The sequence below is a fragment of the Colius striatus genome, chromosome 1 (genome assembly GCF_028858725.1).
Source record: "Colius striatus isolate bColStr4 chromosome 1, bColStr4.1.hap1, whole genome shotgun sequence".
Lineage (NCBI taxonomy): Eukaryota > Metazoa > Chordata > Aves > Coliiformes > Coliidae > Colius > Colius striatus.
In genome coordinates, this window is record NC_084759.1 from 66,606,374 (window position 1) to 66,847,555 (window position 241,182).

Here is a 241,182-nt window from a genome sequence, read left to right on the forward strand (position 1 = left end):
GGACTTTTATGTTAAAATGTCTCCACCAGTTGGTTTTGTTTTTTTCCCGGCACACAAATGCAAAAATTCATATCCCTAAGCAACACCAATGTATTAGAGGCAAACAACAGTGGCTCCAATGTTTGTAGCTTGTTGGGAATTGCTACAGAGAATCCTGCTGTAGTCACATGTGTGTATGCGTGAGGATATGCACGCACTACTTTTTGTTTGAAACTTACTGTGACGAATTTGTTTTGCAATAAAAATCCACTTCATTCTGCTTTTTTACACATGGGATTGAAGCACACATTTACATAATAAATTCTCGCTGCTCCATGAACAAAATCACAGAACAGCCTGGGTGTCGAGACCCTGCAAACTTCTCCCAAGCTTCTTTTTCACGCTCTGCCTGAGTTGCCACTGGACTGTCTTTGCAAGCTTTGAGAAAGCCAGCAAAATCACTGAGGGCTACTGTGCAGGTACCTGAATGTGTAAAAACACTGTAACATGTTTAAGTGTTAGTTAAAAAAAGAAATCTATGAAAGCTTGTTAAATGACACTCTTCAGACAGAGTAACTAGTAAGATTTTTTCAGTTTCTAAAGTTTCTAGTGGGGGACTGCTGACTGTATCCAGCATAAGAGCCTTAACTGACAGTAAAAATGTGTGCAATAGGATTTGTCTAAATTAAATGGAAAATGAGAAAAAAGGGGGCAAGCAAAATCAAGACAATCAAAAAGGACTGAACACTGCTAACCAGTTAGCACTCCATGTTAAGAGTGCAACTGTTGTAGGGTACACAGGATCATATCCTAACCTGAGAGTGTTACTTGATTTTGGCAGGAGCTTGCCAAACCCAGAAATATGCATGCAATTCCTGGAACATATGAAACACACCACTGAAGATAGGGGATTACTTACAGGACAGAAACCTCACAACACTAAATAATGAGCCCATAGAGTAAAGTTGCCACTGACTTTATTTCACTGGTTGCACAACGCAGCAGTAACAGCCCTCCAGGGAAACGCGAGTTCCTTTTCACACCTCCAAAGCTATACCTGTACAACAGCCTTATAGGCAGCATGAAAGCCATTGCAACATGAATGCCCTCCCCAAAGCCACACTTGTGAGTGATACAAAGCACAGAGGGCTCCTTTAACTGGTGTGAGGAAACAAGCTGCTCCTTAATTCTTGCTACAAGCTCCCAGGAGAGCATTAGCACGGTATAAACTCGACGGTAAAATTCATGACATGATTTGCAGGTCACACAGAGCACCCAAACACACAAGTTGCTTGGTGTTGACAGGCAGCTTGAGAACTGCGCTGCCAAGCTCAAGTTCCTCTCAGAAGGACAGGTGCACCCTCTCATAGCAACCCAGCAGCTCAGCCCTAAGAGAAGGAGAGCCAAGGGCAGGACAGGCAACAAGCAACCCAATGCTAAAGCAACCAATGCTTTCACAATACTCCTTCAGAATACGAAATCCCACAAAACACAGTGTACATCAAGAGACTCCGCGGCAAGAGGAGCCCTGACCCGCTCCGCTCTACCGCTGTCGTAACTCAGCGACTGAGGGAGGCCTGCTAAGACAGAGCCATTTATAGCCGCGGCCCGCGAGAGCGACAAGCGGCCCAGCCAATCAGCGACGCTCCCCTAGGCTGCGCCCATTGGCCGCCGGGGGGCCGGCTGCCGGCGAATGGGCGGGGTTTCGGCGCCGAGGGGCGGGGCGGAGCTCCGTGCGGCGCTCGGGGTGGGGGGCGGTTGCGTGGGCCGGGTGCGTCGCTGACGAGGGGAAGGCGGGAGGCGGGCGAGGGGAGCGACAGCCCCGGCGCGAGCCGGCACAGTTGCTCGGCGCCGCGCCCGCCCGCGCCCCGCGGCTCCCCCTGCTGGAGCGCAGCGTACAGGTGAGGATGGCAGCAGCGGGTCCCCCCCCACTCCTAGCGCGCCCCGGGCCCCTGCTGCCGCCTTCAGACCCGACTCGGAGCCGGCAGCCGGGTGGCGCGGCAGCAACAGCCGGCTCGGTTTTGTGGGCGGTTAGGGCCGGACGTCCCTCTTTCCCGTACCCTCCGGAGCGGGTGGGCAGCGGAGGCGCTTCTCCTCCCGACGCGCGGGTCTCTGCGGTGTTGCCGGAGGGAGGGCAGGAGGGAGGCTGGGGGCCGTCCTGCTCGCCTCTCCGCATGCATGCCCCCTTCTGCGCTCGCATGCACCTGCGTGGTGGTGCGGGTACCTCTTGCGGCTCCTTCGCGGGACTTGCCGCCACCCCCTCCCTTCTCCCGGGGGCGTGTGGAGTGCGGCGCTGGGGTCCGAGGCAGAGCGGCGCAGCTCCCCTCCCTTTCTCTAGCTGGGGAGCCCGGGGAAGACCTCTCTTTTCTACCCCTTTCCTCCTCGCTGCTTGCCGGCAGCCCGAGGAGGGGTTCGGCGGAGTTTGCAGTTTCCTGTCGCTTTTCCTTCCCCCGCGCAGCTTCGCTCCGCTGCACCGGGCGCCGCGCAGCTCCCCGGACCGGCGCTCTCCCCTCCCTTCCCATCTCCGTCAGCTCTCGCCCTCTGCCGCTCGTCAGAGCTGCCGGCGGCCGGTGCCTGTCTCCCCGCCTGATCTTTTCGCTTCCCCCACCGACGCGGAGAGACACCGGGGAACGTCCCAGCTAACTCGGGACGGTTTTCACGCAGGCAGCGGATTTCTTCTCCTCTCCCTTTTCCCCGGACTTTGAAGAGGACTCGGCTGCGACATGGCAGGACGCCGGCGAGCCTGAGGTAACGGCGGAGGGTGGGCGCGGGGGATGCCGAGGCGTTTCGGTGGAAATGAGGTGGAAAAGCTCCTGCTGAGCGAATCTTTCCTTCTCATTGCCCGTCCTTCCGTGCCTTAAAGAAGCAGCTTTTTTTAATAAAAATGCCGTGCCGCCGCCCCGGTAGGTGGTTTTGCACCTCTCGGCAGGGTGATGGGGAGGGGGTTTGGGCTCATCCTCTTCAGAAGTCGGGCACTCTTCATGCCTTGATCTGATCCGGCACCATCTAACCCTTCATCAGCTATTTAAAGAGCCATTGCAGGGCCATTGAAATGTATCAATTTGATTTATTTTATGGCTTGCAGTTGGAAATCTGTTTCGTATGTGTTTTGGGAGTGTCCGGATACGTAATAGAAACTTCTTGGTTCATTTAAGATGTGATTTGATAGAGTGGTGCTCAGTACCCGGGAGGTGCCAGGTACCTTCAGTACCCATGGCCTTCAGCATCTAGCAGGGTCATTCCTGTCAGTCTGCAGTGGGAAAGGTTTGGGTCGTAACGATGCTGGGAAATTTCATAGGCTTCGTCTATCTAGTTATACCCTGTCATAATGTCATCTCAAACTGTGTTACCCCTCCATTAAATTTGTTTAGTTTGTGTTGTAAATTATACAGCAAACCTAAAGTGACCACTTGGGGATTAAATGATTTATGTCCGTCAATACGAGGGTTTCTGATGGTTTAACTATATGCATTTTTAAAAGCTGGAACGCTTCTGGTTTATGCATGGCCTTGATGTATGCAGTTTGATATAGTGAAATGCTTGAATAATCATCTGAGTACTGCTGAGCTGTAGCTGAGCTGCTGGTGCCTGTGCTGAGAGGAGTGGTTACACCAGAAGACAAGGATAAAAGCAGAACCAACCAACCCAAAACCATGATAATTAGTAATCTGACACAATTTTGTGCATACTCGCTGCTAATTGAATCGTGTTGCTACCGTTTTTTCAGTTGTGTGGGGTTGTTGTTTTTTTTCCTGAATTCTTTCAGACTGTATTTTTTGTGGCTTCAAATAACAAAGCCCTGATCACAACGACTTGATTTTATTGCAGCAAATGTAAAAATTATGCCTACATTTTCTGGCAAGGCAGGCAATTCACTTTCCTTGCATTACCAGATGATATTTTTACTCTCCTGGTTGCCCTCTCTTTATTTGCATGTTGGACCAACTGTCTGTTGCCCCCACTGGGATAAACTGTCTAACATGTAGCCTGGTCCTGTGTGCACACCTGAGCTGCTCCAGAGAGATCTGATTGCTGCTAAACTTGTGGTAAAGGTGGATTACAGTTTAGGCATCCTTGCTTCAGAGCCACTTCACCTGTGTTAAACTGTTGGTGTCATAGATCTTATTGGCATCGTAGTTGCTTGTTGTGGTAGTCTGACAGTCACTTAACTTCCTAAATCCATGTAGACAAGCCTTATAAAACCTTGTCTCTCCTTGCTTCTGAAGTTCATTCAGACTTTTATCTTCTCACCTAATTACTATTGCCTACCTGTCTGACTTTTGTGATACCCATCTCCTATTCAAAGTGCTGGTGATATTTCCTGGCATTCTGTGTCAGCTTTCTGTAGGTCTCTCAGTTGTCTTTATTTTTCACTGTGTGGAATTCAGGTTTCTCATATCGTAAGGCCTTTCTCAGGTCTTTCTGTTCCAGCCTGTTAGTTTCTCACTGAATTTTACCATCCACTTCGTCTGCATCCAGTATACTTGCTTTTACCTCACAGGTGCTACATGATTTCTGAGTTAATGTTTAAAGCCACAAGCCCATGTGTGTGTAAAGTTCCTCAAAACAAAGCGCGTGAGTAGCATTCTATGTGTGGTAACCATAGACTGAGGGTAAACAATTTCTTTAACCTGGATATTGTCACCAAGATTGCAATGCAAGAGCGTGTAGTTCTGCAACATTGTTCTCTTCCATTCATTTCTTAATGATGCCTGTTGATTATGTCTTGTTTTGCAAGCCCTTTGGTAAAAGCAGAGTGTGCTGTGATACCGGCTTGTCAAGAGTAGTTCAGATTTGACCGGAACCTCTTGGCACCATAATAATAAAAATGGGTTTTTTTCTTGTTTTTCTAAATGTACCCAGGCAAGAGTGGCAGAGGTTGCTTCCAAGTAAAATTCAGAGCAAGTTATTTATTACTAGGTAGCATACTTGTATCAGATGTAGTTTATAGTGGGGGAAAAACTGTCAGTGCCTTAAAAGAATGTTAAATGTTAATGTTTGAACTATGGTAAAGGATAATGTAGTGCTTCAAAGACAAATCTGGGGCCATCCAGACTCTTTCAAAGTTGGTTAATTTATTTCACTTATTCTCTTTGACTTGCTCAGTTAGTATGAGGCGGTTAGATGCTATCTGTGTTTGGCCAGTTGTGAGTTTTCTAGTCCTAGGGTATGGAACCTTCCTCTTGGATAAAACCAAGCTGTAGGTAATTTATGTGTTTTGTCCTTTTGCCTGTGTGATGGAGACAGAGGAGTGATATGGTCATATCATGGTGTTTAGTGGGGCTTTTGGACTGTTGCCAGTTGGTATAGATTGAGCAGTCTCTGCATGTGCTACTGTAGTCTGTGCTTTAGCTGTAGCTACGCTTGGAAAAAAAAATGGTTGTGGATGGATTTAATGCTCTTGAACTGAGCAGAGAAAGATGAGTGACGTAGGTTGGTAAATGCTGTTTAAAGCTCTGGTCTCTCAGTTTGCTGGGAGGCAGTTTGGCTGCCACAGTTACTTTAGGCCTCACTGATTTCACAGAATCACAGAATGGTAGGGGTTGGGAGGGATATCTAGAGATCATCAAGTCCAGTGACTTGCTAAAGCAAGCCCACCTAGATCAAGTTGCACAGTAATGCATCCAGTTGAAGTGAGTACTTAGGAGTGGGGCCTTGAGTTGCTGGCTGGCTGAAACCAAGTCTTCTTGTATCAGTTCATTACCTGCCAGGTGACACGCAGTCACTTTGTCTTCAGTTTATGATAAAATGGTGATGCTGGTGATAAAGTACCTTTTTGTGCTGAAATGACCAAATGCAAGTGAAATACAGCTCCTTCAGGTACAGAAAAAGGACAAATTAATCTGACAAGGTCTGTTATCTGAGCCAAGACTGAGGCAGTGCAGGGAGGTGTATGTAAGGCACACTAATGAGGGTGTAGTAGCATTTCTTTACTGTATTTTGATACGTAGGGGACTCTGGTAAACATTTTTACATAATCTGTTAAAAAATTTGTTTCGTTTGCACAGGACTAAAAGAATAAAGACACGTTTAACTTTTGAGAACTATAAGAAAGCTTGCAACAGTTTGGAATGGAATGACTTATGATACCTCTGCTATGTGAGACCTACATTTTGTGTCATCGTTGGCCGGCTGCTGCTGGTGGACTTTGGCTGACTTGGTTGCAGTAAATCCAACAAGCAGGTCCTCATCGCTAACAGAACAAAAACAAGTGTGATGCTGAAATGAGATGAGGCTCCGAAATGGAACTGTGGCCACCGTGTTAGTTTTCATCACTACTTTCCTCAGTTTGTCCTGGTATACTGCATGGCAAAATGGGAAAGGTAAGTAAAAGGCTTCAAAACCAAATTAATCTTCATGTAGCTTAAATGGCAGAGGAATGAATAGTAGTGCAGGCACGTGCACTGCTGCTATATGTTTGCAGTCTGTAAATTGCTTGTGGACTAGCTCTGCTCCAGAAGATATTGCCTTGGTGAGGAATACACACCTGCTAGGAGATGCAAGAAAATTAACTTAGAGTGATCCTGATTTTAAAAAAAAAAAAAACAAACCCAAACCAAAAACTGTACCTAAAGAGAAGCAAATGTTGCTATTGGAGGAAGAGATTGGTCCAGGCTGAATAGTCGTGTTTTTGGGGTTTTTTTCCTGATTTATAGTTGTTGGGAAAACATATGGTCTCTGGTTGTGGTTTTTGTTGTGGTGGGTTTTTTTCCTTTTTCCTTTTTTCTTCATGTAACATATGGCCAATGGACCCGGCTAGAGAATGTTATTTTTGGTGGTGCTTTCTGTGTTCCCTGAATGATTCAGTGATGGCAGTGGCAAACTGCCAATCAGTACTGCTGAAAGACTTTTCTTGCTGTCTTTGAATGAAATGTAAAATATTTCTTGTCAGAGTATGATATAAGAAGTAAAGTGATATGAGTAAATTGGCCAGGTAATGGGAAATGCATATATTACAGTAACATGAACAATCTAGCGAAAAAAATCAAGTAGCTACCGTGTATAATAGACTTTTACCTTTTTGTTTATCTTTGATCTTACTGCACTGTATGTGAACCTTGAAAAATTCAGTTTTTCTGAGAGTCAGAACTGTTTACTGCACGTAAAACGTTTTCGTTTTGTCCTTCAGTAAGGCAATGCTTTCTAGAAGAAGAAAGAGTTTTGGCTGTTTGATTGGGTTTTTGTCTTTATAAATGTATAATCTGTTGAAAAACAGTTGTGTCCTTCAAGTAATTTTAAAATACATGCTCTGTCTTAAATGAGATTGTGACATAGTATATTCTGATTGCTCTTCTGACAATTTATCTTCAGTCATTCCTCAGGTCCAATAAAAGGAAGCAGAGGTTTAGCAGGAATACTCTCTGTTGTAGTACAGCCAACATGTAACCCTCATTTAAGTGTAAAAGAAGCTGATGAGTTCTGTGGCATATTGAAATTTCCTGCCCCCCCCGTGCCATTGAGCACTTGTCAGAGAAGCAGATGCTTAGTGGTGTGATCTCTGCTGTAGCAGTTGGTTGGTAGGCTAGTTTCTGAATACAAGCAGCAGGAGAAATGTCAGGTTACTTAAGCTGTAGTAATATAGCTGTCTTTTAATTGGACAACAAAAGTGTAGATCAACAAGAAATGGAATATTTGACTAGCACTGTAAGTAGTATTTTCTTCATTTTGTCTAAACCCACATCCTCGAGTTAGATTTTATGTTACTGTTTCATTTCTTGATAAAGAACCTCATAAGAATTTTGCTTTCACCATCTGCAGAGGTACATATCTGTGAAATACTTGACACGTGATTTACAAGTCTTCTTTTCTCAAAACATAACACAAAGAAAAGTCTCCTTTAAAAGACATGAACAAAAATCTGCAGTTTGGAGAGTGCTAGTATATATAGGACTTGATGACAGTTTAGGCTTCCTTTATTCACATTGCTCTATTATTTGTTCTTATTTATTTTCCTATCTGAATGCTTAGAATCAATACTTTCTTAATGGTGATGTAAAAGTTCTGCATTTATCTTCTTCCAGATCTTGCTGTTGAGTGTTCTGATGGTAATTTGCTAAATAAAAATCAGTTTAACAAGACATCAGTAATGTGGTAATTAATCATAAATCACAATTATGAAACTCCGGTATAGATGATTTGCTCTTAAGGTGTTGCTTCAAGAGAAATTTACACATAGAATATTTGTTTTAAAATCTTAGGTTCTTTTAACATGTTCAGCATTTTATTGATTTGTACAAATTGTCTAAAACCAAAATGGTTTAGAGTTAATTTAGCACCACATTTTCAATCAGAGACATTTCTGCACCAATGCAAAAGGTTCAGAAACTGATGATATGTATTAAGAATTTTATTTTCTGAGTTTGGTATGCATTTATGTTTATTTAGTAAGTCTTTTGGGATAATATCTTAATTCATTGATACCATTTTCATTACAAATTGAGTGGTTTAATTAGAAGAAAGTACAGTGCTTGCTGTTCTATTCCCTGAAAGGCCTTGGGGTGTCACATACTCTGATCATCATCTTTTGTTATTTATTACATTTATGTGGCATGCACTAGATTTCTGTAGGTGTTTGTCAGTCTTTGAGCAGCAGAGTAGATCTAAACTTGGAAAGAAAATACTTTTTATTTTTAAAAGAAAAAGCAAAACCTCAAATTGCGAGCTTCTCAGTGACAACTAAAACAAAATTTGCTTTTTAAAAGCAGAGGCATAGTGGTCTGTTTTTAACAACCTTCAAACACTCTTCAAATGATTAATTTTAATCGAGAAACTAAGATCTTGGATAATTGTCACCTAAAATGCAGAACCATTTGTAGAATAGCACTAAGTCTGGAATGATGTGATATTTTTGTAGATCATGTCTTCCTCTAGTAAATATACCTAGTCCCAGTCTATGCAGGATAGGATTTAGACACTTGGAAGTGATACAGGCTTCAGTACTAGTTTAAAGTGAAAAAATTCATCTCTGCAGAACAGTGCTTTACCAACGTCAACTGCTGAAAAGTTGTCAGGAGTTGAAGGAAATACTGTCTGAAGTGCAATCACTGCAAACAGCACACCTTTAGCTTAGCCAGTGGTCTGATGATTTAAGTAACCTTTCATGGGGCAGATGCTGCTGTCTGGATGAAGTGGCCAATTACATGGTTTTGCTTTATAAGTGTGGTGGTTTAGCCAGGTCTCCACCAAGTCATAATATCACTCCCCCTCCCAAACTGGACAGGAGAGAGAGAGAAATATAATGAGTGGTTTGTGAATTAAGGATAAAGACATCACTCAGCAATTAGCATCATGGGCAAAACAGACTGATCTTGGGGAGAAAAAGATTTGATTTATTAAAGGAACAATAAGAACAGGGAGATGAGAAATAAAACTGAATCTAAAACGCCTCCCCCCACCCCTCCTTCTTCTTGGGACTCTCCTTCCCGACCCCTCAGCGATGCCAGGGATGACAGTTATGGTCAGTTCGTTACAGATGGACTTTGCTGCTGCTTCTTCTCATGGGGAGGCCTCATCACACTTCCCACTGCTACACTGTGGGGTCCCTCCCATGGAAGACAGTGCCTCATGAACTTCTCCAACATGGGTCCTTCCCATGGGCTACAGTTCCTCATGAACTGCTCCGACATGGGGCCTCCCCCAGGGGGCAGCTCCTCACACCCTGCCCAGTGGGTCATCCACCGGGAGAACAGTCCTTCAGGTACTGACTGCTCCAGCCTGAGTCCCTCACCAGATCACGAGTCCTGACAGCAAACCTGCTCTGGCATGGGCTCCTCTCTCCCCACAAACTCCCAGGTCCTTCCAGGAACTTACTCCAGGATGAGCTTCCCATGGCGTCGCAGCCTCCTTCGGGCATCCACCCACTCCAGTGTGGGGTCCTTCACAGGCTGTGAGTGGATCTCTGCTCCCTGGTGGCCTCCATGGACTACAGGGGCACAACTGCCTCACTGTGATCCTCACCACAAGTCAGAGGAGTCTTTCTTCCAGGGCCTAAGCACCCTGCTCCTCCTCCTTCTCCACGGACCTTGGTGCCTGTGGAGATGTTTTCATATTCTCACTCCCTGTTGCTGCTGCTGTTTGGCAACTGCACAGCAACTTTTTCTCCTTTTCAAATAAGTTATTCACAGAGATGTTGCCTCAGTCACTAATTGGCCAGGCCTGGGTCACCTGTGGGGTTGAGCTTAGAATTGACTGGCCTTAGCCCTGCCAGCTACAGGGAAAGCTTCTGGCAGATCTTTGTTTAAAGAGGCAAGCCCTGTAGACCCCCTGCTACCAAAAAACCTGTCCCGGGTAAAACCACTACAAAAAGATACCTGCATTTGAAGAAAGTTGACTGAGATACCTCTGGTCAGTGGAGAGAGTCTTCAAAATTAAGCTAACATCTTTGTAATTTTCTGGACATCATACAATGTCTAGAAGCACGGGAGTAAGAAAGCAATAGAAGCCCTGGTAAAGACCCATCCTGTGGGATTCATGAACAAGCATTGTAAATCAGCTTTCTAGGCGTTAAGAATGTGTTATGTTTTGCACAAAGGAAGTAGATATTGGAAATCAAACCTTACCAAAATGCAGATTGCTTTGGTGCACAGAAGGAGCACTTCTAAAAGATCTGCAGTCAGTTTACATTCACAATCAGTTCAATATAAGATGTCCTTGAATTCCTCCTAAGATTGAGCTCTTATGCAAGTGATAACTTTATGCTTAACACTCTCTCTTTTGACTGAATCATGCTTTCTGGTACTGATCTGCTCGAGGCCACAGATCTTCACCACTTCACTTGTGAAATGCAGTGGGTTTTTTATCCTAAAGACATTTCTCTTAAGATCTAACCAACACAAAACAGTACTGTGTACCTATTAACACCAGCCACAAAAATGACATCAGAGCTGTTGTGTGCTACATAGAGTGTGGTCTTGATGCTTTGATCTTTAATGTGACTAGAGGTCTGAGTACATAATGTTCCAGGAAGACCATTATGCTCCATAGTACTCAAGAATCTCCTCTTCCTGGGTCAGCAAACTTCCTGGTGCTTGTCACCAGCGTGTAAATTGGGAAGGAAGGTAAATAATGTTACTGAATTAGGGCAGGTGTGGTAGGATGAAATTCCTCAGCAAAGCATTCATTGACTTCATCACTCACTTCCCATGTTCAAGTCCTACTCTGATCCTGCCGCCTTTGATTAATTAAAAAAAAGCCCAAAGCAGAGCAGTTTTGTTTAAAGCATGAATGCTTTGTTCTTGGTGAAAGACAGTCAGTAGTTGGCAGTGTCTTGTGTCACTTCTGGAAGGCCTTTGGCTACTTGAAGTGGTGAGGACATGCATGGAATATGTATTGTGAAAATCTGAAACGACTTAACCCTTCAGGATTGTCTAAATGATGTGTATTTCAGAGCAGTCTGAAAGTGGTAGTGTACATCAGCTTTTTTTCCCCCATATAAACCATCTTTCTCTTTAATGATGAACAAATAGGTGAAAAGACTTGTTTTTCAGTTCATCCAGGGGAATTGTCATAACCATAGGATCTCTTCACAGTATGAGGATGGCTTATTTTGGTACACTGATTTAAATTCACATGGGAAGACTTCCAAGAGGACATCTACTTTTGAGATATTTAACTAGCTTCCTAGTTTGCTGAATATTGACTCCTACATAAGTAATGATGGTTGGAGCTACTGTTTTGTTTTAAACATGATGTTTTCTCTCTTTTGGAGAGAAAGAAGCCTGGGCTATATAATGAAACTGTTGTTTTCTTTCTCCTCTGGCTGTTTTCATAAAATTAGAATTCCCATACTGTTTCTCAGACACAATATTCTTAAGTGCTGAAAAATATCTAAACAACAACCATAAGGAAACCTAACTGAAACTAAAACAAAAAGCCTCAGCCAGTGGTGGAAAATTTTGGAGCAGGAATATTATTTACCAGAGGGAGAAGAGTCCTACAGAACTATGGGGGATATGGAGCAAGAACAAGAGATATACTTTGTTTTCCTTGATATTAGTTATGCAAATACTCTCTTTAAAAATAAATTAGAAATATGAGATATACATGTTAGTATTTTGTTACCATAACCCACCTTAGTTTATGCTTTGATCCCAAGAAGAGCTATTATTCAAGTAAATGCTGATTACAGTCTTCTGGCTGCATGTTCAGGTTTCAGAGTTATGTGCTGTTTTCCCACTGAAGTTGGTAAGACCTACCAACCAAAATAAAGTTAATTGAACTACAAGCTGGGAAGAGTTGGGGGCAGGGGAAGGGATGATAAAGTGTATGTAACAATTTATACCAGTTCGTTTGGAGAAAAGAGATCTGGGGGGGTTTGTGGGGGTTTTTTTGTTTTGTTTTTTTTTGGGCTTTTTTTGTTTGTTTGTTTTTTGTTTTCTACTTAATAGAAGGGAAGCTTTGGTTTCCTTTGGAAATTCTGTTGCAAATCTTCCAGGAGCTGAAATTCAAGGAAATAGGTGTTTCCTTTCTCTTTTTAACACCAACTCATGAACATTACTCTGATCTTTATCTAAAATATACTTCAAGCTTGATTTCTAAAACTAACAAATTGGCACATAGCTTACTGATATTTAAAGTTGATATTAAAATAGGTGTTGAATTTCATTATGCCATCAGGTTTGGAATGGTTACTGAGACCCCTGTACAGGTAGTGACAATGCAGTCCCAGGTGAATTGAGCAGAATACGCATATATCCTAGCTGTTCAGGTGGGCAGTGTTTAGGTCTGCAGTATCTTTGTATCTGTCTTGTGGCTATTGCAGCAGAACTTGTGGAAAGGGGACACCGCCTTGTCCCTTTGCTTTTTTTGTAACCTGCTAGCTAGGTTAGCTCAACAGTGAATGGGATTCTAAAACTTGGTTGGTACCCGAGAGGTTAACATGACCAGCCTCAGCCAGAGTCTTGAGGTACTGCTCTTGGTTGTGGCCCAGCCCTCTGAGTTGGGGAAAGGCAGTACTTTTGTTCAATGTGGCTTCTATTAGTACTACTTCAGCCTGAGTCTTCTATACTTGCATTACTCCTCTGAAACGCTTCTTGGTGTGCCTGTGCAGAATCTATCACCTGAGTAACTTAGCCAACCCAAGAAAGAAAGTTGCATCTGACACAGCTGCTCATACCCTCCTATAAGAGATGTAGCTACAGATGTAGCTACTAAGAAACCTTGGCAATGGATTGTGAGCCAGGCTGTATTTCTCTTCTAGTAACTGTTTTCTTAAAGAAGTTATGGTAGATACATAGTCACATTTTTTACAGTGAGCAAGATAGGCTCCCCAGTGATCTGTCCTGGTTTTGGTGGTGGTTAATATATTCCTTAGTGAATCTGGATTATGAGAAGGAGAGATTTCTTACTAAATTTCAAACAGCACCATGCTCGGAGGAGCAACTAAGATAGGAAGAGAAAAAGGAGTTTAAAATAACTTATGCAAATTTAAGACCTAGTCAGGAAGGGGAGTGAGTGGACAGCTGAAGGTAGATGAAAGTATTCAGGCAAAACAAGGGATGCAGTAAAGCAGAAGAAAACCAAATGGTCATATAAAAAATGGGTAAGAAATTTGGTGTTGGAATTCTAGTTAGGAATGGCAGTTTACTGTAAATCACAGTGGTTCCTCACGTTATTGCAGAAAACAAAAGGAGTTGGGGAAAAAAAACAAAAGGTGTTAAGGAAGTAAAGAAGTATGCTACTCCAGCAAGACATGGGAAGTCTTCTTTCTGCTCTGCTTGGTGCCATGTCCACTTCTGGATAGTGCACTACAAAGAAAATAGATTCATTAGATGGGATTCAACAAGTAATCAAAGGTCTGTAAAATTTATGCTGAAAAGAAGAGTCAGTATCCTTTCTTTAGCTTAAAGGAAAGGTGTGAGCTATTGTTTGTGGCCGTAGTGAATAACAGGATATAAGGGACTGAAATTGAAAGGGAGAGAAAGGTTAGGGAGTGGAAAAAGTTTTTGTAATGGCAAGCATAGTTACATACTGGAGTAGGTCATAGGGAGGGGTGAAGAATTTCCATGTAGGTAATTTCAAGGACAAGTTAAACCAGCAATGACAAGTAAAAGACACTATTGTTTAGTACCAATAGACCTTTGGACTAGCACAAAAAAAAGTGAATTACACTGTTGGGGGTTTTTTTTATTTTAAGTCAATATGACACTCCCAAAATAAGGTTTAGACAGGAGAGACCTAGAGTTGACAGGAATGATCTAACTTTGATCTTGCTGAAGTTAGTTTTGAGCAGGGAATTGGACTGGATGACCGCTAGAAGTCTCTCCTAATCAAAGTTGTACTAGGTGTTCTTGACCTTTGCCAGGCTTATCTCTTCTTGTGTTAAGAGCAACGTGCCAGCACATTTCATTGCTAAATAAAATTGATGCTTACATAAGATGCATGAGAGTTGCCCTTAATTGTCATAAAATTTGAACCTTTAAAATCCATACAATGTTTGCTGGTATTTTAGCAGATTCACTTGGCTGTTTATTGTTAATGTTCACAGCTTTTTCCGTGGCTAGGAGCCATGAAAATATTGTGTTAGAAGAATTTCAAAAAGTTACTTGTTTTTATTTTCAACTGTGATTTTAATTTTGTTCCTTTTCTTTTTCTCCTTCCCTCAAGTAATATCTTATTCAGTAACTTTATTCCTGCTGTGTAATCACAACTTTATTTGCTGGATAACAAAAAAGCTTTTTCCATTATTGATAAAATCTTCAAGATTAGAATCCCGTAAGTTGTTGCTTTTTAGTATGAGACACTAGTAAGTCTGTAATTTACTGTTGTTTATAATGCACTATGTTTCATTTTCCTGAACGTGGCAGAAAGTGAATAGTAAGTGGTTTCCTTGCTCACAGTGCAAAGCTTTATTCCAGCTAGTTTCTGCCTAAAAATCAATTACTCTACAGTGCTTTAGAGCTGTGCTTCCAGCTGCTTTTCTGGTTGTCTCTTTGGCTTTCATGCAGCTTTCTGTCTATTCCTGTAGATGCTTCCTACAGATGTGCCACCCATCTATCGAATTGAAAACAACAGAAACTCTTTTTTTTTTTTCCTTATGCTAATATATAATTTTACTATCTTAGTTACTAGGTAAAATAGTTGTTCAAATAAACAGCCCTTATACGTAGCTGCACAGCCCCTAGAGACCAACTGTAGATGTACTGTTGGAGAGAGACTTGAATAAAACAAATGTGATGGGATCACTATTGATGTACAAGGTTGTTGCTAATTTGCAGCAATGTGGGAGCACGGTGAAGCTTTGATCCTGAGTTGTTTGCAAGGAGAGCGAGTTAGAGTGAATATGTTCTCAGAGCTATTTCAACATAGTTGTCAAGGCACAAAGAAACAAGGAGCATCATCCTGAGCCCACTGGCATGTGTGGAAATAAACTTCTGCAATGGCTTTGAATTTTGTGCCTAAGCTAATAAGGATTTCTAAAAGTTTCATCTCTTAGGGTAGCATTAATTATAAAGTGGTAGCACTCTTCTGACCAGTTAGCTTTTGATAGATGAATTTTCTTCTAATGTATTAAAGTGTTAAACATTTGACTGTGCATCTACTGTTACTCTTCTCATTTTCAGTTAAGAAGCTAGCTTTTTTTGCTCTAGTTTCTGGTCTGTGTGTATATGTTTCGTTTGTTTATGAGAAGAGGGAAAAGAATATTTTAAAGTAAGAATGTCTTGATTTACATATACCAAAACTTGGAGAGTGATTGGCAATTCTGTAGTTAAAAAAGAAATTTAAATATCATGTTATATAGAAGCTTTCTGGTTATCAGAACTGAATGATTGCTTTTTCTTTGTGTCATGGTTCCACTTTCCTGTGTCCTTCGTTTCCTTGCCACATTGGACTGTAGCTGACTTAATCCATCTGAGAATCTTAACTCTTGGAATCTGAGCCCTGTATTTTCTACAGTGTGTGAGCATATAATGTGATGATTCTTGGAGAAGGTTTGGGATACATACATCTGGATTTTCCTGAGCATGATTTATCTTCATGGAAGTCTTGTCTGGGAAAAGTTCTTCAGGTGCAGAGCCTGTTAGCTCTGGATGGAAAACAGTGCTGCTGCACAGGCAATCATGTTGCTGACCAGCTTACTGCGTGACCATAATTCTCAATTGTGTGCACAGAGATTAAGTGTGCACAATAAGTGACATCTTTGGGAAGTTCTATGTAAGTGCATATTTGTGATAAGTAGTTGCTGGGCAATTGTGCAATAGTCCACATATCTTTTTGGATGTCTGAAGGGATCAGCCATTCAGTTACTGACTGGCTGGTTGGCATATGCACTGTTGGTCACATTCCAGAGGATTTGCAGAGGTGCACGTGTTGTAGAATTTGTCTATGTAGAAGCATCAGGGTTAAATATTTTCATTTCTGTTGATTAGGGAGGATCTAGACAGAAGTTGAAGAGACCTTTCTGAAACTCACAAGGTTAGATATTTGATGGTAGAATAACTGTTCTCTGATGTAAACAGGACACATGCATTCATAGGTAGAGGTGACCTTTTTAGGTCAGGGATCATATTATGTTTTCCTTCTCCACACTGCTTTGCTGACAAGACAGTTGTGCAGAGTAAAATGTGTAATTTTATGTTATATGAAGACATTGAAAAGAGATTAATGTTTTGCCCTGTATTTGTAATACGTTGCTTTTAACCTAACTGTATGTGAGAATTTGTCCTCATGCAGGAAAAAAAATGATCCTAGGACATTTACAATATGTTTGTGTATTTGGTAGTAATAGCTTTAAGTTGCTCTCTGATGCAGTCATAATGATAAACTAATGATTCAGATAATGAACGTAGGATAACTGTGGTTAAGTTTTTTTCACAAGTTGAAATGTCAGTGCAGCTTCCTTTGCCTGAAGACATGCTGTTGTATCCTCTTTTCCCCTCTGTCACTCCTTCATAATGATTTTTCAGTTTGTCTTCCTTGCTTGGTTCAAATTTAGTGTTGTCAGTAACACTGTATTCCTGTAAGTTTGGTGGAAATAGGCTGTTAGGACCAGGACAGAGCCTCCACTTGGCCCCATGGAAGAAAGAGCTGGAGCTCAGCCGTAGTGATGGACTTTGCTAGCTGGGCACGTTCCTGCTGACTACACAGTGGATGCAGAGCTCTGTCTGCTGTAGCACTGTCTCTTGCTACTGGTTAAAGGCAGATGCTGGTAATGCACGGAAGAAGCATGTGTATGGGATACATACACAGGGGATAACATGAGAAGTTGTGTGCCAAGGGCCAAACATGGATTCTGCTGGCCGGGGTTATAGTGATAGAGGATTGGAGAGTTGTGGGATGTTGGCAGGAGTCTTGGAGAAGAGCTGGGGCCACTGGCATAGAAGTAAGAAAAGGTGGAAACAGCTGTAGGAAAACAAATCTGGGAAACTTGTGTGGATGCAGTATAGTGGGGAATATAGTCTTCTGGGTCTAGTGAGAATCTGTGTTTAAGCTGTTTGCTTTTATCTATACCTGATCTTGAGCATCTTGCTGTTTGTACATACATTGTTAAATGTACCATAGAAGAAAAAGGCGTTCATGTCTGCTTTGCTATGTTATTTTTTGAGACATTATAGATGCATTTTTCAAATGAAAATGAAACAAAGGAGACTGATCGTTATTCTAAAGGGGATGTTGCCATTTGTGGTATTTAAGTGAAACCATAGAGTTGGTGACTGATGCCACCAAGAAAAGCTTTGCAGCAGATTGATTCATATACTGCAATAATGGCATAAAAGTAATGGGACATTTAATGGAAACTTCTATGGCTATTATGATCTGCATCTTTCAAAAGTAAAAATGGAATTTTATGTACAGTTTTTACAACACAAAAGGTTTTTGAACAAATGTTTATCAAAACACAAAGCCTTTCCTGTAAGGGAAAATGAAAATGTACCTTACTTCAATTCATCTTTTTTCAGATGGGATTTATAGGCCACAAAATGATTCTTGGATCTCTCCTGTGAGAAAAATTCCTACACTTTTCTAGTTCTTCCACAAACTTTGTTTCCTTGTTACAGAAAGAGTCAATATGAAAGTTAAAATTATACTCAGAAACCTTAACCTATTTGAAATACAAATGGAACCATATCTCCCTCTGGCATTGTAGCGTCACAAACTAATGTTCAATAATACTGATGAAGAGAATGATAATGGCAAAATAATTAAAAATATGTAACTAATACAGTGATTTGAGAAAGTTAAACTTACAGTTAACTCTAAAATTTCAACTTCTTGTACCATGTGACACGTTCCAATGGTTTTAGTCAAGTCTAGCTAGAAACCAAGTAGGGCTTTCTCTAACCTTTTGAGTACCTTAGTTGCTGCTTCTAGACCATTCTTTTCCTGTTTACAACTTGGTATGCCATGATTGAAATTTTGATCTGTTAAACTATATTGTTCTAATATTTGTCTATGACAAGCATGTCTTGTTTGTCCCATCCCCTGCCTTGATTCTTTTTTTTTTTTACCTTTTCATAGAACCACAGAATTACAGAATGGTAGGGGTTGGAAGGGACCTTTAGAGATCATCTAGCCCAACCCCCCTGCAGAAGCAGGTCAACCTCAATCAGGTTGCATAGGAACGTGTCCAGGTGGGTCTTGATGACCTCCAAGGAAGGAGACTCCACAACCCCTCTGGGCAGCCTGTGCCAGGGCTCCCTCAGCCTCACAGTGAAATAGTTTTTTCTTATATTTAAGTGGAACTTTTTCTGTTCCAGCTTCATCCCATTACCCCTTGTCCTGTTGCTAGCTACTATAGAAAAAAGAGATGTCCCAACCTCCTGACACCCACCCTTTAGATATTTGTAAATGTTAATTTTTGCTCATTTTCTTTTTTTGTGTGTGAAACAATGACAAAACGAGTATGATACGTAGGGACCGTGTAAGAATTCAGGTGAAAGTAGTTTCAGATGTGCAGTTAGGATTGAATTTTGAACTGGTGTAATGCCATAATTACAAGCTTGAGATACACCAGTGCTCACAATTGCAGATTGACTAGCATGATGATAATCTCTAAACAGTCCCTGGATTTGTGGATGTTTTTTCAAATGCAGACCTATCTATGTGTATTATAATGCTCCTCTTAACTAGGACTTAAGTCTGTCATCAATATTCTTTGAATTATAGTTATTATTATTTAATGTGCTTCCAAAATGAAAAAGACTAAACTTGCACCTTGTTCTCAGTTTTTAATCAAGGATTTTTTTTTTCTTTTGAATCAAGAGGTCCCTCAACACTAGGCACTGAGAGAGGCATTGCCTAGCTTTGGCTTCATCTGTTTAGTTAGAGTTGTATTATGTTAGCGACACAGTTTGCTGGTGTAACAAGAGCTGGAGAAGGGAAAAAAGTAACTTGTGTTCATTTTTTAAAATTCTCTTATGTGTAGTTCATCATGAATACATGGAATAATGTATGTAAACTTTGACTAAAACTTTATCCTTTTAATTTTAAAATACAGTTGTAGCTATAACTGTAGCTCTTAAAGCAGGAAGCTGATGTGGAGGTGTCAGATATGTAAAAGATGTTAGAAAAAAATGTAGAATACAGGTTCAGTTAATGGCTAGGTATTTGCAAGATGTGAGAGATGGGAATGGAAGAAGCCTGAATGATTAGCAAATTGATATGGAAAATTGATTTGCTGTTTGTGCACACTGGTTTGAATAATAAACATTAAACCAAAAAATGTTTTTACTGTGAGCTTTTATGGAAACTTTTTTCTTTCAAATCCCATTTCCAATTTTAACTTGCCAAATCAGTAATGAAGAGAATCAAAGACCTTACTTTCAATAATGCTTTTACAGCAGAGAATACTTTATCAGTAAATTGAATCAGAAGTTCAGCAGCTTATAAAAAAAGTGATATGCAGAGAAATATTTTTCATTTTTTTTAAATCTTGAAGAACCCTTCTGGAATTGGAGAACACTAGATTGCAGAAATATTTGGATTTGATATCTTAGTATAAGTACATGTGCTTATTTGTAGAAAGCAGCTGAAAATACTGTCTGAGATCTGAGGAAAAACATGAGATGTCACAGATGACTTGTAGTCAAACTGACTCCAAGGGCTTGAATTACCTAAAGGGTAATTACACTTGTTTACACTGTCAGCACATCTGTATTTCAGGTGAAGGGATAGTCTCTTGTTCTTTTAACAGAATGAAAGGATTGTGTTTTACCAGGGTTAAACTTTGGAATTGCTTTTATATTAAAATTATGATACTACAGAGAGATCTGATTGTTACATTATAAAGCCACACTCTGCTAGGATGAACATGACTGTTTATGACTTCTTTCATATGTCGTGTTAGAAATGAGTGTATTGAGCTATTATGTAGTTTTAAGAAGATTTTCTGGTTTATTGGTAGCAATAAAGTGTGCATACTCAAACACATAAACTAAAAGATGGAAGCAAACAAAATAAATGGATGCACCATATATGCTTAACACATACTTGTACAGAAATGTAGAATGGATTGTTTGATCTTAATATGTTACAAAATGTAATAAGAATGCTTTCTTTAAGCTAATGTGCTCCATTGTTGCCAGGAAAGCAGGCTAGATATCAAGGTATAGTGTATCTTTAAAGAGCATTTCATCACTGTGATTGTAATGCTTGCCTGAACTGAAGCTCTGTGCTTACTTGAGAAGCAGATCTGCATAAGATTTTATTTCAGAGCTGAAGCGTGGCTTTTTAATTGGCAGTTAGTTCGAAAAAATAATCGTGACATAATGATCTTTGTAAAAGCTGTCACTGGAAATTGTGTTACTGTTGCACACTTTGAGTCTTGTGCAAGACAAGTAAGGAATACTAAAGTTGAGGGGCTTAGTGAAAGTCGTTTGAAGGTATTTTTTTGACACTATGTAGAGTTAATGTCCATATTACAATAATTCAATGGCTAATATACTCAGTTGGGCTCTTTTATTAATTCATTAAACTGAACTCTTTGTGCTATATATGCCTACAACAGAAGTTGCAGTATTTTTTCTTGTACAGCTTTGCTTTTTGGGAATAGAATCTAGGAAGCTTTTATTTATGTCTTAGAGATTCTATTCAGGGCTAGAGATATGTTAAATGCTGATTGCCTATTGTGGAACTGATTTAGCATATGATTTCAGTGACCTTTTAATATCACTTTGCCTTTAAAGAAGTAATGCCAACAGAGTTGACAGTTCTTAACACAAATAAAAATCAAATAGCTGGAACCTGAAAAGTGCTGAGGATTGTATTCATCTATATAGTCTTGGGCAGTATTGTTTACTAGGCAAAGAAGTGTGAATGCTAGTTAAGTTAGCAGTCTGATCAGAACAACTAAATTGCAAATGTGAGATGATTTCCCCTCCCCCCCCCCCATCACTTGCTGTTCTTTGTTTTAAAAGAAGACCTTCAGCTCAAATGCTGCTGATAGCTCTTCTCAAACAAATCATGTGTTTAATTATCCTTATTGTCTGAAGCCAGTGCACAGACAGAACACCATATGCTTCTGTTGACTTGACCTCCTTAGTCCTGGGTGTCTGGATTTTCTGATATATTATTCTTTTTGTTTCCTGTGGCCAAGGGAGCATTCAGGTCCTCTGTCAGCTCTCATCAGCAGAGATTTCAGAGTGGTGTCATTGTGGGTTTTAGAAATGTACAGGAGACTTCCTAAATTGTGACCTTTCTGTATTGTATGTAGAGACAAAGGTGAGCAATTGCATGTGAACACATTTTAAAATGATTCCTGGCTGCTTTATCCAGCTATTAAAATACCACTTAAGTAAATAAATCATCAGTTGTCACAATTCTAATTTGCCTTCTTTGGCTTTCTAATTGCTTAAGGTTGTTTTTCTTGTAGGAAAATGTTTTCTTCTGTAGCTTTTTAGAAGAAAAAAACCCAAACAACCCAAACAAACCCAAACCTACTTGATGTATTACTTCATGCTTCCATTTTGATTGGTAAGCTGCGGCATTATTAGCGTATTTATATTAAAGATATTTAAAAAGGGAAGGGGGTGGGTAGCAGGTTCTAACAAACTGATTTCTTCTGTACTCTTATTTTTCTGCTTTGTTTGTATATGTAGAATTTCTCAGAAAGCAAGGATTTTTACTTCTTAAAGAGTAAACTTATTCTGAAATTTACATTTCAAAATGGGAAGGTTTTACCAGTTGATATTACAAAGGATTATATTAAGCTTGCTTTAAAAATTTTAGCGAAAACAACTTCAGCGCCTGCTGCAAAGGAATGTTTAAACAAAAGTATCTGGATTGAGATTGGATCAGGCCTTGAAAGTTTCAAAGCAAACACTTTAGACTTGTGCTAGTGCAATAGGCTTGGAGAGAACAAAAAACATTATTAGTTTATGCTGATCATTGAAGTGCAAGATGTGAACAGGTTGCAATGAAAAATGAGAGAACTTAGTAACTCTTGAGTTATTTTTAAAAAAAATAAAGTTAGGAAAATGTGCAGAACCTTCATTCGAGTAAGCTGTCCTTCACAAGGAAAGCTACTTCAATAAGCATTTATAAAAAAAAAAACCAAAACATTTCTAGTCCTAATAAGTACATTTCTCTGTGGAAAACACGGGCAATAAACAATAGTTCTACCAGTTTGTTTTGGTAGATTGAAATACCAGATTGCTGAAATGACCTGTCGATTTGAGTAACAAGATTAGGGATAAAAGAATGACTTACCCACTTGTTTTCCTAAATCTTGATACAAGACTCTTTTTATTTGTTTCATGAAGCGGAAAATATTTTTGTCGTGATTAGTAGGATGTATTTTTCATATGTAAATCATCTACCTTACTTTCCTGTCCTTAATTGTACAGAAAAATATCCTTACAAGAACTATTGCATATTCTCTAATCCCTTCAAAATAACAAAACAGGTTTATAAATAGGCATAGCTACAAACTCCTTAACTAAAAAGGCCCAGAGGATCAAGTGTTTAGAGGACTGATACAATTTGACCTTGAGCAAAACTAAGAGCCTTTATTTATAGCATGTGTGTTAGCATTTACAGTATACTGCCTTATTCCATATTTGCATGGTTGATTACTTTTCTGCTTTATAACTTACTTATAAAAGGTTTTCATTTCACTTAAGAGTTAGGAAGCTAATTAGCTTATGGGGAATAGTCATCCACAGTAATCTATTGTAACATTTCAAGGACAACATATATCAGCTTTCTGTCAGTTTCAAGATAAAATCAGAATCTGATTTGTAAGCACATTTGAGATTTAATTTTGGGGGACAAATTTTGTTCACACCTTCTTTGCTCTTCAGCATTTGACATTGTTGGTTATAAATATGATTTGTGCCTCCATACTAGTCTTGACATTTGATAATTAATTACCTCAGGTTGTTACAATGTTTTTCTTCTTTTATATGTGGATAAGTGGATTCTGAAATATCTTTAATATCTCTCTTCTGTAGACAAAGCTTTTTGACTGCATCTGTGTGATTGGTTTGACAGTTCCTCTGCTTGCTTCTCCTCAGTTAGACATCTGAGAATGCAGTGCTTGTTTTGTGCCTCATGAATACCTTCTGAGCTCCATTCCAAAGGGTAATAGGAGTAATGTTTGCCTGAGTAACTGCCACTGTGTACTTCTTGTCTGTGCAACTTTGTGGATGCTGGATGATTGTACAGTGCAGTGGGAGCAGGATTTTGTATCACAATATTTGGTAATTGTATATCTAGTTATGTTTTGCAAAACTCATGCAAAATAGGAAATCTAGCTGTTGTCAAGAAAAAACATCAGTTTGAAGATGAAGTTGAAAATTGCTTTAAGTGCCAGTGTAGTAAGAATCTCTTCTAATTTACTAGAGGAATTCAGTCTTTCTGGGTTTTTTTGACTGACATTGGAAATAATTTAGTCTGCCATATGTTAGCACAACAGGATTTTGATTTTAAAGGATATTTGTTTGTGAGGGTCAAAAGATGACTACTTGATTAGGCAATACTGCAGTTGCAATAGCTTGTAAGGTACTTGGGTGTTACAGATCAAACATGGTTTAAAAGAGAAATGTTATTTTACAGCTCTTGTGGGAGTGAAGTGCAGGTCAGTGCAGGTATTGCTGTGACTTAGTGGATACTGCTGTACTTGATACCATGATTTTATGGATCAAAAGAAGTAGTCCTCTGAAAGTTATGCCAGATTCAATTGGCTGACATGGTGATGAGTCCCTAATTCATTGAAGTGAAACCTGCTCTCACTACACTCACTGATTCTGTGTAAAACTCAGTGTGGACACTCTCTATCCATTAAGACCTCTGTTTTATATCAAGGTATAAGTTGATCAATATCCTTGATGCAAGTGTAATGAACTAGTACTTGAAGCTTGTTACTGTGTCTGGCCTGTGACATGATGGTAACTACTGTGGAGTTTTTATAATGGGAGTAAGTGAGTTGTGGAATAACTAATAACAAAACTATCACAATTAGCACTTACTGGAATGTATTCTCACAGAGTCAAATATTTGTTTAATGGCATTTTAATAACTCTTCAGCAGAGTATAAAGAAAAATATGGGACATTTGTCGTGGAACCTTGAACTTGTAGCACAATTTGCTTCAACTGAGATGGGCTATGAATGGAAGTGTTACATTGGTGAATTTAGTACTATTGCCAATGAGACATTTAATTTGAATAAAGATTTTAATATCCTCCTCAGAGAGAGGAAGATCCTGCTGCATCAGGTATCTGTTCTTAATTGAATATTTGTGTGCAAGGCCTTGTTGCCAACCAAAACCTTTTGTCTCTGTGTCAGATGGCAGTCAGTTCTTCCTGTTCCTTTTTAATGAACAAAGGGAATGAAAAGCTTCAGCAGTTCAGTTGGGTAAGAGCAGGAAATATAAATTAAGCCTACAGTGTGGTAAGGCTAAGCCCTCTATGATTGTCTTTTATGAGTGCCAAGTCTGTATCTGGTTACCTTTTTCTCTGTGTGGAAGATCCATCACTTGGTATTTATCTGATCTGCAGTTTGAAGGAGTACTCAGCTACCTGCTGTTGATATGGGAAGATCATAATTCCTGATCTTCTTGTGTGATGCATCTGCCTTTAGAGACAACCAGCCATACCACCATATTGCTCTTCAGTGAATTATGACTTGCTGCTTTTTTTCTTTAAATACAGTCACCTTAGTTCAGTATGTTCTATTTTCAGTTGTGGAAATGGCCTGTGATTTAGCATATTTGTGAACTTGCTTAATTGATAAGATAAATAACAACTTGCAAAGCTTTCATAATGCTTTCTATGTTGTAGATGATGCTTCTTTAAGCAGACAGTAAAAGACTTTCCTTGAGGGAGAATGGCAATACTAACCAAGAATATTCTCCTCTACATCCCACCCCCTAAAAAAAGGGTAAATGGGACATTTATTACACAGCAGCCACAGATGTTTTGATTGGGTTTTTTGCCTTGCAGAAAGTGCCAGAGTTTTTACTGGATTTGCATCCTATCATAGCATGGCCATTGCAGGCTACATGGTGTCAGAAACTTTGCAGAGATTGCCAGAAATGCAAACTTCCCTTTTTTGATGGTTTCTCCCTCTTTTGCTTTGTTCACCATTTAGCACATTTCTTGAGAGGCATCTCTAGAGGATCATAAACTATCTCTGATTCTGTAGTGCCTGTACCTCCTTGTGCTGGTGTAGTGTTACCAAGGGTGGATGTGTGTATGCATATCATGTAAATATGTGCTCCTCTTTGTTCCTCTTCTGTTAATGTCCAAGATATGTAAATAAAATCTTCTTATATATCAATATGTGTACAGCTTTGGTCAAGACTGTCAGGTACTTATGCATTCTCAACAATATTAAATTGCACTTGCAACCTTGTTGGTGGATCCAAGTAGTTCTTCAAAATTCTAAATAGTGAATCGAGTATTTTCTGGTGATTGTTGCCGTTAATATCTTGATATTAAATTTTTCAAAACAACTTTAGTATCTTGACCAGGAATTCTGTAAAGTGCATTGTGATTGAAGATTAAATGCATAGGTTCTTTCCTCAATATTGACCCATCTCCATTTCCTTTGTGGGTGATTTATGTAAAACCTCAGAGGCAGCAGAATCTTACTGATTCTGTAGATATCTGTACTCTACTCAAAAGTGCACCCAAAAGAGTTTCCTCACATAATTTTAATATTAAAATAGACTTTTCCAGTTCAAAGGGATGTACAATGATTATCTGGTTCAACAGCCTGACCAAAAACTAAAGCAAGCTATTAAGGGCATTGTCCAAATGCCTCTTCACACTGACAGGCCTGGGGCCTTAAGAAAAGAATAATTTTGCTAAAAAAGTAACACGAACAAAAACCTAAGAGCTATTGGTGATTTTTTTTAATGGCACCAAACCTCAATAGCCATAGAATTGCTTTGGTTGTTTCCAGGGTATTTTTGCCATTTTATTGTTCAGCATGTCTTTCATTTCGAACTATGATACAGTGAGTGTTCTGCCAGTGTGGGTAATTTACCTACAATTCAGGCTTCTTTTGCTATTTTAGTTGAGCTGACAATCTGCAAAATGCTTTTGTAAATTCAAACCACACCGTATCTTCTTTTTCCTTTGCTGCCCTCTTTTATCCCAAGGGAGAGCTCTTTACTCTTAAAAATCATAGGTTGAAGTACATAAACAGATTAGACTAGTAGTACAAACCCCAAAACTAAGAAACTAAATGTATGCTAAGATGTTCAGAAGTTCCATGTTGAGCTTAAGTGGCACTTGTTTTAAAACTTTGCTTATCAGGTAAATTTGGAGCAAAAATCAATGATGTAATCGAGACTGTCTGTGGAGAATAAACTGAGTTTGTAGCTTAGGCTAATGGTGTCTTTTGGAGTGACTTTTTTTTAACAGTTGTTAGTAGGAGAACCATAAGTAGCACAAGGAAGAGTAGGCTGAAAGCTGAGATTTTTTTTTTTTCCCCCTCTGGTCAAAAACTTGCAAATCTTCACAGTTTGATTTGAATTTTTAATTTTGAAAATACAACCTCAACTTTCAAGTGAGCTTGTCTGACTTCGAGGTTCTGCATATTTAGGAGAACATCTTGCAACAAGGGAAAATTTGAGAAAACAAACTATTGAGTGAGTTGACATAGTGTTAACTTTCCAAGAAATGCGCACCATCAAGCCAGCTAAAATATTTAGGTTTGAGCTTCTGAAGTTTTGCTGAAACTACTAGAGTTTAAGAGAAAATAATGAAGAACTAATGCTTTTGGTTCTCAAATAACTTCTTAACAAGATATTTTCATTTCAAGTAGGAGGGCTAGTTATATTTATTTCGTTCTTCTGGGTTCCACAGTAAAGTATGGAAAAGCATCACCTTATGGTTATGTAAAATGAATATATTATTGTTAAATAAAACTACGATTGTATGCTGAAACTATTAGAGACCAAATGTATTTGATATTGGCTACAGCTGCTGTTAGAGGGAGGTTTTACTTGTCAGAGAACAGATATGTTTGGGGTTCTTCCATCAGCTATATAAAGCCAATAACATTCTCTCTAAATTCCTTCCTCTGTTTTCTTAAATTACTCAAGGTTTCAGCATAAGAAGAAAAGTAAAATATTGTGGAAATAAACTTTTCTTTATGATCGTGACCACTGGACTTTGTGACTGTTTCCTTTATGGTTTTTGGCTCAGTATTTTTTTTTTTACTGTAACAGCAAGGAAAAAAAATAGTTTGCTACTTTTTGACAATAAATTCTATTTCTTTAGATTTTAGAGTAAACTTTGAACAATAAAGTCTGAATGGTCAAATGTCTTTTGAAAATAGTGGCTACAATATTGACTCTTTTGTGTATACAGTGCTTACCAGTCAGGTTGTCATAGACTAGAATATTCCAGTTGAAAGATGTCACAGGTTTGTGTGGAGCTATTTCTGTTAACAAGGAATGGGCTGTAAAGGTATCTTATCTAAGAAGCTGCTCAGAACTTTTCTTGGCACTGTCAGCCCTATCTCTAGGGCTGATCCAATTGGGTGCCTCTGGGATCCCTGTTTAAGGAGCTCCAGAAGGAGGATTGTTCTTTCTGGGAGGTGGTGGAAGGACTTGGAGGAGGGAGAGAAGCAACCATGCAGACCCCAAGGTCAGGGATGGAAGAGAGGAGGAGGTGTGCTGGAGCAGAGATCCCCTCTGCATCCTGTGGAGAGACAGCAGCTGTCCCCCTCGCTGGGACCTCTGTCAACCTATGAAAGATGTGAGGGGGTGTGTAGGGTGAGCAAGGGGCTGCATGTTGGTTTTTTTTGCCAGCTGGACATAAGCTGCAACAAAAGCAACTAACAGAAATTGTCTGTCCCAGCTGCCTGACCAATTCGGGGCTGACCAAAAGCTAAAGTATGTTAAAGACATTGTCTACCTCTCCTGGAAGCCTCTCCAGGGTTCTTTACCTCTTGGTAAAGAAATGCTTCCTGATACCCAATCTGAACCTGACCTGATACAGTTTTGAGCCATTCCCCTGTATCCTGTCACTGGATCCCAGGGAGAAGAGCTCAGCACTTCCCTCTCCTCAGCCTCCTCTTCTCCAAACTGGTCAAGCCCAAAGTCCTTAGCTGCTCCTTGTAGGACATACCTTGCAGCCCTTTGACCAGATTTGTTGCCTTCCTCTGGACACATTCCAGGACTTTTAACGTCCTTCTTAAATTGTGGGCCCCAGAACTGCACATAACACTCAAAGTGAGGCTTCTCAGATGCTGAATACAGTGGGGCAAGTACACCTTTTGCCTGACTGGTTCTGCTGCGTGTGATGCACCCCAGGATGTGGTTTGCCTTCTGGGCTGTCAGAGCATGCTGCTTACTCGTCTTGAGTCTGCTGCTTACCAGCACCTCAGATCTCTTTTATACTTGTCGTTGGTGCTACTCCAACCCAGGTGCAGAATTCAGAATTTGCTTTTGTTACAGTTTATGCTACTGATGATTATCCAATGCTGCAATCAATCTAGATCCTCCTGCAAAGCCTCTTGTGCCTTAAGAGAGTTGACAGCACCTCAGAGTTTGGTACTATTGCAAACTTGCTAATGCTGCATTCAGCTTCTGCATCCATATTATTGATAAAAATAGGGACAGTTCTGTTCTATAATGTTGAACGCTGAGAAACGCTGCTGGTGACCAACCAGATGTAGCCCCATTCGCTACAACTCTTTGGGCTCTGCCCTTCAGTCAGTTCTTCACCCAGTGTTCCATGAACCTACCTATCTCACAATTGGTCATCCTGTCCAGAAGAATGCTGTGAGAAACAGTATCAAAAGTGTTACTAAAATATAAGAAATGCATCTGCTGCATCCCCTTTGTACATAAAATGGGTGACCGTAGTATAGAAGGATATCAAATTAATTAAACAGGGCTTTCCCGTTGTGATCCCATGTTGACTGTGTCTGATGACTGCATTGTCCTTTCAATAGTAGCCAGTATAGTCTTCTCATAATTTTTCCAGGAACTGAGGTTAGACTGACAGATCTCTAGTTCTTTGGGCATTCCCTTATGCCCTTTTTGTAAACTGGAATAACACTGGGTAGCTTCTAGTCAGTGGGGACCTTGCCAGACTCCTAAGACCTTTGGTAGATGGTCAAAAGGTGTCCCACCATAACATCCACTAGCTCCCTCCATACTTCAGGAAGAAACTCATCAGGCCCCCATGGACTTTTGACCATTCAGCTGATAGAGATAGTCCCTTACAATTTCAGTGTCTGCAAATGGAGAGTTCCTCCACTTGTGGTCCTCTAACTCAGAGTGACTGGGCAACCCAAGGTCTATTAGTGTTATTGAAGAGTATGGGAGGGGGAAAAAAAAGCACTGAATGCATCTGCTTTGTCTTTGTTGCTGTTAGTCAGGTGACCATAATCAACAAGTATTGGTCCAATTGTTTTATTAAGATCTCCTTTTGCTATTAATGCAGTTGACAAAGCCCTTGTGGGTAGTGGCTTTTCTCAACTCTAATTAAGCTTTGTCCTTTCATCGTGCATACACATTTTAGAAAGACTGCCTTGAATTTCTGGAGAAGCTTCTACAATCACTTGCTAATTTTGATTCGTTCCTCCTTGCGAGAAAAGGAGTGAAATTTAAATTATAAATGGGACTTCTGGGTAATGCATGTTCTCAAAAAGCCCTATTTTTTTTTTTATGAAAAGATTTAGCATTCAGATGTTTTCGTGTTTTGGAGGGGAGTGGAGAGCAAATACCAAACACCAAACTTGAGCTAAGTCAAAGTTTAAATAAAGACAGATCCTTAAACTTCTAGGGTCATTCCCATGTACTTAGAGTCAAGAACTGTGAAATATCTAACTAGAGTAATTATAAACTCCTGATACCTTAGGGGACACTTAGTTTTCTAAGGTCTATGACAGATAATGACCACTATTGTGGCTGTAAGAGCCTAAGAAGTTTTTTTCTCCTCCACAGGTATTTTCAGTATGAGATGAAATTGCTGCTGTTGTGATTTGTTTGTTTTTAAGAAAGCAGTATCTGAGCGGTTGCTCAGTGCTTTGAAGTACAGTATGTATGCCAAAGACATAACTGTTAGAACATTAAGTTTCATTTGTTTTGCTTCAAAGTGCAGGCAGTCATATTATAAAACAAGTACTAAAAGGCCAAATTACACATTAATCTCCAAGTAAGTGAGAAGTGCTAGTTCTGGTAGTGTTGGAGATGTAAATGTCTTAAATGGCTTAAGTTCTTGCAAAGAATGATTTTGATGTCCTTTTGCATAAAGAACTAGAAAAGTACTCATGGAGTAGTAGATTTAAAATATGATTATGCTTGTAATGTAAAAATTTTTTAGTTTTACTTGGATATTTTGACCTAACAAAAAAAAAAAATCAGTCATACATTTTTGAAGTACAGATTTTAAGAGTTTACATATCTTTTAGAGCAAGCTTTTTACCCCAGATATGCCTGGTTGAAGCAACTGTGAGAAGCTGATTGCTGTGAAGCAATCAACTGGTATTTCTTAAGGGCATTCATGCTTTTGAGGTGTTGGGTACCACAAATGCAATACCAGTGCTGTGTACTGAAAGCCTTAGGACTGAACTACTTTGTAATACTTCTATTGGGAGAAATTTTATACTACCACAGTTGGGAATTGATGTTCTTTGCTCAAAAAACTGCTATGCTGTATTATGATAATAAAAGTTTACATCTACATATATAATTTAACATTCCTTTAAAATAAATGAACTAGTTACTTCAAAAAAATGGTATACTATATTAATTATAAATTAGGTAGGTTATAACAGTCATTTTCTCTGAAAGTGTCATCTCCTCAGTAAGTGATTTTTATTGGTAGTTCCTAATACAAAATGACAGCTTTCATAATCAGATAAAACTGCATTTTCAGTTGGACTTTTTAAGTTTCTGGTGGTTTTGCAACAGAGTTTTGTGGAATTACAAAGGTCTTTTAATTCCCATTTTCATATAACCTACCTGAGTTATGGCAGCAGAAAAATCTTAATCTCTTGCTTACAAACTATATTTAGCAATAAGATATTTCTGATTTTGCACTGTGGAGTTTGATAGGTAAAGGGGGCAGGGAGCTACCATGGTTTTCTGTTCTTTGACGTATTCCTAAGTAAATTATTCCCTCTAGGCTTCTGCTGTTCCTTAAGAGCACCAGAATCTTTGGAGTACAGTGTCTGATGTGCAGCTATCTTGTAGTAAGTGTAGGAAGATAAGTGGTCTCTGCCAAGAATTTGTCTAAGTCAAGAGAGGAAAACCTGACTTCCTACATGAGGTGCTGGAGTCTGAACCACAGATTCCATAGGATTTTCAGCATTTTCCCAGGAGAAATAACAGACTCTGACACAGATGAGTTTAGCCTTTTTTGAAGTGGGAAGAACGGAAGTGCTAAAGTTTGTCTACCGTCTGGTACCACAAAGAAAGTCAGGAAGGGATATCTGGTGTGCCAGGCTACATCTGAAGCTATCCACTGCTATAGAAGGCCTCAATAAATCCTTATTTGTCCTCTGGTGACTCACTTGTTCTTCCCTGTGTAGACAGAAATCAGCAGGGATCTATATAACCTGCCATCACCCATTCATTTTAGGGAAGGAATATCTTTTGCATACTTGAGTGTGGAGTCTACATTAATACAGTTCTGTATTTGTTTAGCTGTTAAAATGTTATGTAACCTTACTGTAACTAGAGGACATGGTTCCAAGCAATCTTTGATTTCTTTGGGTTGTTATTGGCAATTAAAGAGGTCCTTCATGCCAGAAACTCCAGAAAACTTTCCTGGCCTTCTCAATACTGCTGACTATAGCACCAAATCCTGTTTCAAGTAGCAGCCTGGACTCAAGTCATCAGCATGTAGTGTGCCTAGCACTGTGTTGTGGGCCAGCGTCTGTGTTCTGGGTTTGTTGGCACAAAAACAATAATCATTTGGCTTAAATGAAAAAAAAAAAAGGGAAAAGAAAACTGGCAAGGGAAATGCTTTTTAAGACGTAGTGAACTATGTTGTTATTTTTCTGTCTTCAAAACAGAGGGCATTTTAGCTAATTATGTTTTCTAAACACAATCAGAACAGTACATCCCAACTACAAAAACGAAAACAAATGGAAAGAAATTGAAGGAAGTGCAGCATTATTAACAAGGGAGAGTTGACTGTAATTCTTTTTTTACCTCATGTCACTGTAATGTAGCATCAGGAAGAGATTCGGATTGCTTGCAAAACATCTGCTTCCCTACCACTGCAATACTAAAAGTCTAGGAATGGATAGGTAAATAAAAAGAAAGGTATGTCTGTGGATGACAGCTGTGTCATTAGAATGTTGGTTACAAGGTATATAGTCACTTGAGATATTTCAGTCTGTCTCTATAGATTGGCTGAAGGAGAGTGATTATGGTGAGCAGGAGATTAAAGGAAATAACCTGTGGGGAGATGGAAAGATGGGGAAGCTAGAGATACTTTACTGGGTGGCAAGGGCATAGGCGATGTATCAGAAAATGAGTTTGGGTGTTTCCCTCTCCCTTTTAGTCTCCTTTCAAAGAATACGTGTATGTATCTACATTAGCAAGATTTTGATTGAAACTCTGTTCTTGCAGGCACTGACAGTATTATTAAGTTTAAACTTGGCGTTTGAAATTGGAATGTCTGAAGTATTGTCTAATTCCTCTTAGAGTATTCAGAGGGAGCTTTCAAAAGGCATAATTTGTGCTTTTGTAAGGCACCACTCCTATTCTGCTGCCTTAGAGAAAGGGTTTGTGGTCATCCGTTCCAGGAAAGGATTCAGAATCGCCTTCTTATGCTGAGTAATGGGGCCTCAAAGGTTGCCTCTGTCTGTGGCTACGTTGAGGGGCATACACCCCTCCATGCCTACTTTGTGTCCCTGTATGGTGTAGCTCACTCTCCCCTCTGTATGCTGTGTAAACGCTGAAGTGCCTAACTTGGGTGGGCTTGTGCTGGACTATGCCTTTCTTGGTTGGATTTCAGTTGCTGAGTAGACAAGCAATCCCCAGTCCTTGTTGGCTCTGTCCTGTAGGTATTTGTTTCCAAAAATAACAAGGATCATCTTTTTTTCTCTCTAGAAAAGTTGATTGCATATCAGCGGGAGTTTCATGCTTTGAAGGAACGTCTTCGTATAGCTGAGCATCGCACTCTGCAGCGCTCTTCTGAGCTGAACGCGATCTTGGAGCAATTCAGGCGTGCAGTAGCAGAAACAAACGGCAGTAAGAATGCAATGAATAATTTTTCAGGTACATATTGTGATTGAGCTACTTTTTATGACTCTGCAATACCAGTATTTATTCTTAATACTATAGAGAAATTAATAGTAAGAAAGCAGAATGGAACTGTTCAGCAGTGCAAATAAAGAATGCATAATATGTTATCATAGAATCGTTACAATTGGAAAACACCTTTAAGATCATCGAGTCCAACCACTAACCTAAGACTACCAAGCCCATCACTAAACCAAACCATATCCCTCAGCACCTCATCTATGTGTCTTTTGGGTATCTCTAGGGACAGGGACTCCTCCACCTCTGTGGTCATCTGGTGGGGATTTTTTTTCAGTTTTGTTTTTACCTCTTTCTATTCTTAATAATTCATCCACTCTTCCTTCTTATGACTTTAGGGACCGAGTACTTATTCCACATCTATGTCCCAAAGTTTGGAGCTTTGAGCCAGTTACTCAACATGTTGAATATATTTTGACAATAATTTAAATCATCTTTTAAATAGAGTTTGAGGAGAAGGGTGACCAAATGGAAGAAATAGATGAACTTGAAACATTTAAATTATATTTGAAAATCAGATGGAAGATGTGAAAGCATACAGGCTAAGCATCGGTTATGATTTGTAACATGTACAAGTAATGTCCTTTTTAATAACTAGTGATTAAATAGTAAACTGCTGAAGTATTTAATAAGTTTTTAATGATTTTGAAGGCTGATGTTTAAGTTTACTGAGAGTGTTTTTTGGCAATATTAGAGAATGCCTTTGCACTACTCACCAGGTTATTGAAGTTAATTTCTATAATCACACTATTACTGCTTTAGTTACTCAGATTTTTCTAGATGGAAAAGAATATAAGCTTTCTGGCAAGTGGTCTGATTCAGTAGGTTGCAGAAATTTCACTGTATTGGGACAATGAGGAATATAAACCCAAAGAATTTTACAAATTTAAAAAAAAAAAACGAATCAAGCTTTTTGAATCCATTGTCTACTTGCATTTGTGCTATGGGTTACTATTTTCCTATAATTATAGGCCCTCAGTGCTGATATTAATGATGAATTGGTCAGTCTGACACTAATGGCCTATCTAACCTGATCTCCGTAGTTTCCAGGATCCCCAGGAGCAATGTGTTGGTAAAGGTTATATTTAACACAGTCTGTGACTCTTGTCTTCCTATTCTATGTGTATGTTTTTGCTGTTAAAATGAACAACCATGGAGAAAGTCAAGTAATTTTGATAACTGGATTTATGATTATTATCACTATTTTTTTTCCTGAAAATGAGTTTGTTTATAGACAATGTAGTTAGAGAGAGTTATTCTCTTCTGATGCAGCTGAAGTTACTGATTCATGTTTTTGACATTTACCGTGTCTGAATCCTAACTGGGACATGCTCTTATCTTCCATGTGGAGCAATGATGGGAGGTCAGCTGAAATCTGAATTCTTGAGCTTTTGTGCTCAGAACTTAGGTAGATTTTTAAGTACTTAAGTATACATAATATTATGTAGTATTTGCTATATTTGAAGCTGAGGTAATTCCAGAATGGTTCATGTAGAGATCACTGTTTGTGCATACAAATAGCTGTCATACTTTGACATGTTTTTTTACAGTTGAAGCTAAAAGAAATTCTATCAGGAAAATTAAAATGTACCTTTATTGGAATCTGTCAAAATACACATCCCTACTTACAGCATCTATTTACAAAGCGCTTTTTTTCAAGATTTTAGATGGTTAGAAATTTAGCTGGTCAAAAATATTTTTTAGAAAAACCCCAAACAATCCAAGCCAAAATCCACAACAAAACCTTTCTGTCTTTGTTGAAGCTACACTCAGAATCTAAGAGGAATGACATTTATGACATTACTTTTCCCATTTCTTCACAATTCAATTTTATCTCAGCAACCTTGAGTACAGTTTTTTACTTGACTTGATATTCTAAAGCACATAAGTTTTCAAAGGTCCATATGCTGTCGTGTTTGTCATTTGAAATAAGAGTTATTTTCACACTTGATGTAAGAAAATCAACACGCACAGCAGGGATTGAAAAACTGTTATTTTCAACTTTGAGAGCCACCTGGACATCCTGAGAGGCAGCTACTCTAGAAAGAGCAAGAATTATTTTAAGTACTCTAATGGACTAAATTGAATTCACGATAGCATTAATTTTATTGCAGAAATATTCAAAACCTCAATTGTATATTTAATGCTAGTTTTGTTGTCTATCTTGGTGCAGTGTATTCCAATATTTGTAGCTTTGAAAAGTTATTTTCAGTTGCGTGTCAACATGGTGATAAGCTCTGTAAGTGTAAGTAAAAAATATTCTAGGTAAGCAAGTCTCTCATTTTGATTCATTCAAAGAAAAAAAATCAACTCAAAGCCCTAAATAAATGGAGCATTCTTTACGTACTTCTCTGATTACACTCGAAGTCTTATGTGATCAAGTAACTGTCTGTAGTAAGAATACTTGGTGGAGAATAATCTCAACCTTTGTTTAAATAATTAAAATAAGAAAGATCTGCTTTGTGCACAAGATATAATGCCTTTTTAAAACACATCATTTGTTCTGTTTTTCAGTTAGGATCAAGCTTGGAATTTTGTACTATTTATCATTGCATAAAAGTTCATGTTATTTGTTTTCTGCATTTCTGGTTTCATGTATGTTTGCAGATGAGACGCTGAAATTGTTAAAAGAGCTAGCAAGTAGAAAATCTCTTCAAGTGCCAAACATCTATTACCATTTGCCTCATTTGTTGAAAAATGAAGGAAGCCTTCAACCCTCTGTACAGATCGGCCTTGGAAGGACAGGAGGTATGCTGATGCGATGTTTATTTTAGGTTTTGTATCTGGAAGACTAGAAAGCCCTCCCGTTTTAGGAATATAATTTATTGCATTACTTGGTAGATCAAGGAAATCTCAATTAACTTGTATGATATTGATATCTCTTACAATTCACACTGAATTGAAGATGAAAGGAGTTTGGTTTCAGATTTGCTCTTTTGTGTATAATCTCAGTCACACCCCGTACTATGTTAAGGTACACGTTAAGAAACATTTAGTTTGGATGAGTTTTTTGTATCTAAGTGAAAGGGAACAAAGCTCAGGCATTACAAATTCTGAACTGCTAATGGACATTTTCCTTTGAGTTTTCAGATTTGTCTGACAACTGTGCATGGATATAATTATTTTGGAGCTGATGTTTCTGGGTTTTTTAATAATATATCTTAATATTTAACTTAAAGGTGGAAGAACTGGGATATTCAGATACAATTACATCAGTAAAATGTGGATGTTCATTGGAACTGAAAAAAACTCCATGTTGTAGAGCAATACTGTTGATTCCCTGTTTTTTCTAATTTTAAAAAATTCTGAGCTTTGGTCATTAGAAGTCCATGGAATCCCACTCTTGGAGCACTAGAAAATAAGTAGTATAAAACTCAACCAAGCTGAAATACCTCAAAGCATATATGTGTGTGTGTCTGTGCTTGGAGGCCCTACCAATGAAACCCTATTTCTGTGCATGTTCTCATTTCAATGGCTTGGGTTATTGTCTACTAGACCTTTCTTTTCTTCTTTTCTCTCCCTCTTTGCTTTTGAAACAAGCATTACTTACTCCTGGCCTCTATTTTTTTCATTCCTTCAGTAAATTTTATTACTCTTCCTTTTAACAGAAGGCATGCCTGTGTGAAAAATGTGTGGGCTCAAGCCATAAGGTTATTTTTCTGATGATAAACACCATAAATTTCAATGTTGTTATTCAGAAAGGAAAAGACTCATATTCTTTTATTGTTTTAAGTGAAACCTGTGTTATATCCCACTGGGAATATATGACAGAAGTTTGAAATTACAAAACAGAAATGGAAATCAGGTTTATTTAATTAAAAAGAGGCAGGGAATTCTGAGTTAAAATGATTTTCCACCTTTCCCTTTGCTGTTCACTGTACTTTTTAAGTGATTGTTTTAAAAATTCAGAGGCAAAGCAGGCTCTATAAGGAAGGACAAACAACATTTTTAATAACTTTGATTTTAAATATTTATGATGTGGTAAATCATTTCAGATAGATGGCTGAGAACACTGATGCTGACTTCATGAAGTCTGCTTTATCCTTTTACAGTATTCTTGCTGCTGTCTGCTATATTCCTAGTAGGTAACCAGCCCTGGATAACAGGGTAGGATGCAGAAGAGAGATAATGGGCAGGTTAAGGAACATGAGAGTCAAATGGCCGCTTGAAAGACCATGTTAGATTGCTTTGCATTTGGGGTGCTTATAACAGAGATAAGAGATTTAAATGAGGAATCCAGACAACCTGAACTTCTTTTTCTAGAAGAACCCAAATCAGGTGTAAGGAAAGCTTTTCAGCAGTGTCATTGGAAAAGATGACTTATGAGAAGTTAAATAGTTGAGTTGTGGAGAATGGTTATGCCAATTATAAAATAAAACTACGTTAGGGAGTGTAATCACTCTATAAGTCCTGGTGCATTGTATCTGATTAATGCCATGGTTGTTGGTTATTACTGACTGTATTGGGTTTGCATGGCAAGCTTTTGGTAGTGAGTGGGCTACAGGGGATGGGCGCCTGTGAGAAGCTGCCAAAGGCTTAACCTATATCTGATAGAGCCAATGCCAGCTGGCTCCAAGATAAACGTGCTGTTGGCCAAGGCCAAGCCTAAGCCCAAGCCCATCAGCAATGATAGTAGTGCTCCTAGGATAACATATATTTAAGAAGGGGGAAAAACTGCTGCACAACAGCAGCCAGTAGAAAGGAGTGAGAATATGTGAGAGCAACAACTCTGCAGACTCCAAAATCAGTGGAGAAGGAGAGGGAGGAGGTGCTCCAGGCACTGTAGCAGAAGTTCTTCTGCAGCCTGTGGTGCAGCCCATGGTGAGGCAGGCCCTGCCCCTGCAGCCTTTGGAGGCCACAATGAAGCAGAGATCCACCTGCAGCCCAGGGAGAGCCCCAGGCTGGAGTAGGTGGATTGCTTAAAGAAGGCTGTGAGCCTCTGGGCCATCTGTGCTAGAGTAGGCTTGTGGCAGGGCCGTGAACCTCTGCAGAGCAGAACCCATGATGGAGCTGATTAGCTGGCAGGACTTGTGACCCCATGGGAAACCCGTACTGGAGTGATCTGTTCTTGTAGGGACTACTTCACCTGTGGAAGGGACCCACACTGGAGCAGTTTGTGAAGAACTGTGGCCCGTGGGAAGGGCTCATGTCCAAGAAGTTTGTGGACAGCTGTCTCCCATGGGAGGGACCACACATTGAAACAGGGGAACAACGTGAGGAGTCCTGTCCATGAGGAGGAAGGAGCGGCAGAGACAATGTGTGATGAATTGAACCACAACCCTCATTCCCTATCCCCCTGTGCCACTGGGGAGAGCAGGAGTTAAGCCTGAGAAGAAGGGAGGGGTCAGGGGAAAGGTGTTTTAAGGTTTCGTTTCTGTTTTCTATTATCTTACTCTGATTTTATTGATAATAAATAAATTTTCCCCAAGTTAAGTCTGTTTTGCCCATGATGGTGATTGATGAGTAATCTCTCCCTATCCCTACCTTGATGCACAAGCCCTTCATTATAATTTCTTCTGCGTCCAGCTTTGGTGAACACCTGGCATCCAGCCAGGGTCAACCCACTGTAGCTACGGAATAAGCTGACATGTCTAGGATTAGCTTTTCTGTTGTTTGCTGCCTTTCCTCTGAGCGTTGGTGGTGATTATGTTAATCATGTTCCTAATGATGAGTGGTATATTTTTAAACTATTTTAATTACTACTATCTACATCTTTTTTTTAACTCTTTGCATTTCTTAAGCAATGCTTTATCGTGAGATAAGAATTTTGTTTTCTTTCTTGTGTATCAAGTCACTGAAAGTACATTTCACATCTGTTTCATTTCAGTTTCCATTGTAATGGGAATACCTACAGTGAAGAGAAAAGTCAAGTCTTACCTTACAGAAACTCTCCACTCACTTATTGATAAGCTGTCCCCTGAAGAAAAACTGGATTGTGTTATGGTTGTCTTTATTGGAGAGGTAATCACTTAAATGTTTATATAGTTTCTAACCTTTCTTTAATTGCAAATATCACTCCTTTCAGAAACCGATGAGGATCTACTTTTTCTTCAAGATGTAGACAGATGACTGTCATCTTCTTCTGTGAAAAGGAGACGGTGTCAGTCTTGTGTTTCTGAGAGAACTGATCCTGAAGGGTCCAGCTTTTGCTATTTATCAAGGGAACAGTGGACATGGATTCAGTGGACTGGTTATTTTGCAAATCTTCTGGGGCTTTTACATAGTGACAAAGATACGCTAATTGCCTTATTCCTTCAACATCAAAATAATGGCTAAGGGCTTCTGGTGTTGCTGGGAGGATTTTTCCTGTTCTCTTCATGCTACTGCTTAGTCCTTCCATCAAAGGAGTGCTGCAGTTTGAAATGTTAGACATACATTGTTACTGGTTTTGTTTTCTGGACAGTGCGGATATTTTAAGTCCAGACCTTTTTCCTGGATTAATTTAGTGTTCAGTTTGACTGGTCAGTTTGGCTCCAATTTACTGGAAATCAAATTTAGAAAAATGAAAGAGTGCTGTCAGAAATAATTCTGTTGACTGCTGGGAATTGCATATACTTATTTTGGTCTGTATGTTTTTCTCAGAAGTCTGACTTGGAGAGTGGAAAATTTATATGCATGTTTGACCTTCATCCATCTAAACACATAGTGCTTTATTGAAACAATGTTTTATGAGTCCCACAGATGAAAATTTGAATCTTGTAGTTATAACTGAAAATGATTTTAAGCCTATGAGCCAGTGTCCGTTCAAGGATGAATCAGTTTAAAAATAGATAGGCATTTAAATACTTCAAATTTTATTATCAGCACATTTCAAAACTTTCCTTGAGAAGTTTGTGAACTTTTTACCTGTACCTGAGAACATATTCTTATGATTTTCACATGTAAATTGCTCTATTTCTTTTTCTTGACAGTCGGTCAAGTCTGTCTGGATATATATTACTTTTCTGCAGAAAATGCTCTTAAAACATCCATTGACTGAGAATATCAGGATAACAGAATTCATTTGAAATTACTGCAACGCTGGGTTTTTCTTCACTGTATTCAAGTGATTTTATGACACTTTAGTGTGGCTTCTTTTCAAGGTTTAAAACTGAAGTTTCATTTTGTTTTGCTTAATGAGGTATGAGCTATAAAGACTGTGTGTTATCATTGGATTCTCAGGAGTCGAGTGTCCCCAACTGCACAGGTTTCTCTTGTCACCTTAGACAAGCCATATTGGTATACCCAGGTCTTCCAAAGCTGAATAACCTTCTTCCTTTGAGGCAGTGTGAAATTCTCTTTCATCTTGGGAATGATTGTACAAAAGTGATCTTGAAGAAACTGAATATTTTTTATCGTAGGAGCTATTGCTTCTGTGCCCAAGGTAAATTATGTGGTTTGCTCCAGAGTGGGATACTGTTACACTGTGTATCCTATGATTATGTCTGTATCTATTTATTTGAGAGCAGCACTACATGCTTACTCACGTAGCTGCTGTGGACACTCCAAACCATGAATGTCTGGCAGCATTTGAAGAATGTAAGATTAAATTCTTCTCTTGTTATAACGATTCCATATATTTGCTTTTCTTTACTCCATCCAATTTTATGTCTTCCTTGCTTTATTATTTATTTGACCAGGGGACTGGAACATCTTTCATACAGGACAAGGGGTAATGAGATGAAGCTGGAACACAAAAGTTCCATTTAAACATAAGAAAAAAATATTTCACTGTTCAGGTGATAGAGCCCTGGCACAGGCTGCCCAGAGGGGTTGTGGAGTCTCCTTCCTTGGAGGTCTTCAAGACCCACCTGGACACGTTCATATGTGACCTGATCTAGGTGAACTTGCTTCTGCAGGGGGGTTGGACTAGATGATCTCTGGAGGTCCCTTCCAACCCTACCATTCTATGACCGTGTTTTATACTTTCTGAAGTTTAGTATCTTATAGTTTATTTTGTTAGTGATGGTTAATATGGGAAATGCTTCATCCTGAACTATGTTGTGTTTTTTCCCAGTTATACTGTATATTTCAGTTTCCTTCTGCAGGCTTAGAAGTGTTGGTTTATTAAGCATTGGAAGGAAGGCCTAATCCCCTAAGTGGACTTCTATTTCTCCTTAAACAAAAGGAAAGGCTTTAGCTTTTAAAATAGCTTTGTCTGTGGGGTTTCCTAGCCTAAAATGTTGTTAATGTGTGCATTAATGAAAGCTTACTTAAAAATACATTAGAACTTGGACAAACTATTCTTGTATTAAGACAGATGGCAAACGATTCTGAAAAAAAAAGGTATGGCCTTTGCTCAGCATTTGTGCAGTTTTAAGTACAGCAAGAAATGGTCATAGCATGACATTAGGTGACTTTGTCGTCAGCAAGCTTAAAATTACTGTCTGTGCTTTGTCTGTATCGTGGACCAACAAAAAAAAAAGGACAAGACTTCCACTATAATGTTTTTGAGAGAGAATTGTATGAAAAATAGTATTTTAAACAGATTTTATTATTTTCTTGCTGACTTTGAGAAATGAACTTGACAGCATTTAAGAAGTGTTGCTTGGAGCCATAGTTATGGATTGTAATCTCTTTGTGCTAAGCACCCTAAGAAACTCTTTAATACTCCTTTCTTGTAAACCTGATTTTTCTACTAGAAACAAGTTAAAAATTAAGGCTAATGACCTTCTGCAAACAGATGAGCTGTAGTAAATATAGATACATTACGGTTGCTAGAGAGAGCAATATGCATATTCATTTACTGTATGGATATTTCTCATTAATGTAATTATACACAGTAAATTTCCATACTGGAAGTTCAAGGAATTCTAAAATATCTCAGCTGACGTGATATCTAATCACCAATTTAAATAATTACTAGAACTGCTTGACAGTAAACTGCGTAATTGTCCCAGTTACTGACATATGTCTGTTCTCCAATTTGTTAAAATAACTTTATTGCAGAATAATTTGCAGGTACTCATTAGGATGATTAATAAATAGACATGATTCATTATACCTCTGTACTTAAAAATCTTTTTATTCCACTTACTATGTAGCTACTTCATAGGCTTATGAGATGACTTGAAACAAGGGATTCAAATCTCATAAACCTGCTCTATAGGTTTATGAAACTTTGAACTCCAGATTGAAATAGTCTAGTATTTTTACTTAATAGAGTTTGTAATTTACATGAGAAACGTGATTTTGAAGTACTTTACATCACTGTAGTGGAACAACAGACATATGTGTGTGCGTGTGTACATACACATATGCACAACTGACTATGAGAGAAAATAAAATACTTTTCTGATATCTAAGTAAATGTATTTTTTCCTGTGAGGAGATCTCATTTACCATGATGAAAATGCATCTTAGACTTGTTGTAAATATATCACAAAATCTTGTTAGTCCACTTCATTAATCAGTGACTGCAGTTAGCACAGTCTTTTGTACAAACAGTAACCAGTGCATGTTGGAAGACTGTAAATATCACAAAGACAAATCATTTCAGTAAGAATTGGATGACACAGCAGGTGTGCACAAGCATTTTTCTAATGCTCTACACTACTGATTACATCTGATTAGGCAATAATTGACCAGTCATTTGTTCTTGAATCACTATGTCATATGTTACACTTTCCGGTGTATTGCTTATTCAAATCTTTCTCTATTTCATGTGTATACAATTCACGTAGGCTAGAAAAACTTACGTCTTCATTATCTTGTACTGTCACCGTGTCATCTCTTTATGTAACAACGGCTGGTAAATTAAAAGTTGATCCTCAATACTGTTTCCTCTGTACTCCTTTTGCAGATAATATCTTTTTCTTTATTATTTTCTTGGAAAGATTTCTTAATTGGTGGGGTCAGTGGGACACAAACACCCAGCAAGGTACCATCCTATGTGCTGATATGAACAAAGCTTCAGCAAATTAAGCACTGAGTGCACATACTGAGTAAAATCTTGCCAAACCTATTTTGCATATATTAACATTGGAATGCAATATGGAGAACTTCTCCAGCAAAATAAACAAGTCTGTATTTTCATTTCATGCCATGGGCCTGAATTACAGATCTCTCTGATCAGCATATCTCTTGATCTCAAAGGAGTATTTGGTGTCTCTTGCTCTCAACCCAGATGTGTTAGTACCATTCTGGCTACGGAGATGTTCCATTCTTTCTGTTAATTGTTGAAAACTTGAGAGCAGCCCCTACCTGGAGCTGCCCTGGAGAGAGTTTTCCTAGTCCCCAAAAGATCTGACTGTACATGTTGAGTTAGAGAAAGACCAGTAGGTCTTAGCATGTAAGTATGTAATATATATTAAAAAAAAAAAAAATCAAAGCTAGACAAGACTGTTGTGCTAAATGTTGCATCATCTTCACCAGGTAATTTTAAAGGCCTACGTAGATAGTGGATTTTGGTTTTGGACATCTCACTCAAAACTGATCAGGATAAAGACAGCTTCTAGATATGTCAATTTTATCTGGAAGATAGCTTGGCCTGTCAGTGAGCATTTGAGTTATTTAAGCTGCGGTTGCAATCCCTAAATCTTTGGTACTTAAACTTTAGTACCCAGAGTATGAACTGCTGATACTGGGCACTATCATAGGATTTTATGCTATTCTTTTCATGGCAGTGACTAGCAAAGTTTTCATATGAGATTAAACCAGTGATAATTATCTATCTTAGATCTAAGAAAAGATCCTTGACAGGATTTGAAAACTTGAATGTATCCGAGACAGATTTAGTATCTCAACTGAAAGATAAAATTCAGGTTTGTGCTCTTTTTTTCAAACACTAGATTTGAATGACTGAAAGGCTTCTGTATCTGTAAGATACCTACTGAGACGCACCTAGGCCACAGTAATTATCTGATACTTTTGGTAAGAGAACGTCACTGCTAATAGGCAGTTGTCTCTGATCTCTTTGTTAACGATTAGTATATTCGTGAGATGAAAAGTAACAGTAATAATCTTATTTCAGAAGCATTGTAGCAGGTGACTTTATACCTGGATGACTGACTGTATTTACCCGTTTGAGTTTTGGACAACACTCTCAAATTTTGCTACTGTGTTCTGCCTTGGCTTAAAGATGATGAGGAAAAATTCCTTCAATCCTCCAAACAAAGAATACGTATCATAGAAAGGTGCTTTTGTCTGTACATGGCAACTATCTTCTTACAGAAAACAAACTTTTTCAATGATTTACAGGCTCACCCAAGGACAAGAAAGTTTCCCCAGGTTGCTAGGCCACATACACTGCTTTCTTTCAGACCCTACAAACCAGACTCACCTGTAATATGCACAAAACTAGTAGAAGGCTACCGTAACTTGCATCTGAATGCCTTGTTTTGAATTATCCCTTGGGTTTTGTTTTGTTCTGGCTGAATTTCTTAAAAGCCAAACTCATTCTCTGATGTGATGTTGTGGTTCACAGCACAAACCATATGGGTCTATGCCCTCACGATCGAGGAGATGACATGCAGGATGCAGGGGTAGGGAAAAAGGAGAGTGGAGTGATATAAGAATGTATGCTAGCTATTGTTCCCAAAGGCTTTGCATTGTGAACCTTGTCCTGAACTGAATTGAGTTAATCACAGAAACAACTGGAGAGAAAGGTTTTTCTTCTGTGTGGAGTAGAGTGGGGACTTGCTGTAAGGGAGAGATGAAGTCATTAGCTCATGTAGGACACAGAGGCTACATTTTGCTTATGTAACATTAGGCAGCTGTGTTACGACAGTGTCCTGCATTCCTGGTATTTTGCTTTGCAGCTTGTTCTCATGTTGCCTGGATTTAACTTGAACTTGCTGCTTCAGATCTGAAAGCAGACGCTATATTTCTGAAAATCCCTTTTTTAATCTGCATTTGTTGAACTCTAACATGTATTATTACCTTTTTCCCTGGGCCTTATTTATACCTGTATAGCATTGCAACAACTGGAAACCACTTATGTGCTTTTATTCCTTAGGGTTTTTTCTTCACTGCATAAATATCCAAAAATAGGTCCAAATGTCACTTTAGTGGCTGCTTTTTCCTATGTGAATTTTAATGCCTTCTATATAGGTAATTATATTCATATGCACTTTCAGCATTTCAAAGCAAGTAAAGGTTTACTTTGCCCTTTCTGGAGTCTGTTCAGTTTTGTATTGTTTAAAATACATTGTAAAATTATTCCATTTCTATTCTACAGGGATGATGAAAAATCAAATGAAATTGCAGAAATTAGTAAGCAGTGAAATGACCATGCTTTGCAGATTAACATAGTTGTTTCCCAGGGATTTTTTTTTCTTTTATTTTGTAAGATGTTCTTGAATAAGAATTAAGATCTGGATAATCCTGCAACCTAGATAAACCATGCTGTTTAGAATGTACTGTATAGTTAATGTCTGAATTTCTCCCTTATTTCTCTGTAGCTTCTCTTGAATTTGTAGTATTTTGGTACTCTGCATCTTAATTTTCTGTCCTAGTGTCTTGGGAAAAAAAGCAAACCACCAAAACTTTGGAATTTTAGTGCCATCTTTGCTTCTATTTGCACTTGTCTCTTTTTGACTGACTCTTTTTGACAGCTGAAACAGAAATTGAATCCAAACAGAGATTTCGTGTGTTAAGGCAAGCTACAGAGTCACGGAGATTGGAAGCAACCTCTAGAAATTCATCTAGCCCCACCCCCCTACTCAAAGCAGTGTCAGCTGATGAAAGCTTGTACATTTTGCAGAGAATTTCAATATGCATCTTGAAAATTATAGCTCTAAAAAAGCTAAAGTTGCAAATCAAATTTCTAGAACAAGTAAATGCTGTAATTACTTTGCTTGTGTACTGTATCATGGCATGCCATAATGTTCTACTTGCCTTTTTGTGGGTTTTGGGTTGTTTCTTTTTTCACCCCATTTGCAGAACATAATGTAAAAATGAAGGTTTTTTTTTCATTAGCCAGGTGTCATTGTGTTGATGTGTAGATTTTTCATGGCAGCTGCTATTGTTTAGCACTTTACATTGCCAAAGTTCAACATTTAGCATTTCCGATCACATCGAGTGGACAAGTCATGGAAATTGGAGTAAAAGTAGTGTTTAGTGGCAAACTAAGGAAAACTTAGTTTGTAATCTATCCAGCGTCGCTAGATAGGCCATTGCAAGACAGGTGAGACGGGAAATAAAAGCAGGGATGGAAATCCCATGCTTTAGAATGGAATGTAAATATGGATGTCTGAACTTCAAGGCTATTTTTGTTTTTTCCAGCAGGACTATGTCTTGTTGATACTGCTAGAGTACAAGACCATGTCTTACATGGTCTGATGCAAAGTGTTTGTACCCTTACTCTGCCTTTGTGCCATCCTGGCTCCTGATATGGTTGGACTCACCATTTTGCTCATTGCCGTTTTGTATCTGTGGATTAGAACTGGTTCTTGGTTTGAGATGGTGATACAGGTACAATCTACAAGTATTTTTCACTTGGTGTATTGTCATGGTTTTGCCCAGCCAGCGATGAAGCACCATGACAGTCTCTTGCTCACCTGCCCACCCTCATTAGGGTGGCAGAGGCCGCAGCAAAATGGGAGGAAAGAGATAACCAAGAATGTTGTAGATTGAGACAAGGGCAGGGAGGGCTCACTGCCAATTATGGTTCCAGGCACAACAGACTCCAGTACTCAACTTATAGAGGAAAGTAGGAAAGTTTATTCTACTGCCTACTAGAAATGGAACAGAACAAAAAGCAAAAAGAGATTAGGATGATGAGAAAATTACAACCAGTACTTTAAGATCTCCCTCCCCCATCCCTCCTTTCTTCCCGGGCCCAGCTCACTGCTCACCCAGTATCTCTAACTTCTCTCCCCTCAATGGCTCAGGGGGGCAGGGAGTGGGGGATGTGGTCAGTCTCTCACAGATGGGCTCTGCTGCGTCTCTCTTCTCAGATGAGGACGACTCCTGGCATTCTTCCCCTGCTTTAATGCAGGGTCCCTCCCCCGGGACACAGTCCTTAACGAACTTCTCTGCTGTGAGTTGTTCCCAGTATCTGCGGCTTCTGCCAATACAGAGTCCCTCACACAGGACTCAGTCCTTAATGAATATCTCTGGCGTGGATTCTTCTCCACAGTTGCAGCTTCTGCAGTTATAGGGTCCCTCCCTCAGGACATGGCCTCTTCTGGGCATAATTTTAATGAGCTTCTTTGGTGTGAGTTCCTCCCCACAGTTACAGCTTCTGTGAATATGGGGTCTCTCACATGGGACACGGCCTCTTCTGGCCATAGTCACTGCCGCTGGCACAGGTTCTTTAACGAAAGGAATCACTGCCCCTGAGGCAGGATCTTTAGCAAAATGAGTCACTGCCCCTGGTGCAGGGTCTTCAATTAAATGAGTACAAGTCACTGCTTCACCAGTCTTCTCTCCAGGATGCAAAGAAGTCTCTGCTCCAGCACACCTCCTCCTCTTTTCCCTCACTGACTTTGGAGTCCACATGGTTGCTTCTCTCTCCCTTCCCACTCCTTGCACCACCACCAACCAGAAAAGAAGAAGAGACAGAAGGAAAAGGAACAGGAAGAACCCTCCTCTTCTGGCTTCTTCTTAAAAAGTGATCATGGAGACGTCTAATTGGCTCAGCCCCAGAAGTGGGTCTGACTCAGAGCTGGGGAGAGTTTCAAGCAACTTCTTATAGGAGTCATCTTTACAGCCCCTTCCCCCTTACCAGAAACAACTGTCATGTCAACCCATGACAGGTATATAGCTAAATTGTGGACCTTGTTGCTACTGAATATTGTAAAACATGAGTGAGTAAATGAGTTCTGAATCAAATCAGGCAAATTCATGAAGTCCAGATCCAGGAAGAGCTACTGAACCTAGGAGTATAGATATCAGTCAGGCCTAGGAATTATGAACTATTGATTATCAAGAACTAGGAGGTATATGAAGGGAAGTTTGTTCTGTACATACCCTGTTTAGAAAGTTTGTTCTGTACATACCCTGTTTATTACACTCTACGCTGCACTGGTGTGGCCCCATCTCAAATCCTGTGTGCAGTTTTGGGTGCCTCAATACAAGAAGGACATCAGACTGTTAGAGTGTGTCCAGAGGAGGGTGACTGAGAACAGTGAAAGGCCTTGAGTGCAAGGTTTACAAAGAGTAGGTGAGGTCACTTGGTTTGTTAAACTTGGAGGACACTGAGGGATAACCTTAGTGGAGATGCTGATCTCCTCGCTTTGGTATCCAGTGATAGGACACGAGGAAATGGAATTGAACTGCATCAAGGAAATTCAGACTGGACATTAGGAAAAGACTCTTAACTGAGAGGGTGGCTAGTAACTGTAATGGGCTCCCCAGAGAACATCAAGCTTGTCATGGCATCAAGCTTGTCATAGTTCAAAAAGTGTCTGAATGATGCTCTTAGTCCTATGTTTTAGTTGTAGGTAGTCCTGTGAGAAGCAGAGAGTTGCATTTGATGTTCATTACAGGTCTCTTCCAACTTGTGATATTCTGTGCCGCAACTGTTATTTCTCTGTGTCTTTTACTGGCTAAGACATTAAATAGACCTTTGGTCTAAAATGCCATAGTTTTTCTTACATTTTGAGAAACAATTTCCCTTCTGTCATTCTTGAAGATAGAAAACAGGTGGGGTTTAACAGTATGAATGTGTTGATTCTTAGAACTAGAAAACTTGGGTTTGTCTGACTGTTGGCTAAGCTGTTAATCAGAACTTTCTAACCTCTTGTTTTGTCTGCTAGCTAATACATTATACTACTTTGCTATGCAAATGCTCACTTACAAAAATGAAAAAAAAAACCCCTCATTGTTGCTCTAGTTCTTTGTATGGTTGTTACGAACAGCATTTTTTCAGGCAAACCTTAGAACAGTTGCAAATTTGAAAGTCAGCCTCACCTAAAATAGAGAAGGGACTTTAGAAAATTGTAGGACAGCCTTTTGCAAAAAAATGAGGAAATTTAAAACTTATTTCAATGACAGCTTTAGGGTTTTTTCACAACAGAGTGAGTCGTCTTTCAGAGATACTCATCAAAGCACTCTGTATCCTCTCATCAAAATTGCTGATGCAACCTCAGCTGTTGCCATGTTCACAGGCTTATGAAACTGCATAGATCTGATAAGCAAAGATCTTGTTTTCTTGCTTAAAGTTTAGATAGCATCAAGAGGATGCTGGCGAGGTATCTTGAAGAGGAGTCTACTGAGAAATAGTGAATACACAAAATCACATCTGTCTCAGGAAGTAACATGAATTTAAGGTAGTTGTAATGTGGATGGTAGCAGAAGGGAGAGTGTTGTGTATGTTTGTCCTCCTTTTATTCTTTGCTGTGTATCTGTTCATGGGTGCTACTGCTGGAAGCAAAATGCTGAGCTGGATCAATCTTTGGTCTAATGTGGTATTAATGGAAAACGGGGTGACTTACTCTAGGTGTTCTTGCTTTCTTCCAGAGATCAGTGATTTTATATGACTAGGAAGACAGAACAGGCAGAAAGATTTGAACTGCTGATATTGAAATAACCACTTTATGCGTTTCATTAGCTCCCAGAGATTCACCTAACAGGACAAACTTGTTTACAACGCTTCATGTGATTTATTGATAAAATGTATCTTCATGGTTGGCACTGTTAACTCTTGGATTGTGGCCTATCACGATTTAGTGTTTAATCACTTTAAAGGGATTAGTTCTTAAAATGTTTGGCTTTGCTTCTTTTTCTTGGGTTCCAAATTCCTAAGGTTTATTTAATCTTCAACCTTAGAAGTTTAATAAGGAGAAATTATTGATTTGTTACTGCCTTGATCGGTGACACTTCAATAGTGACACAGTGACACCATGTAGCAACAGTGACACCATGAAACAGAATTTAAGTTCATCATACCTCCTCCAAAGTCAACCTAGTTTCTACCTAATGATTTTCAGTGCAAGTCTAAAGAACAGTTGGGCTTTGTCTTTCATGGGTGACTTCCTTTTGATTGATCTGGATTTGTCTTGTCCTGTTTAAGGTTCTTGGAGAAGACAAGAGTATTACTCCTTCACGTTATATATAGTTCATAATTATTTTCAGCAATCTTGTGTCCTGCAGGTTGATAAAAAGGACTTCAGTCTTATTTTTTCAAGGCAGAAAATGCCTTCTTCCTCAAAAACAGAGAACAGATTTTGGTCATTAATATTGTTTTCTGTCACTTTTAGTTACTAGCTGAATTTATTGATACTGCTCGGAAAATCTTTAGGTTACAGCAATTATCAGGCTATTCCACATTTCCTTCCATTGCTACGCTGCAATCTTCTGTATAGTTGACTTTTTCTTTGGATAGAGACATAGCTTGATCAAATTGATTACATAGTCTCCTATTTATTTAATGAGGTTGTGTGAAACAACTTAAAAGTACCACCTTCCTGGAAAATGCCTGCAGCTGGAGGATGTTCGCAAAGATCCCACTTAGTGGGATCTGAGTAATAGGAGGAGTTGGTTGACTCTGGAAGTTCTGATGTGGAAAGATGACAGTCAGCTTTCTATCCTGAGGGGAAGAGTTTGGTGTTGAAATCCTCATTCTGAATATCAGATGCTACTGGTAGATATAAATACAACTGCTCATTTAGAAATATCAACAAGATACCACATTTTAATGCTTTTGATTATGTGAAAAATGACATCGACTCTTTCAATCTTTCATTCTGAAAGCGGCATCTCCTTTGGTACTTATACTGATGTAGTGATTATTGAAGGAAGGTTATGTACAAAACCAGTGATGGTGTTTGCTATATGTCATGCTTAGTGCATCTAGACCAGACCATCTTGACTTTGTGTGATAGCAGCACAGATTACAATAAGGGGTTGGAAGACTACAGGCTACATCTTCTTGATGTGAAGCTGTTGTGATTGCAGCTAGGACTGGGAAACTACCAACCTTTTGCTTGAAGGACACAAACAAATAAGGGCAAATAGGGAAAAAAACACTCTTATTCCAGATTTTTCCTTTTTTCTACTTTTTTATTTTTCTGATTGTAGTGAGTTCTGTATAAGTGTGTAAGGTTTTACACAATGAAGCCTGGCTGGTGCCTTTATTTGCAAAATCAATCAAAACTATGTTTACTCTAAGGAGACTTGGACAGAGAAACAGGCTTGTGACTTAATATATACTTCCAGTAGGGATGAAGTACAGCATTTATTTTAATATCTGGCATGCTGTCTAGAAACTAGCTGTGTTTCTGCTCTCTGTGTATATGTCTATATTTTTATGTGTATTAAAAATAAATGTTGCTTTTTTCTATGCATTTAGAGTATGGGCTGTTTAACAAGTGTTTGGATTATTAATACTAGACTGAGTAATTGAAGTTTGGCACGCCAACTGGAATTTCAAATTGTTAGTCTTTTCAGATGCTGGCTAGACAACCCTTTCTGTATTTCTAATATTTAAAAAAAAAGAATTTTCAGTTAAAGATAGGTACACTAAACATTCTCTTTAGGTGGTCACTGATTTACAGCTGTTAACAGACAGCAGAAAAAGTTACATCTTAAACTTCATTCCAGTGATAAACTGTGCGTGAAAAATCCATATATGTATTTAAAGACTTGGTGATATATCAAGATCCATACGGACTTGAAAGTCTCCTTGTGTGGAACTCGCTGCAGGATACGTTTTAAATTGTGAACACCTTATCTGCATATTAGAACTTCTGACCAACACTAGGCATAGCACGTAGAAAATATGTATGAAAAGTTTATGACCAATGCTTTCTGCTCACGTATTGTTGTAGTATTTAGAACCTGCTTTTGGAAGAAACCCACTGTTGTCCTTTGTGGAAAACTGTTTGTCACGGGTATTATGTTGGATTTAATAAATATAAATCTATAAAAATAGGCATGGTAATTTTTAAGATCAAAGAGTAAGCACCTTTGTCAAACAAGATTAACGGTTCTATAGAAATGCTTGGGAGGGATTTATTCTCTGTGTGTATAATTCTTTAATCATAACTCACGTTACAAATTCATCAGAAAAAAGTATGAACTATTCCTTTGTTTCCAGCATTTCAAAGGCAGTTATTTCTCCAGAATCCTCATGAGCACCAGACCCTGAGTTGATTTATAGACTGATAAATAGTATGTCAAGTTATTAGAATAGGAAGTGTAACAAAGATTTGCATTTTCAGTCATATTCATGCATTCACAAAGTGAATTCACAGTGAGGTGGATCGAGAGCTGGGTGAATGACAGAGCCCAGAGGGTGGTGATCAATGGCACAGAGTCGAGTTGGAGGCCTGTGGCCAGTGGAGTTCCACAGGGATCGCTTCTGGGGCCGGTCTTGTTCAACATCTTCATCAACAACCTGGATGAGGGTACAGAGTGTACCCTCAGCAAGTTGGCTGATGACACCAAACTGGGAGGACTGGCTGATTCCCCAGAAGGCTGTGCTGCCATTCAGTGGGATCTCAACCGGCTTGAGAGCTGGGCAGAGAGGAACCTCATGAGGTTCAACAAGGACAAGTGCAGAGTCCTGCATCTGGGAAGGAACAACCCCCTGCACCAGTATAGGCTGGGGGTCAAACTGCCCTGCAGAGAGAGACCTGGGAGTCCTGATTGATAATAAGCTAAATATGAGCCAGCAATGTGCCCTCGTGGCCAAGAAGGCCAATGGCATCCTGGGATGCATCAAGAATGTGGTCAGCAGGTCAAGGGAGGTTATTCTCCCTCTCTACTCTGCCCTTGTGAGGCCTCATCTGGAGTCCTGTGTCCAGTTCTGGGCTCCTCAGCTCAAGAGGGACAGGGAAGTGCTGGAGGGAGTCCAGTGCAGGGCCACCAAGATGATCAAGGGTATGGAATATCTTTGATATGAGGAAAGGCTGCAGGAACTGGGGCTGTTTAGTCTGGAGAAGAGGAGATTAAGGGGAGACCTTATTATCATTTATAAATATCTAAAGGGTGGGTGTCAGGAAGTTGGGACATCCCTTTTTTCTGTAGTAGCTAACAACAGGACAAGGGATAATGGGATGAAGCTGGAACACAAAAAGTTCCACTTAAGCTATTTTGTTGTGAGGATGAGGGAGCCCTGGCACAGGCTGCCCAGAAGGGTTGTGGAGTCTCCTTCCTTGGAGGTCTTCAAGACCTGCCTGGACATGTTCCTATGCGACCTTATCTAGGTGACCCTGCTTCTGCAGGGGTTTGGACTGGATGATCTCTAAAGGTCCCTTTCAACCCCTACCGTTCTATGGTTCTATGACTCTTTTCCTGAATGCTTGTGTACAACTAAGTAAACAGTTTGAATAATTGTCCAGTCCTGGAAAGTGAGGTGATGTAGACTTTTCCAGAATGTCATGATTATTCTAGCCAACAAGTAGGTTTTAGAATCTTTGCATCTTTAAGAACCATGTGATTAATAGGACTGATAGTCCCTCAAGTTTAGTCTCTCAAGCTAAAAAAGCAGCCCTAGTCAGGAAGACAGCATAGTCATTGCTCTGTGGTTGGAACATCCAAGCTTTAAATGCAAGATTTATAAGGTGGATTTTTGAAAGAAGAATGTGTGTTCAATGCACTATTTTCATGTAATACTATATAGGAAATTCTTCCTGTACAAATGCTTAGTGATTATTCTGTCATTAAGAGCATGAGAGGTTGCAAGAAGTTCCCAGCAGCTGGATTAGAACTGCCTATTAAGTTAAGATACAAGGCAAATGTTATTCCCCTCTAAAAATAAGGTTCTTCTCTCATTAAACATAAGTCATAGTTACTTGTGATGGGTTCCTATATTACTCAAATATCTTACATACTGAAATTAATTTTCAAGTACAGCTACCTTCAGTGTTTTACTAGGTTCTTTTAAAATGCATCTCCAATACTGTTAAGTATATTATTTGGTTTTTGTGTTTAGTTTTCTTTGTTTGTTTTGCAGACTGATCTTGATTACGTTAACAGCGTTGTTGCAAGCCTGGAAAAAGAGTAAGTTATAGTTTTAATGGGTGATTTCTTAGCTTATTGTTCAGTTTGGGTTTTGTTTTTTCCTAAATCACATGATAACTAATAAAAAGTTGACTGGAAATACGAGGTCACAAATTTTTGTTTTGGGAAGGGAGAGGGTTAGACTTAGGAAAAAAAAAAAGCAATACGTGACAAATTAAGGGGAAGTGATTCAGTCAGTTAAATTGGAAAACAATAAATGGGATTAAATTATTTGGCACAACATAAACACATGGGATTGTTTTAACATGAATGGAAATACGTTACATCTCTATTAGGGCCTTATATTACATATGTTCAAAGATAAGGGCAAAAGAAGGGTTTAGAATCAAGTTCTAATTCTGGTTAATGGGCAAGGGGCTATACTGCTCTGAAGAAAATGCTAAGGAAGACAATACTGTTTGCTATGCTACTTGTCTTGTTTGAATAAGTCAGTATTGTAACCAGACATGGTAACTGTACCAACAAAAGCAAGGAGGAAGCCTGCAGAACTCAGAATGTCTCGTGTGACTTCAGGATGTTTTTATTAACAGGTTTTCTACAGAGATCAATTCTGGCTTAGTGGAAGTAATAGCCCCACCTGCATCTTACTATCCTGACTTGACAAACTTGAAAGAGACATTTGGAGACTCAAAAGAGAGAGTGAGGTTAGTTTATTCCCCCAGATCTTTTCTCATTTACTCCCACACCCATACTTTTATTGTTTATGAAATGGCAAGTGGAATGTGAATTCTTGAAATGTTTTCTTACTGTAATTCTTGAAAGTGTGGGGATGCTAAAAGTGTTCTGTGAATCCATCTCATTCTTATCTGCATGCTGTTCTGTGCTTGATCAGAGCCTAACTCTATGCTTGGTTGAATTAATTTAGTGTTAAATTTTGAGAGGACTGAGACGATATTCTATTTTTTTTTGTGTATTTAGATTTTTGTGTACTGGTTTTCTTTCTAAACTACAGTGTAAAACCCATAAATTCCTGATGAATTACCATTTGAAATGCAGTTGTGTTTTTAGTGTAATGTCAGGTAGTTTTCACAAAATCAGATTCAAGTTAAACCAGTTTTATGTCTGTATTAAAGCATAAGGCAAAACCTTTGTTCCTTTTTTTCAGACAGGATTTCCTGAGGGAACAATGCCAAAGCCAGCTGTCTGAAAATTTCACTAATGTGTCATTCTTCATAGTGAGATTTACTTTGCATTGCCAAGTGTGTGTTGAAGTAACCTTTTTTCATAATCCTTAAGCTTTTCATTTAATTTCAGATGGAGAACAAAGCAAAACTTGGATTATTGTTTTCTTATGATGTATGCCCAGAAAAAGGGTGTTTATTACATCCAGGTAATTTCTCTTCTTTGTTTTGAGACAAGTTCTAAAATGAGCCTCCAGAAATTATGCTGTTGGACATATCAGAAGAACCTACACAGAACAGAGATAACTTGATTGCGTAGTTGAAGGAGGATATTAAGTCTTGAGGTTATGGTATATGAGAAAGTAATTTGTGGAGGATGCTGTCTCTGAAGTAGGAAGTAATTTGTCCTATGTGACTTACTTTTAAGATGCTTATTAAAAACAATGAAGGAATGTAGACACCTTAACTACTGTTTCCTCCTTGTCCCCCAAATGAATTACTATTGAGTCACCTAGGCAAAAAAACCCATCAGCATAGTTTTAAGTAGAAATCAAACTAAAATCCATTTTTACTTTCTTTTGAAGGCAAATGCAGCATCACTTTAATGTGTCTTTTGTGAATAGATATGTTTTCAGTGTGTTCTTAGACTTGTTTAATTTTTTAAAAAGGTTTTCAAGAACAGAGTTAAGCAATTCTTCCTAAATTTAATTTAGCTCAGAATTGTTCATATTGTGTCGTGCTGCTTTCAAGTAGAAGCCTTACCTACAGGTGTTGCAGACATAGTGAGTAACTGCACTTAAGATCTTTATTTAGATTTTGGGAGTGTCTTTTGGCTATAAAGCCCCACTCATCTAGTTTTTACAAAGCTGTGCTGACCTCTCTCTGAGAGCTATTGGAGACTCAGCTCTCCTGGAAGCTGCACAGCCCATGACATGAGACAGTTTTCTTGAAATGAGACGGTCACACAAATATTAGTGCCAGCACAAGGGGGACAGCATGAATGTACTGGGAGAAAGGACAGGAGAATCAGTATCCTTAAAGTAATAGTCTGCATTTACCATGAATTAAAAGGATTTTGGCACCCCATCTTTGCAATTCTGCTACCTGGACTAGATGACTAATTTGGACTATGCACCTGTTTTTCTATTGGACAGCTGAAGACAGATGAAATTAATCCCACGTCTGTAAACAATGTGTCTCTCAGCTTCTTGTTTCAGTGAAGAAATTCTGTCAGTGCTGTTAGGTGCATGAGTAAAGAGTCACATTGGTGTGCAAATAACGCAGATATTCTACTTATACTGCTGATGTCGCTTAGTCTAACGGTATTTCGTGGATGATTTTTCTCTGAAGATAGAAGCTAGAAAAGCAGTGTTCTGAAGTAATGAGTTGAGATATGTTTGTCGATTCTTACTATAGAAAAATTCTGGATTAGTTCACCACAAATAGACAGACTGTGATCCCTACAATAGCTAATCTTATCTGTAGCATCATGTAGGTTTTATAGCAGCACTTTCATTAGAAATATATGTCTATGTGTTAGCAATAGATTATAAATCAGTATATCCTAGCTGTGTGTTTTTCCCTAATGCTTTGCTGGTGCTTTAAAAAAAAATTATGTTGATATCACCGCTACTTTCCTCTAGCTCGAAGATGACATCGTTGTCAAGCAGAATTATTTCAGCACAATAAAAAACTTTGCACTTCAGCTTGCTTCTGAAGATTGGATGATTCTAGAATTTTCTCAGCTGGGTTTCATTGGTAAGAAAATGTTCACTTTAGTAGTTTGAAAGAACACATTAATCCTCAGACTCTGTACATTAATAGTGATCTGACTGCAAAGCTATCTTCTTTGTACTTGAAGTACACCAAGAAGTAGAAATTCATTGGCTTTTTTAGGCTATCTTGGCTGGAGGGATGAGAGTATTTCAGTGCTTGCATATACTTTTATGTGACTGAGACAGATTCAAATTGTTGGGAAACAGGGCAGTTTTGTAATAAAAAGCTAATTAATTTATAAAAATATTAACAGTTGAACTGCAAGGAATTATTTATTTTTAATTTATCTGCCATTAAAACAAAAATGTTGTTAAAACACAACTGACTAAAGTAAAAGAAAAAAAGCATGAAAACTAAGTTGACCTAAACCAACTTCAGTGGAATTTGTGCCAAAATTTCCATGAATCGTCAGGCATCAGTTTGTCTTGGTTGCAAAACCTGTTCTATCTCCATCTTTATTCTCTTTCAAGGAGAAGCTATGACAGTCTGCTGCTTCTATAGGTATAGAGTCTATCTTTCATTTGCGATGAACAAGAGTGAGGGAAAGTAATGCAGCATCTCAGGCTGTTGTAGAGTGACTACCAAGGTACTGTTGAAGTTACTTTATGGTTCTTTGCTCTTACACCAGTTTTTAATTGAATGGTACTAGACTTAACAGAAGAGCAACTAAAGAGAGTTTTGAAGGGATTTTAAAAATCAAAAGGTTGTTTCATTATTGCAGTGATCTGTCATGTTTAAAAGTGCTGAGCTGGACATATATGAGGAAAAGTCAAAACTTAAGGTGGACTGTGGCGATTCCTGTTATGTAGTCAACATAAATGATTGCAATTCAAAGGTTGTAAGTTGTACTCAGAACAGGAAGAAAATCCTACCTCTAATAGGTACAGTGAAGTCCTGAGTTTTGTCACTGTTGGAAATTCTTGTTCTCTTGTTTTTACTTTGGAACTACTTTCCAGAGAAGAGTTTAATTTTCAACCCGTAAGGGTAGCACTGAGAATGCGTGCACTGTGTGAATGGCCAGTACTATCCTGTTTCCAGCTCAGCATCAGATGTGTTGCTGAGGCAATAGTTCTCTGACTTTCAGGATCTCAGAGACTCACCAAGTAGAAAGGAAAACAGTAATTATCTCCTAAACATGCTCTGTTTGAGTACAAAATGGTACTTTGTACATTTGCCTGTCAGTCTAACCTATGGAAATGATGGAGAAGATAAGAGGAAATGAGCAGAGAGAAGTCTCTTTATCTGTCTGTCCACCACATAACCCATTGGCTTGGTTGCCTTGGAGTACTCAGAAATGCATCGTTGCTGAAATAGTTACGGGACTGGTTTTGAGGCCTCAGAGGTGCAAGAAAGAAACAGGAAATGGAGCTGCCTATTGTGGAGAAATAAGCAGTTAAAAAACTTACTGGGGCTTTTGCTCTAAGTAGACTTGTCTCTTCTTTTGGGGAGCTCCTTGCAACTCTCTATGATTCTGTGGCTGCAGAAATTGAATAACAACATCTAATTAGGCTTTTGTTTCTACTTTTGAACAGTTAAATTGCAGACTTAGCTGTATGAAGTTCCTGGGCTCTAGAAATAATTTACATTTATTCTACATATGCATAATTTAGGAGTAGAGTGTACTCACTTGCAAAGTGCTATTTTGTAAGACTGACATGCACAAAGGACGTAAACTCAACTTACCATTTAGGACATGCACTATCTACCCTATGCAGATGTATTTCAGATAACTTATTATTTGTGTGTTTCACACCCCTTTCTGTTCTCACTGCTGCTATAGAGGGCACAGTATCTGACCCAGGAGGGGTAGGTAGATAGTTCTTAATATTGAAATTTGGCCTAATCACCTGCACAACCTTTAAAAAATATTTTAAAGCTGTTTTTATACTGGCTGTGTACTTTTTTCAGCCTAGGCTCTGAAAATAGCTGTAGTTAAATTTAGTTGTTAGCTTCTGCTGCTTGCCTCCCCGTTCTTTGTTCCTTGTATCATATTTACTTGCCTCCTTTTAATTAGATGATATCAGTAGAAATCCAGATGCATTTAGCTATGGCTTCACGTCTTAATGTTGCTTTTCTGCCTGGAAAATTAAATTAGATTTTTTTTTCCTCCCAATTTAGCTACTTATCCTGCTTTTAAGTTTTGAGAGAAAAATTAGTATTCATGAAAGCGACTAAAACTTCTGGCTTTGAGACATATTGGTGTGCTATAACCATGTATTGCACAGAAATGTTACACAAGTAACGTGGATTTGCCTCATCTCTGCTATCTCTTTATGGATCTTGATGTAGACTGATACTATGGTAATTTTGTTGTGCAGATAGCTATGGAGAAGGGCAAAAACAGTTGTTGGAGGTGGATAAGTTTTATGTGTAGATGTCTAAGAGAGAAGGTAGAGCACCGAATTGCCTAGATGATACTGATTTAGAAATAATCTCTAAAAAAGAGAAATGTGGCTGATTGCTATACACTACTGGAAACCTTGATCAGCTGATGAGTTTGCTAAGTAAAAATGTGTTTTGTCGTAGCGTACTTCTGAATGGAAAATCTAATTTATGCAAGTAGTACATGTGAAAGTAGCAAATGCATTATTTAGACTGACAGCAGGATTATAGAATTCTGTCACCTCTGCCACAGAGCAAAATTTGCTTCCTTGGAGGTTTTTTTTGATACTGAAAGCATAGTCTTAAGTGCTGTCAAGTATCTAATAAATAATGGGTGAGATGGATGCTGTTTCCCTAAGAAGCTCTGTGGAAGGAGATGCATCTTTTGCTCTTCTGGATCCTGGTTTGCACTTCAGTCCTGACACAATGTAGGAAAGTCCTACTAGCTTTTTATGAGAAGTGCTGATTTATCTTTTAACTGCCTGTGAGCTAAAGTGTTTTCCAGAGCGTTGTAGCTCTAATACCAGCTGTCTCAAACTTTTAACTGAGTGGTATGAAATCAGCCTTTTGGTTGTCTTCATTAGTTCCTCTCAGTCTTGCTCTGCCCTGATATTCAAAGGCCCGTTGTTTCTGTTTATTTAAAGTTGTTCTGATTACAGTTTTTCTCAAGCTGTCTGCACAGTTGAAGTTTGGGAAAGGGTAGATCAAATCAAATATTTGAGATTTAAATAACTTCAAAGAGGTTCTGGTTTTAATGCCAGTAATTTACATATCATTAACAGGGAAAGCGTTGATAAGACTTCAACTGTAGTTAGAATATGTACTTGCAGGTATAAAGTTATTGTTGATGTAGACTGAATACATTTACTGATGCTTATGGGGAAGAATGAAAATGAATAATTAAGATATTTGCTGTTCAGAGGACTGTAGAAGACTAAGTTTTTCATTTTGTGTGTGTCCTGTGCTTGCTAACAAAATATGGAGAAGGCCAGAATAGATCACTAAGGATAGCATTTAAATGGACTGAAAATCAGATAGAAGTCTTGACAGCACACAATAAATAGCAGAAAAATGTTCCACTATATATGTTTTGGGTCTTTTTTTAAGTCCTGGCTCTCCCTTTTATCAATATAGAAAAATAATATGGAGAAAGTCTTTCACATTTTGTACATCTCTAGGGATTTATGGAACAAGATTTTACCTTTGAGTCTTAATTCTTTTGGATTTTGAAATTTGTTTCCAAGGGTAGATTGTATGCACTCAGAATCTGAAACATCTGAAATTTTGTCAGCAGAGTCTACTTGATTTATGCCTGTTCTCATGCACTGCACCAAGTGCATGAACACGGTACAAGGTGAGCATCAATTCTTTCACATTGTCTTTGTTTTGAGACAGTGTGTGTGTTGACTGCAGTTTTTGCTTAGGTCTTATTGGCTTGATTTTTTTTGACTGCATATTGGGGATGGCCAGGAGGCAAACTGTAGCCTGGATCTGAGTAGCATCTCACATGGGAAGCCACAGGACTGCAGGACTTTGGCAAATTATGCTGCTTGTTCTTGGGCTATGGCTGTGCCCTAGGGAAGCCAGGCTGCTGCTGCTATACTCACATGGGATAGGCTAGGCAAGGGCTTGGCTGGTTTGAACTTGAAGTGGCCAGGCTGTTGGATTTGTGGAGTAGGAGTTGTGGTGGACTGCTTTTCATCACAAGGAGTACTTGTGGACAGTCAAAGGTCCAGAGCTTTAAACACCTGCTTTACCAGATGCTTCACTACAAAGGCCTGGTTTTTGAGCTGATGTAGGAAAGTGTTTTGAGGGAGAAAAGGGAGATGTTTGTCCATGGCAGTACTGCTGTGCTGGTGGTGCCCTGAGACAGAAATGACATCTGAGGGATGCTGTGTTATACTGAAGGGAAAGGAGCTGAGGCAAAGCTGGGTGTGGAAGGGGGTGACAGCATTTCAGCCAGTATTGTATGGATGTCTGTCCTTGGTTTCTTAAGTGAGATAAGGGCTTATCTCAGGAGCAGGGTGTTGCCTGTCCATCTTTGCTCCAGTGATTATTACAGATTAAAGTGAGAAAGCTTTGCCTGCACTGTTGAGCCCTCCCATGATGCTGGACAGTGCAATGCAGAGGAGCCAGATGGGTTTGAAGATGCTAGCGTAGGCGCAGCTAGCTGATGCTTTAGTAGCATATTCTGACTGGTTGCAGTTAGATGTATAGGGAAGGGAGGGGGGTTAGTTTTGGTTCATTTGGTTCAGAGTTTTTTTGTTTGGTTTGGTTCGGTGTTTGTTGTTGTTCAGGGGGGTGGTTTTTTTCCTGGTGTATCCAGTGACGTCACCATGTTAACAAGATGAAACCTGAAGTCAGGAGTGGTTGATTGAATGTTTGACAGTAGCATGGCAGTCTAGGGCTAGAGAAAAGGGCCTCTGGGCTTGGACAAGTTTGCCATGTGGAAGTAAATAATTTGTTTGATGTCCTTTGTAGTTGTTCTTAATTTACTAGGAATTGTCTCTTGTTTAGTGGAAGCTTCAAATTTTAGTTAGAGTGTTTTTAAGTGCAGTTGCCTATTTGAGGACCTCATTGCAACAACCACAAGTAATGTCAAAGCTTTTACTTAGTATTATTTTAATGGCTATGTTCTTACCAATTTTATAAAAGTCATAAGAGAATGAGATCACATCAGACCCTGTTTTGTGGGAAGGATGAGGCTTTTTAGGTGCTCTCCTAAGTGTGTATCCTCTCTTTGAGAAAATAAAGGATCTTAACAATCCTGACCTTCTGAGTCATAGTCCACATATACATTCAGAGTGAAAATGTGTGTTCCTAATCACTTAAGATGGATAAATTTTTACCTTTTGTGTAGTACTGGTTCCGAGTGATGCCTCAGGTATATCCTCTCTTCTGTTTATGTAAATGTGAATATCTTCCTTAATGGCTAAATAAGGTAGACTGCTTGCACCTTCTCTTCATTTCCACTCAGCCACCTGCTCAAGTGAAGTACATCACTGCTGATAGTTTTTAAGCTTCATAGAAAATGTCATCCCCTATTTGTTTGTCAACCAGACTAGCTTGTACAGCTCGTTAGTAGCCTTTCCAAAGAATTTTTGTCCTCTTGTAGATGAGAACCAAATGTCATTTTCCAAGGAGTGTGGGAAGTGTTTTTGTCACCTCAGAGAGGAACCTGTTCTTAATGTCTCCTCCAGCTGTTCTTCCTAAATGTAGGAGAAAATATCAAGACCTCTACCACTTGTGGGACTTGTTATTTAAAAAGCCTATGAAGGCCTCATAGATTACAAATGGAAAAAAAACCCAAACATTTCACATGCTTAAGTGCTGTGTGTTAATGTGTGGTACAGTGCATTGTACAGTGCAGACAGACAGAAGACTTGCATTCAAGAAGAGCTTCTGTTGCACGCGTGCCCTAAGAGCAAGGCAGCACTGCCCACATCTCAGCACTATCTGCAGAACTGAATCACTTCAGCCAGTGTCCTCCTAAGAGAGTCATTGTCATTAACATGAAGTAGAGACAGACTTAATCTGCAAACCTGATGCTGTTTTCTGAATCTGCCCTCATATCCGAAACTGCCTTTGGGACAGTAGTTGACAGTCCCTGGTACAAGCTCTGTCTTCAGCCTTGGACAGCTGTACTCCCAGTTATGTGTTGCTCCTGGTAGGCTTCGTACAAAGCACCTTTCTTAAGTGATGCATTCAGTATAACAGAAAAGGACAATAAATTGATCACCCCTCTCTTCAGACACTTGTACTGGCAGTGAAGTGTATTCCACAACCATGTAAAAAGTTGCTCTTGTTGATAGTCAATAGACTTTCTTCATCAACAGTAAGTTTCTTCGTTTTGCATCCTTTTACAAAGCCTCACAGTTTGCAGGGTTCAAAAAAATCCTTTAGCACAGTGCCATCCAGAAGTCTACCTATGCTTGACCAAGCAATAAGCTGTCATGGAATCCCCAAAGTCATGGCAGCACTTGGCAGATAAGTTCTGCAGTTTTTGTTTATGAGAGAGACTTAGAATTTCTACTAGGCTTTGAGTGTGGCTGTTTAGAAATGTCCTCAGTAGAAGTCTGCTGGTGACCTATACATTTCAGAAAAAAACTCCAGTCACTGCTATATGTTGTCTCTCTTTTTTAAGTTGTACCGTCTCTGGTTATGTTCTAGTAGCTTCCTTTTTTCTCTTTGATTTTCTACACAGAAGGATTTGGAGTTAGTGATAGGTGTTCCATCTCTGTTTTTTATACCTGCATAAGCTGCAATGGTGTGACTAGGCAGATAGCACTTGCAACAGCTCCTTATCTCAGGTGCTTGAAGCTCACATGTGGTGTGAGAATAATAGACATGAATCCATAACTCTTTTTGCAGACTGAATTTCCATTTTAAGGAGACTGTGTCATACTGTACATGTAGTATATATCGGTTCTTGTTTGAGTAGTCGTTTTATTTAGTTTTTTATGGCTGAAAGGTATAGAGCTTTTGATAACATTGAGATTTTAAGTTGTTCATTGCTAACATTTTTTTGTCTTGGCACACGCTTATCATCTGCTGTCTCATTGATTTCAAAAGACATTGTTATCTTTAATCTAAAATAATTCCAGTTATTCTTAATGTCATCACAGGTAAAATGTTCCAGTCTCCAGATATCACTCTTATTGTAGAGTTCATATTTATGTTTTATAAGGAGAAACCTATTGATTGGCTTCTGGACCATATCCTCTGGGTGAAAGTGTGTAACCCTGAGAAAGATGCTGTAAGTCTGTTTTTATTATAAAGCTTCTAAAATGTTTCTGTGGTGAACAACTTGGTTTTGGAGAGCTGGAGGATAGCATGCTCTGTATTATGAGATGTTAACTTCATGTCCTGTTTCTTCCTACAAATAGTTTAATCTCAGAAAGAGCTTTAGACACACAGTTCTTAGAGGCATTGTAACTGTTATTGTTTTGGATTTTGGAGATGGATGCAGTAGGATGAAAAGCAAAAGTCCGGTTAGTTTCCATGGGTAATACACCTGAAATAAACTCGTTCGTGTAACCCCCACTAAGGGTATGCAGAATGCCACTGCTTGGATGGCAGTAACAAAGAGGGTTCCAAATGGGGAATAAACTTTGGCTTTTGGTCCTTCATTTCTCAAGCAGCACCCTTGCTGAAAGACTGAATAAACCAGTTCTGTGCAAGAACCTTGAACAGTATTGTATTTGCACAGCTGTCTTGGTAGATTTCTGGAATGAAAACAAGAATAACTGGGTAAATATGTCTGGGTTCTTGTTGAGTCTCTTTAGTTTACGTAATGTCACATACTTGCAGTAAAAACTCAGCAACCCTTGTGTTGGTTTTACTAATGTGATTTTCAATTTTTTTGTTAACCTCCTTCCCCTGCCCATTTCAGAAACATTGTGATCGACAGAAATCCAACCTACGGATACGCTTCAGGCCTTCTCTTTTCCAGCATGTTGGCCTTCACTCCTCTCTAGCAGGAAAGATCCAGAAACTCACAGTTAGTAGCTAAAATTTTCCTTCCTTTCCAGAGCATACTGATTAAGTGAAAAGCTTTGCAGCCTTTGAGAAAACAGGCATTTTCATGTTGTCTGTCATTTTCAAGTATGTTATATATTACTCCAGTTGGAATGAAATCTGATTCAAACTGGTTACTATGAAGTACAAATGGTACTAATCTCATCTTATTTTTGTGAGGGGTATTTTTTGGGTTGGTTTTTTTTTTTACTTCAGTGGTATGTTGATCTAATTAATCGTATGAGATCTGAAAAAAAAATGGCTCCTACAATCATTTTCAAATTTATGCAAATGTTTAAGTGTAACCATTTGGGAAAAGAACATAATAAAACAGGTTATCTGACCAGCATGACGTTTGTCTTTCTTTCAACTAGGATAAAGACTTCCTCAAACCATTGCTGCATAAAATCCATGTGAATCCACCTGCAGAGGTTTCGACATCTTTAAAAGTCTACCAGGGACATACGCTAGAAAAAACCTACGTAGGGGAAGACTTTTTCTGGGCTGTCACACCAGTTGCTGGGGATTATATTCTATTTAAGTTTGACAAGCCAGTCAATGTAGAAAGGTTAGTAATTATTCACCTTTGGTCTCTTATCTAAAGCTGCTTGTTCACCAAGAATGCTTGAAGATACAATTTGGGGCTGTCAATATCACCTAAAGTGAAATGACGCAGAGTCTTTGGAGTTGAACTACAATTATTAGTGTCCTCCCTCTGATTCTTTTACTAATCTTTGTGTTGCTATTATTATTGTTATTTAATCCAGAGCCTTTTTGATAAATGCAATTCAAAACCAGTGCTTCTGTAGCAGTTCATAAGAGAATTTAAAAGAAGTGAGTTTGATTGTATTTGTATTAGGTTGATCTGCTTCTAATTACAAAGCAGTTGTGCAGCATGGTGTGTGGCACAATATGTTCTGCCCTGCAGCCTCACTCCCTTGATTGTCCACATCAGAAGTCTTGCTGGAGCATATAACAATGTCCCCAAACCTGAAAGCTGGGAACTCTGAAGGACAGGCTTTAGGGCTTGGAAAAAAAGTCACCATGCTAAGATTCCAAGTTGACCTATTTAAAAAAATTTCACACACACACACACAAGTGTGTGTGGATATGATGTGCCCTTGAAATACAAATATCTGTGATCTGTTAGAGGACTAAAGGTGACTTCTTTTTTGCTACTGGTCAGATTAAATAATAATAATAGAGTTAGTGCTTTAGGATATGGTCATCCTTTAGTTTGATTTGAGACTTATCTGCTGCGTTGCTTTTTACTGTTTTGCTAACATAGTTCAAGACTTATAACATAGTTTATTTAGTGTATGTTTAAGTGTTGCTTTATTAGTGGATTCTTTTCCTTCTTTCTTCACACACCTTATGTGTTCTTTTGAGGCCAGTACCTTCAGTCTTGGATCAATATGTCTGAATGCTTTTCTTGTGAAGCAGTCCTTTTTTCAGTCCTGAACTGAATCCAATTAGTCAATTTCTATGCCTTAGTACATAATCAAAGGCTAAGTCTTCACCTTGGTTTAGTGCAACAGTGAGGATCAGTAGTTTCCTTGTTAGTATGTTGTTCCAAACTGGTCTGACCTATAAAACCCAAGTTTGTCATCTGAGATGTCTAATTACTCTTTCAGTTGATTCCTATGCTTTAAAAGACACTCCTGGTTAGCTTTCTAAGATGCATGTGTTGAGAAACATGAGAACCCACCTTCTCAGATTAAGGGCAGAATCTTTTTTTTATCCTGTGCCAATACTTAAAAAAATATATATTTTCAACTAGCTGTATGAATTCATTGATTTCTTTTTGATCAACTTTTCCTTTTCAAAGTTAAGAAGTAAACATTGTCCTGTTTGTTTGTTTTAATTTTATTTTAAAAAAATAAATATGCACCTGTAGGGTAACTGTAAGCAGCAGGCATTGATCTTAGGTGGATTAGGATGAGACATTGCTAGCAAGTGTCATAGGTCAGCACTGTTATTTAAACAATGGCATGCATAAGTCTGAAGAAAATATTGTTTCATATGTTTTACCTTAGTGGTGAGGGAACTGGGGGAATGAGCAAGTACAAAGTATCTATGCAAAAGGTGGGAAGATAGTGTTTATTATTGTGTCCAGAAAAATTGTAGCTAGGCCTAAGGTAGTTATATTTACCTGCTGTGTTAAGAACTGTCCCAGCAGTAGAGGATGATGTGATCTTTTAATTTCGGTTTATTGAAGAAGTGCGTTTTAGTTTTAGAAGAAAGGGAACATCTGGTTTTCTGTTCATTCCTTAAGGAAAATCCATCAGTTAGGATGATACTACCTGTTCAGAATTAAGTTAAACACTGAGCTGTCATTGTAGGCCATTTCAAGGTTTATTATGCGTTTAAGTTCTGTTTCCACAATGTCCCCAAAAATGCAATATTTTGTCTTTCGAAACTCAGTGGCTGATTAGGGCTACAGATGTTGCAATTTCAAGTTGTTGGGGTCTTGGTTTTGTTTGTCTACTTCAACAGCAGCAGATTTTGGTTGGTGAAGGTCAAGTGGAGCAATACTTCCTGATATCTCAAAGATGCTTACTGAGGCAGTCAAAAATAAAACTGTGACCTGTGGCCAGAAACACAGAAAAACAAAAATGGACTGAGAATTAGGGAGATTCACCTGGTAGGGAGATACATCTGATTGTGGGAATTAAGAGTAGAAAGTTTTGAAAGCCATTTTATGTTTGTGAAGGTATGCAACAGGTTTTTCCCTTTTTTCTCTCTTTTTTTTTTTTTAATTTTAAGTAATAGAAGGGCTCTTTGAATTTACAGAAAATTTTGTCTGCCAAGTCAGTTTGAGGTTTAGCTGCTTAATAACTCCCATAATAAAGTTTTTTAATGGAAATACTAACCACAAGTCCAACTGAATGGCAGGTCTGTTATGCTGTGACAGGGCACTAACTTGTTCCTATAGTTTATTTTTCCATGCCAGATGTGTTACTAAACTGGATTTAAATTTTTTGCTCAGTATAGCAGTTCAATAATGAATTTTCTATAAGTCTTTAATATTTCATTTTTAAGATTTGGGAGTGTTGTCAGTTGAAAAACACTGGAAAAGATCTCTTAATAGTTTAATGTGCGAGTTGAGCTCACTTTGCTGAGCAGAAAGTAACATTTGTGGATGTTTTGTGCAAGACCTGGTCAGCAGATGCCTGCTGAATATTGAGCAGTCTAATAGATTGTGCTTGTTCTAAATGACACCTGGAGAATGAGGATGTGTAAATTTAAATTGTCTGATGCTCATTTTGCTAATAGCTCTTATACTGGACCTTTTTTAGTGTTTTTCCAAGCAAAAGATCTCCAGCAACAACACTGAAGTCCCTTAATAGTAAGCTAGGATCTCAATTCTTGTAGTGAGAAGATAAGTACCTCTCTTTCAGTAGCATATCCTTGAGAATTAAAGTAGATCCACTGACTATGCTCTTAAAAACAAATTGCATAGCAGTGTTGAAAGGTGTGGTTTGGTCTGTTGGTTTTTTAAACATGTGACTGAAAACAGCCTACATTGTAAAGATAAGTAGTACAGAATTTCAGTTTGCTTAGGTTGTTATATAATTATTGAAATGCTGTTCTGGTATGTACACTATTGTTCCAAACACATATTTAATTATTAAAACTGGCAGTTATATTTGTTTCCTTATGAAACGTACATTATTACTACTTTAATGTTGTTACTGAATATAAATTGATTTCCCTTACTATAAATAACAGGTTCAAGATACTCCTTTTCTTCAGAGATGTCAATGAGAGTGTTGCACCCAAACAGCTCATTCTGAAGAGCTTTTAACTTTAGACTTGCTTTGTTAGAGGGATTTTTGTATGTAAGAAGCTCTGAGGTACTAGTGGATGGATGATTGAATAGAGATAGTAGATTTCAAATGTGATCATGGTTTGAGGGGAAAAGAAAAACCCCCAAAACTAAATAAAAACAAAACACAACCCCGAAAAATGTTCCATTTCAGTGCTTAAGTGATGTTAGTAGTCATCACAACCATCCATTTTTTGGCTGCCTAAGTTTCAGAGTCAGAATCATAGAACGGTAGGGGTTGGAAGGGGACCGTTAGAGATCATCTAGTCCAATTCCCCTGCAGAAGCAGGTTCACCTAGATCAGGTCGCATAAGAACGTGTCCAGGTGAGTCTTGAAGACCTCCAAGGAAGGAGACTCCACAACCCCTCTGGGCAGCCTGTGCCACCTGAACAGTGAAATAGTTTTTTCTTATATTTAAGTGGAACTTTTTGTGTTCCAGCTTCATCCCATTACCCCTTGTCCTGTTGCTAGCTACTATAGAAAAAAGGGATGTCCCAACCTGACACCCATCCTTTAGATATTTATAAATGTTAATAAGATCACCCCTCAGTCTCCTCCAGACTAAACAGCCCCAGTTCCTGCAGCCTTTCCTCGTATGAAAGATGTTCCAGTCCTCTAGTCATCCTAACATGGCATTACTTATTAATAAAGTGATTTTTATGAGGTAGAACTTGTTGACTGGAATTTCAGCTTTAAACCGAAATCTTAATACTTTGACAAACCAACTTGCAGATTGAATTTATTACTTTGTGTTCTGATATTGGCATAGATACTGCACATGCAGTATTTGAGAGTAAAAATGTAATTTTCCATGTTGTTGGCCTTGGGATCCCAGGGAACATGTGATTGTTAACCTCACATATTTCTGGTGGCATCTTGCCACAACACAAAATTCCCACTCGTACAAGAAATATATATATTTGACTATTTAAGCTAGAATATCAATGTATTGAGTGGGAAGAGTATCTTGTTGGCCTCCTGTTAACTAAATGCAGACATTAGTTTGTCTGCTTGGGAATTATTGTGACATTGCTAAAAATACCGGTGTAAAAAGTGAGAGTTGCTTGCCTGTATTACTGCCACTTCATTGTAAAAGAAAATAAATGTAGCTTTTGAAGCAGGTTCTCTAGCAGTGAAACTTAAAAGGAATTTCTCTTTTTTTTAAGTACAACTAAGTTATAAACAAAATCAGCAGCAGTTGACCTTGTAGCTATATAAAATGTAGTTAATTATCCATCCTATAGGATACAAGGCCTCCTGTGGGGAGAAAATACAGCGTCAAACCCGTTGCAAAGGAATAAAAGACTTTTTAACAGCTTTCCAAAACTGGCAGTGAAGTGGAACCTCCTTATCATTTGCTTTTGCAGTAACCACCACTTAAAACCTAGGGAACTGCAAAATTGTTTGCGTTTTAGATTAGTACAGCGGTAAGTTGACTGATGTATAAGCTGTTCTTTGTTCATAATCACCGTTCAGTGTAGAAAATCTCCTTCAGAGCAATGTAATACATTCAGCCTTTCTTGGGCAATTTAAGCTGAGAAACCACATATGTGCACACACACATGCTTAGTATAATTCAGAAATAATCTTTGTTCTAATTCTCAATATAAGTTATTGAAGTTTAACATAGTCTTAATTTTCTTAATATTTGATGCTGGTGTCAATTGATAGGAAATCTTTTAAACTCAGTTTATTATTTTAAGTGTTTTGGTGTTTGTCAGTGTATTTCACATGGGATAATGTTTTTAGGGTATATAAAGGAGATAATGTGAGGAGTTTGGTTTCTGTGTTTACATAAGCTTCTGTACTAATGAGTAGAACATCCTCAAATGGATGCACTGACAGCAGGGATTTGGCAGGCAGGCTCCCAGCTACTGATCCTGTTTACTCCAGGCATGGAACTCTGCCCATTACAATAAGGCAAGAAATTCATATGAGAAGGGGAAAAATACCCAAAGTCAGGATCAGAGACAGAAGAAGAGAGCTGCCTGAGCCAAGAACATGCTGCTTTCTCCTTAATGGTACTAATGTTCAAGATTTGTGTATCTGGCAGCATTCCTGGGTATATGCTTCTTAGTCAGAAATATTAAAGGCTGTTGCCTAAATGTTAAATGTCTAATGCCACTTGAGATACCCTTAAAATACTTCACCTGAAGTGAAGTTCACCTGATTTCCAGAATAGCTCAAGTCTCTGCGATGTCATGATTACACCTTGCCAGGCTGTGATGAGGTCTCATACCCAAGTGCATCTCAAATGGTGGCAAATGCCTAGCACTGTCTGTGCTTCTGGAAAATTAAGCTGGGGCAGGGGGCAGGGTAGGATGTTGATTTGCATACACACATATATGAAATAAAACAAACCCCACCAAAAAAAATGAAGCATTTCTACATTTCTCTAGATGAAAGTTTCTGCAGAAGTAACCTTGCAAAAGAACGCGAGGGCCTTTTAACAATGATGATATGGTGGAAAAAAAATGAGTAAATGCCTTAAAGAGAAGAGCAGAGACTTAAGGAAAGAGAACAGCCCCTCCCATTAAAAAAACAACCAGCCAATCACTACCAACAACCCCAAACAAACAAAAAACCCTGCAAAACAACAAAAAAAAACCCCAAACCACTTCCAAACCAAAATATTAAAATGGTTAAAACTCATTTAATCACAGAATCACAGCTGATGTGTATCTATTCCAGGAAGCACAGTGCAGGTTTGGAAGGCTGATCTCATATTCTGCTCAGGGAAACAGAAGGCAAGAGTAGACCTGGAAATGAAATTTTCTTACACAGCTAAGTGCCTTCTACCCATATCACACAATTGAATAAAGTTAGGAAATGGTAGAGGTAACCAATTTTAATTGGCTTTTAAAATGCTGTGAAGAAATTGGATTTCTTAGGGAGTTGTGTGTTGGATAAAAAGACTCAGACCACTTTGCCAAACTCCCCCATCACTTCTTCAGTCAGACTGCCTTGTGGTCGTTTGACAAATGGGAGAAAGTTTTCTCCTTTTGATGTGCTGGTTTGGCACTTCTGTAAAAATGGGGAATTAATCTCTTACAGCTCTCAAATGTGCATCCCAGTTTAAGGATGGACAGTTAGATTGACTGGTTTTAGCAGAGGAAATGAAATATTATCAGGCATTTAGTGTAGAAATTAGTGGGCCCTTTTAGGTGGGATGTGCTGTGTTTTTTTTGCTTTTTTTTTCCATATTAGAAACTATAATAAAAAGAAAAAACTCCCTTTACATTGCTTATCTATTGTGAGTACTTGGTGGGTGTATAAATAGACTTGAGGAATTTTGCGATTTTTGTTGGGTTTTTTTATGGAAGTATAAGCAATTTTTGCAGAAGAGTGGGTATGAGGCAAAGAGGATAGGAGAAACAGTTAAGCTTGTGAGAGGGGAAAAGAAATTACTCATCTTCTGTTTGTATTTTGCACAAGGAAATAACACGTGGTTAATACCAGTTTCCAGTGACAGTAAAACAACATTTCCTAACGAAGGTTGTGGGGAAATGACAGAGAGGAGGTAGATGAGATTCCTTTTACCACATTTGCGTCTGGTGATCAAAAATACTGGATAGAATTTGTGAATAACAACTCCTGCAGTGGATGATGGCATCTGTAGAGAGCCAAAATTTGCTGACTGAATGTTGCTTTTATAGAAATTCACGTTGTGCAGAATTAAAATCTGTTATGCTGCAGGTTGCTATGGATAATTTGCACAAAATGTAGAAGGAAACATTTCCTCTCAGCCTTCCTACCTCTTTTCTGAAAATGGGATGTACTAAAATATATCAGATTGCTAAAGAGAGTTATAAAAAGGATATGTAGAGAAAAAGATTTGATGCCTGATGTTTAGAGAGCACAAAAGCCCGTGTTCATAAATAGATTCTTAGAATGTTTGTGTTTGGCATCAAGTGAGATAAGTCTTTTGTCTCCTTCAAAACAAAACTCAAATATATTGACAGTGGATGATGTGAACTCTGCTTGTTAAAGAATTTGTCTATAATTTATAAAGCTGTCATAGTTTACTGGTAAGATTATTGTGTGTTCCCTTCTGATTTTTAATTGCTCAACAAAATATACAATGCATAAACTCTCACTTTCTATATATAGAAAAAGCATCGGTACTTCTATTTATTTAAAATATAAAAGACATATTTAATGCCTAAAAGAAAACATATTAGGTAATAGAATAACTTTATTATGGATGGATTAGTGCTGCAACATGGAAAAGTTCAGCTATTCTTCTGCACAGATCACTAATATTTATATTAATTTATACCCACCTTTTGGATCCTTACTGCTGGGTTCTGAATCTGAATGTAGGCTTGTAAAGTACTGTACAAGTTAACTATGTTGGCAAGCTAATGATAACTTTAATCAATGTATCAATCATGCTTCTGCTCTCTTCTTCCTTTGTCTGATAGGTTGTGTATGAATATATTTGTTTCAGCTTATCAGTTTTGGTGGGGTTTTTTTTCCCCTCTAGTTGACTTGATTTTTATAGGTGACACCTAGCTCCATAGGAAGTCAAACCCTCAATTTAAGTAAGTAGTCAAGTCACTGAATGTGAAGATTGAAGCTGTTTTTGCAACTTTGACTTTACTTCATTTTCTTGTTTGCTTGGTTTGTAATTTTTAGTGCTCTTACATTTTGTTATGTAACATTATTTGGCCTTTTTTGGCATTCTTTATTCCTGTCGTACTACACTGAGGTGATGACCAGAATGTATGCAAGTTAGTGTATACATGTAGTAACTTCTGACACTGGGGGGAGTTATCTCTGTTTTATATCTACAGTAGCTACTTATTGTCCTTGACCTGTGCATTTTAAAAAAGATACTGCCAGAGAAAATGGTTCCCTAAGGTTCAGTTACATCAGCATTTCCTTTGGCAGTTCTAAGTTAAGAGTTACTTTTCTCTGATGACTTCCATCAAGGATGTCTAAATTGTGTCCACGTTTGTATTTTATAATAAAGCTGTGAAGTAATAATTTGTAATGTAATTGTAGCATTTTTTTAAACTTCAGATGAATTTGTATTTGTTTGGGATTATTGTATCTAGAGATCTGTGGCTTTCAGAATTTTAATTCAAAATAATGGTTCAGGAGGTGTTTTGTTTAAGCAACAGGTAGATTGCATCCTGAGAAAATGTCAGTTTACTTAGGAAGGGCAGGGGAGGGAAGGGCATGTCTTTAGTGTTTACCTGGACTGTCATCTGTAAATCCTAGGACAGATGTCAGAATAACATCTAAGCCAGCAATGTGCCCTCATGGGCAAGAAGGCCAATGGCATCCTGGAATGCATCAAGAAGAGTGTGGCCAGCAGGTCAAGGGAGAATCTGCTCCCCCTCTACTCTGCCCTGATGAGGCCTCATCTGGAGTCTTGTGTCCAGTTCTGGGCTCCTCAGCTCAAGAGGGACAGGGAAGTGCTGGAGAGAGTCCAGCACAGGGCCACCAAGATGATTGGGGGACTGGAACATCTTTCATATGAGGAAAGGCTGCAGGAACTGGGGCTGTTTAGTCTGGAGAAGAGGAGATTGAGGGGAGATCTTATTAACATTTATAAATATCTAAAGGATGGGTGTCAGGAGGTTGGGATATCCCTTTTTTCTATTGTATCTAGCAACAGGACAAGGGGTAATGGGATGAAGCTGGAACACAAAAAGTTCCATTTAAACATAAGAAAAAACTATTTCACTGTTCAGGTGAGGGAGCCCTGGCACAGGCTGCCCAGAGGGGTTGTGGAGTCTCCTTCTCTGGAGGTTTTCAAAACCCACCTGGACACGTTCCTGTGCAACCTGATCTAGATGAACCTGCTTCTGCAGGGGGGTTGGACTAGAGGATCTCTAAAGGTGTCCCTTCCAACCCCTACCATTCTATGATTCTATAACTTAGTCAAAACCACAGCTGCTTCTGTGTCTTTCAGCCTCTCTATCCAGAAAAATCTTTCATAGTCTGAAAACCTTGAAAACTTGTGATTTAGTGACATGTCAGGGAGGCAAGTTTTACAAAACAACAGTTAGTGACACTTCTTTTAAGACTTGTGGAATCTGTTTATTCGTTAAATAAATTTTGCTTCCAAAGTATTTTTTAAATTTTGCAGAATGTCTTTGTAAGCCAAAGATGTGAACTGTGTATGTATAGTCATACTTAAAAAAAAAATAATCTGTGTAACTTTTTCTGACTCTGTAATATGTCCAGTGTTCAAGCAAGGCTCAGAGATTTGAAATTAATGTTTAGAAAGGAAGGGGTGTTTATAAAAGGCGTTACTTACGCATATGTTGTGTACGTGTGTGCATATGGATAGACAGATAATTATTAAAGAAAGAACCATAGTGAAAAAGCATGTTGGATTACATGGAAATCAGGTGCTATTAACTACTTCCCTAAATTGTTTTGGCTTTTTGCCAGCTTTTGAGTGGCTTGCCCTAATGGAGCGATAACTGCAGAGGGGAGGTTTCAACAGTTGATAGCACAGCAGGAGAAAATGCTTGGCTATACTTTCATGGTAGTAGGGTTGTTTTTAAAACCAAAACCCTAAGAAATAAACACACTCCTAAAACTCCACAAACAACAAACCTACAAACACCTCCTCTTCTTTGCCTTGCCCTCCGGCCCCCCCCAAAAACCTAACCAAAACCCACCCACCCAAACATCATAAGCCCATTATTGTTCACTAAGAAGGTAGTGAGGAGGAGTTTTCTTTGTGGGTTATTACGTGTGTCTTCTCAGAAATAAGGTTTGTGAACTAGAAGCCCTGAGGAAAAGCAACAGTGTGTCTGTGGTTTGGTTGAAACGTTTGCATCTTAAGTCTCCATAGAATTTTCAGCACTTTCATGAGAAAAATTCCTGATAACAAGTAGGATATTTGACAGACTAAAGGATGGCAGTTTAGATCTGGTAGGTGAGAAGACAGCAGAATATACTTTTAGTCCTTTTCTAGTCAGCTTTGCCAAGACACTTGTTTTGCTTATTATTGAAACATACAGTAAAACCACCTTAGGATAATCGATTCTTTGGGTTTTTTTGGATGTCACTGATGTTAGGAAAAATCACAAGATTTTCCTTTTAGGAACTATGGATTTTTTTAGGTAGCTTGTGAATTGACCTTTACAGTAAACTACAATGGGGAAAATATTTTTCTTGAAGGACACAGGATGCTGGAACTTACTGCATCCAGTTTTCTTTTGCAATTCAATTGGTGCAGTTCTGCTGAAACCAGTGCAGTAGAAATCAGTGTAGCTTTGTTATAGAAGAGTGTGTGGGTTTATTCCTTTTCTGAGCCTTGATAAAAGAAATCTGTTATATATATATGTGTATGTGTATTTTTAAATTACTTCTATCATTTTGGGATCACAGAAATTTCTAAGTCAGGGTCAGATAGCTCTGTTTTCTTGTACTACTTGTGTTTGTAGCAGTGAAGTGTGGATTAATGACAGGTACTTACCTACCTTCAGACATATTGGATAAAGACCAACTGGAATTTACATCTCAAATTATGTCTCTAATAAATTGCAAGTTGAGCTAATGTTTGTAATTTTAATCAAGTGATAATTTCTGAACTAATTTTATCCCTGGTTGATGATGTATTTAATGTCAAAGATGGTGCTTACTGTTAATGCCTTTAAGTTCAAATGGAAGAAAGGTTTGAAATGTGTTGCTAAGATTTTTACATGTTCATTTAAATGCATTAAAAACGAAAGAGGCTTGTTAAAAGTGGCATCTGAGTAGGTGTTAATATCAAGGTAGTTTTTGACACTAATCTGAATAAACGATGTGGTCCACCAGAAAAAATAGTAAGAAATGAGCAATTTTTCAAGCGTTGATACCACCTAGTGGTAAAAAAATACTATTACTTGTTTACATAATATGGATTGAAAAGAATATTAAATTTGTGTTCTATATAAAGGAAGGAGAGTTAAACTGTGTCTTTTGTAACATTATCTACACACACCCAGTACTGCAAAAGGTGTTTCGAGTGGGCATCTTGAATTTAAACACCTGCACTTCACTGCTTAATGTATAGTGGGATTGTTTTGATATGATTTTAACACATGTATTCCGTCCTATTAAAAAAAAGAAGACACTTCATTAAGTGTACAGCTGAATGAAGGTAGTAGGGACTTTGTAGAGATATTAAAAAAACCACAAAAACCAGTCCTTTTCTGTGTGTTCAGAATGGATCTGCAGTTGATGGTGTGAGCTCGAGGAGGGGGTGGTGTGTGGTGGGGAAGGATGGAGAGAGGCTGAGGGAAGGCAGAGCTCCTGCTTCTGGAGGTGATGCTGGTGCATACCTGGCAATAATCACTTTATATAATGCAATCTGTCAAGATCAGATTGTGGCAAGTAGGTTTCTAAGCAAAATATTGGCCAACTAGTCCTTAAAAAATGCACAACTTTAGCTGTTTCTTACCGTGAGCTGATGTAGGTCCAGTATGAAATTTACCTTTATCATGTAACGTCTGTAATATGACTATGAAGATACAAGATGATGACTTAGCTAATTCTGACTTATGTAGGTAGACTGATTTATTTTGCCTTTTCATTCACAGGTACTTGTTTCACAGTGGCAATCCAGAGCATCCAGGAGACATACTTCTAAACACAACTGTGGAAGTTTTGCCTTTTCAGGTATGAATGTATTGATTTGTGTCATCTCAATCTAGGATAAATGAAAAACCCCCTGATTTTATTGACTTATTTTAACAAGGTGAGACATGAATGCTTCTGTTCCTAACTGTAGGATTTTGATGCTCTGATTCTCTCATAAAGTTTCTTTTTATAATTGGATCTGTTAACAGAAAGCTGTTGTAACTATTCAGAAGTTCATTCAGAGTACAGTCTGCTACAAGTGTTGTCAGTAATTTGGAAGTAAACAGCTCATTTTCGTCCAATTCAGAACCTCTACTTCCAAACCTAACTACATATTGAAATATCTGGAATCTTTATGCTTTTATTTCTCCATAATCAGTCTGAGTTTTATCTCTACTACACTATCTTCTTGCTTGAAGGCAGATAGTATGGGTTCTTTTCCTTCACCTATGTTCTCTGGCTAACCGTTTATATCACAAAACTCTGTCAAAGCATTGAGATATTACTTCAGACAAGTTTATTTTATTTAGTAGTAAAATAGCAAACCGCCTATCTTCTCCAATACACTTGGTGTAGGTATCTTGAAATCTGTATTTAAATTACCATATGCTGAATCTCTCTCCCTCTTTTTTTTTCGCTTAAGTAAATGATCATGGAAGAATTCACTTATCTGTTCTTGCAGTCTTCCTTCTTGGAACCAAGCAAAAATAGCAATTTCTGGCCACCCTCACCCCTAAAAAGAAGTTTATCAGTTTGACATATTATATACCATGATACGTGGTATATTATACCGTATTACAAGGTTTAGGGGTTTTGTTTCTCAAGACCCTTGGAACCACAGAAAAACCCCCAGCAGCAGCTATCACTTCATCTAGGCCTGAGACACCACAAAAATGCACAAGATAATGAGAAAAAATGTGCATAAAACATCTCTTTACTGGCTACGCTTGCCTGTGAAATGTCCCTCCAACTGGAGTGTCCCTTGAGGAAGTAATGCTGCTCAGCTTCCTCTGCTATTGACACACTTTGTAGAAAGGTAAACAGGAAATTCTGCATCTGGCTCCTTCCTAAGCCATTGATGTCAACAGAAAATGTCACTGATATGGGGATCTGCAGCTACAGAATGATAGGTGCTGTCCTGAGAGCATGATTTCTCCACTGTGGGTTTCCATTAGAGCTGGAAGCCCATTCAGGTTCTTTGACCCTGATCTAAGCAGAATTCAGAAATACAAAAAACAACCCTTAGAAACCAGATTGCTCCCAGATTGGAACTCAACACTAAAAATACCCCCCTCAAAACAAAAGACACAAAACCAAAGAGCCCCCCTAAACCAAGCCAAACCAAACCCTGCCCACCCCCTAAACCCAAAACAAACAAAAAATGTTACCACTTTTTCAGCAGCCTCCCTTAAAAGTAGGCATTAAAAAAAAAAAAAAAGCTGATTTATTTAATCTCCTGTTCTGTCAAGCGTTTTAAATTGGTTTCTAGGAAATACGGTGAGTCTTTTAGTATTGGATCATATGATTCTGGCTACAATTTTCCAGCTGTTTTTGAAGCTCTGGTCTACAATCTCATTTTTCTGTGCTTATTAACATCCCTTTTTAGTGAAGCAGTGATAATTGCAATGTTTCCCTTGCTGGTCTGATGGCTTTTCATCTCGCCTAAATTCTTACGTCGAGAAGTAAGCTCTAAGTTTCATTTGTCCTGAGAGAAATCTCTAGTTCACCCATAGGAAAAGAAGGCAAGATCCTGCTTTTGCTTTTCTTCCACTGTGTGTGTCAGTATCTGCATGGCAGTTACTATGCAAGTTACGTGAGGCACTTGAAGGACTTTCTTTCTACTTTGAAGCCAAATATCATTCAGTTCTGGAACACTGCTGCACTTTCATGTTGGCTTGTCTAAGGCCATAAATAATTGTTCTAGGATGGTTCATAACTATTTGGAAAAGATGGATGCTAAATGTATAACAAGAGAGAACAGGGATTTGTCTTTCTCTGGCAAAGTCATATGTCTAAAAAAATGATCTCATTTGTGCTTTGTTCTAGAATGAAGAACTAGTATTAAGCAAAGAAACCAAAGACAAACGCTTAGAGGATGGTTACTTCAGGATAGGTACGTTACAGTAGAAAGAACTGGCTATTGCTACTGTTGCAGCAGTTAAGACATTTTTATTAAAACTGAAAGAAACCTAAAATTGAGTCTTGATCATTCATTTTTGGGTACATGACCTTTACTTAATATGTTTCCAGATTCTTTCCTGAGACCGATGTAATAAACAAAGATCTAGTGGGACTCCTAGTGCAGCTACAGTACAACTTTTCTGCTGGGATCGATCACCTAGATGATTCTAGAGGCACTTCCAGGCTGTATAAGATCACTTCTTCCTGTGGCTGCAGGAGTGCCTCTCTGTGAACTGTTGTGCTTGGCCTGGATTTGAACCCACCCTACAAACAATCAGCTCTCTGATTGTGGGCTGAGACCTGTTGTCAGGGAAGAGACATTCCACTTGTGGACTGTGTTTGCCTTGCTGGACATGGGTTGGGCATCCCTGTTGTAATGAAAGCAAGGGTTTTTTGTCTTAATGAATGCAGTTACTGTGTATATTTTTCAAGTGTAAAGTCTAACTGGGCTTTTTAAATTGAATTCTTATTCATCAATTTGAAGATCCTTTAAATAGGAATACATTATGCACAAATGATGTGCCTCATGCTTAATCCTCCTTGAACATAAGCCAGGGGCTTCATGTTGAGTTGCATGATATTAAATGAAAATATACACCAAAATCTTCCCAGAGTTTGAGGTACTCCATACCCTTAGACAGCTCCAAAGGTTTTATTCTTACTTGTCATCCTGTTGAGATGAGTGTGCTCATCTGATGATACACTCCATCTTGCTGCTGCAAAGCTAAATCTGAAATTAGAACCTTCTGGCTCTCTTTTGTTTCAGGAGTGGTACCAGTCAGCTGTCCAGCCACCAGCAGTAGGTTTCACCTGTGAATTGTCATAGTACAGATACATTTTTCTGACACGGGTTCTATTGAACAGGAGTTAATCAAGGACATACTTTTGCTTCTTTTGCAGGAAGGTTTGAAAATGGTATAGCTGAAGGAACGGTTGACCCCAGCCTAAACCCTATTTCATCATTCCGGCTTTCAGTGATACAAAATTCAGCAGTCTGGGCAATTCTGAATGAGGTGAGAGGTGGTATAACCTTTGGAAAAGAAAACTGGCAAGCACAAATTTTCGTTGTTCTGTCAGTGTGGTGAAGCTCACGATTTTGGCTGCTGCTGGAAACGATTACTGCTTGTTACTGAGAAATGTAATACTCTAAAACATGACTTTTTCTTTTCTGATTCTCTGTTTCAGATTCACATTAAAAAGGTTACAAACTGATCACGGAGATCTGCTCTAGAGAAAAAAGAAGGAATCCTTGACAACTTTCCCTATAAAATCTAACATCCTTAGCAAGTCACAAATTGAAAATTACTGAGCATGCACCTTATTCCAAATTTCTTTCATTTTCACTTGAACTCTACCTCTTGTGAAATCTACTGTAGATGAGAAGATTGTATTTACCCCTTCTTATCTGATCCATCCAGAAACTGATGCTCCACGCTGATAACGTTCTCCCGAGGCCTAAGTCGTCCTCCAGTTTGATGTGACTTTACCATCTTACGGTTACAGAACCCTGCTACTCTTCACCTGTACTATTTTGATAGTATAGTAATATAGAGAAGTTGTACATATTGTTACATTCCTTGAAGAAGAAGACTATAATTATTGTTAAATATGTTTTATGAAGGGGGTACTTTCGGAGTTCCATTTATTTTCTATAACAAGAACCCTCTTTTATAGACTGTCAGGGATATATATTAAAAATGTTTAGGGGTATTTAATTTATTAAAATAATTTGAAAAGTACATATTTTTATGCAGTAAAATTTTAAATTGATATAGTTTTTTTTATGGATTCTCTAGTTTAAGTTATCTTTCTACATTTTTCTTTGGAGATGCAAACATAAATTAATACCATGTTTCAACTCTACTGCCATGTTTTAAAAAACCCTAGGTTAAGTTTCTAAATTGTGTAGTTTTGTACACAGAATCTGAATGACGTTCAAAGGCATTAACAGAGTTCTGAAGAGCATTATTATTCTTCGGGGCTGTGAGATTCCACTATGTACAGTTTGTAGCCACCTAAAAAGCATGCTGAAATGTTTCATATGATGTACTAAATCTGCAGTGATTTTAGATCGAATCCATTGCAGTTTAGAAAGAAAAATTTTCAATTCCAAACAGTTCTTTCTAAAAAAACCTTTGTAGACATTTCATAGCCTGGACAAGTTAATTTTCTGTACTGGAAAAAAACCAACCAACCAAATTCATTCTCCAGCTTTGCTTTGGAGTGACAGAAGTTACCTTTTATCAAAAGAATTAAGAGTAGTCAGATACGTTTGATCTACAGAGAGCTCCTTTTAAATTGTTCTGTTCCTGCAGCGTTTATTTCAGATTCATGACAGTGAGCAGTTATGGTTTATTTTTATTTTTTTCCATTGTTCAAGAACAAAGTCTCACTTCGACTCCTTTATTGATGAGTGTAGTAACTCACGCTATTAGTAAGAATGGCATTTGGCCTCAAGTTACTACCCTGCCTTTTTGTTTCAAGGGAAACAACAGTGATTTTAAATGAAACAGAAGGTGGTTTGTATTATACCCAGAGTGGAGTTGTTGCAGTACTAATGCTGCTGCTGTTCTTGAGAGTCTATCTGTTTAGGTGCTTATGTGTAAGGACACGGGCAAAGGCAAATTTAAGTTACCCAGTCAGAAATGGTCAGGAAGAAGAGAGGCAGAGATGCCTCTCTTTAATAGGAATGAAGTGACTGATTGATGCTGGAGGGAGGCATCTACCCCAGCGTGGGGATTCTCAGCTGTACTGGGAACCAGCCTCCTGGAACTGACACCTTGAAAGATGGCCTAGTTTTCCCTGTTGAAAAAAAGCCCTCTGTTATTCCCAACATCTTTGTGGCCAGGGCACAGATGCACAAAACCTGTTGTGAGTTCCCTAATCTAGTGAATTCCTATCTCTGTTATGAAAGTCTAACTAATAGATTTGTCTACTTTTCCATGATGTTTTTTACAAGGAGCAGGAGCCCAAGTCTGACTCTCTGGCACTGTAAGCTGAAATCGCCACTGGGATATACACTCAACATGTCTTTTCTTCTGCCTTGTTAGAGAATTGTGCGGTAGCTTTGACAGTTCAGCAGTATTCAGGTTTAAGAGCTTAACTGCTTCTGCAGACTGTAGTCGTTTTGGTTTTGCTCTGTTGTGTGAGGACACAGTGAAGGTGTGATTTGTACACAGAGGTAAGCCCACCTGTTTCGACTGACTGCTGTAAGTTGTAGAAAAGTAGAAAGCTACCAGGCAGGCCTTGTTTACTTTTTTTCTGACCTCATCAGACAATGTAAATAAAATGTTGCTTGGAAAGCTCATCTTGCCCATAAAGACCGTGGGTATTAAGCTAAGCACTGGGCTCATAAATGGAGGTTATTCTTAGGTTTAGGAACATGGGTGACTGGGCTCAGCATCTCATGTGAATCTAGGCTGCGGTGGTGCCCCAGCCCAGTTCATCACACATATAATGCCACACCATCAAATTATCGCCATGCAGTGGCTTTTTATCACCCATTAGCTGGCAAAGGTCTAAGAAAGTATTTAGGTTTTCTTCTCAGCTGTGCCTGTGAATGAATGATGCAACTAACTTAAACTTTTGCTATTTATTAAGATTTAGATCTCAGAAATACGTTTTGCTGACAGTGACTTTCATCATTTTCCGTGAGTTCAAAAGTTTACTGGTACCAGTTATTTAAGCTAACTGGGTGCTTATTCTCAAAGCATGGCTGTTGCTGGTATTTCACAGTAGTTAGGATGAATCATTGCTGATACATTTGAAATATATGGAACCCTTACCACATCAACTGGTAAAGAGTATATTTAGTTTTCAAAAGCGATGAGATGAAATTTTATCAAAGATAACAAATGGACTAGTGCTTGGTTGAAGTATGTCAGAGTCTTTCTAAAGACTGTTGCATTTTTATTACATTGTGCTAGCAAAACTTGAAAATACTCTGGGCTGCTTTAACACTTGAAATGTTCCTGACCTTATATGGTCACTAAATAAACGTGCCACATTAACACCAATTACATTTTGTAGGTTCAGGTAAATTCAGACCTGGTGGAATCAGATAGTCCTGCAAATTTTCAGGGAAATTTTGCTGAGAAAAAGCAAGGAAAATATTTTCTAGCTAACTGTTTCTGCAGACAAGTATTTTGGGCTTTCTACCTTGCAAATTCTGATCCCCAAGTCAGGAAAAAGTGGTACAAGTCCCCTTCCTGGAATGATGGTGAAATAATGGCGCACTAATCCTTAGCTTGGGAACTCATTTATGACTGGGTGTACTCCGGCAAGGCTGATGTCTCCTACATGTCTCAGTCCTAAGTTACAGTGTTACAGGAGTTCCTCAGCATTTGAAATCTATTACCTTATTTTGGGGATCTTTTTTTCATTTGTGTGTTTTATTTCAAGTTATTTTTGTTGTGGCCTTAAAAATCCCCTCTAAGCCACTCAATTTTATAGTAATCAAATACTGGGAAGTGTTTCAAAATAAACTGCATTATCCTATGATCCTGTTAGCTCCTGATGCTGGTAAAGCTTCAGGAAAGAGACCTTTTCTGAAGCCAAAGGGGTTTAGTAGAAACCTTTATTATCTGGGCAAATTGTTCTTAACTTCCTATAGTGGATGCCAAACAGACTGTCCGATCCAAGCGCTGGCTTTTCTGAGATGGTCAGGATTGCTGTGGACCAAGAAAATACAAGACTGTCAATACAGTCTTGCTTTGCTCACTCATTGGGTATTCCTGTTGAAGATTCTGTAAATAATGGGAACAGGATATCGTCCCAAATTAGCACTTTCTAGTATTTTTAGTTAAAAGAGTGTTGCTAAAGCACTGTACAAGGCTTTGCGCTTTTGCAGGCAGCTCAACCATGGATTTGTGTTGACAAAAAATATTCCTATAGATACATTTGGATTTTGGTTTTTTTTACCAAAGGATGGCTCAGAGGAATTCAAACAGGTGACTCGCAGAATCAGAATTCGTGGACCAATAAAAGATTGGACTCTTCTGTTGTATCGCTGCTTGTCTAGCTCTTTCAAAAGCAGGTTTTCAACACCTTGAGTCAGTTTAGAGCAAAGCAATTTATACTTTGCCCATGTGAGACACAATTCCTTGAATGGGCTGGAGTGCGATTAGTTTTTGACGAAATTGAACAAGCACATGACATCTTTCCTTCATTTTTTTCCAAAGTGCATTATCATTTTGGTAATCTCTGGTTTTTGTTGGATGAAACATTGCAGTAATTGTAGTTTGCTTCCATCTTGGAAAATATTATTTTAGTCTTTCAGGGGAAAAAAAGAATCCCTTTAAACCTTGCTCCCCTGACGTTAACCCTAGTTTCTGCATTTGTTCTTAGTAGGAAAGATGTACTCTGAAAAAGCTAACTATAGTAGAAAGGGAAAAAACCCTGATGTTTTTAAATTGTCTTTACAATCACCAGCAGAATGCTGAGAGGCTGTTAAACAACTGATGTTTTCAGGCTAGCACTGATTGCTGACTTAAACCCAAACCCCACAGGGACCTGGAGAATCCAAGTGTCACTTTCCTGACCTTTGTTGTTTCTTAAGGGTTTTGCTGATTTCTGCTGTGAACAGTGAGTTGATAGAACTTGAAGTAGCTTCATTCTGAGAGGATGAAGCCTTCTTTCACAGGGACAAACTCTGGTATCTCTAAAGGGAAGGTACACAGGCCCTGAGTCCTTCTTGTTTGCAGTGGCATCGCCCCATAGGGCACTGAAGGTGAAGTGTGTTAGTGTTGAACTGAAGCAGGCGACCACTGGCACAGGGATGCCTGCAGGGGAGAAGGCTTTGAGTTTGGCTGCAGCTGCCTGCAGGACAGGAGCTGGTGCTGTTAGCTGGGGGGGAGCAGGTCCCTTCACTTTCCTTGGATCACGCTTTCCTCCTTAAAAGGGGAACGTTGCTCAGCACCTGCTGAGAGGGGAAAAAGATTCTCTTCAAGCCTTAACAGTGGCTGAAACACACAGTACTGTAAGATGCACTGCCAGCATATTTGGTATTTTAAGATAAATGTAGTTTTTCCTTAGAGATCAGATTCTAGTGTTGAAATTATTAAGTCTTACTGTGAGCAGTTTACTCTTGCATTCTTTTGGAAATGGAATCCTAGTGCTCATGTTTCATACTGAACACCGCTTTAGAAAGTTGTCATTTTCATCTGCCAGAAGGTGGTGTTTGTGATGGTCAGTTTATGCTCCTGCCTTGCAGACACTGGAGCTGCAGGCAGGCATTGCCAAGAGCCCACCCTTGTAGCCAAACTACACTTGTCCTTTCCTTCCACATGGATGTAACAATACCCACTGGACTGCTAGAGATTGGGTTTAAAAACATGCTGCTATATTTGGAAACCTGATATGGGTCATGTTAATTGTGCCTTTCATCACTGTTTCTTCTGTGTGCCAGAGTTGTCCATGTGTAGTTGAAGTTGCCATTAAAATAACTCTGTTCTTGAGTTCTTTCATAAAAGGAGGGGACGGGGCTGTAGCTGGAGACAGTTGTTGCTTTACCATCACAACACTCTGAAGATCTGTGCTGCACAGGCCAAAGGCAAGGTATTCCAATATTATTCTTAAACGAAATGCTTTTTGGTGTCACTTAAAACCCTCCTAATGTAGAGCTTATGCCAGTATGTGCAAAATACCTGCAGTAAGAGTTACGCTAAATAGACTTGTTGCAGTTAAATTTAAGCTACAGAGCTGTACAAGTAACTTGTTTTTAGGAATGTACTGCAAAAGTATTTGAACAAAATTGCTAACATGTTTACTGTTGTAAATATTTTAATAAAAAAGGACACTTCCAACTTTTTTTACACAATTATCTACAATAAAGAGAAATTTACAACCATTTACAAACCGTTCTTAAACTTTTTCTTTACTGTCGAGACAGCTAAGGTAGAAACAAAATCAACATTGGATAGATGAAGTCCAGGTTTTATTTCACTCTGTATTTATAAAAGGAACAAAGCATCTTGGTGAAGTTCCATCCGCATGCTAAGGAGATCAAATAGAGCATGATGAGAAGTGCAAACGGGTACAGAAGAATAGCCGTGTTCTTCAAAAAGGGCAGTGCTGAAACAGAAGCAACAGTGAGGCAAGTATAAAACAGTGCTCCTTCAGAAAAGGCCTGGGGGCAGGACAAAGAGGGAAATGAGCACCGGCTCTGCCAGCCACCTTCAGAGGGCAGGTTGATCATCTCTGCCCTCATCATCCTGCAATCCTCACAGATTAAAGAGTAATTAAGTGGTTTAGGTAATGCCCTGGGAAACTGGTCATACCTAAAACTAGAGTTTTAAACTCACCACAGTGTTTTTATCCACTGCAATCGTTTTGAAATGTGTTTACAGAGGGAAGCTGTGGTGGGGGAGGTAGAATACAAGATGGGAAGTTGGTATTAAGAATCCTGAAGTGCAGATGTATACCCAGCTGGAACCAGGGATGGGTAAATTTCTATCAAACTTGTTTTACCGCAAAGAAAGAATTCATGAGCCTCTGCTTTACAAATTAATAAACCCACATTCCTAGTTTTAGTCAAACTAGTAGCAAAGAAGCTGCTGTTACTCACCGCTGTAGCCTAGGAATGTCACGTAGATGTAGTAGCCAATGGCAATCAGCCACAATGTATTCCCAACAAAGTACCCAATGACAGAATCAGAGATGATGACATCTGAAAGAGATGACTGCTCTCAGCTCTTGTGACAGAGCACAGGTTTGAATCAGGGAGCACAAAATACTCTACTTACAGTTGATGAAAAACAGCTGGATAAAATGCAAAATGACTAGGAGTGGATAAAAAGCATTCAGGTGAACATCAAAGGCATATCCCCACTCCACATCATAGTCTCTGCTCTGCTGCTTCACCAAGTACTTATTAGAAATGAACCTGCATGAAACGACATTTGAGCATGTCATTAGTAGGGATGTATAAAAGCTGACTGACAAAAGGCTGCTTTGAGATAGTGAGCCACAGGCCATCCTAACTCTGTACCCCAACAAAGCATCTCGGAGAAAAATACACACGCATTAGGCAGAGCAGGCTGTCAGTAGATGTACCCCATTCCGTGCATTCAGCAGGCAGCTGAAATGTGCTGCTGGTATCACAGAAACAGGACTTGTTTATAAACAGATGAGCACTATAATTTATCAACGCTGTGACAAGTTCTCATGTGCTGTGCACAAGCAGAGAGGATGCCAGGAAAGCGCTTGTAGGCGACAGGCACACCTCACACAGATGGCTTGTTGCAGCTCTACAGAAGCAGTGCACTAGGAGGACAGAAAGCAGGCAGGCACTCCTCAGCTGAACCCATTCTTCTCACTGAGGAGAAGTGCTGACAGAATGCAGGCTGCCTGCCCTTACAGGCTACGGAACACGTCTTCAGGCTTTGTGTTCTCAGCTGAAGTTCTGCTGATAATCAGTAACTATCCCATTTAGAAGAGGAACAAGAAGTTCAGACCAGGGCCTTTCACAGAGTAACAGAACAGTTTGGGTTGGAAGGGACCTTAAAATCGAGTAGTTCCAACCCTCTTGCAAGGGGCAGGGACACCTTCCGCTAGACCAGGTTGCTCTAAGCCCCATCTAAACTGACCTTTAGCACTTCCAAGGACAGGGCATCCACAGCCTCTCTGGGAAACCTGGTCCAGTGCCTCACCACCCTTACAGGGAAGAACTGCTTCCTAATACCCTTTTTCAGCTCGAAGCCTCTACCCTTTGTCCTAACACTATGTGTTCTTGCTAAAAGTCACCCCCACTGTTCTTGTAGGCCCCCTTTAGGTACTGGAAGCTGCGGTGAGGTCTCCCTAAAGCCTTCTCTTTCCCAGGCTGAACAGCTCCAACTCTCTCAGCTTGTCTTCACAGGAGAGGTGTTCCAGTCCTCTGACCATCTCCATGGCCCTCCTCTGGACTCAGTTATTCACAGTAGCTTCTTCTAACATACTCTTTGTGCCAAGGGTGGAGTCGGGAAGGCAGGTGCAACACAAAGGTGCAACACAAAGAGAGACAAGAAAGGGTGTAAACTCATTAGGAAAGGTGGAAAAACAAGTGAGCCTGCACTGGAAGAAGAGACTTGAACCACACTGGAGCCAAGTGACTGGTATTCAAGCCTGCAGAAAAACCAGATGATGGAGTTATTCAGTTTCAGGAGACTGCATCCCAAGTCACAAATTGCTGGAGGACAGGAGGAAAGTATTATTATGTGCTCTTCCCCCAGCAATATATGGACTGCTGTGTCAGACAGCAGAGTAGGTCAGGAGGACCATTCACCTATCAGCTACAGTTCCTGCATGCACATCGCCCTCAACTTTGCAATTACAAGCAGGAGTTTCCAAGGTCACTGTTTGAAAGGGATCTAGCCCTTTTCCCACCGGCACCAGTTTCAAGTGTCAGCTCCATTATTAAGAGCTCTTTTAAGTGCGCTTGCTTCCTTAAGTTCTCAGTAACATAAAAATTCTTTCCTTCTTTCTTTCTGCCCTTGCCACAGCACAGCAAGTGACTTCCTGTTGTTTCATGGCTCCCTTGCTGGTGAACACATCTATAACATGCCGAGGCCTAGTTTATAAACCAACTCGTTACTATCGCTCCTCTTTAATAAGTCTCTGGACATTACAGGGTTAGGACTGGCAGTGACACCACCAAGGCAACATGCAAGGAATAGGACAGACACTGCTCAGAATGGAAACTGCTAAAATCTTCAGCAAGAAGCAAGGGCCAGTTGTATATTGCCCTGTTTAAATATGCAAGCTTAAGCTATGCAACCAAAATAAGGAGTGATGGGTTTTTTTGATCATCCACTTTTTTTTGGGCATTATTGCTGAAGATTTAGCAGCTCCAAAAGAAAACAAACTGAAATGTTCATTGCAATCCAGAGTTTCTGAACAATCACTTTTTGCAGGAAATAGTAAAGAAAAAGATGTGTTATTTTTTTAAAAGCAACATTTTGAGAAAATTGCAATGGCACAAACCCTATAGTCAATACATACTTTAGAATTCTGCCCCAAACAGAGAGCACGTGCCTTGCAAACAGCAGAGGACTACATACGTCCAATCAGCAATACCAGACCGTTTCAGACATCACTACTTACCACATCAGAGTTGCAATCAGGAGGCCAACACCCACGCAGTCTATGAATACAACCCAAAGCAGCAGCTTTATTGTTTCAAAAAAACCCATGTCCAGCACAAATCCAAATCCTACAGTAGACACTGAAAGGAGAAAAATATTATTAAAGTTAGCTGTAGCAAAGTGAAAATACTGTTGGGAAATCCCCCTTCCCCCCACCCCCGACCCACAAGAGATTTTCAGTACAACAGCTCATGGTTTTCTACCAATACTAGGTACAATGTAATTTATTAATAATATAATTAATTATATATACTATATAATCTCTTTCACAGATTGGAAAGCCATCACCTGTACTTGGGCTTAACAATATAACAGCAAATTGTATTGCTCCACCCAAGTACTTTTTAAAAATTCACACAATGCTACAATAGACTATTCTTTGTTTTATAAAAGCTCCTTATTAACTCAAACTATTTGTGTGGTGACAGACAGTAACATCAAAACTCTGATATAAAAGTAACACCAACGTGCTACATAACAAGTCAACTAGGATAACAATACATTTGCAGTTCTGTCTATAAAATTACATGAGAATTTGTTTATATCTTAGAATTAGGAATATACAGACTCTCACAATATACAATCTACATATATACAGATTTTCACTAGGATCTTTATTGTAAAAGCAGCATTTTATGCAGATCCTCCAGATGGTCAATATTTTTTAACTAATGCCTTGCTGTGTGGCATAGGGCTTTATTACTGTCTGTAAAGTTAGAAGGAATTTTTGCAGGAGAGATTACTTCAAGACCACACAGTATTAATTATGTTTCTAATGTTTCTCGGTTTTCTAATTGCCACCATAGCTTCCAAAAGCTTACACTATTTTCTTGTATTCTATTTGATTCAAAATAATCCACGAATTTGTCCTTCTTTTTGTAGAAGGGCCACAAATGTTTATCCCTGAACTTTCCCCCCCTTTCTTTTATGCTATTCCCCTGCACTCACCGCACAGCCAGATACTGAGAAGCACTAAGAAAGCAGGATCATCTCTTGCCCATTGGTCCTTTGTCTGTTTTCTGTAGTGAAAGTTCCTATAAACCCTCTGTGGTGAAGTAAACAGGTAAAGCATCTGCCAAAGAGCAAACTCAAAGTCCATCTGTCGGAAGTGGAAGAGCCTCCGCAGGTACTTGTAGCGCTTTGCTCCAGCTGTGTGCCTTGCAGCATCTCTAGGGCTCAACGCACCATTGCCCTGGCTCCGAGAATTAACTGAAGTGGTTGGCAGCATTTTGCTAAAGAAGGAATTTCAGAAAGATGCATTTGGTTTTGCATATAATCACAGAACCTTAAGGGTTGGAAGGGACCTCGAATGAGAACTAAAAATAAAAATCACGCAACGCAGGGCACATCTGCAATACCGAGGTTACTCAGAGTATGAACCACGACACTTGAAACCATTGTTAACAGGCTGCCCAGGGAAGTGAAGGAGTCACCGTCCCTGGAGGCATTTAAAAGACGTGTAGATGTGGGGCTAAGAGACACGGTTTAGTGGAAGACGTGGCAGCGCTGGGTTAACCCTTGATTCCATGATCTTAACGGTCTTATCCAACCTAAAGAACTCTGTGAGCGTGCCATGGCCCGGCTAAGGAATCAGCAAGCCAAAAACTACGAGCAGACGATTCTGCTCCCAGTGCTGCCTGCCAGGGAGCCCCACGCTTGCGCCCCCATTCCCTCCGCCGGGCCCTCCCCCGGCCCTCTCTCGGTCGCAAAAGGCGATTCGAAGCATTAACTGCTGACAGGCTCGGTGAGAGGTGGGAGCTGGCAGCCAGGGACAGGGCCGGGAAGAGCAGCCTCCGCACTTGCCGTTGAGCCCGCACCCGGCCGGCAGCGACCCGCAACCCCCGCCGCCGCCCCTCAGCGGGAACCGTCCAACAACGGCCGGGCTCGCGCCGCGCCCTCCCTCAGCGCGCGGCCGGGGCGGGGGCGAGGCCTCACCTGCTGCTGCTGCCGCCACGGCGGCGAGACCCCCGCCCGGCCCCCGAGCCGCCGCCCGCAGCCCTTCCGGCAACCACCGCCGCGCAGGCGCTGCGCTACGCTTCGCTTCCCTTCCTTCCTTCCCGGGGCTGCCCGGCCCCTTCCTTCCCCCGCCGGAAACGGACGCGGGGGTTTGGGCTGACAAGATGGCGGCGTCCGACAGCCGTGTGTGGGTACGCTGCAGCAAGACCTAGAGTTGGTCAGGCCGCTATGCCTAGGTACTACGAGGAAAAGGAGGAGGACGGGCGGGCCTGCAGCGGGGTGAAGGAGGACCTGCGGCAGTGCCTGCTGGAGAGCGCCTGCGTCCTGCAGGTGAGCGCCCCGGGGGCCTCTGGCTACGTGTCGGTGCTGCCGCTGCAGTCGCCTCCCCCCGAGTCAGCTCCGAGGGAAGCGGGCGCGGAGGCCCCCGCCTCGGCACGCCGCCACAGGCGCATGGGAAGCTGCGGTCTGAACCGGTCCCTTCTGCCACAGGCCATTCCTCTGGCGGGGATGAGCACTGCGGCCTCTGGCGTCAGCCAGCGCTCGAGGGGAAGGAAAGCTGTTGCTTCGTCCCTTTCAAACCTGTTAATTCGCGTTTTAATCACCAAGAAATCATAATTTCAGAAGAAGGCGCGAGTCGCTGTGTAGTAGCAAAATCCCGACTAAACCTTGTCTGGTTCTTCTTTGGCAAATGGCAGAAATCGATTAAGCCTTTAATCCTTTGTTTTTCATCTAACAGGGAAACAAAAGCCCTAAACAATGTTTAAGGGAAGGACACTGTAAGAGTTTGCAAGTAACATTTTTTACATGCAAAAGATCAATGGTAAGTGTTTGTAGTGTGTTTTATTCTCCTAGCACCTTTCTATCCTTTTTCCTGCTTTCTGAAGAAAATAACCCAAATTCACAGAATGGTAGGTGTTGGAAAGAACCTTCAGAGATCATCTAGTCTAACTTTCCAGCTAAAGCAGGTTCGTCCCCATCAGGTCACACAGGAATGTGTCCAAATGGCTTTTGAAAACCTCCAGAGAAGGAGATTCTGCAGTCTCCCTGGACAGGCTTTAATTCAGTAAAGCTGGTGTCATTAAACAGAACAGGTCTTGCATTTGAGTTCCTTTTAAAATATGGATGTTGTACTCTATTCTTATGAAGAGAGAGTTGTAAAGTGTGAAGACGATGGGAAAAAAGCATATCTAAATTGCATTAGGCTTAGTATGTGACAAGTAAACTAGGTATTTTTACTGTTTATTTCTTTTCAGTAAAGCTATATACTAACCCAAAATTAGTAGATCGGGCAGTTGAAAGATAAGATACCGACAAGGTAGTTTTTGTCTGTCAACAAAGAACATTTAAGTTAAAGAATGTCTTAAAGAAATGTACTTTGTTGAAGCAGGCTCTTGTGCCTGTAAAATTTTCTTGGCAGGCTTGAGTTCGTTACGAAGAACACTTTTGGGTTTTTTTATATAGTGAGCTATCAAGTGTGGTAGTGAGAAGCCCAGTTGTCAAAATGTGATAAGATAAAGTTTCCCTGGTTTTGATAGGAGTTCCTTGTCTAGAAACAAGTTACTTTTGTTTCCAAAATGCTGAGAAAGTAGTTAAAGTGTGGAAAAGATGGCATTAAGTCTTTCTAAGCTGATGTGATACATAATGAATATACAGCTAAAACTGTACCTGAAATTTTACTTCCATTCAGTGTTTTTCCTTAAGTCATAGCAGCTGTTTGCACCTCTCCTATATGAACTGTGTTAATCCATAAAGTGACAACAGGAAAAAATGCTGTGTATTTAATGCTTGAAATACTTGCATGTATTGCTACTGCACCATCAAATATCTCCACATGATGGGCCTTTATTTGTGTCTTGTTAAGGGAGCCTGATGAAACAGTTTTGTGCAGAAAGAGGCCTGGCTTTTTCATGATTCTGTTTAACTGCTCCAAATTCTAAGGCTGAAGAAGCGGCATTTTTCTTGTCCTGTTAACTCCGTAAATTGCCATTATTGTAATCGCAATAATTGGGCTCTGACAAATTTCTTACTTGGTTTGTAAGAGGAGACTGGGGGGGGATTCATTAATATTTGTAAGTATATAAATGGTGGGTGTCAGGAGGTTGGGACATCCCTTTTTTCTATTGTATCTAGCAACAGGACAAGGGGTAATGGAATGAAGCTGGAACACAAAAAGTTCCACTTAAACATAAGAATAAACTAGTTCACTGTGAGGGTGAGGGAGCCCTGGCACAGGCTGCCCAGAGGGGTTGTGGAGTCTCCTTCTTTGGAGGTCTTCAGAACCCGCCTGTACACGTTCCTGTGCAACCTGATCTAGATGAACCTGCCTCTGCAGGGGGGTTGGACTAGGTGATCTCTAAAGGTCTCTTCCAACCCCTACCATTCTATGATTTGATGATTAATGAGGCTTAAGAAGCATGTAAAAACAAATTAAGACACTAAATACACATATAATACACAGTATGTGAAAATAATTAGAGATTTCTCGTAGATACTGTTTGCTTTGTAAGGAAATATAATCTCTTATTGGAGAAGTAAATTCTAGTACACCTTAGGTATTAAAGTAGGAACAAAAAAAGCTGCTTGCTTGTTGGGCAAGCTGTGCCATCACGCAGTTTGTCTCTATAAATTTTGCTGCAGTCTTGAATCCTGAAAGAAGGTTAGTTAAGAGAGGTAAAAAGTACATCTTCAATCCAGAATCTGAATATATCTGAATTACAATTTGTAACTGCCATCTTCAAGACTGACTGGCTAAATTCAGAAGAGTTCTTAAAGGATCAAGGTATGTTTTTCTGCTGCGCTAGGAAAGAACTTGACATTAGTTCCAGTAAGTGCTGCACTGTAGCTGTTGCTTTAGCTTTACTGACAATTTTTGCCTTCCATTAAATGCTACTTTTGTAACTGCCTAAAAGAAAGTTTATTTTATAAGTCAAATAGTATTCCAGTTTTTATTGATTTCTTTTTCCCCAACACTTTTTGCATTTATCTCTGTCTTCACTGACATTTGCAGTGAATCCTACCTCAGCCTAATCCAAATTTTCCTCCTTCAGCTTCTCAGTTGAGAAAAACAGATCTAAGTACTAAGTATTTCTTGCCATCCCACTATACTGTTCTGTCATTTTATGTTGCTGCACTGTTTATTTCAGAGTGCACAGGTTGTTTATCACATAGCTTTAATTTTGTGTGAGATTTAAGATAATACAAGGCCTGTTCCCTTGAAAAAACCTTATGGCTTGTTGGCTGCATCACAAGTTTTCTTTATAGAGACTTCTGCTCTATTCTGTGCTTTCGCATCACAAAGTACCGAGATAGCATGAGCACTCTGAAGTATTTCTTCTGCAAAATGTATGGTTTTAATATATTTGCATCAATTTTCAGTTAGATACTAGGGCAAGATTCAGAGGAAGGAAAGGATACTGAAGTTGTCTGTGAAGAGACACAGCTGTGGGGAATGAGGGTTCATCAGCACTTCAATCAAACAGAGCCTGAGGAAAGAAGATTGTATCCACTGCATCCTTTCATCCAATATTTTTGTGGAAGGAACCTACTCTTGAGTGCTCCGAAGGATTAACCTGGATGTGCGTTTAAATGTTGGAAAGGCAGCAAGCATAAAACTGTCAAGTTCTGGCCAAAATGAGTACTTGTTTTGCACTTGCAATAAAATATGTAAAATCCAGGAAAAAAAAGGTTATGATTGTGCTTTGAAGTGAATTCTAATCATGTTTGACTACTATAAATAATACAAGATATGGAACTGGGAGTTCACAGGTATCCCAGGGGATACCTCAGGACAGAGCTGTTTCCAGAGTTGGTGAGCTGACCAAGGCTCTGAAATGTGTTTGCAAGCTGCTTCTTCACACATAAGTTTGTTACCCAAAAAACCTGCACTGACAGATAGGAGTGGCAATGTTTTTGCAGACTCACATACAAAAGGATGGCATCTCTTTCCTCTTGCTACCACTTCCTTTTAGCGTGATGACATAATGTGTACATGTTTATTAGCACACCCTAGTTTTGTTGGACAACTGGATTAAAGTGTGGTTACTCTAAATTAAAGGATGTCTGATTTATCTTTCAGTAGTCTGTCTTCTTGTATTGACACAAGTTCAAGAGAACTAGAGCATCATTCTACTTGGTGACTTGAAAGCTGAATACCAGGGAGTAGCTAATTATGTATCTCTGGATGGGTGAGGAAGTTTTTTCTCAGGTCAATGGTTAATGAGACTCTGGCTGCTATTACTGTGTTCTATAAGTATTTGTAACAGTATTTAACTTCCTCTGAGATGACCCCGAATGATCTTTCTGCATTATTTTCCAAGCAAGTGCATAAATACTGATTGCAACATTTACAAATGAGGGATGAGGATCTGAGCTTGGTTCTGTTTATAGAAAGTCATGTTGCACCAATTTACCTTAAAGTTTGTGAGCATTTTTCTGTTTTTTTACTTTGTTACTTCATTCTTTGGTTCATGCTTATGGGTGTTAACACTTGGGTCAACATGGATGTTAATGTTCAAATTGCCATTCACTTAAATTGTAGCTAGTTTCTGCCATGGACTTCCTAAAATGCTGGTTTGCCTTCATTTGATCAAAGATAGCTGTGGCAGATCTGTTTGCAGTATGATAGTGTTCTTCAAGACATAGATAACATCTGTTGATGAGTCTCTCTTGCCCCACCCTGGTAAGGAAGTGCGATTTTTTGAGAGTATCAAGCATTAAATAGAGCCTAAAATGTGACTGGTCGATATTTACAGGCTCTGTTTAAGAACTTGTTTCTGAAGAGTACTTCTTTTTCCTTCAGTGTCTTACCTCCTTCCCCACCTTTTGAAGCTGTCATGGTTTAGCAAGGAGCAGCTTTTGCTTGGTAACATGGGGAGCGGGTTGCAGTGAAGACCTGGTAAAGAGTTTTTGGACTCTTTCCCCCAGCTCCTGGGTTCAGACCCACCTCCCTCCGGCCCAGCTGGGCCAGTCTGGTACCTCTGCGATCACTATTTAGGGATGGGAATTTGAAGTGCTGGCAGAAGGTGTATGAGTGATACAAGATGGAGGCGACCACGCGGACCCCACAGTCAGAGGAAGAGGAAGGAAGGAGGAGCAATAGACCAGAGACCCCTCTGCAAGCCGTGGCGAGAACACAGGCTATGCCCCTACAACCCATGCAGGGCCATGGCAGGACTGAGAGCCACCAGCAGCTCCATGTGAGTGCACCCTGATGGGCAAGAGACTCTGTGAGGAAGCAGCCATGGCCCAGGCCATGCTGGAGAGCCTGCGGGCCCCAGAACAGACCCACAGGAGAGGCAGGAAGGAGCTGCAGCTCTGGGGATAAATGCACTTCGGAGCAGCCCGTGTAGGGCTGCTGTGTGTGTGAGGTACCTCAGGGATGTGCAGGGAGGACTGGTGCAGAGCCCACCTGCCCTGAGGAGAGACAAATGGCAGAAGCCATCAGGAATAAACTGACTGAAACCCCTACTCCCTGCCACCCTGGGCCATTCAGGGGGAAGGAGGTAAAAACACCAGGATCGGGACTCTGAGCCCGGGAAGAGGGGAGGGGTGGGAAGAAGGTGGTCTTAAAGGGCTGGTTGGACTCTTCATCCTTATACCACTCTGTGTTGTTGTGTTATTTTTGTTATATTTTATGGTTATGCTTTAGTTAGTGTTGCATTAAACTATTTTCTGTTTTCTTCCCCAGGCCGAGTAGCCTGGTCTGTTTCGTCCTGCACCTTAAGCAGCAAATGAGCTCCCCCTGCCCTTTGGCAATTCTCAGGTCTTTGGTACTTGAGGCTAATCGTGGTCTTTTGCTCCCTGATGGGCCTAAACCACGACAAAAGCCTTTAAGGAATAAGTGTCAACATAACTCTTATATAAAGAAGCTCAAAGAAATTAAGCTGATTAGGAAATAGTAAGTGGGGACAGAGTCATAGCAACTTTCTTAGCCAAAGCTTATAGCCATGTGGCTGATATACATTTAGTCTGAACAGATGCATGCAATGCTTATTGTTTGTAAAATCTATTACTTCATTGAATGAGTGCATGTTGATTATTTAATTCTGTCTGTCTTAAGCAACTGCTGAGTGATCAGTCAAAGTATGTTTATATTCCTTACATGCGTAGGATTTTATTTTTGCAATCATAAATCAACACCAATTTCACTTTTTTTGTGTTCTCTCAATCATGTGAAAACCAGTTCATTTACTGGAGTGCTGGAAACATCCTTTGTTTTCCACAGCCTAATTACCATATTGTCTCTTCACATGTATTAAAATGATAAATTGATGTGATGACTATAAGAGTATTCTTAATTTAGCACTCTTAATTTCAAAGCATTACTCAAGCCTTCTCCACAGGGTTGGAAAAAAAAAAGTTTAAAAAGGGAATAAAAATAAATGTAAAGCCACTTGGTAGGTAATGAGATGTCAGTTTGAGAGAAGATGCAGAACTATATGCAGTCTTGATAGTGAAGGACTCTTCTGTCATCTGCCCTGCCTCGAGGGACTGTAGGCTTGATGGCCCAGGTGATCTGTCCCTTTCTCGGCTTTAGTAATCCCTGAGCTTCACCTCATGGTGCTGCAGCAACTCCTTTTGCAAAGGAGCAGCTGGAGAGCAGATCATGAGCTGAAGCAGTTACTTTTAGTAATGGGTTTGATCCAGTGGAGATCAAGCATTAAAATTAAATGCAGTGTTTGCTGTTGAACATTTAAGGATTTCATAATCAATTTAACTGAATATTGGTATTATTTAATCCAATAGGATCTTAGTGTTAAAACTTCCTAATGGTTCCCTAAACTATCTAGGACAGTGTAAAAATACAGCTTAATATGTATGAAAATACAGATACGCTTAAGAGGCTGTCATTGTTCAATATTGTGTAATATAATACTCTGTCTAAATATGACTAATTACATAATTGCCTTGGGACTTGGAGCACTGTCCTACTTGAGAACGTTTCTTGTGTGAAAAATAATTTGTTTCCTTAATGGGAAGCCAAAAACACTAACAGTTTTGTGTATACGATTCCAAGGTTTTTGCTAATACACAAAATGTTTTGATTTGGCCATAGTGACATTTTAAAGTCATGACATCTTGTGCTGCACCACTGGCATTTCTTAAAAACGACACATTTCTAACCTATGGTAGATGTTGCAAGACTGAATGTGTAATGTATTTATAAAAATGAACTGCTGAGGACAGAAGGTTGACAAAAGGCTCTTACTGATTTTAGAATCCCAGATATATGCAGTGTTAATGACTTGTGTAAGTGTAGGGGACAGTTTGCAAAAAGCTTTCACTGCTGCTGTAATTCTGTTTTACATGGTGACAAAGTCAAAGGCTGCTGAATGCTGTCGAGATTCATGTCTAAGGCTGTGGCTCCCTCAGATTTAGGACCTATCTGTGTAGATACTACATCTAGTTTCATCAGTTAACATGTTCTCTCCCTGGTCCAATCCTGCAAACACATCGCAGAGCTAATCACATGTTTATGATAATAAATAAAGGTCATAGTCATTTACTCTGGTTTGCAAATTCTTTAGGTCATTAACTCTGTTCTTTCAAGAAGTAAGTATGAAGTGATAAGCAGTTGCTTTAAGAGGAATCTGTTTACTGAAGGCCCATGTGTACCTATATTGAAAAAGGAGGCTGAGGAGCTGGCATTTTAACAAGTATGAGTGCATTTATTGTTTAAGTTATACCCTGTGAAAGGAAAGACATCTTTAAAAAGAGAAAATGACTTTGAAAGCTTTTTTGCTTCCAGAATGTGTGCATTTATATTACAAAGAGCTTCATTATCCACTGGTTGGAATAAGAAATTGCTTATACATTCTCTCTTTTAAGTTTCTGGGGAATAGTAGCAGGTTGGATGGTGGGTTTTATTTTTTTTTCCAAAGCAAACTTTTCAAATAATATTCCTTCAGTGGAAGCCCAGAACAAACTAGACTGACACCCTCTGCTTGTCACAAAAGCACCAAGTGAAATCATCTTCTAAAAATGCAGCCACATAATGTAGGTGGTAAACAGTATCTGTTGTTTAAGCCTTTGGTTGGAAAGAGGAGGAATAGAGAAGTGTAGCAGCTTTGTTGACATGATGAATTTCACAAGTAGTCATGCTGCCTTAGCACTAGGTATGTGTTCATTTAGAATATGTTTACTTATTCTAAATGTGTATCTTATTGTCCAAAAGTGAAGAGCATGATGGTAGATTTTTCATCATTAACTGCAGTTGACAGAATAGTAACCAGAAATCTTAAGATCTCTTTTCCACCTGTATGTGCTGAATTATCTATCTCTGGCATGGTTTTGCTGCAGGTATCTGCAGAAAATTCTTAACTAGTTATTTCTCTTAAATGGTCCACTCTGTAGGAAGAAAGGTCTGAAAACATGGAGAGCAGCTTCTTGAAGTGGACAATGCTTTATTTTCAGGATTTCCAGTAAGTTGCTTAATAATATGCTCAAATATTGAAAGGAGAAGAAGCAACAAGATTAGCATTTTAATAGCTGCTGAATGACATCAGTAGCAGGTTATATATTTCAAACAATTTTGTATTTTGGTAGATAAATATTGGAAGTATTATGTAAAGCTGAGATTTGTCTTGGTGAAAGTTTTCAGATTTCATGTTCTTTCTTTGCACACAGATATTCCTGGGCTGCAGTGAAATGGAAGGGAATCATTTCTTAAAGATTTTTAGTAATAGAGGAAATAATGTAAAGTGAATGTCTGTGACTTACAACAAGATATCCAAAACTATTTTTGCAATATGACTACCATGAGTTTAAAAGGAGCTGTGGAAAAACTAGTGAATATAGAAATTTGTAATTCACAAATTCTAATGATAAACTGTGCTGCTGCCCATTTCATTGTGTTGTCTTTCATTATAAAGGATGAGGAATACAGAATTTTTCAGTTGACTTATGGCAGGAATGTTTGAGGCTTTTTTTGTGGGGGAAAGTTTTGAAGTCTTTCTGGTACATAAGTTACAGAGGTCTAACATTCATTAGATATTGCTTGTCTTGGGCTTTTGGTTCTGTGTAAGCCATACCTCTCTAATGGCTCTAGTAGGAAGATTTCTAGAAATCTGAGTGGGAAGAAATCTCTTACAGGTGATTAGATCACTGGCATGCTGAGGAAAATGAGAGTAAATAGTGTTTGAGCACGATGGATTATCTGATGTGTAAAATTTTGCACTGCCTACTAGAAAGGCAGAAACTACAAAAAGCCCTTTATCATCTGGGACTGGACATACAATTAAGTGGACCTTCCTGCTTTGCACTGAGAGTTAAGGTAAGAGAGTTTGACACTCTTCATCTCATCTGACTGCCTGTGAAGGTTAAGCTGTTACACTTGAGAGAAAGGCGTCGACCTTGAAAAGGGCATAAAATGTCATCTGTGTCTTCTTTTGATAGTATGTTTCAGTAGCTATTAATCCCTCCATTAACAGTGCATGTCTGTCAAGCGATTAGACTTTTACTTCAGCTTCCACTTACAAGAGAAGGGATGACTTTGCAAAGAGGTCATTAGGATCTTGTATTTCCCTGCTGTGAATGCATGTGAAACTTAAATAAGTGTGCTCTTAATGTTTTTTGATGAGATGCACGGATTGACTTCCTAAAATCTTGTGTTATGCCTATCTTCCTTAGTCCCCTCACAAATCTGTAATCTTTTAAGAAGGAGATAAAACACTGTTACAGAGTTTATCGGTGATCTACATATGGGTAAAATGCCATCTTTTTTTTGTACGCTCTTGATTGTGCTTCCAAGATTTATTGCACGGTGTTAAGGTGAGATCTCGTGTTCATCTCCTTGTCCTCTATGACCCTGATGCCTTTTTCAGAGTCCATAACTTTTTCAGTCAGCTGTTTTCCCAGTGTTTAATGTCTCTCAATTATTTTCCTGGATGTATAGCCTGAGATTTGGCTATTTAAAAAGTTGAGACTGCTTTATCAGCTGCTCCAAAACTCTTATGTGATGCCCCAGTTCTTTTGTTAATCATAATGCCAGCTTTTCTGTTGTCCACAAATGTAATCAGCTCTGAGTTTATATATGCTTCCACATTGTTGAGGAATATGTGGATTAGTTAAACCTTCTAATGGTGCCAGGGCAGCTCTCTCAAGTACTGCTACTCAAATACAACTCTCCTCTGACAACTGGTTTTTGACATTTGTTATTTATGTTTTCTTAACCTAAGAAATCTATAATCTTACCAGAAAACAGGTAAATTAAAAACCTACCTACCTTACCTCTTGCTACCATGTTTGGCTTGTCTCTTATTTTGCCCTGGGTAGCTTGGACTGCCCTTGTATGTGTGTGACATGATGATTCTCCACATCCTTTCTTCAATGCTTGGTGCAACATAAGCACCCTTCTGATTTGTGGGCTTTTAGCACTCTTTTGATATACCAATGCCAAGGGAACTTTGATTCTTCCAGGATTCTTGGTGAGGAATTGTCCAGGTCATATTTTGCTTGATGCTGATAAATTTTGTTGTCACCTACAAATAAATGCCAGTGTTTAATGCTTCTTAACCCCATCACACTGTATTCAAATTGAAGGGTGCCAGCTGCTGACCTTCTAGCTTGTTCTGGCCAAGTATATTTACTATTTGAATGAGAGGATTGCTTTAAACTTGCATGGTACACAAAGGAGCTCCTATTTACTGTCTCTTTTTTGTTTGAAAACACGGCATGGTTCATTAGCTTTTGGGCTAAACTACAACCAAAGGTAAATGTTAAAAATCACATGTTTGACTAGGCATTGAAAATGAGCTCTCCTCGGTAAGTTCTGGCTGTTTTTTTTTGTAATGGAAGTGCTTGTATCAACCCTGTCACACAGCTACAAATGGCATTTTGCCACTGACAAATGGGGAAAAAAAGAGAGAAAAACTCAAGCTGCATCTCCTTGCTTCTTCATCCAAACTGCGATCATACTGAGGACTTGAGCTGGCAGCTTCCAGCACCGGGGAACTGCAGCAGGCAGATTAAAAATTCTTACACTAGTGTTGGGACTGACTCAACGGGTACTTGGCACTGGTTCTCTGCAGATCACTCACAGTTGGCTGAAGGCATCCAGACATGTGTGTCTGTGTGTGTCTCACCCCTTTCAGCCTGCATGCAGGAGCCCCTCACATACCTCCTGGGTGTTCCCATAGGGCAACCTGTGCGTAACCTGCCTTCCCCTTGGCATTTATGCACCCTGTAAAAATAACAGAATGAGCCAGAGCAGAGCTGAGGCTGCTTGGTGTGTTCTTTCAAATTATACTTAATCCTGAGGCTGTCCCTTGGTGACAGCACCATGGTATATAAAGAAATGGAGCCTTGACTCCAGCTATGCAGCAGTCCCAACAAATGTAGGTGGCTGAGCCAGGTATTGGGCAACTTTAAGGGCGGACACCGAGTAAGGATGAGTGGAGGCAGCATGCTGACATTTTTAGTAGAAAAGAAAAAAATCTGGATTGTTGTCTAAAATTACTTGGCTCAAACTTCACAGCTGCAATAAGGGTACTTCTCATAGCTGTGATATTTTCTCTCTCACAACCCCCCCTTCTTGACTGCAGATGATGATTCGGGAGGCTCCCAGTTTTTAAGTTACTGGATGCCTTGGAGTCGTAAATGACAACGCAGGAAAAAGTGCGAGGCCTAGAGGTTGAGCCTCGGGTACCTGGAGCCCTGCTGAAACGGCCCTGCTTCTGCCTCGGATCCTCCCGCCCCTGCTATTGCCCGCCTCCGCCTTGCTGCGCTACCCCCGCGGCCCGGCCCAGCGCGGAGCGGCGGAGCCCTGCGCAGGCAGCCGGCGGCCGCGGGGGCCGGGCCCGACTGAGGGGCGGGGCGGGGAGGGGCCGGGCCGGGCCGGGCCGCCGGGGCCGTGACGAGAGCGGGTGGGCGCCGGCGCGCCTCGGGGTGCTGGAGCCGCGGGGCGGTGTCCGGGCAGCCGCGGTTGAGGTGAGTTGAGGGGTGGCCGCCGGGCTCCGGGGAGAGGAGCTGGGGCAGAGGGGGCCAGCGGGCCCCATAGGGCTGAGGCGGGAGGCCTCGCTGACAGCTCCGGTGGGGGGGCCGTGGGGCAGCGGTGCCGCGCTTCCTTGCCTGTGGGCGTTGAGAAGGACCCGTCCGCCGTGCTGCGCTCGCACTGCCGAGCCCCCATCTTAGGGAGGCCCCGGCACCCGTGGTTCGTTTCGTGCCGCATCGTGCTTTCGGTCATCGGTGTTGTCATCTGCGGCACGCTGCTGTGCCTTACGGCGTTATGGGGTACGTTGTTTTCTGTTATTAAAAGGTTCGTCCTGAGCGTCCGTGAGCCGTGCCGGGCTGCCGCGTATCAGCAGCGTGTAAGGGCGTATAAACAGCCGTCTCAGGGAGAGATGCAAGAGTGAGACATCAAAAAACCCCAATTATGTTGGTTTTAATTTGTTATTTAAGTATGTGCTTGCATGCTCCTCCGCATTCCTGTTTCCAGGTATTTTGAATAGATCCGTGCTTTTTCAGTATTATCCCGGACGCTCCTTGGCTGGCTTTGTGCCGCGGCGTGGGTGTGTAGCACAGCGGGCTGTCGGGCCCCACGGCACAGCACAGCGCGGAGAGATTCGTGATCCCTTCAGTTTGTCGTTGTTGTGGTGGCTGGCAGACCCCGAGGCCAGCTGTTGCGATTGAGACTCAGAGCACCCGCCACAGCTGCGTGTTTTGGCGTGCAAAAAGAGTCACAGGGGCACTTGTGTGTGTGCAGGAAGCCTCATCCTGAGGTGAGGTTGTCCCTTCGTTGTTGGGACCAGAAGTTTGAAAAAATGAAGAAGATCAGGAGGTCCTGTTCGTGGTTGTGGCCTGATGATGTGTGGTGCACCTGTACTCTTTGGTCAGTTCTGCTCTTTCAGCAGCGATGCCATCGTTCAGGGAACAGGAATTGAAGAGCAGAGCTTAGCAAGCATAGTGCACTGTGGAAAGTGAATAGAATGTGTAAGAACGTTTAACCTCTCTTAATTTATTCTAGACCGACCTTTATGACTGGTTTCCCACATAGAGGAGTGTTAAAAAGAAACAGATAGTATGTTTAGTTTGGTGCACATTTCAGGTGTTTGTCCATTTATTAAGGTTGTGAAATATAGTAGAAATGCCTTTGCACTGCCTTTGCAGTAGTGATCATGGCTTTGATAGAGCAGTGTAAGAATGAGGCTGTAGCTTAGTCCCAGTGGCATACATTTTCTCTTGAACAGTGGAGCAAAGTAAATATACCCTAGTTAAAGCCCAGCATGGGCTGCATGTGCCACATAGATAGTAAAGGGGCTTTGGCCTGGGCAATCAAGCACTCTGTGGTGACAGTAGCTCTCCATTTGCAGGCCAATGTCATTTTTTCTGCAGAAGTCTATAATGTTGAACTTGTCTATGTTGGCAGTAGAGCAATACCTGGGAAGATCTTTCTGGGTGACTTTTTAAGCAACATCAGCAGAAACACTTCTGTATTTTTATGTCCTCAAACTCTAAACCAAGGCAGGTGAGGTAGCAGAGCCCTGATGTCCTGGAAAAAAGATTGTTTCCCCTTGAGGAACAAACTTGTTAAGGTTTTTTCTGCTTTTGAAGATTTTAATTCAACGGGCTACCTTGCTTCTAGGGAACTTGGAGCATGTGGTGTCTTGCAAATTCATTCACAAGTCTCAATGCAAATGTTAGGTGAGAGCAAATGGAGGGACATATATTTTTGGCAAGAAGTTGACATCGAGTATTCCTAAATTAAAAAATTCTGGCATTTTCCAAATTTTGGTGTGGATGTGGCCTCTTTTCTTCACCGCTCCCTACTGGCAGTACCAAGTTGTTAGCAAATTATGATTTCAGTGCTGTTTTCAAGTATCTGTATCTAGGCTGTATGTATTTTTCTTGATATGTGATGACTTTGCCTGTGATTTAATTTATTTTTAATAAACTAATTTTAACTTAATCTATAGTGGGTGGCAGCTCATAGGAACCCATCGAGAAATAAAGAACCCTGCCAAAATGTGGCAGAAGAGCCATGTAATCTTCAGAGAGTGTTTGGCAGCCTTACTAAAGACACTGATCACACCTCTGCAGAAACTTATTTGAGGCAGAAGGCTGTACCCTTACTGGAATAGCAGAATTTTCAGTCTTAAGATCTCAGGTGTGTTGAAAGTTGGACGTCTTCAGCCATTCAAGTCATTCTGGTTGAACAGATGCTATGCTAAATGGAAGGAATTCTCCCTGTGGTGTGAAATGACTGCTAGGAGAAAAGACTGCTCTGTTTCCTTGATGTTCTGGGCTCTTTAACCTCCATAGTATTGTACTGGAACTGGGAAGGAAAGTAAGGCGGCCAAGATTCTCTTTTCGGTTCTTGTTTCCTTATTAAGATTTAATTTAGGCTTCCGGCATATGCTTTATTACAGCAAATTTTAAGTACCTAATTGCACCTTTAATTACCTAAGATGCACCTTTAGAATATAAAAATACCTTCTGTAGAATATGCCTTTGTAGATTACTTTGTTGGAAAAACTTCCCCATTTCTCTCATGAATGCGGAGACCAATCACCTTGTGTAGAGATGAAGTTTGAAACCTCTACCTGTTGTCCTTGAAGAGAGACAGGAGATCAAATAATGCAGGCAGCGTAGCTCAGAGCTTTGTCTTCTGCGCTCTCTGCTTCTGCTTGTCACTTCTCTTCCTGTTTCTTTTCTTGCAAACTGAATTTCCTCTCTATTGTTGAATTATCTAACTAAATCTCAAACAGACATCCTTTGCAGAAATGTCGTTGGAAAATGTTGTAGACCTTGGAAGAAGAAAGGTTTGGAGTGTGTCTGCCTCATCCACATCTGTCAGACAGATGGACATAGCCTCAAATGTTTTAAAATCACACCTATTGATGCTTAACCTAATAAGAAAAGCTTTTTACTATAGATGAAATTGATTCTTCTGGCTTTCAGATAGGAGGATTTTCCCTTTCCTGCTTCACAGCCATTTCCCGCTGCCACTGCTCTCTCTTTCCTTTGCTTCTCATGTTTTGTTCTCAGTAGTAGCCTGCTTACTGCCAGGGGAGGGTCGCCACAGATCAGCAGTCTGCAAGGCAAAACCAAAGAACAGCCAAGGCAGAGCAGGCTGAAAATGAAGCGTGGAAAAAGTGAAGTAAGGAAAATAACAGGGACATTTGTAAATTGAAGACATGACTGAGAGGAGGGTACATGTCTTGGCTGCACAAGGGATGGGTAGGGCTTCTGTGGTTTGTGTGGCATGTGGTAAGGAAGATGTGCATGAGATAATGGAAGGCAAACTCCCCAGACTTTTCCCAGGCGGTTACTACTGTGTTTTCCCCGTTTCTGTATCAGCCAGCACAGTTGGACATTGTGCTTCTGTCAGCCTGGTGCCAGCACTGCAGAAATTTGGTAGTACTTCTTGAAAACAGCATTTGAAAGCAGCAATAAAGCGTGTTTGCTCAGCAAGAAGGCTATCCTTGGCTGTTTATACTTCCAAGTGTGAATGTCTTGAATTTATGATCTTTTTTACTATTCATTGCATACTGTGGTAATTCAATCTCATTTTTACCCAATATGTCCTGCCTTAGCTAGAACCATCTTGATGAACATAGTTCTCTCCCTACCCTCCAGGCAAGTTGAGACCTTGTCCTTACGTGAAGCAGACTTTCTGTGCAACTTACAATACATGACCAAAGATTTCTCTGCAACTGAAGTTTGTGAATGTGCATCTGTATTCACAAAAGTACTCATTACATACAGCAGTGAGATACTGCTAAGGCCTTTTATGATATCAGCAGGGTATTTTGATAAAAGATACTGACATTCTTGAGCTGTTACGTGTAGACCTGGCCCACTCATGAAAGTATAACCCTTTTCATGTTCTTCTGTTTCTCACAAAGGCCTTCATCTTGTTTGTGGCCTGCTGCTCTGACATGCTAACAGAGAAGCCTGTTGTGTGAGAGATGATTCTGTCTAAATACAACTCTGTTCTTCCATTTTGTTGCAGACAGAACAGATTTTGTGGAGGAGATGACTGAGTGAGGTGAAAGGAAGTAGCATGGGAGAAAAACAGTGTGGATATGGAGGGAGAAAGTGAAGGGACAAGAGCAGGGAGGATGAGAGAGTAGACATCCCATACAGGAAAGAGGAGAGTGAGTGATAGGAAGATGCATCTAGTGTGTTTCAGATCAATGTTTCGTAGCATTTGCCAGTGGAGCACTTTAAGGTTGTAGTTTCTGCAAGAAAAACTGGAGAAGTTCTGAACCTGTAGCTCCATCTGGAATGTGCTCAGAGAGAACAGAAAATCAGGGGCCTGGCTTTAGAGCTGGGTTTCCCTGGCAGGTGCATCCTGAACCTGAGCATATGGAAATCAAGTGGGACTGTGCCACTCTGAGAGAGAACCTGCAGACAAAGGCCTGGTACAGGGTATGTAAGTTGCTAACTCCCATTGTTAGGTAGTGTGTTTTAAAGAGATTAGGGTCCTCTGCTCTCATGGCTGGTTTCATCTTGATGAAGAAAACTTTTATAAGAATAAACTTTTATAAGAATAATTATTCTTTCCACCATATGACTTAATTGTAGGAAGTGTCGCAAATCTTTGGAAACAGCATTGCTCGATTCCTTTGGGCATTTTATACCTAAGGTACACTTAGTGCACTGTAGCCAACTACAGAATTCTTCAAAATAAAGCCACCGCCTGCAAGTGCCTCTGAACGTGTTCAGTTCCTTCCTGTTTTTTGTGAGGCTTAGTCCAGGCTGACTCTGTGCTTAAATAGCTTCTTTACGTGATGGTAGCCAGCCATATCCCTGAGTTTTCTGTAACTTGCAGCTACAGAAGCACGTACAAACCAAATGAACTGTACTTAGAATTTGGTGCCCAGAATCTCTCTTTGCAATGAATAGGACAAGTCTCGAAGGTAGAAATTATGGCTAACAGTGGAGGCACAGAGGATACTAGGTTTGTGAAAAATTTGTTCTTGCACTCATTGTCTGCTGTTAAATCCATTGTGTCCTAAGTGCAGTTGCTGGGCTTACAGCTAGGGTTAGGCATTGGATCTTTCTGTAATTCAGGTTTGTGTTTGCTTTGAGTCTTAACCCATGACAGTCTGAAGCTTGGATTTAGGCTTTAGCCAAATTTTTCAAGAATTGTCCAATCTGTTGGGAATTGTAATAAGACTTTAGAATGAAATTACTTTGCATAAGATGTCTTAAAAATTCTTGCCTGCTTGGAGTCTCCTCTGTTCTTTTTCCAGCTCTTTTTCTATGTTTTCTCTCTGTTGACTAGTGTTAAGGGAATAGTAGTTCATAGTCGGCTAAGCCTCCAATTTTTCAAAGTGCTCTTTCGAAAAACAACTTGATTTTGTCAGTGTTGCTCAAAATAAAGCAGTTACTCATAGACTCTCTAAATATTTTGTTTGTTTGTTTGTTTTGTGGGGTTTTTAGTTTTTTTTTTTTCTTTCTCTTATCCATCTGGATTTCTCTGCGCATCTTGCTGCATTTTATCTTGCCTCTAACAGTTCTTTTGATCCTGTAGCTGGTTTTTAGGTTGACTAGGCTGGAAATTACTGCCTCCCACAACAGGGCAGGTGGAACAAAGTGTATGCCTGGGCTCCAGCAACTTTAATGCAAAGTTCAGCAGCTTAGATTAAACTGATGGTCTGACATTTCTGAAGAGCGTTCGCTTGAGCTGGTCCATTGACTTTGCTTGGGAGGCAGTAAACTTCGATAGCAGTGTGGTCATGTGTTCAGTTACCAGAGGTACTTGCCGAGCTCTGTATGCCATTTTTTTTGCTTTATTTTTACCAAAAACCAACAAGTATTAGTGCATTGTTAATTCTGATAGCAGTCATTTGAATATCAGGATTTATTGAACATTACAGCATTCATAGAATCATGGAATGGTAGGGATTGGAAGGGGGAACTAAAGATCATTTAGTCCAACCCCCCTGTTAAAGCAGGTACACCTAGATCAGGTTGCATTCGTTTAGAAAGAGGTGCTTTTGTATTTTCTTGTGGAAGATGCTACATATAAAATGTAAAATCTATGGTAAATCTACCTGTCCAGGTCTAGAAGCCTGTAGAGTGTTTCTCAGATGCTTTGTGAGTATGCGGGTTATCTGCACAAGAGAATTATATCTTGGGTATCTCAGCCCTTTCACTTTTTGTGGGTCATTTTTTGAAGTTCAACACTGTACAGTATCACACAGGCAGATATAGCAACAGTTAATATGAGACCAATAGATAATCGTAGCAGTAGAAAAGTCACGTATGTCTAGCCATATTTAAAAGTCAGTGTCACAGCCAGAAGCCAGGAGATAGTGTCTGTGACAACTCCCTGTGGTCTCATGAACTTGCTTTGCCATCCAGTTGCATGGATGTGTTCCTTGGGGATTTCTAGTGATCGTAACTTTTGTACCCAAAGTGTGGGTGGGTCTTAATTTCTGGGATCAGGGGACGTGTTTGGCACTGTTTGTTCCATGCTGAAGGGAAAGCAGTGCTGCTTCATGCAAATAAGACAGCTGTAGGCATGAAGACAACAATTTAAAGCACAAATGACCTACACGGGTTATAAAATAACCGTCTTAAAAGAGCAATCCATGGATCCAAACTTTTGGCTTATGGATTCCAGCTAGGATAAATCTTTAGTTCGATGATCTGCTTTTCTGTGTTGTATTTAGTGCACAGGAGGGGCCTAATCTGGGGATGAACTGTACAGTGAAGGACATCATTGAGTGTCACAGCTTTATTTGTTGACAAAAATTGGAAGCCGCACAGCGATCAAATCAGGGGATTGAGGGAAGAGGGAGACAAGGTTGTTTTCTGCAGCATCCTTCCAGAGGCCTGAGACGTGGCCCTACCACTCCCCACAGTTCCTGTGTGATGCAGGGCAAGTCTTTAAAAATTGTCCTTTTGCCATTGGTTTATACATTATTTCTCAGGCTTTGGGTGCCTGATTTGAACATCTAGTTTCAGTTTCACAGAGCTGCTAAGCCCTCCCAGCTGTTTCTGCATATATTGTGTAAAAGACTGTATACCTCCAAAGGTAGATTATGGATGGCTCGAGTCAAACACTTTAAGCTAGTTGACACTTTATTCTTTCTGCTGAAGAAGGCTGGTTCTCCTTTCAGATCTGTGTCTAATATCTTTCCTGTTTTGACAGCTGGTTCCCAGACTCCTCGTGCCAACTTTACCTGCCCTCCTTGATGTTCTTCCTTATGCTCCTTGTCCAGTTCTCTTTGGTCTGTCCATACCTGTCAGCTCCCCAGTTTTTTACTGCAATGATTCCTCCCAGCCAAGTTGTTTCTGACCTTATTTCTACCCTGAGACCTCAGTCTTGGTCTTCTGACATCTTAATTTTTTTAAGCCAACTTTTCCAGTGTTGCTCTTCAAATCTATTACTTCTCCAACTCCTTTGGTTTGTCCATTTTCCCCTCCCATGCTTTGAATTTGAGATTTCTGTCTTACGAAGGTTGGTCCTAGAGATACAGGTTCTGTTGGCCCAATTCAATGTTAAGCCAAACTGATGTTGAATGATTGCTAAAAGGAGTGGTTTTCCAAACCAAAGGAGCAGGGGGTTTGCCTGTAGGGCAGTATGTGCACAGTTAGGTCAACTGTGGAAATCAAGGGTACTCCGTTTTTTTTGTCAGCTTTGGAGATTTTAGTTGTGAACAAATCTTTGCCGCATCTGTATTTACTGTGACTTTTAAAAGGATTAAGATAGAAAGAAAAGACTGCCAATTTTTGCTGTTTTTGAAATTTGTGCAAAACATTTTTCCTTGAGCCCTTATCCTTGGCTGAAAGTAATGATTCTTTAAAAACCAGTCTGAGGCAAACACTCAGCATGAAAATTTTCTGGACGTGCAGTTTGGGAAAATGTAAGCAACTGAAAAGAACAGTCTTTTAAGAAGTGATGTTGAGCATCCATAGTTAGGGGTCATGATGCTACTGGTCTCACCTTCTGATTACACCTCTCTTGATGAAGGATTAGAAAATGCTTTACAAACCATTCATTCTCTTCATGTGAACCTGTGTGTCTCAGCTACTCTTCAGTGACATCACAGCATAATGTTTGGCATAAGGTGGCATGTAAGAGATTTTTAGAACAATGAAGGACTAGTGATGGCATTTAAATGACCTGTCTGTTAGAAAATGGTGGAAATCTTGTGTAGCAAGGAACAGATTTCAATGTAAACAGAATCCTTCCTACTACTCTTCACCTTTTGATAAGAATAATGGAAATGGTGAAGAGCATCTTTGCTTTGATATGTACCAAACTCTTTTTTTCTCCCCAAGAGAAAACAACTTTCCTAAACAACTGCAAGGAAGTGTTTGTTGAGCACTAACCAGAAATGCTTAGGTGCTGCCATGTAAGTTGTCCACATTACATGGTTGTTTTTTAATCAAGTAGTAGACAGCCTTCATCTTACCAAGTTTATAAGACTTAAGAAAATTACATATGCTCTGATGGAATCTTTTCTACAAAATGTTTCTTTTGGCAAGAACAGATTACCCACAAAAAGTTATTTTTTTCCTGTTAATTTGACCCAATCTATATTTTAGTACAATTGCCTTTTCCAAGAAGTCTCAAGTAAGAACTGTATTTCTCCGAGAAGTGCTAATGGTGATTGTGGCAGTGCCTGAAACACAGGCTTCCAACATGAGCTGTAGATTTACTGCTTCACTTGAGCTAGAGATGAGGATGGAGTAAGCCTTGTTAATCCTACATCAGGTTCTCACATAGCTTTCTATCTTTGTGTTTTCTGCGTCATGGTGTCTGAAATGTTCTGTACTTAATATATTAATGGTAAGTTACAGTTCTGTGTTCCCAAGAGACTTTCCAACTGGGAGCAAGCAATCTGTTATGACCAGAAGGTTATATACTCTATAAAAAGAGAGCACAGCAAAATACAGTCAGTCGAGAAATCTGTGTGAAAGCTCCTATAGAGAATTAATTTGCAATGAGAGTTTTGGATGTGTGTGCTCTATTCAGTTTTGAGAATATTTCAGATTAACTATCTAATTAACATATTGAATCAGTATATCTATGTAAAACATTAAGCAGTTGTGTTGTATAGCATAAGTGGCTCATTTGCAGTAGAGAGATGAACGTCCAGGTGATGTTGGAAACTGGGATACTCAGCACCCTGCAAGCTTGGGTGTGAATTGAGCAACTGTATTCAAATCTTAAAGGTAAAATGAGCATGCTGCTAAAAATGGACTGGTGAGGTGTAGATAAAGCCATTAGAAGCCATCACAGGCTCACTCTTGGCTCTTTGTTTGTGTTCTGGGGTGCTTTTCAGTGGGTGCATAATGCCTGTTACTTTTCAATAGGATAACATTGCCCTGGGAGAAGAGATGCTGGTGGAGTGAAGGCTTCTGCTCTGCTGTGTAGAAGCAGCTCAGCAATTAGACTAGCTGTTAAGCACAGGAAGACTTTGAGAGCTCCTCTTGAAGCACTACTGTCGAGCCCTAGCAGGAAGCAGATACATGGGGAGAGAATTAGTGGAGAGCACGTTGTGAGGGTCAGTGTTTTTCTAGTGAGATTTCTCTTCTCAGGAAGAGCAGTAAAAACTTCTAGTGTTTTGTTATGTAAATGTCGTGACTCACATTGATGTTTCAGGGGCTAAAGACTTGGCATAGGAAGAGAAATTCTCTGTTTCTGTGATTCTCTTATGTTTCCTTCCGGTTGCTCTGAGGGGACAAAAGCTCATTTTCCCCTGATTTCCTTTACCTCAGAGTTAATTCAGGGTATTGCAGCTTGGAAAGTAACATAGGTTCTTACTCTCAAAACAACAGAGAGCTGTTGTGTTACTATGTTGTTGTGACAGTCCAGGGTTGCCATGGACGACAACTGTCTAGCTTTGGAGTGTTAAAATCTCCAGAATCTGTTTGCTTCTGGGGTTATTTGCTGCTGTGTGAAGAAAGAAGGCAAGCGACGTAGCCCCCTCCACTGACTTGTGTGTATGAGCAGGATAGTGGAGTAAGACACAGTGGAAACTAGTTCTGCCAGGGCGCTCCTGAGAGCTTTCAGTCTGAGGGTGGAAATTTATTTTGCTATAAATGCACCTTTTGCCCCCTTCCTACTTCCTACTTTTGAAATTTGCATTTGGGACAGGTATCCACTGAGCTTTGAGTGACATTGTTAGGAAGGGTAGGAAAATAATTGTTTGAAACTGGTTGTGACTGTCCAGTGAAAAGTTCTTTCAGGAGAAGTCATGGTGGGCATGTCTCACGTAAAATGTCATGAGTAGTTCTCTCTTGACTAAATGAAGACATGAGCCCTAACTTTTACGTGCAACTGTTAAAAAAAGAGTGTCAGGGAATGTATGTGGCAGTAGTATTATCAACCTTGTGCATTTGGGAATCACAGGAAATCTTCAAAAATTGTGAGGGTCATTGAAATTATCCTTGCCACAGACTTCATAGTTGTGTCCCAGCTTTGGGAGCTTTTAGGTAGCTCTCAATCTTGATGTTCTCTGCTCAATAATATTGAGTAAAATAGCATGCTGTGTGGTCACCTCATATTCCACTCTTCCTGAAAACCATCCTGAAAATGTGTTTAAATTATTTGTGCCTGTGAATGGGCATGAAGAACTATTATGTATCCTGCCTTCTTTAACAAGTTGACTTGTACAGAATGTTTGCAAGACCTCCTCTGATACTGATAAGATGAAAGGATTTGTCTTTCCTATATGTAATACATGCTTCAAGGACCCAAGACTTTCAGGAAAAGGCTGCGTGTTGTGAGACTTAGGTAAAAGTCAGAAGGAACAGTGATTCTTGAGGAAATAATTGTTGGTGGTTCTACAAAATTAATGTGTATTTATGGGTTTTTCTTGAAGCCCATCACAGTGGTTATGGAGATGTGCAAAACCTACTTTTATATGGACTTCTAAATGTGTCTGGATTTGGGTAATTGTGTATGACTTATTGTCTTAGGGATTCATGGTGCAAAATTATACACAGGATTGCCAGTTATTATTATTGCCAGTTTGATGCTGACATCAGTATCTATATGTATTGGACCTATCTGGATTTTTTATAAATTGAAGAATTAGTGAAATGAAAACAAATCTATTTTGTGGAATTTCTGCAGCAGAATGGTATCAGGAACTACATAGTATCTGAGCTAGAGGTTTTGAGGCAGATGTTTAATGGGAGGCATTTAATTTCAGACAGCTTCCGTAGGCAGCGCTGTGACTCCCTATCGTGATGAACATCCTTCCAGAAGCATTTTTAGGTTCTGAGACCACAAGGTACTCCAGTAATATCCGAGACCTGATATTGACGTTCATAAATTAGAGCTTGCAAACAATTGGTCAAATTTAAACTGTGATGTCTAAGGATTGGAGGAGGCAAGAAATGGTAAAAATCCATCTATATGTTTGCCCTTCTTTTGGTTTATTGTTTAGCAGCTAGATTGGAGAGTCCATGAAGACATATACCTGTAGGGAGAAGAATGTTGTGTGGCTCTGGAAGGAGGAGAGCTTCAGTTCACCTAAAAAGTGTTAAGAGCTTGGGGAATCAAAAAAGAAGATATGCATGTGGGGTTCTGTAAGTAGAAGAAAGTGGCCACTTTTTTTTTCTTCTTATTGCTGCAGTTATGCTTGTAGATTAAGATTAGACTAGAATTTAGACCTTTTGAAGCAGTGAAACCATGAAGATGACAAGAAACACACCTGAACAGAAAGGGTGCTTGCAGAGCATAGGTTGAGAGGCATGGACTGTCTGTGAAACTTTGACAGGATTAGGAAAAGTCACAGATATGAGTTCTAGGCCAAAAAGACTTTAAAAGATTTTGACATTAAATTATGGAGAAGGTAGGGAAAATATCATTTATCTGTCATTATTTAAGTATTGTGATGGAGATAACGACCCTCTAGAATTATGATCGAAGATCATGAGAGCATAATTTAGAGAACTACAAGAAGCAAGACGAGAAAAAAGAAACAACGAGAAAAACAAGGAAGGGGAACTATGAACTCTGAGGGAACTTTGGTACTACTGAATTAACAGAATTAGCAGTGAGAAAGTGAAAGCAGCCAAAAGTCTAAGAATTGGGAGATTTTAATTTCTCAGAAAGAAAATGAAAGGAGGAGCAGCTCTCTGCATAATAAATTTTCAAAATACTGAACTAGTGCTTGAAAGGAGAACCTTCAAAATACTATGTGAGTTAGAAAATCCACTATAGAAGCCATATAGAATTTTTAGGTGATGAGGATTTGCTCTACTTTCAGAATCAGCCTCCTAAAGTGTAACAGGAAAAAAGAATATCTGAAAGTGAAACATGAGGTTCCCACGTTGACTGCTAAAGATACCTAAATCAAAGAAAACTATTAATGACAGTTGATGCATATGGCAATAAGCTTTCACTTTGCATGGTTATCCTAAAATACTGTGTCTCAGATGCCTCGATTTTAAGTGACAATGATTACGAATAGAAAAACTTTTTTTTTCATGGTTACCCTGTGGGGTAGAAAGAAATGTAGTTAATTTCCAAAGATGAAGAAAGGTAACTTAAAACCATGATGTGCAATTGACCGTGTCTTCAACAAGCCATTGACACCAAGGAAATAGCTTGTTATCCCATCATCAGTAATTTGCAGTTGTGATCTCATCTTTCCCATTTCTTTCAGCTCCAAGATACATACCCATTTCTTCTCTTGTGGCCCAAATGAACAGCTTTTTAGTTCCAACTGAATGCTTGGTTAGGATATTCTTTAGGTGAGACTCTTGTGGGCTGTTGTGTGTTGAAGCTGGAACTTTGATGCATTACTAAAATGTTGGCTTGTAGTCCTTTGTAACAGCTCTGAGTACCTTGGCATATTGGATCTAGAGGGGTTTTTGTGTCCTACTGAACAGCATCCCATGAGTAAGAAACGACAATATCCTCCTCTTGACTATGTAGCGTGGGAGTTGGTTCTGCTTCAGAGGAACAGCCTCTGCTTCTGAAGAGCTGCTTCCTGACCTTCCTAAAGTGCAAACCTTCCCAGGATGTCAAATGGAGGCCATTCCCATCCCCATCTGGTCACCTGACTGTTTACTTTTGAATACCTGTTGCACCCCTTTACAAGGTGAGTTGGGTGCGTGTTCAGGAAGGGTTTGGTTAATGGTGTTTAAATGTGTCGTGCAGATGTGTAACTGTGGGGTAAAGATTGCGTTTCTTTATTTGCTTTTTTTAGTGCAGATACTTTTTGATGCAGTCTTGTATTTGTTGGAGTTTATTGTTTGCAGACTGGAATGAGATGATATAATGATACAGGATATTTTTTTGCTTTCCTGTTGTGGTACGTGTGGTTGGAAGTAATCTGGGTGTAGACCTCCTTTTCTCCTAAATGACACGTTGCACAGAGCAGGCGCTGTGAGTAAGGTAATGGGGAGATAGATGAAGATTGAAAAGGAAGATAAAGCTATGTGTTCCCTTTTTTATGTCTGGGTAGTTTTGTTTTGTTGGCATTTGCATCGTTTTGGGTGTTCATTTGAATATTCTTAAATAACATCTAGTGAATATTTGCGTGAGAAAGAGTCTGTGTCTCTATCTACATATAGAATGTGCTTCTATTTTATCAAAATACCAGCACTGTTGATAACCCTTCTCTTCATGTGGCAGCCCAGCTATAAAGCCATTTTCCATGCTGCCTTTCAGACATGTCTTGCTCTTGTCCTTCTGATTTTACACTAAGAAACTCTGCCATATACTCTTCAGACATGATATTCTGGCTCATTGTGCTTCAAATGAAGAGAGATCTCGACCAGCTTGTACAGTTGGGCAGAGGGGAACCTCATGTCATTCAACAAGGACAAATGCAGAGCCCGTGCACCAGCACAGGCTGGGGATTGACCTGCTGGAGAGAGACCTGGGAGTCCTGATTGATAATAAACTGAACATGGGCCACTAATGTGCCCTCGTGGGCAAGAAGGCCAATGGCATCCTGGGGTGCATCAATAAAAGTGTGGCCAGCAGGTCAAGGGGGGTTTTCCTCCCTCTCTGTTCTGCCCTGGTGAGGCCTCATCTGGAGTCCTGTGTCTGTGGATTTCTGGGCTCCCCAGCTCAAGAGCGTCAGGGAACGTCTGGAGAGAGTCCAGTGCAGGGCTACCAGGGGACTGGAGCATTTTCCTTATAAGGAGGAAAGGCTGCAGGAACTAGGGCTGTTTAGTCTAGAGAAGAGGAGACTGAGGGGGGATCTCATTAATAATTATAAGTATATAAATGGTGGGTGTCAGGAGGTTGGGGCATTCCTTTTTTCTATAGTAGCTAGCAACAGGACAAGGGGTAATGGGATGAAGCTGTAACACAAAAAGTTCCATTTAAACATAAGAAGAAACTATTTCACTGTTCAGGTGAGGGAGCCCTGGCACAGGCTGCCCAGAGGGGTTGTGGAGTCTCCTTCCTTGGAGGTCTTCGAGACCTGCCTGGATGCATTCCAGACATGTATATGACATTGCATTTATCAGATGCTTAATTTTCTGCAGCATTCAGCATCTGGTGTTAGCAGGGTTTGGTATGAGGGCAGAGTCTGGACTCAAGAAGAGAAGTGTTTCTATCTGCAATGGCCAGCGTGAACATCCTGGAAATGACACAAAGTGATCAAATACTGATCAAAGGTTCTATGATGAGTAGCAAGGGAGCGATCTGCTCTTGAGAAAACAGGAGGGGCACCAAGCTGGAACAGTAGGAGGTCTGTTATATCCCCATGAAGATGATTTTTACTGGAAAATGGAGGCAGGGGGATGATGAGAGGGACATGCAACACGGTGGAAAGCTTTGGAAATGTGATACTATCATTTGTTTGTACTGTTAGGCTGACTGCCCTACTTTTCCTCTGAAATGGATTTGCTAACAACTGTGGTAAAACCCTCCAAATGAAGCCCTAGCCCCACACAAGCAGCAGCAGTAGTCTCTACCTGTCAGAGATGGAGTTTCTCTCTTCCATCTGCTTGAATCTGAAATCTATTGCTGGCAGCAGTTCGACCTCCAGGCTTTAACAGAATTACCATATTCAGAGCACTAAAACGTTGTCTTTCAGATGGAAATAGAGACAAGTTCTCTAGTAAAGAGTCACAGAAAATCTGCTGCTGTCTGGCCTTTGCTTTGCTGGTATACCATAGCTTTTAATATCTCACTCTTTTACACCCTGCTTCAGTTTCTTGGTGCCAAAAGAATACTTGAAGCAATGTGGATTTTTCTGCTCATTGGAGTACAGATTTCAAGCAAAGTCCAAAGGAAAAAGGAAATGTGGGGGAGAAATGTTGGAGTTTGTTGCATCATATCTCAAAACAATGATTACTTAAATGAGTTATCAAAGTCAGTTGCCTATATTTTTAATAGAAGTCTTGGATTTTAGTTTGTTGCTGATATAAAAACAACTTGGTTTTTATTAAATGGATGTGCAACAGTTGAGACAGCATTGCACAGTGTCTATTTTTAATGCTGGTGTTTTAGCTACTCTAGAACTGGATATTTGCTTAATCATACTCTGTGGATCATAGAATCATAGGATCTTCTCCTCTTCTTTTCCCACCCATCTTTTTCACCCACAGTTCAAATGACTGGCTGAATATGTGTTTTTTGGATGCAACAGCATGAAATTTTGCAGATGGTCACCAGTCTTAATATACGCGAAGCTGTGATCACAGTTTGCTAAACAGTGCCAGAGATGCTGAATTTTGTTTGCAGTATTGCCAAATCTCTTTAACCAGTCTTGACTGAAAAATGATGGCATAAATCCCAGATTAGTAATGGCGCTTCGGTGAGTCATTAGCAGTGGTTGTATAGATCTGGTTGTAAAAGATATTTGTACAGACACAAATGGACCAGAGCGAGGCAAAAGGAGAACTGTGATGGTATATCCATTTTTAGCTTCTTGGGTATGTATGAAAAGAAACTTCTCACATAATTTGCTCAACCTAGTGTTTTGTAGCTGGGATCTGGAATGCCATGCTCTCTGCTGAAAACAATTTATAACTTGGTACAGGTGCTGTTTGAGTTAGGGGACCCAAGCTTAGTGGAAAAATGTGACTTAGCCCAACATGCCAGTGAGGTGGGATCCTGCATACACCAACTAACAAGGCAATCTGTGTGGCAGGGAGGGAGCGCATGGGCCTGGACTGTGTGTGCACATATGTTTTAGTTGTAGTAGTTGGTACTGGGGGCCTTTGTCCTCTCTGTCCCTGCCTTGATGAGAATGAAGGGGGAAGGATTGTTTGTGCATTGAGGCAATGTAGAATACTGCCTGCTCCGAGTGAGGACTCCATTTCTGCCACTCATGATGTGTGGACAAGCACCCAGGCAGTGCTGGGCTGTGGCAAAAGTGTACAGTAAAAATGTTTGCCTCAAAACCAAAGTAAAAATGCTCATCTGTAGGGACCTTCAAACTTGCAGTGCTCTCCCTAATGAGTACCTTAGGGGTCATTTTTGTTGTATTTGGGCTATTAATTGTGTAAGAATTGTCCATTGATAAAGGCTTTTGTGACAGTTCTAGTGCAAACCAAGTCTCTCCTTGCAAGCCCAAAGGTGTTTGTGAATGTCATCTTTTTTTTGTTGAAGGTAGAACTGCTGAAAGTTTGTATTTTGACAGCTCAGAGGGATGAACTCTTAAACAAACAGTGGATAAAGTTTGAGCAACAGCAGCATATTTTCCTTCACACTGCAGGTCTTGAACTGGAAGGCCTGTTTTTAATGAAAAGAGATGTCTACAGAGAAAAAAGGCCTCTTTGTTTAGATTACCTTGGTTTCATACAAACATTAGAAGGATCATTTTCAAAGCTTCAGTCCAGAAATAGTTCTTAAATGTACAGGCTTAACAGAGCAAAGTGGTTAAACTTATTCCTGTATGCAGACTAAGAGCTTTGTTTGAAGAGCGTGAAGCATTTGTCTTCAACTTGGTTTGAATACTTCTGCTTCTGCAGTCTTTTTTTCTGCTCACTAAACAAGAAACAGGAAAAGTGAAATGTGCAGTGTTTAATCCTACTTGAAAACATTTTCATTAAAAAAATTCTATATATATACTCAAGTTGTAAGAGAAAGGATAGAAGAGTTGTAAGAGAGAGGATTGCAGATTTAGCTGCAATGATGCATCACTTGTTTTCACCTTGCGTTTTATCTGGAAACTTTGAATAGTGACCACTTCTGTATGTGCAGACATATGTTTTCTAGGACTTCTGTTTAATGTTTTACTCTTCTGATAACTAAATTTTATTCGTATTGTACCAATGATATAATGTTAATTAAATCACTACATCATTTTTATATCTGTGAAATATCAATATTTCACTGAGTCAAAGTTTCAGTGGTACCTGTAATATCATACACTTTCCAAAATCTTTAGCAATTGTATGCTCCCGATTTTGTAGAAAACTGGTTTCTCAACTAAAAGTTGCAGCAAAGCTTGAAACCTTAACAGATGACGAGGGTGTCATCAGTACTATTTTCTAATGCATCTCCGATAAATTAAAATTCAGTAGTATTTTGCCTCTCTTACAGTTGTAAAAATCTATTGAATAAAAACTCTATAAAATCACTTTTTTTGTTAAGTCTGAGTATATTGTCTTGGTCAACAGAAATACTTTGAGATCTCAAGATGGAAAAAGAATCTTTATCTCTGGGGCTTTCTTCACAAAACAAATGTAGGAAGATTTGTATTTTTTTGTTTTCACTGCTCAAATTTCAAATTATAAAACAGACCAACAGTAATTATTTCTGTTTTGCTAAGGGAGTATTTGTCTGGAGAGATTGCATTTTGTAATTTAAGTTACCATTTTCACAGATATTTTTAGAGATTTCATGAATCTTTACTTTTCAGATTGTGGTTTTAGATTTTCTTTGACTTCATAATTAGTGAAAAACAAAATATTAGAGAAAACTGGTAAGTTTCTGGAGTTTATATGAAAATACATTTTAGTGAAATACATTTGGGATGTTTTCTTGATGAAGGAAAAGCAAAATGTTTCACACCACGCACAGGTTAACAGCATCTCTAAGCTAATAAAATTCCTTGTTTGTTTGTTCTAAGTGACTGTAGATAAAATGGAAGGGAAAAACTATATTATTGTATATAATTAATAGATATCGATGTCTGTGGTGTGCAGTGGGGGTTTCTACATAAACACCTCTAATCCAGCTTTGGAACAATTCTGTATTTTTATGTGGTTTTATTTTGGTGTATTATAAAACTCCGGATTTCGTTTCAGATGCTAAATTTGTTCAAATCATTCCCTTTATCCCCTAGACAGTTCTAAATGTAATTACATGTATGCACTGTATGATTTCTTTTTAAAAAAAATCTTTTTCATTTTTCCTTCCTTTTTAAGTAAAGAAAACAACTCCCACAAAACTCATTTTTGGATTCCCACATATATTTATATCTGCTTGCATCATGAGGGAAAAAATGTGACACAGTTCACAGGAGGATGATGTGAAAGGCTATATGCAGCTGTTCAACTGGTGCGAGTTCCAGTCCTTTTAGAATATCCCAAGAAGAAAGTCTAAGCACAAACATCCCAATAGTACTTTAGGTTTTGGTGTGATTTTGTTGGGATCTTTTTCGGTACAAGCACTGGTACACTAACTGTGCTAGAATCTGGAGGCTTTCCTCTCCTTTACTGGCTCTGGTTTTGTCCAAAGCGATTATTGATGGCAGGAGTGAGCAGCTATGGATGGGCAAAACCCAGTCTAGGAACCCGTGCGCTGTGAGAGGAGACTTGTCAGCCTCAAGAAAGCCCTGTGATATTGTGCTGAACTGTTCAGCATTTGTCTTAGTTGTGCTTTGTAACACATACAGTACAACCCTATGAACTTGTGCTACTTATGGGCCATGGATTTCTTAGTTTGTTATGCTGTGTGGCTTTTTTTTGTCATCTATCTCTTTTTGGACAGTTGAAGGAGGCTGGGGTCCTGAATTTGATCTATACGTTTTGAGCATAAGTTTAGTTTTACAGATGAATGTGAAGTGTTTGGCAGTTGCCAATTGTTATTGTGTGATCAATAATGATTTTGCTTTGGAAAAAGTGTGTGTTCTTTCCCATGCAATGGGAATGTAGGCTTTAAGACAGAGAACTCTTTCTTAATTAATGAGAAATTAAAATGAATGCTTTCTTATCACTCAAGGAAAATAAAGTATAAAAAAGGAGATTACTCTTGATAGTAAATTATTATGATAATTTATTTGCTGGACAGAATTGTTGCTACCCTTGAAACCGGCTTTGAATTTCAATGGAATGGAACACAATTGGTAGCTGTCTCTTATACAGTGTTACTCAGGAGCTCCCCAAAAACAATGAAAAGGCCAATCAAAATATTATGGGTTTGTTTTCTTTTGACCTCTTGGCTGCTTTCCTCTTTGAACTTGACCTAATAATGACAGATTTGCTTAAGATAAAGTTCTGAGAACCTACATTTACTATTTTTTGGCTATGGGCACAAAGAGAGCAAATAAATGATATATCTGTAGATGATTTTCTGTTCTGTATACACATCTGTGAGAAACATTTACAAATATGTAAACTTAGATATGCTTGTAAGTTACACAAACACACAAAATCCTAAATTTGACTTTATGGCATGTATTCATATAAGTAGGGACAGCAGACTAGAAACTTTTGTAGGTAACACAAGGCAGGATAAATAGATTAAATATTTTTCTGATATTTTTCTTCCTTTTTTTAAAAACAAAAGAATGTCAAGTTCTGTTCTGTTACAGGAGTGTAAGTAGGTCACAATGTGTGAATGGAGTTCATGACGAGGAGTACACAGAGAATGAAGACTACACAAAACCCATCTTCATCTTTGCTTATGGTACCTATCAAGTCTCCCATCTTGGGGAATCTTTCTTCTTGGCTCTTCTTGGTATCATTAAAAACTACCAAAGCCAGATACTAAATTGGTTGGAGCAGACCTCTTACAGCCTGGATTTTTTTTTCTCTGTACGAGCTAATTTGTCTCTTTCTCTGACATCAGTGGGTATTGAATCAAACCTTTACTTCTGTGAAAACCTTAGAGACTGAAAATGAGAAAGTATTTGTAGATTTTTCCTAGCAGAAGAAAATGTAAGTAATGCAGGGAGAAAGAAATACTGTTAATTAAAACAGCCTCATAATTTTGTCTTGATAACAATTGTTACATATCTTGCAAGTTCATTAACTGACTTCCTACTGTGGTTTGTACTGCTTGTGGTTACAGGCAATTAAACCTGAAAGTCTCATGATCAACACTCACTGTAGTTTTAGGTAGAGGCAGATGTCATCTCTGTGACAGGAAAAGGCCACCTTCTTGCATCAAGTCACGGTCCTGTAGCCTTAAATTTCTGCCTCTCAAACCATGCAATCTAATGAAAACATGCAGTGAACATCTGACCCTTGGAGTGTGCATTTATACCTTTATTATTAATGATGAAAAATCATAGTACTTGTTTATAGGCATTATGCTGGTTATTTTGGTTTAAGTACAAGATTTCTTGCAAGATTTGCATTTTACTTGAATTTCTCGTCTGAATTATTTTATTGTGTAGTGACTGCTTTTGAAAAGGTAGGACTTTAAAGGGAGACAGACTGAGGAGGAGCAAAATAATTTTTAATTAATTGTGAATAGACAGAGGACATGTTATTCACAATTAAAAGGAATATGTTTTTCTCTTGCAGTATGCACAAATGAAAAAAATCCACAAAACTTATTGTGAACTGCTGACAGTAATTTTTAACTGAGCTGTTCTTCCCTCCTGGATTATAAACCAAGAAGTCTGAAATAAGACAAGCAAATGAAAGATAACAAGCAATGTATGAAAAATAGAAATACCACTAGAACTTTTAGCTCTTTGTTTTTTTAATTTAAAAAAAGTAATTTATTTTAAATAAAATGGTGTCATGTTCTGATTCATCAAAGTCTGAAAGGTTTATCTCTTGTGGGTGAGAGTAGGGGTGGCTGCATGTTGCTTCTTTGGCGAGTAGAAAAGCCTGGCTTTAGCTTTGGTGTCTCCTTTCTACTTGCAGATGTTTGGAACTGAGAACTGATTAATTGGAAGACAAAACACAAGGCTGGTAGTTGAACGTAGTTTAAGCAGAGTGAAGAGGTTTTTAGGTAACTGTTGGAAACCAGCTGAAACAGGATGTGCTTGTTTGCATCAGTATTGCTACCCTTGTAAAGGCTGTAAATGCACTCATGGGTGTCAACCCAGTCAGCTGATTTCTGAGAGACATGAGTCTGCTATTGGAAGCTGGATGGGAGTGAAGGACTGACTCAGGTTGTTTTTTCTGCAGGTTTTACTGGTGAAACCAGGACCAGTCAGTCTTGAATCAACTTGCTCGGGCCTGTTCAAGTAGGCATGTTAGAAAGTCTTGAGGCAAAGAGGTTAAAAATTAGATATATTAGTGGCATGATTTTTTCCTGATGAAGAGTTTTAGGGATAGTAGGTGCCAGCCAGAGGCAAGTGGAATTCTAAAGCACCAGTAGATTTCAGATGGGGCATGGTGATTGCTATCTGAAGGCACCAGATGGAGTCAGAGGAACTAGAATATTTAAAGTGGGATTTCTGTTTTAAGTGTGAAGCAAGGAAACAGTGGCTGAGAAAGATTTCTTAAAGTAGTTTACTTTGTACAGTTGAGATCCCCCAGTTTTGCTGTCACTTTTGCTTGTACCTGTCCAAAAACCCCATAATATGGATCATAGTTGTATTAGGCTTTGCTAGTCTTTCGTTTTGATGTGCCTTTTCCAACACAGATTCTCTGTCTTTTAAAAAAAATTATTGCTAAATAGAATATTTCAACCATACTGAAGCAATTAATAGTTATGTAGTTTCCTATATGTATAGTTATGCTTCCTAGCCATTTTCTAAAGGAGACAAATTGGCACAAGACACTTGAGACACTCATGATTGATAACGCCTATCGGATTTCATTTGGCAGCTGTGCTCAGAGGCACAAAACTCCCACCTAGGGAAACTGAGTTATTTCTGTGTGTCACTCACTCCTACATATTGAAAACAGCCTAAAGTCAAGCACTGGTACTTTTCTTGTGCTGATTAAGTTTTACTGACATTGGTGAAATTGCTATGGCAATTGATATGGCATTATCTGATTGGAGTAAATGTTTTAAATAACTTCTGTTAAAGAAATTAACTTCTGTTAAAGAAACCCATAGGGAAAATGAGTTTGTCCTTGAGCAATTTTAAAAAATAAACCAAAAGGTGTTAAGAGAGGGAGAAAGGCTTGTGGATATATAACTACAAAATGAGAGCACAGAGATAGTTGAGGAGAAAGCACCCTACCACGTAGCAATGTATAGGAGATGCCTATGTCTTTTTAGAGGAAAGTTTGAGAGTCCATCTGAGAGTAAAGCACTAGTCTTATGGAGGCAACCAGCTCACTTTTTATTACAGTATCTACTAATTTTTTAGCATAAGAAATTTACTTAATGCAACCACTTGAGAAGCCAAAAAAAATGACTGATGTGTATGCAGAACTATTAATTGTGAAAATTTCTACTGTCATCTTGATAACTGTCTGACTCTAGTGTTAATAGGAGCTTGGTGGAAGTGAACGACAATCATAATGTTCATAAGAAACACTCTGAGTAGTACGTCTTGATTTTTATCCTTGACTGACCTGTCTCCTGACTTGACTTCTTTCTATGTGTTACTGTTAGATTCTTATTCACCATGACCTCACTGGGGTAGTCTGATATGTCAAAAGGCATTCTTCCTTTATCATAGAATCATAGAATGGCAGAGATTGGAAGAGACCTTTAGAGGTCATCTAGTCCAACCCCCCTGCAGAAGCAGGTCCACCTAGATCAGGTCGCACAGGAATGTGTCCAGGTGGGTCTTGAAGATCTCCAAGGAAGGAGACTCCACACCCAGCCTGGGCACCCTGCCAGGGCTCCCTCACCCTCACAGTGAAATAGTTTTTTCTTATGTTTAAGTGGAACTTTTTGTGTTCCAGTTTCATCCCATTACCCCTTGTCCTGTTGCTAGATAACATAGAAAAAAGGGATGTCCCAACCTCTTGACATCCACTATATCACTTTATGGCCACTTTATGAAGCCACTTTATGGCTTCAGCAGCCCTTAATCTGCAAAGAGTCTAGCTTGTCAAAGATGCATTTGGGTAATTTTGGCTATTCATGTCAGTTACTTGAGGACCAGACTCGTGCTATTACTGATGTTTAACAGGCCTGCATCTAGTAGTAATCTTACACAGACATATTCTTAGCTTGCTGCAGATATAAGTTTGTTTATGTGTGTTGTTCACAGTGGATTAAGGTTAAGCTATGTGACTCTGCTTTGTGTTTGCTGTGGTTCGGCTCCTGTGTTACAACTTGTTAAATTTCAGTACTTTGATCCTGAGCTTTTGTCTTTATGGCCATAAATGTAGAATATTTGTTTGTGACAGGCTGGTCTTCCAAGCCAAAGAATGACACTTCTGTCTTTTGCATCAGTGTTTTCATGTGTCTAAGATTGTGTTACAGTATTTTTATTTTAACCAATATTCTTTTAAAAACACCTCAACCAACCAAACAGAAAAACACAACTGTTTTAGAAGTGTTGGGTTTTATTGAATAGCATTTGGATTAGATAAAAAGTACTAGTTATCTGCTCTTTGCCATTCATTACTCTTGATCAGTCCATTAACCTTAAAGGCATCTATTTTAAAAGGCATCACATATTTTAGAAGGAATAAACTACCATTCACTCTGCCCCATGCACAGTTTAATAGTGTAATATTACTATATTGAACTAAACCTTACTTATATTTGGTTGCTACATTTTGAAAAACAAAATGTATTTCTTTGGTAGTCCTTAGTCTCACATACCACAGGAACAAGTGTTTATCTGCTTTTTTCAATGATCACGTGCATTTTCATACGTAGAGGAGGCTGCAGTTTTAGTTCTTCAGTTTCTCATGTCTCAAGATGCAGGCTTGTTTCAGACGTCCTGGCCCTTTTGAAGGTTTTCACAACAGACAAGTAGAAGTCATGGTCTTTCACTGAGCTACCTGCTGCTTCTGGTCTTGTGTCTGAAGTGCTGTGGCTGCTGGTTTCCTGTGTTTCTTCTTAGTTCATGAAGGATAGCTGGCAGCTACCTGTGGCAGCTATTCTGTGGCTGCTCTTCTACACTGGGAAATGGGTTCAAGTTGTGCCAGGGGAGGTTTAGATTGGAGATTAGGAAGAACTTTTTCACCGAGAGGGTTATTAAGCATTGGAATGGGCTGCCCAGGGAGTCACCATCCCTGGAGGAATTTAAAAGGTGCATAGATCAGGTGCTGAGGGACACGGTTTAGTTTAGTCATGGGCTTGGCAGTGTGAGGTTAGTGGCTGGACTCAATGAACCTATAGGTCTTTTCAAACCATGATGGTTCTACGATTTCCTCTCCCTTTCACTTCAAAAAGAAGAGAATATTTGGTTGTGTTTTGTGGCAACATTGATTCTCCTTTCTGCTAGTGAATCTGGGCTAAATATTTCTGCCAAGATTCCCAAACAACTAGAAGTCTGTTTGAGTGCAGCTGCCTTGCTCCCAGTGATCCAAACTCACTGTTCAAGCTAGCTGTATTGATAAGGTTTTAAATAATCCTAAGGCTGAGGTCCTTCTCCTTGAGTTCCATCACTTGAACTTTTGTGGTTCGAACTCTTCAAACTTCCCTCTGCTAAATCATGAAGGAGCAGAGATTTGCAGTGGTGGTTGCTTAGTTTTAGAAGTCAGATATTAAACTTTTGCCTAGTCTTACAACATGAGTAATTGGGCATTTTAAGGAAAATACCGAATATCACAGTTTATAATTCCTGAAATACTGTGTAGGTCCATAGCTGCTTTAGGTCTTAGGACTCTGCCCAGCCTTGGAACAACACAATAACAGAGGGTGTACCTTGTAAACATAATGCTTCTCTCAGTAATTTCATCCTAAGGTGTTTTTCTCCCTGAATTTTCTTTTCAAACACTTTTCCTTGATTTGATCTTAAGTATCTCAGTACAATGTCAAGCCAGATGTTGAAAATCAAACTGTGCAGAAAGATGGGTAAGATGAGTACCTCTGTACTCTCATCTTAATGTATTTGCTGAACTTAATCTAAATGTATTAAAGTTTTGTAGCCTGTGTAGCTTCATGTTCTAAGTGACATTTCTTCCAGGAATATATTAAAGGATTTCTTGTAAATACAAGAGTTACTTCTTAGGCACAAATTTTACATTGCTTAAAAGACTGCCAGGAGAAAACCATTCCTGCCTTTACTTTTAAAAATTATTCCTGCCTATGGGCATATTTTTTCAAGTAGGTAATTAGCTTTGAGTGATTTTTGTGGCAGCTGTTTTCATAATTTGAAGGGTGACAAAGCAGTTAGATTTGGCAAAATAGAGCAAAATTGCTAACAAACTAGCTGTCTGATTTTGTGTTTTCACCTGCAAATAAAGCTGAGTGGTTGATTATGTTACATGTGTGCATGAGTGGGACTTTACATTTAATCAATCACAAATGTACAAGTCTCACCCTTATTTAGCAGCCATATGTCAGTCTGTGTGCTGAAAAAATAGATAATAATTTCTTCATTGTCAATGTGATAAAAATTTTCCAGGAGACCGAATACTTTTAAGCTGTGCAACTTCTGTCTAAAATAAGACATACCAGTATTATTACTTATCTGAAAAATTACTTTTTTTTTTTTTTTTCTTATTAGGATTATTAGCTCTCAGGCTTGAGAGACTGAGGGGAGAGAAAAAAGGAGTGTAATTTTCTGATTTCTCACATTTTTCTTCTTAGAGATGATTGTAGGAGCACTCTGGGACTTGATAGCAGTTTAGAGACATCCTACTCTGCAACAGCTGCTCTCAATGCTCTCCCAGATTGAATGTTAAGGATGCTATCCAGTGGCTCATGTCTTGCTGGGATTAATTTAGGCTATTTCAAAAAACTAGGTCTGGTTTGCTTTGGTACACAAATTGGGGTATGTTGAGTGTTCATGAGCTAAAGACAGTTTTTCATTCTGACTGGTGCTTTATTCTCCACAATAAATTCCACCCCCCCACTCCCCCAACCCCGCTCTTTGTATTGTGAGAAAACTGGTAAGAGATTTCTGAGGAGAAAGGAGGATAATCAGCCCTCAACATTTCCAAGATGTAAAGAAGCCATCCTGTTAGTTACCCTTTCCTCCTGTGTTTGACATTGATTTCCTCAAGAAGAGCTTATACTTGGTAGCTCATCTTTCTAGTATAAAAAGCGGTGTGTGGAATTCAAGAGGACAATAAAAGGCAACTGCTTCAGGCACCTGTATTGGAATTTCAGAGTGTTGATAAGAGTATCATAAGAGGTAAGAGGCTTAAGCATTGCAGTACTGTTTTTTCTTTTCTGGTGGTTGTGTGGCTTCTGCAATATTAGAAGCCAAACCTGCCATGGTACCTTTCCAGGCCTGCAGCCTGTGCAGTAAAATATCCTTTGGAGGCTCTGCACAGCAATTCTTCTGGAGTTACTGGTATTTTTCTTGTTAGCTTTTCTATCAGTGCCACACAATTCTGAGAATGACACTGGTGCCAATCAGCAGTGTGACACTTGGGGAGAGCTGCAGTAACTATAAAGAAGTGTTTCTGTTATGAGCCAAAAGCCCAGTTTTGGTGACTAGTGGCCTAAAACAGCATCCAAGCTCAACGTGTCATGTGTTTTGTATAACTGAGCTACAGAATGCTTAGGGATCATGGAGGATGTGCATAGCCCAGTGTTGCAGGCTCAGTAGCCAAACCTTTAAGCATGGCTTGATAGCAGGCCAGAAGTTTCTGACCTGTGGTCCATAAAATGGTGGAAATTTGCATGGTATTGTTTTCTCTTTTTTCATTATTACTGTCTTTATTGAATTAGAGAGGCTAAGCAAACCTTAAATGCTTCATGTTAGGTAGCACTTGCTTTGATGGAAGAATTTTTTTGTGTGATGGTAGACCCATTAGTCCACTGAACAAGGAAGACTTGGTTCAGGGAACGACTTTTCAGTCCCCTGATAGCAGAGTTGTACGGTTTGATGTTTCACTTGGTTTCCTGCCAGTCAGACTCAAACTTATAGGAAGCAATAGGTTCACACTGGAAAATGGCACTGGTCAAGATTTGATGAGGACTTTTTTCCAGACCGAAAACTGCAGAGGTCCACATGGTTCTTCAGACACTTGTGTTAGTGGAAGAGGCCTTACTGCTGTGATTGAGTGCAGCAAAGTCTTAACAACCTTAAAATTCTTATGTCTAAATTCAAAACAGGAGAAACAGAGATGAAAAAAAAATTGGTTTTCTAGAGACTTGCCAAACATTGTTTTCCTTGCCAAATAACAGTTTGATCTTTTTCCAAGTCCTTTAGTCTCCTCTCTCTCCCTTTGCTGTGACAGCTCCCCCAGGCATCTCATTTTCTTGTGTTTGCTTTGGAGTAGCCTGTCAGTCAAGCAACTTGCTCTTGCAGCTGACAAATGTAAGCCTGTGTTTCAAGCTGAATCACTCTTCTCCTGACTCTAGCTCCTTGGATCTTTTTCCATTATACTGTTAGCTGTACAGTTTGACTTGCCCTGCCACACTTTCCCCTAAGATGACTTGCCTGTGAAGTTTTCCCACCACTTCTCCATTTCATTTTCTGTAAAACTTTTTGCCCCATTAGCAAGGCACTATAGTGCCATTAACTTCTCTCCTTTCAAGATGGTATGCTAGGAACTGCTCTCAGGTTGGTATATTAACTGGATGATAACATCAATCTTTGCCTTGTGGAGTGTCTTGATTTCCCCAGCTCTGACATTTACTTTGTTTCTGTCGTCTTCTAAAAACATTTCATACCTCACAACAAAATTCTTCCCATCTGTGTTCTATTTTGAGCTCTACTTTTACTGGACAGTCTTCTTATTTAACTTTAGCACTTAAACCACTGCAGCATTTCCATATATCTTCTGCAGATTTTTTTTCAATGTATTGGTAGGCCTAATTGGGACATATTAGCACTAGCAGACTTCACACCCTCTGCAGTTTCAGAGGGAGGTGAATGCCTTCAGAGAGGTGGTTCCTGACATGTTTGCAACTTAGCTCTGCCTGTCTTGTTTCTGAGAAAGTAGAGAATTCAGCACATTTTCTGACTCTCCAGGATGTTCAGTTTAATGTAGTCCTTTCAGCCTCCACATTGTGTATTAAGAGGTTCCATGGATTGTAGTTAATTTCAACTTAGTAAAGAGATTGAAGGCATTACAGAATTTTAAGCCACAACTTTTTCATTTATGTTCTTAAATATTCCTTTTTTTCTGGTTAGCAAGCTACATCTGTAGGAGGAATCAATAGATTCAAGTTCCCACTTTTTTCTTTTTTTTTTTCTTAATGGAAGACATTTCAGTGAAAAACTTGAGTTTATAGACTGCGTATTTCCTCTTTTTAGTACCTAAATCGGAGGTTTTTAGCCCATTGTGATACAGAGCATTGGGGTAATAAAGCTGAAAATGCGTCTCTTAAAAACAAGCAAGGCAAAAAATCACAAGAGAGATACTAAAAATATGTTTCATTTGGCAAGTTAAAAAATTATTATTTCCTTCTCACTCTCTTATATAAGCTATAATTGCTACCAATTTCATGCAAAGTTTGCTACTATTTGTAAAAAGGCTCAAGCAGGTCTCCATGATATTTTTTGAATCTGCAATCAATTATTACTTGGGAGGAAGAATTGAGGGGTAAAGAGTGGGCAGAAGAAATATGCACCATTTTTGTACCAGAAAAGGCTTTTACTGATTACCTGCTCTCTAAATTATAGTCCATAAAAATAATCCAAGTCTCACTTATATGAAGCTGACAAAGCACCAGGTCCTTCTGAAATAATTTTTGGCCACTATTTGTGTTGTGGTTTCAGCCTATGGTTTGAGTTCCTAAAAAAGACAGGCTATTTAAAAGCACTGCCTAACAGGTGCTGCTTGCATCTTCCCCTTCTTTAGACCTACTGTAAAAAGAAAGACAGCCATACTCTTGAAACTGGTTTAATGTGAGGATAGCTTTTACTTGTCTTCCTTTAATTTTAATGTCTGTTTCCTTTTCCATCTTAAATACAGCTGTTACAGTGAATTACAGCCTCTGTATTTTAAGAGTCTTTCTGTAGTTATGGGTGGGGATCACCTTGTTTCCATCCTCTGCTGTGGCTGGCTAAAGGCAACTGCAGCTCCAGGCTAATATTTGCCTTTAGTTGTGATTTCCTCTCTGGACCAGTACTGTGGAGTAGTTAACAGAGCTGGAGATAGTTCAGTGGTTCTCAAGCAAAATTGATTGTTTTGAAACTAAAAATTACTGTTCTTTTTATTAAAGAGAAAGAGTTTCTTACTTGGATTGTGTTGAAGATCTGACACAGATAAAGCTTCTGTCTTTTACTTTGCTTAGTGTCTTAGTTCAATCTTGGTAGAGTCAACAAAGATGAATATACTGTATTCTGTTTCAGAAGTCCTTTAATGGAGGGTCATTAGAATTGTTTTTCCCAAGAGAAATTAACAGATAATTAATGCTATTTTGAACTATAACAATCGATAAAGTATTTTTACACTACCTGTGTTTATGGCTCTCGACTTACATTTATATTGGTGATCTTGTATTTATAGCCAGCTCCTTTCAATATGTCTTCTTTAAACTCTAAAATGATTTCATGGGTGTTTGAAGTCCTCAGCTTGCAAAAGTGAATGTATTTTGGAGCACACTTTTCTAGGAATGTGACTGTCATTTATTAAGTAGTTCTTCAAGGAGTTCCACATTGATTAAATCTTCCAATAGATAACGTAGAAAAAGATGTCATAACTGGTGGAAGTGCCAGAAAATTGAACATGAGCATCTGTTTGAGACTGTCTGTATTTTTATGTACCTAAAGAAAAAGGAAATGGCTTATTTAATGAGATTTTAATAGATATTTATTTATTAATTTTTTATTTCATTGCCTTCTCTTATATCTGTTTTGCTGTTTTATAGTTGACTCAGAATAAAACATGTAGCCTTTGACATTAAGATTTTTTGAAACCTCATTAAAAACACTGAGGTGTTACTTTTTGTGAGCTTTTCCCATGGCCTAATTGTAGCAAAAATCCCAAGTGATCTGAAGTCAATTAAGTTCTGAATGTCAAAATTTAGATTAATCATGGAAGAAACACATCCATTATCACCATTTTTAATAAGCTTTTCCACTTTGGGCTCCTACTGGTCTGAGTTCTGATACACAATCCAGTGTGTAGGGTGCCTTAATCTTTGAATAGTCCTGTTAACATTTGGTGACAGTTATCTGGGGAATAATTTACAGTGGACCACAGTAAAGGTTGGATTCACATGTAGCAACTTCAAATTTGTGAGCTTGCAGATAAATCTTTCTGATTGGTTTGTTACTTAATTGAATTTGAAAGAAGAAATAATGGATTTTGTGAGAGACAGAAAGAAGAAAAGTGATTTAGCCATGGCTCTTGCTTTTGTTAGTGTTTTTATTGGCCAACATATGTTAGGAATACACTCTTAGCTTTTTATGGAGTGATGTATTACACTATAGTAACAACACAACTTTTTTTTTTTTTGCATGACAAAGGCAAAGAATGCCAAGAATAGGAGTAAGAGAACAAGATCCTTAAATGTGTCCAGGTAGGCAGTTCCTTTCCATGACATTGCTAATGAGGAACATATCAGAAGATTATTTCTCTGGTTAACTTGCAAAGGAGTACAGATGAGTTGAGAAGACAAGATAAAGCGTTATAAATCCACTCTGCAAACACAGAAGGCTTGCATTGCAGCTGCTCTTTCTTCATTCAGATGAAGAGAAGTAAATTTTGTAAGAAATGTTGCAGAACAGCCATCAAAATTATCCAGCTTTCCATTCAGTTTTACTGTTTTTTGATTTAGTTTACCCAGCGCAGCAGATGGTACTGAGAAAACATTAAGTCTTTGCATCAAATTTCTTCAGCATTGACAGTTTTTCTTTCTGAGGCATTTGAAGAACCTACCAGTCACAGATCACAAAGACCAGCATGAGATCTGCAAGTCCTGCTTTGTGAAGACTACAGGAAAAACACTCAGAAAATGTATGGAGTGGACTGAATGAGCAAAATGAATAGATGTAGACAGTCCCCACTGGAGTATGACATTTTGTTAGACAATGCAAGGAACCATAGTATTATTTAAAAATCATGCAGTAAGATATGCTTGCCTCAAAATGAGTTTATGCCCAGGTTTGGCTGTCTCATTTGTCAGAATTCACAGATCAACATTCGATTGAAATTATTGTATGACTGCAAAAAATGGCGCATGCTGGTTTGAAACTGAGTGGTAATTGTGCATTGTAGAGAAAAATAAAGGTTGTTTGGAATTAAAAAAAATATTGTTTCTGTGTTGGTAGAACAAATTTTAATATTCTTGGAAGCCTGGAGAGACCAAATGTTTTCTAACAGGCTTTCTCTCTTATCCAAAGTGATCTCTATAACATGTACATAAGATTTGAGATTACAGATGCTTCCACACTTGCACTGTATAGTATTTTTAGGAAAAAGCAGAGCTTTAAATATATGTGGTATGAAATCAGGCACATGGATATGGCAAATGGTCCATCACTTGATTATCAGGTTTAATGTACTGTTAGGGTCTTGCTGACCTTTCTGTCAATGCAAGACATGGACAGATGTTGGCATTAAAGAAAAAAAGAAAGCAGAAGTGGATAGATATGAGCAGGCCAGCTGCTAAAATATAGGCTGACACTATGCTGAACATCAAGTTCAGTCCAGGGAGTCCTTCTCATCCAAACAAGCCTTTGCATGCAGCAAGTGTGTTCATGTCTGTATATGCAGAGCCACAGCAGTGTCTGTGAACTAGTCTTTCACTTGGTCAGTACATCTGTGGTGCTATGAGATATATTTTTCTTGTCCTGTTTTGGCTGATTTCTCTGATCTTAGTCTCTCGGAGTGTCTTGTTTCATCTGCTGAGAACAGACCATAAAGAGGAAATGGGGATTTAGGTTGTCTTGAGAATTTTCACTAGATTCACAGAAGTACTTCCCTCTGAGACCTATGCAGCTTGTCACTTTGCAGCCTCTTCCCAGTGCACAATATGTAGCTTTGGATTGCATGAGACAATTTTTTTTTCTTTTACTTGGGTCATAGCTACAGCAAAAAATTGAGGAAGTGATCTCAGTGCTGAAATGTACTTGTGCTGAGGTGGACACGGTTTCCCACAGCCTCTTGTGGGTTGCTTTGCCAACTGCTTTTGCTGAGATGAGTGCAAGATGCTACTGAGACACTGGTGGAGAATGTAGTGATGGTAAAAAGTTCAACTGCTATAGTGTTTCCTGTTACTTATCTTCAGAAGCCTTAAGATAAATATGATGAATAAGTACATCCTCTTTCCTCCTCCCATACCCAATTACTGAAGCTCTGGTTTCATGTATGATTTCCTCTGTTCATTATCTGTGCAGTATAAAGGTTCTGATGCTGATGCTTTTCCCAGCATCAATTTACAATTACTTGAGAAGCAAATACTGCTTTTGTCATAGCATAATCACTTGCCTGGTCCTCCTGGCTACACTATTTATGATAAAAGCCAGGATGCCATTGGCCTTCTTGGCCACCTGAGCACGCTGCTGGCTCATGTTCAACTGACTGTTGATCAGCACCCCCAGGTCTTTTTCCTCTGGACAACTTTACAACCACTCATCTCCAAGCCTGTATTTTTGCATGGGGTTGTTGTGACACAAGTGCAGGACTTGGCCCCTGGCCTTGTTAAATCTCATACTCCTCCTTGCTTCTCTGAGAATCAGCAACTCAGACATTTCATGATTACCTCCAACCATGACAATACCTGCAAGTCTTTGCAAGCACCAAGTCCAGAGGGGCACCTTCACTCTTCTCTCTCACCAGCTGCTTGAAGGAACCTCCTGGACTGGTTCCTCACTACAGATTTGTATTCTCAGCAGACATCTGATGAGTTCAAGTCCTCCATGAGAATGAGGGCCAGCAATCTCAAGACTTTTCCCACATACCTACTGAGGATTTAATATACCTCCTCATCCTGGTTAGGCGGTCTATACCAGACTCCTACCATGACATCAGCCTTATTATCCTTCCTCCTGCTTCTTAACCCATAAACACTCAACTCGATCATCACTATCTATGACATCTAAACAGTCAAGACACTCCCTAACATAGGAGGCTACTCCACTGCCTCTCCTTTCTTGTTTATCCTTTCTGAAGAGTTTGTAGCAGTGTAGCACTCCAGTTGTGTGAATAAGCTCTGCTTTTGTTTTGAAAATGTGTGTCAGTGCTCCTAAAAAATTAGTATCTCAGAACTCTCAGGCTCAGAAAAAACAAGGCTACAAATCATTAGAATGCAGCCAAGTATGCAGCTGATGGAAAGATGACTGGAAGATTGGAAAGGTGAGGGGGGAAGGAGGAGGGGAAGCATCGCTGTGGATACTGTTGGTGGTCCTCAGTCTGCTTCTGTTACTCTGTTGCAGTGGGAACCAGCTCTGCTCTTGAAGAAAATTAGTGTCTTTGGGTTCATTTTGGGGTTTTGTTGTTTTGGTTTTGGGTTTTTTGTTTTTTTTCCCGGGACAATAGAGATAAGATGAGAAGAGGCTCTGGTACATAAGTAAAAGTTGAGTGTTCTCAGTAAGGACAGTCTGACTGTAGACTGAACTTTCATGAGGAAGTGGGTTAATATGGAACCTGACAACATGGAAGAAGCTGTGGGAAACTATTCCCACCTTTGTTGGTGTCATGATGACTGCTCTAAAAAAGTAACCAAAACAACCCTTAAACAAATAAATTCCCAGAGACAAGATATGAGGAGGAAAACCAGGATATTTTGGTCTGTCATGTTCTGGGGAACCATGTTGATTAGGTACTATAGAAAACCCTTTGCTTGCTTGTTTCCTAAAGGAGAAAAGTAAGTTTTTGAGGTTTTACCTCTGCTGTGGTAAAAAGCTTCAGGATGTCACACTATTAGACATGATCCAAACCCTTTCCACTACAGAAGGTCCAGCTAAGGAGATTTATAAATTAGGCATCATGGAACTACTGCCTACAGAAGCTAGATAGTTTCTGATTTGTAGATGAGATCATTTGTAGGTAATGCAAGTATGTGTATTTTACACAGTGCATGCTCACTCGAGGTGTGTTTTATCTCTTTGAGGCCTTAAACAGCTCTTTTCTTTTAGTCGCCTTTGATACAGATCTTTGCTTTAGGTGGCACCTCAAACCTCAGCTTTGCTGAAGTTGCAACAACAATTACATGCCATACATTTAAAAACAAACAAAAAAATAACACCCCATCCCTTCAAAAAAAAACCCCAAACCCAAGCATTTGAAGTACCTTCTGGTTTTATCTTAAGTTTTGTTTTCCTGTCTGCCTGTGTCAGATATGCCATCTGGACCATGGCCTTGTAGATAGTTTTCCTGTTCAAAATCTGTGGGGTCTTGGTTGGTTTGGTTTGGTTTGGTTTGGTTTTTTTTATTGCTGGTGTTGGTTTTTGTGGGTTGTTTTTTTCTTCCTTCAGGCATGCTGTGGATTTTAGCATTGTTTTGCCTATTCAACCATCTAAGACATGACAGTAGAGCTTTGACAGGAGGAAAAATTCAGTGTCATTAATAAATTAGGGGAAAAGATGAGATTCAGCAGAAGATTTTCCAAATGCTAGATGGAATAGTAATGGTTTTAAAGGAAAAAAAAAAAGTAACTCACAGTATCTTCATGGACACCAGCTACTCTTTATCCCCCTTGTTTATGTTATCTCCATGACCATGCTTCAAGGTTTGTTTTGCTCAGCCTTATTTCTTCATGTCTCTTGATCCCTGCCAAACCAGTGTTCTTGGCTGCTTTAACATACTTAGAATAAACATTCACCATTATTAGTATGAAGTTTGTTCAGCAGCTTTGATAACAACAAGATATAGTACTGAACAGTGCCATGCACATACTTGGATCTGATGGGGGAGTGATATGATTGGACTTTGCAAAAGAAGGAATTGTTTAACCAGACAAAACCCACAGAACCATGGAAGTCTTCTTTGATATTAGCTTTTCCATGAGAAATCTCAACACAATCTGTTTATCTGGGTGATAGCCAGCTGGATATTTGTTAAGTATGAGGAAAGATGTTCTGCTGTAAATACTTTGACATAAACCAAGTGCCTTTTTCCGAAACTATCTGGGATGTTTATATGAATGACTGTTAAGCAGGTCTGCACATTTTAATGGCATTGTGCCTTGAGCCATCAGCTTCTTTTGACAATACTGGCATGGTTTGTCCCACCATGATTTTTTTTTCCATGTCATTGACCTGATAGTTCAATAGTAGAGAGCTTAGTCTGCTTCTTTTGAAGGCTGGATTTACTTAACACAGCAACAGCTTAGTATAATGTACCTTTCAGAAACAAAGTGTAATCAGTACAGCATTGCGTATTAACACTGTCTAGCATTAAGTGCCTCATGATGCCTCTTCTCACTTGTATGTGGCGGGGAGTCTGACAGGCCTGGGAAGTAAATAGGTGATCAAGTTGCTGCTTTGACAGTGGTAATCAGTACCTAGTGAGATGGATAGCTGTGGGGCAGGCTGCCAGAATTCAGCTCTTTAACACCAATATACTGTTTCTGCCTATAAAGCAGCTATGCTCTTTTCCTGTAGGCATTTCTCACTGCAAAACTGGTGTCAAGCACATAGGATTTCTGCTCATGTGCATCCCATAGTTCTTTTTATCTTTTGTCTTTTATCTCACTGCATTTGAGACCAAATTTGTCCTCTCTGGAATAATTAATGAAATCAGAGACACTTTGCTATAAACTTGTCATGAATAAATGCATGTTCCCCTAACACAGTACTTTTGTTTTAGAATCTTTCCTCACCCTAGAGAAGAGAGAGGTGTGAGCCCATAGATACCCTGTAGTAGCACACCACCTGGTATACCACGATATTGACCTGGCTTGCAGAGCAATCTTTTGCATTTGAGATTAATATATTTACGGCAAAGAAATAGAATTGCCATCTTGGGAAAAAAAAACAAAACAAAACAACCAAATAACTAAACAAACCCCAAACCTGATTATGTGGAGGATTAAATCAAACTTGATGCTGAAAGAAAAAGCTGGGGCAGTCAGCAGGCATACACAGAAACAGGCGTGCAGTGAGTGCATGTGTGCCTGTGCGACAGGGAGGAAGCCCTGAAACTTAAACTCCTCCTGCAGCTCTGCATCTGCTCTGAGTCACTGGTATGACTCACACTGACAGTGTTCACGTTAGTTAGCGTTCAGATGGAGCAGCTCTGGCAAGAGAAGAAGCAGGTTATATTATTGATTACCTGCTGCAGCAGACAGTTGCGCCAGGATTTTTTTTTGCGAGCGCAGATGAAACAGAGGAGGCTCTACTGAGCACCGTTATTGTTGTCATTGCTTGCTTAAGGTAAGAATGCCTGTTACTTACTAGAGATAGATTTGAAAAGGAATTTAGAGCTTGTGAAGGCTGAGTCTCTTTCTGCTGCTGCTGCTTATTCTGAGAGGATGCTGATCTTGGGAGCTGCGTTACTGCAGAGCTTTGTCTCTCGACTGTTTGCAGTGCCATATGGAGAATCATATGGCTAATGGGCAGTGCATGTCCTAGGAAACAAAATAACAGTATTCTCATTCATTGACGTTATGTAAGACATGGCAGCCATGTTAAGGATAGAAGACCTCTTTCGAAGAAATAGTGCTGCTAGATGGTAGGGCAAGGAAAACAACTAGTTTTTAGGCAGCCCTCTGTTCTTTGGAGAGCGCTGCAGTTCTGTAGTTTTTGCTTAAAACTAAATTTACTGGCTTCTGAATTTCTGTGTTAAAATAATAATAAAAAAACAACAGTGGCATTAGAAATGGCAAAATGATTGTTTACATTTGGAATCACAGTGATGTTTTGCCTTCAGCGTCCAGGCTGAGAGTGCGCACACGCTGTGATCTCTTCAGTGCCTGGATGTAAACAGTTTCTTCAAGTACTGTATATTTCCAGATACTGATGTGTTTTTCACTTTGTGCCATTTTTCATGAGTGTAGACATATGCAGAGTGGGTAAAACAGTTTTTTTGTAATGACTTTACTGCAATTTTCTTCACTCTGGTGCCATAATTTTAATGTAGTCTAGACTGGTATTGTTAACTGTCCTCGTGAGGAATCCACTCAGTTTGAGCATTTGCTGTACTCCTCACACAAGATTTTCTAAGTTAGGGACTCATGGTTTTGAACTGCAATGATCAATTTATCTTAATTTCTTTTTTCTTTTTGTATTTTTGTTTTGTTTTGTTTTCCTCTTTTTCTTTATTTGGCTGTGCAAGACAGTGTCCTTCTAAAGTGTGTCTTACAGTATGGTTGTCAATCGTTCTTAATTAACAAGGGAGACTAGTCACTTCTGTGTATTATTTTCAAAATGAGAAAATGAGGGTATTTTCAAAACCCACTCATTTGCTAGCTTACTTTCAACTACCTGAAACTACCACTCATTTCCTTGTAGAATGTACATGAAATAGACCACTGTCTTCTTTAAAGAAAATAGGGTACTGTAGTAAGGTTATTTTAAAATGACAACATACTTTAGGTTCTTTTTCTATTTACTGATTTATAGCATTCGCTGATGAGTAATGCTTTCATTGCTATGAATTTACTACATGTTACTTCGTCTTTTAAAAAAGATTAGGTTTCTTAATAAAATGGAAAGGAGGGTTTGTTAATGCGTTTGTAGCATCTTTACATTTCTTGTGGCATCCAACTTAGAAAACTGTAGTGTGAAAGAAGCTCACTCCTGTCACTCCTGGACAGCCATTTCCCAGAGCAAAATTTTGGTGGCTAATTCTAATGATTTATGTTTCTAATAGAAAATATTTCTCATGTTACAACATTATACATGCAAGCTAATTTAAACAATGTTAGAGTTGGTTTTAAGACTGCACACTAACAAAGTTCTGGCATATGACAGTCTTTCCTTCCTTTTCTAAATCCAAACAAGTCCAAATAAAACAGGCTTTATAGTCTTAATGTTTCCACTAATTTATGTCCAAATAATTGTTTTATAAGATTGTGTGTCAGAATTGTGTTTACTTTCATGTTTGCCTTTAAGTATATATGCATTTAAGAGTACAAATTCTGTATTATTTTAAACCAGAACAAATAATATATTATTCTAAAACTCAATTTTCTTCAATTGAGTTTACATAATTTCTTTATTAATGCACAGTTAAATTTCAGAAACGTGCTTTACATCTAAAAACCAGGATGACAGCCTCTGATTCAGCACAACCCTGAAGACAGCCTCTACATCCTATTTGTCTGTAAACTCTTTGTGTAATCACTGATCACCAGAATTTCCTCTGATTTATCTCATTCTCATGCTGCCTTCTATATCATTCTGTTTGCTACTGGAATGCCACTAACTGAAAAAGAGCATCAGCCGAAAAAAGAACAAAAACTCTGGCCTTGCAAGATAGATAGACAGTTTGTTTTATATGAGTTGGAAGGCTTCTTGGAAGAACTAAAGCAGTTTCAGAGGTGATTTGCTATGATATTCTCTTGAGGATTACATGCCTTCTTTTAGATATATTGACAAGACTCAACTAAAATGTAAATAGCCAAGCTAGGGGAGATTTGTGCAGATACATGATCATAACTGTGTTAAGTGCAAAGAAAACAGTTTTATTGTATCCTTCTGTGCAGAGATTTTTTGATAGGTATAATAGGATTTGTCAAAGTCTGCTCTCAAGGCACCCTGAAAGTTAGTTTTGCTTTAAGTTGGCTTTGCATCAGGCCATAAAGGCAGCATGCGGTACAAACTGTTAGGACCTGTATTTTTGGCAGGACTTGGAGTTCATGATCTCCTTGACCTTTCTTTTCTATAAGATATGGTCTGTTATCTCCAGTGAACCCAAGCAGAAGATCCCAGGTCACTCTTCTTCCCTGCTCTTCCTAGCCTACAAGACATCACCGGTGCTTGCATGGCTGGTTTTCTCATCTCTGCATTATACTAGAGCCATGTTTTGTTATCTCTGCCCTTACTGAAGCTTTCATAGACTTCCTGCTGAAATTTAAGTCGCCCTTTATGACTCACTTCAGTCACTCTACTGTAATCTGCTCAATGATTCTCTCGATAGGTTTTGCACCTAGGCAACCCTTGAACGGTACAAAGCCTCAAAGCTCATGTAATTCAGCTCTTCCCTTTTGCTCCTGTGGCACTTGTGGTGCGAATGACAGGTGGGATGTTCATCTGTCCTTTTGTTTCTTCCTCTGCAAGATGTGCTGCTTTTTCTGTGGCTTCCTTTGTGGCCTTGATCTAACTGTGTTATTCTGAGCCCTTCATCTGCCTTCCTGGAACTTGGGATGCAATGCTGCTAGATTAGCCCCGATCTGTTAACATATTGTCTTCCTCAGTCCTTGAGCAGAAGTATTGAAATGGGCACTGACATTGTCTTTGTGCATGTTGTTCTGCCTCTCCCAGCTGTGGCAGGGGGAAATGACTCTGCAGGAAACAGTTGTTTCTGTGGGTAGTAAGTGAAGAAATGAGGGGCATGGAGAAAATAAAGAATTTCTCAAAAATTCTTGAAGCTCTGAGACCTTCAATGGGAGGAAGCATTTTCTTATTTTACATGTAAACTGCATCAACAGTGATTTATAGCTAGCCTTGCTAAATGGCTAGTGAAGAGCTTGGGGGAAATCCAGGCTTGTTATTGAAACAAATTTGCATAAATCATCTTTAGTATGAGTGATTTTAAAAATTTTATTACAGTTTGACCTGATCAATCTGAACTGGAGCACAACCATATCAGATACAGAGTGTTACACAAGGTAGAAGATGGTGTATGCACTAAATAATGTTTTGGTTTGTTTGGTTTTTTTTCCCCCACAAAAAATGATTGCTATATTTTCTGTGGTGATGTGGTATTTGACATAAGACTTTTTGAAAGACACTGAAAAAGCAGCAGTGTATTGGTGTTTGTGTAGTACATCCTTGTGTCACAGAACAGCACAGTGTTTCTGTTTTCAAATCTAAATTTGAAAAGAAGGGAGGGAAGAAGTTTGTTTGACTTGTTTTTTTTACAAGTTTTTATTAGTTTTTTGTGTATATTTTTGAAATAAATCCATGGAAGCGAGTTACATTGGAAGCAAATGATTGCATGTGAGCAGTATGAATAGCACTTTGCAGTACTGAACCATCTTGTTTTTTGCAGAACTCATTCTTTTGCTTGTGTAATTTTTAGGAATTACCATTTTTACATCAGTTGTTTTGGGGGTCTTTATTTGTATTTGTGTATGCATCTAGAGAGCATCTTCTTTGTCCCTTTCCCTGCTTTCTGAATAAGTTTTCTTATTTGGTTTAGATTTGTTGCCTGGCTTTAAAGAGGAGGGGAAAAGAACTGTTAAACCTTTGTTTATACTGTGTCTTGAAAAGCTCTTCACTTAATCCTGAAGCAGTTTAAGCAGAGGGACACACAGGAGGAGGCAGTGAACACGTCCTGGTTGTCTGTTAGAAGGGTTCCCACCTCATTGTGAGATTTTGTATCACACAGATGAAGTCACAGTCTCACTTTTTGTCTGTTAACACCTTTGTGTATTCTTGAGCGTGTACTACTTTAAATAAAGAGTGAAAGGTTGTAGCCTATACTGTGAATATAGCAGTGACTGTCCTTTCGTTTGCCTTCAGGGTCTGAGTTTCCACTTGACCAGTCCTTCATGACTGTAGTCCCCCTTCTCTGCTCTGGTATCGGAGCCAGAGTAAGGATAACTATAGTTCGTTTTGATCTGGTTAAATGAGATTATGGCCTGGATTATGATGGTATGTTATTTCTGTACTGAATTCTCCCTGTATTTTATAGGGACACAGAAATCTGGGATTAGCTCAGTTTTTGTTTCAGTTTGATTCTTCATCTTTTAAAGCAGTAGAGTACCGCCGAGTCTGCTGTATGGGCTTAAATAAATGGTACTGAATTGGTAGATTCGATGTCTCAAATGACTGTGAATTGACTTTCCACGTTCAGGTGAAACACAGTTTGAAAGGAATGGGTTCATGATTCTTAATTCAGATTTAATTTTTAGATAAATACTTGCTAGTGCCAGATGGCAGAGCTGCTATAGGCAGAGGTGAATAACACAGTGTGTCCATTTCTGCAGGTTATTTGGGCAACAAATCTGATTTAAAAAAAAACCCAACCCCAAACAACAACAACAAATCAACAACATTGCAATATTCCAGATTTCACTAAAAAGCCTGTAACTTCATCATGTTTCTTATGTGTGATAGGGGTTATCTTAAGCCCCAGATTCCCAAAATACTAACTGCTGTAAAAGATTTCTTCAGTCACGTTCTAGAAATAAGCACTAATGGTCTGACATTAAAGCAAAAGTTCTGTTTTCTTCCTCTAGCATTAGTCTTATTTCTGTTGGGCAACTGGAAGGGCTTCTCCTGAGGACACAGGGACCAACATGATAAAAATGTTGATTCTTTTAATGCACATAGAAGGACGTGAAAAAAATACCATGCTGACAATATCTTCTGTTGCTTGCAAGAGCTCTTTTGAGCTTTGTACATTAGTATGGAGTATTTGTATGAGAAGCATTGCATCCTGAGTATTATTATCTCTAAATATTAGTCTCGTGGTGGTGAATACATGATGTAAAAATGCATGCAGCTGAGCTGGCTAGAATGAGGTCTCTCTGTTATGAACTTTCTCTCTAATGTGGTTGCCTGGGAAAAGTTGATTAAATTATTCTGTGTTTCTGAGATAATACAACTTTCAGTTGTGTTTTGGTAAACAGGAGATGGTGAGTAATATGAAGAATGTGACCTTTGTGGTTTTTTCCTATGTAAGAAATATCTCTTAGTTATTGTTCCATAGCTTTGTAGTGGTGAGAATATGATATGAAAAACATCTACAGGAAAGTGACTTTATACAGAAAAGTTGCATGGAAAAGTGACTACTGTTTTACTGACACGTTTGCAGTGAGGCAGACTTGCAAACGGGACTAGAAATTGATTTTGGAAAGAAAGAGTGATCGGAAATATGAAGTCTGCAGTTCAGCTGGGGAGTAGAAGGGACTGCAACACTTTTGATCTCAAGTTTATGAATTTAACAGAATTGCTTATGATCTTATCTCGGAAAGTAAGTTAGGAGTGCTCGTGTTTGCAGACTGGCCATTTTTAGAATTGAAATAATAGTGTGAGTAAGTATTCATAGTCATGTAATTTACTTTTTCCCAACAATAGGTATTGCTTGTTAATGGTCAGAAGCAAATTAAATGAAGTTTTAGTACTAAGTTTGTCTTGAGCAATGGGATGTCATGTAGAGGATCCTATGGGAAACCCTGCAGAGCTTTACCATCTTTACTAAGTGTTCACGAGGGGTTTGTACAATTAGTTTATCTACATCACTTTCACTGAAATACACGGTGAGTGAAAGTAGCCACTTAAGGGTGTGGGTAAAATAGAAATGGGAATTGAAGGAAATTGTGTTTGACAGTGTTTAACCCATGCTTCAAGGATTCAGACCTGTGCTTTCTGGAGGAAAGTCACGGCTACCATTGCTAGAGATGCTCAAGAGCTTATTATATTGAGCTCCACAAAGGCGTGGCTGGGGCAATCAGAGTGGCATACAGTTAGAATTGTGTTCCTGTGCCATGACCTTAATTTGTCACGTTTACTGCTCTGCGTTGAAATAACATCCTTTATCGTTGCCTGCATTTTACCAGCATCTTTTGCAATGGAATGCACATAAGTATTACTGCCCTTTTAACTGATGCAATCTGAGGGAGTCTGAAGCAGTAATCTGAGGGCTTCTCTGCAGCGAACCTGCAAATGCTGCCCAGCAGTTGGGGCCAGCGGGCCTGTGGGGCAGAGTGAGATGGGACTTTTCTGCCTGTGGGGAAGGATGCAGTGGGAAGGGCAGGGATGCCCATGGGCAGGAAACCAGGGCATGAACTGGCTCCTGCCATCCAGTCCCCTTCCCCTCCCCTTCTGCTGTGGAAGCCTCATTTATGCCAGCCGCTCTGTTTTACTCTGTGCCCTAGAGAGGGAAGCAGAGGTGGTGGCAGTTTGCTTGGGGCAGTTGGTGGGGGGATTTGGGGCTTTTTTAACCCTTAAAGTAAGAGCTCTCTCACAGGACCCTTTTAAAGATGCCATGTCATTTCAGTGCAAAGGGCTGAGCACCTTCAGACTAAGCAGTACAGGGGTCGTTTTGGGCATGTGGAAGGACAGACTTCCATTTGCACAAGAAGCGTGTGTGTGTGTGAACTGAGGAAGGGAAGGACTTGGCTTCAGACATTTATGGTGTCTGAATTTTGATTGCCTTGTAAAAGCTTTGCCTTTTTTTTGTGGGATATTTCCTAATAGCTCAAGAAGAACTGAGCGTTCCTTTCTGTGATCATCAATGGGATTTATATTTCAGACTTATAAACATTACCACAGCTTTTTAGTTTCATGGGAAATCAAAAAATGTCACAAGGGGCCACTGGTAAGTTTTATTGAAGGCTGGAAACAACTTGGCACACATAGCAATTGTCTCTCTAGAAACCAGAGGTGTCTTTAAATACTGTTTTTTTTGTAAAAAGTAGCAGAAAAATAAATGGAAGGCAGAACATTTATCAGTGATCTGCTTAACTGATGTTACATTTGTGATAAGTAGCAGACAAAAATTGACTAGTAATTTGTCTCAGTTTGTGTGATAATTCAATACCCCTTCCTGTCATAAGCCAGATGTCCAGGATAAATGGGAAGAGTAGTTCCATCCTAGCACAGTGCTTACTTGTCACTAACAACATTTGCAAACCTCTAAAAGATTTCCAAGAGAAAGGAGATGATAGATAGGCATTTGGGAGGGCTGTGGTAGTTGATGGGCAGTATAATATTTTGCAACCTCTTTTTTTAAAGTACGACATCTTTCCCAACTTCCCTACAACTTTCCCAACTTCCCTACAACTTTCCCAACTTCCCTACAACTTTCACTTTTTCCCCCCATTCCTCTGTGATTCATAATTCTAGGACTCAAGAAAACAATGTCTTCACAGTAAACATCACAGATTCACAGAATGGTAGGGGTTTGAAGGACCTCTAGAGATTATCTAGTCCATCCCCCCCTGCTAAAGTAGGTCCACCTAGATGAAGTTGCACAGTAACACATCCAGGTGGGTTTTGAAAACCTCCAGAGAAGGAGACTCCACACCCTCCCTGGGCAACTTCTTCTAGTGCTCTGTCACCCTCCCAGAAAAGAAGATTTTCATTATGTGGAGCTTTTTGTGTTCCAGCTTTTGTCCATTACCCCTAGTCTTATCACTGGACACTACAGAAAAAGTTGTCTCATCCTCTTGACATACACCTTTCAAATACTTGTAAATATTAATGAGGTCAAACATGTGACTATTCTATGCAAAAAAAAAAAAAAAATAATGCAGTCTAGCTTTCTGCATATTGTGCTGTGCATTTCAGGATGGAGTGCTCAGTGTTCTAGTTTACATCAAGTCTCCAGTTGCAGTTAGGGGATCCAGAAAATATGTCTGCGTGATAAGGTCAGTGTAATAGATTACTCTAGAAGGAAAACCCGTCTTAATGTCTGTATCTCAGGGATTTGTGTAAAACTGAACACCCCCAGAAAACTATTATTTGATTACACTGTATGAAGCTAATTTCCACACATTACTCTTGGATGTTTAGTTTTACAATGTAATATTATTTAGCTTGAAAGCATGGCCTACTGTGATAAAAAAGAGGCAGGCATGTGGTCATTGGTTACCTAAGAAAGTTGTATCTTACTGTGACATTAATATCAAACATGAAAGAAGGGAGTGAGAACTTTAGGTACTGGCCACAGTTCATTTTTTGTCAACAGTATTACAAAACTGTTCAAGTTGATTCACCACGGTCCTAAGTGTTCTTCACAGACCTAATCTCTTAAACATAAGCACATAGTAAATGGTTGATCATTCTTCTAACAGCAAACCAGGACTTCTCTGTATTTAAGATAGAATGTGAAATACAGGATCCACTCTTGCAAACCAGTTTGAACTTGAGACTGTGTTTTGTAATCTGCTTTTCTTTGCTTCCCATTTTGCAGGACAGCCCTTTGTAGCTAGACTGACTCATGGAGGCGTGGACATGATAATGTTGAGGAACAGACTTAATGTTGGGGTGTGCTCTGGGTTCTGGATCCATGTTTGTTCAAGCTGGAGAGAAATCGACATGTACTATGAATTTCTTTCCATGGAAGTCAGGTGTAGAGCAGGGTAAATTTTGACTGTATTTCTCAACAGGTAGTTGTGACTCATTCAGGAACACAGCCTGGCATTAGGAATGCTAAAGTGCTGCTGCAACCAGTGACATTGGTACAGTCAGAGATATGTGTTTTATTTCTTCCCAACTGGGAGCTGAAAATAACTAAAACTTTAGTGTTGTGAAAGTACAGGTTGCATATATAATGCAAGCAAATCTGAAATAATTCTGAGGAAGTCAGATCACGACCAGACAAGTTTCCTCTTTTTCAATAAGGCATATTTTCACATGGTGATAGCAAGAATTGCCACATTGATCACAGTAATAATTTTCTCAGAATGAAAAGAGTTTGGTGTTCTTTAAAATCCTGAAGACTGGTATTTCAAGATGGGAAATATGAGAGAAGACTTCAGGAAATCATACATAGTTTAAAAAATAGTTTAAAGGATGCTGCATTATATACACCACAGGGCAAAGGAGAAGATCAGACAGAGCACAGCAGGACTCCTACCTATCACAGCGGTATATTCTACCTTCTGTTCACTTGAGGTTTGTAGTGGGGTCATGACTATCTTGACCTAGTAAAAGAATGTGCTGCCCTGGGGTTGTGGGCAGAATGTTGGAAACTTGAGTCTTTAAAACATGTTTACAGGAAGTGTCTTGTAAGCTGCACTGGATGTGATGACTTGCTGTGAATGAGCAGTTATTTGCAGCTCTGCTGTTAGGTGGCTTGTCCTTAGCTGCTTTTCAGATTCAGAAGTTCTAGGTCCTGCTCCTCAAATTTGATGGCATAAGCAGTAACTATAGTCATTCTCCAGCTTGGTTCTATCTAAGTGTGTTGGTTAAATGTTACCATTTGCCCACTGTCCTGTTTTGCTCTTTTTTTTCTGTGTTCTTTTTAAAAGAAGTTTAGGTTGTACCAACGTGCAGTCTTGCTGAAGTAGGAGGGGAAAAAGCGAATACAGGGAACATGAGGCAGTAGTTTAGTTTGGCGCAGTTCCCATCAGAATAGCGTGCCTTTTGGACCGTGCCCAAGTAAAAGCTATCAAAGCCAGCCTCTGGGCAAAGTAGCTTTGTTTTTCTCCATTTGGACAAAATCACACCTGGCGTCATGGGTTGTAAGTACCCTTCAGAGATGTTGATACCACATTTAATTGCAACGGAAAAGTGTTAGTGTTGTCCCTCCTTGGAGTGATTTAGCTGCTGATCAATGAGTGAGAAAGATGGAAGATGGGAGGAAAAAAAGAAAATGAGAGATTTTCAGTAGGAGCGTTTACACTTCCTATCATTTTTATATTTGTTTTCACAGAATTACAGAATGGTAGGAATTGGAAGGGACCTCTGGAGATCATCCAGTCCAACCCCTTGCTAAAGCAGCCTCACTTCAATGAGGTCACACAGGAATGCTTCCAGGCAGATTTTGAAAAACTCCAGAGAAAAAAGGCCACTCCACAACCTCCCTGGGCAGCCTATGCCAGGGCTCCCTCACCCCCTCAGGGAAGTTTTTCCTCATGTTCAAGTGGAACTTCCTCTGTTCCAGCTTGTGCCCATTACCCCTTGTCCTGTCACTAGGCACTGCAGAAAAGAGACTTGCTCCATCCTCTTGACAGCTACCCTTTAGGTATTTATAAGCACGGATAAGGTCCTTCTTCAGTCTTCTCCAGGCTAAATAGACCTAGGTCTTGCAGCCTTTCATTTAAGAGATGCTCCAGTCCTCTCCTCGTCTTTATCCTCCACTGGAGTCTCTTGAGAAGTTCTCTGTCACTTTTGAACTGGGGAGCCCATAAAATTGGATACTCCAGATACAGCCTTACCAGGGCAGAGCAGAGGGGGAGGAGAACCTCCCTTGACCTGCTGGCCACACTTATTGATGCATCCCAGAATGCCATTGGCCTTCTTGGCTATGAGGGCACATTGCTGGCTCATGTTTAGTTTGCTGCCCACCAGAACTCTCAAGTCCCTCTCTGCAGAGCTGCTCTCAAGCAGGTCACCTCCAATCTGTACTGGTGCATGAGGTTGTTCTTCCCTGGATGAAGGACTCTGCACTTGTCCTTGTTGAACCTCATGAGGTTCCTCTCTGTCCAACTCTCAAACCAGTTGAGATCCCGCTGAATGGCAGCACAGCCCTCTGGGGAATCAGCCAGTCCTCCCAGTTTGGTGTCATCAGCCAACTTGCTGAGGGTACACTCTGTCCTCTCATCCAGGTTGTTGACGAAGAAGTTGAACAAGACTGGCTTCAGAACTGACCACCGTGGAACCCCACTGGCCACAGGCCTCCAACTTGACTGGGCACAATTGATCACCACCCTCTGGGCTCTCTCATTCAGATGGTTCTCAGTCCATCTCACTGTCCATTTTATATCACACTTTCAGTTTTCTCAGTAAATGATGTCATCTGTTTCACTTTCTGCAGTATTTAGGAATAATGGTGTGGCAGAATTAATTGTCAACTGATGTTCTCCTGAGTTTATGTGGTAACCCTGGTTGCAAAAAAAAGCAGTTGGGAAGAAAAAGCATCTCACTACATATCATTTCCTTACAATCAATGGTCTGAATTGTTTTTAAAATCTGGCAGCAAGCCCCAAGGCTTGAACTGCCATCATTAGTTGATTGCAAAACAATTTCTATATGGTTTTAATTAAGCAAAATCGTGCTGCAGTCTTTGAAGAATCTTTTTTTCCATTGTCATCATTTCTTAATGCAGAGGCCAGAGGCAGAACATGCCAAGAAGCTGCTGCTTTTGTGTGCTCTGCAGTAGCGCATTACCACACTCTGCCATAGTCTTACTGCTGTTGCAAGGCAATGGAGTTTGAAAACTGCACAATGTAGGGTGAAAAAAAGGAGCTTGAGTTGGTTTTCAGTTAAAGTTGTTTCATATGCAAGTGACATCAGAATCTCAAGGCTTGTTACCTGGGCACGTACTACTGATGTTTCAGTTAGTTTTTATGGCTAAAGCTAGCACTTTAGTGTTCTTAATCAGGCATCAGAGCGCAACAGAATTGGAGTGCAATTGAAAATGTGATTGTGTCAAAGAGGAGAAATTACAGGCATCCTCTAAGACTGCAGTTGAAGAACAAACAAAAGTTGCTTTTAGAATGGGACAGAGCTCAGGAGGGCACCTGTGGGAGGCCAGAACTGGCTGGGAGATCAGTAGGTAGGTCTTACCTTCTCTGCAGAAATTGCAGTTTGTGACTGATTTAAAACAACAGTCCAAAATGTGTTATTTCCAATGTTGCTCTGCTCAATGGGTGTGACTTCCTGAGGGCGATGAGCAATGTAGCATAGGACTATAAATTGGCAGCAGGAAAACTCAATGTAGTTACTAAGTTGCATTGTCTCTATTCTACAGAAGTGTGAACTCAACCAGAGATAAAAGGGGTTTTCCTGTGGCCACAAAACTAGTCATTTTATTGTCTCTGTGAGCTGTAAAATATTATTTATAGATTATTTTATACTCTGCCATTTTAATGTCTTCATTTTAAGTGAAATGAATAATAAGTTACCAGGTTTAAGTGTTTATAACTCCTGAAGGTGAACAATGGCACAGTATTATTACAGGACTATAATATAGCAGGTCCATTGTATCAGCCCTTGATCTTGTGGCTGTAGCTGGCTGTGACATGCTTTATGAGTTGCTTTCATGGTGTTCAGGAGCTTTCATGGTACACGCCCTGCTTTTAGAATGGAAAAAAAAACCCCACGCCCCCCCCCTACACTAAATAAATGCAGTTGAAATTATAAAGGATACCAATTTGGACCTTTATATGCCTCCACTGAGCTTACCAGACCTCAAGTTTGTTCTGCCTTTGCCTTAGATAATAAAAGAGAAGAAAACTTGAGCCACCTTATAGGCCACTTCTGTGAAGAAGTATAATTTTGTAAGAAATTTTAGATGCTTTACTGATGAGTCCAGAGAAGCATAGGGCTGAGTTACTGAGTCTAGTCTTAATGCTAGGCATTGAGTTCAGTTGAGTCTAGGCATAATGCTCCTTTTATGTGGAAAACAAGTTTTTCCTTGGCTAAACTAGCATTCTGTTACTCCACTTAGGTTAGTTATTTTCTTAACATCCTATTTATCTTAATGCCTTTTTCACCTCTGTGGTGTTTAGGCCCTGTTATGGATTTCTGGAAAGCAAACTGGAACTCATCTCAGCCTCCATTTTTACAAGCTTAACAATTTTTCGGTCTGCTCTGGGAAGGCTCTCTGTTCTCTTTATAAAATTTTCTCTACACATCTTACAGAGTGAGAAGGGAGGTGTTTTAACTTCTTGCAGCCAATGTTCCTGACTCGGTCTCATTGCTCTTTTTGTCAAGACAGGAACACATTGGCTGATACAACAGAACACAGTGATCTGCCTTTTTTTGTGTGTGCATTTTCTGACACGGAGGTTTTCCTTCTTGTTTTTTCTCAACTGATAAACTCCCAATTTGTAGCAGAAGTTCTTCTTGCTAGTCCGTAGTCTATTGTTTTGTTTTGGTTCTTTTAAACTTATTTCTTTTCCTTCGATCCTGGCTCTTCTTTTGTAGTTTTGATTTTCCCAAGTCTGAACTTAGTTTGCTTTATGTATGAATCTTCACTGAATTTAATATTTTTAAAGCAGTAAAAATACTTAAACTCAATAGTATATTTTTCTGTGATTAAAAGTTTTATCTTTTTAGTCCTTCTATATATATTTATATATTTGCCCCATCTGTATATTTTATTAGGAAAATGTCATCTCCATATAGGAACCTGATGCCTTACCACACTTTTGTGATAACATGGTCAACAAGTTCTAACATATGCACTGTTTTAGCAAAATGGCAGACATTTCAGGCTAAAAATCATTCTTGTTCTTCTCCTGGAGAGCATACTGTTTGAAGAGGTTTTATTTTGGCCTTAAGATAAAGAGTTTGATCCGTAGAGTTATTTACTAACTCCAGGTTACACAGTTAATGTCTTTGTTCTCTAATTCTGAGTGTAAATAGGCAGGTGAAGGTGTGAAACTGAAAGATCAATTTGTGTGGTGCATCAGTTGTGGAGTAAACAATTGCTTATAAATTATTTTTCTCCTTCCATAATGCTTTTGAAATGTGAAGTAAGTGTTCTACTGGTTGAGGTGTCACCTGTAACAACAAGTTCCATCTGTGTAACAGTTTTCTGAGAGAGGTTGAACAGTTTCCATTCTGGACTGATTGATTTATGAGATAAAAATGTGCTAGGAAATGTCATGATTATACTTCTTGAAGGGAAAAAGAAACCCCAACGTTAAAATGCCTATTGCTTAGGTGTGGTGAGTGATGTTGGTATGGCTAAGGACAATAGGTTCCTTGTCACAATGGAAGAGCTGTGGGTGTTGATGGCAAGAAATGAAACTCTTGAATCTCTCTAGCAGTGAATTTAGTCTGTACCTGCAGAAGGTAAAAATTGCTGGCGAAGGTGAGATGGGGACAGAGGCTGGATTCTGTTTTGCGAAGGTTCCTCTGTGCCAACTGTTTGATGACCTCAACACTGACTGCAGCTGGAATGAGCAGAAAGGACAAGGCAGCCAAGTTGAGAAGCTATGCTGGGAGAGCTCCATTGTTTCTGGTGACATGAAGTAGCTATTTTATTGAGCTTCTTATGCCATAACCACATTGAGTCTTTTACAGACTTAATAGAACAGTCATTTTAGTTAAATGCATTGCATTTTCATTAACATAGTAGGAGGGAGATATACATCATGGTCTCTAAGTGTAAAATGTTACAGTAACAGTATCTATTCTGAAATGGTTCTTTCTGCTTTATTTTTATGTTCTCTTCTCTCGGAACTGATCCACAGTCCTGATTCTGTTTCAAATGGTGAAGATGCTCTGCACTTTTTACAAGTTTTTAGTAGTTTTTTGTTTTAATTCTTCCTATAACTTTCCCCCACATTTCTTCCCCTCTACTACTAGCCTATTTATTTAGATCCATTCAGTCAGAAACAGTTTGTCCTCTTTGTGTCTTTCAGGCTTTATTAAAAAAGAACTGGATGCACATGCTGAATTTCATCTGTGGAAGATGGAGTAAGGTAATCTAATTTTAGTAATTGCTACTATAATGTGTGATGATCTGTGGAAACTGAATGTAAAGGTTCAAAGAGGAAATAAATTAGAGGTAGACAAAACAAAAGGAACTTCAGCCTCAGAAATAATGAAGTGCTGACATGATCCTACCTTCTGTTATCAGTGGCATGCTAAGCCAATGCTTTTTATTATGGGCATTATATTGGCCAGGGGTTTTCTCTTAGCATTTGGTGTGTTGTCCTAAGAAGCTCAGGTAGGTAATTAGCTAGTAACAGTACGATTTGTTCATATTTCAACAAGCAGTGTGTTTCTGGAAAGTTGTGAGATTCGAAGTACAGCCTATGCTGAAAGGCCAGTATTCGTCATCTGTTTCCACTATAAGTACAAGCTGTTTGTTCTTTATTCTTCTTGAACATTCTAGGGCACCAGAAATCGAGGAAGACCTCTATTGTTGTTCAGTATTTCTGCAGTATAAAGCAATATCCTTCAGGATGGGAACTGAATCCTGTTGGGCACTTCACAAATAACTTGTCAAGTATTTAGTTCTCCACAGTGAAAGAGCTACTCTGTGTCTTGTGATTTGGCAGGGGAAGGAGGCTGATGGTCACATGAATGGGCCCAGAGAGTTGAATACTGTCCTGGTGGGGTTTCTTTTAGCGGAGGACTGTTGTAAGAACTCTTTCCAACTCATTACTGAACATTGTTTGGAAATAGGATTCCTTTTGCTTCCCCCAGGCCAAAGCAGCTGTTGGTGGGCTGTAAGTTGGGCTGACCCCTGCACACCTGGCTTCTGGGATTTCAGAGAGTAAGAGAAGTTGTGGCACATGTGCTGGTGACACATGGGATATGGCCTTAACCACCAGCTGATGCCAGTCAGTTGAATCTTTTGGTAAAGGCAGGAGGTTTTACTATTCTGGAAATAAGAAACAGCAAGAGGTGAAATGTGATGGTCACATGTGATGCTTATGGTCATGTGGGTAATCATGTGCAGAAATTGATGGAGAACCTTCGCTGCCCTCTTACAGAGTTCAGCAAAGAAGGAATGTTGGAGTAAAGTCAGTGGTGAGCAGTAGTGACTTCTCAGACTTCCTCAAGTCCTGCTAAGGGGGAAGCAGCTCGTTTTAAGGTCAAGCAGAGAGAGACAGCAAATGTACATTCTCATGCAGCATTGCTTTTTTTTTTTTGTGTGTGTGTGTGTGTATGAGATGTGTGTCAATGCAGACTTCAGATCATTTACTAAAAAGTCTGTGTTTGTGCCTACATCTGGAATTGAAGGAAGAGGTAGGTACCACAGACTGTGTCATTTAATGGGGGGAGAATGGAATGCATTGCATAACAGGATGCTTCGGGGGCTTATGTGTAATTTTTTCCTTTTACCATCTTGGGCCATTCAGTGAATAACAACTTGGGAGTCAGGCATGCACTTACAGGTCTTTCTTGATCCCAAGAAGGCAAGGATGAAGTTTCCAGCAGCAAATTGCTGGACTGTGTAGCTAGCTTTGCTGTGACTTAAAAGGAATTGCAGTAATACTAGTCATTCATATAGTCTTTCTTCTATTAATCATTTTCTACATTGGAAAATATATGCCTAGGGAATCCTGCATATCCATCAAGTTCAGTGCTGCTTTTTGCTGAAGAAATGAAAAAAGAATTTTCATTCTTCCCCAAGACAGCTATGTCTTCTCCCCTGTGGGACCTCTCTCCACACTAAGAGATCCGTAACAATAGAGGAAAAAAAACCAGCATTTGGGACTCCCCTACAGGGACAACATCTCATCCTAATTAAGTGTTTCTCAAATATGGCCCTGGCTATGCAATCAACTCCATATAGACGTATCCCACTACTCATTTGAAGCTTTGGATTAGATTAGGCCTGCAGAGAAAATGTGACAGAAAAGAGAATGCTGCCAACTTCTCTTTACCTTCTTGCTTGATATTTTGGTGCATATTTTATTTCAACTGATGTGGATTTAGTGGCTTCTTCATTAACAGTCAAACTCAGTGTTGCATATGTGAAGCTCCACATCGCTTGTTTTGATTGAGGCTCCTTAAATATGTGTGTATAAAACTGAGTTTATCTCCAGTGGCACCCTTTTTAAGTAGCAGTTAACTGCTTTCTCTTCACTCTCTCGGTGACATCTACAGAAAAAGTGCCCTGCTAAAGCACATACTGGTGTAGGCGATGAATGTACAAACTGCACGAGGAACTGACTATGGAGAGCTAGTTGTTATTAGCACAACAAGCTGCTTTATGACTACTGTTGTTAGCCGTTACTCCAAGTTCAGTATCTGTTTTTACAGCTTTCTTTTTAACAAAAAACAGTATGTGCTAGTTTATTCCTTCTACTTTTCCCTTCTTGCCAGTTTGTAAAGTATATTAAAATGAAGAGCAGGTGATGTGTGGATCTGTAGCTGTGTTAAATGTGCAGTGATCCTGTTTCTGAGACCATCAAGTTCATCATCCTCTTGTTAGTGCCTAGATCAATTGCATGCAAAGTGCTGGGTTAGTACGTGTAATTGCAGTAACTACATGTGCAGTTATTGCATAATGTAAGGCACTTGGCCTTTTAGTAATGTTCCATATTCCATTGAGTATTTTTTGAGACTACTGATTCTAGTCTGCAGAGCTGACCATGACTTCAGCAATGAAGACAGAGATGAAAAACTGGTCTTGAATAGTATCTTAAATGAAGGCATAATCAGATTGAGAAGACCCTGATTGCAGGGAGAGGAGCAGAAAGGAGAACATGATGGATGATACGTAGCTAGTAAAAACGGCTATAGAGGGCACAAAGTCAGTGAGAAGGCAGCAACAAAATTTCAGATGTTTTGTCTGGAGAATACAGTGACCTGTGAGTTATTATTTGGTTTCTTTAGTGTGATGATTTATGTCTCTTTTTTAGGGGTATATAACCTACATTATGTTCTGTGCAAGCACAAAGATAAATTAAGGATTTTCTGGAATTAAATGCTAGTCTTACATCAAAGTGTTTGGAACATTATCCTGTCCAAGCTTACGTTCAATTCAACAACATACTAATTATTCCCCTGTGTTTGCATTTTAATTATAAAGCTGTTACAGTGTTTAACTTACAAAATGTGTGGTAGCTAATTATTAGTAATCTCAGCATTAGCCTTCAGAGCTACATAGATGAACCACTGCAGAATCTTTATGACAACTTCAGGAATTTCAGTAAAACATACTTGAGAGGATTAACACCTAATCCAAACCATCTAAACCATCCTTTAAAAACAGGTGCCTACCGTACAACTTTCATTCATGGAAACTTTTGCATATGGATAATTTCCTACTTTCAGTGTTATTTTTTGTATAGCTAGGAAGATACGATAGGAAGCTTTCTCAATTCCAGAGCTTCATACATCAAAAAGTCTAGATGTTGCAGTACAAACAGTTGGCAGCTCTCTGTATGATTTTCAAGGCTAGGTGGAATACAATAGTGTGAAGCACTGTAATAAAAGACAAAAATCTGAAGCTGCAGTATGCCTGAGACTGGGGCATGGCTGCCATGCCAGTCTCAACAGTATAAATAGCAGAAAAGGCTCAGAGTTATTTTTAGCTTTAGTGCATGATTTTTCATAACTTTTTGGAGGGCGGGGAAGATGGGCTTTAAATACCTGAGGTTAAATTTTCAACTACTTACCTTTAATGAGAACTTGGACATCTCTGTAAAAGTCCTTTGTAGACACTGAGCACCTGCAGCCTTTGGTGAAGTCAGAACAGTTCTCAGTGATCCTAGGTCTCCCAGAAACACAGGTCAGTCAAACAAACACAGATCAGTACAAACATACTTCTGAAGTACAAGGATGCACAAATCACACTTTTACTGTTTGAAGAAGAAATCAATAAGTGTCTTAAAATTCAGATGTATTTGTCTGAAGGAAGCAACATACACAAGTATCACCTTTTAACAAGATGATTGCTTTCAGCTCAAGGCATAGGAATGCCAATTTGGGTAAGAAAAGAGCATTAAAGGGCAGATTAAGGGAATGTTTCACATGCTTTTAATTGGTTTTTTTTTTTTTTTTGTAAGTGTATGGCAAGCTGATAAAGTTATGAAAACACTAAAGAAGAAAAAAGGTTCATGCATCCTATTGAAGAGTTGTCTTGAACTGCATAGCATATTTATCCTTTTAAGAAGCCTTCAGATTATATCAAGAAAATCATGCCTCAGCACAGAAACTTCTCCAGATGTAGTATGCCTTGAGTAAACCAATGAATCAGAAATTCTACATGAACCATATTCAGCAGTTTGGGATTCATGACTCTGAAAGAGGCTTATGTAAAAGATGCGAGAAGCTTTTTGAGTTAGCACAGGGATTTCCCATATCTGGTTAAACAAGAGTGAGCTATATATTGCTGTGAGTCTCAGAAGCCTTTAGGAAGTCTTAGGTATTTTACTCATCATTTCACATAGCCTTTTTGTAATTTCCAGTTTTTGCATCTCTCATTATACATGCAATCAGACTTTATGGATGTCAGACCAACTTTTTAAGTTGCTGTATTGGGAAATTCCCAAATTGGTAATTTTTTAAAAGTACCTTTTTTAAATGGGTAATTAAAATATAGATCTGCTACTAGGATTTTTTTTAGTGGATTTTTATTACTTGATACTATTGAATGTGATATTCTCTAAGGAAATGTAAAAAGTTATCTGGGCAACTTCAGCCTTGTTAATTTGACCTTAATAACCTTAAGAAATGTTTTGAAGGAATGAATAATTAAAGACATAGGAATTGAGTGGAAAGAGGATGAAACACAATTTATTTTGCTAAGGTAGGTCATGTCAGACTGACCTAGTATCTTTTTTTAATAAGTAGGTTTTCTAGAAAAAGAAAAAATGTGCTAGATCTAGTCTCTCTGGATTCTACTGAACCATTTAATATGGTGCTGCATCAAAATTCAAGGTGGAGAACATTAGGTTGATGTAAGAATTGTAAACTCAAAATGGCACAAGGGGAGATGACGTGAGATAGATATCTGTGAGATTAATTACTCTTTGGGAGTTGATTTGTTTAGTTGGGGTGTTTTTTTTAGCTTTTTTGGAGAGCAGAGGGAGTTGAGCTTTTTGTCATGCTGTATTGAAAGCAGGTTGTGGAAACTCAGATGATGAGAGGAGGACATTACCTTCCAGCACACAGACTTAGATGGAATGACTACATAGTTAATTGTACAATTAGGCAATACTAAAGGGATGGAAATCATCACAGCAGTGTCAGGCCACAGACTGACAGGAATTCACTTATTGAGTTTAACCTTGATGTCAGAATTAGCAGTCTAAGCTCTTATATAATCAGTGGGAAGAGGCAGATTTTTAATTAGGCACCCAACTCCTGCCTTTTTCTCTTGACTGTTAATAGAGCCTAGGCATCTGACTGGCATCTGTGCTGAATGCCTGAAATTGGATGGTGCTACGGCTTCAGCTTAGGAAGTAATGCAACAACTTTTGCCATGAACAGGGCATTCAACAATGGAAGTCTTTGAAGGAGAAAGGCCTATGTGAGGGTAAGTAGGTTGAAGTTTGTCTCTAATCTCTCAATTTGATACCGTTATGAAAGGGACGGTGTCCAGGGGAGCGTCAGGAGAGGTATTTTCAGTTGAAGCAGGGCAGCTCAACTGGGGGCATCTGGGCTGGGACTTGGTCTGTAGTGCAACACTTCTTGCAGTATCTGAGAAACTTCAGCTTACTAACAGTTGCAGAGAAAAGGTGCAGGGATGATCAAAGGAATGGTGTTACAAGAGAAGTCTGAAACAGCTATGTCAGGAAGACAAGCAAAATGGGGAATGAAGTCGCTGCAGCTGTGCAGCTGGAGTTATGGGGAGCTTTGGAACGTGGATGGTATTAGCTAGGTGACAGCTAAAAAGCAGGATCTCTAGTCCATCAGAGGACTAATGAAAGTAGATGTGTAACAGTGTGGTACTGTATGAAGGTTATGATGCAGAAACAGAAATGTTGAAATGTATGATTTACAGGTGACATGAACTGCATATATGGTGCCCCTTAGGGATTAGAGTTTGTGTGTATACCTAGCATAAGGATAAAATATTTAACCAACATGGAAATGCATAGTGAAAATCTCACAGTAATATAGCAGCAGTCAGGAGGAGAACGCTTGATGTACATTTAAGGAAGAGCTTGAAGATTTATGAAGGGCGATGATGGCTTGAATCTCTGGGCTTAGGGTTCTTGGCAGCATGTGCTTTGTGCTTTCCTATACAGTGTGATACTTGCCGTCTACTGTATTGCCCTGCAGTTTCCCTGCACTGCATTGAGAAAGATGTGTGATGAATCAGGCATCAAGTGAATTTGTAGGGCTGGACAAAGGTGTGTTAAGTTTAGCCTATGACAAAGATATGATTAGAAGCAGACTGCTGGGTAGAAAACTCATGGCCAGCGAGAGAAAAGCTTTCTCTGAAGTGAAAATTGTGGTTGAAGATCCCTGATGTGCCTGTAGTGCCAAATGACAGGTGCGGTACTTACAGACAGTGGCAGCCCTTGCCCCAGATATCTCCTTAGTTTGACAAATGCTTAAACTTGTAACTGTAGGCGAAGAACTGTGCTTTCTTTAGATGGCTTGTCCCAACACTAGGTTTGAAAAAAAAAAGAATTATTTTAGCAAGTGTGAGTAATGTGCTTTCTGCTCTGTTGCAAATCCCGAGTTCCTCTAAATGGCTTTATCAGCTATTAAGACATCGATCAGGTAATTCTTTAGCAGAATTATCTGTAAAGTAACAGGAGGAATATACCACCTTTTTAATATACTCCTGGTAATTCTATGTTTAGTTCTCAAGTCATTTGTTTAAGTGCTTAGCCTGTGTTTCTGAGTGCCTAGAAGAATATAAGGAGAAAATAGTATGACTTCTCTTTTTTTCTGCTTCGTAATTAATCATTACATAGTGGTACTAAGTTGTTATTGTTCTGTGATAAAAACAGTTGTGTGATGATCTCACAGTCCTTACTTGGAAAATTGCCACAATAAAGAAAAAACACTGTTTATGGGCTGAATTGTCAATAGTTTGGAAGGGGAGTGTTCTGTTGGAAAAGACAGTGCTTTGAATGACAGTCCAAGAGGATGGATGGCAAGGAGGGTGGACTGAGAAGATAAGAGCGCAAATGTGTGAGTGCTTTTTTCAGGTTTATTGTTTATTGCAGTAATGGTCAACTCCTTTGGGTTTAGAATCTGTCCTAGTTTAGGTTTGGCTATTTTTCCTGTGTTTTGGACTCTATTTAGTATCACATCATGTTTCTCAGGCTAGTAAATTGGGGTTTTAGCTTGAAAATCTGCCTAAGCCTCTTCCTCAGAAACAACACTTGGAGCATCTGACATCTGTATAGCTGTGACTTTTAAGAAAAACATGAAGAAATTTCTGAAGGAGAAAAGATGATCAGAGAGACTTCTACCTCTCAGTTTCAGGAAAAAAGGCATCTCACACTCCTCTTGAGAAAGAAAATGAAATGAATTCCTAGCCAACCTTTCCTTCCTATCACAATTCCTGAGGGGAGCATGGATGGGGGTGGTATATGTGGACACTGAAAAATATGCAGAAATGAAGAGACAGACAAGAGTACTGTCAGGATTGGAATATTTCCCTGGTCTGCCCAAGAACTGTTGTAGATCATTATTAATCTTGAGATTTTGGATTGCAAATTTAATCTTATTTCATAATCTCTTAAAATAGCCGTTTAAAAGTCAGGAAAAATTATCTTTTGAAGGTTCCTGTCCCTCTCTACTTAGTTCTGACTAGTTGCCTATTTTGTTTAACTTCAATACAGTTCAGTGAAGTGAATTCAATAGAAAGAGTATACCCCTTGCTTAAGTTCTTCATAGCATGGTCTTTAGTCAAGGTAAATCCCGTCTTTGTGGCTTGTTCATGCAGATTCTTAAACAGTAAAAAAAGATTAATTTTTTTGTACAATTAAATAGGATCTATGTGAATTGTATCTTTGAAGAACTGTATGCAGTAAAAGAGAGAAGGTTATTGCAACTTACTTGGATCTTTCTGTCATTATACTTTTAATAGTATGTTTTCAGTTTGGATAGATTAAATGCTATAAAAACTAAAAATAAAATGTGCCAAAGTGTTTCAGGGATTTGTAGGCAAGCATGACAGAAAGAAAATTAATTTGTTCTTCAAATGTGTTTATGCTAATTTTGCTTTGTAACAAAAATCTATCTGCTTGGGAATATTCATGTTCAAGATTGTTCTGTAATTTCCATATTAATAAAAAAAAATCTTAGTATGTCTTCTGCTAGATTTGAACCCTAGGAATACCTAGAAGATGTAGTCTAAAAGATCTTTTGTGGCTCAGGCCCCTGTTTTCTGGAGTTTATCCTTGAAAGCATTTTAAAAAATAGGCTGTCTGAAATTGTACTTTATTGTTGATGTTTTGCCTATATTAACATGAGCAAACAAAGAAAAAGAATTTAAAAGTGCAGCTCAGCTGTTAATACCAAGATATTTTTGGTAGGGCATTTGAAAATGAATTTGGTATTTCTGAAAGGATGCATTTTTACTATGGTTCATGTTGGTAAGTTTCCTTTAGGCAAATTTGCTGTGATTTGTTGTAAGGGTATTTTTTTGAGCTATTGCAGGCAGCTGCCAAATATTCTCCAACATTCAAAGTGGAGGTGTAGAGAAGAACAGTTGTATGGAGGAAACTCCAACTGTGTAAACCTACAGGGTTGGTGTAGTGTCCTGGAAACATCTTGGAAAATGGGGTTTCTATCACTTTAATTGGTAGCTTCATTCCATAAACTTGGTAATCTCCACCTTGAGATGTTGAGCTTGTGGCTTTTTTTTGGTATTCAGCTAGCCCTCTTACCTGTGTTAATTCCATCCAATAAGGAAGCCAGGCTTTATTTAAGGAATATACTCATTAATATAGACAGATATAGCCCAGGTTAATACAGGAACTCTATAATTTTACTGTGAAGAAAAATGATAACCTTTAGGAAAGGAAAGAAATTAACATCTTCCTTACAGAAATAAAGTAACAGCATTAGGAAGGAAGGCTGGTAAAAACCAAGTTGAAAGCATGTCAAATTAGTCATTGGTATACCATGGTAATAATCTGTTGGCAATGAAAATAGAGAAAAGATAGTAAACCATCAGACTGTGTTCTGTTTGGCTCGATACCCTGTTCTGCAGCAAAATCCAATTTTTAGGTAATCCTCCTTCTATCCACAGTTACTGTGAGAGGAGTTTCTTGCATTCGAATTGTGTATGTGTGTGTAAAAATAGTTTAGTTTGATTCTCAAGATGGTTTTTTTGACTGTTTTTTGTATGTTTTAGCAGAAGAGCTGTATTTTCATATGCCATTCTATGAAGGTTTAAGCTTGGCATAGAATTGCAGTTATTTATCAATACAAGTGATTCTCATATTTTCATCCTTACTGGAAAAAACAATTGTTACTGCTGCTTTTGTATATTACTGTCTTATAGTTCATAGGCTATATAAATAAGACCTAAGTAAAAAGATAATTTAGTCTTGGGGGATTTTTAGTCTCTTGAACAGTAAAATAGGATATAGTACAAAATATTCTAGATTAACTGATGCATTCTCCCACAGATGACTTCTTTCCCTAGTTTAAGGATGAGTTCTTTAAAAGTATACTGAAATGACTGTTGAAGAGAAATTCTGAAAAAAAATTCAGACATATGTAGCACTTACTGATAGTTTGAAGCGTAGCATTTAGTTTATGAGTTACAAACATTAATATTTTCTGGGTTATTTCCCTGATACTTCTCTATGAATTAGCATTAAAAATCCATTTACTATTATAGGAAGGAGAGCCTTTTCTATTTTAGATTCATAAGCATGACAAATCAGCTTTGTCTTGTGTGTGGTGCCTGTTGGTGCATTTTATCCTCAAACAATGGGGTTGTATGTGTTAACCCATTTTCTTTGTTGGATTAAGTAATAGTTATCAAGTCAAATAACCCTGCCACACAGTCTTTTATTTCTTTGAGAAGGAAAGTTGGGAGAGCAATGCCTTCAGATAGTATTTGGTGCAGAAGGAGGAAGAATGGAAAGAAAAAGTTCTTTTTCAAGAAGGCACGGCTGAGAGCAAAAGTGACTTGAGAAGCAGTGGTTTTGGATCCCTGGAGACAAAACAGATGCCCAGAGCATTGGATATGAGTGGTCTCAAGTGACTGTATTTTACTCTATGTATTTGTTGATACTTATTCATCTTTGTGGGGGAGTGTATTGTTGATAAAATTGTCTGTAGTTGAGAGGCTGGATGCCTTGCTATGTGGTGAAGGGACAAGACAAGAACAGACAAAAAGCTTCTCACAATTTTTATTCAAGTCTTAAAGGCAGCTTGAAATTTCCCAGTGCAACTCCAGTCATCTGGAGCTGCTTTTCTGGGTCTTGTTTAAAAACTGTTGCTTTTTCCTTTCCTCAGGAGAACCAATGAGTATTTGGCATCTATTACAAAACATCTTTCATTAGACTAGACAAAATCAGTATGCTGAATTAGGAGTCTCGGAGACTAGGAAAGATCTTGTCTATGTCCAGCTGCATCTGTCATAACAGAGACAGCACTAGCATATTGTAACTTAATGCTTTGACTTTGGAATTATATAGCACAAAAGGAGTAAGATATCTTCTGTCCTGAGGTCAGAATCTGTATTAGCGATCAAAAAGAAAACCTGAAGATGAGAGCTGAAAAGCTTGCATTTGTAAAGGTACCTGAAAAACAGCAATTACCACATGCTTTCCCAGAACAGAGGAGAATTGCATAGTGTATTTTTTTTCAGTATTGACTCTTGCAGTCTGATTTGTAATCTTGGCAGATTAAAGAGTCTTTTTATGATAAGACAGATCACATTAGGAAAATCCATTTGGATAATTATTTGTAAACACTGTTCTCACTTACACAGGAGTGACGTGGAGTTGTCACCAGTGAGGAAAACAGCATGTGTTAACACTACTAATTTGGATGCCACCTTTGTCCACTGCTAGGCAATGTAATTTTATCTGCAGTTGTAGAAGGTAGATATAGCTGCAGTTTCATAGTATTTTCTTTTATGACAGTTTAACTGCAGGCAAAATAGCTATTTGAGTAGTGATCATATTTTAGAAACAGAAATGTTTATAAATACATGAACTTTAGCGTCTACCACCTAACTGTACAGTCAAACTTCTATACCTTCTCACTCCCTCTGGATCTCTCCATCCATCCTTGTAAGATTGTGGTTTACAGTATCAATCATTTAAGTTGGCTAAACTACTTGTGGGGCTTAGGCCATATAAAAACTTGTACTAGTACCGCAGAAATGTAGACAATTTTTGTGGCTTTTCTATGTCTTTCACAGTCTTTATTGTGAACCGAGGCTGCATACTTGAGGTTTTTTAAAAGATGGATAATTTAATTGTCAAGATATGGATGCAGTTTGGTAGTCCATTGCGTGTGGAGTTCTCCCAAAAGGCTGAGTCTATATTAGCTCAGAGCTGTTGAGAATGGAAGCTTTACAAAGTGCTTGTTGAATGCACAGTAATACCATTGTTTCTGCATCATCCTTCAGTAGCCTGAATTTTCATACGGATTTGACACTGTTGTTGCTTCAGTGTTAAAAGATTGGCAGGGCTTTAACTGAGTGCTAGTCTCTTGCATTTCAACCAGTGGTTTCTGGCTTCATTCCCCATAGGTAATGCCAGATTCTGATTTTTCTTTAACTCACTTTTATTTGGATTAGTAAATTGCATGTTTGGGGTTTTTTTGTAAGTTTAATGCTTCATAGAGAACTATGTGCTGTGTAAGATTTCCGTTACAGTTTGGTTTAATTGTCTTTGTTGAAAAAGATTACTTTCCTTTTTCTTTTCTTTTTTTTTTCTTAATTAGATAAAGGAGTTATTATTAGACTTTCCCTTTTAAGAAATGGAAAATGCCCAGAAAGACTTTATCTCACACTTTCTGAATACAAATTTGCTTCTAAATTGAGACCAAACAAGGAAAAATTTAGAAAGTTTGGTGAATAATTTGTGTAGGTCTCAGCAGATGGAAACAATGTAAAATGAATTTAAAAAAAAAAGAAAAGTCTTGACAATCATAGCTGTTTGGTTCTTTTAATATTTAAGTTGGTGGTTTTAAACTGTCCATGAACTATGCAAATAAGTTGGTGGGAAGCAACTGAGGAAAGCAAGCCTGTGATCAGTAGTCTTAAATTAGCTTGTATTCAGGGAGTTTTCAAATAAGAAGAGATCAAAATCTGTTGATGTAAGAGTTTAATAATGTCCCATTAAATTTTGTTGTAATTTTAGCTTGTTTCATGTCAAACAATTAAAAAGTTTATCTTATTATATTTACTGTTTTAAAATAATTATTTGACAAAGATACATTACACTGATGTCTTGTGATTCACAGTGACATCACTGTGGGCAGATGAACATTTTGTTTTCAGTGGAAGCAAATATATTGTGCTTGGTGCATATATGTTATCCCAGTGATCACAAACTGTCCTGAAAATGTTATGTCTGGCTCTCATTCTTGCATCTTTAGTCTATAAAAACTTTCTAAATGAAACTGTTGAGATAAGATCTGCATGACCTTAAATAGTTTGAAACAGTAAAATTAGTGCTTCCAGCTGTTTAAAAATATATCTAACAGTGGATGACAACAGGATCTGCTGGTGAACAGTGAAGAATGGCACTAAATTCCACACCCGTGCCATTACACTCAAAGTCTTTTTTTATGTGTGAAGATGAAATACACATATCTAAAGGCAAGAAGTTATTGTTGTTAAAGTCTTTATAGTCTAATCAAAAAATCTCTACTTGTTCAAATCTAATAATTACAGGAAAAGAAGAATACTCCTATAAAGTCTTAATAAATAACAGTATAGTTAAAATCAATGACCACATAAAGTGTCTTCCTCTTTATCCTGCTGTAATGCTCACCCTTGGCCTACTCCTCAGTCATTCTGGTGGTGAGATAGAGAGCTGTTACAGCAGTTGTCAGTATCTAAAGGACTTTAGATGCTGACAGTAAGGATATGATGTTCATGTTGATAGTTTCTTCACTTTCACTCTGGGATTCACTTAGGGTCATCCTTACGTTTGCTAATGTAAGCTTTTAAACTTGATTCTTTCTTCATTGGTCTGCAGCTTCATGTTACATTAAAATTTACTATATATACTTTATATACATGTTAGATACTATTTCTTTGTTCTTTTATGTCCAGTCTCAAGTCTGCAGTTCTTAAGTAACCATGAGTGAGCTGTCTATATCCACAGTGTCTCCAAGTGTCAACTCTGGACCCTATTCTCTTTTTATCCTATGCTTGTACTCCTCTCCATCCTGTGTCTCTGCTTCTCAAGGCCTCTGTTATAATACCAGGGCTGTATTTTTCGATGTTACATCATTGTGTTAAAGTTGTAAAATCGTGATGTTACCATGCAAAGATAAACAAAGGTAAAAACAGTTTAGCCATAGGCATCTGGGCAGTTGGAAAAGTTGCAACTGAAACAGTTTAGTTAACTGAAACAGTTAATTTCAGGCTGTAACAAAGCTGCAGGCAGGTAAAAAAGTCTTCAGACAAAGCAAGCCTGCAAAGCCAAAAGTCCCCAAGAGTTAGCAGGCCCCTCTACAGGGTTTATGGATGACAAAATGCTACTACAGGGCTATAGGATAATAGTGATACAAGGGCCAAAGATAAATTCTGGTAACATAGTAGCTGCTGTGTTACTACCAACAGTTAAATAGGGAGGTCTGCCTGCCATGACCAGCTCAGAAAGTTCCTATGGTGGTGGTCAGTAGAATCTGGGAATACAAAACTAGAGATGCCTCACAAAACATTGGTCTTGCTCATTACACTATTTATCTCATTCTCTACCACTCCCTCAGAGAGGGCTCTGGGTTTGATGAATCTTTGTCACTGACCCAGTCTTTATATCCAGCTTTTTGGTCTCACCCTTTTACTAGAATATACTGCCTGTTTGGCAGAGACAATGGATGTAGGAACCTGTGCCCACCCTGAGATATAGTTCAACAGTGTATCCTGTTGCTGAAAGTGGCTTTGAGGAGATAGTGGACTATAAACTTGTGTGGCTGAAATGCAGGTTTGTTCTCATCTGGGCCAGAAGAGCAAGACAGGTAGCAGTGGGCAAAAACATAATCTCTGCTGCCTTGCCTTAGAGATTTGACTAGTGAGGTAAGCAACAGGCTTATGAATTTCTGATGGTGTGGTGGGAGGCACCGGGAGTTAGCAGTAGGAGCGGGCGTCACTGTTGTTTGCCTTCAGCATGCAAAAATTGAGAGTCAAATATATCAGTCATGAGAGTGAGTTAGTCATGAAGTTTAAGAAAGTAATTTGAGATGCACCCTTCATGTTTTGAGGCTTTTCTGTAAGCATACAAAATTAACTTTTAAAAAAAATGAGATTTGGATAAACTTGTCCTGTAGTAACACAGCAGTTTTGTAAGGCATGTTGTTGCTTGGCAAATTGACAAAACTTTGACGTTTAAGCTCATATTTTTGGGCACTGAGTGCAAGGAACTCAGGGCTAATATATGCCTTTTGTCCTTGTATAGCATTTCTGTCTTTTTGTGATCGTTACCATCCCTGCTGCAGTTGTTATTCTTTTAAATAGCTTTTGAAGAAGCCCACTAGACAATGTCAGTTCTAAAGCTTGATCAGTACTAGCTGCTGAAAACAAACCAGTAGATTGTGATTACAGTTATTTGAAAAATGTTTTTAGAAGAACTAAACTCCAGAAATCCATGGCCCTACCCTATAAGAGTCTTAAGTTTTCTTTGAATTTTAGACAGAAATGTTCATTACGTTTGGTCTGTTAGTAGGTAACAGTGAAAGAAAAGCATGCGGGTATAGCAGAATAAGTGTTGCACAATGCCTTCTGCAGCTACTCCAGTGCTTGCTACCTTCTCTGTCTTAACAGACTGCTTTAATCTGCAATATATGGGGAGAGGAGACATAAACCTTCTATGTAAGTAGCCACAACATTTTTATTTGTCCACAGTTTTTCCTGTGTGTGCTCATTTTACACATTAAACCAATCAAAGTAGTAGAAATATCTTTAGTTAGTTACTCTTTCCACACTTAATCTTTGTATTTTCTTAGAGCTAGAATCATAGTATCTGCTACAAGACTCCAATTTGCTATAATAATGCGTTTGTTCAATCACACTTCAACAAAGAATACAGTATTTTGGAAAGGCTGATAGTCAAAGCTGGTAAAACCTCAGGGGAGTTTTTGCAAGCAGGGGACAATTGTCGAAATAGTACATTCTATCAGAAAGCTGATGATCTTACATCAGAGAACGATTTATAATCAAATTTGTAGAAATATTTCAGTGATATTTGGTCTGATTTCCTCTTGTGAGGTCACTTGAAACACATCCAAGCAGCTTATGATGCACTTTTTTTGCAGGTCACATATTTTATTTATTCCAGTTTTATGCTACTGGCTCATGCCTTTTAATTTCAGCAATCAAATATGTCAGGTTTCAATATATTCCAAATGTTTTTACACTATATTTTAAATGACCCACATCTGTCAATACATGTAATCTTTCCCACACTGCCGTGTTTCAGTAGCTCTGCTACAAGTTAAGAATCCGTTTAGTAAATAATATTGTCAGGTCCTATTAGCATCAGTTCAGTTTATTCTTGATGTGGACCTTTGCTTTCTTGCAAATGCGGTGAAATTAAAATCCAGGTTGTATGTAACTTACTCCACATTAAAAAACATAAGCATATAAGTTGTTCAGCAAAGTTAATTGTGTTCCTGGTACAATTACAGCTTTCTCTGAGCTATTTCACTGAGTGTTGCTTACGTCATCCTATTTATTTTTTCTTACCTAAATTTTAGACCTACTGTTTACTACTGATAATTCTCATCAGCACAGTCACTAAAATAAAACTATTGATGTCATCGAAGTATAGAAATGGTTTTTTCTCTGAAATTACTGTCTTCACTTGTTTTTTTCCTGAAGAATATCAGTAGTATCCTTCCTTGTGACCTGCAATGGGCAGATGGTGACATTCTGAGACCTCTGAAAAATTACTTTTGAATGATTTCTGGCATTGCTGGGAAATGAAGTTGTGGCTTTGTTTACTGAAAGAAAGGCATCTGCAGCAATTCCTTGCCTATAGCAGAAAAGCTTGGAAAAATGAATGTATTTCAGACCCTCACACTTCATTTCCCACTTCTTCTCCTTTGCATTGATCAGAATACAGCTGCTGTAACTGTATTGTGAAGGGCAGGGAAGATGAGATCCTGTCAAATACAAAGGACAGTGCTAACAGTAGCCTGTGATGTGATTCCTGGGTTGTTTTGACTGGAATACAGTAGCTTTAATTAGTGCTACATTAGTTTGGGAAGTGGATGAATATTGTAGGCAGATAGATCAGATAGTTCCTTAGACTTTTTGTTGTAATTCAAGCTTGACCAAAACTTCTGATTACAGATCTAATTTCAGTGCTTTAATCCCTCCGTATCTCTGTGGTCCCCCTTTCTCATTGCCTGTGTCTTGGAGGGTATTTACTACCATCCATCTGTAATCAACAGCAGTATGAAATCTTTAGCAAATGTTAAGATCTGTCTGGTTCATCTCTATTTCAGATCATAAAGTATTGGGGGATTTTATGGGTTTTTTTTTCTGCCTTTCTTCTCCTACCCCACATTTTCACACAGCAAGAGGAGCTCAGAGAGTGAGTTAAGCTCTTAGTTTTTTCTAGTTGGAGCAATACTGTTTCTGCATTATGGTTATTATACAGACTGCTTTAGAAGAGTCAGGCTTTAGGAAAATGCCCAAAGGACCATCAGATTCAGAAAAGCTTCTGAATCTGTCCAAGCTTCTCAACAGAAAATATCTCCTGTTCTCATGGACTTTTCCTTGTCTGTGTAGATCCACAAGGAGAGAAGCCATCTCATGCACAGGAAAGTTCACCATGTACCCAGCACATTTTTTGTGACAAGGAGGGTAAAGACCATTTGTAAGCTGTTTCTGTTGGTAAAACAATGAAGGAGGCTGAGAGGGTGCTCTGTAGCAAGACTTTTGTGTGGCATTGTGCTGTATTAAACTTGATAAAAGCTGTTCTGCAAAGTGAAACAATACTGTGCTTTTTCCCTTTTAGTTAGCAAACGTTTGTTGTGAATGCTTGCTTCCACCTGTGGGTGTGCATATTTTTGTGCTCATAGAAGGAGTAATGAAGAAATAGAAGTGTTGTGATGACAAGTGAAATTAAAACAATATCGCAGTAAGTTAAGAAGCAAGCAAACTGTATTGTAGTTGTGAATACAGACAAATAATCTTAATTTGCACAAAGAACTAAATGGCCTAAATTACAGTTTTCAATTAAAAGTACTCAAATAAAGAGATAAAATTGGGTTTTTAGATTAATTGAGTTTGCTGAAGTTCATAGTGGGGGAGGATCAAGAAGAAAGTTTATGACTTACAGATTTGTCTCTAAGTAAGTGGGAGAAGATGGATGTGAAAGCAGAGAGAAAGAAAACTACTTTCTGTTGAAATGACCTTTAATCAAAATATCACAGAAAGGTTGCATTTGGACATTTCCACACTGCAAAAATACATTCTTTGTATCTTGCAGAATCTTGTTTCTTTTTTTTTTGTGGACAACTTTTCCTTCTTCTTGCTAAGGTTACCCAGTTGCTCAGAATCCTCAGGAGGCTTTGAATAGTGATAAGAAGACTTTTCAGGCTTTCTAGTCAAGATTGAAACAGCTTGTGAGGGGAACCTAGGTTTAAGGAGTAGATGAAGAATAGGAAATACAGCCTCATGGTGGAGCTGACAGGCTAGTAGTACCTGCTGAGTATGTTTTTGCTGGGGAAGTAATTTCAGTGGAAGGCAAAGATCCATGTTGGATGTTGGCACCATTTGCTTTCTTTTGCCTTCACAAGGGCCATGCTAAGGGAGATGTCCTACATCACAGAATGAGTAGACCAAAACTCTGTTCTCAGTCCATGGAACTACAGTAGGCATAGTCTTTGTTGCTTCCTCCGTGGGTTTGGCCAGAAGGAATAATCTGACTCAAGGTGTCAATCTCATGGCCCTGACTTTTCCTGGTGTGATCTATGTAAGACATAGGACATTTAAGGTGAGACATTAGGTGAGACAGAAGAGCAAAGTGCTTGTGAGACTGTTTTAAAAAAAAAAAAAAACAGCTCTTAATCAGTGTTGGACTCAGCAGATTTTCACTAGGAGCTGCTGTCCTTTGAGCTACTGTTCTGCTCCTGGGCTGCTTCTGCAGCCATGGGTGATAGGATTGATCCGTGTCTTCACCTCAGACCCTGAAGCATGGTTAATGAAGTTCCTTGCATCTTCTTGGAAACAGCTGTTGGAGATGGGATGCTGGAATTGCTGGAAGATGGGTCTTCAGGTGTGGCAAATCCACAACCAAAATTTTTATCATTGGAGGTTAAATCTGTATGTTAGTTATGCTAAAGGTAGTTCTCTTACACAGAATATTCATTACATATCCAATATATTCATTAATGACCTTGATGAGGGAACAGAGGGCACTGTCAGCAAGTTTGCTGATGATACTAAACTGAGGGGAGTGGCTGACACACCAGAAGGCTGTGCTGCCATTCACTGAGGCCTGGACAGGCTGGAGGGTTGGGCAGGGAGAAATCTCATGAAATTCAACAAGGGCAAGTGTAAAGTCTGCATCTGGGAAAGAATAACCCCATGTGTACCAGTACAGATTGGGGAATGAGCTGTTAGAGAGTAGTGTAGGGAAAAGGGACCTGGGGGTCATGGTGGACAGCAGGATGAGCATAAGCCAGCAATGTGTCCTCGTGGCCAAGTAGGCCATTGGCATCCTGCGGTGTATTAGAAGGACTGTGGGCAGTAGGTCGAGAGACATTCTGCTCCCCCACTACTCTGCCCTCGTGAGACCACATCTGGAATATTGTGTCCAGTTCTGGGCCCCTCAGTTCAAGAAGGACAGGGAGCTGCTGGAGAGAGTTCAGCACGGGGCCACAGAGATGGCTGAGGGAGTGGAGCATCTCCCTTCTGATGAAAGGCTGAGGAAGCTGGGGCTCTTTTACTTGGAGAAGAAGAGACTGAGGGGTGACATCCCTAATGTTTTCAAGTACATAAAGGGTAGATGTCAGGAGGCTGGAACCTGTTCTCAGTGATGTCCAGTGACAGGACAAGGGGCAATGGGTACAAGCTGGAACAGAAAAGATTCCAAAGAAACATAAGGAAAAACTTCTTCACTGTGAGGGTGATGGAGCACTGGAACAGGCTACCCAGATGGGTTGTTGTGTCTCCTCTGGGACATCCAAAACCCATCTGATCGAGTTCCTGTGTGACTTACTCTCGGTGTTCCTGCTCTGGCAGGGGGGTTTGAACTAGATGATCTTTCAAGGTCCCTTCCAAATCTTCAGATTCTGTGATAGAATGCAACACATCGATAACTTACTGTAGTCTGACATTTAATCTTTTCCATTATGATTCTATGATTATTTTATCCATAACAATACAGGTAGTGCGATGTTAGTTAGAAACCTGGTTGTGTTACAGGTCCAAAATACTGTTTCAAGCAGTATTCATTTCCACTTTTTTGTGTATTTCTAAAACATTTTCAGTCAGAGAAACTTTTAACTAAAATGTTATCTGAAGAATGCAGTAGGCTGAAAGAGCCCTCTTGATGTTTCAAAACCAATTGTTCAGGAACAAGAACCCTAATTTATAAGGTTCTGAGAGTGGACCTTACAGTCCAGAGAGAAGTAAAAGTAGTTGCAGTTCATTAGGTCATCCACAATTAATTTTTACTCCATCTTGGAGATGATGGTAAACTTTTAGTAGGATTGCATCCCCTTTGGATTTTAATGCATTAAAGAAGCTGTCACATTCTCATTTTCTCTATTATTCTTTTCATGTAGTTATATCAGAAACATCTATGATTCTATGATGATTTAGCCTTCGACTGCTGTTACATTTTCTGCTTTGGCATGCCTCTTTACTCAATCAAATGCCATAGGCCCAGACCACTATGGTGGTAGAAAGTGCTTTTGTCTATAATCAGAGTAGACTCTTTCTCCTGTTTGTTGATGTGTGAATTGTAAAAATCCTGTTTCTTAGTTGCATAATGATTGTCAAAAAAGTGGATGTTGGGGTGAAAGGTTTCATCTCACCTGACACGTTTGTTTCAGAGGTTAATTATGTACAAGATTATTTTTTTTTCCTTTAAGAAGGGAACAGACCAAATCACTTTGACAAAACCGTTGTAGAGGTAAGGAGTATATTAGCTTGTAGTTACACATGCTTCTCATCAGGGGATTGTTTTGAGGCTAAGAAGATCATCAGTTTTGCTTGAGATCTTGCAAGCAGTCAGAATGAGACTAAGTGTCCAAAAGTTGCAAGCCCACAGGGTTTGAGACTGTACAGCTGAGCAGAGTGGCATTTGCTTCCCATGGCCAACTGCCAGGACTCAAAGTAGCAGACCAGTAGTGGCATCTGATGAAGATAGTTTTTACTGGCCATGTGCCTTTGTGTTACTAGAGCACCAAAGAAATACTCACATAACAGAAGGAAGGCTTGTTGAAGGAAAGCTTTTTCTGCACAGTAAAAATGACCATTACTTGTATTGGGGGTCAGCAACAACTTTTCATGCTTCTGTTGATGCCATAGTTGAAACCTGGGGTTGCAGCAAAACTTCATGTATCATGCAAAGCTGCACAAATTGCCAAGATCTACTGTCTACAGTATTAATGTGTAGGTGAATCATGCATTTTCAGGATGGAGTTTACCTGGATGTGAGTTACATCAGTATTTGAGATTGCTGGCTGCAGGAGTGGTATCAGTCTTGTGTACCATCTAAGGAAACTATCTGATGTGTTAATACTACTTCAATTTGGTAGGAATCCTACTTTGATTTTTATCGTTGTAGTTGTTGAAATGGTTGTAACTGAGAGAGTGATCAGAGTACCTGTCATTTGGATATGTTGAGCTATACAGTGAATAGAAAGAAGTCATCCTTGCCTCAGCTAGCACAGCTGTGGGAGGTATCCAGTTTTCCCAGCTGCAGCATCAGGCCTAAGCTAGTCATCTAAATTCTTTCTATAATTAGAGAGAGAGAGGTATCTTCATGGGGTGATTCATCCCACCTACCTGGCAAAATGGTGAGTCATTCTCTCTAAGTGCCTGTGTCTCACCATTGACTATACAGGGAACCTGGGCAGTGAGTTGAGATCAGATACCTGCCTCCTTTGCAGTTTAGGTGAGATAAAACCTTTTCCATTAATAATAAGAGCTCACACCCATGTTTTTAAGCAATCTCGGGTAGTTGGTAGGGCTGATGATTAAAACAAAAAGCTCAGACTGGATTTCCCCATCTCTTTCATTGTAGTATGGCACCCATGGAAAGTCTTAAAAGGCACATCTTATTAATGCAAATGTACTTGAATAAGATGATACCACTAGCAAATGTGAGTCTTCAGTTAACCTTAGTAGATATAAAAATTGTTCACTTCTCCTGTATGCATATTGCTAGCTGTTCACAGAAGCCCACCTCACTTAGGAATTTCACACAATGGAGAAAGGACCCTACACCCTGATCTTTTGAAGCTTCTGTGTTTTGACACAGGATCTGTTCTTCTGACAGTGGTGGTTATAACTCCTCTGAAGAGCAACATTCTGAAAGTTTAACTGTAGAAAAGCAAATGTAGTAACAAATGCCGTCTCATACTCAACATAAATATATTCCTTTCTCTTAATAGCACCAAACGTTTTGGTAAACATGCTAACATATGTTTCTTACAGCTATTCTACCCACTCACTAAATGCTGACCTGAAGTCAGTTCTTTTCAGCATAAGCTTATTTCTTTGTGCTCCTGCTCTGCCTAGCAATAGGATACTGCTATGACTAGTGCTGGGTGAGATCCAGCAGAAAATCATACTCTTTTTCTATTTTCAGTAAATTTTAATGTGAGAGTTAGTAATCAGAAGATAAATTTACAGTTACTCTGAAAATGGTACTTGCTTGATGGTTGTGATTTATGCCGCGTAAGAAGAATTATGCTGATTGTTTCGTTAAATTTTTTAGATGTGGACTTAACTGATGTTGTAACATGCAAAATCCCTCCACACATGAAGAAAAGAGCCCTCTGTAAGTATGATCAGTGTAAGTAAATAAAAATGCATAATTAGATGAGAAATTATCACTGCAATTTTAATTACTAGTTGAGAACTTAAAGTAATATTTAATTAGAAATACCTTCAAAACAAATACTCAACTCTTTAAACTTCTCAAGGATTGACCTTTGTAAAGATGTCAGCAATTACAGGGATTTTAGCTAAAAAACAACTGTACTCTTTAACCTAACTGTTGTCAGACTTGCACCTGTGTGAACATGTTAGTTATTCTCTAATAAGATATTTTTAGGATTTGGGGGAAGAGGCTATGGCATACTGTCTAAATCTTTGCAAACACATTTTATAGGTGTTCTGTTTCATTAGGGAATTAGGTTTAATGGACTTAAAAACCATTATACATCACATTACATAAAGAAGAAACCAAGGAAAACCTATTGCTGAAAAAAGAGAAAAAATAGAATGGAAAGACTTGGAAACTGTCAAAGAATTTTGATGAAAGTTTTCTTTGACCAAATCTTAGAACATTCAGTGCTAGTTCAGCAGTCAGTGAACCACCAGTCTTTCTTCACTACTTACACATCTTTAAAAATATTTTTTTTCTTCTTTCTTTTTTTTTTTTTTTAACTCTGAGAGATCAAGCTTTGGAACAACCAGATTGTAGGGAGAGATCCATTCTTGCACAGAAGCAACTGGGCACAGTCCTGAGCAGCTCAGTCTAGGTGATCCTACTTTTGAGCAGGAGAGTTGGACTAGATGAACTCTAGAGACCCCTTTCAACCTCAACTATTCTGTGATTCCGTATGAATTGGAAAACTGCCTGCTTTAATTTTTGGTTGTCGTAAATTATCTCTGTAAGCATAGTGTTATTTTGTATGCTGTCACTGAATTTCAAAGTTTTTGAGGATGGGATGTGCAGAGCTCTCAATTCCTTTTTTTTTTTTTCCTGTTTGGAATTGTCTTAGGACATTGTATTGCATAATCCTGAGTTGAATCACTGAGGCAACTGATTAGTTCTCAATTGCAACAAACTGGCTCATCTTGAGGACACAGCCCAAATTCCTTCCTCCCTAGAATGAACTCCCCATTTAAAATCTCATTCCTAAGCTCATGTAGATGGTCAGGGTTCAAGTCACTTGTCTTAGATGCTTGCTGAATATTAGATGTTCAGTAAACAAGTGCTAGTTAAGAAGATGCTTGAGCTCTCTGTGGAGGGAGATTCTTTTGAAATCCTCCAGAGGGAGATGCTGACTCGTTAAACTCAGAGACATTAAATTAGGCAGATGGAAGATTCCTTTGGAGGCCTTCATACAGTTTTAAAAATGCATATTTAAAATACAAGTAAAAGCTAAGTACCTTATTTAATTAGAGTGCATCTTGCCCATTGTTAGATCCCTCAACCTAAAAGGAACTAAAAAGCCTCCGTTGTGCTGGGTGGTTCAAATGTTTTGTAACATGAATGAGGGGCTGCTGTAAAGGTATTAGTCACTGTACTACTACCTTTCAGGTTTATCAGATTTTACTCCTAATCTCATTTCCTAAGTGAATGGAGTTTCTCGTAATAGTATGAAACAAATACAAAAGTTTCATAACTGCAATGCTAACATTGCTGATGCAAGGGACATTCAAATTTATTAGCCAAACCATTTAACAAAGCCATTTCAGAACCTAACCAAATTTTCTGTAGACTCTATTCCTACTGTAACATTTCACTTTATAGGCATTATGAAGGAAGGAACATCTGTCGTGGATGTCTAGGGTGAATGACAAAGTATAGAAGCTGCCATGTACCATGATCAACAAGAATCTCCTTTTGCTTTTTCTTTCCATTGACACCCCAGAATTTCAACCTTGCTCTGGCTCAGTAGGTTGTATTTACAGTTTTCAATATCCTTTTTTCATGGCAGTAGAGCCTGGAATGACATAGTGTGCTGACGCTAATGACATTTCCTGTCTTTTTGTTCTGCTTTCTGTTGACCCGTTGTCCCTTTGTCCTTATCCCTTGTCCTACCTCTGTAGACAGAGGCCACATCTGACAAATTTGCTTGTGCTCCCCAGGGATTATGAAAACCAGGATTATTCATTAAGGATGGTTTAATAACTTAGACAAAGGAGAAGAGCAGCTGGTCTGTTAACGAGTCTCAACCCCCATTTTCTGACAGAAGAGCCTTTCTTGCATGTGGTACAGTCTTCAACAATTTGCACTAAAATGCTATATATGTGTGGTTCATATAAATGGAGTTACTGTGCATTGGATCTGCCTTGGGCATTGCCTTCAACTGTTCTATGGCAGTGGATATGCTGCTGTTAAAAAGCACAGTAGCTGATAGGGGCCTAAAAATTTAGTCTATGTTTTTTCTCTCTTTGCTGCTTAGTGTGGTAATGTTAGAGGAATAGCAACTGGAGACAACCTGCTGCACCCTGCTACTCTGTAAGACAAACATCAGTAAAGCCAAGCAGCAGGAAAAGAAGGGTTCTTCATGACAAAATGACAGCAAGAGAACACAGTCCCCGCCATGGTGCAAAATCCCGCACCATGCAACGGGCCTCCACCATTGATGTCACCTCTGACATGCTAGGCCTTTCTTTAGCAGGTATGTACCTTCCCATCAGTTATTACTCTGTTGCACCTTTCAGAATCTACCTTGTACTAATAATATAGTGTTTTTTTCTTTTGATTGCTAGAAGATTTAGATGTGTCTGATTATCTGGAGGAGAATGAGAGAAAGAAATTTTACTAAAAAAAAATAAGCTTCTTCAACTTAGCATTTTAAAAATAGACAAAACATTAAAATTGGAGGGGAGAGGAAAAAAAGAAATTAGATTTTGTGCAGTTATGTTTATCAGTCAAAAATAAGCAACAGAGGGAGAGAACAACAAAAGAATGTCAAGGTCTGGAAAGAGTCTTAACCTCATTGTTTGACATTGCATAAAGCTTTCAAGAGTGTTCAGGGAGCTGAGAATTATCTCCCTTGTCTTTTTGGTGAGTAAAATAGGATTTTAACCTCCAGAGACTTTATTTGATTAGAGACAGACAGGTACTTTCAAACTTCCCCCTATTCACTCATCACAGAGAAGATGTATCTGATTTAATAATTTTAAGTTAGTGGCTCAGACACTAAGTGGCTTTAATCCTGTTGTTTTCTACTGAGATTCAGCATTTCGTATTTCTGTATTCCATATAATCTTGCAGAGATGATCAAGGGACTGGAGTATCTTCCTTATGAGGAAAGGCTGCAGGAACTGGGGCTGTTAAGTGTAGATAAGAGGAGACTGCAGGGAGACCTCATTAATATTTACAAATATTTAAATGGTGGATGTCAGGAGCTTAGGGCATCCCTTTTTTCTGTTATATCTAGTGTCAGGACAAGGGGTAATGGAAAGAAGTTGGAACACACAAAGTTCCATTTAAACATAAGGAAAAACTATTTCACTGTGAGCCCTGGCACAGCATGCCCAGGGAGGGTGTGGAGTCTCCTTCCTTGGAGATCTTCAAAACCTGCCTGGATGTGTTCTGTGTGACCCGATCTAGGTGGACCTGCTTTGGCAGGGGGGTTGGACTGGATGTCTAAAGATGCTTCCAACTCTTAAGATTCTGTGATTCTATGAAATTTTGTCTCATTTTATAAAAAAGCTTGTTAATCTCATGTATTTCAAGTCATTGTTAGGTACCAAAGATTAGCTGATAAATATTTTCAATGCCAGTCTTCACTCACTGATTTTTTTTTTTCTATACAATTTAATTTGTTTTTCTGTGTACCCGCAACTTCAGAAAATGATTCATATAACAGCAATGTTTGTCTAATCTTGTGTTAATTTTTCCGATTTACAGGAAACATTCAGGATCCAGATGAGCCGATTTTAGAGTTCAGTTTAGGTAAGTTTAGTGATTTTTTTTATAATTTTGATGATATGTTATTGCGTATATGTGTGGGTTTTTTAATTGCTGATTTTGAAGTGCCATTCATATAGTAAGGATGGAAACTTGGCTTTGATTTTTATTGATGTGTGGTACAGCTTTCTTGCTGCCTGTATGTAACAGTATTTTTTAATAATCAACCAGCAGTTTGATTTTTGTGCTGTTTTTAAAAGTCTGTAATTAAATTATCTGTCCTATAAAATATTTACTATTTGAGTGTTGTTTTTAAATCTCTAAAGGTCCCTTCCAACCCCTACCATTCTATGATTCTATGATAACAATGAAACGGTCTTCCATCTTAGTATATCAGCAGGTCAGGTCTTGAAGCAAACTGAAGGTTTGCTGGAAACACCATTTTAGGACAGAATATTTTGTGAGAGTTGACAACTATTACACATACCTTCTTTCCTGTAGTCTTCACTGTCAAGTTATAATGTGAGATAGAGGAAGTGACCTGGTTTCTGAGGTGGTTAAATATGAACAACAAGTTTGTGCATTGACTCACCTCACTTGAAGAATAATTGAGAAATATTTTCTTTATGAGAATTTATTCCACATACTCAACTGCAGCATGTTTTAATAGTGGATTAATGTTTGGAAGGTTATGCACTTTGAAATTAGAAAATTTACTCAGATGTATGTAATTGTGTTATGAAAAATAGTCTTAACAAGAAGTCCTTAGAGCTGAATAAGGTACTTTAAATATTTTCAGACAAATTAAAAGTATCTAGAACTGCAAAGCTGTTTCATGTTACATTTAAACATTTCATTTGTACAGGTAAATTTCAGAATTAACTTTCTACATCTAGCTGAAGCAGAATCAGACCACACTGTAGTTACCTGTATCTAGCTGGATAGAATTGGTCTGTGAAGTTGAATGTAATTCTCACTGAAATTTTTGGTAGTTGTTTCCTACTCACCATAGACCCTTCCCAGCAGTTAAACAGTAATATTTTAGAGAAAATAAATTTATATCCTTATACTGTTACAAACTAGTTCTCCTCATAGCAGTGCTGTCTGATCGCCGTTCAAACACCTCGGCTCTCCATGGCAAAATGTTGTTTGGTAATGGGCTTAATGGAGCGTGACTTCAAATCAAATGCAGCCATGCTCATGAGATTCCCAGAGGAAAACTTATGTATGCACACTGTTCTAACAAGCGGTGTCAGAGGAGTGGATAGGCAGGTGTTGGAAGAGAATAAGTTTAACTTACAGCTCTGCAGCTTGGCGCCAAACTGATCTGATTGCATGTTTGTTGTTTGCTTGCACAAAGGTGAGTGATGATGTCTGCCTTTATAGTGTGGGATTTGAATGAATATTAGGCTCTTCATGGCTTTATTGCTCAGGATGTATTATATGCTTTTATAAAAATGTAGAATCTTAAAGCAATATGAAAAAGATCTTAAATCTGAATTTATTTATCTGTTGCATACCTGAAGCTTGCAGTGAGCTGCTAACTCCATCGCTAGATCGAAAACCAAATAGTTTTGTAGCAGTGAGTGTAACTACACCTCCTCAGGCATTCTGGACAAAGCATGCACAGACAGAAATTATTGAGGTAAGTGGTGATGTATCCTGGATTAGATTTAAATTTTACGCTAACACAGGAAGCATTTTTTCAAATATCGCCTGCATTAATTTTTGCCTTTTTTTGTTTATGATTACAGGGAACAAATAATCCCATCTTTCTAAGCAGCATTGCCTTTTTCCAAGACTCTCTTATTAATCAAATGACACAAATCAAACTCTCCGTGTACGACGTCAAAGATAGATCTCAGGGAACAGTAAGTTTCTTCTATTATGTTGCCTACCCAGTCAGTGTGGAATGAGGAAACAAGAGGCAAAGAGATAAAACTAGTAACTTCTGTGGAAGAAATTGAAGGAGTAGCAGCATAGAACCTAAAGAAAGCAAGATGAATAAGGAAAGAAGGGACAAATGCTATGAGGTGGACTTGGCAGAGAGCACTGTCAGTTTTCTCAAATGAGGCTTCTCTGCAGCAAGTTTGGGAACTACTGATTTAAATTAAGAGGTCCTGTCACTCGTGTGGATGTCTTCACTGAACTATGTAGTGAATGGGATCCAGCACCCCAGCTGAAGTCTCTAACCTGTGACAGAATGTTGGACTTGTTTGGCATATAATGAAACAATCCTTTTGAACAGAGCTGCTAAATTCCCAAAGTCACCCAGCCCTGATACTGTAGTGATTTTGCTTGGGGGTAAGATTTGTTCTTTTACTAAAAAAAGCTGAAGTGACAGCCTTCCCATGTAACTCCTTGGATCTATGGGCAACTCAAGCCATTTATTCTCAGGCTGTTGCCCAAAATACTGTTTCAGGCCCCACGTGTCTGCTTTTCCATGGCTTCCTTGGGGACAGAAGATCTGTTCTGTCCCTCTCTGTACAGTGCTTCATGGGGAGGGGAAAAAAGAATACCTCCAAAGGAGGTAAGTTCTTCAGAAGGAGCCAGATTTGGGTCAGGGAGAGACTATAAAGTGTTGACCTGGTCAGTCTGAGCCCTGTTCAGTCATTCAAGGTCCCTTCCAATCCTTAAGATTCTGTGATTCTGTGATATTTTTTTTTTTCAGTATTCCTGTATCGCTGGGACTAAACTTGTATGTGTTGAGGTGCCTGCACTCAAATCCTAGAGGAAGAAAAAATGTTTATTTTCCTTCAGGAGAAAGGATTTTTGATAAATTACCAAATTTTAAAGGATATTAATTAATTGTGTATGGATCTGTAATTATCTTTTTCATAATTGCATTTTTCATATTATTATGTTTTCCATATGCTCTCAGATTTTTGGGTATAATAATTGTATTTTGGGCTTCAAAAGTACTGTGGAAAAAAGCCTTTGTTTATTTTTAAGGTAAATAATTACAATTCTGGGACTCATCTTCTTTCAGATGTATTTGTTGGGTTCTGGGATGTTCACTGTAAAAGAACTTCTTCAGGAGAAGAATCACAGGTTGCACTTAACACTAAGGTTTGTGATATTATCTTCCATTTAGGAATTAAGAATTAATTCTTGAAAGCATGCTTAACTTGTGATGAAACTGTCTGTGAGATATAATGAAAACCTGTTGGGATTTTGTTTGGGTTTCTTTAGTTCCAGGCCACTGTGCAAAAAAAGCACTATTTTATATCACATGGTAATTAAAACACGTAGAACAAGACCTTTCCAACACAGTGAACCATGTTAGACATTGGTTCTAGTTCTAAAAGTCAAGAAAGTATTGTCAATACCAATTTCATTTTCATACATTTCATCCTACAACTTCAAAATATGTCTGTGGAGAGTGACAAAATGGAGTGTTTCTTAACTGTGCTGATGTATAAAAAGCCTGTGATGAGGAGAATGAAACCCATTGAAATTGAGGGTTATCTGAACTGTTTGAATACTTTGGCTTAGATAAATCTAGACGCTATTTACTATTTCAGCACCTACCTGTTGCTAAATTGTATATTTGTTGCTAAATAGTGTATATAGTGTCAATATAATGCACTAGGAACAGGAGGAGTAACATTAGAGAAACATTGCTTGATATAATTTTCTAGTTTAATTCATATTGGAAACTTTTGTGAAAGGAATGTGACTCGGGGCAATGAAAAAGAGGGTGGGAGTCTCATACCAATCCTTAAGGTAGTGGTTCTAATCACAGGAATCAAACCACGCTCTTGAAGGCCAGTGTGGGACAGTTAAGCAGAGGGTGAAGGAAGAATGAAGAAAGTGAAATGAGACTAAGGAAAGAGCACTCTGATGTGTAAATGCACATTGTAATAGTGTGTGTTCAAAGTAGAACAGGCATCCCTGATAGAGAAGGCAAAGTGAAGTCAGTTGAAGGGGGAAAGCATACTCAGAGAGACTGAGAAGGACAATGTTGGTAGTATTGTCATAATCAGCACTAAAAACAGTGATTGTGATAAACCTTCTGAAATTTCTTAGCTGAGACACAACTAACAAAACATGGTCAAAGCTTTTCATGCTAAGGGAAGAGATGGGTAAAGTTTTTGACTTTACCACAATGTGTTGTGAAAAAACAAAATGACATGATTTAACGGGGTAGCAGGCAAGGAAAAAAAAAGTCAGAAAAGACACCAGAAGTATGACAGTGATGGTGGGTAAAGTAGTCTATCACAGCTGTGAAGATGAGAATGTCTTGATGGAGATGAAAAAATGAAGGAATGCGATGGCAGGAGTTTCATGGTTGTGTGCTAGACATGGTTATTCTGTTAGGTTTATGCTTTCATGACCAAGTGCTTATTTCTTTGTTCTCCCCAGTGTTGTCTGTTCCAGAGAGTTATTTTTTGTCTTAGTTTTCCTGACATTTTTATATGTAAACAACAATCTTATAATACCATTTAGAATCTATCTTAAAATACGAACATAGAGGCTCTGCCAAAATTACTATGTATCATGGGTGAGACAGAATAAATGACAGCTGTGCTAGATCAGGGCACTGGTGTGTATTTAAAATCCAACAACATTAGAGCTTTGACCAACTTGATTCTGTCTCTGATTCACTCATTCAATTGCTTGCCCCTCAGTCATGTGTTTAGAGGGTCTCAGCTTTCCTCCCCAGTAGGGAGATGTCTGCTGGTCTGGGAAGATGAGACAAAGTTGTGTGTCTGTGTAGCAATTCAGCTTTTAGTGACCTGTCTCAGCTGATAGTGACCAGGTCCCTGGGGATATCTGGCGTTTGTTTCCATGCAACTGTCTGATCTCCAGGACCTTCTTCCACCTTGAGGATCTTGTCCTCCGTTGAGAATTTTTACCACCTTTTTCCCAGACCATTTCTTGTCAGGAAAATTCTATTTTGCATCAGCTTTTCTTTCTAGAATGGCAGGCCTCCAGTTTTCTCAATCTAAATGGCCTATCTGCAGAAGCACAAAATACCATGTGCCTCCTAACTGGTGGCCTTGTCTGACTTCTCAATCAAGTGAAGATTTGGGATGTGCTGCTTCTGTTTAGTCCCCATATTATCGATGTTTACCAGTTGCAACTGTACCAGCTGCAGCTAGCAAGTAGCAGGGTTCTGTTTGAGAGTTAATAAGTTCAGTTTTGGACATTCACACCCACAGCCACACATACATGGGTGCGTGTACATCCAATTACCTGCTCCCTGTTAACAATTTAAGCAGCTTTTGCCAACAACAGGCTAATTGTGAAATCTGAGCTCATTCTGATTTAATAGAAGTATTGAGACACATGCGTGGGTTTAGGTTCCCTTCAATTAGGAGATCTGTTGCAGCATCCCCGCAGAACGAGGGGGTTGTTTTCCTCTTGGAATAAAGCATTATAAAAAATTAAGTTGAAAAGCTTCCTATTTAAAATGTTCATAAACTTTGGAGATTAATAGCCTTTTATAAGTGTTCCCTTGTTGATAAACAGGTCCACCTCCAAAAAAATCTCAACGCAGAGTGTTTGTTGCAGGTCGGCTGAAAGTGACCGTGTAGGTAACATTACAGTTATTGGATGGCAAATGGAGGAAAAAACTGACCAAAGACCTCCAGTGACGAGGTCACCCGATACAATTAACGGAAGGGTGAGTATGAGCATTGTGTCAAAGCTGGCAGATCTATTGCCAGCTTTGAAATAACCCTGTTTGACATCTGCTGTCAACTCTCCTATCCAGCTTGATATTTAGTAACGCTTGATGATTTCAAAACATCGTAAGGAGCAGCCTAATGGTGATGAGGCAGTTTCATGTTTTGCAGAGCTCTTGATGCTTGTGTTTGTGCGTAAAAGTCTTGGGGAAAATTTTAGTTTGGAGTTTGAAGCTTTATCTGCAAGTGTTCATGCCCTTCATCAGGATGTGCTTGCTGTACTGTCCTTTGGTGCACTTGGTGCACTGATGGCCAGTTTCACAAAGATGCGATATTCCAATTCACTTTGTGAACTGGAAGGTGACATTAAACAAAGCTTTACTGGGGACGTTCAGTACTTTTTACAAGCAGCTTAAAAGATTTTGATAAAACTGAGCAGGTTAGTTGAATGCTGGATTGAATTATTTTTTTATTCCAATCCCCAAATATTTGTCTTGGAGCACATATTTATGGTGCTTTCTCAGCCTAGACGTTATGTTTAACTCTGTAAACCTTGTGTTCTGGATGTCCTGCTGATGGTTGCATTCTCAGTCACAGTGTGGATTAGTATCACTTTATATCCAGCCGGACCTGTAGCTGCTGCATGTTGTTGCAGTACCTTTAAGGACTCTGAAGCTCTACTAACAGAAAGTAGTTGAGGGGCTGGATGAAAATGTTTACAGTATTTTGAACTGTTGCAGAGATAAATAGGAATTCTTAGATTGGAGGGTTTAAACGAATTTATTATTTCAGCCTGCAGAATTTCTTGTCCACAGTAAACATATCTGAAGTATATATTTTAACCATGCATTGTGCTGAATATCCCTTTCAAGCCTGTGTAATAAGGTCATCACTGCATACTACACTGACACTGAGATTTTATTCTTTAATATTTGTGGGTTTTGTTTTTGTTTAGACTGTGTTGCCAGTTGATGAAAGCTTAACGGAATCTTTAGGAATCAGATCCAAATATGCTTCATTACGGAAAGATGCACTACTGAAATCTGGTAAGCTGCTCTGGCCTGTAACAAGTAAGCTTTAGGCATCAGTAAAAGCTAATCTCTTGCTATCTGCCTGTGGCCCTAGGGTGTTTAAGCAGATGTTTCATTTGAATAGGAACAGACTGCTGATTGAGAAGCCCTTTGAGGGTCATACAAGAATAAATTATTTTATCATCTGTGCTGTTTCGTATAGTAAAAACAGCAGAAGCAAACTTTTGCTATCAATTTGACTGGAGTGTAAAATTTTCCATGCAATGTGCTAGTGTGTTCCTAAGCAATCACTAGGGGATGAGGGGAGGCACAGATCAGAGCAGTTGCTTTAAAAAAAATAATATTAAAGAAAGGTTAGTTTTCTAGCAAATGATTGCATGAGAGGAAAATGTACAGTACATTTAAAAAAAAACCAGAAATTGACTATGTATTTCATTTCCTTATGATTTTTTAAATCTTTTGGAGGCTTGTCCTGCAAGCACTGGAAGAATGGTCATTGCAAAATGACTATGTTTGAAAAAGCTAGACTAATGCCTGATTCTGGAGACATTCAAAACCCACCTGCACAAGTCCCTGTGTGACCTACTTTAGGTGGTCCTGCTCAGGGAGGTTGGACTAGATGATCTTTCAAGGTCCCTTCTAACCCTTAAGATTCTGCGATTAAACCAGATTTTTACAGCAGTATGTAAAAATCAGCATTTCAGTGAGTCAAAGCCATTTACTTAAAAAAAGGAGAGACTTTGTACACTTTTAACTCTAACTCCGTGTTTAAATGACGTGATTTTGGTTCTTTAGTGTTTGGTGGCGCCATTTGCCGAATGTATCGTTTCCCAACCACTGACGGAAACCACTTGAGAATTTTGGAGCAGATGGCTGAGAGTATCCTGTCGCTGCACATCCCTCGGCAATTTGTGAAGCTTCTTCTAGAAGAAGATGCAGCAAGGTGAGTTTGGGCTGGTTTATGTGTGCAGTAATGCACCAGTGATATGGCTTACAGTAAATAAGATTTCGTATAAGAAATAGAGTTTGGGCACGAGTGTGGGGTAATGTGAACACACAGAGATGCTGATGGGAGAGAGTTATTGGCATAGTAAACACTTAGAATCATGCTGGTTAACTGCATTTATGGATTTTCTGTTCCTCTAACAAAGGTGCTGGTAAGGCCACAGAATGTATTATTCCATAGTCACGTAATGGTATTAGGACCCACACATTAGAAGACATTACCTTTTTATAGATACAATAATTTGTATACTCCAATACACTTTGTTTTTTAAACATAATTTATTTTTATTATGAAGAGATAACTAAAGTTGCATTAAAAATAAAACATATCTAAATGTTTAATAGGTGAGGGGAAGTCTGGAGAGATGAGACAGCATAAATGAAAGAGTAAGAACTTCAGCTGCTGAGAATTTTGAGAAAGGAACAGAGACAACAAAGAAACCATCTGAGTGGAATGAGTAATTAGACTAGCAGAAAATCACTTTGAAGGTGAACTCTGAAAAAAACAGTTGACTTATGTGCTGTGAAAGCAAAGCAAAGATAGATGGCAGGAGCACTGACTCCACTCAGTGAGTTAAGAGATGGCTTTGAAAGTCAGAAGAGTAGTTTTGAATGGAAAACAAACATAATAAAAACAAGTAAATTGAGACACTGTAGGACAATAATGACTTTTTCTCATTTTAAGAGGTGTGAGAGAGAAGGAAATCTGTTAGGCGTTCCAAATTTGATTATTTTTGAAGCATTAACTCTCTTCTAGGCAGCACAGTAATTTGTTTTACTTCCCTACATTTGTAGGATTTTGTTTGCAAACATAATGATTTGTATATTCTTTACAAAAGCAAGATTGGGATGGGAAAAGAAGCTTAGCTCTATTTTTGAATATTGGACTTCTGTTTCTCCAGGCCTGGGGAGGAGTGGCTGGAAAGCTGCCAGGCAGAGAGGGACCTGGGAATGTTAGTTGACAGTGGCTGAACATGAGCCAGCAATATGCCCAGGTGGCCCAGAAGGTCAACGGCATCCTGGCCTGTATCAGGAACAGTGTTGTTAGCAGGAGTAGGGAGGTGATCATTCCCCTGTACTTGGCTTTGATGAGGCTGCATCTCAAATACTGTGTGCAGTTTTAGGACTCTCTCTTCAAGAAGGACATTGAAGTGCTGGACAGGATCCAGAGGCAGGATATCAAGCTATTAAAGGAGTTGGAGCACGTCTCATATGAGAAACGGTTGAAGAATCTGGGGCTGTTTAGCCTGGAGAAAAGAAGACTCAGGGGAGACCTTACTGCTGCGTACAACTACCTGAAAGGAACTTTTAGCGAGGAGAGGGTCAGAGTGTTCTCCCTAGTGACAAGCAAAACAGGCTAAACAGCCCCAGAACAAGAGGAAACGGCTTCAAGTCACCCAGGAAGTTCAAGCTGGATATGAGGAGGAATTTCTTTACTGAAAGGGTTGTCAGGCATTGGAACGGGCTGCCAGGGAGGTGGTGGAGTCACTATCCCTGGAAGTGTTGAAGAAACGGGTGGATGTTGCACTTGGGGAAATGGTCTAGTGGTTGATAGGGCTGAGACAAAGGCTGGGCTCAATCTTAAAGGTCTCTTCCAGCTGAAAATGTTCTATGATTCTATGAATCCACTCCTAGGGACCTAACTAAGCCTGACCTTAATTAAAATAAAATGATCTAGTGCTCTTATTATGCTATATTAATACCTTTCAATTCCTTTGTGATATTGTGAAAGAAAATCGTGTGTTAATGCATATGAGAATGCAGAAGTAGTTTACAGTGCTTTCATGTATTTTCATGTTTTGCATAAATTATAAATTTGAACAGGAATATGACAGTGACTTTTGTGATGTATGAAAACACTAATGCAAGACATGATTGAGTTTCTGAAGTCTATCTTTTACTGAAGTTTCTGAAGATTTCTTTGCTGCTGTTGAATTTTGTTTTTAGTGATGTATGCTTAGAGTTGTCAGATTGCTATTACATAATTAGACATGGATTATTCATTGATCATTTTATATCTTTGTTTCTCTACTGCTTTCCAGTACATTTAAAAGCACTTTTTCATGATGTGGTGTAATCATAATAATGTAAAGAGTTGTCAAGCTGACCTGTAAAGTGCCATCTGTGATGGCCGTAGTTAAGGACTTGAAGATAATAAGAGGAGAATTTAAGGTGAATGGGGGGAAAAAAGATACAACTTTCTGTAAGACTCTGGACAGTGAAGTTTCTTAAGGCATTAGCCATGAAATGTGACTGTTCAGAAGCTCTTGTTAAAATCCTACAGAGATCAGTAGATACATATTGTATACACTGAGGGATTACAGCAGCCCAGGTAATGGCTAACACAACTTTATATGCTCTGAATTTCATGTCACAATGGTAAATACAACTTTTGCATACTTGGCAAGGATGACTCCCTTCTTTCTGTTCATTTGAGGTGACCCTCAATGGCATGTACAATCATGCTTTGTATTCACAGAATCTCTCAGTTTTGACCAAGCACTCTTTTTTCCAGCTTCTGTACTGTAGCCCAGAGGAGTGCCAGACAGCTACTCAACATCCTGCTGACTTTTAAAATGTCCTTGGATAATCCCAACTGCTCTCTCTTACATAAAGCTGTTCTGGGCCAGAGCTGTTTGAAAGGAAACATCTAACTGGGGGAATATTTTGACTACCTAAGTATTTATGGTGTGCATATCCCCTGCTGTCTCAGCCCTATGGGACAAACAAGCACACTTGAAGTGTTAATCCATGAATTCACTTCAGGAAGACCTGGGCTCAAATGCATGACTGGTTTTGAGCAGGGAGTTTGACAAGGTAGTCATAACAGCTTCTTATGCAGAAACAGTTTACAAGATGAAAATGGAAGTATTTTTTTTCCAAATCACTGATAAATATAATTTATAGTTTTGTCTGTTGGCAAGTCAATATGATGTTTTTCTTGAAAAATTGCTTCCTTTTGATAATATCTAAATACTGTGGAGTGGGAATTGTTCTGTGAAATGCTGTCTTAAATTATATACAGACAATTGATTAAAACTATGGGTTAGGGATATTGAGAGAACTGCAAAAGAACTGTTGCATCCTTTTGACAAAAGATTGTTCTGCTTTTTGTGGAGTAATCTTAAATTCTTGAAAGGAGTGAATGCCTAACTGTCCAGCTATAACCTTTATAGAGGGAGCTCAGGATATGCCATTACACGTTTAGGCACGGGTTATTCATTGTTCATTTTATATCTGCTGTTGAATTATCTAGTGTTGACTTGTAATAAAGGAAGAGGAAAAGTAAACAAATAGTATCTTAATCTAAGAAAACAGTAATACAGACATGACACAGGATATTTTCTCAACAGCACTGTTGGGAGAGAGTGTGTAACACAGGATGGCCATGTATGACTGAAAGCCTAGCAGTCAGGGGGGCAATGGGAAAGCCAGGGGTTTTCATGTTCATCTTCAGGGATATCCAATCAACCTGTATTCCACCTTCAGTGAAAGCCTAAAATCCTGAGTCTCAGTTTAATGTTTTGTTGTCCCATCTCTTTTGCCTCTTCAAACCCTTACTAATGTTTACGCTTTGTAGGCCTTCTCTTCCTGGCCTTGAAAACTATTGTGTAGGTACCTGGCCAGCACAGATACTTCTTGTACCTAATGTCAGATAGGTGCTCATCTCCAGACTAAGCTCTGTCACAGTTCTGATTTCATTTGAGAACCACAGAGATTCAGAACAGTGACCTAAAAAAGTCCTCATTGCCCCAAGTCACCTAACATGATGGCAGTGCCTATCATTTGCAAATCATCATACTTTGAGACCTCCGGCAGAAAGATGGGAAGCTTTGGTTTTGACCAACACCTGAGGCTCAACACAGTGTTTTCGTCTTGTGAGGAACTTATATATTTGGGGCAGGGCCCAACAGCTGTGCTCTGGGACATGTTTGGAAGAGTTTCCGGTCTGGCGAGTAGGTTAGACCACAGTGAATTGAGAATGTGTCAGCTGAGGATGGTGCTAAATTAATACAATGTGAAATTCATTCTTGGTGAAGTGGACAATGGTACTAAACACATCTTATTTTTCCCCTTTTTGTTTGTTTGTTTGCTTTCCCCTAGAGTTTGTGAACTAGAAGAATTGGGAGAACTATCTCCCTGTTGGGAAAGCCTTCGTCGACAAATAGTTACTCAGTACCAAACAATTATTTTAACCTATCAGGAAAATCTGACTGACCTGCACCAGTATAAAGGTGATTCCCTTTTCATAATAATGTGACACTTGCCAACCATAATTGTTAGCGCTCCTCTGAAACTGAGAACACAGAATGTTTTAGTTTGATGAGTAAAAATTGCTTTTACTAGGTTTCTTTTCTTTATTAACATTTATTGTGAGTTTGTTAATGGTCTGGGAATATTTGTCTGTTTTATTAATTCTCTTGTTTTGCCCAGAAAGTAGAGAACAATTATTAACATTAACAGAAAGATCTATCTTTTTTTTTCTTTTTTTCTCTGCTTTACTTTCAGCACATAGCAAATGATGAATGAAGCTCCTTGAGTGTTTTAGCATAAGCAGAAGCAAAAGGTTTTTATGCTTACTTTTCTCCTGCATTTCTCAGGTCCTTCATTTAAAGCCAGTAGCTTGAAAGCTGATAAAAAATTGGAATTTGTTCCTACGAATTTACATATACAGAGAATGAGAGTCCAGGATGATGGAGGATCAGGTATTTCTTTCTTTCTTTCTTTCTTCACCTTATTCTGCTCCTTTTCTCTCCATTTTGATTTCCATTCTCAACCATATAGCCAAGTCTCTACAAACTGCTGCTCTGTGGTTCTAGTGCTACTTGGCATTTTTTTAGCACCTTCTAGCCTCACATTCCAAAACACTTTGCAAAAGAAGAGGCATAAGTATAATTATTGCTCTTCTACAGGTAACAGAACTAGGTTTTGCAGTTAATCTAACCTAGATGACACAAGTCAACCTTTGTACTAGCAAATATATTGGATTAAGCTGCTATGTCTTCTAAGTTAAGAAAGAGGACCTGCATTCAAGTGTGATTCTTTCATCTCGAAAGTACTTGATGGATTTCCAGGACTTCTAAAACAATTCAGTTCTCTCAGTCTTTCAAAACACTGGCACAGTGTTTTATGAAAATTGCTTTCAGAGTAGGTTTTAATTTCCACAATTGTTTATCCATATTAAAGATTACAAGCTTTCATTTGTAAGTGCTTTTTGTCCATCACAGATCAGAACTACGACATAGTAACCATAGGAGCACCAGCAGCTCATTGTCAAGGCTTTAAATCAGGTGGCTTGCGGAAAAAGCTGCATAAATTTGAAGAGGCGAAGAAACAGTAAGTAGAAATATTGTTGAGTCAGCTGTTATTGTGCCTTTTCCTCCTTGTCCATGCTCAATTATTTGGAAAATGACTCCATTCTATGTTTTTGTTGCATTTCATTCAGTAGTCCTACTATACAATGTGAAGATTATTCCATGGTTTTTTATAAAGAAAGAAAGGGAAAACAGTTTCCTCTTTATATTACCATATTTGTTTGTTCTAATGGTCCTTATAGTCATCTTAAATTTCCCTGAATACTTGTTGACACGTTTAGTTTAGCTATTTTAGGTGTTGGATTTGGGTTCCACCTGATTGTGGATTAGAAAATTTGTCTGTAGAACCTTCTCAGCTGCACTTATGTCATGCTTTCAACCCATTATTTTCAGGAGACTTTCACTCTTCTCATAGCTTCTAGGTCCTGTTGCTGAACGCTCTTTAGTACTGAACAGCTGAGCCTGACAGGCAAATTCTTTGTTGACAGCTTGGGTCTAGTTCTGGGACTTTTGCTGGAGGCTTTTTTGCAGTGCCTCAAGGTATATGAACACATTAGGCTTCTGAATCCAGCCTTACTCTACACCCTGCTCTACAGGCAGGATACTTGACCTCCATAGTCCTGTCTTCAAGGACTGTCTACTGACCTCTCTGGAACTGCAACCATATGTACTAGAGGAAGAGACAGAAATTGGGTTGGTCACATATGCTAAATGGAGAGACCTATACCCACTCCAGCTCACAAGGAAGAGAAAATGCTCTCCCAGTTTGCAGTGGTTTTACTGCAGTATGGAGAATTTAAGGAGCAATGAGAGAATTGGGACAAGGACTGAATTGTAGCCAGGGAAAAGGAGAACTTGATAATATCCTTCCAAAGAAAGGATTTGTAGGATTTGGAGCTGATGGGAGGAGAGAATGACTTGGGAACCAGCCTCTGCCAACTGCAGAATTAATTTTGGCAGTGGAAAAATGGCTAGCAGCATCCTGTGAACATCAGCCAGATATGTATCAAGAAAAAGATTGGTTCAAAAATATGCCTAGTTCCTGACTTAGAGAATGCCCTAAAAGAAGGACTAGAAGAAAGTAATCCTGCAAACACTAGTATGCTAGGCTCACCTTTCCCATTCTTCTGATACTACTATTGTTTTCCGAAACAACCTCTTTCTTTCTACTTAGCTACTAAAGTGGGCCTCACTCCTGCAGTGTCTAAGTTTCCATGTCTTCCTTATCCCCCAATAATGAAGCTGATTGGAAAGCTTAGTCTCTGTCCAGTACTTCTCCTCCAAGCTTTACAGAACCATTCCTTCTTAGTCCATGAAAACTGCAGGTTTTTTGAAGAACAACTTTCCTTCTAAGTGCTTCTGTTTTATCATAAAGGCCAGTGTAGTAGAACTGAGATTCCACTCCTGAATTTCACTATTACACAGATATCATTAATTTTTTTCTTCTTTCATTGGCAAAACTGCGCTTGATTCATCCACAACATTTCCCCAGAACAACATATAGGCGTCTGGCAATCTGTGGGTTTTTTGCTTACAAGTTTAACTGTTATGTACCTGCCTTGTTGAAAACATGAGTCAAATAAGTTATTTCCCTAAACATCCTTTGTTTTGTTTTCTGCTTTTGGTACTTGCTAACAATCTGCTAATTTTATTTTGGTTTTTTGTTTTTTTTAGCAGTTATGAGGAGTGTTGGTGAGTTTTCTGTTTCTGAGAGTTCTGTAGAGAGAGTTTCTGTTCTTTGAGTTGTTTTCTTTTTCTTTTTTTTTTCTTTGGCAAAGATCCTGTGCATTTTAAAGTGTGCAGGGCTTTTTAATATCATGCATCATGGCATCTCTTATTGTGCTCTAAGTAATTGTAACTGCTTTGTGAAACATGATGTGTGAATGAATTTCATTTCATCTGCAATGTTTCTTTGTAATGAACAGCTAGCTCACTGACTTTCACCGGTCGTAAGAAGTTAGAAAGCTCAAAATCAGAACACAAGAATTTTGTATCTTTTCCTCTGTTAATTACAGTGAAAACTACCTGGAGAGAAACTTTCTGCCAGAGATGGAAGATAATATAAGAGAAATCTACATATGTTTAAATCTTTACGGTGATAAATTGGGCATGGTTTAAATTTTTATAACACGTGTATTCATGTAAACATTTTCACTTTTGTTATTCTTCGTGTTGTTCAGTGCTATGAAAACGAAACAGTACTTGATGGTTCAACAGTGCAGAAGTTCTGCTCTAAGTTACTCACATTGAGGACTGAACTCCTAACTAATTGAGAATTTAAGGCTCTGTTACAGTTTGCTAATGTAGTACGAGAGCTGTTCATTTTAAAAAGCAATTGCAGGTTGGAAAGTTAATATGCGAGAACTTTGCACCATGAATTTTTCTCCCTGATCATCCCAGCAAATGTTTGTGATTACAAATGCAGTAATTCAGAATCAGATCTCAATATGCTGCATGGCCTTTCCTGCAAAATACATCTTTATGCATGTTAACCACACTGTCATGGAAAGAAATTGCTCAGAGGAATTGTCACTAAGATCACAAATAATAGAGAGTGCAAATAATGTACAGGGAAAGTCCTAAAAGCTGATATTAATTTGCTGTATGGTGTAGCAGTACTGTGGAGTGGTTGTTCTTCCTTCCACTCAGAAGACTGACCAGAGGGACATAGATAAGGAAACTCAAGACTCATTTTCTGTTTTGAAAACAAATCCTGCATCCTCTAAGGGATTAAGCTCCCCCCCTTGCCTTAATATCAGTTAAGGGACAGGAATTGGTATTTGTGACAAAGAATTCAAAGCATGCCTCATGAAACCCTCCTGTCTTACTTCACAGACACGCTGAAAAACTTAACAGCATTATTTGGGGTTTTTTTTGTATTGTTACTCATACTTCTTGGAAGTCGTGATCTGACTTCAGGTAACTGTGCCTGGAAAAGAAACTCTATGTAGTCTCTCAGCATAGTTGTGTCTATTGAACACAGTGTGTTCAGTGCTGAGATTGGTGTGGGGACAGCAGGTTCTTCTTTCATTTTTATGTATCATTAGACTACTTTTTCTGTTGTAATTTGAATTAGGCCTGCAACAGAGGAAAGGATATACTAGCAAAACACCACAGTGTTTGCATTAAGGATCTGGGTAGCATTTCTATGTTAGGAGGACAGATTTTCTTTTCACAGTGCTAGTAGCCATGTGATAAAACAGCTTTGTAAACCAGGCCTCAGTGAAATGTCTGTGTTGTAAGGAGAGGGAGAGTGGGGCAAGCTGACTCTGTCTCTGATGGCAAAATGTATCACCCACATTCTCCTCAGCAAAACTGTCCCTCTGGTATCCAAACTCTGCCCACAGTCCCTTGGCATAAGGCATTAGTAAATCTGCATCTGAATGCTTTTAGTAAAGGCAGAGAAGGTCCTAGGATCGTGTTCCTGCTGTGCAATTGCCCACTGGCCTTTCACTGTTGATTGCTATCTTAGGTAAATTTTTGTTGTCTGCCATTAATTCCCCAGCATGCCGCTATCATGTGTGTACCTCTAGATCAATTTTCCCTCTAAAATCAGTCTTTCTTTTTCAGCACTTCAACAAGTTCCCAGTCTATAATATACATCCCACAGGACATTGTTAGAGCAAAGGAAATTATTGCACAGATCAACACCCTGAAAACACAAGTCAGTTACTATGCAGAAAGGCTCTCAAGAGCTGCCAAGGATAGATCAGCTAACGGCCTTGAAAGAACACTTGCCATTCTCGCAGACAAGGTAGGAGAACGATACAGTTCCACACTGAAGCACAGTGTGGTTTTTTTTTTCCTCTAATCACCCAGCATCCATCTGGAGAAACTGTCTGTTCATGGCTTCTATAGGCACACTCTTCACTGAGTAAAAAAGCTGATTGGCTGTCCGGGCTCAGAGAGTGGTGTGGAATGGAATTAAATCCGGTGGTTTTCCCCAGGCCTCGGTGTTGAGATGTGTTCTGTTAAAAATCTTTATCACAATGATCTGCATGAGGGGATCAAGTGCAGAAGGTTGCAGGCAACACCAAGCTGGTCAGGAGTGTTGATCTACTTGAGGGCAGGAAGGTTTTACAGAGGGACCTGGACAAGCTGGGTTGATGGGCTGAGGCCAATTGTATGAGGTTCAAAAAGGCCAAGGGCTGGGCCCTGCACTTGGGCCCCATCAGCCCCATGCAAAAATACAGGCTTGGGTCAGAGTGGGTGGAAAGCTGCTTGGAGGAAAAGGGCCTGGGGGTGTTGCTTGACAGCTAGCTGAACATGAGCCAGCAGTGTGCCCAGGTGGCCAAGAAGGCCAATGGCATCCTGGCTTGTATCAGAAATAGTGTGTAACCAGCAGAACCAGGAAGTGATTGTCCCCCTGTACGTGGTGCTGGTGAGGCTGCACCTTGAGTGCTGTGTTCAATTTTGAGCTTTCACTGCAAGAAAGAAACTGAGGTGCTGGAGCGTGCCCAGAGATGGGCATGAAGCTAGTGAAGGGTACAGAAAACAAGTCGTATGAGGATTGGCTGAGGATTGGTCTGGAGAAGAGAAGGCTGAGGGGATACATGATCACAACTACTTGAAAGGAGATTGTAGTGAGGTGGGTGTTGATCTGCCCTACAAGAGATAGTACAAGAGGAATCAGCCTCAAGATGTGCCAGGAGAGATTTAAACTGAATATTAGGAAAAATTTCTTCACCAGAAGGATTATCAGTCTTTGGAACAAGCTGTCCATGGACATGGTGGTGTCACTATCCTTGGAGATAATTAAAGGATGTGGAGATATGGTGCTGAAGGGCATGATTTAATGGTGGCCTTGGCAGTATTTGATTTACAGTTGGACTTGATGTTCTTAAAGGTCTTTTCCAACTTAAATGATTCTACAATTCTATCTCAGCAGGTTTTCTTGAAACACCTCTTTTACCCTATTTTATCTATTTATCCATAGTGTATTGTAACATATACAGTCCTAAAGAAAAAGCAATCAAACTAGCCTTTAAAATTTGCTGCTTTTTATTTAGGTTCCCTATTTTTCACGCTCTTACCTTCAGCTTCTCTTGAGAGTGCAGTGGAGAGCAGTGTCCTCTGATTCTCTCCATTCATTGTATTCCAGAAATGTGCATTCTTAACTTTCTTTTACGCCCTTTTCTCCATAACCACTTGTTTTTTTTAGTGTTCCCTTGAGTTATCTGTCAAGCAACAGCAACAGAGCCCAACTTAAGTAAATCATACAATTCTGTATTTTTCCACTGGTGAAATAAGGAATAATGGTGACACAGCCTTTGCTTGAATTTTACTAATGTGAATTAGACTGGACCCACATCTGAACACAGTCTTATTCACAGGGACAGAAAACCAAATGCAGTTTTACTTATCTCTTATGTCCCTGAAGTATATCTAGAGGTTGGAATTGACAGTAATGGCCAATCAGTTTGTCACACTGGAGGGGATGCATACACAACTTTTTAGAGTGGAAAAAATTATGTGACCCCATGTGAATGTATTATTTATTATATTATTCACTCTGATTAGAGTGTGTATAACTAATCTATGATATTTTCTAGAGCTGGAGAATGTGTATGTAGTAAGAGCTTTTTTATTGGTTTTGGGGTATTTTAATAGACAAGCAGGCCAGATACTTATTCATATAATTTACAGAAATCTTTCAATACAACAGCACTAAATAAGACAGGGAACAAGTTGCATTGATTAGTGGGTTAAACCTTCAGCCCCTCTCTTAAGTTTTGTTATGGTTTCAGACAGGATGGTGGAGGTTAAGCATAGTCACACAGCAACTGTTTTGTGGGGTATAAACATGTCTGCACCTTGTTCTAAGCTTTCATCAAATTGAAAGTGAAATGCAAATAAAGGTGAATTGCACATTTGTTAGTGACATTTTCAACAATTGCAAGGCTAATATAGTAGTAGAGGCTTTGGAAATGTACCATTTGTGTTTTGGTATCCTATATTGCTTTTTAAGGCCATTCTGTAAGATGGTTTTAAAGGTCCCTTAGAGACTCCTAAAAATTGGTTGAGGTTTTTTTTTTTTTTACTGAATACTAGTTCCTCTTTTTTCTTTCTGAGAAAGAACATAGTATAAATTGTGTACAGAATAACGAAAGGATGTGGGCTTTATTGTTTTTCAGACCCGGCAACTTGTCACAGTCTGTGACTGCAAGCTGTTGGCAAATTCAATACATGGACTGAATGCTGCAAGGCCAGACTATATAGCTTCAAAAGCATCTCCAACCTCTGGAGAAGGGGAACAAGTGATGCTGAGGAATGATCAAGATACACTTGTGGCCAGATGGACAGGACGAAATAGCCGGTCTTCTCTGCAGGTGGATTGGCATGAAGAGGAATGGGTACGTTTGCTTAGTCGGGTGATTAACATTTTCTTTTTAGTTTCTGTTTGCCATGTTGTTTTGTTTATAAGCTGTGTAGCTGCTCACCAGATACACATAGGCTGACTGTTTTGGAGGTATTGGTCAATTAGCAAAGACACTTCCTCCATCCAATGCTCCTTTACTGCTTGGCAGGAGGATACAAACACACCATAATAAATATATCTGGATTTCCTAACAGTGGAGATGGATAGAGGAAGTGCATGGCTTTTCTGAATTTGCTTCCAAGGGAAAGGAAATAGGTTTTAAAATAAAAAACCTGACCATACTACAAACGGTTGTTATACTCCTCCAAGATAAAGCATATTTTACGTATATTAGCTATATAATTCAGCCTTCCTGGCTTTTATTCTTATCTAAATATTTAGAACTTGCAGTCCATCCCTGTTTTGAATACGAAACACTTTTTTTAACTGTTTGCACAAGGTGTTTAAGTGGTTTTCCTTACCACACTGCCACAAAAATTCTGTCATCAGAAGCGAGTTAATTCTCAAAAGTAGTCAAGATTAAATAAAACCACTATTAATATTGTCACATATCAATTTAGAAGTGAGATCCAATTCATTTTGAAAATGGATCCTTGCTAGTTTTAATTGTTTTGGCATACCTTGGCTTACAGTCAAGCTCAGTAATGAGATATGAATAAAACAAATTTGGTTATTTAGAAAGTAATACAATACAGTAATTTTATCTGTTATTCACTGGGTTCTACAGGAAAAAAAAGACATGATTGTATACAATTATTATGTCAAACATGAGTTTCAAGAATAAATAATAGTGCCAACCGGAATTTGAAAGAATAGTGCAGGAAGAGGCACTTGAAATTGTTCAGCAAATGTACTTTGAAAATAGCTTTGCAATTTACCACACAAGTCATGCCTCTGCATATTGTTTGTTGTCATGCTAGTATACATTATTTATACATTGTTTATATATCCAGAGCTTGCGCATGCACAAATGTAAACACGATAGCCCAGGGGAAGCTTTGCAGAGGAATCATGAGTAGAATCACAGCAGGAAATAAATTGCCAAGGGATTTGTTACCCAATGTCTCTTTTCTCTTCAAATTGAGAAGGAAATGTTTTGTTTTAAGGAGAAAGTTTGGTTGAACGTTGACAAAAGTCTGGAGTGTATTATACAGAGAGTGGACAAACTTCTCCAGAAGGAACGCTTGCAGAGTGACAGCTGTGAAGATGTTTTCCAGTGTGACACCAGCAGTACTAGTAAGAAAGGTAATCGGGACACTCGTGCCTACTGGATAAATCCAGAAGATTTAAATGAGACCTCATCATCCTCACCACCACCTTCATCATTCTCACCAATATCTTCATCCACAACATCCTGTGCATGCCATTCTCTCAGAAAGACAAGTGCGTATGCCAGACACTGCTTCTCACTGCTGCTCTCTTGCTGTGTGCTGGCATCATTCCTAAGCCTCCGTTACATCTTTCCACATGGTTTTAATTCAGTGGTGGTGTTAAGCACTGACATCAGGCAGAAAGGGCTGGTGGTGTACTGGGAACTGCTAAGCCCATTACTTAATTTTGAAATCCTGATCCCACTGGAATCATTGCCAAATCCATTGATGACAGTGGCATTTGGTTTTCATGCTGGGTGTTTTCAGCTGGTAAAACAGGTGTTTGGGTTAGCATATATCAAACACCACCTCTGGTAGCTTTCCTGTTGGCTTCAGCTTCTTTGCAGCAAAGCTTATTACAGTCAACCTCTGGAAAAGAGAAATAAAACAAGAGTGTAGAGCAGGCACTACCGCAACACTTCATGGTCTCAGCTGGGCTGCCAAAGCATAGGAGGGAAAACAAGCGGTCCCACTAGACTGAACTGAATTTGGATGAACCTTATGGAATTTAAAGCAAATTTTAACCCAAATTGTCGAAAGCTGTGGTGCTGAGGCCATCAGTTAGTTAGACTTCTTGTAGATGGAAGGTAGGAATTGGCAGTGCAAGCTGTCAGTGGAATAATCCTATTGAAATCAGAGGTACCAGTGGATGCTGGATTGAATTCAGCATAATGCTGTAAGCATGTGAAGGAAAGATATCCTTATTAGTTTAGATTGACAGTCTTGCAACTGTGCATTAAATTTCAGAATTTTTTTCATTTATGTATGTACTTATTTGACTTATTCTCACATACTTTACATATGGTCACTGTGATTTGGCCACTTAATAGAGCGGGTGTGCCAAGCTATGCCCTAGAAAGATTGGTTTGTGTTTTCATTTTCTTTTCCCTCTCTGTCTTACTGTCTGTTGGCCCTTTGTCCCTTACGTGTGTCTGTGACTTCATGTCCATCCCATTGTTAATGTTGTAGTAGTAGGCAGTACCTTAAGAAAAAGAAAGCAATAAGGAATTTAAAATAAATGTTAATGTCCTTTTGTGTAGCTTTGTACATGTTACATATGGTTTGCTTAGTATCTGAAATGACCATGCTTTTCTAGGTTAGACTTACACTTTTATATGCATTATGAAGGAATAGGAGAGTTAGTTTTTATTTGCTAGCCACTTTACATGAAGTTTTATATGTATTTACCTGAAAGTTTTATCAGTAGACTTCAATATACCTTCATATCAATGATTAAAAGTTGAAATGAAATTTAATGTTAAAAAGAATAGGAATAATCTGTAGTGGCTGATAGCAGAAGCTTTTTCCAACTTGGTGCTGAAAGAATCTTGGAACAATCGTTTTCTTTCATTGTTCTTTCATTGTGATCTTTGAATCTACTCTGGATCTTGACACTTATGCCATATAGAAGTGGAATCAGCTGCACTTACTAAAGCTTTAGTTTGTGTCAAGAGTTTCTGTAACCTTTCTTTACTGTTCCTCAAAAATAGGAAAATAGAACAAAGAAAATCGGTCCATTTAATCCACAGAACCTGGAACAGAAACATTAGCTGAAGTGTGGCAAGCGTGACCCCGCTTCTGCAGGGGGGTTGGACTAGATGATCTCTAAAGGTCCCTACCATTCTGTGATTCTAAGCCTTAAAGATAAGGAGCTTGCTGCTGTTTTGCAGTGCTACCTAAGTATAAGGGCTAGATATGATTCTATGATGTAAAGACTGATTGCCAACTAGTTTTGGGTGAATTTAACTTACAAAATCCTGAAGAGGGAGTCTCAGTTCCTAAGTATCTAGGTGCAAAGGTCGTTTGAAGGTCTTAATTTGAATTGCACTTGGGAAATTTATTGTAAACCAGGGCCAGCAGAGTACTTGGTCACATTCTCATCAGATGTAGTTCCTAATTAATGGTTAGTATTTATGACAGAGGAACAGGCTCAATACTATGACAAAAAACTGGTCTTATAAAATTAATGAGAACTTTACTATCGAGTTACTTTCCTTGACTCCACATCAAACCTGCCCTATTAACTGATTTTAAACTAAAACAGGATAGATTCAGACTAGATTTAAGGAATACATTTTTTACAATTAAGGTGATGAAATGCTGGAGCAATTTTGCCAGAGGCAGTAGATGCTGCATCCCTGGAAACGTTCACAGTCAGGTTAGATGGAGTTCTGAGAAACATGATCTAGTTGTAGATGTCTCTGCTCACTGCAGTGCGATTGAACTACATGACCTTTAAAAGTCTCTTCCAACCCAAACCATTCTGTGATTCTATGAATTCCCTTTCACTCTCATGTTCCACAACTGATCATGGAAATAATTGAGGGACAAAGCAGGTCTTTTCTTGGAGTTCAGAATCACAGCATTTTAAATATTTTTCTTGTTGTTTATTCAAAGAACTAACACTTTTTCTGTCAATAATTCTGTGTTTTGAATAAATGACAATGAGCAGAGAAAGGCCAGACATTTTTTTTTAAAGCAATTACAAATAACGAGTAAACCAAGGTAGTTCCAGAACTGTTAAGAGAGACACAGTATCATGTTACTGAAGAACTTCAGAGGATCTCTCTAGGAGAAAGGAGACTTGAGACATTTTTGTTCTTGTTGCTATAGGTTTAGGAATTCATTACTAAAATTACATGAGGGCATATAGCTTCTTTAATGAACACAATGACTTTTAATTTACTGAGAGGTTTTTATCTCAGATTGCCTAGCTCAGACGATTGTATTTAATCCATACAATTGATTTTGATATTTTATGTTGTTACTGTCAAATTAGTAGCTCATTCACTAGTGAATCTAGAGAGAAACAACAGAAGTTGTAAATCCTGTTAGCTTAATACACTACTTTTCATTAATGTAAGACTTGCTATAACAGGATATATATTATTGTTTACTGTTTGCATTGCACTGTAGTGTATTTTCATCTGACAGCTTGTTCCTCCCACTGAAGTGTGTGTGCAACCCTCGTAGGCTTCACTGGTGAGGTTTTAGCCCTTAATATACAATCTAACGCATGTGTTAACTTTCTCACAAATTGTATAACAGGAATTTATCTAAGATAGAAAAGTACTGTTTCTTTACTCTTGTGTGGCTGTTGCCATAATGTCATTTTTTGTCAAGTGCACTGAACTTAGTGCTAGTCTTTTGCTAGTCTGTTTAGCAACCTTACTGCCAGCTTATTCTATAATTGCACTAAACCAGTGGTTCTCAAGTTGTGCCCTGTGGATCTCTGGGGACTGACGGTGCACTTGCTGGTAATCCACAGAGAGCCCTTGAGCTAGCAGGTACTGGCTTTCCTCCAAATCCCCATCCAAGTGTTCCTCTGATCAGACACAGTGGAATGGAGGAGACAGCCCATGCCTTCGGTGCCCACCGGCAAAGGAGTATCTCTGCTGAGCTCCTCCTCACCCAGTGAAAGTGTTTGAGAACCCTGGCATTGAGCATTTGAGTTGCTTATGTTTAGACTGTGTTGCTGCTCCTTAATCATGCATGTTGCCCCTCCATTTCTGTGCAGATTGCAGCCCTGCTCCGGAAGAATCTGCCCCAGGTATGTGCATTCATGGCTTCTGCTTCTTCTGAAAATTGCAGAGATTTGTTCATAATGAACAACTGAACAAGTGCCTCACTGTTAAGATTGACCATTTTGAAATGGCAATGCTCTGCAATCTCACATGGGTTGCCTAAGCATATTGAGAAGTTATTATTTCTTACGTTAATAGTGCAAGGGAGTACCTGGTAACTTCTCATACCCAGATACGGATGAGCACTTGTTCATAGTCTCTTTGGTTTTTCCAGTTGATATGTTTTAACAAAATGTTCTAGGTGATAGTGATTTGAGACGTGGATCAAATGCCATTGATGTCTGTGAGAGTCTAACATTTCAGACATACCCTTTCATATGTGCTGTTGAGCTGGCCTTTCTGACTGAGAACTCAAGCAGAACACAGAGCGGTCAACAAGGCTGATGGAAAAATCTCTGTTGTGGGTACACATCAAGCAGCATTAGCTACTGCAAATCCAGTGTTTCAGAATGTAGAATTTACAAGACTTTCATCCCACTGTTAGCCTTTTTTTCTTCTGTTCCTGTACTTCAGCAAACAACATGTTGCTCTTACAGGGTCTGAATAATATGCCTCTGTGATACCACTTCCTCACAGCTAGTTGGCTGCAATTTCACCCATTTGAGAGTAGTTTAATCTGAGTTCAGTGAAGGTTCAGTCTTTGACCTGTTTACACCATGGGCTCCCAGATTTAGTGAAACCAGTGGGATATAAAGCACCAGTGCAGGTATGATTTTCATTTTCGTGAAGTATATTAACATTCTCTCAGCTCTGTCACCAAGAAAATGTGTTTAATCAATAAAGGACTTCACAACCTTTTAAATTATTGGAACATAGCCTTAGTTTTTTGCAAAATATTAATGTGGTGCATAAATGAGTTCTATTTATGTCTTTTTAAGATAGGAATAAGTAGTCAGGTCACCACAACTAGATACCCAGATATACCCAAAACTGTATCTTAAACTTAAGTGGCTGAAGCTGCAATGTAGTGAAGCACTTAATGCTTGCTTCACTCTGAAGCCAAACGTGACATGACTCTCTACTTAAGTGGGTTGCCAGTTATGAGGGTGAGGGAGCCCTGGCACAGGCTGCCCGGGGAGGGTGTGGAGTCTCCTTCTCTGGAGGTTTTCAAAACCCGCCTGGACGCATTCCCGTGTGACCTGATCTAGGTAGACCTGCTTTAACAGAGGATTGGATGGGATGATCTCTAGAGATCCCTTTCAACTCTGACCATGCTGTGATTTTGTGATTATGTTTTGAGGATCAGGGCTAGCAACTACCACTTATTTAATAAATCTCTTTTTTCGAGGTCGTTGGTCTTTGCAACCCTGACCTAAACCAAAGTCAACTGCAGGCACTCAGTACTTTGATTTATGGATGCTTTTTAATATGAAAAGACTAAAAACATCTTTTCAAGGCTCTGGAGGACAGTTATTAAAATAATATTGCTCTGGAGAGGAGAGACTCTTGGGGGGAAACAAAGGAAAAAGCTTTTGCCACACAACGTTACATCCTTGATTTATGCCAGTACTTACATACTAGGTTCTCTTAACAAGACATTATGTTTTGATAAAATAGTCAGTAGTATATAGTCAGGGAATACCCACTATGTGGCCTCACAAGCCTTCCCAGAATCTCTCTTTCCCTCCCTCCTCTTCTCCTCCCTCCACCCTTGTCCTCACCTCCTTTTCAAAATGCCACTTTTCAAAGGTATGACTTTGGTCAGCAGCAGTCATCAGAAAAATAGCAAAGACTTATGGAGCTAGGTCTGGCCCTTACTTTCCAGCCAAAGTTCAGTTGTGGTTGTCTGAGTGGAGACTGTAACATTTGTCTCTTGCTGCCCAAGATTATGCACTCAAAGCAGAATGACAAGCATCTCAGGCATCTTACTGGTTTGTAAAATGCCAGTTTTTAAATGGAATAACTTTTAACGTGAACTAGTAACTCTGATTGAAAAGTGAGATGTGTGTCCCAGCCATACGAACAGCTACCTTGGGCTAAGTCTCTGGCTGCTGTAAATCTGTAACAGCTTGTTTCATGTCCGTTGTTTCAGGCCCTGTGCCATATCATCCTACATATGAACCTGCCCAGTGGAGTCTGTAATAGTTTTTTAAAGTTCTGGTCATGTCATAGAGCAACAGAGCTCAGAGTAGACTTTGCATTAGGATTAAGCATCTCATGGTGTTTGAAGGTGCCTTGGATTAATTTGACAGGAAATATACTTTCAGTAATAAAGTTTTGTTAGGAAGATTAATGAGGGGAAGACAGAAGGTCAGGAAAATCCAGGTTAAAGTTGAACACTCAAGAGTCCTTTCACATTTATTTAAATGTTGCCAGTGAAATATTCCAACCTGATTTGAGCCTGAAATTCCTTTTATTCCTGTTTACTGTTATTAGCAACTACCATTGACTGAAAAATGAAAAGAACACAGGTGACACCTCTGTGAAGTAGGTGGCAAAAAGCATTTAGAATTTTGCAGGCTGACAGGGTTTGTTTTTTCACAGCAAAAATTTTAAACCCAAGGAATATAGAGCATGGAAGTTCTTGCCAATTACCCTGGATGAGCAACTGCATTTTTACAGTGTTGGGAGAAAACTAAAAATCTAACAATTGCTTTATCTTCAGACAGGCTGGCAAGCTTTGTGATTGCCATAAATAAACATATCTTTCAAGTGAAGTACTTCCAGACACACTACAATCTTAAACCTGCACTGAGTTAATAACTGTATACATGTATGTATATCCAGGCAATGAGATGATGATGATGTGCTGGAAGATCTTTTCAGTTCTTTTTGTCATTCTTGTTTGTTTACAGAAAAGCCCTTAAATGCAGTAAGAGAGACACTGTAAATATCATCAGTGGGGGTTTTTTTTTTCAGTGTTCACAGGACTATTTTATGGCATCTGATTTATTTTTGAGAGAAAATACTTAATAGAATGTAGAAGACAAGCTACAGTTCCTTGCCAGTTCTTTTGATGTTTCCTGGTTTTTTATATGGTGAAGGAACAGAGCTAAAGAACTTCCCCTTTGTGTAGCTTATTAGGTCATCTATCTACCCATAGAACAAAAGCAAAAAGGATAGTTCTGTTAATCTTGTCAGTTGTCTTTCTATTAGCAGACTTCCAAAGTTCCCCTCTGGCTAGTTATCAAAGAAATGTTTATTGTTGCTAGCTCTTAGTCCTGCCTTTGAGTCAAAATCCCAAAAAACTTCCTTTCAGGGGCTGGAAGGGCTCCATTCATGCAGATTCTGATCTGTACATTGCCTTGTTCCTATAGGCAGTGGGGCTGGGGATTGTGTGTGTTCTGTTCATGAGGTGCTGGACCATTTAAAGAAAAAAAGCCACATTGTCTTTCCTTTTTAAAAGATAAGTATTCTTCTGTTTTGGCCTTACATTAAGGAAGGCAAAACCAAAGCACTTTCTGTATTGCACAGAGAATGGATTTTGGTATAGCCTCTGAATGATTTTTCCTACCGTCATGGATATGGGTTTTTTAAATTGGTGGTTGATTAAGATAGAAGATGAAAGAAGGAAAGAAAAGAAACTGAGTTTTAGGGGCATTTTTAAATGTGTAGAACCTTGAACAGAATCCCTCTGAGATGTATCTTGTGCATTTCAGTGGAAGTCAAGCTCCAAACTACTTCCAAGGATCCGGCCAACTCCCTCCTAAATCACTGTACTTAATGTTTCTTGGTAGCCAGCACTAAGCCTTCAAAGCCACTCAGCAGACAGAGGACTGTTTTAAGGGTACCTGTATGATTTTTTCACCTTTCTGCCTTATTATTCCTATGCTGCAAATGGGAGATACACATTGTCTTACCTCAATGAGGTAAGACAAGGATCAATAAGATGGTGAGGTGGTTGAATGATAACGCATATGAGACCCCAAAAGATTCAAAGGCAAGCTGTTTGGGAGAAATCTCATTTACAGAAATGGCTAAGCTGATTTTCCCTATTTCTGTTATGTGATGGACTCTGTCCATCTATACTATGAAAGGGTGTGTTTGAACATGCACATGCAGTGATATGCACCTGTGTATATAAATACTCATCTTTCTGTTGTACTTTCCAAATGAACTGTTGTGTAGCTTGTTCTTTGGGCACAAATCTGGGAGCTATTACATGGTTGAGACAGTCGTAACAACCTTAGAGAGTAAAATTCTCCATATTGTCCTCATGTGGTAACCACTATGTAAGATTACTTAATAGCAAAAAGGGATTAACCAGGCAGCCAAAATAAAACAAGCCCTAAATGTAAATTATCAACAACTTTAGCTTTGCTCCAGGAAGTTTCTTCTTAATATGTGTTTGTTTTGAATAAAGTACTTATACTGCTGCTACTTTTTTTTTCATTTGCCAGGCGAATGGAGCGAAGCTCTTTATCCCTTGCTGACCACACTCACAGACTGCGTGGCCATGATGAGTGACAAGGCAAAAAAAGCCATGGTCTTTTTATTAATGCAGGACAGTGCCCCAACGATAGGGCTGTGCCTGAGCCTGCAGTATCGCAGGGATGTTGTCTTCTGCCAAACTGTAAGCAAGCAAATATGCATGATTTGATTGCACATCGACTTATGGTGGGGTTTATATGAAAGATGAACGACTATTGTTCTCAGAGTTTTTCAGATCTGTTTAGCTCTTGGATTTAATGGTGTGATCTCTTCTCACAGGCTGTGCTATCCGGTCCTTACAGTGCACTTACATGCATCTGACAATTATATAACTGAAGTGTGCCCTTGGAAATAGAATCAGGATTTCTAAAAAATTATTATAGAATAAGTGGAAATATACTACTGTCTACAGAAACAACCTTTTCCTTCCAGTGCCACCAAACTGAGACCAGAATTAAGCTGTGAAGGGATTGGCTGGGGGAGAAGCCTATGAGAAGCAAATGTATTCCCTCAATTATCTTTTGTTGTTTTCTGGATCAAGAAGCCAACAGGACTTGTGGTGCCTAGGAAGCGAAGTCCAGCTACAGGGAGAGAAATGAGTGCTAGGTGGTTTTTTTAACCTAGAGGTTCTGTTTCTGGGCCTGCTGGAGTCCCTTGTGTCAGCTGCCGACTAGCAGGTGACTTAAAACTAAAAAACCTTCCACATTTCTTATGCTGTGTGTAGCCACACTTCTGTAGTGTGTCTACATCCCCCTGGAATCGGCATCTCTTTCATTTATTTCATAGAGCTTATGTCTTGGACATTGTTTGCTAAGGCTGTTGTCCCAAAATGTAGTATCTCATAGAGATACCTTCAGGGATTTTTTTTCGATACAGAACTCACTTCATATTGCAGATAATTTTTTAAACTCAGTGCTTTGAATATGTTTTCCCACCATAAACAGAACTTTATTCCCTTCTGTTTAATTCTGCAACAAAGCATATGGCAGTCACCTGAGAAAGTCCTTTGTTGACAGAGTGAATTAAGACTAGTACTAATCATAGATCTTGGTCTGATCTTATTAGGTCTTCAGGAGCTTGTCCTGAACATCTCATAACACTGGAATTTGAATCTTTGCATAATGCAAATAGATACTACATTTTTAAACTTTCTTAAAATGACTTATTTTTTTCCAATCATTTATTCCTACTGTAAAAATTCTGGAACTAGCTGTGCTGCTTATCCATCTGTAAATAAAATACTTCTCTAAGGAGATTCTTTTGTAATTTGTCAGTTGTAGACCCTAATGCAAGTGATTGTGTTCAGAAAACAGATAAATGTGAAGTCAACAGTAATCCCATTTTGGGAGAGCTTGTGGGATGAAGGCAGCGTGCCCTAAATCTGATTTTATGAACATTTGGGTGGTTTTTTTGGTTGTTTATCTCTCTTCAGCTACAAGGAAAAAAGAGTGACATTTAAGGGGAAAGCACGTGGCACCTCTTATATGTGGTTTCTGTTTGAGACTGAGGTACCTTTTTTGTCTTGAATCGTTTAACTCTTGCCTGTTTTCTCTCCCACAGCTGACAGCTCTCATTTGTGGTTTCATTATCAAGCTGAGGAACTGCCTGCATGATGATGGATTTCTAAGACAACTCTACACCATTGGCTTGCTGGCACAGTTTGAGAGCCTGCTGAGCACCTATGGTAAAGGCACAGGGCAAGTGGGTGGTATTAGCTGTTGAGTCAGCAAATACTGCATTAAATTTACTGCAGCAGAATGTTTGTGTTTGGGACAATCAGAAGCTCAGCTACAAAATTATTTTGAAAACTGAAATGGGAAACCAGATTATATCTTGGAGTTTTTAATTGGGTAACAACTCAGAATTTCTTTAATTTCTTGAATGAATTCTAAAAATGAATTAGTTCTAAAAGATAAGGTGTACTTGCCTTAACAGTGTAATGTCAAAAGTTTAAAAAAAGAAACCCACAAAATGTGTCACAGTGGTTATGGGTTTTTTAAAAGAAGCTCTGGTAAACTGGGAGAAACTGTGTCCAAAAAGTGCTTTTTTAATTTTATTGGCCGTCTGTAATCCTATAATAAAAAGTGAGACTGAAGAGAGAATACAAAAAGATAAAATACTTCACTTGGAAATGTTTCACTCCAGGGTCTGAACAGCCATCCGGATGCCAGTTAGGGTATACTTTAACTCAACAAATCTGGAATGTCTTGTAACTTTTCCAACAGAAAGGATATCATGGCTGTGATGATGCTGAGTAATACTACTCTCCAGTAATGAGTGACAGGGCAAAAGGAATTGGTCTCAAGTGGCGCCAGGGGAGGTTTAGATTGGAGATTAGGAAGCACTTTTTCACTGAGACAGTTATTAAGCATTGAAACGGGCTGCCCAGGGAAATGGTGGAGTCACCATCCCTGGAGATATTTCAGAGATGCATTGATGAGATGCTGAGGGATATGGTTTAGTGGTGGGCTGAGCAGGTTGGACTTAGTGATCTTAAAAGTCTTTTCCAACTGTAATGATTCTATGATTCTACTTACTAGCTTTGTCTAAATTGGAAAATCGGTATACAGTATACTAGAAGAACAGTAATCTGAACTGTGTTAGATAATTCATGTTTCCTAAAGTTACTAAACTCATAAAGGTCAGTCATGACACTGTCTGCAGTCAAGGTGAAGACCTGGCTCCAGAGCCTCTTTGTCCATAGAATTTGTTTAGGAGAGGGATGACCTACAGTCCTCATGAAATTAGTGAGAGAAAATAGTACCTAACAAGTAGTGACTGCAATTCACTTCTAACTCCTTGATTTAGGTGAAGAGCTGGCAATGCTGGAGGACATGAGTTTGGGAATCATGGACTTGAGGAATGTAACCTTTAAAGTAACTCAGGCCACATCAAATACATCTACTGACATGCTGCCGGTCATCACTGGAAATCGGTAAAAAAATAGAGGGGAGGGGAGCTGGAAGTGGGATGGGACTGCAGATGAGAGAAGCAGTAATACTGCATTTGAAATTAATCATGTGCTTTTTTGATGTTTTTCTTCTCAGAACTTTTAAAAACAGTTTTAAAGTGGATTTATTGATTTTTACTGGTTTCATTTTGCAGGGATCTAACTTGAAAAGGGATATATGGCAGGGCTCAAACTTAACCTAGTCTTCCACAATCGTAAGCCAGAAGTATTCAGTCTTTTCTTAGTGCTTGTCTTGTTTTTAAATTTCAAACTGTTGAAGCTGATCTCATTGTCTGAAATTCACTGCTGTTGATCAGTTAGTGTTTTACTGACTAGTATGCTACTAACTAGTGGGTCACTATTAGCACAACAGGACACTGAACATGTATTAGGCAGTTGATGGGGTGCTGCTGAAGTGAGGCCTACTTAGGATCAATTTTCAATCTCAGAGCTAAGTTGGGTTTAACTTACAGATGCAGTTTTTGTTTCGAACGTCTGAAATAACAGACATTCATGTCTTCACATAAAGTGAAGTGAGAGTGATCTGTTACAGCTTTTTTTGTGAAGGGAAGCATTTACAACAGAGTCACACTTCAATTTAAATGCCTCAGCCTGCTTGTCAACTTGCACTGTTTTCTGACATGGGACTGATAGGCCACTGCAATGGAATAGAGTTCTTGGCCACAGGGCATCAGTTCACAGATGGTGATGAGACTGTGGAGGGACAGAGGCCTGACAGAGACCTGAAGAAAGTAAAAGTTTTAATATTTATGTATTTCAGAGTCTTTAGAATCTTTCAGTTTCAAATCTGATTTCTGGAGGAAACGGCTTATTTGATAACACTGTGCTGTACCAAGCTCCACTGGAGCTTTGCACAGCTTTGTCCACATCTGAAAAAAAGCTAGATTTCTCAAAAATAGAAATATTTAGAGGAACTTTGTTAAGGTTCATGTGCAATGAAAAGTGACCTGGCTGAAGGAGATCTGCAGTACAATGGTGTGTTATGAAAATTGGTAAGACCTGTAGAAACGGCTGACTGGTTTTCAAAGAAAATCATCAGTTGAAACTTGCCATTGGCTGTAGGACACTAATCAATGGGTCTTCATTAGTTTCAGATCTAGTAGTGTTGCTTATTGTTTTGTTGTCTAGATATTATCAAGAAAAAAAACCCATCCGTATTTATTTTGGTGGAAAGTATTGGAAGCTTTACATTTAGAGGTGAAAATAGGGTTTTTGCTTTCAGATGTTGCTTAGTCTTTGTGTGTCCATCCAGTGTAAATGTGGAACAGTCTAGTTTTGATTACCACATGATATACTTCTCAGAGCTCTTTTGTTATCCTTGCAAGGATACACTGTGCTTGAGAGTTCTGCACTGTAGAGATTTGGATGGGACACCAAGGTATTGCTGCTGATAGGCTAAAACACAGTAACTGGTGTCTTGGCAGTTACAACACAGGGTAATGTGTCATACCTTAGTTTGTGCTGATGTTATGGGAGAAGTTGCCTACCTCACATTTGCCATGAAATAAAGCATACACAGTGTTCTTTGCTGTAGCTCAGCTGACCCAAGCTAACCTGTTGTGTTGCAGGAACAGCTTCTAAGTTTGAGTCATAAGTTTCTGCTTTCGTTAGCTCCCCTTTCAGTCATGGTTGCTACTATCATTGCTGCTATCCTACTGCCCAGAAATATCAGTACTACTTTCTGTATCCAAAAATGTATCAGTTTATGCATGTGCATCATCACTAGTGTTTATCACTTTCAAATCAAATACAATCTTGATGAGGTGTGGGATGTGCCAAAATTAGGTTTTTTTCTGCCCAAATTGTATAAGACCTGCAGTATTAACGAGCATAGCAAAATCAGCTTCTGTCAGGAAATTGGCAGATCTGATTGAAATGTCCATGAGGATGCAAAAGCGACATTACAGGGGGCCACAGGGTTGTTTTCAAACTAGAATAACTTTTCTGATTAGGAGCAAGCTGTGACAGTTCCTTGAAGTCCTCAGTTTTGGCTGATATTTATTTTTTAATAGTCATATTACGTTCTAGATGTTACCCTCTTTATGTAATAAAACATTCCTGGAATGTAGCTTTTTGATCTTTGTACCTAATAAGCTGTTTATTTGTTTGCAGTGATGGATTTAATGTGAGGATCCCTTTGCCAAGCGCCTTGTTTGATTTGTTGCCGCGAGAGATTCAAAGTGGGATGTTACTGAGGGTTCAGCCCGTTCTTTTCAATGTGGGAATCAATGAGCAGCAAACCCTAGCAGAGAAGTATGTATTCAGTCATGCAAGCTCAAACTTAATAGCAGTTTAGCAATCTCCTGTTCTGATGGAAGTATGTCTCTTTAGAGTTGCCCTGTTGCATTACTAGCAGTGATTCAGTTTCTCCAGTACGCAAGCAAGGGAATACTAAACAAAGGTACCAACTGCAAAACAAACAAAAAGAGGTACTTCTTTATATGGCATATAGCTGTGGAGCTCCTTACCTCGTGGGTTTGAGACTGGTGCAGGTTTCTGTGGTACAAAAGAGGAAATCTGCTATGGGCTAGTTAACACAGAGGTGTTGCTTGTGACTCCAGACCTCTGTGAGTGACAGGCCACTGGAGGCTGAGATCATTTTGAGTGTTGCTGTGAGTTTGCCTTCATAGTTTTTCAGTCTCTGCTAGACTCCCTCTTCTGGCAACTGTCAAAACCAAGGAGAATGGACTAAATGGACCTTTGTTTTTAGCATATCCTTGCAGTACTTGTGTAATGCAACACTGATCTTGTAAAGCTGAAAAATATAATTATGTAATTATATTTACTAAGGAAACTGCTGAGTTTTGGAAGAGCCACCAGAGCTTCCTTCTTTTATGGCCATATCCTGTAAAGAATACATTGACAGAGCACTGTTCAAATGGAGAACAGGCACATGCATTTGTGACAGCGTTTGTACTGGGGTGGGGGTGTGCAGTATGATAGTGGGCAACTAGAAGAAAATCTAACAAAGGCATTCAGCAGTTACAGTTGGCCTTTGTTACTTGTAAAAGGAGCCCAAGATGACAAGCATAGTTACAGATGTCAATGCTCTGTGTGTGTATCTATGTGTGTAGATATAGTTAGATGCGATGCACCATGGCATTATTGGCAATATTTATTACATTTGAAGTCAAAGTTCTCTCTACTGACATTATGGTCATTGTTAGCTTATGAGCTGAACTAGTAAATCCATTCTTAAAAGTTTTAATTTAGGCAAAATGATTTACCAGATGGGTATTTAATATTGAATATTTTCTACAAGATTTTTCTTTTACTTTCCTTCCCTCTTCTCACGCTTATATATTTTCTTTTTTCCGTAATGAATCACTGTAACACTTCTCTGTTATGCTTTACTCTCCATTTGAATGATTAGGAATTTGATGGGATAAATCTTTAAACTGTTTTCTGGTAGTTACATTGCTAAGTTCAGTTGTTTTGAGGATAAACCTTTCACCTTGGCCTTAACTTTTCCCTTCTTCACCTTTTAAAGATTTGGAGACACCTCACTGCAAGAAGTAATTAACATGGAAAGCTTAGTGCGGTTGAATTCCTATTTTGAGCAGTTCAAGGAAGTTTTACCTGATGATTGTAAGTATTTGGAAATTAACGGAAAATTTGGTTGAACATCACCATTCAGGCTGATTTGTTTGGTTGGTTGTTTGCTTCATGTTAGATGTTTAAATGTTGATAGTACGCTAGCATAACCTCCAAGAAGTGACACAACTTTATTTTAATACATTAGTACTGAGTAGATTTGTGAGGTTTAAAGGTCAATCTGATTACTTTTCCTTTTTTCATTTACTTTTACTTTACATCTCTTTCTAAACAGCATCATGTGCTGTGTAAGCGTGCAACTAGGCATAGATTGCTGTGAGGTGAAGGCATGAAAGTGCAAGGTTAAAGCAGCAGCACTTTTATGTGAAGTATTTGGTCAAATTCTCTGCACTTACGATAACATGCATAGAGAGGCAGTATTTAGGAAATTACTTTCTCTTTGCTTATCCTTTGGCATTCTCTTGTAATTGTTGTGTCTGCAGCCTGCAACAGAAGTCTGTCACCTGGAAGACAGACAATAGCTACAAGCTTGAATTTTACTGGTTATGTAGGAAAGCTTCTTGCTTGAAAATTCATTGATTCATTATTGTTAGCATCAAACCTCTTGTTTCATGGGTCCAAGAATTTCAGTTATGTTGCAGAAATAAAAATGCAGCAACATACATAATGGTAAGAATTCTGTTAATGCATGTTATTGTACTTTTCAGTTCCTCTGGATTTTTTTTTATGCATCTGAGAGCAGAAGCTGTTTCTTTCCTTCCATCCATTTATAATCCTACATAATTAGTTCTCTAAAGTTGTAGCAGCAATGTTTTAGGTTTTTATTGTACAATAGTCTAGCATCTCTTGTAAAGTTCAAAAGTTATAATTTTAAAGTGATTTTTGTTCTACTTTTCTACTTGTTACTTTACGTCTGTCTAGTCTTCCATAATAGTAGTTCCTGTTACCTCCTTCCTCTCCTCTTTGATTCCAATTGTTTTTTTTTATTTCAGTCTCTTCTTTTGTCACCAAACCTCTTCTGTTGATACCGTAGTCTTTCATCTATTGATTTTTTTCCTGAAACCCTTTTTCTTTTTTATCACAAAGTCTGTTTTCTGTCCTGTCATTTATTCCTTCTCTTTTCAAGTTTTTTGAACTCTGTTTTATCTTTATGCTACTGCTTCTGTATTTTTAAAGAGCACTGATGCCTTTAGTGACCTTGAGTTTCTCATTTACCAGTAACCTTAGACCAGAAGTTTTTCTTGAAGTAACTTAAAGTGCTGAATAAGACTCCTGTGCAGTGTTGGACAGGTGGCATTAACATGCCCCTTAACAGTGAAAGAAAACAAAGTAGTCTTATATCTGCCTGCCTTTTCTCCCTTCCTCTGGTTACTTGTCTTTACACTGAACATTGCCACGTGAAGTGAACAACATAAACAGGGAAAAATCTGTCCCCTGAGAAAACTTCTTCAGCTTCACTGTTTGTCCTGAGTGAATGTAGATGTATTGTACCTAGTTTGGATTTGAGTTTGGACAAGTGATTTGTGGTTATAAATGTTAAACATTATAAACTAATACAAATGTAAACATTTTTATTAGAAGCGTGAAAACAATACTGCAAGTGTTCCAGCAGGTATGTTAAAGGTGCTCTGTGAAATGCTGAGAGTATATGAACAAACTTGGGACTGCCCTTGTCATAAGGAAGGTCAAAATTGTGTGTTTTGTACCTCCTTCCTAGTAATATTTAAGATATAGAAAGTGAAACATGCTTTTCCATGAGAGCTCATCAAGAGAGCGTAACAGTTTACATTTACTATAAAGCAGGTGATTATTATGGCCAGCCAGTGATATAGTCTGTACTAAGCAGAGGCAAAAGGAAAACCAAGTGTATCATTCTAGGGAACAAGAGACCAAGTGAAGTATCTGCTGGTAGCTTGTAGGAGAGATTCCCTTCAAGAGCAATGCACAAGGAAAGTTAATTCCTGATTCACTGTCCTTGTCTTTGTACTCTTAATTCTATGCAGTGCAGAATTTCCTAGAGGTGTGTTATTGTCTTAACTTCATTAGCTCCTTGTTCCATTAGATCTCCTTGTCTTTAGAATTATGTGAGGAGATGGTCTGCACCCTCTTTTTGTTTGAAGATGTTACTTTCTAGACATGGAGCTCGGATTGAGCAGACCAGGCTAGGCGCAATACTGCTAATCATAGAACAGAAGCATATAATCTTTGAGGTTGAAAAAGACCTTTAAGAACATTGAGTCCAACTGTAAAACCAGTACTGCCAAGGTGACCACTAAACCATGTCCCTCAGTGTCACATCTGCACGTCTTTTAATTGCCTACAGAGGTGGTGACTCCACCACTTCCCTAGGCAGCCTGTTCTGAAGACTGGCAACTCTTTAGGTGAAGAAGTTTTTCCTGATCTCCAATCTAAACCTCCACTGGCACAACTTGAGGTCAGTTCCTCTTCTTCTATCTTTTGTTACTTGGGAGAAGAGACCAACACCCACCTTGCTGCAACCTCTTTTCAGGCAGTTGTAGGGAGGGATCATCCGGCTTCAGACGAAACAACCCCAGCTACCTCACTCACTTGTGATAAGACTTGTTCTCTAGACCCTTCACCAGCTTCATTGTTCTTCTTTGGACACACTGCAGCACCTCAGTGTTTTTATTGTAGTGAGGTGCCTAAAACTGCACTCACTGTTAAACCTCACCAGCACCAAGTACAGGGGGACAATCACTTCCCTGGTCCTTTAGTCACACTATTTCTGACACAAGCCAGGATGCCATTGGCCTTCTTGGCCACCTGGGCACACTGCTGGCTCACATACAGCCAGCTGTCAATTAACACCCCCAAGTCCTTTTCCTCTGGGCAGCTTTCCAGCCACTCTGCCCCAAGCCTGAAGCATTGCTTGGGACTGTTGTGGCCCAAGTGCAGGACCCAGCCCTCAGCCTTCATTACAATTGGCCTCAGCCCACCAATCCAGGGTGTCCAGGTCCCTCTCAGGAGCCTTCCTGCCCTCAAGCAGATCAACACTCCTGCCCAACTTAGTGTCATCTACAAACTGCATGAGGGTGCACTTGATTCCCTCTTGCAGATCATTGATAAAGATGTTAAACAGAACTGATCCCAGCACCAAGCCCTGAGGAACACCACTGGTGACCGGCTGACAACTGGATTTAACTCCATTCCCCCCCACTCTCTGGGCCTGGCCATCCAGCCAGTTTTTTACTCAGTAAAAGAGTGTGCCTCTTGAAGCCATGAACATCAAGTTTCTCCAAGGGAATGCTATGGGAAGTGGTGTCAAAGGCTTCACTAAAATTTACATAGACAATATCTACAACCTTTCTCTCATCTACAAAGTGGGTCACCTAGTCATAGAAGGTGATAAGTTTAGTCTGTAGTACTCTTTGCCGTGAGAAGATATATGGTCCAAAAATCAAACCTCATATATCACCACTGTGAGATTCTTTTTGTCACATAGTCCTTTCTTAACAGTGTGTGCATCCTTATTTATCCTGTCATAGTTTTGTGTCCTCTCCAGTTACCCCTTTAAAAAACAAAAGGACCTATTTAATACTTGCCATTGTTTGTCTTGATTATCTTGCTACATACGTAAGAGACGATGTGTAACATAGGACTTCTGAAAGCACTCTGAAATATTGAAAATTATCAGCTTACTTGTATTAGTGAAATATTTATAAAAAGATCTTGGCAGTGCAGTGTGCTTTTGCAGAGAGTGTTTCTCGTAACTGAAGTCTGTCCAGCTTGAAAATTTAAAATTGAAAATTTGAGCAGAATAGAAAATATCCTCAGAATTTCTGTAGAGACTTGCACAATCTCCTGTCTTCTCTGAGGGATGGTAATACAGGCAGTTACATGTTTATGTACAGTATAACGATGTGTGAAAGCAAGTACATCTGTGACACAAAACCAAAATACTGTACCAGGCTTGCTCCTTTTGTTCAGTCTGTTGTTATATTGCTGTTAGATTCTGAGCCCTTGAAGTTTGAAGTAACTTGACTGTGTATTTCCAGTTGCCTTTAATCAAATGTGAATTTTTGTTTTTTAATGGTATTAGGTAATTAAGAATTGGGTGGATATTTTAAAGCTTTTACAGTTTCAAGAAAACACTGTTATGTTTGCAACAGGCACATAGGAACAATTTCCATATAACTTGAGCCTTGTAGAAGTGTTGAATACAGATAAATAAGTGGAGCTGCCTTTGTTTCCTAGGTCTACCTCGATCTCGTAGTCAGACGTGCCTGCCTGAACTGCTAAGATTTCTAGGACAAAATGTACACGCAAGGAAAAATAAGAATGTTGATATCCTTTGGCAAGCTGCTGAGGTATTTATTAATCTAAGCATTTCTGCATAGCTCAGCTAATTTTCTGTATGCAAATGTGTTTTCATCTTTTTTTTATTACTGATGTGTTTGAAATTCTTCATTTGCTCACATGTAGCTGGGAAATGCTACCAGGTTAAACCTCTTCTAGAGTGAGTCATGGAGAGAGAAAGTGTTATTTTCCACATCAGTATTTTCCCTACAGCTCATGCAATGAAGTTCTGCTCCCTCAAACAACTTTTGATATCCAAGTGCCACGCCACTTTTGTGTATGTCTAAGGAGAAGTGCGGGTGTGTTCTCTGCCAGAAGCTTATGCATGAGGAAGGAGTGATGAATTGTGTATGCTGTTCCTAGGTATGCCGCAGACTAAATGGTGTTCGATTTACAAGCTGTAAAAGTGCCAAGGATAGGACTGCCATGTCGGTCACCCTGGAGCAGTGTTTGATCCTACAGCATGAACATGGAATGGCTCCACAGGTCTTCACCCAGGCTCTGGAGTGTATGAGGAGGTAAGAGTTTGACTGTGTTACTTATTCCTAAACGAGGAACCATGCAAACTGCAAGGAGCGGTGGTCTCTGTTTCTGTCAGAAAGGGGAAAAGTAAAACACAGTCAGAAAACTGCAAACTCGCTGCCAGAATTCATCCCTCCCTTGCATGTAATGGAGAATTATGTATGCTAAAGCTGGTTGTTACCAGGTTTGTATCAGATGGGCTTTAGTTTTCAGTAGTGAACTGAGAGTTTTCAGAGAAGCATGTAAAATGTGTTTTCAGTTAACGCTGAGCTTACAGAACAGGAAACTGGTGCTTCTCTGAAGGTTGTTTAATGATGAGATTACTCGAACTTTCACAGCACTGGGTTTCTTAGTCCTAGATCAGGCAGATCTCTCATGGATGACCCATCTTTGATTCTTGGAAACATAGACACCTGCAGTTTGCACTGGTTTACCACATGTATTCTTTAGCAGTGAAGCGCTGCTCACTGGGTGAAATGTCAGTATGAGTGTTTCACAATACTGCAACCGAATTTCATCACAATGTGTCAATGTGCCGTTGTCCTATGAATATAATGATGTTCTGTATTCTGAAGCAGCAGAGATGTTTGCAGAATTAAACACTGTGCTAAAAGAACAAAAAAAAAGAGAGAAAAGAAAATCTGTTTACTGTTGTTCAAATGCCTTGTTTCAAGCACTGCTGGAAAACTCCGTAACTCACATACCAAAAGAAAGGATAAGAAATCTAGCTTTAGTCTCTATCAATGTAGTTCAACAATGCTGTTCAGTCCTGTTTTTCAACATTCACTCTTACTAAATGTACCGTACTGTGTGTCTTCTCACCAAATTCTCTAGAGTGTTCAATTCTCTTATCCTTTCTGTATGTTTTTGCTGTTTGACCCTTTCTTACTCTTCAGTTACCTTGCAGGAAAGTGTCTCATTCAGTAACTCTTGCAGCCTCTTACACTAATAATTTGGTCTTTTATACCTACATCTCATTGGATGTCACTGGAAGTTTTTATTGTCACTTTTTTTGCTGCACTTCTACAGCATTGTTACAGAGTTAATACAGTATGTGAAGTCTGCATTCAGAGACTAATTAAACCTTGATACTAGAAACAAAACCTGGAACAGCTTTGTGAGGAAGAAATTATTAACTTAAAATGGAGCTAAGTGGCTCTCAAATGTCATTATTTAAATTATGCAACTTGTCCACTTACACATCTGAAAAGAAAAGGCTTTGTTGCACAGTTGTTTATTTAGTAAGAGTAAAAATGCAACAAGTATAATACTGAGTCTTGTTACTTTCTTTAAATTAGTTATTGAGTCAATGAGGGGTTTTTTAATGCATTTGTGGACACAGCAGACACAGAGGTTAAGAACAAAGTTGTTTTCGACCTTCAGACTACCAATTTAATATCACACAGGATGAGGTAAAATATTGACCCAAGAAATGCATTGCTTTATGTTGATCTGCACAGGGATATTGAAAGAGGGCCAATTTAAACAAAACTTTTGGCTCGTCTGTTCTAGCAACATCAGGGATTTGCTATGACAGGTGAAAGATGTGACTTTTCTTCTGTTAAGTCTTTGAGTAAGAAACCTTGTACGGAACAAATATTGAGCAGTCCTGAAGGAATACTAAGATTAGACCATTCTTCAAGCCCATAACTCTTTCTTCCTCACATTTCATTGGTCTTTGGGGTAGGTGATTGTAGTTTTAAAATTATTTGCCAATTCAGCTCAGGGACAATGGCCCTGAATTAATGAAGCTTAACGAGGGAGGCAGAATTACAGAACAAATATGTAGAAGTCCAACTCCACCCAAACCCTTTGCAGCCTGGACAGGATGACCCCACCTAGATGAAAAACTTAGGAAGCGAAAGGGTAACAATTTACTTCCAGGACATTCAGAAAACTTCCTTTTTCACTTAACTTGGATCTTTTATTTATATAACTGTAGTGGGGAAGGAAGGCTTGGTTCAGCCTTGAAGACCTCTGAGGCAGTTGGAAGGACGGGGAAGAAGTACTATTAAGATGTGAGACTCAAAGTATTTAATCTCTTCTCTACTGGTAGCTTTCCAGAGAAGAACAGCATCCTTGCTTACACTGTTCTTGAAGCATTAAGAAGGCACTCTCTTCTTCCATGTGACTTTGGTCTTCAGAGGTGTTAGTTTCCACTTACTTGTTCTCAGAGACTTCCTTCCTAGTCTTGTGATAATTATGTATCTATGTTAATTATGTCCAGTGAGCATGGACATCAGGGAGAGAAAATTAAGCACTCATTGTAGATTCTTGTAGAAATTCACAGATAGAAGTTTGGTTGAAAATATGTTGAAAAAGCTTGTGGATTGAGATAAAGAGATAAAGACTGTGACTTTGCCACTTACAAGCAAAACAGACTTGACTTAGAGAAAATTAATTCTTTTGCCAATAGATTTGAATAGTAAGAAACAAAGACAAAAATTAAAACACCTTTCCACCACAAACCCTTTTGTCCCAGGACCATGTGCTTCACTCCTTTGTTTCCAACTCCTCTACCTCCTTCCCATACTGAGCAGTGCCCAGGGGATGGGGAATGGGTGTTTGGAACAGCTTTTCTGCTCCTTCCTCCTTGCACTCTTCCCCAGCTCCAGTGTGGGTCTTTCACATGGACTGCAGTCGTTCAGGATAAACAGGCTCCTGCGTGGGCTATCCATGGGCTCCAGTTTCCTTCAGCAAATATTCACCTGCTCCACCACAGAGTCCTCCACATGCTGCAGTGTGTGTATCTGCTCCATCACAGTCATCTTTACAGCTGCAGGGGAATCCCTGCTCCAGCACCTGAGGCACCTCTTGCCCTCCTTCTCCAGTTTTGGTGCTCACAGGGTTGTTTGTCACATCTTTTCCCATTGCTCCTCACTGCAGTGCAGTCTTTTGCCTTTTCTTATGCACGCTTTCCCCAAGGCAACCACCATTGTGGCTGGAGGGCTCACAAAGAGGGTTCCTGTACACAAGATAGATTAGCAGGGAATTGGCTTTCTGTCTTTACCCTGCTCTTCTCCTAGAGGTGATCTGCTGATGAATGTTTTGATTTAAGACATCATACAATTTGGTATATTTAGTATTTCCAGAAAGTGACATTTTACCCCTTAAGCATCTACATGAGCCAACAGTGACAAGGAAGGCATCTTGCCTCCATTCCTACTGTACACGTCTGTGCATATGTCTATAGAATTGAGTACTTTGATACTAGTTTTTAAGGGTAGAGGTGTGGCATGTGATGTTCATAACATCACCTTGTCATTTTGAGCCTTTCTTCCTTCTTTCCCTCTTTCTTTTACTTCCTTAACTATACCCTAAACCACCCTTCATCCTTCAGACTATTCTCTTGAGCCATTTTGCACTGCTTTCTGGTCAACATTAGGTTTCCACGTACTGATTCTCCTGCTCATAGACATAACCACCACCACCACCCCCCTCCCCCCCGCAAAGATAATTGGGATTTGCAGACATCAGAGATGCAATCTGCCCTTATCCAGTGTAGGCACCAGGAGAGAAAACATTTTGATCAACAGTTTGGATGTGTTTAATCCAGATCAGAAATGCAGTTGGTGTAGTTCCCTGCCCACCTAATTCCATTTGACTTGGAGTGTCTTCAGCATCTGAAGACTATTTTTCTTTGGTATCTTTGATGTCTTCCAAGACATTGTCTGTTGATTAATTAACCGTACTATGCAACCAGCAAGATTAAGTATGACCTTTTATGGATGGCCTGAGTTGCCTTGTTCTAACAGGACCAGGCTTACAAGCTGCACCTACTTGTTGCCTTGTAAACTAAAAATGTGGTTGAACTGCACAGGGTACAAGAGTGATCCAAAATGAAAAGCCATACTACAGAGCCTCAGGTTACCCGAAGAAGTGTTCTCCACTGCAGGCCTTTGGTGCTCAAAGCAATGGAGTAAATTGAGGTGGGCTGTGCAGCGTGTCTTGTCTTCATGGGCATAGATTGAGGCACGTCAGAAACACGCATTTTGGAAAGCGCGTTGATACACACTTGAATTGATGTTGAAGCAGAAAAATAAGTGGGTAATCTGAAGGGGGTTTTTTTGTTTACATATTGAGCAGGGAGTCTAGAGGTTAAACTATTTCACTGCAGCCTACACAGAAAGATGTTTGAAAGGGTCAAATACTACAATGGTTATTCATGTTCAGCTTGCTTTTCAGAGCTCCACTATCTTTGCAGCATGCGGAAGCATGGCAGAGCAGCATGGGATATTATTGCTTAGTAATCTGAAAGAATGAACATGGAAAACCATTTTTGTTCAACCTACATGTGTTTCTTTTCAGTAGACTACAGTACTTCTTTCTTATTTTTCTCTTTTATTCTCTTTCCCTCTCCTTATTTCTGTAATTGTGCTGATACATATTTTTGAGATGTTTTTCCACTCTTTCTTTACTTCATCTTTTGGTTTTGTTGTGTTTTCCTCCATGTTTTTTCATTTCCTTGACCATCTTGTGTTGCCATCTCTTTTTATACATTCATTTGCATGTCCGTCTTCTTTCTGTTTTATTTTCCTTCCTCCCAACCTTCTTCCTTTTCACAGCATTGGAACACGGGAGGTAGTCACCCAGAAGAACTTGAGTGGCTTGGTGCCCATCCGAGATTTCAGACTAGATCCCAGCCTCCTCTACTCTATTCCTTTGCTAGCTCTCAGCCCCAATTTACTGATTGTGTGGCTGTTTCTGAGCATAGCATACCTGGTGGCCAGATTACGTTGCAAGTGAAGATAAGGTTAAAAAATAAAAACAAAACCAAACACACACACACACAAAAAAAAGTGCTTGAATGTATATTGCCACTTGGTACCTGCTGGACAAAAGAATGTGTCATAGCATCGTCTGCCAAGAATTATTATATTACTATTATTATTATTATGCCTTACAATTTTATGTTTCTATTGTACTAAACTGTAAATATACAGCAGATTATTTTATCAGAAGGAATTGTATTGAAACTTTCAATTATATTGTTCTGCTTTCAGTGCTTGTAACATAGTCTGACATTGGCCTGTTACCTCGTTACTTTAGCCAGCCTGAAGATCTCTTACCAAATATAGTTTTGTGTTACTTGTTTCATGTATTCCAGAGAAAGGAACTCTGTCTGAAAAAAAGAATTTGTATCTTTTTGTATATTTAAGGTGTATGCTAATCTTGCCTTTCATTTTTACGAGATATGAAGAGAAAAAATAGAAACACGGGTGGGGTTTATAAGAAATTCTGAGAAACCTATTTAAAGAAATAAACAAATTTCTACCTTCATTTCAAAGCATAATATCCAAATTACATTCCTGAATGGTTTGTAGAGCCATAGTCTTGTTCCTTTCTCATGGTTAAGTATGTGCTAATAGACTAGTGTACCCACTCAAAAACCAACTTGCGATGCGCTGCATGCAGAATTACTTTGTTCTGTTTGTAGATCTGCATTTTGTAATGTATTGAAGACGTAATGACTTGGGGTTAGAAAGAGGATGTAATTGGCACTAGCCTGCTAATGATCCATTATCTGTTTCAGGTGCTCTGTCGTAGAACTTAGTCTGAAACAGGGTCATTGTCATCCTAGAAGTTAAAGACGCTGTTCTTTAATATTTCAGGCAGGAAGAGGGAGGTATCCGTTATAGCTCCTTTAGTAGGTGGGTTTGAGGGTTTTCCATTGGGCTTTATTTGAATTACACTAGACTAAATATTACCATTGTTTCCATTTTTTAAGTGTTGGACAGCTTTAAAAAATTACCATGTTGATGGTGACTTAGAGATAGACGAATGATGTTTAAGGTAACATTTATTTAAGGGGTGAGGCTAAAGCGGCTCACCTGGTGTAGTCACGTAGAACAATTGCATACTTGATCATCATTTATGTAGAACGTGAAACTGGGAGAGGCCTTTTTAAACTGAAAGATTTTGTTGATGCAGAGAGCTTGTCAATAGCAATAGCTGATCAAAAAAGCATAACCTCATTTAATGTAGTTTGCTGAATTCATGAAGGGATTTACTTCGCTTGGTGCCTGTGTTGACAGAGAGCTGGGCTTCTGAGGAGAGCTCTTCTAGTACTGTGATTTCTCTTTTCTACTATTATTAAATTGCTCAAAAAGCATAGGTAGCTATAGCTTTTATTATCATTTTTAATGGAGTTTGAAAGCTACTGAGAGAGGTGAAGTTAAAAAAAAGAAAAAGCACTGTTAGAATAAAATCCTCAATTTGGTGAATATTCTAACTAAAAAAAAAGAGCGAGGGATAGTATTTGTGTCTTCATGAAATCAGACTGTACAGTACGCTATCTCCTGGTATTTTTCCTCACTATGCTTCCAAATTCGTTTTTAAAAGGAAAAAAACCCAAAACTAATGTATGTATTTTTATAGATATATATATATATATAAAGCATGTATCCTATTTATTTTTAGTTGCAATGGATTTAGGTAAATCCTTACTGCTGATAAGGTTTAAAGTCATGATATGATGCCGTTGGACATATCCACGTCCTGTGCTGATCTCTAGCACCACTCTGTCTCTGTACAAGTCATCTCTTCTTTCTGGTTAGCACTGGTTCATTTGCTATGGGGACCAAAATCTGCCTTTTTTACAGAGCACACAGATGTCAAGTTGGACTGTGGCCTTGTTCTTGCAATGTGAGGAGTATCCTGGTTCAGTCTAGATGTGAAAGTAATTACCTTTGGTAGACATATCTCCACTGAACGTCCTGAGATTGTTGGTCTGTTTAAATAAGACATGAAGGCTTTGCTCATGACTACCACTAGGGCTGCAGTAAGACCACCCTTAAATCCATCTAGAATGAGAGCCTAGGATTTTTTAAAACAATGTCAGTTGTATTCTTAAACTTTGTTAGGGACAAGTTTTCATCTTAATTTTTCTTTTTTTAGCTTGGTCCTTGCTTTCCTTCAGGCAATCTGGTTTAAAAGGCTGTAGGTGTGTACTGCTTATTGTGTCCTCAGGAGAAAAAACACGGCATGTGAAACGGTGTGCGAAATACATCATGTTCAATGTCCCACCTGTGCCATAGAGGGACATGTGCAATAATCAGGTGCAGTGGAATGGGCTTTGAGCTGAATGATTCACTTTGGAGTGAAAATGCTCATCCGGCACCCCATGTTTAGTTAACTCACTGGTTAAACTTACTGGTTTTATTAGTACTATGACCTACAATTTGTGCAAATTTTTGATGAGCCTGTTAGACTGCAACAGCCTCTGTGAGGGTTCTGTAAAACACAAAACAATGATATAATGATAGTTTCATTGGGTATGATCCGTTCCACAAAAAGCAGTCACAGAATGTGCTCCAGAGACAAATTTCAAACATATTGAAACTGTTTCTTAGAGCGAAAAGTTGCAATGGTTTATGGAGTTAAACTGAGTGGACTGTAACAGGACAGTTACAGTCAAATTAATTAACCAAAAAGTATAAGAACTGTGAGGCCAGTGAGAGCAAGAGAGCTTTCAAACTGAACCAGAACCCGAACCCTCCTTTGACTCAGATGACCATAGTGTGCCTGGTAGATGCCGCAGCCATCCCTAGGAAAGGAAGGAGATGCCATTTCCACCATAAGATGGGGTACTGTACACTTTGCCATGAAGTTCTTTCTAGTATTCATTGTTTAGCTTTCAATTCTCTATCAGGGACATTCTCCTGCAAGCCTAAATAGATTTCTAATACCTATGTGTAAAAGATAGTGCTTCCTCTTTGTATGTCTGTCTTTGGATATAATCAAAGGAACTGTGAAGTAGGTTTCCAAGTGTAAAGAGGCCTTATAAGTGGAGTAGTTTTTTTTACCGTAGCACAGAACCTCTTTGTAACGTGGGGCAGTCATACCAAAACACTGGGTAAAAATTAAGTTCTACACCCAGCTTGGTTTTGTTGGGGCGATGGCTGTCAGCACAGCCAGCTGCTTTTGCACCCATGCAAAGCTGTTATTTTGTGATTTAAGACCTTTTTCTAGACGGTGTTGGCTTTCAAGTCAGTTTATGCATGCAGAAGTAACTGGAAAGTCATTATTCTTGTATCACCTCTAATCTTTAAGTAAGTACTAATAATACTTACATACAGGGAACAATAGAACTACTTGAGAGCTTTTACTTGAGGGAACAGCAGTTTATCTTTTTCAGCTTAATATACTAATAAACTAGCAGAACTGCTTGTGAGCAGTAATCTCGGGATCCCTTGTGCGATGGAGCGACGTGTGGACTCCACACCGGTGTACCCTGAAATACATGAAACCGTCGGGAAAGGACTTTGTCAGTAGATTCACTGCTGCGTTTTAGAAATGCAAAACTAGCAACCAGACATAGCATGTGTCCATTCTGTGTGCTTCTTACTAGCATTGTATGATGACTCATCATTTTTACTATTTGCAGTGGCAAATTAATTAAACGCTCATTAAATATAACCAGCTTTTTGTTAATGCTGTAGAATAACCAGTTCATTTCATCTTAGTTTAAGTCTTCTTTTTCTTTGTTTCTTTTTTTCTTCTTCTTTTTTTTTTTCCCCTTTTTACTGCTGTCATTTTTTGTGCTTGTTTTTTTTCCCCAGTGAGGGTTGTCGGCGAGAAAATACAATGAAGAATGTTGGATGTCGCAAGTATGCGTTTAATTCCCTGCAACTGAAGGCTTTCCCAAAGTATTACAGGCCTCCAGAAGGAACTTATGGAAAAGTTGAAACATAAGCATATACTCTGTCCTCTAATTGCTGTTCCATTAAAACGTGTGGATACACTCTAGATTAAAACATGACTTTGTCATCCAGAAGAGATAAATAACCTTTTTGTACGTTCCGCTAGGTTATACGGAGCATGTTACTTACAGAATCGGAGTCTATAGTAACAATTATTCTGACACCTTAGCTTGAGAATAGTGTGACGACTCTCTGCCCGTTTAAATAGCCTTCAGTGTATGTAAGATGAACAGATCTTGTGCTACTTAATGATTACCTATATGCAAATAGCTAGGTACTTCCTGGATGGGCAAGGACTTGAGGAGTGGCATTTAGGCAGCTGTTTCACACAACGTCTTTTTATACTGAGTTGACTTGGGATTGAGCTTTTCATAAACTTTTTAAAACTGAGAGTTAAAAGTTGTAAATAGAAAGGGATTGGATCCTAGAGAGTCTGATAACCGTAGAATGCATTGTCACAATCAAAAACCAGAAGTTTAACTTGTAAATGATCAGCACAATAAAAGCCAGGAGTATAAATTGTTTTACTGTATCTATAGGATGCCATCTCCATATAGGAAGTTATCGATACATCGAAGGCCAGGCATACGAGGTCTGGTTTCTAGTTCTGTCTAAATTCCTGCGGTGTTGGGCAGATAAGGACCTGGGCACACATCTTGACTGACTGTAAAAAGTGTTCCAGAAAGATAATGATGCTTAACCATTAAAGCCAGCAACAAGTCTCCTTGCCCTTCCCCATTATACGGCAAGAGCATGTTGCGGATGATGCACACGACATGTTCGGTATGTTCCATGGTACTGTATATTAATTAACACATTTTTAGCCATGGTTTTTTATAGCACTTCTGGATTGTAAGCATTAGCATCTTGGGGGGAGGTTACCTTTTTTTTTTAATTGGTGTGTGATTTCTTTTTTTCTCCCCACATCAATATCAAAATGCTCAAAGTGCCCAATGCCGTCCCCGTTTGCTTCATAACCAAAATTGCATTTTACCTGAGCAGACATTCACAATCTGATTTGCGACCTGATCTAGGTGAACCTGCTTCTGCAGGGAGGGTTGGACTAGATGATCTCTAAAGGTCCCTTCCAACCCCTACCATTCTGTGATGGGATGGGGGTTGGGGAAGTATGACTGTTTCAGGGTATTCCTGAGGAAGGCAGAGATGCCCCGTGCTGATAGAAGGGAACCTCTCATGTGCTACTGCTAATGTGTTGTGCGAGGTCTCCTGGGAAGTGATCTCCCAAAGAATGCCTTCGAAACCAAGATAGCTTTTTAAAAAGCAGCTAAAAATTACTTTCCCAATTTTAGTAGGATTAAGTAATCTTTAGCCATCTTCTTTTGGCACGCTGTGTCCTTTCTGTCTTGGTGTCTAAGGATGTAAGTTTTAGGAGACAAAAATCTGCTCATTTGGTCTTGTGAGAGTAGCAACAGCCAGGTAAGTATATGGCTGTTTTCTTTCTCCCTCTCACTCTCACTGATGTTTGTCTGTGCTGTCACTGCTCTATCAATCAGCCATGTTCATTCTGCTCCCATGTAGGTTTGGGGGTTACAGGTCTAGCAGTTTTTGCATTTTGCTTTTTGCAGTTTGACACTGAGCAGCATGTCACATACCCGGGTCAGAGAGTTCTGCTGAACGAGGTTGTTAACTGTTATTTCAGCTTCTCTAGAATAACGAGACACACAATTCTTGTGCAAAATCAATGTGTTGTGGTACCTGTCCCAGGTACTTTTTACAAACCCTGTTTGCCAATCAATGTTGATTTTCTGTTACTTTGTGTTATTGCTAATATGTAAACAAATGTACGGTGAAAAACCTTCCAGTGGGGGTGTCTTTAGACACGTTACTGCATTAGTTCTGCTCAACCTTCAGTCCCTGGCCCGTTATTAAATGCTACATTTATTTTTGTATAAATTATACTCTTTATACCCCTTAGTTTTTATGAGTTGGTAATTTTATTTTGTATATTTCAAACATAGTTAATTGTATTTAAAGTCCTGTATTGTTACACTAAAGATCTTCCAATGTCCAGCTTCAGAAAAAAAACCGAGGAGAGCTCTATGGTAACAATTAGTGGAGCCACTCTTGTAGACTGTGGCCAACAATCATTAGATCTACTCTAGAGCTTAGCTATCCTGTATTTATTTTTGTCTACCTATGTAGTCAGGAGAAGCTGCTGAACTTTGTGTGTGCGTGGCTTTTTGCTCACCTTTTTAAAGTGGTGGAATACCGGTCTCCTCAAAGCACTGCTTCGTTTTGTTTGAAATACTCTGATTTCAGTATGCTCACATGTAAAACGTTGTTGTCCAGCTAACGTTTGATATATTGTCAGTCCATGCACACCGAGGGGCTTGTTTAAAGGAACAGTCAGATCTGGAGGAGTTCATCAAAAAGGAAAAAACTGTGAAACTTGAAAACCACATGGGACGCTTCACGAGGGGTGGAGTAAGCTTTTCTGTTGCACAGGAGAGGCGAATCTGAGGATTACTGTAAAATGAAGTTCTGTCTAATGTTCTTTTTTTGAGTACATTTTTTTAAATTATAAAACATACAAAGGTTAAAAAAAAAAAGAGAAAACTGTTGCCAAGTATGTTCTGTGTATGTTCTGTGAAAGTACCTACAGCACAGTTGCCTTTCGTTTCATTTCTACATGTAAAATTATTGTATAATACAACACTGTTTTGTCCCAACACGACTGTATTTGCCAAGCTTTGTGCATTGAAATATTTTTATTTATTTGGTTTTGGGGCGCTATTAATATATCATAAACATATGGCTACTGTTTTATATATATTCTACTTCATCCACTCCATGTATGCTGTAAATGTGCTAGTCTTTAGGATGAAAAACAATAAAGAACTGACAAGAACAACAAACGGTGGCTGCATTTGAATGCCTTTTGTGGTGAATGAAACACTTTCAGGTTGCTTGACTCAATATGCTTTGTCTGTTGGAGAATATATTAAGCTGGGCGTGGAGATACTTTATGTGGATGCACGGGTCAGGAGGTGGTTACTCATAAACCTGAAGTACAGCTGCTGTCCGTTTTTTGCAGTTAAGTCAGACACCGGTTTCTCCCATGTGCTGTTCATTCAACAGCAACAGTTAAAGAAAGAAGAAGAGATTACTTTTTATTCCCTTAATTTTATATACTTTCTCCGTGAATCTTTTATAAGACAGTCCTGAGCTGTGTTCTTGGTTTTTCACTCACCCTTCTATTAACAGAATTCCCTCTCTGCTGCTGCTTCCCCTTAAGCCAACTCGTCCTTCCAGCAGCTGTAGGAGTTTTGCTACTTTTCAGCATGGAGAGGTTGTCATTGTTGATTGTCATTTTGATTTCAGGTTAAATAAGCGTTATATAACAGTGTAACAGGCAGTAGTCAGAGCATTCTGATTTCTCTAAAATACAAAGAACAGAACGTTAAAATGTAACATTGCTGTCACCAGATGCTTGAGAACTGCCAAATTTTGTGTGAAAGAGGGCTTGAGTGGCACAGGAGGGGCTCAATGAATTAGTTGTTCATGTTACACAAAGAAAAAACCGGTATTAGGAAAAACCTCACCCTGCTTTCATTGAAGTGCAGAAAGAGCAGATGCTTGACAAGTGGGAATTCCTAAATTGCACATGGAAAATACACACACACACGTGTGTCTGCATATATGCACATCTGTATTTCAAAGAAGTATCTACCAGCGTTCTTTCTAATTTTAAAAGATGAGGTGTTTAAAAGGTGGCTGAAAGTTTTGCATCTTTAAAAGTCATTCTGAGCTATTGGAGAAATGCTCACTTGTTTGAAGCTGATGTACATGTCCTCATGCAAAGCTCAAGGTTGACTGTGGAGCTGTGGCTATATGAAGGCCATACGTGTTTCCATGGGTTGTTTAAATGATCGTATGGGGAGCTGTGGGAAGAAGCAATGAGTGTGTGCTTTGCTGTGAAACCACCACGGCTCCTTCCTCCTCTTTGCCATGACTTTGGCTGTACAACAGCTTTCAGAGAGGATGTGAAGCTCTTGTACATCCCTCTCTATACAGGTAATACTTGCACTTCTGAAGGGCCTCCCTGATGTTGCACATATACTGTCCTAAAGTTTGAAATGTGTACTCTGACAAATGAGAGGAAATCTTAATAAATATGACACAAAGAACTACATGACGTAATAAAAACCCAACATGAATACAACAATAAAAAACCTCAAAATGCTTGTTTAAAGCAGAAAAGTGTCCTCATCATTGAGGACATTGTAGGTAATTTGGTAATCAAGTGGAAGTTTTTCAAGTGGTTTTCAGTTTGTGAATTCCTAAGTATTTGTAAGACCCACCTGAGAAGTTTAATGTCTATGTATTGTTGCTGACTGCATATGGGTTTGTTGAAAATAGCTCTGCCTAATGAACAAGACTTTCAGTCTATGAATGGAAAAGATTAACTTGACAGCAGCCTCTTTTTTCTGACAATACTTTAAATGCCAAGCCAACTTTTTGCTCTCAGATAATGAAATTTTTTGCCCTTTGCAGCTGACTCGCTTTGGCAGCGTGATGATGACAGGTGGAGCTGTGTCCTACTTGATTCCCTAGTGTCTGATGTGATCAATTTGATGATATGAAAACACAGTTGATAAGAGCTTGGTATCCCTGCCAGGCATACTGAAAGAGTTGTCAGGCATTGGAACAGGCTGCCCAGGAAGGTGGTGGAGTCACCATCCCTGGAGGTGTTTAAGAGACGGGTGGATGTTGCACTTAGGGAAATGGTCTAGTGGTTGATAGGGCTGGGACAAAGGCTGGGCTTCACGATCTTAAAGGTCTCTTCCAGCTGAAATGATTCTATGATTCTATACCATTTTTTTCAGAAGTTGTGCCAGTATTATGTTTTATGTTATTTGCCAGTTTGGTCCTATCATTTCTGATCATTTCTGTATTCTGCACAGAGTTCCTCATCAAGAAGTTCTCTTTATTTTTTGTGGTGGCTGTTGTATTTGTGCATATGCCCAAGTATTCTGAATGTACAGCTCTGCAAATCTGAATTTTACAGTTTAAGGAATGTACTGTACATCTAAATTGACTCTGTAATGTAAGGTGGCTGGCTCAGCATGCACAGTCCACATTTCATCCTTGACTGCGAGTGCTGCTTCTGCAATGAGTTACCCTGTTACGGATTCTGGCTCTGCTGCTGCCATCAGCAAAGGTTTGCGAGAGCCACTTTGACTAAATCTGCAAAGGACACTTGCCACGAAGAGCTTGCCTGACTTGTAGGTCTGTTGGTTGCCTGATGTCATGTTAAGCTTCCTGAAGCTTTCTATATTGAGAATTGCTCATCAGGAAGCTTATTGAGACTCACTTTGGCCTGGATTTCCTTCTCCTGCTGGGAGAAGAGACAGGCCTTTGCACCTTTAGCTTCACAGGCACAGCCACAGCCTTACCCCAGCTGCATTTGTCACACCCAGGTAAGTAACACAGCTTGGGCACAAGGTCCCCGTTTTCTCCCTTCCCCCTCTGCTCCTCTCTATGGCTTTGCAAACCCAAGGAAACCCCATCACCAGCGTGTGCTGCTCTTTCCCTCGGGATCTTTCTTGCAGCTCCGCTGCACAAGCTGATTGCACAGGCTGCTGCAAAGAGAGCTCTTCCTTGTCTCTCTGTGCCTCTCCCTTTCCCTCAGTCACCCTTGGAAGACAACTCCAAAAGCACCAGGTGCCTTTTTGGGTGCGTGAGTTGTTATCCAGCATGGCCCTTTCCAGTAAGGCAGTGGTGTGCTGTTGTTTTTTGGGCTCTGGAAACTCGGTGAGGATTTTACTGAGCGGAGAGATGGAAAAGTGATTCCTCATCTCACCAGGAAGGATTGTCACTGAGGCAGGTGGGCCGAGTGCCATGGCGCATTTCCAGGTGCAAACCGTTTCCTGGAGTGAACTTAACCTAGGTTAGCTACCTGGTTTTCATAGTTTGGCGTGAACGCATGAGTTCCATGGCCCAAAGTTTCCCTGGGTAAAGGATTCTCACAGCTCAGCTTACATTTTGTGAGCAGAGCCGTTCTGCTGGTGTTTGCCTTCTCTGGGAATGCTCATACTTGGTAGGGCTCCCCAGGGCCCAGAGAAATGCATGTTTTCTGGGTCTTGCTTGGGCTTTGGCAGACATAGAAATAGTTGTAGGTGTCTTGAGAATTGCTTAATTAAACAGGCAGTTAAATGGTAAGATTGGGAAGGTTGCTAAATTGGGAACCTCAAAACATCTGTGTATTGTGATTGGCAGGAATATCCAGCTCAGCCTCACATCCTGTCTTTGCCAGTGGCTTTGCCATGTAACTGTGGAAGGACAGAAAGCTGGTGTGGGATTTCCAAGTGTATTTGTACAATGTTTTTACATCTTGCATTTTCAAATGTGTCTGTGTCAGAAGTGTTAACTCTGAATTGATGATTTATATAGTACCACTGTGGTCCTTTCCATGGTGTCACATTGTTTCTACTGCCCCTTCTCTAAGTATTCATTTCTTTTTGGTCTCTCATCATTTCAGTCCTCAAAGTGTGAGGGTTATGAGGTTTATGCAGGTTGTGCATGGAGTATCTGAATTACCCTGTAACATGAGTTTGTCTTTATGGTGGAGGTAGGTAGCTAGAAAGTCGATGGCTTGGGGTTTGTTTTGCATTCTACAGGAACGTTCCTGACCGTGGTCAGACTATGGATCTAGAGAGACAGTATTCCGACCATTTTTCTTGTTTTCATACTATAAATCAAGATTGAGATAGTTATTTAAAGAACAAAGGACCGTCAAATAGAGTTACTAAAGAGATGGGCAGCTTTTCTAAGGAAGGAGAACTCTTGAACTCACGGTAGTCTCCAAAGACTAAGAGGAGTCAATTGCTGTTCTGGTCTCACCACTTCCTGTGCCAGCCTGATGAAAGATTCAGTAGCAGCCCAAAATCTGTGCTTGCAGACACTTACGAATGAGCATGTGAGGGCGCGCAGGGGCAGTCCAGGGTCACCTTCAGTATTAACACTGAAGTGCCGCTTCAGTGTCTCCACAGATAGATGGCACTGTGTTAATGCTGTTGGCTGGTTGCTGAAGACCTAAGCCAGGAGTTGGGGCTAAAACTGAGTACAAAAGTGTTACTTAGAATAGCGGGAGCTTTGAAGGTCCTTAGACCTTAGGTGGGTTTTGCTTTAAAACAGTGCCTCTTTAATCAATAGTTACTCATCAATCCTGGTACATAAGTGACCCGAGTTCTGCATGGGAGAGGCATAGGGCTCTTTTGGATCTCAGTATGAAAGGCACAACAGCACATTGGTCACATCACAGAATCACAGAATCTTAAGGGTTGGAAGGGACCTTGAAAGATAATCTAGTCCAACCCATTACCTTATTATATTACCTTATTAAATATGGCAGGATAAAAAGAGTATAGTTAGTAAATATGTCCTCTCAGGTACTGGGTGTCCTGCTATCACGCAGCATCAGACAGACCTCAGATGGATTCCCACAACAAGCTGTGTAGATCCCATCTCTAGAGAGGTTCAGTCCCCTCCTGCACCGCAATGCTTTTGGCAATGCCTTTTGTCTTGCATAAGGAACAAACCATCCATCTTCTCCTGGTAGGGAGGAGTGTCTTGTCCTCTCTTTCATGATGTTCACCAGAGCACAGCACCCGTGGGCATGGCGCATTCCAGCACGTCCAGGGACTGTGCTGCGGTTGTGGGGAGGGGGTCACACAGCGGTTACTCAGCTGATGTGTCAGCTTCTCAAGCCTGAAGTAGGAGGCCCAGCAGGGCAGGCATGGTTTGCTGAGCTCACTAACTCCTTGGGTACAATGTCTTCCACGAGGCTGCCAAGAAACCCTGGAAGAAAGCAGGGCTGAAGCAGGGCGTTGATATCAATAATAGTTAGAGGAGCAGAATCACCAATAAGAACCCAAGTATTCAAAGGGGGAGAGAATGCAGAGCCCTGGGGGGAAAAAAAAAGCTCAGCAAAGGTGTGTTGGGGATTTGAACAAAAATACAAAATAATGATGAAATTCCACAAGTAGGGATGTAGAGGTGAGTTGTAGAAACAGTTCTGTGCAAACTGGGGGAGCTGAGGGCCTTGAACATATGCAGAACGTCACAGGTTAAAAGGATTTAATACTGGAAAGATGGTTTAGTTAGGTGGGCAGGCATAGAAGATACTGAAGGCACATAGAAAGGGAAAGGAAGAAAAGCAGTCGGTTTGCCGATAGTTTGATGAGATAAATGCTAAAATAAATGTAGGAAATAAAGGGTTTGGTTGCATCAGGCTTGGCTGGTGTGATGGTACTATGCTTGAACAGAAGTAAAGCCCGGGAACTGGGGCTGTTTAGTCTGGAGGAGACTGAGAGGAGATCTTATTAACATTTATAAATCTCTAAAGGGTGGGTGTCAGGAGGTTGAGACATTCCTTTTTTCTATAGTAGATAGTAACAGGACAAGGGGTAATGGGATGAAGCTGGAACACAAAAAGTTCCACTTAAATGTGAGAAAAAGCTATTTCACTGTTCAGGTGAGGGAGCCCTGGCACAGGCTGCCCAGAGGGGTTGTGGAGTCTCCTTCCTTGGAGGTCTTCAAGACCCACCTGGACATGTTCCTATGCAACCTGATCTAGGTGACCCTGCTTCTGCAGGGGGGTTGGGCTAGATGATCTCTAAAGGTCCCTTCCAACCCCTACCATTCTATTGATTCTACATGACTAAGAAGGTGTTCTGACTTGTGGACTTTCACCATCGAACTATAAGAATGTCCAGTTCCCCTTATTAAGGAAGGAAGAATACCATCATGATAGCTGAGATTTTTTTTTTTTTTCATGATTTCAGGAAAAATCAGAGAAGGAATTTTAAGGGCTGCTGACACTGTTGTGCTGACCTGAATGCTGTTGGTAGCCACAGAGGGGTGCTGTATGTCTAAATAGTAGGATGATTCTTATTCAGCGTGCAGAGAGAAAATTACATTACCCACATTTATTAAGGAAAGTGTTTTACAGTTTGCTGTTTTAATCACAATCCCTGAAAGCCTACCTGGACTCTTTTTTTTACACCTCACCCTCAGGAGTTAATATTGCTTTATGGACCAAATCAGTGACTTTTCACAGGGAAGCTCCATTGAAAAGCAAAGCCAGCAGAGTTAAATGCTGTCCATTTTTTCTGAAGCTCTACTATACTGAACCTGCTGACTTTAGCAATATTCAGTCTTTGTTGTCCTAACAACTGCATCACGTGGCTTTTTGCATGCACTTGATCAATGCAAGGGCACTAATTTGATGCAGGGCTACCAAGATGATCAGTGGCCTGGAACATCTTTCATACGAGGAGAGGCTGCGGGAACTGGGGCTGTTTAGTCTGGAGAAGAGGTGATTGAGTGGTGATCTTATTAACAATTATATCTAAAGGGGGGGTGTCAGGAGGTTGGGACATCCCTCTTTTCTATAGTAGCTAGCAACAGGACAAGGGGTAATGGGATGAAGCTGGAACACATAAAGTTCCATTTAAACAGAGGAAAAAACTATTTCACTGTTCAGGTGAGGGAGCCCTGGCACAGGCTGCCCAGAGGGGTTGTGGAGTCTCCTTCCTTGGAGGTTCTCAAGACCCACCTGGACATGTTCCTATGTGACCTGATCTAGGTGACCCTGCTTCTGCAGGGGGGTTGGACTAGATGATCTCTAAAGGTCCCTTCCAACCCCTACCATTCTATGGTTCTATGATTCTGTGTGTGGCAGTGAGATGATACTCTGCGTGTCGCTTGTTGTAGCATGGATGGTGGCTTTCTGTTTGAGCTGTGCAGTGCTACCCCTTTGGAGCATTTCTTTAGACTGCTGAGTTCATATGCTTCAAAAAAAGAAACCCACTTTAAAAGGAACCTTCTTTCCTCCCTCCCACCTTTCCAAGAAAGCTGAATTTGTCACTGACTTTCTAAATGTACACAAATTGTTTTATTCCTTGTGTCCTCCCCCTTCTTCCCCCCTATTTCAAAGTATTAAGACACTCCATTTTGCTATCACTTTTGCTTAGTTCAATCAAAGCATTCAGGCATTGATATTTTCTTAACCTGTGTTGATTTTTTTACACCCCCAGCTTGAATTGGAGCTGCCTCTTCAGCCACAGGACAGAATCTGACAGACAGGCAAATACAAGCAAGGTTTGGCAGACAGATTTGTGTCAGAAGCTCATAGAAAGAAACTTCTGTGTTGCTGGTTTGGAACCAGACATGAATATTCCTTGAAACTACTGCTGTCCAAAAAGATTCCCAGTTTATACAGCACAACAAGGATTTCCCTGTGAGCCCTAAAACGAGTCGCACCCACTTAACGAGCAATGTTGCATTGTTTTTAGGGACATTGGTCATTCTTCATTGCCAGACTCTGCAGTCAGTTTTGCAGGTAACTGACTGCTAAGGACAGGTTATACCAGGAGGGTGAGTGATGGAAAGCTGAAGGGGCTAAAAGTCCTTTCCCCTGCCAGAAAGCCAACAGCAGCCAGTGAAGGAGCATCCCCAAGAGCCTTTGATTCTGTCATTTGATTCCAGCTTCTGTATATTTCCCTCTTGAGAGGCAGTGAGCCATCCTCCCTAGCCTCTGTTGTCTTCTGCATTGCCACAAAGCAGGTTAACAACCTCTCTCCAGGGATTATTTCCTTCCTTGACAATAACTAACTCCAGCGCGGGCCAGTATGTGATACTGGGCAAAGCAGAAGCTGCTCCAGGTAGTCGCTTTCCCCATACACTTGCTTACCAGCAAGTTCCTTGTAACTAAGCCACAACACCACCAGTGACTTCATCCTGCCATGGACCCATACCAAGAAACACTCAGAATAGCTAATTATTCCCCCCACACCTCAGAAATCGTTTACTAGCCCCAGGTTTATAAAGTAGATGGCCTGTACCTCCCTCTTAGAGGTATCTCCCACACACCCGCCTTCCCCAGTCAATACTTTTTGTCACGTGTAGGATGCCAGACTTCAGACCTTCTGTCTTGTTTAGGGCAAGTAATTTAACTGTGGTTTTTTTTCACAGCTGGCTATAGAGCCCCGCTCAGCCTCCAGGACAGCCTGTTTGCTTCACCTCCTGCAAGTCCTTTCTGGCTGGTTAATACCCCATGTGAATCCTGTTACTGCAGTGCCTGAACACTCCACTCACTTCCCACTGCTACACAAAGACTACTTGAGTGTTGTGTTGTAAAACTTCAGGAGGGACTGAGGGTACCCCCTGAAGATCCTGTATTCTCCAGCATTAATAGCACTCTGGCTGCTTCACGGTAGGGAGACAGCGAGTCAAGTCAGGTCTCAGCTACAGGGTCCTTCCCAAAGGAGCACTGGTTAGTGACATAACAAAAAGGCCTCAAGGAGT

General features: G+C 39.4%; 4 protein-coding genes across 13 annotated transcripts; 3 read left to right on the top strand and 1 right to left on the bottom strand.

The window, feature by feature from the left end:
- Positions 1-1,773: 1,773 nt before the first annotated feature.
- MGAT4A (alpha-1,3-mannosyl-glycoprotein 4-beta-N-acetylglucosaminyltransferase A) lies at positions 1,774-86,781 on the top strand. Its single transcript, XM_061997898.1, has 17 exons — positions 1,774-1,880; positions 2,644-2,727; positions 5,988-6,302; positions 33,445-33,612; positions 36,262-36,402; positions 39,482-39,615; positions 54,476-54,522; positions 55,074-55,187; positions 55,798-55,873; positions 57,308-57,422; positions 64,448-64,578; positions 65,215-65,322; positions 65,714-65,907; positions 77,719-77,797; positions 79,805-79,871; positions 80,840-80,952; positions 81,125-86,781. Exons 3-17 carry the CDS (start codon positions 6,209-6,211, stop codon positions 81,149-81,151), a joined length of 1,608 nt encoding a protein of 535 aa, XP_061853882.1. The 5' UTR covers positions 1,774-1,880; positions 2,644-2,727; positions 5,988-6,208; the 3' UTR covers positions 81,152-86,781.
- Positions 86,702-92,122, bottom strand: UNC50 (unc-50 inner nuclear membrane RNA binding protein). The gene is made up of 6 exons (XM_061997907.1): positions 91,993-92,122; positions 91,006-91,289; positions 90,017-90,137; positions 87,682-87,821; positions 87,504-87,605; positions 86,702-87,010 (listed from the first exon to the last, which is right to left on the bottom strand). The coding sequence occupies exons 2-6, from the start codon at positions 91,283-91,285 to the stop codon at positions 86,874-86,876; spliced, it is 780 nt and encodes a 259-aa protein (XP_061853891.1). The 5' UTR covers positions 91,286-91,289; positions 91,993-92,122; the 3' UTR covers positions 86,702-86,873.
- Positions 92,123-92,131: 9 nt separating this feature from the next.
- LOC104562381 (cytochrome c oxidase assembly factor 5) lies at positions 92,132-96,082 on the top strand. Its single transcript, XM_061997920.1, has 3 exons — positions 92,132-92,343; positions 92,750-92,833; positions 95,389-96,082. The coding sequence occupies exons 1-3, from the start codon at positions 92,242-92,244 to the stop codon at positions 95,428-95,430; spliced, it is 228 nt and encodes a 75-aa protein (XP_061853904.1). The 5' UTR covers positions 92,132-92,241; the 3' UTR covers positions 95,431-96,082.
- A 7,763-nt stretch (positions 96,083-103,845) lies between these two features.
- INPP4A (inositol polyphosphate-4-phosphatase type I A) lies at positions 103,846-232,727 on the top strand. Of its 10 annotated transcripts, none has more exons than XM_061997931.1 (27): positions 103,846-103,938; positions 155,108-155,167; positions 177,221-177,283; positions 179,643-179,861; positions 181,100-181,144; positions 182,626-182,744; positions 182,854-182,970; positions 184,089-184,168; positions 186,575-186,728; positions 187,685-187,775; positions 188,556-188,703; positions 192,870-193,000; positions 193,367-193,471; positions 193,994-194,102; positions 195,755-195,772; positions 197,651-197,834; positions 200,215-200,433; positions 201,566-201,842; positions 205,347-205,379; positions 209,754-209,926; positions 211,345-211,468; positions 212,593-212,719; positions 214,868-215,008; positions 216,246-216,343; positions 220,526-220,638; positions 220,991-221,145; positions 229,711-232,727. In XM_061997931.1, exons 4-27 carry the CDS (start codon positions 179,756-179,758, stop codon positions 229,841-229,843), a joined length of 3,000 nt encoding a protein of 999 aa, XP_061853915.1. In that variant the 5' UTR covers positions 103,846-103,938; positions 155,108-155,167; positions 177,221-177,283; positions 179,643-179,755; the 3' UTR covers positions 229,844-232,727. The 10 variants fall into 10 exon arrangements, with proteins under 10 accessions (XP_061853915.1, XP_061853974.1, XP_061853957.1 ...); XM_061997990.1 differs by having other exon boundaries at positions 201,566-201,704; XM_061997973.1 differs by having other exon boundaries at positions 186,617-186,728.
- The last annotated feature ends 8,455 nt before the right edge of the window (positions 232,728-241,182 follow it).

What these genes read in the sequence shown, in the direction of transcription:
- MGAT4A (XM_061997898.1), top strand. Translation starts at nt 6,209, where the DNA reads ATGAGGCTCCGAAATGGAACTGTGGCCACCGTGTTAGTTTTCATCACT. An exon ending in CGGCCTTGGAAGGACAGGAG is followed by an intron (nt 36,403 to 39,481) that starts GTATGCTGATGC and finishes GTTTCATTTCAG; the next exon opens with TTTCCATTGTAATGGGAATA. An exon ending in TTCTCAGCTGGGTTTCATTG is followed by an intron (nt 57,423 to 64,447) that starts GTAAGAAAATGT and finishes ATGTCATCACAG; the next exon opens with GTAAAATGTTCCAGTCTCCA.
- UNC50 (XM_061997907.1), bottom strand. Translation starts at nt 91,285, where the DNA reads ATGCTGCCAACCACTTCAGTTAATTCTCGGAGCCAGGGCAATGGTGCG. An exon ending in TCTCAGTATCTGGCTGTGCG is followed by an intron (nt 90,138 to 91,005) that starts GTGAGTGCAGGG and finishes TTCTCCTTTCAG; the next exon opens with TGTCTACTGTAGGATTTGGA. An exon ending in GACATTCCTAGGCTACAGCG is followed by an intron (nt 87,011 to 87,503) that starts GTGAGTAACAGC and finishes CTTCTGTTTCAG; the next exon opens with CACTGCCCTTTTTGAAGAAC.
- LOC104562381 (XM_061997920.1), top strand. Translation starts at nt 92,242, where the DNA reads ATGCCTAGGTACTACGAGGAAAAGGAGGAGGACGGGCGGGCCTGCAGC. An exon ending in AGAGCGCCTGCGTCCTGCAG is followed by an intron (nt 92,344 to 92,749) that starts GTGAGCGCCCCG and finishes TTCATCTAACAG; the next exon opens with GGAAACAAAAGCCCTAAACA. An exon ending in TTACATGCAAAAGATCAATG is followed by an intron (nt 92,834 to 95,388) that starts GTAAGTGTTTGT and finishes ATCAATTTTCAG; the next exon opens with TTAGATACTAGGGCAAGATT.
- INPP4A (XM_061997931.1), top strand. Translation starts at nt 179,756, where the DNA reads ATGACAGCAAGAGAACACAGTCCCCGCCATGGTGCAAAATCCCGCACC. An exon ending in TGACCTGCACCAGTATAAAG is followed by an intron (nt 193,001 to 193,366) that starts GTGATTCCCTTT and finishes TGCATTTCTCAG; the next exon opens with GTCCTTCATTTAAAGCCAGT. An exon ending in GCTCTGGAGTGTATGAGGAG is followed by an intron (nt 221,146 to 229,710) that starts GTAAGAGTTTGA and finishes TTTTTTCCCCAG; the next exon opens with TGAGGGTTGTCGGCGAGAAA.